This window comes from Balaenoptera ricei, chromosome X, assembly GCF_028023285.1.
Source record: "Balaenoptera ricei isolate mBalRic1 chromosome X, mBalRic1.hap2, whole genome shotgun sequence".
Lineage (NCBI taxonomy): Eukaryota > Metazoa > Chordata > Mammalia > Artiodactyla > Balaenopteridae > Balaenoptera > Balaenoptera ricei.
In genome coordinates this window covers 115,887,961-116,118,359 of record NC_082660.1, presented here as the reverse complement: position 1 = coordinate 116,118,359, position 230,399 = coordinate 115,887,961, and the positions used below count along the sequence as shown (strand labels likewise).

At 40.2% G+C, this 230,399-nt stretch overlaps 4 protein-coding genes and 1 non-coding gene across 9 annotated transcripts; 3 read left to right on the top strand and 2 right to left on the bottom strand.

The window, feature by feature from the left end:
• The first annotated feature begins 779 nt into the window (after positions 1 to 779).
• Positions 780 to 89,383, top strand: LOC132357186 (fibrous sheath-interacting protein 2-like). The gene is given in 26 exon segments (XM_059910468.1): positions 780 to 980; positions 4,559 to 4,720; positions 5,461 to 5,550; positions 5,912 to 6,051; positions 7,160 to 7,301; positions 8,012 to 8,122; positions 8,549 to 8,689; positions 37,615 to 37,999; positions 38,002 to 39,251; positions 39,253 to 40,137; positions 40,139 to 40,472; positions 40,475 to 41,372; positions 41,658 to 43,775; positions 43,777 to 44,309; positions 44,370 to 44,510; positions 44,513 to 45,721; positions 45,724 to 46,447; positions 63,061 to 63,113; positions 63,116 to 63,653; positions 63,655 to 67,311; positions 67,612 to 68,944; positions 68,946 to 69,617; positions 69,619 to 69,704; positions 69,706 to 72,199; positions 72,201 to 72,396; positions 89,364 to 89,383. Coding segments are annotated over 26 exon segments (18,513 nt in total).
• A 1,169-nt stretch (positions 89,384 to 90,552) lies between these two features.
• Positions 90,553 to 107,198, bottom strand: RBMX2 (RNA binding motif protein X-linked 2). Its single transcript, XM_059909880.1, is given in 7 exon segments — positions 90,553 to 91,194; positions 91,971 to 92,148; positions 93,845 to 93,974; positions 105,607 to 105,658; positions 106,781 to 106,896; positions 107,108 to 107,157; positions 107,160 to 107,198. Coding segments are annotated over 7 exon segments (1,068 nt in total). The 3' UTR covers positions 90,553 to 90,691.
• Positions 107,199 to 121,996: 14,798 nt separating this feature from the next.
• On the top strand, positions 121,997 to 123,004 carry GPR119 (G protein-coupled receptor 119). The gene has a single exon (XM_059911686.1). It carries the CDS (start codon positions 121,997 to 121,999, stop codon positions 123,002 to 123,004), a length of 1,008 nt encoding a protein of 335 aa, XP_059767669.1.
• Positions 123,005 to 131,800: 8,796 nt separating this feature from the next.
• On the bottom strand, positions 131,801 to 166,809 carry SLC25A14 (solute carrier family 25 member 14). Of its 5 annotated transcripts, none has more exons than XM_059910211.1 (11): positions 166,727 to 166,796; positions 166,347 to 166,596; positions 161,039 to 161,132; positions 158,922 to 159,069; positions 156,662 to 156,756; positions 156,136 to 156,179; positions 151,952 to 152,047; positions 147,084 to 147,208; positions 146,153 to 146,288; positions 133,255 to 133,335; positions 131,801 to 132,255 (listed from the first exon to the last, which is right to left on the bottom strand). In XM_059910211.1, exons 2-11 carry the CDS (start codon positions 166,419 to 166,421, stop codon positions 132,214 to 132,216), a joined length of 936 nt encoding a protein of 311 aa, XP_059766194.1. In that variant the 5' UTR covers positions 166,422 to 166,596; positions 166,727 to 166,796; the 3' UTR covers positions 131,801 to 132,213. The 5 variants fall into 5 exon arrangements, with proteins under 5 accessions (XP_059766194.1, XP_059766191.1, XP_059766193.1 ...); XM_059910208.1 differs by lacking the exon at positions 156,136 to 156,179 and adding an exon at positions 155,310 to 155,395 and having other exon boundaries at positions 166,727 to 166,794; XM_059910210.1 differs by lacking the exon at positions 156,136 to 156,179 and adding an exon at positions 155,310 to 155,395 and having other exon boundaries at positions 166,356 to 166,596; positions 166,727 to 166,794.
• Positions 166,810 to 175,842: 9,033 nt separating this feature from the next.
• LOC132358076 (U6 spliceosomal RNA) lies at positions 175,843 to 175,949 on the top strand. Its single transcript, XR_009500429.1, has one exon. It is a non-coding gene; the product is annotated as a U6 spliceosomal RNA (small nuclear RNA).
• The last annotated feature ends 54,450 nt before the right edge of the window (positions 175,950 to 230,399 follow it).

Genomic DNA, 230,399 nt, shown 5'->3' with positions numbered 1-230,399 from the left:
AAATTAAAAATACAATTACCATATGATCCAGCAATCCCACTTCTAGGTATATATCCAAAAAGTTTTGAAGTAGGGTCTCAAAGAGACATTTGCACACCCATGTTCATAGCAGTACTATTCATAATAGCCAAGAGGTAGAAGCAACCTAAATGTCCATTAATGGTTGAATGGATAAAGAAAATGTGATATATACATATAACAGAATATTATTCACCCTTCAAAAGGGAAGAAATCATACCACATGCTACCACACATATGAACCTTGAAGTCATTATACTAAGTGAAACAAGCCAATCACAAAAAGACAAATACTCCTTGATTCCACTTATATCACTTATATAAGGTATCTGAAGTATTCCAATTCATAGAAACAGAAAGCAGAATGGTGGCTACCAGTGGCTGGGGGGAAGGGAGGAAAGGAAAACTGTTTAATGGGTATAGCGTTTCAGTTTTGCAAAATGAAAAAGTTCTGGAGATCTGTTGCATAACAATTTGAATATATGTAATACTACTGAACTGTACACTTAAAAATGGTTAAGATGGTAAATTTTATGTTATGCATTTTTAGCACAATAAAAAGATGCATGAAAGAACATGGAGACAAAGTACAAATTCCCAACAAACCAAGTGCAGCCTCGGCTCTCAATGTATTTACCCGGGCGACCACTGTCTCGGCTGCCCAGACTGGATGTGGGCGTAGAGCGGGAAAGGGGTGCGTGAAGAGAAGGAATGAAGACTGCTTGCTGCGCCCCAGCCCCCGGCCCCCTGGGGGCTGACGGATGGCCATGGATCTGTACCTCAGCAACTGCTATAACACTGCCCAAGCCGCCGCCGCTAAGGCGGCTGCCAGCAGCCTAACTGCCGACAGGGAGCAGTGCAACTCCGTGAGTGGCGACCAGTTGGTCCTCCTCCGGGATCCGGGGCTGGTCTCGGAAGGGAAGGAGGGCGGGCAGACGGAAGAGGGGGAGATCTCAGCAGAGGTGGGGACGGGTCTTTGACGCTTGGTTTCTGGCTCCGAGGCCCCCCGCAGTTAGTGCCTAGAGCTGCCTCTGGCCTGGATTAGCTCTGAATGGTGCTCAGAGATAGGATTGGTGACCAGGGTAAACTGGGAGGCCTTCCAGGTTGTCAGCAGGGCGGGTTCTTTCAACCCTGAGTGTGTGATTCTTTGGTTTATTTGGAGGTATTAGCCCATTGAAGTTTAAGTAGATTGGTCTAAACTAAAAGAATAGTTCTAGAAAAAAAGAAACTTTCTAATTATATCTGACAGAGCTCTCAAAAAAACCCCATTCCAGAGGTGGGAGCCGCTCATCTATTGAATCTTCCTCTTGGGGTCAAGCTGCCTACAAATTTAAGTGAAAAGGTAAACTAACTTTTAATAGTGCTGAAGTGATTTTCTTGACTGTTTTCAGCTTGCTATTAAACTTGAAACACTGCTATGACTTTGCTTTGAGTCAACTTCAATTTCACACACCAAGTGAAGTTAAAATGAGTTGAAGTGTTCAGTGTCTGAACCTCACTCTAATGATAGAAGCCCCCATGATATGCCTCAGCCACCCAATTCAGCTTTATCTCCAGCCCAGAGCCTCAACTCTGAAAGGTCAGGGTCTTTTCTGCCTACCCACATGCACCATGCTAATTCCTACTTCTGTGCCTTTGTTCTTCTGGCTCCTGAAACCTGGCATGCACTCCTCCCCTTCCTGACCTTTAATTTGAGCCATCTTTCAAGAGCTACTATATGAAGCCTTTCCCCAGTGTCCCAACCCCCAACTGTCTCATTTTTCCTTAGAATTTACATTGCCCTTGGCCTGCACTATCTCACTCAGCACTGAAAGTACTATTACTGGTTCAGAGTGCTGCACTCACATTGTTACACATTTTAAGTCCTCTGCCTAACACTCCGCACACTGTCCTTAGCTTTAGGCCAAGCCTGAAGGAGGTTGAGAACTCTCTGGTTGAGTGTGTGCTTTGATCACAATAGCAAAAGGTTCTACAGGAATATTTATGACATCCTTACCCTTCCACTCTCTAGGGTGTCATCAAGGATGAGTACAGGGCTCCTTGGTATTTCTGATATTTGTCTAATATATATGATTTTTTAAAGTTTTATTGCTGGAAAACAATATAATTTCTATTTTCAAAACCAATATGTTCTACCCACTCCCATGAATTAGCATTCCTAAAACATACTCAAAGCCTATTTCACTACTAGTGATAACACTCCTTTTTACTTTGTAAAATGTAGCCCCCTCTGTTGGTTTCTTCCTCAAATACCTTTTATTTGCCATATTTATATTGTTACTCTGTTATTCACTTGTTAGCTACTTCTTATTTCCTGATTTTTTTCCATACTTAATTATACTGATTTGCTGTATATTATATTGATTCCCCCAAAACGTATGCATTTATTTTCTTACATATAAATTTATTTATTTATTTTTGGCTGAGTTGGGTCTTCGTTGCTGTGCGCAAGCTTTCTCTAGTTGAACCAATTGGGGCTACTCTTCTTTGCGGTGAGCGGGCTTCTCATTGCGGTGGCTTCTCTTGTTGCGGAGCACGGGCTCTAGGAGTGCAGGCTTCAGTAGTTGTGGCTCGCGGGCTCAGTAGTTGTGGCTCGCGGGCTTAGTTGCTCTGTGGCATGTGGGATCTTCCCGGACCAGGGATCAAACCCGTGTCCCCTGCATTGGCAGGCAGATTCTTAACCACTGCACCACCAGGGAAGACCAAAACGTATGCATTTAATCATGGTCAGGTACTATATTCAACTCCTGTAAAGACTAACTTAGTGGGATCCTTCTTTGTCTTTTGGCAAGATCTCCTCAAGGAAGTAAGACTTTATATTTACACATTTAGTTGGTTTTTTTTCAACTTACTTTACCCTCATGACCACCTTTTAAGGTGAAGCTATGACAGGTAGATGGTGGCAGAGTTTAGACCAGAACCACAGTCTCCTGATTTCTTAGGCCACGCTCCTTCACCTGACCTTGCTGCTTCCTGAACTGCAAACCACTTTAGCAGAGCACTACAGAAACAGGGAATTTAAAGGTCTTTCATATTATTTTGAATGCAAGTGTAAGGGGAATTATAGTATTCTACTGTCTTCTTTTCAATAAGATTAAAATATAACAATGTGGGACTTCCCTGGTGGCGCAGTGGTTGGGAGTCTGCCTGCCAGTGCGGGGGACACGGGTTCGAGCCCCGGCCCGGGAGGATCCCACGTGCTGCGGGGCGGCTAAGCCCCTGCGCCACAACTGCTGAGCAACACCCGCCTGCCACAACTGGAAAGGGCCCGCACGCAGCAGCGAAGATCCAATGCAGCCAAAAATAAATAAATAAAAATAAATTTATTTAAAATATATATATATATATAACAATGTAATGTACCTGTCTAGCTATTCATTAATCCAAACCTGACAACTGATCCTATTACTTCAACATTTTTTAATTGAAGTATAGCTGATGTACAATATTATATGTTACAGGTGTACAACATAGTGATCCACAGTTTTTAAAGGTTATACTCCATTTATAGTTATTATAAAATATTGGCTATAGTCCTTCAACATTTGATAGTAAACTTATTCTCAAGTAATTTATCTATAAATTAATTTGCTTATTAGTATACTATACTTGAGTAGCACCTGTTCACAAACTCCTTAAATTGGTTTTATTGTAAAGTAAATAGTAAATACTTTGCCAATTAACCTTGACATTTTGCTTTCAAGAAAAGATATCACATTAAGTGAAAAGAACAATTTGCATACTTTTAAAAGTCTGCCCTATGATCTCCCACTGGCAGGTAGTGATGACATAATAAATTCTTCTGTTCAGGGAAACCAATTATTTTGATTGACAATAGAAAGCTTACCCTGGCCTTAATGAATGGATTTGTTCTTTCCTGATAGGTCAGTAGCCAAGGTTTGGTCAACACATGCCAACACCAACAAAAGTCAACATCTAAAAGAAGCAATAATCAACCCACTAACTGCAACACTGTTTCAATTGCCATCACTGCTGATTTTTGTTTCTCTTCTAGGAAAGCTATGGGCTTCCTGTTTAGTTTCACTGTAACTTAAATCATTGCCCAGAAGGATGTTTTTCTTTGCCTTTTTAAGGAGACATTGGTAGTCAGGGAATCCAGCTTCCTTATATAGGTCCCTTGCGAGAGACAAGAGGCTGGCATCAATCAAGCAGTCAGAAACTTACAAAAGAAGCTTTTAAATGGAAAAACAAAGCTAAAACCCATCATGCCCCTTCCTGTCTGCTCCTCTGCTCATATTTAGTATCCTATCTACCTTGCAGGAACTCTTAGGGCCACATCTCAGTGTCCAGGAATGGGATTGAGGCTGAGGCTGCCACCTCCAGCCTAAAGTCAGCTCTGATAGAGAGGAAGAGAAAGGCATTAGATTTACCCAAATCAGCCCATTGTCTGTATTCCCTCACTTCAGATTCTTCTTGCATGTTTTATTTTCAACAAACAGCCTATTCAACAAATTGAGGTTTAAAAGTGTGATTTCATTCATTTTACACATGTAGTACTTTTGAATCTGTGTGTTTGCAGCTTTATCAGCCTTCTTATGACTTTAACCTGACTGATCCTTATTGTCAACTTTTGGAAACCAGCTATAAAAGCCTGCACGATCCACATTTAAAAATATACTATAGGCGAAAGGATATCCTGAGGAGATTAAAGAAAGGCAGGTATGTCACCAGCAATAATAAGGTGGGTTGAATCCTGCTTCCTGTTAACCAGCAAAAACCTATGGACTTGATAGACGCTTGCTTCTGTACTTCACTGGGAGCCTGTGTCAACTTTTAATTGAGCAATAAAGAATACCTAACAGAAAACTCAATGAATTACTCAGTATTTGAGTAAAGAGAAATCAGGTGGCTGTTTCTAAATAAAATTAATTGTTCCCACTTGATTTTTTTCTTTGATAAAAGCAAAAGATAAGCACCAAATGATTTGAATATGTAAAGACATATACATACACATTTATTTATTTATGTATTTTCTCTCAGCAGCATTATTAGTGCCTTTCCTCTGGCTCTAAAAGTAATAATGGCACTGTATACCTGTCAAGGAATATTTCCTATACCCTTTGAGAAGACTAGAAACAAAATGGAAACCTAGCAGAATACAGCTTGATAGAATAAATTCTTCTGAAAGTTAACATCATTATTATACTGGTGTTTTAATAACAAATTCATTGAGCATAGTAAATTCTTGATTATGATGTGAACCATATTATTGAAATAATATTATTTAGGTAGAAATTTCCTGGTGATAAACCACCGTAGAGAGATACTGCCTTCCAAATTATTACCAAAATATGCTATCACTACCCTTGATCCCAAAATTGTTACTAAAATGAATGTTCTTATGACTCTCTTCTCTGGAAAGTTTCATGATTGTTACAACTTTCTATGTATATATTTGGTTTTTGGTTTTTGATTTTATAGGTTGTATGTACCTTGAAGGAATTGAATAAGTACAGGCAGTATCTCACCAGTTTAAAATTACACTTTGAAATAAACTATATAAGAGAACAAGTAAGTTAAACACTTAAATTTGTTTTACTTGAGGCCTGTAAGAAAGTTTTTATGTAGGTTGTAGAAAAAAGGTTTGGTCTTATACAGAATATTTTCTTATGATATTCTGATCTAGAAGTATTAAGGTAACAAATCAAAAAATATCTCTAAATATCTATGAGATAAAAATGAGACCTCTGCCTTTCACTTACAGAGAAATTTTCACTTATCTGGAGTGGAGCCACACTAGACTTAAATGCAGGTTAATTAACCATTTGTAAACTATAGGAAGTTTACCAAGCCCTAAACATAAGAAGGCATATCAAAGGACAGGGTTATTTCTGGCCAATATAAAAACTTTTAATTCTTTTTTCTCTCTCAGAAAATGACTGAAAAACAAGTAAATAAGTTGTATGAAACCAAGAGAGCCTGTGACAATTATGACAATACACAGTTCCAAGATTGGCTGTTACAGGAAAGTATACAAACAACTCCAGACCAAGAGCTGTTAATAAAGCAGAGGTATGACCGAAGTTACTGCATTTTTTTGCGGACATACTGTGGACCCCAGAAAGTTGTAAAAGTACTAGAAATAATTGAAAGCAGAATGAAAAAAGTATTAGACACTATTTAATCTCCTGTAGTCTTCAATGTGGAGAGAAAGGAAAGGAGATTAAGAGGTAACAGGGATTGGGAACCTTGGTACCATGGCTAGGGAGGAGAGTTTCTACCTGAGAAACTGGAGTCACTAGGGAGCCCAAGAGGTAAGACAAACTGATATTTGAAGAACAATTCCAAAGTACAGATCCCTGACCTTGGGAAACCCAAGTCCACAGTAACAGAGGAAAGAAGGTGTCATTAGCACATTTCAAACTTAAGTTTAAGGAAATTACTGCAAGATCAAAAAGAGAGAGTTGCCATAACTTCATCTGATGATAATATAAACAGGTGTTATTCCCCAACCAACTGTGTATGTTCATTCAGCTATTACCCACACACATTCAATGTTACCATTCAACGGCCAAGCCCATGCCCCAGGAGGCAAAGCGATGAATTATATATAGTTCCTCCTCTTTCTCCTTTATCAGGGATGGGGGCCAGTTCCCCATCACCTGGCTCTTATATTTCATGGATTCATGTCATGATATGCCAGAATATATACTGATTCACCAGAGTGGCAGACTAGTAGTCTACAGACCTATCTATACATGAGAGGTTGTTCAAGGACTTGGGAATTACAGAGAGGCCAGTACCCACTTATTTTTTAAAGGAAATTCAAATCTACTTGTTTTTTGAAGTCAGTCCTTAAGTTGATTTCAGCTGTCTTTGGAAACTCATGTTCTCAGAACTCCTGAGTTATGACTAATCCCCCGTGTAAAATGCTTGTAATAATCACTCTGTTCTATATTTTGCCATTGTCCCAGCCACAATAACAGAGTCTGATCAAATGAGTACATCATGGTGAGTTGGTGGATCTGACTAGCTTAAAAGTCCCTGAAAATCTCTACGTTTCCTGTAGTTCAAGAAATAAAAAGCAACCCAGAAGGTGGTTTGGGAATGTCAGAATAGATAATACCATCATAAGGGAAACACCCAATTTATCTTCACTTATATTTACACTTTTACTTAGATATTTAGATATGATTAGTAGGGAATTAAACAAGCTTGAGCACATGGCAGAAAAGCAGAACATACTCCAGATAAAGGAAGAAGAAAGATGACATTGGGACCACATTAGAAGAAAACTTAGTCTCTGTAGACAAATTGAAGAGGTGAGAAACACCAAATTTTAAATGTTGATGGGAAAATTGTGCATGATTGTTTTATTTATAAACATTTTTAGCAGTCCCACCATACTACCTGAAGTTATTTCAGGTCTAAAAAGTAAACCGCTGTTTATAATTTTTTAAAATACTAAACTGCTATTAATCTTGTATCACTGTTATAACAGACAAGCTTTTACTTAATACAGTGAGACTGATACCACATATTATATATCCATCACAGTACAGTCACACTTCATCTGCTCTTAAAGTTTTAGAATTTAACTCTAGTGAAAAATAACCATGCCTGTATTCTCACTCCTCAACATTCAGACAAGGCTACTTGTTTAGGTTCTCTGTCAAAATACATTTAAGGTCAACAGATTACATATGATAATCCCCCAAATCCATAAGAGAAAGTCCCCTTGCCAGCATCTTTTTAGACCCATCTTTGGAGCCGGGCTTATGTTTGAATTGTTTCCAGTAACAAAATAATTTCCTTCCTTTTGCCATTCTGTTGCATCCACCAATACATTCTGAATTAAAAAAGCAGTAAGATAAGCCCATTCTAAAGCCAATGTAAGATTTTCATTATGGTTGTCCAAATTTCTGTAAGGCCCTTGATTTGACCTAATTCACTTACTGACAAAAACAAAACAAAACAAAAAAAGATTATGAAAGAGAACCCCTGCTGACTACCGTGACATTGCGCTCCTTAGGAATGGAAAACAAAAGAAATGTTACTTCTGACAAAGATTGGAGAAGAAGCAAAAAGAGAAGCAAGAGTTGAGGAACAGCATAGAAAAGTCAAAGAAGAAGCTCACCAGAAGGTAGAGTGAGCTTTGACCAATATCTTGGGCTATTTTGAGGACAGGCTTTTGCCAATTTTGATATCTTAAAGTGTGAATTTTCAGAAGTGGCCTAAACTCACAAGGATAGCTATTGATGGAGAGAGCGAGTCTGGTCTGAACCTGGACTTCAAGGGCTGGTCTGAAATGGGACCAGTCTCCAGAAAGTAGGCAATGAGTTAAATTAGATCTAGTTATTAAAATATATTCTTCATGCTGGACAACAAAAGGAAACTTACCCTTATTACCTTCCTAGCTTTGTACTCTTTGTGACTTTAGAAATCTCAAGACAGGAATGAGGGCTCCCTTCAAATGTACCATCATATTTGAAGTGTCTGTTTTGCATTTCCAGTGGCAAGTTGATATTAAATTTTTAAACATATTAAATATATATTTTTAATATTTTAGAAACAAGCACTTCTAGAGAAAAATTTTCATTTACAAAAAATGCAAAGGAATGACCTTCAGAGAGAAGGATCGGAGGAAAGTACATTTGAAAACAAAAGTCAAGATGAAACAGAAGGTGAGAGAGAGACAATAAAAGACAAAGTAGGTAAACAGAATATGCATAACTAATATTAAATATTGGTGGCTTTGTAAAACCCCTCTATGTGCTTATATAGTGAGGTCACAAAGCCCTTGCAAAGGGAAATCCTAGAAGCTCACACTACCTGTGCCAGGCACTGTGCAAGGCACTTCCCAGTTACAGGTCAAGATGTAGAGAATGTACAGACACCCACACACATACACAAAATATTATTATATTACAGACATTATAACAAATTAAACATTTCTGTAAAGTGGCTCAGTAGACAAGACTGCCTTTACTAGAAGTTTAAAAAGGAGCCAGTAAGAGGAGACAGAATGACAACAACAAAAAGACAGAGAGAGAGAGTTATATAGAGAGAAAAGGAGCCAGTAAGATAAAACATTACCAAAAAAAATAGACTGAAACAAAGAGGGAGACAATGAAAGAAAAATGTAGAAAAAACAGAAGAAAAATTTTAAGTGAGGTCCGCTAAGAACAGATTATACAAAACAGAGTAAGCTAATAAGAGAAAGAGAAAAAGAAGTTTGAAGTAGAAAAAAAGAAGAGACATTTGAAATATCCTAAGCAAGAAACAGAAATAGAAAGAAAGACCAAAAAGGTTAAAATGGAAGAGGCAGGGACTTCCCTGGTGGTCCAGTGGTAAAGAATCCACCTTCCAATGTAGGGGACAAGGGTTCGATCCTGGGTCGGGGAACTAAGATCCCACATGCTGTGGGGCAGCTAAGCCCCCGTGTCACAACTACTGAGCTCACACTCCTCAATAAGAGAGCCCACATGCCACAAACTACAGAGCCCATGTGCTCTGGAGCCCGTGCACCACAACTACAGAGCCCATGCGCTCTGGAGCCCACACACCACAACCAGAGAGAGAAAACCCACACACCACAACTAGAAAGAAGCTCACACACCACAACAAAGAGCCTGCACACCAAAATGAAGATCCTGCATGCTGCAACAAGGCCCAACACAGCAAAAAAAAAGGAAGAAAAGATGATACACAAAGAAAGAATGAAATGTAAAGAGTGAGAGAGAGGAAGAAAATGAATGAATAAGAGAGAAAAAGAAAGAATATTGATCAGAAGAAGCCAGTAAGAAAATACACACACACACACATACAGGATGAGGGAGTGGAAGGAAGACAAAGGCAAAGAAACAAATAAGAGACAGAAAAAGACAAGGAGTATGAGGAAGAAAGGCAAACAGACAAAGAAAAGAGAGAGAGTGAAAGAAAGGGAGCAAGAAAAAGACATACAGACAAAAATAGAGGAACGAAGAGGTAGGAGGGAGGGAGATAGAGAAGAAAGAAGTTTAAAAAGGATGAGTGAGTAGGAAAAGGTAAAATAAAGAAAAATAATGTGAGAGTGAGAGAAAATTTTGAAAAGTGGAACCAGTAAGAAAATCAAATACAATTTGGGGGAGGGGGCAGTGACAGAGACAGAGGGAAAAAATGAGTAGTGAAAGAAGACAAATAGAAGAGACAGAAAGAGAGAGACTTTTAAAAGGAGAAGCCAGTAAGCAAAACCAGTACAATGAAAATAGACTGAATGGGAGAAAAGGATACAGTAGGAGAGGGAGAATAGGAGGGAAAGAAAATATTAAAATGGAGGCAATAAATAAGGCAGTAAAAGAAAATATGAAAATAAAACAAAAAAGGAAGAAAAAGAAAAAAGACAAAGAATGAAATGAAAAGAGGAGACATAGAGGCACAGAGCAAAAAGGAGAGGAGAAAAAGAATGGTACAGTAAGGAATGAGAAGGATTTAAAAAGTTACAAAGGAGAGTAATGTTAAATGGGAGGGAGCAAGAAGGAGGGAGGGAGGATGGGTGGATGGAAGGAAGAAAATATGAACATACTTCAAAAAGGAAGAGCCAGTAGCCAGTAAGAAAGACAGTACAAGAAAATATAGAAAGAAACCATGGAAGAAAGAAAGAAGGGACAGAGAAAGAGAGAGAAAAGAAACATAGAAAGTAGGTAAATAAGATGAGTTTACAAAACAGGAGCCAGTAAAAAGGCAGGACAAAAAAGATAGAAGAAAAGAAGAGAGAGAGGGAGAAGGAAAGAAAACAGTTTGAAAAGAGAAGCCTGTAAAAAGAGAATAAAATAGGAAGAAAGAAAGGGAGGAAGGCAGGCATGCAGGCAGGCAAAGAAAAGAGAGAGAGTGAAAGAAAAGGCGTGACAAGGAGCTACTGAGAAAGGGAATAAAGGAAGAAAGGAAGGAAGGAAAGAAAAAAAATTTTTAAAGAATGAGTCAGTAGGAAAAAGTAAAATAAAGAAGAGAGAATGTGATTGAGTAAGAGAGAGACTTGGAAAGGAGTCAGAAAAAAAACTGTAAAATAAACATGATAGGTAGATAATAGATAGGTTGAACCAACTTTTAAAAGAATAACCCAGGAATAATCGAGAGTACAAAACAAGGTAGCAGATGAGAGAAAGAAAGAGAAGGAAAGAAAAAAAGTTTAAGAAGAGGAGCCCTTAAAAGTGAGTTAAAAAGGAGGGGGAGGGACAGGGAAAGAGGGAAAGGAGGGAGATGGGAAGACAAAATGGAAAGAAACAGGATGAAAGGGAGCACATAAAAGACAAAGAAAAAAGCAGAAAAAGAAAGAAAGAAAAAAGGAAGGGAAGTTTTTAAAGGATGGGGAAGTAGGAAAAGTGAAATAAAAAAGAGGGAATGTGATTGTGTAAGAGAGAGGCTTGGAAAGGAGGAGCCAGTAAGAAATTCAAGTACAATTTGGGGAAGGGGGGCTGTTTAAAAAGGAGACTTCAGAGGGGGGAAAAAGACTGTTAAGTAAACATGACGGGTGATAAATAGATAAAAGACAGAAGTTTAAGAGGAAGAGCCCATAAAGAGTGAGTTTAAAAAAAAGGCAGGAAGGAGGAAGGAGGGATAAAGGAAGTGAGGAAGACAGGCTAGAGAGAAAGGTAAGAGTGACGGAAGGAAAGTAAAGAAAACAGAAACAGAAAGTGAAATAAAAACAAGAAAATGAAGGAGAAGGAAAAACTAAGTTTAAAAGGGATGGGACAGTATGAAAGAATAAAATAAAGGGGAGAGAGAGAAGAGAGCAGGAGAGAGAATTGAAAAGGAGGAGCAAGTAAGAAAATCAAGTACAATGTGGGTGGGGGAAGTTTTGAAAAGTCAATAAAGAGAGTTAGAAGAGAGATGAGGATGACTGATACCTAGATAGGTAGGTATATAGATAAGACTCTAAAGAGGAAAAGCCCATAAGAAAGTTAGGACAAAAAAGATAGAAAGTTATTTGATAAAGGAGGCAAGTATATACAGTGGAGAAAAGACAGCCTCTTCAATAAGTGGTGCTGAGAAAACTGGACAGGTACATGTAAAAGTATGAAATTAGAACACTCCCTAACTCCATACACAAAAATAAACTCAAAATGGATTAAAGACCTAAATGTAAGGCCATACACTATCAAACTCTTAGAGGAACATAGGCAGAACACTCTATGACATAAATCACACCAAGATCCTTTTTGACCCACCTCCTAGAGAAATGGAAATAAAAGCACAAATAAACAAATGGGACCTAATGAAACTTAAAAGCTTTTGCACAGCAAAGGAAACCATAAACAAGACCAAAAGACAACCATCAGAATGGGAGAAAATATTTGCAAATGAAGCAACTGACAAAGGATTAATCTCCAAGATTTACAAGCAGCTCATGCAGCTCAATAACAAAAAAACGAACAACCCAATCTAAAAATGGGCAGAAGACCTAAATAGACATTTCTCCAAAGAAGATATACAGATTGCCAACAGACACATGAAAGAATGCTCAACATCATTAATCATTAGAGAAATGCAAATCAAAACTACAATGCGATATCATCTCACACCGGTCAGAATGGCCATCATCAAAAAATCTAGAAACAATAAATGCTGGAGAGGGTGTGGAGGAAAGGGAACCCTCTTGCACTGTTGGTGGGAATGTAAATTGATACAGCCACTATGGAGAACAGTATGGAGGTTCCTTAAAAAACTGCAAATAGAACTACCATACGACCCAGCAATCCCACTACTGGGCATATACCCTGAGAAAACCATAGGTCAAAAAGAGTCATGTACCAAAATGTTCATTGCAGCTCTATTTACAATAGCCAGGACATGGAAGCAACCTAAATGTCCATCGACAGATGAATGGATAAAGAAGATGTGGCACATATATACAATGGAATATTACTCAGCCATAAAAAGAAATGAAATGGAGGTATTTGTAATGAGGTGGATGGAGTTAGAGTCTGTCATACAGAGTGAAGTAAGTCAGAAAGAGAAAAACAAATACCGTATGCTAACACATATATATGGAATCTAAAAAAAAAAATGGTCATGAAGAACCTAGGGGCAAGACGGGAATCAAGACACAGACCTACTAGAGAATGGACTTGAGGATACGGGGAGGGGGAAGGGTAAGCTGTGACAAAGTGAGAGAGTGGCATGGACATATATACACTACCAAACGTAAAATAGATAGCTAGTGGGAAGCAGCCACATAGCACAGGGAGATCAGCTCTGTGCTTTGTGACCACCTAGAGGGGTGGGATAGGGAGGGTGGGAGGGTAGGAGACGAAGAGGGAAGAGATATGGGGACATATGTATATGTATAACTGATTCACTTTGTTATAAAGCAGAAACTAACACACCATTGTAAAGCAATTATACTCCAATAAAGATGTTTTTTTAAAAAGTATATGTAAAAAAAATAAAATAAAATAAAATATTTTAAAAAAAGTAGAAATCATTAAAATAAAGACAGAAAGAAGGTGACTGATAGCTGGATATAGAGTCAGCCAGCTAGGCAGGAGGATAGGTAGAACTGATTTTTAAAGGAGAAGGCAGTAGTAAAGACAAAAGAAAAAGGTATAAAGAAAAGGAGAGGGAAAGAAAGGAAACGTTTTGAAAGAGGAGTAGTATAAATTAAGCAAAAGAAGAACGAAAGGAAGGAGGAAGGGAAGAAAGAAGGAAAGGGGAGAGAGAGAGAAAGAAAGAGGGATGAAAGGAGGAGGAGACAGGAATGGACAGAAGGAGGGAGAAACGAATGAAAAAGGACAAGAGGGAAAGGGTGGGTGGATGGATGGTGAAAGGAAAGGAGGAAGCAGGAGGAAGGAAGAAAGAAATGAGGAAAGGAAAAGGATTAAGGGGCAGGAGATAGTAAGGGAGGAGGAAGGGATGAGAGAAGGAATGAAAGAAAGGAGGGAGGAAGGCAGGCATGCATGCAGGCACAGAAAGAAAAGAGAAAGACAGAGACCATGAAAGAAATGGAGTGAGGAAAAGACAGAGAAAGGGTAGGAAGGGAAGGAAGGAAGGAAGAAGGAAAGAAGGAAGGGAGAAAGTAGAGAGCAGGGAGAGAAAGATCTAAAAGAGAGGAACTCAGGTAAAATCCAATAAAATAAAGATAGATGGATGGATGATATCTAGGTAGTTTGGCAGGTTGATGGATAGATAGGTAAGTAGACAGGATTTTATATGGAAGATGTGGTAAAAAAAAAAGTCAGTATTAAAAAGATAAAAGGAGAGAGAGTGAAGCAAAGAAAAAAGTTTAAAAGAGGAAAACTGTTTAAAAAAAAAAGTCTAAGAGGGAGAGAGGGAAGAAGAGAGGGAGGGAGGAAGGAAAGGAGTAGAAAGGAAGGGAAGAAGGAGGTAAAGAAGGCAGGAAGTAGGGGGAGGTAGGGAGGGAAGGAGGAAGACAGGCAGGCACTAAGTTTACAAGGGATGAGTCAGTAGAGAAGAAGAGTTAAAGAAGGAAAGAGAACGTAAGGGTGAAAATGCAGGAGCCGTTACAAAACTCGAGAATAGTCATGTGGTGGTGGACAGAGATTTTAAAAGTAGGAGTCAGAAAAACAAAGACAAAAATAAGGACAGAAAGACAGATGATTGATAACTGAATAGATAGGTAGGTAGGCAGTTATACAGATCACAGGTAAGTAGCAAGGTAGGTAGGTAGATAATTTTAAAAGTGGAAGCCGGTAAGGAGGAATGTATGAAAAAGAGAGAATGAGAGAGTTACAGCAGGAAGAAAAAAGTGTTAAAAGGGGAGCCAGGACAAATGGTAAAAGCAAATATATATGGAATCTAAAAAAAAAATGGTCATGAAGAAACTAGGGGCAAGACGGGAATAAAGATGCAGACCTACTAGAGAATGGACTTGAGGACACGGGGAGGGGGAAGGGTAAGCTGTGACAAAGTGAGAAAGTGGCATGGACATATATACACTACCAAATGTAAAACTGATAGCTAGTGGGAAGCAGCCACATGGCACAGGGAGATCAGCTCGGTGCTTTGTGACCACCTAGAGGGGTGGGATAGGGAGGGTGGGAGGGAGGGAGACGCAAGAGGGAAGAGATATGGGGATATATGTATATGTATAACTGATTCACTTTGTTATAAAGCAGAAACTAACACACCGTTGTAAAGCAATTATACTCCAATAAAGATGTAAAAAAAAAAGGGGGGGGGAGCCAGCAGAAAGAGAGTAAAAGGAGAATGGGAGGAAGGAAGAAATGAGGGACAGAGTAAAGAAGGTAAGAGGAAGTAAGGGGAAAAAAAGGAGAAAGTAATGAAGGAAGACTGGAGGGAAGGAGAGAGGGAAGGAGGGAGTAAAGATAAAGAAGGAAGGAGGAAGGGAGGAAGGAAGGAAGATGGGAAGAAAGGATGATGGAACAGAAGTAGGAAATAAAGAAAAGAGGTTTATAATGATGAGTCAGTAGGGGAAAGTGTTACATAAAGCAGAAAAAGACAATGTGAGAGTGAGGGCGGGGGGAGCCAATAAGAAAATCAAGTACAATTGTGTGCAATGGAGGGGGGCGGATTTATAAAGTAGAAGTCAATTTTTTTAAAAGACGATACCAAAAAAATGGATAGATAGCTAGGTAGGTAGAGGGATAGATAAGTAAGGAGATAGATAGGTAGGTAGATAGATGATAGATAGACAGACAGACAGACACAAAGATAGATAGAACTGATTTGGAAAAGGAGAAACCAGCGAGAAGTCAGTACATAAAAGGTAGAGAGTTGGAAAGAGAAGAAATGAAAAACTTTTTAAAGTGGGTCAGTAAATAGAGAGTAAAAAGAAAGAGAAAAGAGAGGACAGGAGACAAGAGGGTGGGGGAGGGAGGGGACAGAAGAGGAAGAGGGAAGGGAAAAGAAACAGAGAAAAAGAAGTTTTAAGGGAGAGCAGAAAAGGCCTTTTTTAAAAAATGAGCAAGAGAATGTGTTCGAGAGAACGTTTATAAAGGACCAGCCAGTAAACATAGACAATGTGAGAGGGAGGAAGGAATGAAAAGTTTGTGAAGGAGGAGTCAGTAAGAAAAGCTCACAGTTCAGTTCAGTGATAAGATGAGGCTGTAACCTTCTCCCTCTGGGACAGTACATCACTTTAGCAGCCAGATTGCTCCTTCCATCTTCAACTGTTAACTTCTCCTTCCAGTAGGAAGAAAGTTTCAGGTAAGCATCTTAAACAGTGGCCACCTCAAATGCTTTTTGAAAAAGAAAATATAAAAGGATTTATGTTCACAGCATTACAGAGGTGAAAAGAGAATGAAGATGTCTATTTCACATATGAAATTGACTTACACCACTCTAAGAAGCCCATCACCTTCTACCACGTGGACACCAAGGGATACACAAAACTCTAATGAAAACCCAATTAGCACACATATAGTTTGAAATCCTCTTGTCTATTTCTAAACGATTAGAAACAGAAACGGTAGTCACCTTTTTCACAAATCGGGTATGGTTACCTCAGTCAGGCTCTGAGGCACAACCAAGAATTGTCAATGGCCACTGGGGGGTCTCCAGCACATGGCCTACAGGGCCTCCAGCACAGTCATTATGCTGGTCTGCATCCACACACAAAGAAAAAGCCATGTTCTTCTTGAGCAGGACGGAGGGATGGAGTTTTTCCCTTCTGCCAGAAGACAACTCTGTCCCCACAAGTATAACTTTAACTAGACAAGATGATATTATAAAAGTGATTGTCCTGCCTCCCCATCACATCTGTCCTAGCATTCCTCAACCTTGCCACTACTGGCATGTTGTGCTGGATAACTGTTTGTTGTGGGGACCGTCCTGTGCATTGTAGGATGTTTAGCATCATCCCCAGTCTCTATCCGCTAGATGCCAGGAGCAGATCCCCCTCCCCAATTTGTAGCAATCAAAAATGTCTCCAGACATGTCCAAATTCCATTATCCCCTGGGGTACAAAATTGCCTCCCATTGAGACCCACTACCTATCCTCTCTAATTCCTTCCCACAACCCCATATACAGATTAGGCTATGGCTCCCTCCTGTTGGGCATGAGAGGATAAATAGAATCTATCTTGAATAACTTTGTCATCGCCACTATTAAAAATAAATCTTATTGTGTTTTTTTAAGCTTCTTATCCAAAGATCAAGGAAATGAGTATCACTGCCGGTCACCAGAAATTACACCAAGGACAAAAACGTAATTGTAATATTATGATTAGAAATACTAAAATAGTAATTTGTGTAAAGACTGGATTTGGTACTGATTGCTTCTGCTTATAATGTGGATAAATCCTCCGTCCTCTGTTATAAATGATGGATTTTGAGTAATGCTTACCAACAATGCTACAGCCGCGCTTGCGGTCCTAATTACTCAGTTGGAGTCACTGTCTCCACACGCCTCTGAGCAGGACAGCCCACGTTTTGCAGCTGACAACTCTGCAAGCCCAGTGCACAGCCCTGTCCCCTCCACACACAGCCCCTGCTCCTGATCTCATTTCTGTACTTTTCCATTCCCAACAAGATCCCAAAGCATTTTTTTAGGCTGTGCTTCACTGGCTGCTGCCACCACAGCTGTTATACCTTGCTCAGCAGTTCTGCCTCCTAGGGAAGCTCATTGGTTTCACCTGGAGCATCAACCTTGCAAATTGCTGACTGGAGGTGCTTGCTACTGATGTTTCTGAAGCCTATGGTCCTAAAGACCTCGCGAGGATCAAGACCCGGACCAGTGCTTTCTCTCAAAACCCTACCCTTCCTTAGGCTTTGGACTTTTCAGGCCTGAAGTAACTTGTCACTTTGCTAGCAGCAGCAATATTTCATTCTGCCACATATTTTTCTGCAGCAGTGGAGCGTGCAATCAGTGTCACCACTCTTATTCCCCTGTTCCTTTTAGAACTGCCCAACTGAGTAGTAGCTGTTGCCATTTTAACATTTCAACCTACTTCTTGAGTTGGCTTCTTTAGCACATGTAGGGCTAGCACTATTTGCTGGATCTAAGTGCCTTCCTTCCTTTTGTTTTCTGGCTCAGTCATTGATTTTTTTAACATATTCCTCTAGATTCTGCCTTTGTGGGGTCCCCAAAATGGCTCAGACCTTCAGAGAGCCTCCCATTGTTCTGCTTCTTTCCCAAAGATGTTGTCTGGGGCAAGAGGTGTGGCTTATGTTCTTACTCCTTTACGTGTCAGCAGTATGGGCATCACCAGGGCACTTATTAGAAATGCAGATTCTCAGGCCCCACCCCAGACCTACTGAGTCAGAATCTGCATTTTCATAAGATCCCCAGTGTATCATATGCACATTAAAGTTTGGGAAACACTGGCTTCCATGACCTCATGGAGGTGGAATAAAGTAAGGGGGCTTGGATGACGTTTTTGTCCTCTGCCTTCTCTGGTCTTCAGAGAGATGACCTTATCTCCACTGAGATAGTGCTTGGCCTGCTGTCATTCACAGTTGACTTGGCCATCACTGCCATGACTCACGGTCTAGTCTCACTGGGCTTAGTAGAACCCTCTGGCTTTCCCATTCCACCTCAGTTCTGGCTGGCTGCTCCACTAACACTGGGGATGGAGCCCTCTTACCCCCAGCCCGGTGACTCCCCATGGCAAGCTTCCCAGCTAGACTCTCAGCCCTTTCTGGGCCATGTGTATACCACATGGGAACCAAGAGTGGCTTAAGAAAGCAAAACCTCAAGGGGAAATAGGGAGAGGTTGGTAAAAGGGTACAAATTTTCAGCTATAAGATGAATAAGCTCTGAGGAGCCGATGTATAACATGGCAACTATAGCTGAAAACACTGTTTTGTATAATTAAAACTTGCTAAGAGAGTAGAACTTAAATGTTTTCAACAACAACAACAAATGTAAATATGTGAGGTGATGGATGTGCTAATTAACTAAATGGGGGGAATCCTTTCACAGTATACATATATATCAAATCACCACAATGTATACTTTAACTATCTTACAATTTTATGTCAGTTGTAAGATAGTTAAGGCAGAACTTCAGAGAGAGCCTTGCTCTGCCTGACCACACTGTATTGCAAGGTTTCTGGGTCATGCCCCAGGTGAGGAGGAGGAGGCAGGGGTGGGGGTAGCCGAAGAAATCTCTTTCCAGAGTCCAAAACAGAGAGCAGAGCAATAGCTCTTCTTTTCTCTCCATATTAACCTCAGTTATCTGAAGCACCAAGGCCCAAATGTGAAGCCCCATCTGACTTGTTTGCTCTCCAGCCTCTCCCACCACCTTTCCATTTTCCCACCATCTCTGAGCTGCTAAAGGAGTGGACTTTTTTCCCCCTAACTTTCCTTAAGTCAAATCCCTTCTTTCTGAGCCCAGATAACTGTTATTGGTGGGCTTAGGGTATCTCCAGTACACTAAAGGAGAATTTTCTAAGTATTCCAGGCTCTTGCTACACAAAAAAGAAGATAAAATTTAGGGAAATTCTTGAGACAATTGCATGGCTTGCAGGTCATACTGTCTTGGCTGTGTCATCATATTTGGGGATGACAGGTGCTGAATATTACCTGGGTGTTTATCGTGGCATTCCTCCTGTTAAAAATTCTAACCTCCCCTCCCCTAGCTCCACCCCCAGGCGGGTGGATGCCTATGGAAGACTAGGGTAGAGGTCTTGTACTTAGAGAGTCAAAAATGAAAAAAATAATATACAATTTAAAAAATAGCCCTGTTGCATAATGGCTGTTTCGCATCTGTCAAGCCCCAAAAGTGAGTACAGCAAAAGATGGTCTCCAGACCTACATGTAGAAGGCATGATCACTGTAAAAAGTGTAAAATACAGAAAAACATGCAATATATGTAATGTGACAACCTAATAAACTTGGGCAAAAGGCATGAACAACCATTTTACTGAAGACATACAGATGGCAAATGAGCACACAAAAAGCTGTTTAACATTATTAGTCATTAGGGAAATATAAACCAAACCACAATGAGATAACATTATACACCCTGTAAAATGTCTAGAATTTAAGTAACTGACCATACCAAGTATTTGCAAGGACGTGAAGCAACTAGAACTCTCTGACATTGCAGGTGGGAATGTAAAATGGTACAACCACTGTGGAAAACATTTTGGCAGCCTAAGTTAAACTTACATCTACCACATGATTCAGTCATTCCACTCCTAGGTATGTACCCACAAGAAATGAAAATATATGTCCACATAAAGACTTGTACATCAACGTCCATAGCAACATTATTCATAATAGCCAAAAAACTGGAAACCCAAATGTCCTTCAGCGGGTAAATGGATAAACTGTACTGCATCCGTACCATGGGATACTACTCACTAATAAAAAGGAATAAATTATTAATACAGGCAACAATATTGATGAATCTCAAAATAATTATGCTGAATGAAGGAAGCCAGATCACCACCCCCCCAAAAAAGATTAGTACATTCTGTTTGATTCCATTTATAGCAAACTCTAGAAAATGCAAACTAATTTATAGTGAAGCAGATCAGTGATTTCCTGGGGGACAGGAGTAGAGAGAGGGATGAACTATAAGGGGGCACAAGGAAACTTTTGGGGGTGATGTAAATGTTTATCTTGATTGTGGTGATGGTTTCATAGGTTTATATACATGTCAAAACTGAACACATGGTACATTTTAAATATGTGCAGTTTATTGTACTCCAATTATAATTCAATAAAGTTTTAAAATTAAATGACTTCTCTTTCATTTGCTATAGGACCATCTCACCATTTGTATAGTTCTGTAAATATTCCTGAAAAGGCATCACCCTCATTATCTTCTCCTCATGATGTAGAGTAACACAACAGAACAAAAGGTAGAAAGCTGTATGTCTCGGGTGCTTTGTATTGATCATTTATTTATCTGGTTAACTTTCCTGTCTATGGGATAGCCCCTTCACTGGCATGGTACTGATTGGTTAGAAATAATGGGGTTCTACACAGGTCTGGACCCTCTCCTTGGTAGTGAAGGTTCTGAGTCAGCTTCATGCTAAATGTACCATGCAGTTGAGCAGAAACTAACAAATATTCGATGATGATGATGATAGCTAACATTTATTGAGAACCTGCTGTGGGTCAGGTCCTGTGCTAAGCTAGAAGGAAGGAAAAGGGGGGAAAGTAGGTGACATAGGATACAAAGATGGAAAAGACATCATCACTGCTCTTGAGGACTCATCTTCCAGGGATCAGACACACATAAACAGAAGTGCTTACAGTCAAAGGAGAGAAGAGTTTTGATTTGTACAAAATGTAGAAGCACAGAAGATTTAGAGAATAGTCCTGCCAAGAGAAATTTTAAAAAGCTTTATAAAAGGAGGGCTTAATTGAATTAGGTCTTGAAACATGAGTGGGAAGCTTCCAGATGAGTAGATGTGAGGATATGGTGAGGCCGTATTGCAGACAGGCTTAAAGTGTTAAGTGAAGGCATGAAAGTTCAAGCCAGCAAAACCATGGCAGGGGAGGAAAGCAGACTAAAAAGGTAGGTTGAAGCCAGAACTTAGTATACCTTGCTGAGGTATGAATTTATTCTCTCAGTAGTAGGGAGCCAATGCAGGTCTTTGAGTAGGGGTGTGAAATAAGAATGATTTGGGTTTAAAAAGATAATCTGGGGCTTCCCTGGTGGCGCAGTGGTTGAGAATCTGCCTGCCAATGCGGGGTACACGGGTTCGAGCCCTGGTCTGGGAGGATCCCACATGCTGCGGAGCAACTGGGCCCGTGAGCCACAGTTACTGAGCCTGCGCGTCTGGAGCCTGTGCTCCGCAACAAGAGAGGCTGCGATAATGAGAGGCCCGCACACCGCGATGAAGAGTGGCCCCCGCTCGCCGCAAGTAGGGAAAGCCCTCGCACGGAAACGAAGACCCAACACAGCCATGAATAAATAAATAAATAAAAATTGTAAAAAAAAAAAAAAAAAGATAATCTGGTTGCAGTGTGCGAGAAAGATACATAGAGAGAAGAGATTAGAAGCAAGATAGTTTTTTTTTTTGATAGGTAAGAAGTAGATTTATTTAGAGAGAAACACACTCCACAGACAGAGTGTGGGCCATCTCAGAAGGTGAGAGCGGCCCCAGGGTATGGGGTTGTCAAGTTTTTATAGGGGTGGGTAATTTCATAGGCTAATGAGTGGGAGGAGTATTCCAGCTATTTCGGGAAGGGGAGGGGATTTCCAGGAACTGGGCCACCGCCCACTTTTTTTTTTTTCAATGATACAAATTAATTTTTTTGTGGCCCCAATCACACAAAATAACCATGAAATAAGAATATTCACATATATGTTTCACCATGATCATTAACATAAATGACCTTTATGTATGTTGGATGATACGTTTGGTTTCTGAGAAGCAAGATAGTTTTGAGTCTACTGGGATAGTCCAGATAAAAATGATAAAGGCCCGAACTAAAGCAGTGACAATGAGGGTAAACAAGAGGCCACAGATTTAAGATATTTCAGAATCAGACTATGCCAGGATTTGGTGACTCAACAGATGAGTAGAACCAGAGAAAGGGAGATGACAATGATGATGATGATGATTTAATTTTTGTGTATGGGTTTTCTGTGCTCCCATAGTGCTGAGGCTTACCTCTATCTCAGAACTCATTATACTCCATCATATTTGTCTGTCTTTTCTACTGGATGATAAACTTCTTGAGGTCAGGAATTATGTATCTTATTTCAGTTCCAAGCCGTGTACTCAATAAGCATCAGATTGGATTAAACTAGCCTTATCTGAAATAAACGGAACAATTTTAAGCTTTCTGGAATGGAGCACTGGATGGATTGTTATGCCTTTAACCAGAATATGGAAGACAGAGAAGTAGCAAGTTTGGAAAGATGGGAGTACCTGGGTACATGATAAGCTTCATTTTAAACTAGTTAAGTTTAGGTACCTGTAAAAGATATCCAGTCAGAGGTTAATAATAGATATTAGCGTTGAGACCAGAGCTTAGGAGAGAAGTAGGGGATGAGGGGAAAGGGGAGATACTGTATTAATTTGATTGCTCTAGAGTCAGCAAAAGTCTCTTTTAGAAGGCTGAGTACTAACTAATTTTTTGTCTTGAATGTTAAACCATACAGAAAGATAGAGAAACAATTAAGACATCATACCCTTTAAATGATGGAGGTAAGAAAATGAACAATATTTGCAATTGCTCTGATATCTTCCAGTTAAATAATTAGTTTTATCATATAGTTTTCCAAGTTATGCTTTTTTCCCTGATTATAAAATCTATGATTAATTTGATAAAGGAAGATATAAAAATTATTCATGATTGTAAATATTAGTATCACACATTTTTGAGTGATTGCTGGGTGAATAGGCCCTTTGGAATTGGCAAAGAAAGCATGGGGAAGTTAGACCCTCTGCTGTGGCTGCCTATATAAATTCCCAACATACTGCCATTAGGGAGTCCTAGTGCAGAGAATTCTCCCCATGAAGGTCTCTACCCTCTAATGCCATCTTTTCTCCCCAGACATAAAAATACATCCTGTTTCCCATCTGCCAGGACTGGACTAGAGGTTAGCTAAGTCTCTGTTAGCCTCTGCAAAAGATTCCCACGCATATCCTGCACACTCACCAAGAGCACTAGGACATCTCCACCTGGGCAGCCCACAAGCACCTCAGATCCAATATGTGTAAAACCAAATTCATCATCTTCTAGTCACCCCCAAACCCGTTCTCTGCTTCTCCTAATTTTATTCAGGTACAAGACCTGAGTCATCTTTGACTCTTTCCTACTGCTCATATTCTACATCCAAAAGTTGCCACCTTCTGTCCAATCCACCACCTTAAATTCTCTCATAACCTTCCCTTCCTTTCCATTCGTGCCACCCATGCCCTTAAGCACTGCAATAATTTGCCTCCAATCTCTTCTTCCTGTTAATCTATCCTGTGAATGTAATCTTCCTGAAATACAGCTTTGGACGTATAATTCCTCTACCAAAAAGTCCTCGGTGGTTCCCCCTTGCCTACTGAATGAAGTGCAAAACAGTTCATTCTAGGGCAGGGGAGTGGTGGGAGATTTAGCTGGCAAAGTAATTTAGGGCCAGAAGTTAGGGAGTTCAGGCTTGTCCCTGATGGCAGTGGTGGGCCACTGGAAGCTGGTAAGCAGGGGACTTCAAAAAAAGGCCTTTTATACTTGGAGATACTGCCTTAACTTCCATAAATAAATACATCGTTGACTATGGTAATTCTAGACATTATGGCAGCCCAACAAGGAGAACTATATCATTTTTTCTTATTTAAAGGTACCTCTTCTTTTCCCCCGAAATTACAAGTACTTCACTTCAAACTCCAGGTATTTCTGCAAAAACAGCAAATGTCTATAGACACTCTCTACAGGATACTTCAAAACAAGAGGCAAGTAACATTTCTTTTGTCCCAGATACAGACAGAACAAATGAAATATGAAATTATGATCAAGATTGGCATAACACAGTTTCATGTATTAAATGACAATTCAGAACAGCCTTATTCCCTGAAATTAACCACCCTATAGTAAGATTTTATAAAAATTGAAATGTGGGGCTTCCCTGGTGGCGCAGTGGTTGAGAATCTGCCTGCTAATGCAGGGGACACGGGTTCGCGCCCTGGTCTGGGAAGATCCCACATGCCGCGGAGCAATTAGGCCCGTGAGCCACAACTACTGAGCCTGCGCGTCTGGAGCCTGTGCTCCGCAACAAGAGAGGTCACAATGGTGAGAGGCCCGTGCACCGCGATGAGGAGTGGCCCCCGCTTGCCGCAACTAGAGAAAGCCCTCGCACAGAAACGAAGACCCAACATAGCAATCAATCAATCAATCTTAAAAGAAAAAATTTGAAATGTGAACCCACAGGAATAATCCTGTGCTACTTCAGACTTCCAGCGCTCATGGTTATCAGTTATGTTAGTGTTGCCATACTCTAAGTGTAGGGAATATCAGTAACAAGCTGTAAGCTAACAAAAGAAAAATGGTGAGCCTGAGAGTTTAAATGTGTTAAATAGATCCAAAATTTGAATATTTGTCTCAATTCTTAATAGAGATTTACCACAAACAACTTGAGTGTTCCCACTTAGCCCTTAGGTTATAGTCTTCCTAAATGATGAGCTTCAAGAGCTTCAAGGTCCATACCTATGCCCTGCAGAGGAATCAACATATTGGGTTTTTGTGAATCATTTCTCTTCTAGTGCTGATGGGTTGTGCAGAGACAGCCATACTGCCTCGCCCTATCCCCTTTGTGATCAGTGATCACTCATCTGACGGCGGGAAGTTGGCAACAGACATTCAGGGTACCTGGTCACAACATATATTACCTCTGTGGGTTGCCGATTTGTCATTCATTATAAGAATCAAATGTACCTCCTTGGCTCCGTTAGCACTGCATTAACTGGCTCACCTGTTCTAAAAAGTTAACATATATTGCCATATTCTGTGTTAAATGCATAGAAAGTGACAGACTCAATTATATATAACTCTTCAAATGTAGCATGTTAGCCACAATATGCTTCTCTATATAAACAAATATTCATAAAACACCTGCTGTGTCCAGGGCACTGTGCTACTGTGCTAACATCCATAATCTGTATGCTTAGTACCTGATTAAAGAATCTTCTTAACTACTTTAAGATAGTTTAGTAGTTGTACATCTGGAATTAATAACTTTTTTCACTAGCCTCACTATACAGTCAGAAAAAAAGTATTCTCTGAGTGTAGCATGAACGGCAAACTTAGTACTACATATGTTATCAAAAAAACGCAATAAACGAATTTAGACCATCTGTTTTTAAAGAAGGCTTTAAAATACATTGGACAATATGAGTAAATCAAATGGTCACAAATACCTAATTTATTTTGAGAAATAGCATGACCACTTTTATTACAATAGAATCCAATGCTATTTTCCAGCTTATTTCACCCATCCCATCAGTGTCAGGAAGTGTACTTCTGGTGGCTTGTGTTCAGCTCTCAGGCCTGGAAAACAAATAAAGTCTACTCTGTTGGATTTATCTTCCTATATAATTACCTAAGCAGGTAGAGCTCTTGGCCAAATCAAAGAGTCACATCCCTTGTGTGCAGAAAACCTGCTCTGTGCTTTCCAGCTCTCTCAAAACATTTTCCCTATAGTTAACTTTCTTTAAAAACCACACATACTCTTTTTAGCTATTCAACTGATTACCTTCCATGCTGATCAGTGCATTCCTCAGTTAGTTAATTTTAGTATACTAATGAATTCTATAAGCCTTTGAATTCTGTAAGTAATGTATGTAATGTAAACCAAATGAAACACGTGTATATTATAAATGGACTTTTTAAATCACTTTATTAAATTTCTGTGAGAAATAGATGATGTTCAAATTCTTTGAAAACTCATTTGAGGATTTTCTTTGTTTTTTCTTTTGGCATGTATAGGTGACATATGCTGATTTGAATGGGGAAAAGGCCAAGAAATCGAGCTTAAACTATGAGTCAGGTAAACATTAACAATAACTATTAAGGAAATCCTGCAATCCATTCATGCATTCATTCAACTAACATTTATTGAGCTTTTGCTACATGCCATGCACTATGCTAATTATTGAACACACGAAGTAGAGAAGCCATGGTCCCTATCCTGGATTTTACAGTTTAGCATAGAACAGTCATGCCAGTAATCACAATCCAATATGATAAGTGCAATAAAGGAGGTATATACAAAGTCCACTCTCCATAGGGAAGCCAAGGAAGCTTTTACAGAATGTGCCACAATTGAGCTGAGACATGAAGGATAAGAAAGAATTTTCTAAGCAGACAAATGGAAAGAGAACCTTCCAGGAGAAGGGAATACATTTACCGAGATATATACATTAGCGCATAGTGGGTTTGTGGAAATAGTTTTTTTTTCAGAATTGCTTTAACTAAAAGTTCAAGTTAGAGAATTACAGAAGATGAAGCTTGACCGGTAGATAAGTGTTGGATCATTAAGATTCTGGTAAGCTGTGCCAGGAAATCTACCTTTTATCCTGTTATCGAAGGGCAACTATTGAAGAATATTCGCAGGAGCATAATATGGTCAGATTTTGCCTTTTCTGCTCACAGACACAGAAAACAAACATACGGTTACCAAAGGGGAGAGTGGCGGGGGGGGAATAAATTAGGAGTTTGGGATTAACAGGTACACACTACTATATATAAAATAAATAAAAAACAAGGATCTACTATATAGCACAGGGAACTATATTCAATATCTTGTAATAACCTATAATGGAAAAGAATCTGGAAAAGAATCTGAATCACTTTGCTGTACACCTGTAACACAACATTGTAAATTAACTAGACTTCAAAAAATGACCAAAAAAAAGAAAGAAAAAAAAGAATTTGCCTTTTATAAAAAAGGAAAGTGGAAGTAGACGTGAAGAGACTGGAGGCAATGAGACAATAAAAATAACAGTTAGCATATTGAACACTTACTATGTACCAGGAACTATACTAAACTATATTCTCTCATTTAACCCTCCCAACAATAAAAGTATTTTTATCTAACATTTTACACATAAGTAAACTAAGTCTCAGAGTGGTAAATTATCATGCCCAAGATTTCACATAATATGTGGCAAAGCCAGGGTTTTAACCTAGGTCTATCTTACTCAACCAATCCTAACTGCAATACCATACTGCCCCTCATTACAATTAAGAGGCTATTACAATAGTCAAGGCTAGAAATGAGTCCTGAACAAAGTCAGTGGCAGTGAGGATGAAGAGCTGGGCACAGATTTGACTCAGACTAAGAGGGTCGAATGGATGAGATTTGGTTACTGATTGAATATGGGGGAAGAATGAATTGAAGACAACTCCCAGATTTCTAGTCTGAGCAACTTAATGGATAGTGAATAGTGGCGCCATTCAGTAGACAGGCAATACAGAAAGATGAACAAGTTGGGAAGAGAAAAAATTAGTTCAGCTTTGAATATGTTGAGTTTGAGATGCCTGAAGGCATCCAAGTGGGACATCTAAGTGGAACAGTCAAGGAGGCAGTTGTAGATATTGGTCTGGGATGCATGGGAGAAGCAGTGAAGAGAACACCTTATATCAAAACCTATGGGAAATAATAAAAGCTGTTCCCATAGGTTTAATATAAAGTGTTCTTTTTAAGGTAGATTATACTTTCTCTTTTTTATTCCCTCTTTGATCTAAGAGTTATCCATAAGTATGTTTCTTAATTATCAGGAGATTAATATTTTCGGCCACATTTTTAAAGTTAGGTTCAGAGAATGTAGCCTGCAGATCTTTAACACATTTAAGTTGTTAACATTTTCTTTGTGGCCAAATATGTGACTGATATTTGAAAGTGTTCCATGGACATACAAAAAAATGTATAATTCTCTATTTAAAGGATGTAAGGCTCTAAATGAATTTTAAATTATATTTATTGATTATATTATTCAATTATTATACATCTTTACTGATTTTTTTGTCTACTAGACTCTTTTCTTACTGTCTGCTAGATGTGTCCAGCCATCAAAGAGGTGTATGGAAGTTCTATACTATAATTGTATTTTTATCAAATTCCCATTGCATTTCTAATAGGTTTTACACAGTTAGGCTCTTTAGGATATTTAATGCACCATGTTGCTAGAAACCATAGAAGAGTTCCTTATTCTTTTAACCGCACCATTATTTATCTATTGCTGAATAAGCAAAAAAAAAACCCTAAAACCTGGCAGCTTAAAAAAAAGTCATCTCACAGTTTCTGTGGTTAGGAATACAGAAGCAACTTAGCTGGATGGTTCTGATTCAGGGTCTCTCATGAGGTTATGGTCAAGATGTCATCCAGGGCTGCTGCAGTCATCCTAAAGGCTTGACTGCGACTGGAAGATTCACTTCCAAGGTTTCTCACTCACATGGCTGTTGGCAGGAAGTCTCAGTTCCTCACCATGTGGGAATCTCCATACATCTCTTGTGCATCCTCATGATATGGCATCTGGCTTCCCCCAGAGTGAGTGATCCAAGAGAAAGGGGCTGAAGCCACACTATATTTTACAACCTAGTCTCAGAAGTTATACACCATCACTTCCACTATATATTCATTAGAAGCAAGTCACTAAGTCCAACCCACACTTAGGAGAAAAGAATTAACCTCCACCACAGGAGGGAGTATTATGAAAGAATTTGTAGACATATTTCAAAAACACCACAACAGTATTATCATCACACTTTTTTTCAGGTTTGTTCACTATTAATTCCAGCTCCTTCGTTTCCAAAACTGTACACACTCAAAAACATACTCATACACAAAGAAACTCAAGAAGGTATATAGAATTTAAGTAAAACTTCTATGCAGATTGTTGGAATTTACTGGTTATTCACAATACACTTTACATTTATTGGGAGAAAAATAAATAGATATTCACCTTGACTTTGAACTGGCTTTAATTGGTAATACTACCAATACTTTCTAATACTTTCTATTATTCAAAGTATTCTGTTTGTCTAAGACTGTTTAGTCATGATTGTGCACAATTGACATACACCATCCCAGTATTCCTATGGATGTATTCTACATGAAAACTTGCTTTAGTATCATTATCCAGAAATAGTTACTAAAATCCACTTATGGAACTTTGCTAGATGGCATACAAAGCATGTTAGACAGTATTTGAGTGGGAAGAGATTAATGACAGGCAGACTAATGAACAAACATTGAGCCAACGCATGTGTTAAAGAATTAATTCAAGGGACTTCCCTGGAGGTCCAGTGGTTAAGACTCGGCGCTTCCACTGCAGGGGGCGCGAGTTCGATCCCTGGTTGGGGAACTAAGATCCCGTGTGCCGCGTGGCACAGACAAAAAAAAAGAAGAAGAATTAATTCAACAAATAAATGTTCTTGAGTGCTTAGTATATGCCAGTCACTGTAATCTAGTACTCACAATACAGCATAGTAAGTCCTATAACAGAAGGATGTATAGGGTGCTTCAGGAGCATTGACAGAGAATGCGTCTATCTAGGCAGATATCAAGGAAGGCTCTCTTAAGGAGGTGACACAAGCTGAATGAGTCCTAAAAGTGAGAAATTTAAGAGGGACACTAGAGTTACAAGGGAAATAGTAAGGGCAGAGGCAAAGGGAACTGCGTGTTGTTCAGTATGTCTGGAGCATAGAATATATGTAGAAGAATGGTGACCAGAGATGAGGCTGGTGAGGAAGGCAATCATCCCAGATCTTAAGGTATATTTGATGCCTGACTGGTAGTCCCTGGAGGGTTTAAACAGAGCATTGACAGCAGGGAATAAAAGACCTATTAAGATATGTTAATTACCATTTTACAAGTAGCCCATGAAGGATACCAATAAAGAGTAATTTTCTTTTTCTCTCTGAAAATTCACCTGCAGCTCCCGGAATCTTCTTTTCTCACGACTCATCAATTAAGTAAGTATCTAAGAAAACTTAATAAAGTAATGTGTTGTTTTAAATTAATATTTAAATAATTACACAGGAGTGCTGTTTGAATCCTCCATTCTTGTAGTTTTACTTGTCTGTAGTAAAACTCTCGCCTTTTGCGACCTCTCAGGGCTAAGCTAAAATTGTAAAGTAGGCAAAGTTAGTTGTTCGTGCTCTTCCACCTCCTTCTCTCTTTGTTCTCTCTTTAGTCCTGGGCTCCCCTTATAGACAGTACTTTCACTCCCCTCTCAGGGAGCACTACTTCTGGGATCTGGATCTATTCTTTTCCCCTGTCCCCACTCAAAAATGCTGCATTACTTCTGCCTTTTGAGGTTACTGGTTTTCTAATGATGACAAATTAGTTTACTATATAATATTAATGACTTAATCTGTTACCCCCCTAAGGATATTTGCACTGTAATCCGAAGTAATCAGTCTCTCATGATGCAAAATAAAGGCCAGTGGAGAACTTTTCTTTGGCCTGGGAGCCTTTCATCCCTCAAACCTTGGTGGCCACCCATTCTGCTGATGTCCTATTCCCCTCAAACTTGAATAATAGTTCATGCACATAAAATAACTCCTGATGGAACACACATACCCAACACCATCATCTTTTAAACACTCAACAAACCAAATGAGGTTCAGGATAGTTTTTATAAATCCCAAACTCTGATGCAAATGGTTGGGTAAAGTGAAGTAGTGTGTGGTGGTAAATGGTGTTGATGTTCAGACCAAGCTTCTTAGAAAAGGATTTGGGGGTAGGAGTGACAGCAGTCAGCTTGTCTGATTTGCTGAGGGCTCATGGGATACAAGGATGCTGAAGTAAGGAAACTGACTAGCTCAGTATCAAGGTAGTTTCAAGAAATAAAAGTGAGAGGATAATGATTATGTGTAGTTTTATAGAGTGTTAATTCCTGCCTCCCTCTTCCTCCTGCCCAACTCCCACCCTAGGCTACAGAACTACAGAATCACTTGAGTCTTTTCAATAGCAAATGCTCTGGATATCCTTTTATTAAAAATCAGCTAAGATGAAGAACTCTGTATATGACCTGGAGCTTCTCTCCCATTCCTCTCAAATACACAGGGTTAAAATACCTTTAGCTATACCTAGGACAATTCCAGGACACAGCACAAGAAAACCTAGCTACAACACATCTGGTATGGCTCTGCCCATTGCACCCATGTCACATTCCTTTACCTTACAGAAAAGAACCCAGGTTCAAGGCCTTTGGCTTAGTCCTCTTGTTCTGATGCAGCTCTTTGCTTCCCAAGACTCAACTGTGGACGCATCATGTCTGTTCCACCATTTACCTCCTCTCTCTTCTCTTCCTCCAACTCCTTGGTTCTCTGTTTTTTCTAATGTTAATGTAAAGGACATACACAGTAAGCTTAATAAAATAGAATTAGGAACCAAAGAAGTCAGGACAGGAGGAAGCAAATGTGATAAGATAGCGATGTGGTAAACAGTTGTAATTATTAAGCTTTGCATTTAGATACTGAGTATGTTCTGATGATTGGGATAGAAGATGGGAGGAGAAACAGAGTAAAGAAGGCAGTGAGTCTGTTGCCCTGAAGACTGTGCTCAGAAGTCTGTATTTCACTCACTGAGTGACAGTCTAAGGTTTTGAGGAGAGATGTAATATTATCAAATTAGTAACTTTGCTGAACACCCCTGATAGCATCATATACGACAAATTGAAGACAGTTAAGTAGGTGCTGGCTGCAGAAGTCCATTAATGATTTGTAGCCTGCACAGTGGCCTTCATTTGTACACATAGAGCTAAAATATGTTAAATGGAAATTTATTTACCAAACTTTCTTGAGAACCTACTATGTTCAAAGTATAGTGCTGGTTATTAGACAGATACCAAGATGAATAAAGCACTGCCCCTGACCTCATTTGTGCTTCACAAAGCACCAGGAGAAAAGACAGGGAGACATGAGCAATACCAGAGAGTGAATTGAGGGCAGGACAGGGGATAAAATGTTAGGCAAAGGGAGGGCCACCCATGGAACTATACCCAGTTTTTGGCTTATCAGATTGGAACACTGATGTTAGGATACAGAGGTGCTGCTTTTAAATCCCATTCAACCACTGGAATGAGTAAATGGATTTGGCAATAGAATGGACTACATGTATGTATGATCAGGAGGTATGAGACACCACCCCAAAGCTGTGGGCCTGAGGTACCAGTAGAGGACCACCAGTTACATTAAAACTTAGATATTCAGAAGGATTAGGCAGACAGACTAAAATTCAGTCTTGTCACATTAATCTTCAAGGGGTGGTTGGCCAGTTATCTTTTGGACTAAAGTGAGGTTGTATGGAGGAGAAGGTTACGAAGAGAAAGGTTATATTTATAGTTTTATGACATAGCAAGTTAAACGGTGAAAAACTGTGCCTTATCTTTGGGGCTTCTAAACTAATTATCATTAATATCACTGCTCTCTTTATTTAAGAAGTAGAGAGTTGGCAGTACAAATGACCTAAACCTTAGATGCTTTAGTAGCATCAACCTATTAGGGAAAACCACCTAAGACTAGGGAAAAGTGGATGGAATATTATGGCACTCCTAGAACTGTGGTGGAACTTTCCAACATAACAGTGAGTTCATTTGCATGTTTCTGCTCAATTGACTCCAAAGAGAAACTGATAATTCACTGCAAATTGCAGATTTGGATACAATATTACAACTAGTTTCTAGTGGTCTTATATAAGGCTTTTCTGATCTGTATGGTTAGTTTTGTTCTTAGTTCTGTGCTATTTCCTTTTATCTAAATGCATGCCTTTGGGACAGAAAGTCTGTGGGGACAGGTAGAAACATACACAGGACTCCACTTGCTGCCTGTGGTATAAGATAGGGAGAGCAGAAAAAAAGAATCGGGGTGCATTGGATTGCAGAGGATCTACAAAAAAGAAATTGTGCTAGAGTTGGCCTAAGAAACTGGGTCTTAGAAAAATGAATGAAGCCAAAGGATAGGAATTATGTCACTGATGTGAGCATTCATGTTCTAGGTTCTATATTGCAAAAAGGTATTAGTCTGTGGATGGGCTACTGATGCCTAACCCTAACTGAGACCTTTTCCTGCTAGGATTTAGGTTGTAATTTCACAGTCTGACTGTATGTCTCAAAATTAAATTGCTAGGCCTTGGAGGAAAAAGTAAATTTGATAACATAAAGGCAGGCCAAGTAAAAATGAAAATAGAAGCACCATGCTTCCTTTAAGAAGGTCAAGAAGAAGAGCGGCAAGGGATCCATGGAGGCAGAAAAATATGAAAGTAAATCATAATTAGTCTTAGGCCTTGATTTTTTAAAACTTTTTGTTATTATTCTATAATTTACATGATTTTGTTGTTCTCTTGCTACAATTTAGTAAAATATAAGTTTGGTTCCATGTAGTAGGTCATAACAAATAATTCTGATTAGAACACAGAATAGAATATTGTGATACCTAGAAAAGGGCTCCATCTAATTTGGTATTGCATATGGTCTGAAACCCGTTATTTTAATCTATCATTGTCAGTGGATCATCCATAGATGTTTTCCTACTGTGGGGCGAGGAGAGGAGATTAGGAATTTTGAGGAGGTGGGTAGAAAGTGAATTATCAGAAAGCTCTGATCAAGCAGGACAGGCAAAAAGGACTAGCCCATCCCCTCTCTCTCCAACCCCATCCATGCTCTTCTCAACTCACTACAGAACAAACATGGCTAAGGTGGATCAAGAGTGGTAATATCAGATAGGTGTTAGTTTACTCAGCACCTATTATTCTACTCTTTATGCAGCAATTACTCTACTCCTCTGAGTAATTAATAGAGCATGTCCTATACCCAGGGGCCAATTTCTAAATAAGAGGCTAAATAGGAGGGTTAGATAAAAAATAAAGCTTATTCTTCTCTGTGAATTGCTGGGGAGGAAAAAAAAACTCCCAAGCACAAAGCGGGTAATCTGATTCAATGATTAGGAATTTGGAGGAAAGTTACATAAATTATTAACCATAAGAAATAAAATCAATCTCTTTTTACTTTTTCAGGCAACAAGACTACCATCAAAATCACTGTCAAGAAAAAGTATGTACGATGAAACTCACTGATAAAGCAATTAAGGATATTTTCTAATATGTTATTAGAGAAAAATCTGTGAATCAGACAACCAGCAAAATCATCTGCTGATATTAGTCAGTTTCCCTCTTTGCCTTTTTCTCTTCCTTGCCTTTCACTCTCAGTTAATCTTGAGTTTTGCAGAGGTCCAAAATTATTGTTAAAAGAGTTATTGGTAAGGGGGGTACAAAGTTACTGTTATTGGCCTTTTGCCCAGGGGGCTCAGGAGGGTAGATTGGGGGAGGCTTAGGAGGTTTAATCATCACGGGGAAAGCATCAAATACCACAAACCCACTCCATAATGGGAGGACATTAAGGGAAATGCCTTGGCAGACTCCTGCAGACCTGGCTCAGGGCTGAGCATCCTGCCCCTCAGGCAGGTGAGCCAGGATGCCTAGATCGGTCTCTTAATTCTCCTGGGAGTAAGAAGAGTCTTAGGATGGCTACTCCATCAAAAGAAGGGACCTGGTCACAAGAGAGCTGCAACTTGGGCCAGGCAGAGCAGAGGGTAAATTTGATAAGCCCCAACTCTGGGGCTAGGCAGAGGAATCATGAACAAGAAAGGGGTTCAGGGGAGTAGCACACTCACACACTCTTTCACACATACACCTGATCAATTCATAGAATGTGCAACAAACACAAAGGCTGAGACATACTGGCACCAAAACGATATTTCTTGGTTTAATAGTATAGTGAAAATGAGCTGAATAATCAGATTCTACTTATCGCATTTCGCTTCATTGAAAACTTGATGAATGTCCCAATTTTATATGTCAAAGTTGGGCATGCTTTTTCTCAGCTACCCTAAGAGTAGTAATGTAGGTCTGCTGTACGTTATCTCCGGTGATAAGAAAATAATATATATTGAAATTCTTAGCTCATATGTATTGGAACGGATTTAGATCAATTTAGACCAAGAAGGTGAGTAACTTACTTATTAATGTTTAAACGTTATTCTTAGAAGTGTTTGATTTAGGACATTTTACATAAGTAAAACAAGTCTTTTTCAACCGTATGCTGTCATTTCAAACTATGTTTTCCAAACTCAGTAGCCATTTTCTGGTCTGCACAATAGGTGAAAAAAAAATACATTACGAGGGGCTTCCCTGGTGGCGCAGTGGTTGAGAATCTCCCTGCCAATGCAGGGGACAAGGGTTCGAGCCCTGGTCTGGGAAGATCCCACATGCCGCGGAGCGGCTGGGCCCGTGAGCCACAATTACTGAGCCTGCGCGTCTGGAGCCTGTGCTCCGCAGCAAGAGAGGCCGCGATAGTGAGAGGCCCGCACACCGCGATGAAGAGTGGCCCCCGCTCGCCACAACTAGAGAAAGCCCTCGCACAGAAACAAAGACCCAACACAGCCAAAAATAAATAAATTAATTAATTAATTAATTTAAAAAAAAAGAAAAGTAGGTAAACATATATTAAAAAAAATACATTACAAGAGCTAGATAGTAGTGATGTTTGTACAACATTGTCAATGTACCTAATGCTGCTGAACTATACACTTTAAAATGGTAAATTTTACGTTATGTGTATTTTATCACAATAAAAAATGCATTAGGAGATTTGGGAAATGGACTCGAATAAAACAGCTTTTCCTTGAAGCGTCCCTCAAACCTTCTCTACTGGGTCAGGAGAGAATATACTACATACGGCAAGGTGTTAACTTTGAATGTTGGCCTAAACCTGAACAATCTGGGGCTACCTTTGGAGATAATTCTGAGGCAACAACAACATTATAGGGAATAGGGTGCCCAAATGCCAGGATATCAAACAATGCACAGCTAAAATGCCAGGCATCCAGCCTTTGCTGCCACTGACTTGTAGCCACAGCCTTGAGAAATAGAGTTCCTGTGGAAGGTACACGCTCCTGGTCTGGCTGTCTTGAGGATAACAACTTTAAAAAGAATACTGTTTTATTATAGGCAAAAGGATTTTTATGATCCCAAAATATATCTGCAATAAGTACACATACATAAACAGTTATAGAGTTTGGCAGGTGCACTTTGCATCTGCCCCTGGTCCAGTCTAAGCTGTAATAGTGAGCATAATTAACCATGAGGAAATGGCCATTCAAGTCTGGTCCCTGGGTTTCTACTTCAGCTCATACTAAAAGAGCCCCAACTTCCCTCCACTTCTTGGCCTTCTGGCCCTTTGAGTACGAGTTCTGGCTCAGCCTTTTTTCCTTCCGAAATTAATGTGTTTCTTTATTTCTTGAGCTGTCCTCTGCCTCCCAATCCAAGACAGTTTGCACTGATAATCTTTTGTTGGACCTAAGCCTGTTCATTTCCCTTAAATCATCAGTGCTAACCGTTGCCCACTGATTAAACTTGAACAACTAGCTGTAGTCGTTTGCATATATAAACACAGTCAATTGACAGAGGAAGGCAGCAACAGGCCAGCCACAGAACCCACAGGCTGACCCCTCCACTATGGGGCTTCATTTTTTACCCTCATCTCCTAGCTAAATGGATGCCTAAGTAAAAGGAGGCTATATCCACAAAGGCACATAAATGTTTGAACTGCGAATTTGTTTCATGAAACAGTTTGTTAGAGGTAACCTGGTTTGTATTTTTAAGAAATATTGCTTGGGTCATAAACACAGTCTTACTTCTTGCCAGGGCATTTGTTTTCTATGAGCCTAGACACCCACTTGGCTGTTTTTTTTTTAACCAGGAAGCCATTTATCCTCAGCAATAAACTTTTATAGTTCCAAGGGATTTTGGGGGTTTTTTCTGCTTCATTTTATTTTAATGGGTGTACTATTTTATTAACATTTAAATTTCACCAACAATGAGCTCAAGTATATGCTAGCCATATGTTCAGATTTTTGAAACAAAGATAAAATGGACAGACAGCTTTAAGGGTGCAATGTATTTAACACTATACAATATATTCAACAATTAGACAATCTAGGTGGTGGTGTAACTATACACTTAGGAGCACAAGTATAGGGTCCAAGGGATTTTGAATCAAAGGAAATCTTATTCAAAAAATAGATCACAGCCACAGAGAATAAACCAACTTGAAACTAATCTGGTGTTCTAAATAGATTCCCTATTTTCTTTCTATACGCCGTGGCTGGATTGTAGCTATGCATTGTTTGATAAAAGGAATTAAAGGTTAGTCCCTGTCCCTAAAATAGAGTAAATTCATATGTGATTTCCCTTGTATCCCCGCTCACCTCCTTTCCAGATAACTTCTGAAGAACTGAACAGTATAATTCAAAATATAATGACCTGCGTTGTGGATGCAGTGACCAGTGTATTATATCCAGCCATCACAAAATATGAAGAAAGGTCACGAAATATTACATACCCAATGCCTGATGACTCTACCCTGTCTTCTGATAGTGAGAGTTGCTGTAGCACATGCCGTGAAACATTTCTATATGAAACAAGTAAGATGGTTCAGGCAGAGCCCTGTGCAGAGGCAGCTGACAGGTCAATAGGGCAACCAGTGGCACCGTCAAAATCATCTCCTGCCCATAAAGAAAGAACAGATGTAGAAAGAACGTATCATAGGAAAGAACACTCAGAAAAGAAACCTAAAATCCCCAAACCTAAATATAATGAGAAACCTGAACCCCCCACAAGCTTAAAACCTGTAAATCCAATAGTCACCTTGTTGCACTGATTGAAACAGGCACGAGGAAATGTAAAGATGCTACCACTGAAACAGATGGCTTAGAACGCCCACTGTCTCCTGATGAAAAAGCAAAAGCTGTAAATGAGATGCAGGAGTTAAATGATGTTTTAGTTAACTTTAAATATCACCTAAAAGAGGAAAATGAGTTGATTTTAGGAAACATTTTTCATGAAATGGTGTCTGAATTAACCCAGACCATCCCCACCCTTTCCTTTGTTACGGCCGAAGCTTTGGTTGACCAAACTGATACTGACAAAGGAGACTTACTCTCCATTGTTGATATTTCCTCAGCAGCTGCTGAAATTATGGAAAATGTGCTTGAGAAGCTACAGTCTGCAGTTGAGAAAAAATGTACCGAGGAATTTTCACAAGAAAATGTATCCGTTCACTTTAAATCAAACTTAGTCAGTGGAGAACATGTCATTTCCTCAAAAGAAAAAACTTCAAAAGCTTCACTGCCCTATGTTTTGGAAAACATGAATGATATTGCAGAGAATATGGTTCATGTGATTTTAGAAAAGCTGACGGCTCTTGCATCTTCTAAGCAAAGTGAACTTGTTCATCTTGAAATCACAACTGAACTGGCTTATCAGCAACACAGGGAAGATCCAACATATACATTCCTTCAAAGAGCCAGCAAAAGGAAATCCAGTGTTGAAGCTGATGCTGCCAATTTGATTGGCAAGGAAGAAATACAAAATTTAGTGTCAAATATTTTTTCTCAGTCCTCTCTGGTTGGTTATATAGAGGAAGCAATCAGCACTATACTAGGCTATATACAAATTGGACTTAATAATGAAAGGCTCATTGCAACTGAAGAAACAGTGATCATCCTTCAGCTACTTGATGATATCTTGGCTCAGCTACATCAGACACCAGTGAAAACAGATGTCCAAAAGAGTAGACACTCCAGAATGAGCAGTCCTTCTGGCACTGAAGAAGAGAACAGAGTCACCAGCACCAGAGTAACTAATGCTCCTAGGTATGGGCGCCTATTTCCACCTATTAATGTTCCTGGCATGGTCCTTTATTCTGAAGATGAAAATGAAGAAATAGACAAAATTGTAGAAAATGTATTGATTTCATCTATCAAAGATGAAAAAGCAAAATTACAAGAACAGTTTCCTGATCACTGGTTAACAAAGGAAAATGCTGGCTTTAAATACAAAAGCAATATGAACTTACCTACCTACAAAGCCTGCTTATCAAGACAAAGTAGCATTTCACGATCAGGGATTAAATACTGACCTTCCAACTTTTAATAATAAGGACCTTTTTAAGGACAAGCCTGGTGTGAAAAAAGACATTTTACTTTTCAGCCAAGATGAAACGTATCAAATACAAAAAGCTTCAGAAAATATAGTTAGAAGTATTTTAGCACAGACGCCCAAAGATATATCTTCTGGGCTCTCTGAACACTTAGATTATAAAAATGGTAGAGAGGCTTCACTTCTTACCTCAGGAAAACCACAAGATCTGTCACATCAAGAATGGATGGACCAGATGTTCTCTGTGTCAGAAATCCATACGGTAGCTCAAGATATTGTAGATGCTATATTAAAAATACTTCACATGGCTTCTAGTCACATTATCGGATATTCTTCATCAGTACATCAAACTTCTCTAGATAATGCTGACATACCAAATAAAGAGCCATTAGCAACATGGTTTGACAGTAAAAGGAAGAAATTTTTATCTGCACTTGGCGTAGACTCTACAAAACATACCTGGTTAGAACCTGGAGCAAGTGGCTCGACATCTGAACCTGTAGATCACATTAATGATAAGATCATTAACACGATTTTTAAGAAGTTGAACTCATTTATTTGTCCAAAATTACAAAACTGCTTCAAACCAGAAAGCCATGCTGCCCATTCAAAGCCTGCGCCTGACAAGAAATCTTTGTCTCGATCTCACCTTAGTGTTTACACAATTAAAGTGATAAAAATTGTTTTGGATGCTATCCAGGAAGAACTACAATACAATAAGAAAAATCTAAATCTTAGGAAGAGTAGCCCTCCCAAGAATTTTAGAGATAGAGGATTTTTCACTGACACCGAAAATGAATTAAGACTCTGTTGTCACAAAGCTAAGTAATGACATTATGACAAGTTCATTAGCAACTTGCATTTGTGAGGTGTTAAGTGGAAACACAAATAAAAGCAATATTTTACTCCCTTCAGATAAACTAAGGTCTAAAATCTCATATGGAACTGGTGGCATTGATCAACAAAAACTTTTGCCTTCTCATTGACAGCACATGCAGGAGGAAGTTCACCAATGTACTAGATTGCAAGTGTTAGATAGAATTGGAGATACCTTATATGACATGTTATGCAAGCTCATAGGAGACCATCCACATTCTCCCCTACCTGATGAGCAAACTACAGAGGGGATCAATAAGAATTGAGAATAACCAGTACATTGCAGTCCAGTATTAAGCTAATTTCTCATACAATTCTAGAAGGTATTGTTTCAAAATTATGTGGTGTTGAGATAGATTGCATTTTCAAAAATTCAGAATTTAAAGCTATCTCAGAGTATATTGACACTGACAGCCTGTCATTTGCTTTGCTTCTTGAGGAAATGAGCAGAGGCTCTGACATAATCTCCAGCATGGTGCCCAATGTGACCTGGCCAGGTAGCCAAGAGGTAACTAACAAAAAGGGAAAAACTACTGCCCCCAAAACAGGAACCACAAAAGAAAAGCATCTAAATAAACTGAAAATCATGGCTTCAGATATCCTTAAAATGGTTTTTGCTAAATTGGAAGGGTTTGCCAATAGAAATTTAGAAACTCTGGACGCTATAATCAGTGGAAATAAAAAGAACAGCAGGACATACTGGGAAAGTGAAAATACCAACATTTGTGCTAACACACGTGAAAAACGATTGCAGTTGACTTTATACATGCATGCAGAGAAAGTGTCAAGTACTATTTTGAAAGCTATTCAAACTGAATTAAATGTGAGCTTGCCAGATTTGGAAACATGTATAAGCAAGCCACTACAAGAGAAACAAACGCTTAAGAATTTAGTCCATTTCATTTTGGATGCAACTTCTCCAGATATGTTTAATGAAACTGAACCAGAAGAGAGAGGCATTGAAAATTATAGATATAGGCCAACCTATGGAAATTTTCTTCCTGGAGGAGCTGACCCAGAGTCATATCTAGAAGATCCTGCAGAAACAGAGAAAGAAAGTGCTGAAGAGGAAAGACCAACAGAAGAAGAAACTAAATCAGATTCTCTTAAGCAACGGGAACTCGAAAGAACATTAAAAAAATTTGAAGTAGAACTCAAAGAGCTACAAAAGTCCCCAGTCGTATATATATACACTACCAAACGTAAAATAGATAGTTAGTGGGAAGCAACCGCATAGCACAGGGAGATCAGCTCTGTGCTTTGTGACCACCTAGAGGGGTGGGATAGGGAGGGTGGGAGGGAGGGAGACGCAAGAGGGAAGAGATATGGGAACATATGTATATGTATAACTGATTCACTTTGTTATAAAGCAGAAACTAACACACCATTGTAAAGCAATTATACTCCAATAAAGATGTTAAAAATAAATAAAAAATAAAAATGAAGAAAAAAAAAGTCCCCAGTCGTGCCCATTATAAGAAATATTTTGAATGAAATTTTTCAGAATGATTTAATTGATCAACCAAATGTGCTTCCTCTTCCCCAGTCCCATTTATGTGACATTCCTCATGCTGGTGATGAGCCACTTGCTCAAACATCTGTTCAATCCCTGGATAAAACAATGGGCCCTTTAGTGTCTGAAGCGGATGTAACCATTGTTGCAGATAATGTTGTTAGAACCATATTTCAAAAACTTTATTCTGCTGCTACGACAGATAGAAATGAAAATGAAAATAGGTATAATACTATCACCTTTCCAGCAAATATCTCTTTTACTGAACATACCAGTGGAGGAAAGTCCCCTGTTTATTCTACCATACTGGACAGAAATGCATGTACACTTCAGTCCACAGTCAATACTGGTAAACTGACCAAAATAAATGTAGTTGAAGATATTATACAGTCAGTATTAACAAATTTAGAAACATTTGCTAGTACCAAAGTAAAAGCCCTCTTTTGTCCTCTTATCAATTTCACAGTTCCAATGGCTTTACCTCTACAGCAGGATGAGACTGCTTCAAGCCAACCATGCTTATCAACCAAAGATTCATATTCTGATGACCAATTTTCTTGTTGCTCAGTGGATCATACTAAATCAGGAAAGACCACCTCAATATGTCAACTGAGTGCCTCTAAATTAAATATATATGCAACAGAAGTGGCTAGACAAATTTTACAAGGAATCAAACGTAAGTTAGATAAAGAAATAAAAAGTTCATTATTAACTCATAGTGTTGTGGCTTCTGAAAGCATTCCAAGTCAGGTTGTTAACACAATGTTAGATACTGTGTCTACTAAAGGCAAATATGAAAAGAATATATTTGACAGAGAGACTGACCCCGGTCGGCCAGAAGATATTGTTGAAAAGCTGTTCAATAAAAGTGATTATCGAGAAAAACTTCAATTTCAAATACTAGATACCATTGAAGGTATCTTAATTGACATCTGTGAGAGAACAATAGATGAGAATAATCTCCCACTTGCTGTATCCACTCTTAAGTGTAATGTAAGTGGGAGGCATTTAGAAACAAACTCTGAAAGGGACCCTGAGTATGCAAATAAGGCTATTCTTAGGCTTTTAGTTCCTAAGGAGGATGTTGCTATGATTTCCAACGGTATGGTGGATACTGTTCTTCAAAATCTCACTTCTGCTATCATGCTTGCAGTAAATGCAAAGGATTCTATTTCTCCAAGACTGCCTCTGATATTTTCTGACGCATTTCCCAAAGCAGAGCATCAACAATCTCCTGTTATAGACTCAATGAATGAAAGGAAAAGGGAGAGATTTCCATTTGCAAGAAAGGAAAGAGATGTACAGCTGAAATCAGCTTATTCTGATGATAATCAGACAACTGTACTTAAGAAACAAGATGCCAAGAAATCTGCTCCTGAGCCATGTGAGGAAAATGCTCATTTCATTACTAAAACTATTTTGAATAGATTAAAATCTTTTGCCACAGAAAGAATAGATTTGCTACTTATTCCTGATACGGAGACTAGAGAAAAACCATATGTTGGACCAGAATTTACAAACTGTAAACAAGATGACAGCATATTTCTTGAATCAAACCAAATACCATTAGATATGAATATCCTGAAAATATCAACAGCTAAAACCGTTCTCAGTCAACAAGTCACAAATTACATATTTGCTAATTATAGAGAAAAACATAGACCTGCAATTCATGTAACACAAGCTAGTCTTAAGGAATATGCTGACATAATCGCCAGTACCATTTTGACACTTATAAAAAATGACATATACCTAGAAATCCAAAAGATGTATACATATCAAAATAATACTTCATTCCAAGAAAACATCATTGCAAGTGAACCTGTCAACAACATCTTAAAGAGTTTACATGATAAAATACCTTTAAAGGCAAGTAGCTTTTACTCAAAGCAGGACCCTGGTCTTTTTACACAACTAACAGTACAAAATGAAATATTGCCTGGTCAAAGAAAAATGGAAGACAACACTGAACTGCCTCTCTTTTCAAAATGCTCAGGTCAAAACCAAATTATATCAGAAGCAGAAAACCAGAGAAGGACTTTGGAAGAAATTTAGAAATGGAGAATCTGGACAGGAAAATATAACTTCTTTGTTAAGTGTAGTTAAGGATATTTTAAAGAAGGTATATCAAAGGGTAATGGAAGATACAGACCATTGGCCTCCATTTAATGAACTCCCCCACTTTACATCTGATTCTAAAATTAAAACATCAGCACAAAAAAAAGCCTTCCAGTCACATATAAACAGTGTCGCAAATGACATAGTTGAAAGTGTTTTCAGAAAAATGTTCTCAATAATTATGACATCTTTATATGAAAACAGTGAGACCAGGGGAGAATTGGAAGCACCTAGCAATGATGAACTGCTGATGAATCCATCGTGCTTTAGAGAATTGAAACAAGCAGAAAAAAGAAGTGTTCCCCCTGAACCTGTGATACCACAAGTTTATCCTTACACAGGTATTGAAAGTGTCACTTCATTGGAAAACATTTTATTGCAATTTTCTCCATTGCGACTGGGTGAACAATTGGTCCAAAAGGTTCTCAAAAAGATCACAGATTTTGCTTTGCTGAATCTAGAAGAGAGTTCATCCCCTAAAGGTCAATCTGATGAAATTCGATACCTGAGGCCATGCAGTTCTAAAGCTAGCCCCAAGGGCAGCCCTAAGGCAAGTTTTAAAACAAATTTTAAAACAAAATCAAAAGTTACCTCTTTGGCTAAGTTTGGAACAAAACCACAGCTAGGACCTAGCGGAGCTAAAGCCAAAAGCAAAACCAAGTTAGGTCTTAGAAGACTCTAAGAGGCAACCAGTCCAAGACTTCCATTGGGCTACCAGGCCTGCTATCCATAGGGGATGCCAAAAATCCCTCAGTGAGAGCAAAACTCCCCACTGTGAAACTAAAAATGTATTCCAGGGATATAGTAAGTAATATTCTGGAAACAACTGTGAATGAATTTCAAGAGGTGAGGCAAAATAGAGCAATGGTAAATGTAAACACTTCACCTTCTGATCAAATTGAGATAGCAAGTGAAATAGCTGATGCAGTTTTGCAAGGATTATACGCTATGAAGAATAATTTGGCCCATCCAATAAAAGGCTCATACTCAGATGATCTCAAACTTTCACAGGGATATTTTAGTACAATCTCTTTTGCAAATCCAGAAGCCCATTTCTCTACAGAGAATGTTTCTTCAAAACTAGAAAAAATCTTTCCTAAAGAAAATATTTTTAAACAAATGTTTGATAAATGGCAAACAGAACCAAGTGACATGGATAATGAAAAATATAAGCTATCAGCGATAGCTGAGGCTGTTTTGAATGAAATTTCAATGAAAGCAAAAGAATTAGAACAATCTGTTTCACTTTTAAGTTTGTCAGTTCTTGAGCCTTGTGAAAGCAGGCACCATAATTTTAAAAGAGCTGCTTCTAGAGTTGAGGATTCCCAAACACAAATTAATACATTTGGCCAGGAAACTGTTGAAAAACTATTCGAAAAATTAGAGTTGTGCTTCTTGACTCAGATGTTCACAACAGATAGTAAAGAAACACTAGAAAGCAAGAAAGAAACTGCTGCTACAAGTAAACGTAGTTCCTTGAGAACAAACAATCTCAATTATGTACCAACTTACAACACAAAGTTGAAAGACAGAAAACTGGGGAGCTCTGGCCACCAAATTGCTCAAGAGATCTTGGAAGGGGTTCTGAACACCTTAGAGTCATTTGTAGACCTACAGTTTAAATATGTCTCTACATATGCTTTTTCTGAAATTGTGAGAACACCTATTGAAAACTTTTTTGCTGTGTAAAGGAAACCATTAATGAAAAAAATATTGCCCAAGTTACAAACACTGAATAAATTTCCTGGTGAATCTAAATCAAGTAGTATGATTTCCCGGGAAAACATACAGATTACCCTTCAACAGCTTTACTCATTCCATTCAGAATTGCTTACTTATACTGTTAATACTGTCAATGACATGCTTAGTATAATTAAGAACTAGACAAAGAAAAATACCATGAGGAACCATCTTCAATTAGCATGTTTGAAGAAAACATTGTAGCAAGTCAGATCATCAGCACACTGATGGACCAGTGCACTTATTTCTATGAGTTGATGAGCAAAAGCCACCCAAAGGAAAATCTGCTCCAAGGAGCTAAAAATGCCAGCACTGCTAATTGGTCCAGATTTGAAACTGGAATGGGAATGTCCACTTCAAAGTCAAAGGGAATTAGCTTCCGGGATGATCCTCCACAAATCCCTGCCTTGTCTTATTCAGAGGAAGATATGAAAATAAAGGACAAGACTTCCTCAAATATACCTTCATATGTCAGATACTCTGCAGGAAATTCAACTAAAACCACAGAGCCAATGGAAGGGCTCGAATCAGACCTTAAACCATCATCTTCTAGAAGTGAAGCTCAAGTCTTCAGCCACTTTGATCAAGCTGTGAAAGGATACTGCTCTCTCCTCGAAGGCACTGGCTTACAAAAATCATCTCAGAAATCTAGTGACTCTGCACAAGCAGCACTAGAGCACCCCATGTCCTTCAGAGAAATGGAAGAAGGTGAAAATCAAAGAGTGCTTCACTATGATCCCCCCAAACCAGTTGTTAATCCAAACCAAATACAGACAACCATTTCTCCACTCAAAATATGTGTAGCTGCAGAAAATACTGTCAATACCATGCTGTTGAGTTATGGCCTTTCAAGTCAAACCCCACACACTTAACGAAAGTATGGAAACTATGAAGCCATTTTTTTTTAAACATCTTTATTGAAGTATAATTGCCTTACAATGGTGTGTTAGCTTCTGCTTTATAACAAAGTGAATCAGTTATACATATACAATATGTTCCCATTTCTCTTCCCTGTTGCATCTCCCTCCCTCCCACCCTCCCCATCCCACCCCTCTAGGTGGTCATAAAGCACCGAGCTGATCTCCCTGTGCTATGCGGCTGCTTCCCCCTAGCTATCTATTTTACATTTGGTAGTGTATATATGTCCATGACACTCTCTTACCCTGTCACATCTCACCCCACCCCCTCCCCATATCCTCAAGTCCATTCTCTAGTAGGTCTCTGTCTTTATTCCCGTCTTGCCACTAGGTTCTTCATGGCCTTTTTTTTTTTCCTTAGATTCCGTATATATGTGTTAGCATACTGTATTTGTTTTTCTCTTTCTGACTTACTTCACTCTGTATGACAGACTCTAACTCCATCCACCTCATTACAAATACCTCCATTTCATTTCTTTTTATGGCTGAGTAATATTCCATTGTATATATGTGCCACATCTTCTTTATCCATTCATCTGATGATGGATATTTAGGTTGCTTCCATGTCCTGGCTATTGTAAAGAGAGCTGCAATGAACATTTTGGTACATGACTCTTTTTGACCTATGGTTTTCTCAGGGTATATGCCCAGTAGTGGGATTGCTGGGTCATATGGTAGTTCTATTTGTAGTTTTTTAAGAAACCTCCATACTGTTCTCCATAGTGGCTGTATCAATTTACATTCCCACCAACAGTGCAAGAGGGTTCCCTTTCCTCCACACCCTCTCCAGCATTTATTGTTTCTAGATTTTTTGATGATGGCCATTCTGACCGGTGTGAGATGATATCGCATTGTAGTTTTGATTTGCATTTCTCTAATGATTAATGATGTTGAGCATTCTTTCATGTGTCTGTTGGCAATCTGTATATCTTCTTTGGAGAAATGTCTATTTAGGTCTTCTGCCCATTTTTGGATTGGCTTGTTCGTTTTTTTGTTATTGAGCTGCATGAGCTGCTTGTAAATCTTGGAGATTAATCCTTTGTCAGTTGCTTCATTTGCAAATATTTTCTCCCATTCTGATGATTGTCTTTTGGTCTTGTTTATGGTTTCCTTTGCTGTGCAAAAGCTTTTAAGTTTCATTAGGTCCCATTTGTATATTTGTGTTCTTATTTCCATTTCTCTGGGAGCTGGGTCAAAAAGAATCTCGCTGTGATGTATGTCATAGAGTGTTCTGCCTATGTTTTCCTCTAAGAGTTTGATAGTGTCTGCCCTTACACTTAGGTCTTAATCCATTTTGAGTTTATTTTTGTGCATGGTGTCAGGGAGTGTTCTAATTTCATACTTTTACATGTACCTGTCCAATTTTCCCAGCACCACTTATTGAAGAGGCTGTCTTTTCTCCACTGTATATGCTTGCCTCCTTTATCAAAGATAAGGTGACCATATGTGTGTGGGTTTATCTCTGGGCTTTCTATCCTGTTCCATTGATCTATATTTCTGTTTTTGTGCCAGTACCAAACTGTCTTGATTACTGAAGCTTTGTAATATAGTCTGAAGTCAGGGAGCCTGATTCCCCCAGCTCCATTTTTCGTTCTCAAGATTGCTTTGGCTATTCGGGGTCTTTTGTGTTTCCATACAAGTTGTGAAATTTTTTGTTCTAGTTCTGTGAAAAATGCCAGTGGTAGTTTGATAGGGATTGCACTGAATCGGTAGATGGCTTTGGGTAGTAGAGTCATTTTCACAATGTTGATTCTTCCAATCCAGGAACATGGTATATCTCTCCATCTATTTGTATCATCTTTAATTTCTTTCATCAGTGTCTTACAATTTTCTGCATACAGGTCTTTTGTCTCCTTAGGTAGGTTTATTCCTAGATATTGTATTCTTTTTGTTGCAATGGTAAACGGGAGTGTTTTCTTAATTTCACTTTCAGATTTTTCGTCATTAGTGTATAGAAATGCAAGAGATTTCTGTGCATTAATTTTGTATCCTGCTACTTAACCAAATTCATTGATTAGCCCTAGGAGTTTTCTGGTAGCATCTTTAGGATTCTCTATGTATAGTATCATGTCATCTGCAAATAGTGACAGCTTTTCTTCTTCTTCTTTTCCGATTTGGATTCCTTTTATTTCTTTGTCTTCTCTGATTGCTGTGGCTAACACTTCCAAAACTATGTTGAACAATAGTGGTGAGAGTGGGCAACCTTGTCTTGTTCCTGATCTTAGTGGAAATGGTTTCAGTTTTTCACCATTGAGGACGATGTTGGCTGTGGGTTTGTCATATATGGCCTTTATTATGTTGAGGAAAGTTCCCTCTATGCCTACTTTCTGCAGGGCTTTTATCAGAAATGGGTGTTGAATTTTGTCGAAAGCTTTCTCTGCATCTATTGAGATGATCATATGGTTTTTCTCCTTCAATTTGTTAATATGGTGTATCACATTGATTGATTTGCGTATGTTGAAGAATCCTTGCATTCCTGGGATAAACCCCACTTGATCATGGTGTATGATCCTTTTAATGTGCTGTTGGATTCTGTTTGCGAGTATTTTGTTGAGGATTTTTGCATCTATGTTCATCAGTGATATTGGCCTGTAGTTTTCTTTCTTTGTGACATCTTTGTCTGGTTTTGGTATCAGGGTGATGGTGGCCTCGTAGAATGAGTTTGGGAGTGTTCCTCCCTCTGCAATATTTTGGAAGAGTTTGAGAAGGATAGGTGTTAGCTCTTCTCTAAATGTTTGATAGAATTCGCCTGTGAAGCCATCTGGTCCTGGGCTTTTGTTTGTTGGAAGGTTTTTAATCACAGTTTCAATTTCAGTGCTTGTGATTGGTCTGTTCATATTTTCTATTTCTTCCTGGTTCAGTCTCGGCAGTTTGTGCATTTCTAAGAATCTGTCCATTTCTTCCAGGTTGTCCATTTTATTGGCATAGAGTTGCTTGTAGTAATCTCTCTTGATCTTTTGTATTTCTGCAGTGTCAGTGGTTACTTCTCCTTTTTCATTTCTAATTCTATTGATTTGAGTCTTCTCCCTTTTTCTCTTGAAGAGTCTGGCTAATGGTTTATCAATTTTGTTTATCTTCTCAAAGAACCAGCTTTTAGTTTCATTGATTTTTGCTATTGTTTCCTTCATTTCTTTTTCATTTATTTCTGACCTAATCTTTATGATTTCTTTCCTTCTGCTGGCTTTGGGGTTTTTTTGTTCTTCTTTCTCTAGTTGCTTTAGGTGCAAGGTTAGGTTGTTTATTCGAGATGTCTCCTGTTTCTTGAGGTAGGCTTGTATTGCTATAAACTTCCCTCTTAGCACTGCTTTTGCTGCGTCCCATAGGTTTTGGGTCGTCGTATCTCCATTGTCATTTGTTTCTAGGTATTTTTTGATTTCCCCTTTGATTTCTTCAGTGATCACTTCGTTATTAAGTAGTGTATTGTGTAGCCTCCATGTGTTTGTATTTTTTACAGATCTTTTCCTGTAATTGATATCTAGTCTCATAGCGTTGTGGTCGGAAAAGATACTTGATACGATTTCTATTTTCTTAAATTTACCGAGGCTTCATTTGTGACCCAAGATATGATCTACCCTGGAGAATGTTCCATGCGCACTTGAGAAAAATGTGTATTCTGTTGTTTTTGGGTGGAATGTCCTATAAATATCAAATTAAGTCCATCTTGTTTAATGTATCATTTAAAACTTGTGTTTCCTTATTTATTTTCATTTTGGATGATCTGTCCATTGGTGAAAGTGGGGTGTTAAAGTCCCCTACTATGATTGTGTTGCTGTCGATTTCCCCTCTTATGGCTGTTAGTATTTGCCTTATGTATTGAGGTGCTCCTATGTTGGGTGCATAAATATTTACAATTGTTATACGTTCCTCTTGGATCGATCCCTTGATCATTATATAGTGCCCTTCTTTGTCTCTTGTAATAGTCTTTATTTTAAAGTCTATTTTGTCTGATATGAGAATTGCTACTCCACCTTTCTTTTGATTTCCATTTGCATGGAATATCTTTTTCCATCCCCTCACTTTCAGTCTGTATGTGTCTCTAGGTCTGAAGTGGGTCGCTTGTAGACAGCATATATATGGGTCTTGTTTTTGTATCCATTCAGCCAGCCTGTGTCTTTTGGTGGGAGCATTTAATCCATTTACATTCAAGGTAATTATCGATATGTATGTTCCTATTCCCATTTTCTTAAATGTTTTGGGTTTGTTATTGTAGGTGTTTTCCTTCTCTTGTGTTTCTTGCCTAAAGAAGTTCCTTTAGCATTTGTTGTAAAGCTGGTTTGGTGGTGCTGAACTCTCTCAGCTTTTGCTTGTCTGTAAAGGTTTTAATTTCTCCATCACATCTGAATGAGATCCTTGCTGGGTAGGGTAATCTTGGTTGTAGGTTTTTCTCCTTCATCACTTTAAGTATATCCTGCCACTCCCTTCTGGCTTGCAGAGTTTCTGCTGAAAGATCAGATGTTAACCTTATGGGGATTCCCTTGTGTGTTATTTGTTGTTTTTCCCTTGCTGCTTTTAATATGTTTTCCTTATATTTAATTTTTGACAGTTTGATTAATATGTGTCTTGGCGTGTTTCTCCTTGGGTTTATCCTGTATGGGACTCTCTGTGCTTCCAGGACTTGATTAACTATTTCCTTTCCCATATTAGGGAAGTTTTCAACTATAATCTCTTCAAATATTTTCTCAGTCCCTTTCTTTTTCTCTTCTTCTTCTGGGACCCCTATAATTCGAATGTTGGTGCGTTTAATGTTGTCCCAGAGGTCTCTGAGATTGTCCTCAGTTCTTTTCATTCTTTTTTCTTTATCCTGCTCTGCAGTAGTTATTTCCACCATTTTATCTTCCAGGTCACTTATCCTTTCTTCTGCCTCAGTTATTCTGCTATTGATCCCATCTAGAGTATTTTTAATTTCATTTATTGTGTTTTTCATCGTTGTTTGGTTCCTCTTTAGTTCTTCTACGTCCTTGTTAAATGTTTCTTGCATTTTGTCTATTCTATTTCCCAGATTTTGGATCATCCTTACTATCATTATTCTGAATTCTTTTTCAGGTAGACTACCTATTTCCTCTTCATTTGTTAAGTCTGGTGTGTTTTGACCCTGCTCCTTCATCTGCTGTGTGTTTTTCTGTCGTCTCATTTTGCTTATCTTACTGTGTTTGGGGTCTCCTCTTCAGAGGCTGCAGGTTCGTAGTTCCCGTTGTTTTCGGTATCTGTCCCCAGTGGCTAAGGTTGGTTCAGTGGGTTGTGTAGGCTTCCTGGTGGAGGGAACTAGTGCCTGAGTTCTGGTGGATGAGGCTGGATCTTGTCTTTCTGGTGGGCACGTCCACGTCTGGTGGTGTATTGTGGGGTGTCTGTGGCCTTATTATGATTTTAGGCAGCCTTTCTGCTAATGGATGGGGCTGTGTTCCTGTCTTGCTAGTTGTTTGGCATAGGGTGTTCAGCACTGTAGCTTGCTGGTCATTGAGTGATGCTGGGTCTTGATGTTGAGATGGAGATCTCTGAGAGATTTTTGCCGTTTGGTATTACGTGGAGCTGGGAGGTCTCTTGTGGACCAGTGTCCTGAAGTTGGCTCTCCCACCTCAGAGGCACGGCCCTGATGCCTGGCAGGAGCACCAAGAGCCTTTCGTCCACACGGCTCAGAGTAAAAGGGAGAAAAAATAGAAAGAAAGAAAGAAAGAAAGAGGCTATAATACAGTGAAGTAAAATAAAGCTATTATAAAGCAAAGCTATACAGACAAAATCTCCCCCAGAAGCATATACATATACACTCACAAAAAAAGGAAAAGGGGAAAAATTAATATATCCTGCTCCCAAAGTCCACCTCCTGAATTTGGGATGATTCGTTGTCTATTCAGGTATTCAACAGATGCATCACATCAAGTTGTTTGTGGAGTTTTAATCCGCTGCTTCTGAGGCTGCTGGGAGAGATTTCCCCTTCTCTTCTCTGTTCGCACAGCTCCCGGGGTTCAGCTTTGGATTTGGACCCGCCTCTGCGTGTAGGTCGCCTGAGGGCGTTTGTTCCCCGCCCAGACAGGACGGGGTTAAAGAAGCAGCTGCTTCGGGGGCTCTGGCTCACCCAGGCCGCGGGGAGGGAGGGGTACAGAGGAGGCGGGGCGAGCCTGCGGCGTCAGAGGCCAGCATGACGTTGCAGCAGCCTGAGGCGTGCCGTGCGTTCTCCCAGGGAAGTTGTCCCTGGATCACGGTACCCTGGCAGTGGCGGGCTGCACAGGCTCCTGGGAGGGGCGGTGTGGAGAGTGACCTGTGCTCGCACACAGGATTTTTGGAGGCGGCGGCAGCAGCCCCAGCGTCTCACGCCCGTCTCTGGGGTCCGCGCTGATAGCCACGGCTCGCGCCAGTCTCTGGAGTTCGTTTAGGCGGCGCTCTGAATCCCCTCTCCTTGCGCGCCGCGAAACAAAGAGGCAAGAAAAAGTCTCTTGCCTCTTCGGCAGCTGCAGACTTTTTCCCGGTCTCCCTCCCAGCCAGCTGTGGTGCGCTAACCCCTTCAGGCTGTGTTCACGCCGCCAACCCCAGTCCTCTCCCTGCGATCCGAGACCGAAGCCCGAGCCTCAGCTCCCAGCCCCGCCCGCCCCGGCGAGTGAGCAGACAAGCCTCTCGGGCTGGTGAGTGCTGGTCGGCACTGATCCTCTGTGCGGGAATCTCTCCGCTTTGCCCTCCGCACCCCTGTGGCTGCGCTCTCCTCCGCGGCTCCGAAGCTTCCCCCCTCTGCCACCCGCAGTCTCTGCCCGCGAAGTGGCTTCCTAGTGTGTGGAAACCTTTCCTCCTTCACGGCTCCCTCCCACTGGTGCAGGTGCCGTCCCTATTCTTTTGTCTCTGTTATTTCTTTTTTCTTTTGCCCTACCCAAGTACGGGGGGAGTTTCTTGCCTTTTGGGAGGTCTGACGTTTTCTGCCAGCGTTCAGTGGGTGTTCTGTAGGAGCAGTTCCACGTGTAGATGTATTTCTACTGTATCTGTGGGAAGGAAGGTGATCTCCGCGTCTTACTCTTCCGCCATCTTCTCTCCTCCCTATGAAGCCATTTTTTGTATCAAAGGAAAGGCCTTTCTCTGTAATGTGTGAAGAACAAAAGGATGAGAAAAGCTTGCTTAAAATATGGGGGAAAAGAAACAGCTATGAAATTGAAGAAGAAAACAAAAGCTTTGTGGCAAGTGGAGAAGATTCCACTTTACTGGAAAAGTGAAAAAATAAGTACCCAAAGTTAGAGAAAATAGCAACTCTCGAAGAGGCTGAGGTCATTGCTTTTGCAGATCAGGAACTGGGACCACATGAAATCCATCTAGTAGCAAGATATGTTACTATATCTGTGGTCACACATTTCAAGAACTTTGAAACCAGAGGTGAGTGAGGACTGACTTATAAAGAGTTGGCATCATTTTAGGGAAAAAAAGTCATTGATAATTTTAAGAGTTTTATTTTTAACACTCACATGCAAGAAGCTACATTCACTGCTTCTCTGAAAATAGCCTTAGATTTGGGGTGGCTGTTTATTTACTTGTGTGTTTTTCAAATGGTCAGTATGCTAAAAGAAAAAATGTTACCCATTTACATAATTTTTATATGGAGGAGTGTTTTTCAGTTTTCTCTATCTACAGATGAGATTAAATGGGCATAATTTAAGGTGGGATATTTTGGTTGGGCATGAGGTATGGCTATGAAATGATGTTTTGCTTGGGACATACAACTGCTCTAAAGGCAATTCCCAAACAGAAGTTCCAAGAGGGTTTTTTTTAAGTTCTTTAATAAAAGACTTCTTACATTATAGTCAAACCTCATGCATAGTTAATTGACTGTAATGATCCAACTTCTTTTTGAGGTATACAGTTAAAGTCTTTACAATTATTGATGATAGTTTATAAGAACAGTGGCATTAAACTTCTTGTTCTGTTCATGTTCCAGTTTTCTGACCTAAATCCTTTTTAGGTATAATACTCTAAACCCATGCTTACAAGTATGATATCTGCACTCCCTTTCTATGAATGCTTACATGCATATATTGGGTTGAACCATATGAAATAGCCATTTTTATATGTCAAACATCAGCAGTTTCATTCTGTTCTATTTATTATATACTATTTAGTCCCAAATGGGATAATTAGCTGAATAGCCAAAAATGTTTTCAAGAATTATATGAGATCTCTAGATATCACTGGAATCACTCTAGGGCCTTGTAACACTAAAAGCTAGAAATCGAGGGGCAAGATGGCGGAAGAGTAAGACGCGGAGATCACCTTCCTTCCCACAGATACAGCAGAAATACATCTACACGTGGAACTGCTCCTACAGAACACCCATTGAACGCTGGCAGAAGACGTCAGACCTCCCAAAAGGCAAGAAAATCCCCACGTACTTGGGTAGGGTAAAAGAAAAAAGAAATAACAGAGACAAAAGAATAGGGACGGGACCTGCGCCAGTGGGAGGGAGCCGTGAAGGAGGAAAGGTTTCCAGGCACTAGGAAGCCCCTTTGCGGGCAGAGACTGCGGGTGGCAGAGGGGGGAAGCTTCGGAGCAGCAGAGGAGAGCGCAGCCACAGGGGTGCGGAGGGCAAAGCGGAGAGACTCCCGCACAGAGGCTCGGCGCCAACCAGCACTCACCAGCCCGAGAGGCTTGTCTGCTCACTCGCCGGGGCGGGCGGGGGCTGGGAGCTGAGGCTCGGGCTTTGGTGCTAGCTGGGAGGGAGTCCGGGAAAAAGTCTGCAGCTGCCGAAGAGGCAAGAGACTTTTTCTTGCCTCTTTGTTTCGCGGCGCGCAAGGAGAGGGGATTCAGAGCGCTGCCTAAACGAAATCCAGAGACGGGTGCGAGCCGCGTGGCTATCAGCGCGGATCCCACAGCAACAGGGGCGCGGAGGGAAAAACGGAGAGATTCCCGCACAGAGGCTCAGCGCCGAGCAGCGCTCACCAGCCCGAGAGGCTTGTCTGCTCACCCGCTGGGGCAGGCGGGGCTGGGAGCTGAGGTGCGGGCTTCGGTCGGATCGCAGGGAGAGGACTGGGGTTGGCGGCGTGAACACAGCCTGAAGGGGTTGGCGTGCCGCGTCGAGCCGGGAGGGAGCCGGAGAGGAGGTCTGCAGCCGCCGAAGAGGCAAGAGACTTTTTCTTGCCTCTTTGTTTCGCGGTGCACAAGGAGAGGGGATTCAGAGCGCCGCCTAGACAAACTCCAGAGGCGGGCGCGAGCCACGGCTAACAGCGCGGACCCCAGAGACGGGCGCGAGCCGCGGCCATCAGCGTGGACCCCAGAGACTGGTAGGAAACGCTAAGGCTGCTGCTGCCGCCACCAAGAAGCCTGTGTGCGAGCCCAGGTCACTCTCCACACCGCCCCTCCCGGGAGCCGGTGCAGCTCGCCACTGCCAGGCTCCCGTGATCCGGGGACAACTTCCCCGGGAGAACACACGGCGCGCCTCAGGCTGCTGCAACGTCACAACGCCTCTGACGCCGCAGGCTCGCCCCGCCTCCTCCGTACCTGACGCCGCAGGCTCGCCCCGCCTCCTCCGTACCACTCCCTCCCCCGGCCTGAGTGAGCCAGAGCCCCCAAGCAGCTGCTCCTTTAACCCCGTTCTGTCTGGGCGGGGAACGGACGCCCTCAGGCAACGTACATGCAGAGGCGGGTCCAAATCCAAAGCTGAACGCTGGGAGCTGTACGAACAAAGGAGAGAAAGGGAAATCTCCCCCAGCAGCCTCAGAAGCAGCGGATTAAAGCTCCACAAACAACTTGATGTGCCTGCATCTGTTGACTACCTGAATAGACAACGAATCATCCCAAATTCAAAAAGTGGACTTTAGGAGCAGGATATATTAATTTCCCCTTTTCCTTTTTTTGTGAGTGTATATGTGTATGCTTCTGGGTGAGATTTTGTCTGTATAGCTTTGCTTTCACCATCAGTCCTAGGGTTAGGTCCGTCCATTTTTTTTTTTTTTTTACTTAAAAAAATTTTTTTTCCTAATATATGCTTTCTTAATAATTTTTTCCGTATTTTCCATTTTTAGAAATTAAAAAAATTTTTAATAAGTTTTTTCATATTTTTTATTTTAAAAAATTAAAATTTTTTTTCTTAATAAATTTTTTTCTTAAAAATCTTTTTCTTATTTTTTACTATTAAAAATTAATAAATCTATTTTTAAAAATTAAAAAAAAATTTTTCTGAATACATTTACTCTTAATAATTTTTTTTCTTATTTTTTATTAAAATAGCTTTATTTTAATTTATTTTATCCTCTTTTTATCTTTCTATTTTTTTCTCCCTTATATTCTGAGCTGTGTGGACGAAAGGCTCTTGGTGCTCCAGCCAGGCATCAGGGCTGTGCCTCTGAGGTGGGAGAGCCAACTTCAGGACACTGGTCCACAAGAGACCTACCAGCTCCACGTAATACCAAACGGCAAAAATCTCTCAGAGATCTCCATCTCAACATCAAGACCCAGCATCACTCAACGACCAGCAAGCTACAGGGCTGGACACCCTATGCCAAACAACTAGCAAAACAGGAACACAACCCCATCCATTAGCAGGGAGGCTGCCTAAAATCATAAGGCCACAGACACCCCAAAACACACCACCAGACGTGGACGTGCCCACCAGAAAGACAAGATTCAACCTCATCCACCAGAACTCAGGCAATAGTCCCCTCCACCAGGAAGCCTACACAACCCACTGAACCAACCTTAGCCACTGGGGACAGATACCAAAAACAACAGGAACTACGAACCTGCAGCCTGTGAAAAGGAGACCCCAAACACAGTAAGATAAGCAAAATGAGACGACAGAAAAACACACAGCATATGAAGGAGCAGGGTCAAAACACACCAGACCTAACAAATGAAGAGGAAATAGGTAGTCTACCTGAAAAAGAATTCAGAATAATGATAGTAAGGATGATCCAAAATCTGGGAAATAGAATAGACAAAATGCAAGAAACATTTAACAAGGACATAGAAGAACTAAAGAGGAACCAAGCAACAATGAAAAACACAATAAATGAAATTAAAAATACTCTAGATGGGATCAATAGCAGAATAACTGAGGCAGAAGAAAGGATAAGTGACCTGGAAGATAAAATGGTGGAAATAACTACTGCAGAGCAGGATAAAGAAAAAAGAATGAAAAGAACTGAGGACAGTCTCAGAGACCTCTGGGACAACATTGAACGCACCAACATTCGAATTATAGGGGTCCCAGAAGAAGAAGAGAAAAAGAAAGGGACTGAGAAAATATTTGAAGAGATTATAGTTGAAAACTTCCCTAATATGGGAAAGGAAATAGTTAATCAAGTCCAGGAAGCACAGAGAGTTCCATACAGGATAAACCCAAGGAGAAACACGCCAAGACACATATTAATCAAACTGTCAAAAATTAAATATAAAGAAAACATATTAAAAGCAGCAAGGGAAAAACAACAAATAACACACAAGGGAATCCCCATAAGGTTAACATCTGATCTTTCAGCAGAAACTCTGCAAGCCAGAAGGGAGTGGCAGGATATACTTAAAGTGATGAAGGAGAAAAACCTACAACCAAGATTACCCTACCCAGCAAGGATCTCATTCAGATGTGATGGAGAAATTAAAACCTTTACAGACAAGCAAAAGCTGAGAGAGTTCAGCACCACCAAACCAGCTTTACAACAAATGCTAAAGGAACTTCTCTAGGCAAGAAACACAAGAGAAGGAAAACACCTACAATAACAAACCCAAAACATTTAATAAAATGGGAATGGGAACATACATATCGATAATTACCTTGAATGTAAATGGATTAAATGCTCACACCAAAAGACACAGACTGGCTGAATGGATACAAAAACAAGACCCATATATATGCTGTCTACAAGAGACCCACTTCAGACCTAGAGACACATACAGACTGAAAGTGAGGGGATGGAAAAAGATATTCCATGCAAATGGAAATCAAAAGAAAGCTGGAGTAGCAATTCTCATATCAGACAAAATAGACTTTAAAATAAAGACTATTATAAGAGACAAAGAAGGACACTATATAATGATCAAGGGATCGATCCAAGAGGAAGGTATAACAATTGTAAATATTTATGCACCCAACATAGGAGCACCTCAACACATAAGGCAAATACTAACAGCCATAAAAGGGGAAATTGACAGCAACACAATCATAGTAGGGGACTTTAACACCCCACTTTCACCAATGGACAGATCATCCAAAATGAAAGTAAATAAGGAAACACAAGCTTTAAATGATACATTAAACAAGATGGACTTAATTGATATTTATAGGACATTCCACCCAAAAACAACAGAATACACATTTTTCTCAAGTGCGCATGGAACATTCTCCAGGGTAGATCATATCTTGGGTCACAAATCAACCTTGGTAAATTTAAGATAATTGAAATCGTATCAAGTATCTTTTCCGACCACAACGCTATGAGACTAGATATCAATTACAGGAAAAGATCTGTAAAAAATACAAACACATGGAGGCTACACAATACACTACTTAATAACGAAGTAATCACTGAAGAAATCAAAGGGGAAATCAAAAAATACCTAGAAACAAATGACAATGGAGATACGACGACCCAAAACCTATGGGATGCAGCAAAAGCAGTGCTAAGAGGGAAGTTTATAGCAATACAAGCCTACCTCAAGAAACAGGAAACATCTCGAATAAACAACCTAACCTTGCACCTAAAGCAATTAGAGAAAGAAGAACAAAAAACCCCCAAAGCCAGCAGAAGGAAAGAAATCATAAAGATTAGGTCAGAAATAAATGAAAAAGAAATGAAGGAAACAATAGCAAAAAACACTGAAACTAAAAGCTGGTTCTTTGAGAAGATAAACAAACTTGATAAACCATTAGCCAGACTCATCAAGAGAAAAAGGGAGAAGACTCAAATCAATAGAATTAGAAATGAAAAAGGAGAAGTAACCACTGACACTGCAGAAATACAAACGATCATGAGAGATTACTACAAGCAACTCTATGCCAATAAAATGGACAACCTGGAAGAAATGGACAGATTCTTAGAAATGCACAAACTGCCGAGACTGAACCAGGAAGAAATAGAAAATATGAACAGACCAATCACAAGCACTGAAATTGAAACTGTGATTAAAAACCTTCCAACAAACAAAAGCCCAGGACCAGATGGCTTCACAGGCGAATTCTATCAAACATTCAGAGAAGAGCTAACACCTATCCTTCTCAAACTCTTCCAAAATATTGCAGAGGGAGGAACACTCCCAAACTCATTCTACGAGGCCACCATCACCCTGATACCAAAACCAGACAAAGATGTCACAAAGAAAGAAAACTACAGGCCAATATCACTGATGAACATAGATGCAAAAATCCTCAACAAAATACTCGCAAACAGAATCCAACAGCACATTAAAAGGATCATACACCATGATCAAGTGGGGTTTATCCCAGGAATGCAAGGATTCTTCAACATACGCAAATCAATCAATGTGATACACCATATTAACAAATTGAAGGAGAAAAACCATATGATCATCTCAATAGATGCAGAGAAAGCTTTCGACAAAATTCAACACCCATTTATGATAAAAGCCCTGCAGAAAGTAGGCATAGAGGGAACTTTCCTCAACATAATAAAGGCCATATATGACAAACCCACAGCCAACATCGTCCTCAATGGTGAAAAACTGAAACCATTTCCACTAAGATCAGGAACAAGACAAGGTTGCCCACTCTCACCACTATTATTCAACATAGTTTTGGAAGTGTTAGCCACAGCAATCAGAGAAGACAAAGAAATAAAAGGAATCCAAATCGGAAAAGAAGAAGTAAAGCTGTCACTGTTTGCAGATGACATGATACTATACATAGAGAATCCTAAAGATGCTACCAGAAAACTCCTAGAGCTAATCAATGAATTTGGTAAAGTAGCAGGATACAAAATTAATGCACAGAAATCTCTTGCATTTCTATACACTAATGACGAAAAATCTGAAAGTGAAATTAAGAAAACACTCCCGTTTACCATTGCAACAAAAAGAATACAATATCTAGGAATAAACCTACCTAAGGAGACAAAAGACCTGTATGCAGAAAATTATAAGACACTGATGAAAGAAATTGAAGATGATACAAATAGATGGAAAGATATACCATGTTCCTGGATTGGAAGGATCAACATTGTGAAAATGACTCTACTACCCAAAGCAATCTACAGATTCAATGCAATCCCTATCAAACTACCACTGGCATTTTTCACAGAACTAGAACAAAAAATTTCACAACTTGTATGGAAACACAAAAGACCCCGAATAGCCAAAGCAATCTTGAGAACGAAAAATGGAGCTGGGGGAATCAGGCTCCCTGACTTCAGACTATATTACAAAGCTACAGTAATCAAGACAGTTTGGTACTGGCACAAAAACAGAAATATTGATCAATGGAACAGGACAGAAAGCCCAGAGATAAACCCACGCACATATGGTCACCTTATCTTTGATAAAGGAGGCAAGCATATACAGTGGAGAAAAGACAGCCTCTTCAATAAGTGGTGCTGGGAAAATTGGACAGATACATGTAAAAGTATGAAATTAGAACACTCCCTGACACCATGCACAAAAATAAACTCAAAATGGATTAAAGACCTAAGTGTAATACCAGCCACTATCAAACTCTTAGAGGAAAACATAGGCAGAACACTCTATGACATACATCACAGCAAGATTCTTTTTGACCCAGCTCCCAGAGAAATGGAAATAAGAACACAAATATACAAATGGGACCTAATGAAACTTAAAAGCTTTTGCACAGCAAAGGAAACCATAAACAAGACCAAAAGACAACCATCAGAATGGGAGAAAATATTTGCAAATGAAGCAACTGACAAAGGATTAATCTCCAAGATTTACAAGCAGCTCATGCAGCTCAATAACAAAAAAACGAACAACCCAATCCAAAAATGGGCAGAAGACCTAAATAGACATTTCTCCAAAGAAGATATACAGATGGCCAACAGACACATGAAAGAATGCTCAACATCATTAATCATTAGAGAAATGCAAATCAAAACTACAATGAGATATCATCTCACACCGGTCAGAATGGCCATCATCAAAAAATCTAGAAACAATAAATGCTGGAGAGGGTGTGGAGGAAAGGGAACTCTCTTGCACTGTTGGTGGGAATGTAAATTGATACAGCCACTGTGGAGAACAGTATGGAGGTTCCTTAAAAAACTACAAATAGAACTACCATATGACCCAGCAATCCCACTACTGGGCATATACCCTGAGAAAACCATAGTTCAAAAAGAGTCATGTACCAAAATGTTCATTGCAGCTCTATTTACAATAGCCAGGACATGGAAGCAACCTAAATGTCCATCGACAGATGAATGGATAAAGAAGATGTGGCACATATATACAATGGAATATTACTCAGCCATAAAAAGAAATGAAATGGAGGTATTTGTAATGAGGTGGATGGAGTTAGAGTCTGTCATACAGAGTGAAGTAAGTCAGAAAGAGAAAAACAAATACAGTATGCTAACACATATATACGGAATCTAAGGAAAAAAAAAAAGGCCATGAAGAACCTAGTGGCAAGACGGGAATAAAGACACAGACCTACTAGAGAATGGACTTGAGGATATGGGGAGGGGGTGGGGTGAGATGTGACAGGGTGAGAGAGTGTCATGGACATATATACACTACCAAATGTAAAATAGATAGCTAGTGGGAAGCAGCCGCATAGCACGGAGATCAGCTCGGTGCTTTGTGACCACCTAGAGGGGTGGAATGGGGAGGGTGGGAGGGAGGGAGATGCAACAGGGAAGAGAAATGGGAACATATTGTATATGTATAACTGATTAACTTTGTTATAAAGCAGAAGCTAACACACCATTGTAAGGCAATTATACTTCAATAAAGATGTTTAAAAAAAAAAAAAAGCTAGAAATCATTTCTCTGCCCCAGGATTTCAGCTTCTTAAAGCAACATAGCTATCCAAGGAAGAAACCAGCAATTAGAGATTTGAATTCTAAATGGGCTTCCCGGGGCTTCCCTGGTGGCGCAGTGGTTGAGAATCTGCCTGCCAATCCAGGGGACACGGGTTCGAGCCCTGGTCTGGGAAGATCTCACATGCCGCGGAGCAACTAGGCCCGTGAGCCACAACCACTGAGCCTGCGCGTCTGGAGCCTGTGCTCTGCAACAACAGAGGCTGCGATAGTGAGAGGCCCGCGCACCGCGATGAAGAGTGGCCCCCGCTCGCCGCAACTAGAGAAAGCCCTCGCACAGAAACGAAGACCCAACACACCCAAAAATAAATAAATAAATTTAAGAAAAAAAAAAAAAACGAAACTCTAAATGGGCTTCCCAGCAGAAGTAAAGATTCCACAGGTAGAAAATAGAGATTTGAAGAAAACCCAGTTCCTTTCTTGACTAGATTTTCCTATTTCTTGAGTGAGGTACACCCAAAGTGAAATTCATATGTAAAATATTGCCAGTATTTTGAATGGTCAACATTTTTCCTTAATGCATGTTAAAAATACCAATGTTTTCTGTTTCAATGTCCTCTTGATGAAAAAGTGTCTATTATTTCCATGCTGTTAAGCAAAAAATACGAATCAAAACAGCCTCTAAGAAGCATAAACAGTGATTCTTCACTTAACTTTGTGAACATCTCACTGAATTGGTTATTTCCTATATAATTTCAAGCATTTCTGATTGCACCGAAGATGGTGGAACAATACAGAAGTCACTGGAAAACCAAGATGCAACTTTTAGCAAGATTATTTTAGTTCATTCCCAAGTGTTTGAGAGTCGGTCAATTTCTATCAGAGGACTTGCCTTAAGCATTTCTGAAATCATTATTCGAAGCCTTTTAAATAGTGACATTTTAAAGGCAGACGTTACACAAGTGCTTTCTGTAAAAGCAAAATATATTTATTGTCCAAAACCAGCTGTGGCTGACTTTAGCGATCTCTTTCAGGATCTCTTAATAGGAGTAACCCATGTTCTGTCCAAAGAAATAGGAATAAATCATCACCTTGACAGCAAAGGAAGAAACAAATCACCGTCCACACCTAAAAGCCATAGTTTGCCCATTTGCAACAAAACCAAAACTATGAAAAGACAGATAGGTGCCAGAGGTAGGAAATCAGCTCCTACTCACCAAATTAATCAAGTAGCACAGAAAAATAAATTCTCTAGCATGTAAGTTAGACATCCTGGTTGGCAGCCTAAGAACTCATGAATTCAAAGAAGTAGTCAACAAAATTTTCAATATTGTTTTCAATTTGTTTTTGCCAGATGAATGCCCAAATTGGGATACAGATTCTGGTAAAATAGCAAGAGAAATGTTCCTATCTTCAAGTCATAGAATTCCTAGAAATAACCTAGGGCCCTCCCCCAAATCAGCTTTTCTTCTGAATGTTGTGTGTGAGAAACTTATTAGAATACTCTTGGAAGAATGCACAACCAACAACTTCCTTACAGATGGTCCTCTTTCTGATGAAATATCAACAGAATGTCAACTGTTCAACATACTTCAAAATGTAGAGGATTATTGCAGGGGAACAATGGACTATGGCTTACCAGTTGAAGGATATGACATATCAGACCTTTTGGAAAATCTGGCAGAAATAGATCAAGAATCTATGCTTAGTATTATTTCCCATAGCTTGGTAAAATCCTTAATGGAAAAATTGTCATGCAGTATACAGCAACCTCCCAGAAGTCTACCACTTACAAACAAGCATTTAGCATATAGGACAAGAGAGAGACCTCCTAGTTTCCCAAAAGCAAAAAGGCCAGAATTAAAAGAATCAAGACAGGGTAAAGACTCTGTGAGATTCATGAGTTATGACAGCAAGCCTCTGACAGGACCATTGAATAATCGTAGGGTGATTCATTCCAAAATGCAAACCCCATTTCGTAAGCAATTTTCAGGAAAATTCCCTTCTCTACCTCCTCTTCGAAGACCAGGTAAAAAGGAATTGAATGCAACAGCCTTTCTTAACATGTGATATCCAGGAGGCATGAACACAGGAGTGTACTCTGCCACATTTCTGGAGGAAATAATTGCAGACATTTTTCTTAATCTCACCACCGCAGTGCAGGGCAAAAATGTAAATATCACTGAAGCCCAGCTCAACGAGATGAATATATTAGATGTCAACTCTGTGGTGAATGAGTTTAATAATGCTCAAGTCACTGTTGAAGAAAGGATATGTTTTCCACCAATCTATAAAGAAACTGTTAGTAAGATTGTTGACTCTGTTTATAATGATGTATTGTGGCACTATGCATTTCAAGTTACCTGTGGCAATCATCTGGCACATGCTGCCACGTCAATAGCAGAACAGATAACTAATGGCATATTGAAAGAGAGTATAGACTACCAACTCCCATTGTGCTCTGTTGGAAAGCTCATGCCTAATTCATATTACCCTCTCAAAGCTGAAAATATACTACAGAAACTTCAAAACAACCTGAGTGAACTTAATTACTAAGGTCAACATTCAACAGGCTATACTATCATCCTAACACACGCATTTTTAGAAGATGTCATCAGAAGACTATTATCTCAGCTCATTCCTCCACCCAGCGAGGCTTCATGCTTGGGAAAGAAATACTTAATGACTTCGGATTTTAATGAGATGGCCACCTATATAATAAATAAGGTTTTGTTAGCCATTTCAAAGCATAAGATTTGGCTCAATAAATATGATTGTCAGTATCTATATACAGAAAAAAACCTTCAAAATATGGTGGAGTCTGTTTATAATAATATTTTGCAGATGTCTGGCTTGCTTGCGGCAATACAGAAAAGTATAGAAAGCCAAAGCCCAATAATGGTTGACCGAATGGCCAGTCTTATTATTCAAGAGATTATTGAAAATCATCTTCAACCCTTTTTGTGTGAAGAGGGCTTACCTCATTCAACGACTCCATTGGATGAAATATCAAATATGGTTAAAGAGGTTCTCAGTGAAGTCACAGGGTCACACAGACCCCAGAAGCCATCATCACTAGGTATGGACTTTTATCCTAATGCATTTGTAGAAGAAATTGTTGCCAGACTATTTTCAAAGCTCTTCGATCCAAAATATAACACTGAGTGTGATTTGGATAAAGTGACCCAAAAAATAGTAAACTCAATAAACAACCATTTTAACAAAGCTAAAATCTGCATTCTTCATGATGACCAAGAGCAGCCATTCCCCACTGTAGATACAGACACTGTGGATGAACTTGTCAATTCAGTTTATGAAAATGTTCTCAAACAGCATGGGCTGGCCCCTGAGGTTGATAATAAAGAACTCAAAGACAGTGATATTTTTGTGGAAAACATTACCAATTTAATCATAGCAGCCATTTCTGATTATCTTTTTCACCCACTGTTTTCTGGGGATTTGTCGGCTTCTTCCTATGCTACTTTAACAGCAGAAAACATTATTCAGAACATCTTTTGTGGCATCACTGAACCTACCCAGCCAAGCCAGCATTTATCTCCATATAACATCTTGCTGCCATACACATTTTTAGAAGACATAATCAGAGTATTATTATCTAGAATCTTTCCTTCTTCATCTAACATGGTTCTATACAGTGAAACTCCAAAAGATAGATCAGGAATTAATCGCAGTAAAATCTCTTCAAAGTTAATCAGTGATATTAGGATGAAAATTTCCCAACATGAAATTCGATTTTCAAAAGATGAAGATGAAACCGAATCTGTTTATTCAGAGGATGCTGCTCAGCGTCTCGTTGATTCCACATTCAGAAATATCTTGCAAAACTCTGGGTCTCAAGAAGCAGTTGAGCACGATAACACAAGCAGTGACAATGTTCTTATCGATAGAATAGCAGGTTTTATCATTAAAAATGTCTGTCAACAACATCTTCATCCATTTGTGTATGGGAAGTTGTCATTTCCCTCATCATATGCATACTTTGATAGTATGAGAAGAAGGCAATGTTTTTTTGCCAGTGTTTACTCCTCAGCTTTTTTGGAAGATGTGATCTCTGGGGTTTTAAGCAAAATATTCCACAGGGTATTAGGTATTGTGCAAACAAAATCACTAAGAGATTCAGAAAAAGAACTGTTGGAAACAGCTGAAAAACTCATATATTTGATAACGGAAGAATTCTCAGAAGTTCAAGTTAGCATCCTAGAAAATGCTAAGGAACAACTGTGCTTGCCCCTAGTAGATAGAGACATAGTGATAAAAATTATTGACACGGCATATAGCAAAGTTTTACAAGAATGTGAACTGGAACCTAATAAAGACCTTCTCAGTGACACCAAGACACTGGCTGAGAGGGTAACTAAAATTATCCTGGCTGAAGTTCTTGATTTCCGAATTCCTCCATATTTCATAGCAAAGCTGCCTTTTAAATCATATTCAAAACTCAATGCTGATGTTTTGATAAAGAGAGTTCATTATGCGATCAGTAAATCAAGACTCCGAAGACAGACTTGTACAATATATACCACCATATTATCATATACACATTTGGAAAAAATAGTCACTCGGGTTTTATCTCAGATATGTCCATTGAACTGCAGTGCAGAAGACCCATACCTTTCGCAGTCACACTTCAGTGACACAGTTGTGAGACTGATCGATGAAATCATGTCAATAATTTCTAAACATGCAATATGCATTATTAAAGATGGAAGTGAAAAACAAAATGTGATTTCAGAAAAAGATATCCAGGCTATGGTTGATGCCATTTATAATGACATTTCTCATTCAAATCTATACCAGTCTCTTTGAAAAGATAAAAAAGGCATAAGTAATATACCTGTTACAAAAATAGCGAGTTATATAAGGGAAATATTTAACCATCATCTTGAGTCATTCTTTTATTTATTTATTTATTTATTTATTTATTTTTGGCTGTGTTGGGTCTTCGTTTCCGTGCGAGGGCTCCCTCCAGTCCCGGCAAGTGGGGACCACTCCTCATCGCGGTGCGCGGGCCCCTCACTATCGCAGCCTCTCCCGTTGTGGAGCACAGGCTCCAGACGCGCAGGATCAGCAATTGTGGCTCACGGGTCTAGTTGCTCGGCAGCATGTGGGATCTTCCCAGACCAGGGCTCGAACCTGTGTCCCCTGCATTGGCAGGCGGATTCTCAACCACTGCGCCACCAGGGAAGCCCTCTTGAGTCATTCTTATCTGGAGATAAAACTCTTCCTTCAGGTACAGTGGATCAAACTTATCAACAGAGCGCAATAGATCCTAAACAAAGAGAATTATCTTTCATTGTGAATTCGGCCGTCTTTTTGGAGGAAGTAATTTCTGAGCTTTTATGCAAAATCCTTTATGTATTCTCACATAATGTCCTGGCTGCCGAAAACCCATGTAAAGCAAACGCCAATGTTACTGATATTGTTACAAGATTAGTAAAATCAATTGTGCTGGAGTTCACCACATCACAAATTTTAGTTGCAGATCACTTGGATGAAAATCTGTATTTTTCAGAAGGATATAAAGAAATGGTTAAAAAAACTGTCAACATTATTTATGAAAAAATATTAGATGATTATCGATCTCTGGTTCATGTTTATAGAGCTATACAAAATGATGCTGTCAATTTGGGGAAAAAAATGTATTATTTACTGTTAGGAGAAATTTATGATTATCAGGTGGAGTCATTAGTTACAGGAGAATTAGCAACTTCTTCCTATTCCTCCCTCCAAGAGGAGAACATCATCAGAAATGTACTTGACACCATCAACGATAGCCATGACTTGCCATCATGCATCACTGTATTGCCTCGTTCCCTTTTAGAAGATACGATTTACAAGCTTCTAACACATATGTTCCCTTCATCTGAGACTGAAACAGAACCAAATGAGGAAGAGGTGCCACCAGATTATGAGTTTGTGAATAGTGCTTCAAAACTAACTGATGATATCGTAACAGAAATTTCTGAACATGAGATTAGACTTGCCAAGGCAGAGGAGCATGTGGAGAGTTGGCAATTAGGGGCAATCGATAACTTCGTTGACTCCATATGTAACAATATTATTTAAAAAATTAAGTTTGAAGATGAAGTACAGAGAGATACATGCAAAAGAGGAGGCTCATTCCTCGGGAGAATAGCTGGTTTCATTATGAAGGTAATTGTGGACCACCATCTGCACCCATATTTATGTGAGGAAGAATCATTTCCCAGTGACTTACCCCAAAATGACCATGTCACTGAACTCTTGAATCCCATGAAAGAAAAAATACAGTCCTTCCCACAGGTTTCTGTATACTCTGCTGCATGTTTGGAAGATGTTGTAATTGACCTTGTTCGCAAATTTTATACTCTACCAAGTATTGCTGAAAATCCTAAGGATGAAGAGATATCAGAAAGAGATATCATGGGCGTAGCTATAAAATTTGCAAATGCCCTGATAGGGGAATTTAGGAAAAGTGAAATTAAAGTTCTAGCAAATGCTGAAAAAATGTTTTCATTTCCACCAATAGATAAAGAGACAAGTCGATAAAGTATCTGATTCTGTGTATGATGAGGTCATAGACATATATGGATCTAAAAATGTTCAGAAACATGATAGAAGTAACATTGTTATAGAGATGATTGCTGTTTTGGCCAAGAAGGCAATCTCTGCTTTCCAGATTCAACCACTTTTTTCAGGAAGCTGGTCTTCCACCTTCTTTTCATTTCTAGATGTGGATAGCATCATCCAAAGAGTTCAACACCTACCATATAAAACCTTTACAAAGATAAACAGAAGCTTGAAGGAGAACCCAGTTTCTTCACTAGAACAATTATCTACACTTATTCCTCTAACCTCAGACCTGAGAGACAAAATGGACACTTTGGAAATAGATGGAAGAGCACTTAATGGAAAAGAGAACTTCAAAATGGAGAAGACACCAATGAAAACAGGCAGCATCCAGAAGCCAGTATGTACCAATATACATAGCATTATGAAGAGCGAAGTAACTACCCTAGCATCAGGGTCAGTTGGAGGTGTGCCAAAGAAAAAGAAAGAGGATGAAAAGAAAAAGGAAAGTTCAACTGGAAAAGATAATGAGAAGGTATCAAAACTCACTTCAACAACAACCAGTGTGAAAAGTAAAGATACTCAGGGGCCAGATTTGGGTACAGCACTTACAAAGAATGAAATCAAGAAGAAAGAAGAAAGACCGTTTGGCTAGAAAAGATGAGAAAGGGCAAGGTGATGAGGTATACCAAAATCTTTCACCAGCTATCAATGATACAAAAAAACAACGTTGTCCTGGAACCAGATCTTAAAATAGATGATAAAAAGAAGAGTGACAAGAAAAAAGAAATTTCATTAGGAAAAGGGGATAGACCTTTTGAATTACCATCTCTGAAATTCAAGGTGAGATATAGAGAGATCCAAAAGAAGAGAAGAGATTCCCCAGCTTACGCAGTTACAGATGACAAACAGATCTTGCATTCTAAACATGCCCAAAATGTCACTGGAATCATTTACAGAAATGTTTTAGAAATATCTTCTTTCCAAGGACCAGTGGATGACTCAAAATCCCCAAATCCTCTAGGTGATAAAGCAGCATATGTAACTCAAGCGGATGGCAAGGATTTTGCACAACCTGCTTCAATGAATTCAGCTAAACAGAATGTTCCTGCAAAAGAGGAAGAGAATGAGAAAAGTAAAGATAAAGAGATTAAAAGTACACCTAGTAAACGGGACAATCCGCAGAACCCACCAGAAAATAAACCCGGGATTTTCCCTGCTAACTTTTTAGAAGATGTTATCTCTGAAATAGTTAACAAATTGATTTTTTCTTCCTCATCGGATACAGATGATGCATGTCAAAATGTAAGCAAAGGTGTAAATCAAGCTGAGCTCTATGACACGGCTATGAAACTGATTGATTCCCTGTTAAAGGAGTTTTCAGATGCTCAAATTAAAGTATTAAGCCCAGATCAAAGAAGTAGGTTCCTACCATCTGAAGATAACATTTCATCAGTTCATAAAGTACCTCTCAGGCAAAAAGAACTGTCTGTGGAAAAAAGACCTCCCAAGAAAAAGATAATTATGGATAATATACCACCCATGCATAACACGGCACCTGCAACTAAAATACCTTCTTCAGATCAGGCACCTTTTATGGCTAAAATACCATCAATCAATAAAATGTTGGTCAATAAGATTGTTCACCCCTCTATATGCAATATTTTGCAGAAATATAGATCTCAAGACTCCATTTGCGAGGACATAAAGAGTAATGTTGAAAAATTAGCAAGAAGGCTAGCTAATGCAGTAATAGAAGAAATTTTTCAGCATCAGCTAAACTTGCTACTTTATGATGAGACTCCAGATTCAGTGTGTTTGCTTCTAGAATCTAAGGAGGTTATGATAAAGGTCCATAAGGTGGCCCAAACAGCTTGCAAAGAATGTTAATCATCACCATATACCATAATGCTGCTTTATGAATTTTTAGAAAGGATAATTTCTTCTCTTCTATCAAAAATTTTCTCAGCAGTAGCCAACGCTAAAACAGAAATATCTGAGGATAATTTGTACACAGAATTGGATTTCCTTCAAATGAAATTAGCAAGTATAGTTATAACAGAGATCTCCACAGATGAAGATATGATTATACAGTATGTAGAATCTTTACATCCTAATGATGATGAAATTATTCAATTAGTGGTTCAGACTATTTATAATAATCTTTTGCAACAATTTGGATCTCAAGAGAGGATACAGAAGTGTATCAGCAGTGGTTGCAAAATCCTTTCAGAACGCATAGTTAATTTAGTTGTACAAGAAGTGACCAGAAATCAGTTACAGAACTATTTTTCTGGAGAACTAACGCCACTTCAGTGTATAGAAGTTGACAGTGTTGTTGAAAATATCCTTAAAGATGTTATCCAAACCACTGAAATTCCCCAGCCTCAGCCATCACAGGCTTACAAACTGCCTTTTAACATAACAGAAGAAATTGCTATAAATTTTTTGTCAAAGCTTCTATTTAAGTTTCCAAAAGCGGATAAGGAACAAAACAATTCCCTAAATGCTGAAATGCAAAAAATAAGCTCAAAAATCTTAAATTCATTCCAAGAATATATCTCTAAAAGTCAGATTACAGTAGTACCACAGGTCAAAGAATCATCCACTGTATCTTTAGCAGACAATGGGACTATTGAAAAAGTAGTTACTTCTGTTTATAACACTGTTTTAAAGCACTCTGGCTCCCATATTTCAGTGTATAAAGATTTAATGGGTAAGAGCAATGTCCTCTCTGATATAATAGGATTTTTAATGGTGAAGGAAATTTCCAATTCAGAATTTCATCCTCAAGTAGAAGAAGAAACATCAAGTTCAGAGTTAGCTTTGGAAGCTGTCAAAATTATGGAAAAGGTGGTTAAGATTATTGATGATCTTAAGTCAAAGAAAAAACCTTCATCCAAAAAAGAGGCTGTATTAGATGCCAGGTTTTTAGAGGAAACACTTGCCTTGTTCTTGGCTAAACTAGTAAAGTTGCCAAGTGCCTCAAGCAAAGATGTTAAAAACTTATCAAAGCCTGAGTTAAATAAAATTGCATCTCAATTGACAAAATCCGTGACAACTGAAATTTCCAGAAAAAACATTAGCATTGTAGCTGCTAATCCTGAAGAAAAATTTTGAAATCCAGAAACTATAGAAATTATTTCTCAGATGGTCGATTCTGTTTATAATCATGTACTACAACAATCTGGAACACATGAAGAACTTTATCATGACATGAAAGGTAACAAACCACATCTTTCCTAAAGAGGTGGCTTCTTTAATAATCAGGAAAGTTTCCAATTGTCCATTAGAAACAATTAGCCCAGAAGATTCACATGCTAATCTCTTTGGCGATCTGGATGTTGGTCGAATTGTTGAAAAGGCGCATGAGCATGCTGTCAAAATGGAACCTGAGCTAGAGCAAAAAGGGTTAGATCAAGGTTTAAGGCCCTCCCAGAGTCTGCCATTAACCCCACCAAAGAGCCCAGGTAGGCTCCAGTGTTGGGTTGCCTCAGGCAAAACAACCAACAGGGAGGGAACCCAGCCCCACCCATCAACAGTCAAGTGGATTAAAGTTTTACTGAGCTCTGACCGCCACAGCAACAGTCAGCTCTACCCACCACCAGAGCCTCCAATAAAGCCTCTTAGATAGCCTCAACCACCAGAGGGCAGACAGCAGACGCAAGAAAAACTACAATCCCGCAGCCTGTGGACCAAAAACCACAGTTACAGAAAGATAGACAAGATGAAAAGGCAGAGGGTTATGTACCTGATGAAGGAACAAGAAAAAATCCCAGAAAAACAACTAAATGAAGTGGAGACAGGCAACCTTCCAGAAAAAGAATTCAGAATAATGATAGTGAAGATGATCCAGGACCTCGGAATAAGAATGGAGGCAAAGATTGAGAAGATGCAAGAAATGATTAACAAAGACCTAGAAGAATTAAAGAACAAACAAACAGAGATGACCAATACAATAACTGAAATGAAAACTACACTAGAAGGAATCAATAGCAGAATAACTGAGGCAGAAGAACGGATAAGTGACCTGGAAGACAGAATGGTGGAATTCACTGCTGCGGAACAGACTAAAGAAAAAAGAATGAAAAGAAATGAAGACAGCCTAAGAGACCTCTGGGACAACATTAAACGCAACAACATTCGCATTATAGGGGTCCCAGAAGGAGGAGAGAGAGAAAGGACCCGAGAAAATATTTGAAGAGATTATAGTTGAAAACTTCCATAACATGGGAAAGGAAATAGCCACCCAAGTCCAGGAAGTGCAGAGAGTCCCAGGCAGGATAAACCCAAGGAGAAACACGCCGAGACACACAGTAATCAAATTGGCAAAAATTAAAGACAAAGAAAAATTATTGAAAGCAGCAAGGGAAAAACGACAAATAACATACAAGGGAACTCCCATAAGGTTAACAGCTGATTTCTCAGCAGAAACTCTACAAGCCAGAAAGGAGTGGCATGATATACTTAAAGTGATGAAAGGGAAGAACCTACAACCAAGATTACTCTACCCGGCAAGGATCTCATTTAGATTTGATGGAGAAATCAAAAGCTTTACAGACAAGCAAAAGCTAAGAGAATTCAGCACCACCAAACCAGCTCTACAACAAATGGTAAAGGGACTTCTCCAAGTGGGAAACACAAGAGAAGAAAAGGACCTACAAAAACAAACCCAAAACAATTAAGAAAATGGTCACAGGAACACACATATCGATAATTACCTTAAACGTGAATGGATTAAATGCCCCAACCAAAAGACATAGACTGGCTGAATGGATACAAAAACAAGACCCATATATACGCTGTCTACAAGAGACCCACTTTAGACCTAGGGACACATACAGACTGAAAGTGAGGGGATGGAAAAAGATATTCCATGCAAATGGAAATCAAAAGAAAGCTGGAGTAGCAATACTCATATCAGATAAAATAGACGTTAAAATAAAGAATCTTACAAGAGACAAGGAAGGACACTATATAATGATCAAGGGATCAATCCAAGAAGAAGATATAACAATTATAAATATATATGCACCCAACATAGGAGCACCTCAATACATAAGGCAACTGCTAACAGCTATAAAAGAGGAAATTGACAGTAACACAATCATAGTGGGGGACTTTAACACCTCACTTACACCAATGGACAGATCATCCAAAATGAAAATAAATAAGGAAACAGAGGCTTTAAATGACACAATAGACCAGATAGATTTAATTGATATATATAGGACATTCCATCTAAAAACAGCAGATTACACGTTCTTCTCAAGTGCGCACGGAACATTCTCCAGGATAGATCACATCTTGGGTCACAAATCAAGCCTCAGTAAATTTAAGAAAATTGAAATCATATCAAGCATCTTTTCTGACCACAACGCTATGAGATTAGAAATGAATTACAGGGCAAAAAACGTAAGAAAGACAAACACATGGAGACTAAACAATACGTTACTAAATAACCAAGAGATCACTGAAGAAATCAAAGAGGAAATCAAAAAATACCTAGAGACAAATGACAATGAAAACACGACGACCCAAAACCTATGGGATGCAGTGAAAGCAGTTCTAAGAAGGAAGTTCATAGCTATACAAGCCTACCTAAAGAAACAAGAAACATCTCAAGTAAACAATCTAACCTTACACCTAAAGAAACTAGAGAAAGAAGAACAAACAAAACCCAAAGTTAGCAGAAGGAAAGAAATCATAAAGATCAGAGCAGAAATAAATGAAATAGAAACAAAGAAAACAATAGCAAAGATCAAGAAAATTAAAAGTTGGTTCTTTGAGAAGATAAACAAAATTGATAAGCCATTAGCCAGACTCATCAAGAAAAAGAGGGAGAGGACCCAAATCAATAAAATCAGAAATGAAAAAGGAGAAGTTACAACAGACACCGCAGAAATACAAAGCATCCTAAGAGACTACTACAAGCAACTTTATGCCAATAAAATGGACAACCTGGAAGAAATGGACAAATTTTTAGAAAGGTATAACTTTCCAAGACTGAACCAGCAAGAAACAGAAAATATGAACAGACCAATCACAAGTAATGAAATTGAAACTGTGATTAAAAATCTTCCAACAAACAAAAGTCCAGGACCAGATGGCTTCACAGGTGAATTCTATCAAACATTTAGAGAAGAGCTAACACCTATCCTTCTCAAACTCTTACAAAAAATTGCAGAGGAAGGAACACTCCCAAGCTCATTCTATGAGGCCACCATCACCCTGATACCAAAACCAGACAAAGACACTACAAAAAAAGAAAATTACAGACCAATATCACTAATGAATATAGATGCAAAAATCCTCAACAAAATACTAGCAAACAGAATCCAACAACATATTAAAAGGATCATACACCACGATCAAGTGGGATTTATCCCAGGGATGCAAGGATTCTTTAATATACGCAAATCAATCAATGTGATACACCATATTAACAAATTGAAGAATAAAAACCATATGATCATCTCAATAGATGCAGAAAAATCTTTTAACAAAATTCAACACCCATTTATGATAAAAACTCTCCAGAAAGCAGGCGTAGAGGGAACCTACCTCAACATAATAAAGGCCATATATGACAAACCCACAGCAAACATCATTCTCAATGGTGAAAAACTGAAAGCATTTCCTCTAAGATCAGGAACGAGACAAAGATGTCCACTCTCACCACTATTATTCAACATAGTTCTGGAAGTCCTAGCCACGGCAATCAGAGAAGAAAAAGAAATAAAAGGAATACAAATTGGAAAAGAAGAAGTAAAACTGTCACTGTTTGTGGATGACATGATACTATACATAGAGAATCCTAAAACTGCCACCAGAAAACTGCTAGAGCTAATTAATGAATATGGTAAAGTTGCAGGATACAAAATTAATGCACAGAAATCTCTTGCATTCCTATACACTAATGATGAAAAATCTGAAAGAGAAATTATGGAAACACTCCCATTTACCATTGCAACAAAAAGAATAAAATACCTAGGAATAAACCTACCTAAGGAAACAAAAGACCTGTATGCAGAAAATTATAAGACACTGATGAAAGAAATTAAAGATGATACCAACAGATGGAGAGATATACCATGTTCTTGGATTGGAAGAATCAACATTGTGAAAATGACTATACTACCCAAAGCAATCTACAGATTCAATGCAATCCCTATCAAATTAGCAGTGGCATTTTTTACGGAGCTAGAACAAATCATCTTAAAATTTGTATGGAGACACAAAAGATCCTGAATAGCCAAAGCAGTCTTGAGGGAAAAAAATGGAGCTGGAGGAATCAGACTCCCTGACTTCAGACTATACTACAAAGCTACAGTAATCAAGACAATATGGTACGGGCACAAAAAAAGAAACATAGATCAATGGAACAAGATAGAAAGCCCAGAGATTAACCCACGCACCTATGGTCAACTAATCTATGACAAAGGAGGCAAAGATATACAATGGAGAAAAGACAGTCTCTTCAATAAGTGGTGCTGGGAAAACTGGACAGCTATATGTAAAAGAATGAAATTAGAATACTCCCTAACACCATACACAAAAATAAACTCAAAATGGATTAGAGGCCTAAATATAAGCCTGGACACTATAAAACTCATAGAGGAAAACATAGGAAGAACACTCTTTGACATAAATCACAGCAAGATCCTTTTGATCCACCTCCTAGAGTAATGGAAATAAAAACAAAAATAAACAAATGGGACCTAATGAAACTTCAAAGCTTTTGCACAGCAAAGGAAACCATAAACAAGACGAAAAGACAACCCTCAGAATGGGAGAAAATATTTGCAAACGAATCAATGGACAAAGGATTAATCTCCAAAATATATAAACAGCTCATTCAGCTCAATTTTAAACAAACAAACACCCCAATCCAAAAATGGGCAGAAGACCTAAATAGACATTTCTCCAAAGAAGACATACAGACGGCCACGAAGCACATGAAAAGATGCTCAACATCACTAATTATTAGAGAAATGCAAATCAAAACTACAATGAGGTATCACCTCACACCAGTTAGAATGCGCATCATCAGAAAATCTACAAACAACAAATGCTGGAGAGGGTGTGGAGAAAAGGGAACCCTCTTGCACTGTTGGTGGGAATGTAAATTGATACAGCCACTATGGAGAACAATATGGAGGTTCCTTAAAAAACTAAAAATAGAATTACCATATGACCCAGCAATCCCACTACTGGGCATATACCCAGAGAAAACTGTAATTCAAAAAGACACATGGGGCTTCCCTGGTGGCACAGTGGTTAAGAATCTGCCTGCCAATGCAGGTGACACGGGTTCGAGCCCTGGTCTGGGAGGATGCCACATGCCGCGGAGCGGCTAGGCCCATGTGCCACAACTACTGAGCCTGCGCGTTTGGAGCCTGTGCTCCGCAACAGGAGAGGCCGCGATAGTGAGAGGCCCGCGCACCGCGATGAACGGTGGCCCCCGCTCGCCGCAACTAGAGAAAGCCCTCGCACAGAAACGAAGACCCAACACAGCCAAAAATAAATAAATTAATTAATTAATTAAAAATCCATCATGCTTCAAGAGCTTTCAATTTAAAAAAAAAAAAAAAGACACATGCATCCGAATGTTCATTGCAGCACTATTTACAATAGCCAGGTCATGGAAGCAACCTAAATGCCCATCAAAAGACGAATGGATAAAGAAGTTGTGGTACATATATACAATGGAATATTACTCAGCCATAAAAAGGAACGAAATTGAGTCATTTGTTGAGAAGTGGATGGATCTAGAGACTGTCATACAGAGTGAAGTAAGTCAGAAAGAGAAAAACAAATATCGTATAACGCATGTATGTGGAACCTAGAAAAATGGTACAGATGAGCCGGTTTGCAGGGCAGAAGTTGAGACACAGATGTACAGAATCGACATATGGACACCAAGGGGGGAAAACTGCGGTGGAGTGGGGATGGTGGTGTGCTGAATTGGGCAATTGGGATTGACATATATACACTGATGTGTATAAAATTGATGCCTAATAAGAATCTGCAGTATAAAAAAACAAACAAACAAAACAACTAATACTAAACTTTCATTGGGTTATTTGTATGGAAATATGTTAATATAAATGTTTCAGACATTACATGAAATTTCTAAAAATCTTATATTTGTATTTGTATGGAAATATGTTAATATAAATGTTTCAGACATCACATGAAATTTCTAAAAATCTTATATGTTCTGGTATAATGTTATAAGTAATAATCCTAGTTATTACTTTAAAATGTATATCTCAGAAATAACTAGAGGAGAGAAGATGGCGGAAGAGTAAGACGCGGAGATCACCTTCCTTCCCACAGATACAGTAGAAATACATCTACACGTGGAACTGCTCCTACAGAACACCCACTGAACGATGGCAGAAAACGTCAGACCTCCCAAAAGGCAAGAAACTCCCCCCATACTTGGGTAGGGCAAAAGAAAAAAGAAATAACAGAGACAAAAGAATAGGGACGGCACCTGCACCAGTGGGAGGGAGCCGTGAAGGAGGAAAGATTTCCACGCACTAGGAAGCCCGTTCGTGGGCAGAGACTGCGGGTGGCAGAGGGGGGAAGCTTTGGAGCCACGGAGGAGAGCACAGCCACAGGGGTGCGGAGGGCAAAGCGGAGAGATTCCCGCACAGAGGATCAGTGCCGACCAGCACTCACCAGCCCGAGAGGCTTGTCTGCTCACTCGCCGGGGCGGGCGGGGCTGGGAGCTGAGGCTCAGGCTTTGGTCGGATTGCAGGGAGAGGACTGGGGTTGGCGGCGTGAACACAGCCTGAAGGGGTTAGCGCACCACAGCTGGCTGGGAGGGAGACCGGGAAAAAGTCTGCAGCTGCCCAAGAGGCAAGAGACTTTTTCTTGCCTCTTTGTTTCGCGGCGCGCAAGGAGAGGGGATTCAGAGCGCCGCCTAAACGAACTCCAGAGACTGGCGCGAGCCGTGGCTATCAGCGCGGACCCCAGAGACGGGCGTGAGACGCTGGGGCTGCTGCTGCCGCCTCCAAAAATCCTGTGTGCGAGCACAGGTCACTCTCCACACCGCCCCTCCCGGGAGCCCGTGCAGCCCGCCGCTGCCAGCGTCCCGTGATCCAGGGACAACTTCCCTGGGAGAACGCACGGCACGCCTCAGGCTGGTGCAACGTCACGCCGGCCTCTGACGCCGCAGGCTCGCCCCGCCTCATCTGTACCCCTCACTCCCCACGGCCTCGGTGAGCCAGAGCCCCCGAAGCAGCTGCTCCTTTAACCCCGTCCTGTCTGGGCGGGGAACAGACACCCTCAGGCGACCTACATGCAGAGGCGGGTCCAAATCCAAAGCTGAACCCCGGGAGCTGTGCGAACAGAGAAGAGAAAGGGAAATCTCTCCCAGCAGCCTCAGAAGCAGCGGATTAAAACTCCACAAGCAACTTGATGTGCCAGCATCTGTTGAATACCTGAATAGACAACGAATCATCCCAAATTCAGGAGGTGGACTTTGGGAGCAGGATATATTAATTTTTCCCCTTTTCCTTTTTTTTTGTGAGTGTATATGTATATGCTTCTGGGGGAGATTTTGTCTGTATAGCTTTGCTTTATAATAGCTTTATTTTACTTCACTATATTATAGCCTCTTTCTTTCTTTCTTTCTTTCTATTTTTTCTCCCTTTTACTCTGAGCCGTGTGGACGAAAGGCTCTTGGTGCTTCAGCCAGGCATCAGGGCCGTACCTTGGAGGTGGGAGAGCCAACTTCAGGACACTGGTCCACAAGAGACCTCCCAGCTCCACGTAATACCAAATGGCAAAAATCTCTCAGAGATCTCCATCTCAACATCGAGACCCAGCATCACTCAATGACCAGCAAGCTACAGTGCTGAACACCCTATGCCAACCAACTAGCAAGACAGGAACACAGCCCCATCCATTAGCAGAGAGGCTGCCTAAAATCATAATAAGGCCAAAGACACCCCAAAATACACCACCGGACGTGGACGTGCCCACCAGAAAGACAAGATCCAGCCTCATCCACCAGCACTCAGGCACTAGTTCCCTCCACCAGGAAGCCTACACAACCCACTGAACCAACCTTAGCCACTGGGGACAGATACCAAAAACAATGGGAACTACGAACCTGCAGCCTCTGAAAAGGAGACCCCAAACACAGTAAGATAAGCAAAATGAGACGACAGAAAAACACACAGCAGATGAAGGAGCAGGGTCAAAACACACCAGACTTAACAAATGAAGAGGAAATAGGTAGTCTACCTGAAAAAGAATTCAGAATAATGATAGTAAGGATGATCCAAAATCTGGGAAATAGAATAGACAAAATGCAAGAAACATTTAACAAGGACGTAGAAGAACTAAAGAGGAACCAAGCAACGATGAAAAACACAATAAATGAAATTAAAAATACTCTAGATGGGATCAATAGCAGAATAACTGAGGCAGAAGAAAGGATAAGTGACCTGGAAGATAAAATGGTGGAAATAACTACTGCAGAGCAGGATAAAGAAAAAAGAATGAAAAGAACTGAGGACAGTCTCAGAGACCTCTGGGACAACATTAAACGCACCAACATTCGAATTATAGGGGTCCCAGAAGAAGAAGAGAAAAAGAAAGGGACTGAGAAAATATTTGAAGAGATTATAGTTGAAAACTTCCCTAATATGGGAAAGGAAATAGTTAATCAAGTCCTGGAAGCACAGAGAGTCCCATACAGGATAAACCCAAGGAGAAACACGCCAAGACACATATTAATCAAACTGTCAAAAATTAAATATAAGGAAAACATATTAAAAGCAGCAAGGGAAAAACAACAAATAACACACAAGGGAATCCCCATAAGGTTAACATCTGACCTTTCAGCAGAAACTCTGCAAGCCAGAAGGGAGTGGCAGGATATACTTAAAGTGATGAAGGAGAAAAAACTACAACCAAGATTACTCTACCCAGCAAGGATCTCATTCAGATGTGATGGAGAAATTAAAACCTTTACAGACAAGCAAAAGCTGAGAGAGTTCAGCACCACCAAACCAGCCTTACAACAAATGCTAAAGGAACTTCTCTAGGCAAGAAACACAAGAGAAGGAAAACACCTACAATAACAAACCCAAAACATTTAAGAAAATGGGAATAGGAACATACATGTCGATAATTACCTTGAATGTAAATGGATTAAATGCTCCCACCAAAAGACACAGGCTGGCTGAATGGATACAAAAACAAGACCCATATATATGCTATCTACAAGCGACCCACTTCAGACCTAGAGACACATACAGACTGAAAGTGAGGGGATGGAAAAAGATATTCCATGCAAATGGAAATCAAAAGAAAGCTGGAGTAGCAATTCTCATATCAGACAAAATAGACTTTAAAATAAAGACTATTACAAGAGACAAAGAAGGACACTATATAATGATCAAGGGATCGATCCAAGAGGAAGGTATAACAATTGTAAATATTAATGCACCCAACATAGGAGCACCTCAACACATAAGGCAAACACTAAGAGCCATAAAAGGGGAAATTGACAGCAACACAATCATAGTAGGGGACTTTAACACCCCACTTTCACCAATGGACAGATCATCCAAAATGAAAATAAATAAGGAAACACAAGCTTTAAATGATACATTAAACAAGATGAACTTAATTGATATTTATAGGACATTCCACCCAAAAACAACAGAATACACATTTTTCTCAAGTGCTCATGGAACATTCTCCAGGGTAGATCATATCTTGGGTCACAAATCAACCTTGGTAAATTTAAGATAATTGAAATCGTATCAAGTATCTTTTCTGACCACAACACTATGAGACTAGATATCAATTACAGGAAAAGATCTGTAAAAAATACAAACACATGGAGGCTACACAATACACTACTTAATAGCGAAGTGATCACTGAAGAAATCAAAGGGGAAATCAAAAAATACCTAGAAACAAATGACAATGGAGATACGACGTCCCAAAACCTATGGGACGCAGCAAAAGCAGTGCTAAGAGGGAAGTTTATAGCAATACAAGCCTACCTCAAGAAACAGGAAACATCTCGAATAAACAACCTAACCTTGCACCTAAAGCAACTAGAGAAAGAAGAACAAAAAAACCCCAAAGCCAGCAGAAGGAAAGAAATCATAAAGATTAGGTCAGAAATAAATGAAAAAGAAATGAAGGAAACAATAGCAAAAATCAATGAAACTAAAAGCTGGTTCTTTGAGAAGATAAACAAAATTGATAAACCATTAGCCAGACTCATCAAGAGAAAAAGGGAGAAGACTCAAATCAATAGAATTAGAAATGAAAAAGGAGAAGTAACCACTGACACTGCAGAAATACAAAAGATCAAGAGAGATTACTACAAGCAACTCTATGCCAATAAAATGGACAACCTGGAAGAAATGGACAGATGCTTAGAAATGCACAAACTGCCGAGACTGAACCAGGAAGAAATAGAAAATATGAACAGACCAATCACAAGCACTGAAATTGAAACTGTGATTAAAAACCTTCCAACAAACAAAAGCCCAGGACCAGATGGCTTCACAGGCGAATTCTATCAAACATTTAGAGAAGAGCTAACACCTATCCTTCTCAAACTCTTCCAAAATATTGCAGAGGGAGGAACACTCCCAAACTCATTCTACGAGGCCACCATCACCCTGATACCAAAACCAGACAAAGATGTCACAAAGAAAGAAAACTACAGGCCAATATCACTGATGAACATAGATGCAAAAATCCTCAACAAAATACTCGCAAACAGAATCCAACAGCACATTAAAAGGATCATACACCATGATCAAGTGGGGTTTATCCCAGGAATGCAAGGATTCTTCAACATACGCAAATCAATCAATGTGATACACCATATTAACAAATTGAAGGAGAAAAACCATATGATCATCTCAATAGATGCAGAGAAAGCTTTCGACAAAATTCAACACCCATTTATGATAAAAGCCCTGCAGAAAGTAGGCATAGAGGGAACTTTCCTCAACATAATAAAGGCCATATATGACAAACCCACAGCCAACATTGTCCTCAATGGTGAAAAACTGAAACCATTTCCACTAAGATCAGGAACAAGACAAGGTTGCCCACTCTCACCACTATTGTTCAACATAGTTTTGGAAGTGTTAGCCACAGCAATCAGAGAAGACAAAGAAATAAAAGGAATCCAAATCGGAAAAGAAGAAGAAGAAAAGCTGTCACTATTTGCAGATGACATGATACTATACATAGAGAATCCTAAAGATGCTACCAGAAAACTCCTAGGGCTAATCAATGAATTTGGTTAAGTAGCAGGATACAAAATTAATGCACAGAAATCTCTTGTATTTCTATACACTAATGACGAAAAATCTGAAAGTGAAATTAAGAAAACACTCCCGTTTACCATTGCAACAAAAAGAATACAATATCTAGGAATAAACCTACCTAAGGAGACAAAAGACCTGTATGCAGAAAATTGTAAGACACTGATGAAAGAAATTAAAGATGATACAAATAGATGGAGAGATATACCATGTTCCTGGATTGGAAGAATCAACATTGTGAAAATGACTCTACTACCCAAAGCAATCTACCGATTCAATGCAATCCCTATCAAACTACCACTGGCATTTCTCACAGAACTAGAACAAAAAATTTCACAACTTGTATGGAAACACAAAAGACCCCAAATAGCCAAAGCAATCTTGAGAACGAAAAATGGAGCTGGGGGAATCAGGCTCCCTGACTTCAGACTATATTACAAAGCTTCAGTAATCAAGACAGTTTGGTACTGGCACAAAAACAGAAATATAGATCAATGGAACAGGATAGAAAGCCCAGAGATAAACCCACACACATATGGTCACCTTATCTTTGATAAAGGAGGCAAGCATATACAGTGGAGAAAAGACAGCCTCTTCAATAAGTGGTGCTGGGAAAACTGGACAGGTACATGTAAAAGTATGAAATTAGAACACTCCCTGACACCATGCACAAAAATAAACTCAAAATGGATTAAAGACCTAAGTGTAAGGGCAGACACTATCAAACTCTTAGAGGAAAACATAGGCAGAACACTCTATGACATACATCACAGCAAGATTCTTTTTGACCCAACTCCCAGAGAAATGGAAATAAGAACACAAATAAACAAATGGGACCTAATGAAACTTAAAAGCTTTTGCACAGCAAAGGAAACCATAAAGAAGACCAAAAGACAACCCTCAGAATGGGAGAAAATATTTGCAAATGAAGCAACTGACAAAGGATTAATCTCCAAGATTTACAAGCAGCTCATGCAGCTCAATAACAAAAAAACGAACAACCCAATCCAAAAATGGGCAGAAGACCTAAATAGACATTTCTCCAAAGAAGATATACAGATGGCCAACAGACACATGAAAGAATGCTCAACATCATTAATCATTAGAGAAATGCAAATCAAAACTACAATGCGATATCATCTCACACCGGTCAGAATGGCCATCATCAAAAAATCTAGAAACAATAAATGCTGGAGAGGGTGTGGAGGAAAGCGACCCCTCTTGCACTGTTGGTGGGAATGTAAATTGATACAGCCACTATGGAGAACAGTATGGAGGTTTCTTAAAAACCACAAATAGAACTACCATACGACCCAGCAATCCCACTACTGGGCATATACCCTGAGAAAACCATAGTTCAAAAAGAGTCATGTACCAAAATGTTCATTGCAGCTCTATTTACAATAGCCAGGACATGGAAGCAACCTAAATGTCCATCGACAGATGAATGGATAAAGAAGATGTGGCACATATATACAATGGAATATTACTCAGCCAAAAAAAAAATGAAACGGAGGTATTTGTAATGAGGTGGATGGAGTTAGAGTCTGTCATACAGAGTGAAGTAAGTCAGAAAGAGAAAAACAAATACAGTATGCTAACACATATATACGGAATCTAAGGAAAAAAAAAAAAAGGCCATGAAGAACCTAGTGGCAAGACGGAAATAAAGACACAGACTTACTAGAGAATGGACTTGAGGATATGGGGAGGGGGTGGGGTGAGATGTGACAGGGTAAGAGAGTGTCATGGACATATATACACTACCAAATGTAAAATAGATAGCTAGGGGGAAGCAGCCGCATAGCACAGGGAGATCAGCTCGGTGCTTTGTGACCACCTAGAGGGGTGGGATGGGGAGGGTGGGAGGGAGGGAGATGCAACAGGGAAGAGAAATGGGAACATATTGTATATGTATAACTGATTCACTTTGTTATAAAGCAGAAGCTAACACACCATTGTAAGGCAATTATACTTTAATAAAGATGTTTAAAAAAAAAAAATAACTAATTTTCTTGTCAACTGCATTATTATTAACTTTCATCAAATCTTTAACTGTGGTCATTTTTATGTCTTTTGTCATTTACAGACAGTTCTGGGTGAACTCTGATGCTTTTGCAAATATGTTCCTATAAAAGGGTTTCATCTTCAAGAAATTCATGGAAAAGACTCTGACAAGTACAGGTTTCTGGTAACTGACTGTACTGCTGAACTGAATGAATAAGCATTTTCAGAACTCTAATGAAAAACTGATGAACTCATAAAAGTGCTAACAAAAGATCAAGATGAAAAAAAAAATTAATTACATGGGACTGAGTGAACTGATGAGGATGAGTATAATTTTTGTGACTTTCTATCTGAATTAAAAAAAAAAAATCCCACAAGGTCTCAGAGGCAAAGAATATACAAATCAATTTTCACTGCAAAGTAAAGGAGCTGTTACAGTGGAGGATTACTGGACTGAATGTCAATATTATGACATAGTATGAGTGGGTTTCATGTTTGGTAATTGCAATCATTGTTGCTTTTGTTGTGGTCATCCATGTACAATGCTTGGTGTCAGTCTATTTATCTCTTGTAAGAATAAAATACAGTGCGTGTGTGTGGGAAAAAAAAAAAACTTACAAAAGGTACAGTGCAAAGTAAGGCTCTTTCCCTCTCCTCTCCCAGCTGCTACCTAGTTCTCCTCTCCAGAAGCAATTTCTATTACCAATGGACCGAGTACCCTCCTCAAGATAGTCTATGGATAACAAGTGTATTATCAGATGACTTTAGAAAGAAGTCTAATTGAACATCCTCCCTCAAAAAGGCAGAAAACAGAGAGACGAAGAGAGAGAGGGAGGTGAGAATGGAAGGAGAGAGAGAATGCGCACATGCTATCTGACAGCTACTATGCCCTGATGTCACTGCTTCGGTCTGTTTCAATGGCTGCATTTGTAGCTTCAAATAAAGTCAGTCCTCATTTTTTAAAATGCTCTTTTGTCTAATGAACTAAATGTCAAAAGGTGAGCAGCAGAGTGGTAGGAAAGGCACCTACCATAGCTGTTCAAAGCCTGCTGGCCAAAATACATTAAGAATGTATGAAAAAAAAAAAAAAAAGAATGTATGAGCTTGAAGCTCAATATCAAAAAAACAAACAACCCAATCCAAAAATGGGCAGAAGACCTAAACAGACATTTCTCCAAAGAAGATATACAGATTGCCAACAAACACATGAAAGAATGCTCAATATCATTAATCATTACACAAATGCAAATCAAAACTACAATGAGATATCATCTCACAGCAGTCAGAATGGCCATCATCCAAAAATCTACAAACAATAAATGCTGGAGAGGGTGTGGAGAAAAGGGAACCCTCTTGCACTGTTGGTGGGAATGTAAATTCATTCAGCCACTATGGAGAGCAGTATGGAGGTTCCTTAAAAAACTAAAAATAGAACTACCATATGACCCAGCAATCCCACTACTGGGCATATACCCTGAGAAAACCATAATTCAAAAAGAGTCACGTACCACAATGTTCTTTGCAGCTCTATTTACAATAGCCAGGACATGGAAGCAACCTAAGTGTCCATCATCGGATGAATGGATAAAGAAGATGTGGCACATATATACAATGGAATATTACTCAGCCATAAAAAGAAATGAAATTGAGTTATTTGTACTGAGGAGGATGGACCTAGAGTCTGTCATACAGAGTGAAGTAAGTCAGAAAGAGAAAAACAAATACCGTATACTAACCCATATATATGGAATCTAAAAAAAAAAAAAAATGGTCATGAAGAACCTAGGGGCAAGACGGGAATAAAGACGCAGACCTACTAGACAATGGACTTGAGGATATGGGGAGGGGGAAGGGTAAGCTGGGACAAAGTAAGAGAGTGGCATGGACATATATACACTACCAAACGTAAAACAGATAGCTAGTGGGAAGCAGCCGCATAGCACAGAGAGATCGGCTCGGTGCTTTGTGACCACCTAGAGGGGTGGGATAGGGAGGGTGGGAGGGAGGGAGATGCAAGAGGGAAGAGATATGGGAACATATGTATACGTATAACTGATTCACTTTGTTATAAAGCAGAAACTAACACACCATTGTAAAGCAATTATACTCCAATAAAGATGTTAAAAAATAATAATAATAAAATAAAATAAACCAAAAAAAAAAAGAAAATAGGGCAGGAATAAGGCCTACAGAAACAGTGGAAATGGCTGGACAGTGTTAAGTTGTACTGATGCCCTGCAGCAGGGTAGTGAGAAATGGATGAGAGTTAGTAAGTAGCTAAAGGCTAAGTGTGAGAGCCAGAGGGCCTCTGTGGAGCTTCCAAAAAGGTCCTTAGTTCCTGCAGTGGAAGAGTGGACACAGCAGAGCAACAAAGAGGCCATAAGAGTTGCAGAACTCCAGGGAGATTAAATACTCAATATTTAACATGTGGCAGGTCTGCTTTGCTGCAGTCAGGGCCACATGACTTCATGTGGTTGTTAAACCCTGAGGCCCTGAAGCACGGGGTAGGAACATCTGGCCAGACATCCCTGAAAGTGTTGGCTCTGCAGACACCCCCACCCAGCCCTCAGTTTGCAGAGGGAACCACTCTTCCCAAATAAGAGCTAGCATACCCCATGCTGGAAGATGCTACAGCAGCTGCTCCCCCCACCAGGCAATCGGTCCCACCCCCTCCCCCAAAGAGCTGTGTCCAGCCTCTCTCCTGGTTATCAAACTGATAACTAGGATTAAATTCCAGCTTTACCTGGCTGGGGAAGTACCGGGCCTAATAAAGGAGAGAGTATACACCAAAAAGCTGCAAGAATTAACTGGCAGGTACTGACAGGAACCAAGGAAACACTGGGTTTGCCTTTCAAGGGTGCTGTATCAAGAAGGCCAGAAAAGCAAGAATTCAGACTTGGGAGCACTTTCTCAGTATACAGGATTTAACCCCCTCTCTGGCAAGGACTGCTGGGGGTGAGCAGTCTCTACTAAGGTGGCTCTTAGAGGACTGGAGAAAGTGCTGGCCACCACTAAGCAAAGTAGAAACACCTGAGCTGTCCTGGCAAGGGACCAAAGAATGAATGAAAAGGCCGAGGTGGGGAGGTATGCTGGAGTAGAGAGATTACATGAGGTCAAAAACCTCACCAGAGGGTAGTGTTCCACAGGGGGGCCCAGAAGACATCCCATTCACCGAGGCCATCAGGAACACACTGGTGAAAGGGGCACCAGCATCACTAGGTTCAGAGGTGGCCTCCTCTGCAGGCCAGGGATGGCAGTAAGAGACCATCACAGAGCTGCAGCCCCAGAGTAAGGCACCCAGGTAGAGGTGCTTATCCACCAGAAGCCAGGAGGCCACAAATACCAAAATGAACCACACGGTCTGAAGGGCAGCCAAGGGGGCTTTACCCAAAGGGACTCGTGGAGATGGCACGAATGGACCATGGTGTCCCTAGAAGCAATACAGAGAGCCAACAAGGGTATCACTCAAGATCTACAAGCTGAAAAAGACAAGAGTGGAGAAACAGGGGATTGAGGGAGGTTCCTCAGGCAAAGTGTGAAGATTTCTGCATCACATGTTAACACCCATCAGAAAACATCTATCACAGAAGAGGCACTGAACCACCAAGCAGATACAATGACTCAGCCAGGTGCAGGGGCCTTCATCAGTTACCACACAACTGGCATGATGGACACATAAGACGAGGGGCCACAATGGCTGATGGAGGCCCAACAGCAAGGATTCCTGCTTACCAAGGCTCATCTAGCGGGACTCCTCTGACAGGTGTCTTTGGCTCAAGGGCTCACCACTGGTCTTGCTGAAATATTCTTAGAACTCCACAGCAGTGTAGGACTTTTCCTACACAACTTCCTTCATTCCTTCCCTTTCTTCTCCAAGAAGTTAGACCTACATCATTGTCTGACAGCTTTCCCAGACTCCTCCAGCTCCCTCTCCATTTTCCTTCATGGGCATCCCAACCCCAAAATTTCTTGCACATCTAATCTAGGACCCATACTAACACACCACGTAACCTAACTTAGTGCATTCACTATTAAAGCTCTAGTCCTCTGTTTTACAGGGTCACAAATTCCACTTTAATAATTCAGCAGGGGTATTAAGGGCCTGTGAACTACTTCTTATCAAACTCATAAGGGACTGACTGATAAAAAAGAATCTCAAAATGAGAAAGAACTACCAAGCAGATCAGCTAGATACACAATGGAGCCGACAAAATGTTCCCATCTCATCAAGAGCAGCTACTCGGAAAGCAGACTAAGCCCAGAAGCAGTCTGGTATGTCTGGAACATGAAAAGGGAGCTGGCTAGCCAAAAGGTGGAAACAACCCACATGTCCATCCACTCAGGAATGGGTAAACAAAATCTGGAATATCCATACAATGGGACATTATCCATAAAAAGGAATGAAGTACTGATACAATATGGATGAACCTCAAAAACATGATACTAAGTGAAAGGCACCAAACACAAAAGGCCACATGTTACATGATTCCACTTATATGAAATGTCCAGAATAGGTAAATCTATAGAAATGGAAAGCAGATTGGTGGTTGCCAGGGACAAGGAGGAAGAGGGAATGGGGAGTAGCTGCTTAATGGGTACAGGGTTTCATTTTGGGATGATGAAAGTGTTTTGGAACTAGATAGGGTTGGTGGTTTTACAACACTGTGAATGCACCAAATGCCACTGAATGTTCCCTTTAAAATGGTTAATTTTACGTTAATTTCTTCTCAATAAAATAGATAAATAAGTTGTAAGGAAAAGATGTGGAGATATATCAACCAAAACAAAAACAAACAAAAGTCTAAAATTTCATAAAAAGGGTGGGGGAGGGGAGGTGGGAAGGGAACAGGCTGATGTTAAGAATCCTTACCACATTCACAGCAAGCTTTCTGAGCCTAGTGAAGCCACACTTCTCTACTCTATGGTTATACCTGCCAACTGGAAAGGTTACTGCAAGGGTTCTAAATATCTCACAAAGACTGGAATTCTAGAATTGCCTGGTATTTCCCCTTCCTGGCCATTTCATCATAAATTGGGGTCACAAAATCAAGGGCCATATTTATGAAACCAAATTTAGGATACATACTCTGGTTAAGTACCAAAAGTACCAAGTATATTCCCAGGGACAATGGATTTTGCTCAAAAATCCAGGACATTTAGCCATTAAAAACTACAGCTCTAAAAAAATAAATAAAAATTAAAAATTAAAATAAAAAAATAAAATAAAAACTACAGCTCTCTCAATGATTCTAACACTCAAGGGATTAAAAGAACGCATCCTCAGATATTTTACATATAGAAATAGTAAAAGCATAACTGAATTTCACTGCATTTTAAAAACACAATTCATTTCCAATTCTACCATGCAGCTGAACAGGCTGTGGCTTCAGTGATGCCTGTGGTCACTAGGATTAGAGGACTCCCGGTCCCGGGAGTGCCGGGCCCTTTTATGCCTGTGGGATTTATCTTGACTCCTACTTCTACTTCTGTGACTATGCCCCTCAGAGCGCCCACTGTGCCAGCTGCAATGTGCCTCTGAGCTTCGACCTCTGTCTCTATCTCTGTTCTTGTCTTCTCTCTCTTCCTTCCTGCTTGATGACTTGTGTTCGTGCTTGGGCTTCTCCTTCCTCGGCTCCCTCTCTCGGTCCTCTGTTCCACCACGGCAGGTCGTCCTGATCTCAGGGGAGCTGGGGTGGGGCTTCCGCACCTCCCTGGACTCTGACTTCTGACCCCTCTCTGAGTTCTTGCCACTGTGCTTTTTAGAGCCAGGGTCATCCTTTTCCTTTATCATCTTGCTTCTGGGTGATGAAGAGGAGGCTGGCTGCTCTGCCTGTACCTCCTGGTCAGTCTTCTCTTTGTCTTTCTTTCTTTTCTTTTTTTCCTTTCTGTCTGGAGGACAAGAAGGGCAAAATAAGAAAAGGAAGATGGAAAAGATGGAGGACATGCAAAAGGAAAGCATCCTTGGCAGCAGCGTGAAGCAGTCACAGTCTCTACTTCCAGAAAAGTGCCTCCGAGAAGCCAAGCTGGATGTCTGTCACCCTTGATATGTCAAGTTGCTGTATAAGGCAACTCCCACTCTTAATTATCTCTTTAAAGACCCTACCTCTTGGGCTTCCCTGGTGGCGCAGTGGTTAAGAATCCGCCTGCCAATGCAGGGGACACGGGTTCGAGCCCTGGTCTGGGAAGATCCCACATGCCGCGGAGCAACTAAGCCCGTGAGCCACAATTACTGAGCCTGCGCGTCTGGAGCCTGTGCTCCGCAACGGGAGAGGCCGTGACAGTGATAGGCCCGCGCACCGCGATGAAGAGTGGCCCCCACTCGCCGCAACTGGAGAAAGCCCTCGCACAGAAACAAAGACCCAACACAGCCAAAAATTAATTAATTAATTAATTTAAAAAAAAAAAAGACCCTACCTCCAAATACAGTCACATTCTGAGTTACGGGGGGGGGGGGGCAGTTAGGACTTCAACATATGTGTTTTGGTGGACAGAATTCAGCCCATACCATTAGCCTTCTGCTGATACCTCTCCTTTCCCAATTAAAGTAAGCTTCCCCACAACCTTCCCCCTTCACACTTAAGAACTGATTACCAACTCTCAGTGAATGCTAAGAAGAGCAAACACTAAGCCTACCCAGAGTCTTCTCTTGGGCCTTAATGCTTTACCTTTTTTGTGTTTTCTGGTGGGTTTGCCATCTTCAGAGCCCTCAGATGAACTCAGTGAGGGAGTGTGAGCCCCACAGCCCCTCTCCTGCAGCTCTTTGGTCACATCATCCATTTCTTCTGAGTTCTTAGGAGCCCGATAGTTAGACACATGATCCACTCGGATAGTTCTTCCTTTGATCTAAGACAGACAGGCAATGCTTCAGCAAAGACAGCCCTCCTATCTAACTATTTGAACCCAGCTGCAGAAATCCATGGTTTGAACCATACCCATTACCCTCCTGCTATTCTATTTCTCAGGAAATCTCGAAAGCAGACCTGCCCAACTGGTGTGTCACGGCACATATCCCTACACATTAATTCGCTCAGTCCTTGGGGCAGCCAGGTGGGGCCTGGGGCAGCTGGAGCCCCCAGGGCAGTTGTACTAGGCAGCCTCATCAGTTTACCCCAGAGTGTCATACTAATATCTTCATGTTCTACGTGTGCCATGAAGTGAAAAGAGCCTGGGAAGTACTGCCCCAAAGCACAAGCAGATCGGAAAACTGTAAGAGTTCAGACACACAAACAATGAATTACCCTCAATCTGTAACACCCACAGTGAAACATACCATGAAAAAGCCTGGCAGCAAGAGGGAATTCCTGAAATTGAGCTCAATGCTACAGCTGCTTTCTCGACACAGCAATTAGGACGAGGCCAAAGCAGACCAATAGTTGGGAGGGGGGAAGGAATCTAGAAAGGACTACTTTCTCTTTCCTTAAGCCCTCACACCCTGCTCTACCCCCAGCATACTGGAACAACTGGCTCACACTGATACTATCACTGCAAAGCACAACTCTCCAGGTGAACAACAAAAAATTGACCCCTTACTTAAAACAAAAACATTCAGGCAGATACAGACTTATTCTATAGACAAAGCCATCTGAAATTTGAATTGTCTGGCTTTTCCTGTTCCATTCAAGAGCAAGTTTTTACTCTTACCTTTAAGCCTGAGCACTTTCTATCATCTATCCTATTCCAAAATATTTTTCAAAATATTTTTGAAAACCTTCCCTTTATGGTGACTCCCTTTCACTGCTGGCTCTCTTAAAAATCAAGCCTATAACCTTTTTCCACCCTGTCCTATAATCTCCAGTTGTTCCACACTGGTGCAGTCAGTGACAAAGTCTCCAAGTCAAGAGTTACCCCTCTGACCTGTGACAATGCTCGTTCAATGGCAGTGCTTTTCCTAAACAAGCAGAGGGACCACGTGGAGCACAGATAAGCCTGACTTGCCCCATCCCCTTCTCTCAGCCCAATGTCTCACTTACAAGGGTGGAAGAGAGAGGGGAACAGAGGAGAGAAAACTTCAGAATGAGTTACTTTTGTAGAATTTGTCATGAGATTTTAACTAGAGAATTTCCAGGGCCCAGTACTGCTAAGTCAGTGGAGACATATGACAGACATACATGGCTATGTCCTCAGCCATGAAACCATGATGGAGCCCCAAATTTCCTGACACAGGACGGCATGGAAGAGCAGCGTTTGCTAGTCTCTTTGTTCTTCAGTATACCAGAAATGAGAGTGGACTGTGAGGAGGGAAAGGTGAAAAATAGAGACCTGGTTGGGTGCCGGGTGAAGGGGAGTGGGGGGTCATGGTACCTATGCTCCTGAGGAGACGGTTTGCTAAGAGATGGGTAAAAGGAACAAGTGCTGGCAGAGTCATGAGCCAATGGAATTATTTCCTGGGATCATTTCCTGGTCAATATGTCCCCACACCTCTGCAACCTTCACAACACACCCAGCTGACCAGTACTGCCCTTGAGCCTGTGGCTATCAGGTGGGAAATGAAACTGAAGCCCTACATGAAGGAAAAGTTCTGCTTAGTAAGCATACTCACCTTGATCCCATTAAAATTGTCAACAGCCAGAATTGTGCTCCTCTGGTCTTCATAGCAGAGGAAACAGAATCCTTTGGATTTCCCAGTCTTCTTGTCCCGTACCAGGTTAATGTTAACAATTTCGCCATATCTATTTATTTTATAAAAGAGTAAGACACTGTTGATTTAAAATGCAAAAACTTTCAGATTGGCTGATAAAACACAATTCAAATAATATAGTCCGTATGGGAGACACATCTAGAACAAGATGACAAAGAAAGGTTAAAAATAAAAAGTTAGACAAAGATATATCAAGAACACCCAATTAAAAAATGGGTGGTAGTATTAAGATCAAAGATGAGGCTTAAGAAGATGGCGGAAGAGTAAGACGCAGAGATCACCTTCCTCCCCACAGATACATCAGAAATACATCTACACGTAGAACTGCTCCTATAAAACACCCACTGAATGCTGGCAGAAGATGTCAGACCTCCCAAAAGGCAAGAAACTCCCCACTACCTGGGTAGGGCAAAAGAAAAAAGAAACAACAGAGACAAAAGAATAGGGACGGGACCTGCACCAGTGGGAGGGAGCTGTGAAGGAGGAAAGGTTTCCACACACTAGGAAGCCCCTTCGCGGGCGGAGACTGCGAGTAGCAGAGGGGAGAAGCTTCGGAGCCATGGAGGAGAATGCAGCAACAGGGGTGCGGAGGGCAAAGCGGAGAGATTCGCGCACAGAGGATCGGTGCCGAGCAGCACTCACCAGCCCGAGAGGCTTGTCTGCTCAACCGCTGGGGCGGGCGGGAGCTGGAAGCTGAGGCTCGGGCTTTGGTCGGATCGCAGGGAGAGGACTGGGGTTGGCAGCGTGAACAAAGCCTGAAGGGGTTAGCGCACCACAGCTAGCCGGGAGGGAGTCTGGGAAAAGGTCTGGAGCTGCCGAACAGGCAAGAGACTTTTTCTTGCCTCTTTGTTTCCTGGTGTGCGAAGAGAGGGGATTAAGAGCGCCGCTTAAAGGAGCTCCAGACAGGCGCGAGCCACGGCTATCAGCGCGGACCCCAGAGACGCGCATGAAACGCTAAGGCTGCTGCTGCCGCCACCAAGAAGCCTATGGGCAAGCATAGGTCACTATCCACGCCTGCCCTCCCGGGAGCCTGTGCAGCCCGCCACTGCCAGGGTACCGTGACCCAGGGACAACTTCCCCGGGAGAACGCACGGCGCGCCTCAGGCTGCTGCAACGTCACACTGGCCTCTGCCGCCGCAGGCTCACCCTGCATCCGTACCCTTCCCTCCCCCTGGCCTGAGTGAGCCACAGCCCCCAAAGCAGCTGCTCCTTTAACCCCGTCCTGTGTGAACGAAGAACAGACACCATCAGGCAACCTACACGCAGAAGCGGGTCCAAATCCAAAGCTGAAACCCGGGAGGTATGCGAACAAAGAAGAGAAAGGGAAATCTCTCCCAGCAGCCTCAGAAGCAGCGGATTAAAGCTCCACAAACAACTTGATGTACCTGCATCTGTGGACTACCTGAATAGACAATGAATCATCACAAATTGAGGAGGAGGACTCTGGGAGCAAGATATATTATTTTTTCCCCTTTTCCTCTTTTTGTGAGTGTGTATGTGTATGCTTCTGTGTGAGATTTTGTCTGTATAGCTTTGCTTTCACCATTTGTCCTAGGGTTCTGTCCGTCCGTTTTTGTTTGTTTGGGTTTTTTTGTTTTTTTTGTTTTTTTACTTTAAAATTTTTTTTTCTTTTTTTCTTAATAATTATTTTTTATTTTTTATTTTAATAACTTTATTTTATCTTACTTTATTTTATTTTATCCTCTTTCTTTTTTTCTTTCTATTTTTTCTCCCTTTTATTCGGAGCCGTGTGGAGGAAAGACTCGGTGCTCCAGCCAGGCGTCAGGGCTGTGCCTCTGAGGTGGGAGAGCCAACTTCAGGACACTGGTCCACAAGAGACCTCCCAGCTCCACGTAACACCAAACGACGAAAATCTCCCAGAGATCTCCATCTAAACACCAAGACTCAGCTTCATTCAATGACCAGCAAGCTATAGTGCTGGACACCCTATGCCAAACAACTAGCAAGACAGGAACACAGCACCATCCATTAGCAGAGAGGCTGCCTAAAATCATAATAAGGCCACAGACACCCCAAAACACACCACCAGACGTGGACCTGACCACAAGAAAGGCAAGATCCAGCCTCATCCAGCAGAACTCAGGCACTAGTCCCCTCCACCAGGAAGCCTACACAACCCACTGAACCAACCTTAGCCACTGGGGACAGATACCAAAAACAACAGGAACTACGAACTTGCAGCCTGCGAAAAGGAGACCCCAAACACAGTAAGATAAGCAAAATGAGAAGACAGAAAAATACACAGCAGATGAAGGAGCAAGGTAAAAACACACCAGACCTAACAAATGAAGAGGAAATAGGCAGTCTACCTGAAAAAGAATTCAGAATAATGATAGTAAAGATGATCCAAAATCTTGGAAATAGAATAGACAAAATGCAAGAAATATTTAACAAGGACTTAGGAGAACTAAAGAGGAACGAAGCAATGATGAAACACACAATAAATGAAATTAAAAATACTCTAGAAGGGATCAATAGCAGAATAACTGAGGCAGAAGAACGGATAAGTGACCTGGAAGATAAAATAGTGGAAATAACTACTGCAGAGCAGAATAAAGAAAAAAGAATGAAAAGAACTGAGAACAGCCTCAGAGACTTCTGGGACAACATTAAACGCACCAACATTCGAATTATAGGGGTCCCAGAAGAAGAGAAAAAGAAAGGGACTGAGAAAATATGTGAAGAGATTATCATTGAAAACTTCCCTAATATGGGAAAGGAAATAGTTAATCAAGTCCTGGAAGCACAGAGAGTCCCATACAGGATAAATCCAAGGAGAAACACGCCAAGACACATATTAATCAAACTGTCAAAAATTAAATATAAGGAAAACATATTAAAAGCAGCAAGGGAAAAACAACAAATAACACACAAGGGAATCCCCATAAGGTTAACATCTGACCTTTCAGCAGAAACTCTGCAAGCCAGAAGGGAGTGGCAGGATATACTTAAAGTGACGAAGGAGAAAAACCTACAACCAAGATTACTCTACCGAGCAAGGATCTCATTCAGATGTGATGGAGAAATTAAAACCTTTACAGACAAGCAAAAGCTGAGAGAGTTCAGCACCACCAAACCAGCTTTACAACAAATGCTAAAGGAACTTCTCTAGGCAAGAAACACAAGAGAAGGAAAACACCTACAATAACAAACCCAAAACATTAAAGAAAATGGGAATAGGAACATACATATTGATAATTACCTTGAATGTAAATGGATTAAATGCTCACACCAAAAGACACAGACTGGCTGAATGGATACAAAAACAAGACCCATATATATGCTGTCTACAAGAGACCCACTTCAGACCTAGAGACACATACAGACTGAAAGTGAGGGGATGGAAAAAGATATTCCATGCAAATGGAAATCAAAAGAAAGCTGGAGTAGCAATTCTCATATCAGACAAAATAGACTTTAAAATAAAGACTATTACAAGAGACAAAGAAGGACACTATATAATGATCAAGGGATCGATCCAAGAGGAAAGTATAACAATTGTAAATATTAATGCACCCAACATAGGAGCACCTCAACACATAAGGCAAACACTAACAGCCATAAAAGGAGAAATCGACAGCAACACAATCATAGTAGGGGACTTTAACACCCCACTTTCACCAATGGACAGATCATCCAAAATGAAAATAAATAAGGAAACACAAGCTTTAAATGATACATTAAACAAGATGAACTTAATTGATATTTATAGGACATTCCACCCAAAAACAACAGAATACACATTTTTCTCAAATGCTCATGGAACATTCTCCAGGATAGATCATATCTTGGGTCACAAATCAACCTTGGTAAATTTAAGATAATTGAAATCGTATCAAGTATCTTTTCTGACCACAACACTATGAGACTAGATATCAATTACAGGAAAAGATCTGTAAAAAATACAAACACATGGAGGCTACACAATACACTACTTAATAGCGAAGTGATCACTGAAGAAATCAAAGGGGAAATCAAAAAATACCTAGAAACAAATGACAATGGAGATACGACGTCCCAAAACCTACGGGACGCAGCAAAAGCAGTGCTAAGAGGGAAGTTTATAGCAATACAAGCCTACCTCAAGAAACAGGAAACATCTCGAATAAACAACCTAACCTTGCACCTAAAGCAACTAGAGAAAGAAGAACAAAAAAACCCCAAAGCCAGCAGAAGGAAAGAAATCATAAAGATTAGGTCAGAAATAAATGAAAAAGAAATGAAGGAAACAATAGCAAAAATCAATGAAACTAAAAGCTGGTTCTTTGAGAAGATAAACAAAATTGATAAACCATTAGCCAGACTCATCAAGAGAAAAAGGGAGAAGACTCAAATCAATAGAATTAGAAATGAAAAAGGAGAAGTAACCACTGACGCTGCAGAAATACAAAAGATCAAGAGAGATTACTACAAGCAACTCTATGCCAATAAAATGGACAACCTGGAAGAAATGGACAGATGCTTAGAAATGCACAAACTGCCGAGACTGAACCAGGAAGAAACAGAAAATATGAACAGACCAATCACAAGCACTGAAATTGAAACTGTGATTAAAAACCTTCCAACAAACAAAAGCCCAGGACCAGATGGCTTCACAGGCGAATTCTATCAAACATTCAGAGAAGAGCTAACACCTATCCTTCTCAAACTCTTCCAAAATATTGCAGAGGGAGGAACACTCCCAAACTCATTCTACGAGGCCACCATCACCCTGATACCAAAACCAGACAAAGATGTCACAAAGAAAGAAAACTACAGGCCAATATCACTGATGAACATAGATGCAAAAATCCTCAACAAAATACTCGCAAACAGAATCCAACAGCACATTAAAAGGATCATACACCATGATCAAGTGGGGTTTATCCCAGGAATGCAAGGATTCTTCAACATACGCAAATCAATCAATGTGATACACCATATTAACAAATTGAAGGAGAAAAACCATATGATCATCTCAATAGATGCAGAGAAAGCTTTCGACAAAATTCAACACCCATTTATGATAAAAGCCCTGCAGAAAGTAGGCATAGAGGGAACTTTCCTCAACATAATAAAGGCCGTATATGACAAACCCACAGCCAACATCGTCCTCAATGGTGAAAACCTGAAACCATTTCCACTAAGATCAGGAACAAGACAAGGTTGCCCACTCTCACCACTATTATTCAACATAGTTTTGGAAGTGTTAGCCACAGCAATCAGAGAAGACAAAGAAATAAAAGGAATCCAAATCGGAAAAGAAGAAGAAAAGCTGTCACTATTTGCAGATGACATGATACTATACATAGAGAATCCTAAAGATGCTACCAGAAAACTCCTAGAGCTAATAATCAATGAATTTGGTAAAGTAGCAGGATACAAAATTAATGCACAGAAATCTCTTGCATTTCTATACACTAATGACGAAAAATCTGAAAGTGAAATTAAGAAAACACTCCCGTTTACCATTGCAACAAAAAGAATACAATATCTAGGAATAAACCTACCTAAGGAGACAAAAGACCTGTATGCAGAAAATTGTAAGACACTGATGAAAGAAATTAAAGATGATACAAATAGATGGAGAGATATACCATGTTCCTGGATTGGAAGAATCAACATTGTGAAAATGACTCTACTACCCAAAGCAATCTACCGATTCAATGCAATCCCTATCAAACTACCACTGGCATTTTTCACAGAACTAGAACAAAAAATTTCACAACTTGTATGGAAACACAAAAGACCCCGAATAGCCAAAGCAATCTTGAGAACGAAAAATGGAGCTGGGGGAATCAGGCTCCCTGACTTCAGACTATATTACAAAGCTTCAGTAATCAAGACAGTTTGGTACTGGCACAAAAACAGAAATATAGATCAATGGAACAGGATAGAAAGCCCAGAGATAAACCCACGCACATATGGTCACCTTATCTTTGATAAAGGAGGCAGGCATATACAGTGGAGAAAAGACAGCCTCTTCAATAAGTGGTGCTGGGAAAACTGGACAGGTACATGTAAAAGTATGAAATTAGAACACTCCCTGACACCATGCACAAAAATAAACTCAAAATGGATTAAAGACCTAAGTGTAAGGGCAGACACTATCAAACTCTTAGAGGAAAACATAGGCAGAACACTCTATGACATACATCACAGCAAGATTCTTTTTGACCCAACTCCCAGAGAAATGGAAATAAGAACACAAATAAACAAATGGGACCTAATGAAACTTAAAAGCTTTTGCACAGCAAAGGAAACCATAAAGAAGACCAAAAGACAACCCTCAGAATGGGAGAAAATATTTGCAAATGAAGCAACTGACAAAGGATTAATCTCCAAGATTTACAAGCAGCTCATGCAGCTCAATAACAAAAAAACGAACAACCCAATCCAAAAATGGGCAGAAGACCTAAATAGACATTTCTCCAAAGAAGATATACAGATGGCCAACAGACACATGAAAGAATGCTCAACATCATTAATCATTAGAGAAATGTAAATCAAAACTACAATGCGATATCATCTCACACCGGTCAGAATGGCCATCATCAAAAAATCTAGAAACAGGGCTTCCCTGGCGGCGCAGTGGTTGAGAATCTGCCTGCCAATGCAGGGGACACGGGTTCGAGCCCTGGTCTGGGAAGATCCCACATGCCACGGAGCAACTGGGCCCGTGAGCCACAATTGCTGAGCCTGCGCGTCTGGAGCCTGTGCTCCACAACAAGAGAGGCCGCGATGGTGAGAGGCCCGCGCACCGCGATGAAGAGTGGTCCCCACTTGCCGCAACTAGAGAAGGCCCTCGCACAGAGGCGAAGACTCAACACAGTCATAAATAAATAAATAAATAAATAAAAGAACGTGAATTTCTAAAAAAAATCTAGAAACAATAAATGCTGGAGAGGGTGTGGAGGAAAGCGAACCCTCTTGCACTGTTGGTGGGAATGTAAATTGATACAGCCACTATGGAGAACAGTATGGAGGTTCCTTAAAAAACTACAAATAGAACTACCATACGACCCAGCAATCCCACTACTGGGCATATACCCTGAGAAAACCATAATTCAAAAAGAGTCATGTACCACAATGTTCATTGCAGCTCTATTTACAATAGCCAGGACATGGAAGCAACCTAAATGTCCACCATCAGATGAATGGATAAAGAAGATGTGGCACATATATACAATGGAATATTATTCAGCCATGAAAAGTAATGAAATGGAGTTATTTGTAGTGAGGTGGATGGACCTAGAGTCTGTCATACAGAGTGAAGTAAGTCAGAAAGAGAAAAACAAATACAGTATGCTAACACATATATATGGAATCTAAAGGGGAAAACAGTGGTCATGAAAAACCTAGCGGCAAGATGGGAATAAAGACACAGACCTACTAGAGAATGGACTTGAGGATATGGGGAGGGGGAAGGGTAAGATGTGACAAAGTGAGAGAGTGGCATGAACATATATACACTACCAAACGTAAAATAGATAGCTAGTGGGAAGTAACCGCATAGCACAGGGAGATCAGCTCTGTGCTTTGTGACCACCTAGAGGGGTGGGATAGGGAGGGTGGGAGGGAGGGAGATGCAAGAGGGAAGAGATATGGGAACATATCTATATGTATAACTGATTCACTCTGTTATAAAGCAGAAACTAACACACCATTGTAAAGCAATTATACTCCAATAAAGATGTTAAAAAAAAAAGATGATGAATTCAAGGCCAACAATAAAAAACATTTACCTGTGACTAAGAGGGCTCTTTTGCTCTGAAAAAGGTCCTAATACATATCAAAAGTCATGAAATTTTATGCATAAATCAACAAATCAAAAATTATAATTAAAAATAGGATGAGCAAGTAAGAGTGAAAGTTATGAGAGATTTTAACACACCACTTTGAGTTCATAACACATAAAATTGAGAAAGATAGGCCAGAGGAATTAATTAATATAAAATTATATAATATAAATACAAATAAACATATAACTAATAATATAACAATTACATTGTTAAGAATATTAACATCAGACTAGTATATATATAGATATATTTGATTGTACAGAAAGATGAGAGTTTCTTCTCAAGAATCCATGAAACACATATTAAAATTGACTGTAGACTAGGTCTCAAAGTAAACCTCAATCATCTCCAAAAACAGCACAGACCATATTCTCCAACCACAATGTTAAACAGCTGGAAATAATATTTTAAAACAAAAAATACCCTACCTAGAACTTGAAACCTATTCTCCAAGCTAACAACTGGATGAAAGAGAAAGTAAAACAAAATAAAGAAATCAATGGCAGACTATTTAGAAAATAACAAAAATGGGAATATATACCAAAATTTATGGGATGTGGCTAAAACCACACTCAGGAAAATCTGTAGATTGTGCATCCCCTAAAAAGTCAATGTTACCATAACATAATTTAAACATATGAATAAATGAATGCATAAAAATTAAAAAATAATAATTTTGCATAGCAAAAAGATCACAATAAGCAAAGTCAAAAGTCAAATGACAAACTAGGAGAAAACGTTTGCAATTTATATCACAGATTAAGGACTAGAAAGCCATTTTTTTCCTTTTGCTATAAAAGACATTATCAGGACAACTGGTGGAGTTGAATAAAGTCTATAGATTAGATAATAATACTGTAACAGTGTTGACTTCCTGAATTTGATCACTATACTGAGGTTAAACAAGAGAATGTACTTGTATTTTGGGAAATACACATTGAAGAATTTAGGAGTAAATGGGCATCTTGTCTGCAACTGACTCTCAAAAGGTTAAAAAGAAATATGTATAGGTGGCGCGAAATAATAACAAAGCATATGTGGTAAAATGCTAACATCTTGGGACTCCAAGTGAAGGGGGTACAGGTATACTTTATACTATTTTATAACTTTCCTGTTTTAAGCCAGAAGTTATTTCAAAATAAAAAGTAAAAGAAGAAAAGAATACAGGAGTTGGCTTGAAGGGACTACTACAGACCAAACTGGGACAATTTGAGCATCAAGAAATAATAATAACGGCAATGTAGTATAACACATCAAATTAAAAACAAAAAATAAGTCCACAGCAATACAGTACACGATAAAGTGTTACAACAATAAGTTAATATCCTTAACACATGAACGGCTCTTGTAAAATCAGTAAGAAAATGAGGAATACACTAATAGGGAAAAAAATAGGCAAATGATATTAATAGACAATTTACAAAGAAAAAGAAATAATAAGGGCCTGTAAATCTATGAAAGGATGTTCAACCTCCCTGATGATGACATAAAGGCAAAGTAAAATAATACTGAGAGGCTGTATGGCAAATATTTTTTTAAATAACCATTACTGATTCGGATTCAGAAAAATGAGCATTCTAGTGAGAGTGGAAATTGATACAACCTTTTCAGTGGAACCTGAAACAACCTTTTCAGAGAGTAATTTGGCAATGTTTATAAAACATCTTAAAAATGCTACCATACTGATCCAGTAATTTCACTAAGGAAACCATCAGGGATGCATACAAAGATGTGTATACTACAATGTATTTTGCAGTATAATTTATAACAGCAAAATATTAGAAATAACGCCCAACATTGAAAAGAAGACAATAAAGAAAAACACCAAGATGTTAACAGCTTTTCCTTAAAGTACATTCTATTTTCTTCTTTATACTTTTTCTTTTTGCCAAATGTTTTTTTTTATAACTATAAATTTTTTTTAACATCTTTATTGGAGCACAATTGCCCCACAATGGTGTGTTAGCCTCCGCCCTACAACAAAGTGAATCAGCCACACACACACACACACACACACACACACACACACACGTCCCCACATCTCCCCCCTCCCGCGTCTCCCTCCGTCCCACCCTCCCTATCCCACCCCTCTAGGTGGTCACAAAGCACGCAGCTGATCTCCCTGTGCTATGCGGCTGCTTCCCACTAGCTATCTATTTGACATTTGGTAGTGTATATATGTCCATGCCACTCTCTCACTTTGTCCCAGCTTCCCCTTCCCCTTCCCCATATCCTCAGGTCCATTCTCTAGTAGGTCTGCGTCTTTATTCCCGTCTTGCCCCTAGGTTCTTCATGACCTTTTTTTTTTTTTTTTTTGGTTCCATATATATGGGTTAGTATACGGTATTTGTTTTTCTCCTTCTGACTTACTTCACTCTGTATGACAGACGCTAGGTCCATCTACCTCACTGCAGATAACTCAATTTCGTTTCTTTTTATGGCTGAGTAATATTCCATTGTATATATGTGGCACATCTTCTTTATCCATTCATCTGTTGATGGACACTTAGGTTGCTTCCATGTCCTGGCTATTGTAAACAGAGCTGCAGTGAACATTTCGGTACATGACTCTTTTTGAATTATGGTTTTTTCAGGTATTGCCAAATGTTCTATAATGACTATACATTACTCTGATAATCAGAAAACAAAATACTTTTTGAAAGCCACTGTTATCAGTCACAAAGGCAATCTTCATGGAGGGTAATGTGTATAGCCAGAACAGAGAACTGGAATAAACACACACACTAGCTGTGTGAAATAAACACACTCAATGCAAATAATACAAAAACAGCTCCCAGGTGGAAGGCTGGATCAGGTAGAGGTATCACAAAGGGGTGGAAATTATAGGCTGTACCTGCTGTGAACTTCCCAATACCCAGGAGTTGGAGGAAGCAGCCTCTGTCCCTCTCAGGGCCCTCTACCATGGCCTTCTTCTTGCCCAATTTCTTTCCCATGGCCTTCTGCCCTATATGCTGCCCAACCACTCAGCCAGGGCCCTCTGCCCATTGGATGGCCCAACCATGCCCTGCCATGGCAATGACTCTGCCAGGGTGTGCTAGCCGTGTTTGCTTGCCCAACCCCTTTTACCATGGTCCTCTGCCCCTGAGGGCTACACAGCCCAGGAGTCATGGCCCTCTGCTCCTGTGAGCTGCCAAGGCCCTCTGGCCCTATAGACTAACTACTCTATGTAGCTCTGGGGTTGTACCCAACCCCTCTCCTACCAGCTGCCACTACTAGTGTGAGCTGCCAAGACCCTCTCCCACCCAGTGCTGCTGCTATCATCCCATAGCAGAAGGAAGAATATAAGGTTCTCCTATACATTCTTATTCCTCAGCAGCCTGTGATTCTCAGCCTCCAGTTAAAGAGATTGGCTGTGCTCACTAACCTTACACTAATCTAGAAACAAAGCAAGCAAACTATTGCCTAAACCTTTTGCTTTTTTCCCAATTCCTCTGTGCTTTGCCCTAATCCTACAATGCCACACAGGTGTGGGCCCAGAAGGGCCCCGTGATCATGAGTTACCCCTAGTTTGTAGGAGCCCGAGGAGATGGGCCAACACAGTACCTTCCTGGGAGTTCCAGCCTGTTCCAGTGTAGGCCTCAGTGAAAAAGCAATAAAAATAGACCAGAATCCCCAAGACAGCCTCCTAAATCATCCAACTTCTTGGATCTTCCACATTGGGAGAGTACCAGAACCATGTCCTGGGACTGATCTAAACTAGAGCAGAAGCTCCAGCCCTCCCCATGCAGGGAGGCCGGTCAGCCTAGAATTAAAATAAATGGTTTTTGTGATGCCATAAAATGTGTTATGGAAGCAAACTATTCTGACGACTGAGAAGGCAGAAAATGAAAGGGGACTTACTGTGAGAACACACAGATGATGTCCCCTTCAGTCAGCTCATAAGGAAGCCCTCCTAGAAGAAAAAAACACATTTCAGTTCAGCAAATATTTACCAAGTGTCTACTATGTGCCATGCATGCATCAAGCCAGGCACTGGGGGTGCAAAGAAGAGTAAACAACAGGGCCTGCCCTCAAAGAACTCACAGTCTGATGCAATGACAGAAACACACAGAAGATGTAGCAGTAGTACAGAAAAAACAGTGATTAACTTTGAGTGGAAAGATCGGGGCCACCCCTAACCAAACTAATCCCCCTCACACCCAAAATCTTCTGGACAAAGCAGATAGTTTCCAGCACAAAACTTGGATTCCATAAACATATCTTGAACTCATGTGCTCTTTATCTACAAATTCACAGCTAAGATCCAAAATCACTTTAAATATGCAAATATTAACCCCAACTCACACAGACTAAGGATTATAAAGTCAACTGTTAAGCATTTCATAGGAAATAAATTCCCCTGCAAATGTTTCCTTCCTCATCAGTAGAATGGGGATATTAGTACTTACTTTACAGAACCGTTATAAGAATTAAATAAAACAATGGATATAAAATGCTTAGCACAATGTCTGGTGCAATAACCTCTTTGAATAAACTGTCAAATTACTGGATGTGACACAAGTGAATACAGAGATGGTGATATGACCATGGATAGAAGGCAGGAGCTAATTAGATGAGGAAAATAAATTCTGAGGGAAGGGGAATGGGGCAGGAGGGAGTTGGCAGTAATATGGGATAGGGGCTAAGACCATGAGTTCTAGAATCCCATAGTTCTGGCTGTTCCACTTACTAGCTATGTGGAAGGAAGTCCATTAACTTCTCTGCACCTCAGTTCCCTTAGCTGTATAAATGGGGGGACGCGGGGTGATAAAAATCGTCTCTGAAAAACCAAGTGGCACGATTCTTAGCATAGTGAATGACAAGCAGTACCTATCATGAGCACTGCCTTGGCAGAGAGAGCAAACTAGAAATGGGGGAGAAAAAAGACATGGAAAACGGATTTACAGGCAGAGAGCGGAAGGAAATAAAAGTGAGTGATGAATGTCGGGAGGACTGAAGGGCGGGAACGCTGAAATGTTAGGGAGCAGGTCAGGAGAGAACGAGGAGCCCTACGGGAGAAAGATGTGGGCCTCACCCAAGAAGATCCAGGCGCTGTCCTTGTACTCGGAGTGCCAAGACACCTTCTCCGCTACCCCCAGCTGGACCTCACGCTCATTCAGCTCGTTGATCAGCTTAACTTTAGTTAAAGGGCTGCACAGGGAACGGAAAAGCGCACAAGTAAGCGCGGCCCGGCCTGAGGTAAAGGAGAGCAAAACTGGGGGACTAATTTTCTAGTCTCTCCGCCCCTCCCGCCCCTCCCGCCCCTCAGCCCCGCAGATGCTCTATCACCTCAGCCCCGGTAGGCCACCTCCGGCTGCCCGTCCCCGACACCTCCCCTCGGGGGTAAGCTCTGGGGCCTTACTTCATCTCTGCGGGTTCACACTCAGAAGCCAGGAACCGACTTCACGCTCAAAACCTAGGAAGCGACTTCCGGGAGAAGCCTCAAGACGCATGCGCAGCCCCGGCGCAGCGCGCCCATTGGTCTCCGCGGAGCTTGCGCCGCGCCGGAAGAGTGCTGTCGCGCGCCCATTGGTCTCCGCGGAGCTTGCGCCGCGCCGGAAGAGCGCAGCCGCGCTGGGGGCGCGGCGCCTGCGCACTAGGTCGAGAAGCGGCTCTCCTGGTTTGGTGAACTCGTACCTTCAGAGTTTTTCCCTGCTCCCTCCCTTCCTTCTTCTGTGAAATTGGGCAAGAGTGCGAGCCTGGTCTGTTACAGGACTCCTAGCTCTTGGACGACGCCTGGCCTTGATTGGGTTAGCTATAAATGTTTGCTGAATTAAGACTGAAAAAGGTGCCTGATACGGCGACTTGAGGCCCAGCGTTCGCTCCCAGGGCTAATTCCCACTCCATCCTTCATTCCCAGCTGATTACTTACACGCACACCCCCATCAAATCATCCCTGTTCAGGAGTGACGGCAGAAAAGTGAAGAAGATATGTGAGGGGGTAAATCCTTTTTGTCTCTCAAATTCCAATGCATAAGCAACTGACAAGTGTGCTTCCATAGGCTGAATTGAATACCCAGATTTGTGTGAAAGCTGCTACCCCTTTTCCATAGTCACTCTCCTACTCAAGCGGGAGGTAGAAATTCATATTGTTAAATTAATAGCTAACAGTTGAGCAGAAAATGCTAGATTGTGTGCTAATCAATTTACATTAGTTGGCCCTCTATCCTCGTAACAACCCCGTGAAGTCTATAGATAAAATTATCCTCCCCATTTTGTAGAAGAAACTGAGGTTTAAATGAGTTAAAGAGCTTGAAAGGTACTCTCTCTCTACCCATCAGGTCTGGCTGATTCATCAATCCTTACTGAGCATCTGTATTTGTCCTGTACAGAAAGTCTGTAGACAGGATTGTAAGGTTGGGTTCTCTGCCTTCAAAGAGCTATAATATCATCGAGGAGACAGGGTATATCTGCTTGATAGATTTTACTACAGAAATAATCAGGAACATGTAGAAGAGGTGGTGGCATATAATGTGTGAATAAACCATACTGAAGATTTGAATCCATCTTCCATATGTGGACATCAGTATCTGGTCTCAGATCATGCATGGTCTAAAAGTGAAATTCCAGAGCTGTGTAGTTCTCTGTGTAGGCCTAGCTCAGAGCCCCAGAAACTAGGCACTTCATAAAAGTACTTTGATGATGATGGTGATGATGACAACTGTACCCTCAGTGGTTCACGATGTACCCAATGTCTTGCCAAGAAGCAGAACAGAGGCTGCCCATAAATGACAGTTTCTCTTCATTCATTCTGTGTCTCTTCTCCTCCCCTACTCCAACCCAGCTATTCATTAACTTTGTAGAATTACTTTGGCAATGAAAACTAAACAGTGACAGATTGCATATGGGTTTTATCTGCTCCTAGAAACCTTAGGTTGCTTAGTTGTAGGGTTGAAGTAGTCACTGCAAAGTGGTAAACTAGCATGCAGTATTATCTGGCTGGATTCTTCAGGCAACTGTGAAATGAGAGAATTGGAGCAATACCTGGGCCTCAGTCATCAGAGTTCAAAAGGAAGGTGAAGCAAAAGAGGAGAATAAGATGAACGAAATAATAGCCACCTTGGATGGCAAACGCTGGTCCTCCTCTCAGACATTAAATTCAGAGGGTCCTCTGGATTCCCATCCCCTTTCCACTCAGACTTATGGAAATCTCTAAGCATCATCTTACCTGCCAATTCCTACCAATTGGAAGCACATCCATGGAGATGTCCCAGGCAAACTGGGAAGATTTTTAGCTCTCCCAGCTTCTACTCCTTTCTCCACCAATAACATTCATTTAGCACCCATTGCATGCAGAGCTCACTTCTAGGTTCAGTGGGTAATGCTAAGGAAACTGAAGGCAGTCCCCACATTCAAGGAAAAGCTGAGCAATATATCTAGCCAAATTCATCTCTTCACTTCCCACCACCACACCACATCCCAAAACAGCCTTCCCTCACATCAAAACAGCCTTCCCTCCTGACTTCTCGATTTCAGGCAATGTTATCACCATTTTCCTGGTTGCCCAGGTTCAAAAACAGGGATGTCATACTTCAGTCTTCCCTATTACTCATCCAAAAATATATATCCAATCACCAATTCCCAATAATTGTGCCACTGCAGTGTCTATAAAACACATCCTGTCTACTCTCAGTGGTGTTCCGAGTCATTGTCACATGCCTCCCAGCTCTTTCAGTACTCTTATAACTGCCCCAGCCCCTATTCTCCAGTCTTTTCTCCCACTGCGCCTCACCATGAAGCCTCAACTTCAGCCAGGCTCCACTTCTATCCATTCCCTCAAGGGCCCCTTTCATTATCCAATCCAGATACCTCTTCTGAGAGAGCCCCATATCCCTGGGCCACTCGCCTCTCTCTAACTGAAACCTGCCAAAGCTCCAAACTCTCATCAAGGCATCTCTCATGCAGGAAACCTTTCCTGACCTTGCCAGCCTGCAGTGATGGCTCTCGCTTCTGAACTCTGCAGCACTTCGCCGCTCTTTTATGTTCTCCCCCCAGAAAGACTGTGAGATCCTAGAAGGTAAAGACTGCATCTTTAAGCTCTCAGCACCTCAAACCTCAAACACTTTCCTGCACACATAGCAAGCACACAATACACTTATTGGTTAATGAAACTGAAAACACAACTATGGTTACCTTTAGGGAAACAGATGAAGGTAGGGGGAAAGAGGCTTTTATTTTCCCATTGTTCCTTTCTATACTGTTAGAATTTTCTTACCATTATCCAGCTATCTTACCTTTATCACATTTTTTTATTGCCATGTTATCTTGGCAGAAAGACCATGATCTTAATTTTCTTGATTTGTCTTTTATTCATTCATTCAACAAATATTTATTGAGCAACTATTATATGCTAGACACTGTTCTAAGTGCTGGGGTTATAACAGTAAACAAGGCAAGTGGAATTCCTGTCCTTATGGGGTTTACATTCTTGTTGGGGAAGAAGGAAAACAGACATATAAATATACATTCGATGTTGATAAATGCTATGAAGGAAAAATAAAGCAGCATTAGGGGGCAGAGAGTGAGAGAGTGTTGGTATTTTATAAAGGGTGTCAGTCAAAGAAGCCCCCCTGATACAGTGACATGGAGGCAGAGATCTGCAAGGAGATGGGGAGCAAGCCATGGGGGTATCTGGGAGAAGACTGTTCTAGGTAGCAGGAACAGTACGTGCAAAGGTCCTGAGACAGGAGTGTGTTTGAGAAACAACAAGGAGGCCAGAGTGACTGGAGAGGAGCAGGCAAGGGAAAGAATGACAGATTTTTGTTTATTTAACAAAATCCAATTTAGTACCCACCATGTACCAGACATTGTTCTAGGTACTTTACACATATTAATTTATTTACTTCTGACAACAACCCTATGAAGGAGATACTGTAATCCCCATTTTGCCGATGAGGAAACTGAGGCACAGAGAGGTTACTATGAAGGAGATGCTGTAATCCCCATTTTGCCGATGAGGAAACTGAGGCACAGAGAGGTTAAGTCACTTACCCTAGGTCACACAATGGGAGAGCCAGGATAGTGTGGCTCCAAAGTCTGTACCCTTAGCCATTATGCACAGGATAAGTGGGGGTCAGGGGAGCAAATCAGGCATGGCCATGTTGGGTGGCAACTTTGGATTTAACTCAATGTGAGGTGAGAAACCACCGAAGGATTTTAGTCTGACTTACATTTTAGCAGGATCACTTTGGCCACAGATTGGAGGTGGCCAGGGGCGGGGAAGTGGGGAGGAATGCCTAAGGTAGAAGCAGGAAGACTAGTTAGGAAGCTCTGCAATAATTCAGGCAAGAGATGTTGGTGGTTTGCCTCAGGGTGACAGCAAAGGAGGTGGTATTCCATGCTGGTATCTTTTTAAGCTAAAAAATATATTTAAAAAAATAAATAAGAACACATCTAACACCAACATAAAGTCATATCCTGTGTTTGCGAGTGTTTAGGTGCTGGGCTAGATGCTGGGGATACTACAGTGAACAAGACCACAAGACACCAGCTCACAATGTTGCCAGACAGTTACATATGTGAATAAATATAACACAAAAGGATGAGTGTCATAATGAAGACATGAGTGAAATGCTATTGGAACTAGATAAGGAATCGGTTAATTCTGATTGCTTGGGGTCAGAGGGAGCTGGGGATGGAAAGCAGATTGTCGTGTAAAGATACAGAAAGGCAGGTAACAGTTGAGCTGGACCTTGAAGGCAATCACCATGCAGGTGGAAGATAGGGGATGGGTGCCATGCAGAAAGAGCATTTCAAGCAGAGGAACCAGCAGAAGAACCACCAAAGGCAAAAGCATCAAAGTGTGAAAAGTGTATGGTGTATTTACAATGCCAAGACATGGAAGCAACCTAAGTGTCCATCAACAGATGAATGGATAAAGAAAATGTGGTATATATGTATATACACAATGGAATACTACTCAGCCATAAAAAGAATGAAATAATTCCAAGTGCAGCAACATGGATGGACCTAGAGATTATCATACTAAGGGAAGTAATCCAGAAAGAGAAAGACAAATATTATATAGGTAAACAACAAGGACCTACTGTATAGCACAGGGAACTATATTCAATATCTTGTAATAACCCATAATGGAAAAGAATCTGAAAAAGAATATATATGTGTATATCATTCACTTTGCTGTACACCTGAAACTAACACAACATTGTAAATTAACTATACTTCAATTTTTAAAACGTGTATAGTGTGACCAGGGGATGGAATGGGGGGCAGGGCATCCTATGAAGATGGAAGAGTTCAGGCCATTTTGTGAAGGGCCTTGTAGATGAAGCCAAGAAAGTCAGATTCCATTCTTTTACATGTAGCTTTCCAGTTTTCTCAGCACCACTTACTGCAGAGGCTGTCTTTTCTCCATTGTATATTCTTGCCTGCTTTATCAAAGATAAGGTGACCATATGTGTGTGGGTGTATCTCTGAGCTTTCTATCCTGTTCCATTGATCTATATTTCTGTTTTTGTGCCAGTACCATACTGTCTTGATTACTGTAGCTTGGTAGTATAGTCTGAAGTCAGGGAGCCTGATTCCTCCAGCTCCATTTTTCTTTCCCAAGATTGCTTTGGCTATTCGGGGTCTTTTGTGTTTCCATACAAATTGTGAAATATTTTGTTCTAGTTCTGTGAAAAATGCTGTCCATCGACAGATGAATGGATAAAGAATATGTGGCACATATATACAATGGAATATTACTCAGCCATAAAAAGAAACGAAATTGAGTCATTTGTAGTGAGGTGGATGGACCTAGAGACTGTCATACAGAGGAAGTAAGTCAGAAAGAGAAAAACAAATACCGTATGCTAACACATATATATGGAATCTAAAAACAAAAAAATGGTTCTGAAGAACCTAGGGGCAGGACAGGAATTAAGACGCAGAGGACATAGAGAATGGACTTGAGGACATGGGGAGGGGGAAGGGTAAGCTGGGACGAAGTGAGAGAGTGGCATGGACATATATACACTACCAAATGTAAAATAGATAGCTAGTGGGAAGCAGCCACATAGCACAGGGAGATCAGCTCGGTGATTTGTGTCCACCTAAAGGGGTGGGATAGGGAGGGTGGGAGGGAGATACAAGAGAGAGGAGTTATGGGGATATATGTATACATATAGCTGATTCACTTTGTTATACAGCAGAAACTAACACACCATTGTAAAGCAATTATACTCCAATAAAGATGTTTTTTAAAAAGTCAGATTCCAGCCTGTAGGCAATGAGAGGTGATCATATGGCTCAGTCATTCAGTCATTCAGCCAACCAACAAGGCAGCTGCTTTTGTTGAGGACCTGCTATACGCAGATACTGCATTAGGTACTGAGAATACAAAGGTGAACATGCTCAGTCTCAAGGGAAAACATATATGTGGGGGGAAAAAATACAATCCCGGTATTCTCCCTTAACCCTGGGAATGAAATGGTCACTTTTATTTTAGATCACCTTGGAACCACTATGGAGAATAGACTGAAGGTGCACGAGTTTTTATGTTGGGAGAGCAGTTGGCTGTGATGGGCAGGACCAAAGTCAACAGACTTCAGTGGCACAGTATGATGATTGAAGTAAATGTGGGTGGTGAGGAAACGTCTAGGGATGACGCTTAGGTTTCTGGTTCAAGACTAGCTGGGTAGTGGCATTCTTCCGAGGCAAGAAAGGCAGGGAGGAAGACTGGTTTGGGAGAAAGATTATGAATTTGTTGGTAAACTGTTGAGTCAAAGTGCCTGAGGAGCCAACAAAGGAGATGAGGAGGAGGATGACAGATGAAGATGAAGCAGCAGGAGAAAGTAGGATTCAAGAAGAGTGAAAGGTGATCAACATTGTCAGACACTACAGAAAAGGTCTCTTGGTAGAAGCACCTCTAATTTTTCAGTGTTTTCGTCCACTTATTTCAATTGATCCAAAAACAATGTCACCATCAGGAAGGCTGACTCAAGAGGACCCATAGATCTAAGCAGCATGCCATCCTGTACTTACCTGCTCCCACACTGGAGACTTAGGGGTAATGCTGCTTAATGGAAGCAAAACAGAAGCCTAAAAAAATGGATGCAGGCCACACTTTACTTGAGCTAAAGAAAGCTGTTTAAATGTATTTGTTTAAAAGATCTGATCCTGATTTGTAGGTTTCCTGGAGGACTAAAGGGAATAAGAAATGATGCATTGTGTTAACAGAGGATCTTATCATCTCTTCCTGGGATATTAACTTGAATCCATGCGTGGGCTTCAGGGAGTCTATGAAGACCCTGAATTTGTTTGTATGATGTGTATGTACATGAACATGTGCATTGTTTAGAAGGAGGTCCACAGCTTCCGTCAGATTTTTAAAAGGTTCTATGATTCAAAAACAACAGCTAGGAGAGGGTATGAAGAAAAGGGAACCCTCCTACACTGTGGGTGGGAATGTAAATTGGTGCATTCACTATGGAGAACAGTATGGAAGTTCCTTAAAAAGCTAAAAACAGAGTTACCATATGATCCTGCAATCCTACTCCTGGGCATGTATATCTGGAGAAAACCGTAATTCAAAAAGATACATGCACCCCAATGTTCACTGCAGCACTGTTTACAATAGCCAAGACATGGAAGCAACCTAAATTTCCATCGACAGATGAATGGATAAAGAAGATGTGGTATATATATACAATGAAATAGTACTCAACCATGAAAAAAGAATGAAATAATGCTGTTTGCAGCAACATGGATGGACCTAGAGATTATTATACTAAGTGAAGTAAGTCAGACAGAGAAAGACAAATATCATGTATCACTTATGTGTGGAATCTAAAAAATGATACAAATGAACTTACTTACAAAACAGAAATAGACTCACAGACATAGAAAACAAATTTACCTTTACCAAAGGGGATAGGTGGGTGGGGAGATAAATTAGGAGTTTGGGATTAACAAATACACACTGCTATATACAAAATAGGTAAACAACAAGGACCTACTGTATAGCACAGGGAACTGTACTCAATATTTTGTAATAACTTAGAAAAGAATCTGAAAAAGATTATATATGTGTATAAATATATGTATGTATGTATAACTGAATCACTGTGCTGTACAACTGAAACTAACACAACATTGTAAATCAACTATACTTCAGTTTTTAAAAAATACCACAATAATAGCTAAGGATAACTGCCTTAGATAAGCACCTTTGATTATCTGTGAATACCGTCATCCACAGATAATTGAGAGCAGTCTGCAAAGCTTAGCAAGAAGGTGTTGCAGGAGAACTGGCATGAGTTATGTGAGTCACCCCTATGGGCTCCCCGCCAGGCTCAGCACAACTGTTGGCCCCTGGCAATGTGATGCTTTAGGTAAATCCCAAGTAACTGGACAGAGAATCCCGAACTCCCGAGGAGCAAGAGGCCAAGTTGCTTCCAGGGGTGAGTATGCCTTCTAGAAGACACACAACAGATGTCCTTTTACCACCCGGCTGTCATTTTCCCCTTCCTCCACTGCCCAGAGCAGCAGCTTTCCACACGTCAAGCACCGGAAATTTCAGAAGCAGCCAAGATTTCTGATAAGCTGACTTTGAAAGCAGAATCCAGTTCCAGAGAAGAAAGTGAGAGAGTAAAGAAGAAATTGCTGGGGGAGTAAATGGCTCTGATCCAAGAGGAGCCCCCTGTAATCACAAATCACATTTACTCTAAATCCATGATGTTAAATCCTCATTGGCAGGCAGGGCTATGGAGTGTGTGTGCTGAGCTGAACTGAATGGGACAATCAGAGCAGATGGGGTGAGGAACAGAGCTGGGCCAATCCAGCTGGAGCTGAATGGAAAAGCATTTTTGAGGGATGACAGGAGCCTGCCTGATCAGGTCAATCTCCAAACCAATGACTAGTGCTCCACTCCCTATTCTCCAAAATGTTCCCTGCATGATCAGCTTTTACTGTCCTCATTTTCTCTATTTGAGCCAGACTTTTTCTGGGGTGTTCTGTTGCTGAGCCATATCACAGAATGACATATCGAGACCAAGGTGAAGAAGCTAGTTAGCAGGAATGATCCAGAAACACTGATCCAGAGAGTCTGCAGATTAGGGAAAGGAGCGGGTGGGCCACAGGGCAGAGAAGCCAGATCACTGAGACACATCATTGAAAAGACTAGATCAGATGGGCGATCAGAGAGACAAGCTGAGGGGCAAGTAAAGCCCTCAGAAAAGCAGCACAGGACGGGCCTGTCTTGGCTCAAGTCACAATGACATTGCATGTAGGCTGGCAGCATTCTTCTTGTATGTGGTGAGGGCTAGCATCCTTCATGAGGCTGGGCACAGGTTTTCAAAGCCTTCAGATGATGCCACACAGCTTTCACCCTTTCTCTGGTCAGCAATTTACATTTCTGTAATAACGTTACAATTCTGAAGAGACCAGCTGACAGAGTTAGAAGAATATAGACTCTGAGGCTTGGCAGACCTGGGTTCAAACCCCAGTTCCACCCCTTGCTAGCTGTGGAACCCTGAGCAGTTTAATTAGCTTCAATGAACTTCCATGTGCGTTGGTGATAATATCATCTCACAGGGATATTGTGAGGAATAAATGAGATCACGCATGTAAAGTGTGTGTGATAAAATGTAGGTATTACTAATATTAACAATAATCTTCTCAGATTCCACATACCCCCAGGCATTGTTACAATCCCCCACCCCTTCTGCAACCCCCAAATCTTACCCCCAGATCTTCCTCAGGAAACAGTTGGAAATGGCTGTCTGAGAATACGTGTGTGTGCATTTCTGTATAGTCCGAAAAAGGCCTTTGCAAACTAGTGCCTGAGTTGGAATAGGAAGGTGGAGTTTTGGGGAGGTTTTTTCTTTTGAAATTACATGAATACATCCTCACTGTGAGAATATATAACAAGTAAGAAGTATTCAAAGTAAATCGTGATGGTCTTTCTTCACCCCCCATCAATCCCACTCCCCTCCTCACAGTTATTCACTCACTGCTAACAATCTCCTCTCTATACATTTAGCTGAGGTTTGGGGTTTTATTTTCATAAGTGGGTTCAGACTCTACATATTGATGTGTGACTTGATTTATCAACCAACAACATGTCTTGGAGGTCTCTCTGTGTCAGGACATATAAACCTATCCCATTCTTTTCACACCACTGCATAATATTTCACAGTAATGGATGTACCAGTCTACTCATTCAGGAAGAGATATTAAAGTCCTGGGCAAGATGCAGCTAAACCATCACCGGCAGATGGCTGGTCTAGGCACCATGAGAAATCAGGTGTGACTTGTCTTGAATATCTTCCTAGAGCTCCTCTCCCACGAGCCTGGCTCCAAAGCCAGGCTCTGTTGAAGCCTGGCATCTCCTGCACTCCCATTCCAGCTGAAACCTGTGGCCCTTGGTCCCATTCCCTCGGGGTGGATGAAGCGCCCTGTTGCATCCTTGGTGACAGCTCACCATGACCAGCCTTTAATGCATTCGTTATAGGATAGTTTGACCAGAGAATAAGCCCTTTCATTCTTCCCTTTCTCAACCCCAGCTTGTTTGCCTTGTCAATGCTCCACACTGGAGACTCAGGGTCCTCAGTCTGCTCCAGGACCGTAAGGACCAGCAACCAACCTCCCAGGAAGGAACCATGTTCTCTGTGGCTATGACCTAGGACACACAGCTGAGACCAGGTGGTAGTGTGGGAAAGGGGGTAGAAAATACCAAGGGGAACACAGAGATGGGGGTAGCTAAGAATGAAGGGAGAGAGCTAAGGGAGACTCTTGGAGGCCCATCAAAAACAGATTGTGTAGGGAGTGAAAGACAAGTGAAAGACAATTCAGTGGGAATAATGATGTTTTGCACCACTGCAGAATCTCCTTCTAAGGCCCTTCTGACAGGTGGGCATTCATCTTTTACTTGCATACTTCCAATGACAGAGAGTTCACTATTTTCCAAGGATGCCTAAATTAGTTTGAATCAGCGTGTGGGTTCCTGAGACAGAAAACAGGAAAGTGTTAATGGCTAAAAGAAAACAAATAACTGTCTAGGGTATGAGCAAAGGAAGAGTAGACTGAGAAGAGCATCTGTTGGGGATGGAGGGAAAAGAGACCTGGGCAGCAGAGAATACTGGTGCGATAGGCAGAATAATGGTCCCCACACCACCAAAGATGTGCACATTCTAATCCCCAGAACCTATGAGTATTTTACCTTACGTGACAAAAGGCACTTTGCAGATGTGATTAAGGATCTTAATATGGGGAGGATGTCATGGATATCCGGGTAGACTCAAAGTAATCACAGGGTCCTTTAAAAGAGGGAGGCAGAAGGGTAAGAGTCAGAGGAGATGTGATTATGGAAGCAGAGGTCTGAGTGATGTGCCATGAGCCAAGAAATGTGCTCAGCTTCTAAAAGCTGAAAAAGACAAGGAAATTATTCCCCGCTAGAGGCTCCCGAAGGAATGCAGCCCTACCAACACCTTGATTTGAGCCTGTGGGACCAGTTTGGGACTTCTGATCTTGAGAACTAAGATAATAAATTTGTGTGGTTTAAGCCGCTGTGTTTGTGGTAGTTTGTTACAGCAGCAAAATGAAACCAATACAACCAGGCACCTGACAGTAGAAGAGAGGAAAGGACAACTTTAACATGCCTACAGATCACCTGGAGATCTTGTTCAAATGCAGACTCTGCATCAGTAAGTCTTGGGCAGGGCCTGAGATTTGCATTTCTACCAAGCTGTCAGGTCATACCAATGTTCCTGATCTGATACACCCTTTGATTAACAGGAGGATAGAAGAAAATCAAGAAAAATACCTGTGTAACATTTTACTGTTCATAAAGCCTTTTTGCATCCATCATATCTCATTTTTATCATACCCACAACACTGAGAGGTAGGTATTATTGTCCCCATGTCACACATGAGGAAGCCAAAGCTAAATCAGAGAGGTGAAGTCACTTGTCCACACAAAAGCACAGAAATAGCGTCAGGCTGGCCCCCAGGTGCCCTGACTCCAGAGCCTGTGCTTCTGCCATTTGACAGTGGTTCCCACCCCTGGCTGAATATTAGAATCACCTGTGGACCTTTTAAAACTCCAGTTGCAGAGGTCAAATCCCAGACTAATGACATCAGAATCCCTTGGTGTGTGACCCAAACATCACTAGTTTTGGAATCAACAAGTGATTCCACTGCACAGCTAAGGTTAAGAACCGTTTCACTAGAGCATTTCACTAGAGCAGCTTCAGCATCAGCATCACCTAGGAACTTGTTAGAAATGCAGATTCTTGGGCCCACCCCAGAACTAACACATTCAAAATTCTGGAGGTGAGGCTCAAGAATCTGGGTGTTGGGCTTCCCTGGTGGCGCAGTGGTTGAGAAACTGCCTGCTAATGCAGGGGACACGGGTTCGAGCCCTGGTCTGGGAAGATCCCACATGCCGCGGAGCAACTAGGCCCGTGAGCCACAACTACTGAGCCTGCGCGTCTGGAGCCTGTGCTCCGCAACAAGAGAGGCCACGATAGTGAAGAGGCCCGCGCACCGCGATGAAGAGTGGCCCCCGCTTGCCGCAACTAGAGAAAGCCCTCGCACAGAAACGAAGACCTAACACAGCCAAAAATAAATATAAAAATAAATAAATAAATAAGAGATTACTATTAATTAAAGAAAAAAAATTAGATGCAAGAGCATAAGGGAATTGAGATTAAAATAAAATTCACATTTAAAAAAAAAAAGAAAAGAATCTGGGTGTTAACCAGCCCTCCAGGGGATTCTGATGCACTCTTGAGTTTTAGCATGGCTTTGAAAAGGGCCACCTTGACTCCACGCATAGAGTCAAGGGCTGGGGAAACAAAAGCACACCTTAGATCCAGGTATAAAATTAGGCCAGGTGCTAAGCGACTGAAACCAGCCTCCTAATGGATGTACCAAAGAATAAAAACAGTTCTCAGGTTGGCAACCAGAATACCAAGTCCCCACGCCACAACCTTTCTGATCCTTTGTAAGAGAGACATCTGCCGAAGGCCCTCTCAGACTGTCAAAACATCCTGGAATATAATATTTGCTTCCAACCCTGCACCTTGCTCTTCACTCCCTCACTTAAAACACTAACCTTTCCCATTTGTGCTCTGACCTGAACTGAGTAAACAAGCTTCTAACCACTCTTCTCCCCACCCCTCTCTTCTTGGTATCCAAGATGAGAGTAGCAGGCAAAAGGTTAGTTCTAATGTACCCGAGCAAATGGATATACAATCTAAAATAGCAGTGAGCTACACAGCCGTCCTCCCTGGGCCCATCTCACCTGCCTCAGCAACACTGCCGCCCTTTGGCCTAACTCTATCCCTGGAAAATGGAAAATTCCACAACCAAACATTAGAGTAGATACTTTCCAGAATGGAGCTCACCTCCCCTTCTCCTGTCACAGAGATACCTCAAGTCTACAGGATCAAGAAAAACAAGGTTAATATGATCCTGCAATCACACTCCTGGGCATATATCCAGAGAAAACTCTAATTCGAAAAGATAAATGGACCCCAATGTTCACTGCAGCACTATTTACAATAGCCAGGACATGGAAGCAACCTAAATGTCCATCGACAGATGAATGGATAAAGAAGATGTGGTACATACATACAATGGAATATTACTCAGCCATAAAAAAGAATGAAATAATGCCATTTGCAACAACATGGATGGACCTAGGGATTATCACACTAAGTGAAGTAAGTCAGAAAGAGAAAGACAAATACCATATGATATCACTTATATGTAGAATCTAAAATATGACACAAATGAACTTATCTACAAAACAGAAACAGACTCATAGACATAAAGAACAGACTTGTGGTTGCTAAGGGGGAGGGAAGGTGGGGAAGGGAGGGATTGGGAGTTTGGGATTAGCAGGTGCAAACTATTATATATAGGATGGATAAACAAGGTCCTACTGTACAGCATAGGGAAATATATTCAATACCCTGCAATAAACCATAATGGAAAAGAATATGAAAAAGAATGTGTATATATGTATCACTGAATCAATTTGCTGTACTGTAGAAATTAACACAACATTGTAAATCAACTATACTTCAATAAAATAATTTTTTTAAAAAAAAGAAAGGCAAGGCTACAGGATCGAGAAAGTAGAAGGCAGGGAATTTCCTGGCGGTCCAGTGGTTAGGACTCCACACTTCCACTGCAGGGGGCACGGGTTCAATCCCTGTTCAGGGATCCTGCATGCCTCACGGTGTGGCCTAAAAAAAAAAAAAAAAAAGAAAGTACAAGGCTGGCAGCCACAACTCATGACCAGAGACATGGTCCAACATAGTGCAGAAAAAGTTCTCAGTGAGTATACCCATTAGACAGCAGCTCTCGACAGGGAGTAGGCTCTATTCTAAACTGAATGACAGCTAGTAACAATTCTATTTTGCTTTTCCTGCCCTTCTGAATCCTCAACTAATCAAGTTCTGAGGGATGAGAAATAGGGGACCAGCACACCCTATTTGAAAGAATTAGAATCTGAGGTGTTAGGACACAACAGGTAGAGCTGATTCACTTTGTTATAAAGCAGAAACTAACACACCATTGTAAAGCAATTATACTCCAATAAAGATGTTTAAAAAAAAGAAAAAAAAGAAACAGCCAAAGCGTGTGGTAACACCCCTGAAAGTATGCTGGACCCTAAAAGAGCTTGCCTGCCCCACTTCCCACTTCAACTGATTATGATCATCTTGCTTGATTAAAAGAAGTCATAATAGTAACTGAGAATTCGTTATTAAGCAAATGCTTAATTAAACTGAGATTAGTTGTTAAGCTAGAACTTGAGTCTTAGGAAGAAAAGAAGTGGACATCTAAGATCAAGCTATGGAGAAAGAAAAAGTGTGATTAGAGTCAATTATATCTTCTGCCAGACGGAAGACCTGATGAATGTCCGAGTCTCTCCAAACAAAGTCCTTGAAACATCAGTGAAGGGAGAGAGCCTGGCGAGACAACGGGCAGCAGGTACTTGGGAGTTGTCTAGTAACTTGGTGGTAGGAGGAGGGACTAGCTCAGGACCCAGGGAGACGTCTGCGCTGGGATTGCTGCCTTCAGAGAGTTGGAGAGGCAAGAGGCTGAGGACTGAAAACGAGACGGGGAGTGATTCTCGGTGACCAGCAGTATCCCAAAGAAAGGAAGCTGCCGGCCTGGACTGCCAGCGATGGCCGGCACTGCGTTGCAGCTCTGAACCCACTGCTCTGCCTACCCCCGTGAGAATTAGAGCTGGAGAGCCAGCATGCCCTGGTAAGTGGAAATCCTGCCACTTCAAGACATGGAGTCGTCTTTCTCATTTGGAGTGACCCTTGCTATCCTGGCCTCCCTCATTATTGCTGCTAATGCCCTAGTGGCCATGGCTGTGCTGTCGTTGATCCACAAGAATGATGGTGTCAGTCTCTGCTTCACCTTGAATCTGGCTGTGGCTGACACCTCCCTTGGCCTGGCCATCTCTGGCCTAGTCACAGACCAGCTCTCCAGCCCGGCTCGGCCCACACAGAAGACCCTGTGCAGCCTTCGGATGGCATTTGTCACTTCTTCTGCAGCTGCCTCTGTCCTCACGGTCATGCTGATTGCCTTTGACAGGTACCTTGCCATCAAGCAGCCCCTCCGCTATTTCCAGATCATGAATGGGCTCATGGCCGGGGCCTGCATTGCCGGGCTGTGGTTGGTGTCTTACCTCATTGGCTTCCTCCCACTCGGGGTCCGCGTATTCCAGCAGACCGCCTACAAGGGGCCCTGCAGCTTCTTCGCTGTGTTTCACCCACGCTTCGTGCTGACCCTCTCCTGCGTTGGCTTCTTCCCAGCCCTGCTCCTCTTTGTCTTCTTCTACTGTGACATACTCAAGATTGCTTCCACGCACAGCCAGCAGATCCGCAAGACAGAGAATGCGGGAGCCCCGGCCGGGGTTCACCGGCCCCCACGGACCCCCAGTGACTTCAAGGCTGTCCGCACTGTGGCCGTTCTCATTGGCAGCTTCACTCTGTCCTGGACCCCGTTCTTTATCACTAGTATTGTGCAGGTGGCCTGCCAGGAGTGCCACCTCTACCCAGTGCTGGAACGGTACCTGTGGCTGCTTGGTGTGGGCAACTCCCTGCTCAACCCACTCATCTATGCCTATTGGCAGAAGGAGATACGACAACAGTTCTCCCAGATGGCCCTGGGAATGAAGAAGGGGCTCGCCGCATTCCTCCTCCTTCTCTCGGCCAGGGATGGTGGCCCACAGGGGCCCAGGGAAAGTGCCCGTCACATCACCACCATCTCCCACTCAGAGCTTGATGGCTAAGATGGTAAGGGCAGACAAGTTTCAAAGTGCCTCTCTCTCCCTTCTCAGAGCCCCAGCTAGGAGATCAGATGGAGCTAGGGAAAAGAGAGCACTTGCTTCCAGCAACTGACCACCCCCTGCACCTCCTAACCTCAGACTGAGAGGTAACTAAGGCAGGGTGCTGACTTCCCCCTATAATCAGCTTCCCCATTTGCAAATCTCCATTCCTCCCTGCCCTTCTTTTGCAATGAGTCTGTTTCTTCTGTAGAGGTATACTTACTTAAAGCAAGAAGTATACTACTGGAAAGATGCTTAAACTCAAATCTTATTTTTGAATACACTAGAGCAGCACAGTCTAATAGAAGTCTAATGCAAGCCACCTATGTAATTTTAAATGTTCTAGTAGTCATGTTAAAAAGATAAAAAAAAAAAAAGAAGCAGGCGAAAATAATGTTTCATTTAACTCAATATATCCAAAACACTAATTCAAGATGTAATCAATATAAAAGATTATTACACTATTTTTTTCATGCTAAATCTTTGAAGTCTGGTGTGTATTTTACCCTTACAGAATATCTCAATTCAAACTAGCCATGTGCCAAATGCTCAAGAGCTACATGTGGCCAGTGGCTATCATATTAGACAGCACAGCACTAGAGAAATGAGGTTCTGTTCTTTTTAACTGTGTACTACAGTGATTGCTTTGGTGAAATGAGGAGTCCTGCCCTCCCTGATGTAAATCAGACATTTTATGTAGTGAGGTTGTATAAATGTAGGAACTGAATTAGATACTAAAGCTTGTCTTTTTCCACACGTCACGGTGTTCAAAACAGTGTTTCTTTGGTGAATCGCCTGTCTTGTAATTATTTCTGCTGTTACCCCTCCAACCCACCACCTTCCTAACTCTGTGGTGCCCCTTCCCCTCAGTTGGCCTCTTATGTCACTTGTAGCTACTTGCTGATGACGATGCCAAACCACAAATTCTGAGACATTGAAAGGAAAGAAAGGGAAAAAAGGGGTAGGTACCAAAAAAGTCACTGCCAAGCCCCCCACACTGGACCCACTTTGCTCCTCAGAGCTTGACCTTCTTCCATTTACTCTCAAATTTGCATTTTCCTAAGAAACTCAGTTGCATAAGAGGATGTCTCCAAAATGGCCCAAGAGACCAGCCTTATCCTGCTTTCTTGTAGGTACAGAAAATGACTGTTGGCAACGGGGAATTATACTCAGGCTCCCCCTGGGCAACCCTGGCATCAGAAACTACAAGAAAAGAGTGGGGAAGAAACCCAGGAACCACGCTCAGCCTTCCTGAGCTTTCCTGTAACCCTTTCCACAACCTCCTGGTCTCCACAGTACATTCCTAGAGAGTTTGTCTCTTAAGGCCCTCAACTAGATTATCTCCCTAGAAAGCTGGTGAGTGGACAACAAAAAAGAGCAGAAGAAACCAAAACAGTATGAAATGATTTGTCTGGGATTTGGTACCAAACACAAACACAAATAGTAACTGGGTTTGGGGACAAAATTGAAAGCAGGCTCAAATCAATGCCCTCCTTATTGGTGGTTCAAAGCTTAATTTCCTGGCCTTGCTGCAAAGGACTGATCTTCCCAAGGTAACACAAGCAAAGCGGAATGGAAGCTAGTTACAGGAGAAAGGCAGGAGCTGAGGGGAGGCCAGCTGATTGTTGTGTTATGAGGTTCAGTCTAAAAAACCCTGCTATTCCTGGGAGTCAGTGTGCACAGTGGGAAAATCACAGGCTTTGAAGTCCAACAGACCAGTGTTCAAATTATGATTCAGTCATTTAAATTCTCAAAGACACAGTTTCCTCATTTGTAAAATTGGGGTGATAATGCCTACCTTATTTGGCTATAGTGACGATTAACTCAGACAATGCATATGAAAATGCCTAGAACACCACAGCACATTGTTAGTGCTCAGAAAATGTTCTCTTCCTCTTCCTTAAAAATCCTAAAGAATAAAACATCCAGCTGACCAATCTAAGGGAATCCGTCACATCTGCAGACATTAGGAAAAATGAGTGATGAGAGGTGACTCAGGCTGGAAAAGACAAACATAAATCTAATACTTTAGCAGGATCAAGACAGAGCAGATATAAACAAGGCAGTGTTATCATATTCTTGGGTTTAAGAGTAACCGCAATTAAGAACACTGTGTTTAGTAAGCCGCCAAGAGCAGAGATACAGAATGCTATGCTAAAGAGCCTAATGGCTTTCTTTGACACAGGCTCCTGTACAGATAAGGGAATGCACTGGAGTGGAGACATTCAGATTTCATTCACACATCCAATGTTGTCTCCTGATAGACTTGCAGAGAAGCCAGATCCTGTTCAGCAATTTGATCAAAACAGCCAAAAAGATATTAAGACCTTGTAGGACAGAATGTAGATCAGTTGGTCCCATCTATAATCTCCATGAAAATCTTATTGTGAATCCGTTAAAAAACATTGTGACATGACTAAGTTTTATACTAATTCCTTGGGTAGCTAATGTTATGTACAGCACATCTCCGTTTCAGAGGACTATCCTCAAGAACAGTACACACAGCCCTCTGGACAGGGGCATTTTGAGTGGTTTCACAAATGTTAGAGGCAGGTTGCCCTGATCCACCAACACTCTCCTGCTTGTCCACATGACCAAAAAGCCCATCTCTGAGAGTTGGCCAGCCAGAGTTAGCCTTGGGATATATTCTCCCTATATGATGAAGTGTTTACTGGTTCACATGGGCAATGAACTTGTGACTCACTTGCTCAGTCACTGGCCAAACTAAACAGAGACCAGTGAAAACAGCAGGCTCGAGAGATACTTCAAGGACACACAGAACAAGAGGAAACATGGTGTTGACAGCTGGGCAATGAGAACAGCAATGGTCCCAAGGCCAGACCCAACCCCTTGCTGCCATCAGCCACTCACTTATTTTGTGACTCCTTCAGTACCTTCCACGTCATCCTTCAAATGGCTGGCTGGTCTGGAATCTTCTCCTTTTAATTAATAAATCTTCATTTGTTATTTCTTGCAATCATATAAACTCAATGATCGTACCTACAAGTGTCAACTGGCATTCATTCATTCATCTGTCCATCCATCTACCTACCCAACAAGCATTTATTGAGGGCTAGGTGCTAAAACTACTCCAGCTTTCCTGGATTTCTTTTAGAGCTATATATTGATGTATACATGATATTCATTATTTTTTTTCTGATTATAAAAGCAATTTTTTTTCATTTTAGAAATTTTTGAATATACAGAAAATCATAAAGGTACCCATAATTATACCACCCAGAGATGATCACTGTTATTTTCCTTCATCTGTTTTCTTTACTTAATATTATATTGTGCTATTTTCCTATGTCATTAAGCTTTCTTCAAAAACATGAGTTCTAAGGATTGCATGTTTTTCAACATGAGTATATAATATTTTAACCATTTTTCTATAGTTGTACATTTATGTTATTTCCAATTTCTCACTGTTATAATACCACTGTAAATACCCTTGTGTATAAATCTTTGACATGTCTGTTTAATGCCCTAAGATAAAATTCTCCAAAGTAGTATTACTAGGTCAAGGAGCATTAAACACGTAAAAGAATTTTGATTCATACTTTTGCTGGCCTTTCTTGAAGGGTAATGTTTCCCTAGGATATTTGCTATGAGAAGTCAAAAGTCAGCCATAAATGAACAGACCACAGTGATATGAATATCTCAAAGGAATAAAAGTGCATGGCTTCCTGAAAGCATAAACCATACCAAAAGAGCTGACCAGTTTTTTTTTTTTAACAAAAGGAAACCTGTTGCTATGCCCTACTGCTAGAGTTAATCTGCAAATCCAGAATTCTGGACTAATGGGACACAGCAGTCTAACAACACCCCTCACAGGACAACTGCATCATTGATACAGCATCATGTGATATACAGATACCAATTTCAGTGTGTTTTCACTCTTAAAATCTTCTGATAGTGGCTTTGTGCAATACCATAAAATGTTAAATAGGCACGAGAATATGAAAATATGATCACATGGAGCCAGGAGCCAGGTCTTGATGCAGCTGAAGCCACGAAGCCATAGTCTCGCAGCCTTGCTGACCAGGAAAGATGTGCTCCACCTAATGGATCCACTGTGGCAGGGTGAAGTATGGGAGAGCTTAACATGCTACTAGCCAGCCATATGTTCACTGGATTTACAAGCTGTTGGGACCATAAGCAGCCACTGAGCTCAAAGAGCCCTCTCACGAGGAGTCCTAGAAACAACTAATGCAGCTGCTAAGGGTCTCAGAGTCTGTTTTAATGCACAAAGCAGTTCCTGTTTCTTTCAAAATGCCTTCTACACAATGGGGCGGGCAGAATTCATTTGCTCCAAAGTTCCAGAGGGACTAAAATCAGACCAAGAACCTGGGGGCTGGGGGGTTCTCTATTTTTTTAGGTTTGTTTTCATTTGGTGTATGTCACCCAATAGTCCCATGATTGAATTATATTCCCCATTTAATATAATAAATCCATATTGGTTCCAGTTCTATCTCAACTGAGTTGACATTATGGCACTAAAAAGATGATGAACACGCTGAGATAACAGTCATTGGCCCAGTAAAATGCCATGCTGTCTTACAAAACTGTTCATTGTGCTTTTACCACTCATAATAGTTTTGCGGATTTGCCCACTGAGCCGTTCGACAAATACTAAAGCACATCCTATGGAAGAGCAAACTGACGTCATCTCAGAGGTGGTTTAAAAAGTAAGAAAACTGAACCAAGAAATTAGAGCTGAATGGCTGTGAGGTTATTTCAAATGTGGAAAACGGGCTCATAATCCAAAATTCCAACTACCACTTTAAGATTACCAGGTCCCTTAGTAATCTTATGCAATGATGTGTTAAATTGTTTTTCTTATTTACTAAATAAACGGGAGAGCCAAGGATGCATGAAGAGTGTTTATAATGAGTTAGGCACAGCCCCAAATACAACTGAATTCTGATGCTGAGACACTGGATAGAGAGAAGAGATATCCTTTACTGAAACCTCAGGAATTAGGATTAATGCGAGTGGCCATTCTAACTGAGAAGATATGAAGATCGAAAATATTATCCCTTAAGGGATATGTTTTAGTGAATAGAAAAGAAGTATTTATAATCAGGTTCTTAGAAGTTTAATCATTCCTCCCATAAATTTATAAGCCTAACAACAGACTTCTTTGCATGGGAGGAAAGAGGGTGAGAAGTCTAGCCCCATGCCCAAATTACTCAATTTGAAATTAGTGAGATCTGGGACTTCCCTGGCAGTCCAGTGGTTAAGACTTCACCTTCCAATGGGTGCGGGTAGGGGAGCTAAGATCCCACATGCCTCGGGGCCAAAAAACAAAACATAAAACAGAAGCAATATTGTAACAAATTCAATAAAGACTTTAAAAAAAAAGAAATTAGTGACATCTGTATCAATAATTCTAAGTTCTTCAATAAATAGTATTACATACAACAAGAACAAACTCCTGTGTGTATGGTATGCTCACTTAGACTGGGGAAGAAGAGGGGGCTAGTGAGGAAGGAGGTCATGGAGAAGAAAGGCCAACAAAGGAAACATAAGGAAGCAGTAGAAAGTGGAGAATAAGAAGAAAATGATATATTTGCAATCACAGGTCTCCAGGAAATAATTTAAATCTAGTCTTACAGTTAAGTGTCAAAGAGTAATCAACCACAACGACCATTGACCTTCTTTCTCCCAGGGTGCTATAAAGACAGGGGAACTAATGAAATCAGTATTCTTTACTGCTCACCTGCCATAAACTTTAAGTGACCCTGGCCAAGGCTGAGTCAGTACACCTCTAGCATGGTGATTATAAGCATGGGCTCATGACCCAGATGGCCTGGGTTAGAATCCTGGCTCTGCCATTTCCTAGGAATGAAGTTTTTACCTTGCTGTGCCTCAGTTCCTCACCTGAAAAATAAGAATAGTACCTATCTCATAGGGTCGTTGAAAGGATGTAAACAGTTTTATAAACATAATACACTTAAAACAGTATCTGGCACATAAAAGCTTTATAAGCCACTTTGGAAGATAGTTTAGCAGTTTCTTACAAAACTAAACATACGCTTACCATACAATCCAGCAATTGCACTCCTTGGTATTTAACCAAATGAGCTGAAAACTTGTGTCCACATAAACGCTTGCACATGAATATTTATAACAGCTTTATTCATAATTGCCAAAACTTGGAAGCAACCAAGACGTCCTTCCGTAGGTGAATGGATAAATATACTGCGGTACATCCAGAAAGAAAAAAGAGAAAATGAGCTATAAAGCCATGAAAAGACATGGAGGAACCTTAAGTATATATTACTAAGTGATATATACTTATATATAGTATAGCCCATATAAGCCTAAGAAGGCTACATACTGTTTGATTCCAACTATATGACACTCTGGAAAAAGCAAAACCATAGAGACAGTAAAATGATCAGTGGATTCTGGGGGGTTGGGGGAGAGGGAAGGATGAATAGGCAGAGCACAGAGGATTTTTAGGATAGTGAAACTATTCTGTATGATACTATAATGGTGGATACATGTCATTATACATTTGTCAAAACCCACAGGATGTATAACACTGAGAGTGAACCCTAATATAAATGACGAATGTGAACTGATAATGATGTGCCAATGTAGGTTCATTGACTGTAACAAATGAATCACCCTGGGTGAGGAATTTTGATCAAGGGGAAGCTGCATGTATGCGGGGGTAGGAGGTACACGGGAAATCTCTGTATCTTCCACACAATTTTGCTACGAATCTAAAACTTCTCTAAAAAAATTAAGTCTATTAAAATTTATTTTGAAAAGGTAGTACTTTAGATTGACAATTAAGAAGACACTGTGGGGTGGTAGAATGAGACAGAGAAGGAATCTGATAACTATGTGCTAGCCTCAAATCTGCCATCATCAGGCTATGTGACTTAGGACAAATTTTCTTAGCTTTTCTGGACCCTATTTTGTCTACCTATACAAAAAGGGGAGTAGAGCTCAGTGGGGCTTAACCTTGTTTGGGTTGCTCCCTTCCAGGCTACCCTCCACACAAGGATTATCTTCCTAAAAAATAAAAGCTGGTTATATTATTCCCTATTTTAAACTTCCTTTGCCTGGCCCCTCCCTCCAGGATAAAAGCCAAACTCTTTCTTAGGGTATATAGAGACCCTTCACAATTTGACCCTTTTGGCCACACTATTCTAATTTCCTTTCATTCTAGCCCATATTTCTTTTTTTTTTTAATTAACATAACTTTTCTGTTCTCAAATCACCTTATTTTTTTAAAATATTTATTTATTTATTTAGGCTGCGCCAGATCTTTTTTTTTAATTAATTAATCTATTTATTTATTTTTGGTTCCGCCGGGTCTTCGTTGCTGCGCGCGGGCTTTCTCTAGTTACGGCGAGTGGGGCTACTCTTGGTTGCGGTGTGCGGGCTTCTCATTGCGGTGGCTTCTCTTGTTGCAGAGCACGGGCTCTAGGCGCGTGGGCTTCAGTAGTTGTGGCGCGTGGGCTCGGTAGTTGTGGCGCAGGGGCTTAGTTGCTCCGCGGCATATGGGATCTTCCCGGACCAGGGCTCGAACCCATGTCCCCTGCATTGGCAGGCGGATTCTTAACCACTGTGCCACCAGGGAAGCCCTGCACTGGGACTTAGTTGCAGCACGTGGGCTCTTAGTTGTGGCATATGGACTTCTTAGTTGTGGCATGCATGTGGGATCTAGTCCCCCGACCAGGGATCGAACCCAGGCACCCTGCATTGGGAGGGCAGAGCCTTAGCCACTGGACCACCAGGGAAGTCCCTAGCCCATATTTCTTTACAAGTGCTTCTCAAAGTGTAATCTAAGGATCACCCTCCGTCAAATGCCTACGACAAAAGCAAATGCCTTTGCCCCAAATAAGGTTAGGATCTCAGGTGACAGGATACAAGAATCTACATTTTCAAAAAAAAAAAAAAAAAAGAATCTACATTTTCACAAGATCTCCAGGTGATTCTGCCTCATGTGGCATTTGAAAACCATAACCCTTTATTTCAGCCACGCTGAAATCTCCCCCATTTCCCTGCCTGGAATGTCCTTCCCTGCCTTATCTACCTGGTAACATCTGCTTTTTAGCACAACTGTCACCTCCACTATGAAGCCTTTGGCCAATCCCCTAGGTAATTGGCTGTTCCCTCCTCTGTGCTTCTACAGCACTTAGTTCATCTCTCAGACAGTACTTAGTACCTACTGTATTGTACTTAGTACCTACTTACATGTCTGTTTCTCCTACTATAATGTGACCTTGAAATCAGAGACTATGTTTTAATTTATTTTTACATCCCCAGCATCTAAGACATAATAGATAACAATAAATGTTTGTTGAACAAATGAATGAATGGATAAAGATGAAGAACTAAAGTATTCATCTCACAAATATTTGAGTGCCTACAAAGTGGTAGGCACTATTCTGGTACAAGAAAGTAGCCAGAACTTTTTGCCTGTAAGACAGCTAGAACCCTGGACACAGGGTTCTATTTTAAGCCTCTTCCAGCATTTTATCTGTGAAAACTTCCAAATGAGCCCCTTGTTTGTTTATTCATTCTTTAGGATAGAACCACCTGTCTGATGTTTACAAGTGGCATTATGACAATGAATGGCAATGGGAAAGCACAATGTACTTAGTCTATTCCCATAAATGTGCTTTGGGAGTCCAGACTCAACTTCATAGTCACCTTCTCTTTATTGCTTTCTGGAGAACATAATATAAATTAAAGATTTTGCAAATGAGAAAACAGTAAATGAAGACAAAGCCAAAGTTATTCTGCCAATAAATACTTTAATGAGAACCAAGGTCTGTAACATAAATAGCAGTAACTGCCCTGGCCTATGCCTTCTGCTCTAGCCCAAGTCTGGGGCTAACAAACTACATTTAACCCACATTTGAAGAGAAGGTCATTTTGAGTATCATCCATCAGTATCCATCTTCACAGAAGATACCAATCTGGGGCCAGAGTCTCAATGTTAATACTTCCTCTCAGGGAAAAGTTCACATGGCAACACAAACACATGAGCAATTTTGAACCATCCTATCGTTCTTCCATCAGGAGGGCCTTGGGAGACCAATGGTTCAGTAAACACTTACAACTTTGTCAAAATACATTAGAACACAGAAAAAGGGAAAAGAAGAGTAGAAAGGTTGGCAGGGCTTGACTCACATATAATTCAGTCCTTAGATTTGAAGCCTCTTGAGCTGCTCGTACGTAATAAAAAACTGAAGAGTAAGTCATGGAAGATCACTGGGATGATACTGAAAGTCAAACCCGGTTCTAAAATTGTGCATTGCATTCTCTTAAATTGAGGTACTTAGTCTGTGCTATTCTAAGTTGCATTTGCTTAAAAGTCTTTTTTAAAACAATATCTGGCAAATCAAGCATGTGTTGAGTGCTCACCATGTGCCAATTTTGATTGTTGGCATTTAGCAATATAAACATATTAAAATTCTAACATACTTATATTCTTCAGGGGCAAACAGGCCACACACACACACACACACACACACACACACACACACACAGACACACAACTATCCAAGAACATCAACGACATATAATTCAGTGCTAGAGTAACTGTTACAGACATTAGGTGATCAGAGGAATCCCAAGGAGGGAGGGAGATACTATCTCCCTTAACCTATAGACTCCACAAGGGCAAGGATTACTTTTCAACCCTGAACTGCTCACCACTGTACAAACACCACCACACACACTATCCAACTCATGGCTCTGCCCATAGGAGGCACTCAAACACAGTTAAAGGAAGGAGGGTCATCCATGAGGAAGGAGCCCTGCTTCGCTCTGGATTCTTTTGCTCTATGAGTGTTTTCTGTCTTATTATTTCCCCAGCTATTTTAGTCATACACTTAGGGGTAGGAAATATGGACTACCTCAGCATGGACCTTCCTGTGGACATCTCCTAGCAGGGTTTCCCAAAACTTCCTAGCCCCTTCCAGATTTGGCTGTGTTTGTTGTTGTTGTTTGTTTTAAAGAGGAATAGAAACTTTGCCATTTCTTTTCTAATCCCTTTAGTTTGTATTAGACTCCAACTGAAAGCCATTTCTGTACTTAGTTCCACCCACAGTGGTCACCATTAGAATGCTTGAGTAGATTCTCACTTGCCTAAAGGCTTCAATAATCAAATTTTCCTTCCTATAGCCTAGAATTACCTGGGAGCTTGAAGCATTTACTTTCATTCTCATGTTCCAAAAGGATACAATGATGTTCCAGGGTCCAAGTCGAAGCCAGTTTGGCCAAAATCCTTTATAGAGTGCAAAAAAGCCCTCATGTTTCCACATCTGAGGGAAAGATATAATAAAAAAAATAAGAGTGAATTCTCCTTACACTTTACATCTGACAATTATTTTTATTTTAGTACTCATCTTCCATGCCCCTCCCCAACAACTTAGGATCCATGAATGGTCCTTTTTCTAAAGACATACATTTTGTGTTCTAAATCCACCCACCCACTCATTCAACAAATATTTACTAAGCACCTACAATATGCAAGGTACTCTTCTCCATTTTGAGATAATAGTAATAATAGTAAACAAGAGAGAAAGTGTCTGTGGTAGCCAGCCTCCAAGATGGACCCCGATGAAAGCCAACTCCAGTTATTCACACCCTTGTGTAGTCCCTCCCACAACATATCAGGATTGGTCTGTGTCACCAATAGAGTATGGCAGTAGTGAATGTACGTCACCGCCAATGCTATGCTATAAAAGACATTTTGTATATAATAAGGTTTTGGGGCTTCCCTGGTGGCGCAGTGGTTGAGACTCTGCCTGCCAATGCAGGGGACACGGGTTCGAGCCCTGGTCTGGGAAGATCCCACATGCCGCGGAGCAACTAAGCCCATGTGCCACAATTACTGAGCCTGCACGTCTGGAGCCTGTGCTCTGCAACAAGAGAGGCCGCGATAGTGAGAGGCCCGTGCACCGCAATGAAGAGTGGCCCCTGCTTGCCACAACTAGAGAAAGCCCTTGCACAGAAACAAAGACCCAACACAGCCAAAAATAAATAAATAAATAAATTTTTAAAAAAAATAAGGTTTTGCCTTGTCTGTCTTTGATCATTTACTATGGAGGAAGCCAGCCGCCATGTCATGAAGAGAAGCCCATGTGGTGAGAGACTAAGCCCTCCAGCCAATAGCCAGAGAGGAACAAAGCCTTCCTGCTGACAACTACATGAGTGATCCTTAAAGCAGATGTCCCAGCCCCAGTCAAGCCTTCAGATGATTACAACCCTAGCTGACATCTGGACTATTACCTCATGAGACAGCCTAAGCTGAAATCATTCAGCTAAGCTGCTTCTGAATTCCTAACCCACAGAAACTGTGACATAATAAATGCATGTTGTATTAAGGCACTGAGTTTTTGAGTAATTTGTTACACAGCCACAGATAACATACATTCCCTGCCCTCATGGAGTGCATACTCTAGTGGAGCTGACAAACGAATACATAAATTGACATATATTATATTCACAAATAATAAGTACTAATAAGAAAACTAAAGCAGGGTAGGGGAAGAGGAGTTGGGCAAGTCACTGTCCTTCTCTGAATCTGTTTCATCACTGTAAATTCTGTGTATGTAATGCCATGGCTGACCTCATGTGAATGACCAGAGGATTAGATGAGGAATAGTGTAAAATGCTTTGAGTTTAAGTTTTCTGTTTTATACAGCGGAGGTCCTACATATGCCAATTGAGTGGTTATTAGAATTAAATGACACAGAGATTGGTTCAAGATGCCGGAGTAGAAGGACAGGCGCTCACTCCCTCTTGCGAGAGCACCGGAATCACAACTAACTGCTGAACAATCATAGACAGGAGACACTGGAACTCACTACAAAAGATACCCCACATCCAAAGACAAAGGAGAAGCCGCAATGAGATGGTAGGAGGGGTGCAATCACAATAAAATCAACTCCCATAACTGCTGGGTGGGTAACTCACAAACTGGAGAACACTTATATCACAGAAGTCCACCCACTGGAGTGAAGGTTCTGAGCCCCATGTCAGTTCCCAACCTGGGGGTCTGGCAATGGGAGGAGGAATTCCTAGAGAATCAGACTTTGAAGGCTAGCGGGATTTGATTGCAGGACTTCGACAGGACTGGGGGAAACAGAGACTCCACTCTTGGAGGGCACTCACAAAGTAGTGTGCACATCGGGACCCAGGGGAAGGAGCAGTGACTCCATAGGAGACTGAACCAGACCTACCTGCTACTGTTGGAGGGTCTCCTGCAGAGGCGGGGGGTGGCTGTGGCTCACCGTGGGGACAAGGACACTGGCAGCAGAACTTCTGGGAAGTACTCTTTGGCGTGAGCCCTCCCAGAGTCCACCATTAGCCCAACCAAAGAGCCGGGTAGGCTCCAGTGCTGGGTCGACTCAGGCCAAACAACCAACAGGGAGGGAACCCAGCCCCACCCATCAGCAGACAAGCAGATTAAAGTTTTACTGAGCTCTGCCCACCAGAGCAACAGCCAGCTCTACCCACCACCAGTCCCTCCCATCAGGAAGCTTGCACAAGCCTCTTAGATAGCCTCATCCACCAGAGAGCAGACAACAGAAGCAAGAAGAACTACAATTCTGCAGCCTGTGGAAGGAAAACCACATTCACAGAAAGATAGACAAAATGAAAAGGCAGAGGACTTTGTGCCAAAGGAAGGAACAAGATAAAACCACAGAAAAACAACTAAATGAAGTGGAGATAGGCAACCTTCCAGAAAAAGAATTCAGAATAATGATAGTGAAGATGATCCAGGACCTCGGAAAAAGAATGGAGGCAAAGACTGAGAAGATGCAAGAAATGTTTAACAAAGACCTAGAAGAATTAAAGAACAAACAGAGATGAACAATACAATAACTGAAATGAAAACTACACTAGAAGGAATCAATAGCAGAATAACTGAGGCAGAAGAATGGATAAGTGACCTAGAAGACAGAAATGGTGGAATTCACTGCTGTGGACCAGAATAAAGAAAAAACAATGAAAAGAAATGAAGACAGCCTAAGAGACTTCTGAGACAACATTAAACACAACATTCGCATTGGGGCTTCCCTGGTGGCGCAGTGGTTGAGAATCTGCCTGCCAATGCAGGGGACACGGGTTCGAGCCCTGGTCTGGGAAGATCCCACATGCCACGGAGCAGCTGGGCCCGTGAGCCACAATTACTGAGCCTGCACGTCTGGAGCCTGTGCTCCGCAACAAGAGAGGCCACGATAGTGAAGAGGCCCACGCACCACGATGAAGAGTGGCCCCTGCTTGTGGCAACTAGAGAAACCCTCGCACAGAAACGAAGACGCAACACAGCCATAAATTAAAAAAATAAAAAAATTAATTAATTAATTAATTAATTAATTAATTTAAAAAGTTCAGCTATTTAAAAAAAAAAAATCGCATTATAGGGGTCCCAGAAGGAGAAGAGAGAGAGAAAGGACCCGAGAAAATATTTGAAGAGATTATAGTCGAAAACTTCCCTAACATGGGAAAGGAAATAGCCACCCAAGTCCAGGAAGCGCAGAGAGTCCCAGGCAGGATAAACCCAAGGAGAAACACGCTGAGACACATAATAATCAAATTGACAAAAATTAAAGACAAACAAAACTTATTGAAAGCAACAAGGGAAAAACGACAAATAACATACAAGGGAACTCCCATAATGTTAACAGCTGATTTCTCAGCAGAAGCTCTACAAGCCATAAGGGAGTGGCACGATACATTTAAAGTGATGAAAGGGAAGAACCTACAACCGAGATTACTTGACCTGGCAAGGATCTCATTCAAATTCGATGGAGAAATCAAAAGCTTTACAGACAAGCAAAAGCTAAGAGAATTCAGCACCACCAAACCAGCTCTACAACAAATGCTAAAGGAACTTCTCTAAGTGGGAAACACAAGAGAAGAAAAGGACCTACAAAAACGAACCCATATAGCACAGGGAGATCAGCTCGGTGCTTTGTGACCACCTAGAGGGGTGGGATAGTGAGGGTGGGAGGGAGACACAAGAGGGAGGAGATACGGGGATATATGTATACATATAGCTGATTCACTTTGTTATAAAGCAAACTAACACCATTGTAAATCAATTTTACTCCAATAAAGATGTTAAAAAAAAAACCAAACCAATAACAATTAAGAAAATGGTAATAGGAACGTACATATCGATAATTACCTTAAACGTGAATGGATTAAATGCTCCAACCTAAAGACACAGGCTAGCTGAATGGATACAAAAACAAGACCCATATATATACTGTCTACAAGAGACCCACTTCAGACCTAGGGACACATACAGATTGAAACTGAGGGGATGGAAAAAGATATTCCATGCAAATGGAAATCAAAAGAAAGCTGGAGTAGCAATTCTCATATCAGACAAAATGGACTTTAAAATAAAGACTATTACAAGAGGCAAAGAACGACACTACATAATGATCAAGGGATCAATCCAAGAAGAAGATATAACAACTATAAATATCTATGCACCCAACACAGGAGCACCTCAATACATAAGGCAACTGCTAACAGCTATAAAAGAGGAAGTCGACAGTAACAAAATCATAGTGGGGGACTTTAACCCCTCACTTACACCAATGGACAGATCATCCAGACAGAAAATTAATAAGGAAACACAAGCTTTAAATGATACATTAAACAAGATGGACTTAATTGATATTTATAGGACATTCCATCCAAAAACAGCAGATTACACTTTCTTCTCAACTACACATGGAACATTCTCCAGGATAGATCACATCCTGGGTCACAAATCAAGCCTCGGTAAATTTAAGAAAATTGAAATCATATCAAGCATCTTTTCCAACCACAACGCTATGAGATTAGAAATCAATTACAGGGAAAAAAACATAAAAAACACAAACACATGGAGGCTAAACAATACGTTACTAAATAACCAAGAGATCACTGAAGAAATCAAAGAGGAAATTTAAAAAATACCTAGAAACAAATGACAAGGATAACACGACGACCCAAAACCTATGGGATGCAGCAAAAGCAGTACTAACAGGGAAATTTATAGCAATACAATCCTACCTCAAGAAACAAGAAAAATCTCAAATAAACAACCTAACCTTCCACCTAAAGCAATTAGAGACAGAAGAACAAAAAACACCTAAAGTTAGCAGAAGGAAAGAAATAATAAAGATCAGATCAGAAATAAATAAAAAAGAAATGAAGGAAACAATAGCAAAGATCAATAAAACTGAAAGCTGGTTCTTTGAGATGCTAAACAAAATTGATAAACCTTTAGCCAGACCTCATCAAGAAAAAGAGGGAGAGGACTCAAATCAGTAGAATTAGAAATGAAAAAGGAGAAGTTACAACAGACACTGCAGAAATACAAAGCATCATAAGAGACTACTACAAGCAACTCTATGCCAATAAAATGGACAACCTGGAAGAAATGGACAAATTCTTAGAAAGGTATAACCTTCCAAGACTGAACCAGGAAGAAATAGAAAATATGAACGACCAGTCATAAGTAATGAAATTGAAACTGTGATTAAAAATCTTCCAACAAAGAAAAGTCCAGGACCAGATGGCTTCACAGGTGAATTCTATCAAACATTTAGAGAAGAGCTAACACCCATCCTTCGCAAACTCTTCCAAAAAATTGCAGGAACACTCCCAAACTCATTCTATGAGGCCATCATCACCCTGATACCAAAACCAGACAAAACTACTACAAAAAAAGAAAATTACAGACCAATATCACTGATGAATATAGATGCAAAAATCCTCAACAAAATACTAGCAAACAGAATCCAACAGCACATTAAAAGGATCATACACCATGATCAAGTGAGATTTATCCCAGGGATGTAAGGATTCTTCAATATATGCAAATCAATCAATGTGATACACCATATCAACAAACTGAAAAATAAAAACCATATGATCTCAATAGATGCAGAAAAACCTTCTGACAAAATTCAGCACCCTTTTTTGGTAAAAACTCTCCAGAAAGTGGGCATAGAGGGAACCTACCTCAACATAATAGAGGCCATATATGACAAACCCACAGCAAACATCATTCTCAATAGTGAAAAACTGAAAGCATTTCCTCTAAGATCAGGAACAAGACAGGGATGTACACTCTCACCACTGTTATTCAACATAGTATTGGAAGTCCTAGCCACGGCAATCAGAGAAGAAAAAATAAAAGGAATACAAATTGGAAAAGAAGAAGGAAGACTGTCACTGCTTGCAGATGACATGATACTATACATAGAGAATCCTAAAGATGCCACCAGAAAACTACTAGAGCTAATCAATGAATCTGGTAAAGTTGCAGGATACAAAATGAATGCACAGAAATCTCTTGCACTCCTATACACTAATGAAAAATCTGAAAGAGAAATTAAGGAAACATTCCCATTTACCATTGCAACAAAAATTATAAAATACCTAGGAATAAACCTACCTAAGGAGACAAAAGACCTGTATGCAGAAAACTATAAGACACTGGTGAAAGAAATTAAAGATGATACCAACAGATGGAGAGATATACCATGTTCTTGGATTGGAAGAATCAACATTGTGAAAATGACTATACTACCCAAAGCAATCTACAGATTCAATGCAATCCCTATCAAATTACTAATGGCAGTTTTTACAGAACTACAACAAAAAATCTTAAAATTTGTATGGAGACACAAAAGACCCCGAATAGCCAAAGCAGTCTTGAGGGAGAAAAATGGAGCTGGAGGAATCAGACTCCCTGACTTCAGACTATACTACAAAGCTAGAGTAATCAAGACAATATGGTACTGGCACAAAAACAGAAATATAGATCAGTGGAATGGGATATAAAGCCCAGAGATAAACCCACGCACCTATGGTCACCTTATCTTTGATAAAGGAGGCAAGAATATACAGTGGAGAAAAGACGGTTTCTTCAATAAGTGGTGCTGGGAAAACTGGACAGCTATATGTAAAAGAATAAAATTAGAACACTCCCTAACACCATACACAAAACTAAACTCAAAATGGATTAGAGAGCTAAATGTAAGACCGGAAAGTATAAAACTCTTAGAGGAAAACATAGGAAGAACACTCTTTGACATAAATCACAGCAAGATCGCTTTTGATCCACCTCCTAGAGTAATGGAAATAAAAACAAAAATAAACAAATGGGACCTAATGAAACTTAAAAGCTTTTGCAAAGCAAAGGAAACTACAAACAAGACAAAAAGACAACCCTCAGAATGCGAGAAAATATTTGCAAACGAATCAATGGACAAAGGCTTAATCTCCAAAGTATATAAACAGCTCATGCAGCTCAATATTAAAAAAACAAACAACCCAATCCAAAAATGGGCAGAAGACCTAAATAGACATTTCTCCAAAGAAGACATACAGATCTCCAAGGAGCACATGAAAAGCTGCTAACATCACTAATTATTAGAGAAATGCAAATCAAAACTACAATGAGGTATCACCTCACACCAGTTAGAATGGGCATCATTAGAAAATCTACAAACAACAAATGCTGGAGAGGGTGTGGAGAAAAGGGAACCCTCTTGCACTGTTGGTGGGAATGTAAATTGATACAGCCAGTATGGAGAACAGTATGGAGGTTACTTTAAAAACTAAAACCAGAACTACCATATGACCCCGCAATCCCACTACTGGGCATATACCCAGAGAAAACCATAATTCAAAAAGACACATGCACCCCAGTGTTCATTGCAGCACTATTTACAATAGCCAGGTCATAGAAGCAACCTAAATGTCCATCAACAGATGAATGGATAAAGAAGATGTGGTACATATATACAATGGAATATTACTCAGCCATAAAAAGGAACGAAATGGAGTCATTTGTAGAGACGTGGATGGATCTAGAGACGGTCATACGGAGTCAAGTAAGTCAGAAAGAGAAAAACAAATATCATATATTAACGCATATATGTGGAATCTAGAGAAATGGTACAGATGAACCGGTTTGCAGGGCAGAAATTGAGACACAGATGTAGAGGACAAACGTATGGACACCAAGGGGGGAAAGTGGCGGGGGGTGGTGGTGGTGGTGTGCTGAATTGGGCGATTGGGATTGACATGTATACACTGATGTGTATAAAATTGATGACTAATAAGAACCTGCTGCATAAAAAAATAAATAAAATAAAATTCAAAAATTCAAAAACAAAAGAATTAAATGACAAATAATGCATACCAAAGGTCATAAATTGATGATGTGTATTGAATTTCACCAACAGAAACAGTTCCTGTTTAATGCATAAATATCTATTAAGTAACTCCTGTGTGTTAGGCATTGTATTCTACATTGAAAAAAATGTTATTTTGCCTTCCCACTGGTGAAGTGAAACCCACCAGTATACTAAAAAATGAATATTTGGATAAGACAACAATATGAGAATCCAGACGTCTAAATATCCCTTATCCCATCCTATAGATTAAGAACACTCAATACGATTATCCTTATTAATCATTTTTAAAGCAAATAGTAACAGAATAAGGGCACTATTTATGGAAACATAGTGGTAATATGCTTGCCCCAATGGATCATCAGCAAATGCTATAGGTCTCAGACCAAAACTGATGTTGGAAAATTGTGAAAATCAACCAAAATAAATCCTGGATACAGATAACCTAGAATCATAGACTGCTAAGATAAGGCACCTGAGAGATACAACCAAACCCCATCACCTCTCACCTGGAACTGGTCTACAATCTCCACCGAGAAGCCAAAGCAATCTTTTAAAATTATAAATCAGATAGTCACTTTTCTGTTTAAAGCTCTCCAATGAATTCCCAGTGGATTTCATTCTAACTGCAAATTTTCTTTAATGACCTGCATGATTTAGCCCCTGCCTCTCTCTCCAGTTTCATTTCCTACTACTTTTTCCTTTATTCATCACATGCAGCCATACCAGCCTTGTTTTTAACCCTTGAACATGTCCAACTCATTCCCAACTCAGGGCCTTTGTACCCACTCCCTCTTTTTGGAATGCTTTTCTCTCAGATCTTCTCGTGGCCACCTTCTTCTCATCATTCAGACCTCTGCTCAAATGTCACCTCCTCACAGCCTTTCCCTGGCCATCCTAGCTGAAGTAGTTCCCCACCACTATCAACAAGTCACTATCTCATTATGCTGTGTTAGTTTCTTCATAGTATTTACTTCCATCTGAAGTTATACTGTTTATTGGACTTCCCTGGTGGTCCAGTGGTTAAGACTCCGCACTCCCAATGCAGGGGGCATGGATTTTATCCCTGGTCGGGGAACTAAGATTCCGCATGCTGCACAGCGTGACCAAAAAAAGATTTGGAATAATAAAATTACACTGTTTATTACCTGTGTGTTTATTGTCTGTCTCCCTCAACTAGAATGTAATCTCCAGAAAAGCAGGGACCATGTTGGTCTTCTTCACCATCCTATCCCACCACGTAACACTGTCTGGCACAGTAAAGTCTCCACTAAATATCTGAATAAATATTTGTTGAGTAAATGAACACACAAACTTTTACACACACACACACACACACAGCCTCTAACACTCTCATGAGCCATATGAATCCTCATAGAGCTCCAAAACAGGGACTAACTTCTTCCAAACTTTAGAATTGGGATGCACACTTTTTGGCTTGAGGCAGTTGAGTGAAAACAAGCAAGAACTTCTGTAGATACACAGAGACAAGAGGCTACTTCATGAAGTTATACATTCATTCAACAAATAATTTGCTGTGGATAAAGTGATAAACAAGATGCATATGGCCCTGCCTTCACGGAACTTAGAGTCTACTGGGCAGACAGCCATTAAAAGCAATTACAATTGACTCTTGAACAATGCAGGTGTTTAGAGGCACCGACCCTCCATGCAGTCAAAAGTCCTCGTATAACTTATTTTCAGCCCTCTACATCCAGAGAGTCAACCAACCACAGGTTGTGCAGTACCGTAGTATTTACTCTTGAAAAAAATCTGCATATAAATGGACCCGTGCAGTTGAAACTCATGTTGCTCAAGGTTCAACTAGACAATAAAATGTAACAAATGTGATACAGCCATACAGCAGAATATTACCCAACCATAAAAAGGAACAAAGTACAGGCATACCTCATTTTATTGCACTTCACTTTACTACACTTTGCAGATAGTGGATTTTTAACAAATTGAAGGTTTGTGGCAACCCTGCATGGAGCAAGTCTATCAGCACCATTTTTCCAACAGCACTTGCTCATTTTGTATCTCTCTGTCACTTTTGGTAATTCTCGTCATATTTCAAACTTTTTCATTATATTATATTTGTTATGGTGATCTGTAATCTTTGATGTTACTATTGCAAAGAAATGACTCACTGAAGGCTCAGATGATGGTTAACATTTTTTAGCAAATCAAGGTATGTACATTTTTTTTAAGACAATACTAATGCACACTTCATAGACTACTGTATAGCGTAAACATAATTTTTACATGCACTGGGAAACCAAAAAGTTCATGTGACTCGCTTTATTGCGACATTTGCTTTATTGTGACATTTGCTTTATTGTGGTGGTCTGGAAGCATACCTCTGAGGTATGCCTGTACTGATACATGCTACAGCATGGATGAACCTTGAAACATTATGATAAGTGAAATGAGCCAGTCAAAAAGCTCACATATTGCATGATTCCATTTATATAAGATATCCAGAATAGGCAAAGCTACAGAGATAAAAGTACATTAGTAGTTTCTTAGGGCTGGGAAGATAGGGAGGTAATAGCTAAAGGGCACAGGGTTTCTTTCTGAGGTCATGAAAATGTTCTAAAGTTGACTGTGGTGATGATGGTTGCACATATCTGTGAATATACCAAAAGCCTATTCACTCTGAATAGGTGAACTTTATGAATTTCATGAAGTTAAAAAAACATCAAAAAAGATGTTTTTTAAAATATATTAAATGCTATGACAGAGCAAGTATATAAAACTACATACACATACACAGTTTAATGGTCAGGGAAGGCCTTTATGAAAAAATAATGCAATCTGAAGAATGAGCAGAAGCTAGCCGTCTAACAAAGTATATGGCATGGTTGAAAACTTGGGAATGAAAGAAAAGTCTAGTACTAGAACTTGTTCAGTATGTCTGGAATACAGAGTAAAGGTAGCAAAGATAAGGCTGTAGAGGTAAAAAGGGGTCAAATCATATGGACCTTGCATCAGAGAGAAGCCATTCAAGGGTTTTAATATAGAGGTAGCAGGATGAGATTTGCAGCTGCTCATTTCTACATCAGAGATGAATGCATAATTTCATTCACCAAAGTGTTATGGCACTCTTATAGATAAAATAAAAAAGTATGATGACAATAAAGAGCAAAGTTGTTTTAAAGAATTTTAATAGCAAGTAAGTGAATGAGTGAGTAAATGTAAGTACTTAAAGGTTACTGTCAACATGAAAACATGTTTCTGACAATATCATACAGCATAGTGGTTACAAGTATAAACTCTGGAATCAAACAAACCCTGATTTAAATCCCAGATCTGCCACTTATTAGGTGTATAATCTTGGGTAAATACTTAGCTACTCTGAACCTGAGTTCTCTCCTGTATAAAATGGCAAAGATATTATCCACTCTATAGGGTTGCTGGGAGTTAAAGGATATACGCTAGTGTGTGGTACATAATAAACATTCAATAAATGCTATTACTATATTATTATACCCTCTATCTCCTCTTAGCCAACCTTCTTGAAAGAGTATTTTGTACTTGTCTACTTATCCTCACTTCCTATGTGTTTATCTGTCCCTTCCTATTAGAATTAAAATGTCACGAAGGCCAGGACTTTTTTGTTCACCAACCTAGAACAGTGCCTAGCACAGAAGACACAAACCCTTAGATTAATGGTTTTCAACTTTGGGCGAACATTGCAATCACCTGAGGAGTTTTCAAAATACTGACAACCTGGCTCCCACCCCAGGCATTCTGAGGTCATTGGTTTAAGGTGGGTGCAGAAGCTGTGAATGTTCCCCAGGTGACTGCAGTGTGCATCTAAGATTGAGAACAACTGTCTCCACAAAGCCAGTGTGATCTATTTAAAACGTAAATCTGACCTGATTAAAATCTTTCAATAGCTCCTCATCAAGTAAAAGAATAAGTCCAAGCATCTCAGCATAGCATTCAATATCCTTTATAACCTAACTAACCCTCAGCCACCAACATGAGGAAGGCACCACAGTGTGAAGAATGTTGGGTTGAAGCCAATGGTCTAAGTTGAAATCCCAGCTCTCCCACTTACTAGCTGTGAAACCTTGGGCAGGTTAGTTAATCTTAGCACTTCAGTATGCTGTAATGGTGAGGATTAAATGAATGAATACATGTAAGTCTCATTAGGACAGTCCCCGATACACAGGAAAGCACTCAACAGATGTGAGTTACTATTATTTTAGATGCCTCCATCTACAGGAAACCTATCCCAAACTTCCAAATTGGACTAAAATTTCCTCCCATAGACCCCTGAGTTTATCACTTGACAAGATGTGTTGATTATCTGTTTGTATACATGTGGTGCACTGTAATTTTTCTGTACATACTAAAATGGTGCCTGATAGATAACAGTTGTTAACTAAACTGAGAAACCATATGACAGTATCATATTTTAGCTCCAAATTTGTTTTTTGTAGAAGTATTATCACGAATGATTATATAATACATAATACGTGTATGATATTCAGCTTCCTACAAACACAACATAGCAGAAACTTTCAAAGCCAAACCGTGAACAACAGCACAATGCTGAACGGAAACCAAGTACCAGATTTTCTATTATAGCATCTCTGCCTTGTCTGAAATGGGCAAATGTGGGATATGTTAAGTCCTTTCTACCAGTAATTCTACATGGTACTATTGATAAAAGTATCGTGCAGTCTTAAGCATTCAAACTGGAATAATAATATTAAGGACCACTGTGCATCAGCAGATTGCCAAGGAGACAGCTTTTCTACCTAGGAATTACTCTGAGAGGCTACTAAAAATAGACATAATGATTCTTCCATCTTCAGAATGAAATGCAGCAACTAAGAATAAGGACTGCAAGAAGGTCTGAGACATCAAAGAAAATTAAAAATACAATCCAAGTTCACAGTGTGTGTACCTTTAAAATACCATCCAAAGTGCCCTTGTAGAGGTCCACATGTCCCACAATTGCCCTCTGGTTCATCATGCGAGTTCGAACCACATCAACTGGATTGGAAGCCAGAGCCCCAGCCAAGCCGCACGTAAAGCTGGAACTAAAGATAAAAACTTTAAGAAGATAGACTGCCCCACTTGCACCTCTGCCCACTTAAACTGAAATTAGTCCAAACATACATGTACAATGAGTCAGACTCATCAGATAAAACCTGGCACTTGCCCTTTCATTACAATCTAAAGAGAAAGAAAATCTTTACTAATCTTTACATTATTCAAAAGTTGTCCCCTTCACTTTTCAATCCAAAATTCAGATAGCCTTTTTTTTTTTAAGGGGACAGTTTATAAGTCTAGCAAGTTCCCTAAGCAGGAAGTATTATGCATCATCTATTAGTTATGTAAATTTTTCAAACCACAGCATCATATGCCAAATGCATTTGAGTAGTAAAATATCATAAAAGTTGCAAGATGAAGAAAACATAGGATGAAATTAGCAACAGTCTTCAGCCCAAAACTGTGGTTTTGTTTCACAGGCCCTATAAAATTTCACCCTTTTATTCTGTTTCTCATTGAGAAAATTTGCTTTCTGATCCAAAATTAACCAAAGCAAATAAAAGATGAGTTTATTAGATACAGAGGCTGTGTATGAACAAATGCAAATCCTACAGACATCTGATAGGCTACTGTATTAGACACTGCCCCCAAGTACCAAAGTGCCCACAGCATCTGGAATCTCTGTACCTGTATCAGAAGGCTTGAAGTTCTGGTGATGAGAGAGAAAAAGGTATTTAGACCATATGTACCCATTATCAATTCTACATGAGGACTTCAGTGAAAGATGCTTTTTGTGCTTAAAGTACTGAATATATGGAATGAGTACAACCTATCCTACTTACACAAAGTGAGTTAAGATTGTGTCTCCCATCACCCCTGACAATATTAAGTGCTTCTTTGTAATGTCATAGACTGGTAGCTCTACTCCCACAACGATGGCAGCCCGCTGAGCAGTTGGGACAACACCCTACAAAACATAAGTGACATGAGACACCAAGGAAATACACTGGTAGCGACATAAGTCTAAAAGTGAACAAAGTAAGTCAGGAATTAAAAAATAACAGAAAAAATCCAAGTCTGAAGTATAGGAGTTATTCCTCCTTCAAATCAATAGCTAATACCGGAACATTTATAAATTCCCAATTCACTTACTGTACTAAAAAATAAAATCATTGATATGACACCCAAAGCACAAGCAACGAAAGAGAAAATAGATAAATGGGACTTTATCACAATTAAACATTTTTGTGATTCAAAGGATACCATCAAGAAAGTGAAAAGACAACCCACACAATGGGAGAAAATATTTGCAAATCATATATCTGGACTAGTATATATCATATACTATATATGGACTAGTATCCAAAATAAAGAACTCTTACAACTCAATAATAAAAAGACAAACAACCCAATTAATAAATGGGCAAAAGATCTAATAGACATTTCCCCAAAGAAGATATACACTTATACACTGCTGGTGGGAATACAATATAGGGCAGCCACTGTGATAAACACTTTGGCAATTCCTCAAAGGTTAAACCGAGAATTACTACATGACCCAGCAATTTCACATCTAGATACATACCCAAGAAAATTATAAACATATATTTATGCAAAAACTTGTGCATGAATGTTCATAACAGCATTATTCATAATAGCCAAAAAGTACAAACCACCCAAATGCTTATTAATTGATGAAGGGATAAACAAAATATGGTATATACATACAATGGAATTATTATTCAGCCATAAAAAGAAATGAAGTACTGATAAATGCTAAAACATAGATGAAACTTAAAAACAGTACGTTAAACTAAAGAAGCTAGTCATAAGTGCCACATATTGTATAATTCCATTTACATGAAATGCCAGAATTGGTAAATCTATAGAGACAGAAACTAGATTAGTGGTTGTCTAGGTCTGGGAAGGTTGGAGGTCATGGGAAGTGACTATTAATGGATATGGGGTTTCTTTTTGTGGTGATAAAAATGTTCTAAACTTAGACAGTGGTGATGGTTGCACAAGTCTTTGGATATCCAAAAAACATTAAATTGTACACTTTAAGATGGCAAATTTTTATGGTATATGAATTATCTCAATAAAGATGTTATTAAAAATAAAACCATGAAGCAAAAGTCAGTAGGGAGAGGAGAGCTTTCAAGTTTATTTCACAGAATTTAGGATGTGCAGAAAGGACACACTAGGATGACAGCAAAGGTATGATGCAGCTAGGGAGAAGGCCAAGGCAAAGGAGTACCTCCTTATGAGTCCTCCTGTGATAACACTATCAGCTTTTCACTCACTAGTACAGTATTCCTATCACAGCTCATGTTACAACACAGGACTGCCAGAGCATTAAAAGTCCTGTTTTTGAAGAATATGAATGACACGAGAAAATGTCTGTAATGCTGAAGAAGGTAAGACATAAAATTATTTATAGTATTATTCTAACTTTAGGGGAAAAGGCATACACACACATGCCAAATTTTTGTAAAAATTTTCACAAGGAATGTTTTACTTTTACAATTGTGTTTAAATTTAAATATCATTTAAAAAACTGAAAATAACATACCATGGGGAACAACTGCTTTCTGTGATACCTGTTATAATTAAAGAGTTCAATCATCTCTAAATTCCCAAACTCCATTTATAAAGTGGAAGTGATGTAGCTGTGCTGTCATCAGGAGATGTTTGATTCTGCTCATCAGGCTGGCTGGCCCAGCAGTACCTTCCTCTCTGATCCTTCCACCTGCTCAACTCTGTTAGAAGATGGCCTCAGAAGGCTAATTTGGTGAACCGTAAGGCCCCACGGGCTGAATTCAGGTCACAGACATGTTTTGTGTGGCCTACACAGTGTTTCTTAGAAGGCTGAATTAGCTGTCAACATAAAACAAAAACAAAACCACAGGAATGGATATTTCACACAGGAATGCAAATTTCCAGCTTCTCTTGAAAGCCCAGAAAATTTGGCCACACTGGACTCAACGTGGTGCATGACAGCAATGAACAGGGCAAGTGCTCTCCAGTTCACTACTCGACTGTCTGTCTAACTCTGACCTAGGTGCCAGTTACTCTTTATTACTGTACTCCTGTTGTTATTTCTTACAATGGAGTTTGGAAGAAAGTGAAGTGTTTCCAGTGAAAGTGAAATGTTTCCAGTACCCATGTTACAATCAAAGCAGGAAAATAAAATACAGACATGTGTTTGAAGAAAAAGGTAAACATATTTCCTTGTTGAAATGAAAAAAAGATTCCCATATTTTAATATGTAAATAATACATGTCTGTGTCAAAAGAATACATAACACAATATACTTCACTTCTCCTTACATGCCTGGATGGAGTAAATAGCCTGGATCATAAAAGTAGCTATGTTCAGTTCCTCAAAAAATTAAACATAGAATTACCATACAATCCAGCAATCCTACTTTTGGGTATATACACAAAAGAATTGACATCAGTCTTGAAGAGGTATCTGCACATCCATGTTCACAGCAGCATAATTCACAAGAGCCATGATATAGAAACAAACTAAATGTCCATTAATGTATGACTGGATTAACAAAATGTAGTATACGCATATAATGGAACGTTATTCAACCTTAAAAAGGAAATTCTGACACATGTGATAACATGAATGAACCTTGAGGACATCATGCTAAGTGAAATAAGCCAGTAATAAAAAGACAAACAGTGTATGATTCCACTTATATGAGGTACCCAGAACCATCAAATTCATAGAGAGATAATAAAAGGTTGGTGGCCAGGGGCTAGGGGAAGAGGAAATGCGGAGCTGTTGTTTAATGGGTACAGAGTTCCAGTTTTGCAGGATGAAAAGAATTCTGGAGACTGGTTGTACAAAAATGTGATATTTTATATGTATTTTACCACAATTAAAAGATTATTTTAATTAAAAACAAAATAGCTATGTTCCCCTGACAAAATCTCCAATTCTATTTATTGTTCTGTCTTTGTCTTTTCCTTAGCCTTAGTTTGTGAAAAAAGCTCTAGTTAGTTCCATTTTCTGGTTTTAAATTAGACTAACCAAGAAAGTGTACCTTGGGACTTCCCTGGCGGTCCAGTGGTTAAGACTCCACACTTCCACTGCAGGGGCACGGGTTCGATCCCTGGGCAGGGAACTAAGATCCCGCATGCCGTGCAGTGTGGCAAAAAAAAAAAAAGGAAAGAAAGAAAGAAAGAAAAAGGAAAAGAAAGTGTACCTCCAAGTGCTTTTTATCAAAAAGCAAACGTCAAGGATCATTAACGGATGCTAAGATCATTTGGCAGAAGGTCATTAAGTAATACGATATATGCACGTTGTTAGAATATTACCCTACAAATTACTTGCTAATTGCAAAGGGGAAAAAAACCGTACCTTTTACTATGATAAGACCTGGTAGGCATCATCTTAACAAGTAAATGAACTTGGCATCACCAATTTTGGGACAAACTAACATTTTGTGTCTCTTGCTGTGATGCATATGAAATAGTGTCATCTATGAAGTTCTCTTACCAGAAATGTTTAACATGCATCTAATCAAGCCAACAGATCTAACTTCTAGCTTACAGGAAATACAGGGGAAATGCAAGGAAGCATTTTATATAAGAAAACTGACCTGATCTCATCAATAAAGGAAATTTGAATATGGACTGGGTATTAGATATTAGGGACTTATTAATTTTCTTAGGTGTGACAATGGTATTGTTATTATGTAGGAGAATGTCCTTATTCTTAGGAGATGCATAATGACGTACTTAGGGGAGTACCACGATGTCTGCAACTTCCTTTCAAATAGTTTAGGAAAAAAAGGAAAGAGAGAGACTCATTAGATATTTAAACAACAAAAAAAAGAGTGTGCACGTGTGTGTGTGTGTGTGTGTATGGGTATATGTGTGCATGTGTGTATATACATAAGTAGATAAAGCAAATAGGGCCAAACTTTGAGTCATTTAATCCAGCTATGTAGGTGTTCATTGTTCTGTTCTTCCAACTTGTCTGTATGTTTGAAAATTTTATAGTAAGTAGTTAGGGAAAATTATAAAGAAATAATAAAAGCAACGCTCTCCCTTCTAAGAGTCTATTAATGGATTTCCCATTCTACTCTCTACTACTAGTAGTCTTATTTAATATTACAAACTTAAGTGATTAAAACTGGATAAAAAATTACAGGAACAAAAATGTTTTAAAAAGTATAGATAGAAGACTGGAAGATAATACGACAAAATGTTAACAGTGATATCTCTAGCTAGTGGGACTACTGGATATTTTTATCTTTTATATATTTTCTCAACATTTTATAGTACATCTTTTACCTTTTATAATGTTAACAAAGTTGTTTTAGGCAATAACTTTTGATCATAAGCACTACAGACACTACCATAAACATACATTGCTGTGTTAATACAAAACTGGCAAAAATATATATTGAAAAATTAAACTCACTGTGAATTTGAACAAACCAAAATGGCTATCTCAAACAATATAACTTCTCTCACACATACAATCCCCAAACATTAAGCAGAAATAAAGACGACTGATAAGTTTTGGTCCTTTCACAGCTGATAAGGAGCTTCTTACCTTATTTTTTAGGTTACCAAGAATCTTACATAGTATAAGGTGACAATTCACAATTTTATGGCTTTATATAAAAGGTAATCTTTGCAAATTCTAGCAACTGTGTAAAGAATAATACCAAGAAAAGAGTACTCACCCTCCACAGACCCCTGGTACCTTCTTGTTGGTATATATCAATGAAGCTGCCAATCATGCTGCCTTGGAACAAGCTTCCTTGAGCCTGCATTCGAATCTAAAATCGGAAGAGGTGAACATTTTATTTTGACAGAGAACCAAAATGAGATGATTCACTCATTTAAAATGAAGAAAACAGTATTTGGGAATTAAAAATCAGCTTACTATTATGATGAAATTAATGACTTAAGCTACATATAGAAAGAATGTAATTTGTGTCAAAGTATATTTTATAAAGATGATTTTTATCAGCCTCACATTCCTCATACTAAGTCCATCATTTCTGGAGTTGGAAGAAAATTTGGGGAAAAGAAAGAATGAGTACTCTGTGGTGGTAGAAAATAATCCATTTAAACTATGATTAGTTTAGTAAAAAACTATAAACAACCTATATGTCCAAAAATAACAACAAAGGATTAGTTGCATAAACTATGATACATCCATTTAAGGGAATACTATGCCGCCATAAAATTTTATTGTAGAATAATATTTGTGGATATTGGAAAATGTCAACAATTAATTGCTAAATAGAAAAAGCAGGTTGCAAAGCAGTATGTATGGTATATCATTTTTATCAAAAACATGTAGACTTAAAAATAACCATATGTTCAACAAACAGACTGACTGAACATACACACCCAAATGTTGACAGTGGCTTACGTCTAAGTGATGAAGCTCCAAGTGGGCATTTTTCTCTTTTGTGTTTTTTTCCTGCCTTCCACTTTTTACTACATTGAACATGCATTGCTTATTGAAGTATAAAAAAAGCAGGAAAAAAGTTTAAAAATATAATTTAATGCTTACAAGACCTTAAATTGAGTTTTACTTGTAAAAAGCATGATACTGTATTCTGCAAAGTAGCCTTTGAGAGGCACAAGAAAGGAGGTACAGCATTAAAAGGCCATGTAAAAATTTGGTACAATTTCCCACCGACTGCACATATAGATCATAGCAGTCAGTCACTAAGTACTAGTGGCCCAAATGTAGGCCTGATTTTCATGAAGCACAACTCTAGGTTTTAATAAATGTTCTTGGTAAGTCATGTTACAGCAGCATGTTTTTATGTGGAAAGTCAACTGCTACTACTAAGAGTTTTGAAATAAAACCTAAACCAAATTAAAATGGAATAGAAACTATCACAAAGACAAATTGAAACCACAAATATCCTATGGTAAGTAGAAGACTTCTTTATGCAGGTGATTCCTGACCAGGGCTGGGATGAGGGTGAGGCAAGTGTGGCACTTTCCTTAGGCACAAAATGTGGTGGGGGGGTGATGTAAAAAACCTCAGTAATCCAGATAAATAATATCTTAATGTGATATTTTTAAAAATCAAAATTAATGCACAAAAACCCATGATGAACCAAGTATCAAAATTGTAATTAAAGACAGGATCCAACAGGGCGGGATTAGAGTGAGTGAGATGGATTGTACAAAATATTGCTATTTTGTTCATCATGAATTTTTCACATTCATTTTAATTTTTGAAAACTATTGCATAAAAATGTTATTTCTCTTGATTATTGAGTTTTTTGGCACACCCTTACATTTTGCACCCAAGGGGAGTATCTCCCTTGTCCTAGTCTTGGCCCTGTTCCTGAGCAGTCTTGAAGGATAAATTCATGAGGAAAGGGGGAAAAGGCATTGCAGGCAAAAAGAGAACTACATACACAAAGGCAAGGAAGCGGCACGTAGTTCAGAGAAAGATCTATTCAAGGATAAATGAAAGGATTAAACAGCCCAACTGTGATTATAACTCCTATATAGGATTGTGACTACCCCCGACCCTCCACGTCCCAGCACCACTCACCACTCAGCCCTACCTAAGGATATGAAAGGAAGAGGGAGATTGTAGCATTGGTCAATGGTTGTAATTGTACCAGACAGGTCAGAGCAACAAGAAATTGAAGTGAATCATGTATATGATTAAGTTTAGGATCCTGATGGATAACAAAGGAAGTTTTAGGGAATTAAATATTATTGTTCTTGAAAAGCACATTCTAACCAGTGTAATTATATTGCAAATATTTTAGAGTTTTAGGATATAGTCAATTATCTTCAAAATACTTGTTCTGTAAATCTAAAGTGATATAAAAATTCTGTAGCTAAAGTATTCTCAATTTAACCCAGAAATATCATTTCATATCGTTTCTTCATCAACCACCACTGGTTTCTTTCATGTGTGTTGTTTTTCAAGTCACTCTCTTGGTTCTCAAAACTCTGAATCAAAATAGATCTCCCCTCCACCAACCTAGCCACTTGTGGTTTCAAATAAATAAAACATATGTTCTCTTACTTTTTTTTCTCACATTCCCCCTAAAATGATTTTTAAAAACTTGGGATCCTCTTACATATTTTAATCATATATTTAGTGCTTTTAATTATCATAAGTTTAAATGAGTTAATAAGTAAAAAATGTCAACCATTTTATCTCAAAAATAAGATGCAGATTGCTATTATTAGATTAAGTTAGATTATTAGATTAAATAAGATATAGATTGATATTATTGATATTATTAAATAAATGTTTCATTCTGAATTTTGATAAAATCTGAAAGAAATTCAATTACGTTGTAAAAAACTCAGCACCACTAACCTATACTGTTCTGGTTCTGAATTCAGAATATCTCTAATAGGCCAAAATACATCATTTTAAAGCCAAATCTCATCCTTAATAGAAATATGGATAGGACAGGAAAAGATAGCAACATTATAGATTTACGGTATTTCGATTAGTTATTAAAGGAGGCTTCTCTAAAAACTGTATTTCAATTTATCCCTTTGTCTGATACTCCAGGTTACACCACAGGTCAATATACCATACTATGATTTGGAATGGGTGGGGGAATGTGCCTTTCTTTTGTAAAGTGGGGCAAGGGCTGTTCTAAACACAGCTCATTTTCAGATCAGTTTTTGAGAAGGGTACAAAGAAAGTAAGGGATCTGGAAATTGATTCCCTTAAAATTGCATAGCCCCCTTGGAAAGAACCTATAAAGGTTTGCATACTCTAGTTTGAAGACCAATGGATTAATGCACATCATAATAAACTGACTACTATTTATTAAGCATCAACTACCTACCAAGTACAATGATAAACAGTTTACATATATTATCTTTAATCCTTAACAACCCTATGCAATACATACTGAATTATCTTCATTTTACAAATGAGGAAACTGAGGCTTAAAGCAGTTAAGTGATTTGCCCAAGGTTTTACAGCTGGCAAGTGACAGAGTGGGGATCTGAGCCCAAATCTGACTCAAAGCTCACGCTCTTTTCGTGTCACACTGCATACATCCAACGCTGCCAGACTTCTCTTACCTTTAGCACATCGGTGGGATTGGCTATAGTGGAAGATATCACTCCTGACACTACCCCACATATCATATTAATTAAAAGAGTTTCATCTGTAAAAAATGAACAAAAAAAAGAAAGGTCTGCTTGTAAGAGGTACCAGTTTCCGAGAACAGAGTGCTGAGCTATCAGAGAAAGGGAACCATGTCAGAGAACTGACTACAGAAATGAACCACAAAGCTTATGAAAATAAAGAAACTCAAATATTTCTAGGTTCCAAATCAGTACTGAAACATATAAAATTAAAATAAATATTTCTAAAACACCCTGGAATATATCCTATTATTCTGTATAACTGCCAATATTCCATATAAATTCAGAATGTGCTATTTCTCCTTCAATCATTTCAAACATCTAAAGAAAAAAATTTTTAAGTCTTTTTCTGGAGAATCATCAACTCTAAAGACTTAGGAACCGAATGTTAAAGGATAAAATCTTATGTCTAATAGGAAAAAAAATACCTAAATATTAATTTTAATTGGCCATATTATCTACTAGCCTCTATTTATTGACAGAAGATTTCTGTAGTTAAATGTGAAAAACTAGTCATTTGGAACTAAATCCTCTCAGCTAGAAAAAAGAACAAAGAAACCACAGTGTATATTGTTCTAAAATTCAATCTTCACCATGCCTCCTCACCATAACGAGCCTACAAATTAAAAACTAGGTAAACCCAAGTGAAGAATCTGTGAAAGGAAATTATTTTAGGACTAGAATCCTTCAGGATCCTCAAAGAAGAGGCTCCAGAAAAAGTTGACTTAGACAATAAAGCAATTCAAAGGACATTACTAACCGAAAAGCTCTCCAGCTGTCCCCAACTATGCAACAGCCTCAGGCCTGTAGTAAAATAACCATTTTAGTATAGTATCCAGCTGAAAAAGCTACAGCAGCAAATAGAGAGACATATGGTAATGCTGAATGTGGGTTAAGGTGGCCATATTTTATATATATATAAAACTACTCTATCTGACCAAAGCTTATCAAAACCCACAGCTAGAGGATTCCTTATAGCTGAAGTCCTCTTGTAGATGAGGACAGCATTAATTTTCTGAACAAGTTTGCTCCATGTTCTCTCTGTGATGACCAGAAGGCTTTTTTTGTTTGTTTGATAGGAAAAGGGACAAACTTGAAGAGCAGGTCCCTCTAACCTATACATCACCTCTGCAAGGATTAATCACAAATCAGTACAAGCTTATTTTGTCCTTGCAATGACTGTTACCCATTCTCAGGCACCCTGTGATGAACACTTCTCATTAAGCATGATTTCAACAATCCCTTTGAGTGTTACCTCAAAAGAGAATGAGGAGTCTTATACTGACCTTCTAAACGTTCTACAAATAATCTCTTCAAGCTCTGGTAAATGCCAATTTTAATGGTGCCATATGATGCCTGTCTTAGTAAAGCAGGAGCAATTCTGCCAGAAAGAAGGAAAGAAAAAGAAAGTCAGTTATACTTAACATGCACTCACAGATTATACATATCTAGACAGCCTACTCACGTCCATCACCCACCTCATTCCATAAAAACAGCAAAATACGCATTTTTTTCAAGCACCCATGGAACATTCATCAAGAGAGCACATCTAGGTCATGAAACAAACCTCAAAAAATTTAAAATAATTGAAATCATATAGAATATGTTCTCTGACCATAATGGAATTAAGCTGGAAATCAATAAGGAAAATCCACAAACACTTGGAAATTAAATGATACTTCTAAACAATCCATGGGTGACATGGGTGTATTTTTTAAATACATAGAATTGAATGAAAAGGAAAATTCAGCCTATTAACATATGTGGGATGCAACCAAAGCAGTGCTGAGAGAGAAATTTATAGCACAAAATGCTTACATTAGAAAAGAGGGAAAGTCTCAAAATCAATAATCTAAGTTCCTACCCTCAAGAAACTAGAAAAAAGAAGAGCAAAATGAACTGAAAGCAAGCAGAAGGAAGTAAATAATAAAGAGCATAAATTAATATACTTGAAAACAGGAAAATAAAGAAAAATCAATGAAACAAAAAGTTATTTTGAAAAAAAACAATAAAACTAATAAACCTCTAGCAAGGGTCCCAGTAGTAAAAAGAGAAATGTCACCAACAGGAATGAAACGGGGAATAGCACTACAATTCTGCAGTCATTAAAAGAATAATAAAGGGATACTATAAACAACCTTATGCTCATAAATTCAACAACTTAGAAGAAATGGACTAATTCCTTGCAAACTACAAACTACCAAAACTCGATCAAGATGAAATAGATAATCTGAATAATCTCATAATCATTAAAATTTTTTAATTTATAATTTAAAAGTTCCCAAAAAGGAACTCTCCAGGCCCACCCAGATCATTTCACTGGGGAGTTCTACCAAATATTTAATAAATGAATGCCAATCTTACACAATCTCTTCCAGAAAACAGAAGAGGGAACACTTCCCAACTCATTTTATGAAGCTAATATTACCCTGCTAACAAAACCAAAAAACAGTACAGAAAAGGAAAACTAACTACAAGCCAATATCTCTCATGAACTTAGATGCAAAAATCCTTAACAAAATATCAGCATATCGAATCCAGTAATGTAGAAAAAGTATACACCATTACCCACTTCATAGATTTTTTTTAAAAAAATCAACCTTACTTCCTAGCAGATGCAGATATATCTTCAATCCTATCAAGGAGGTACCAGAGCCAAGATTTCACCCTATTTAAGTTCTGCTATTAAACTGGAGACATTCTCACTCATACCTCCCTTTGAGATTCTTCCAACTGCAGAACTGTACTTTAGCAGTTATAAATAGAAAGACAGCCGCAGCTCAAACAGTTAAGATTTTAAAATGATGACAAAACATGCATATTTCTGACTTTATTGCTTGCTATCTGAAAAAAATAATCTTGTGATCATCTGTGCCAATAAAAGAACAAGGTGAAACAGATGATCCATGATTCACTTGCTTAAGGATGTAATACTTGATTTTTTCCCCCAAGTAAATTATCTTTGAAATTAAGTCTAACATAAGTTAATAATAAAACTGATATCCATTCTCTGAGCAATAAACTGGTACCCTAGATGCAGGAGTGGACTAGTAAATTGGCAGCAGATAAACAACACACTGGACAACAGATCACCGACTTATGAATAACCAAAAGATGATCCGCCCAAAAAAATGATGGGTCTCCCGCTCTCTCATTCTGCATTTTCTACTTAAACTGCCAGAATAGTATTTCTTTAAAGAGGAAAAATTTTTTTACAAGTCAGTATTTGGCAACTCAGGAAGATTATCACAGAAATATATACTGCGAATTGGTGCTGCTATTCACAGTGGCTATGGATGACTCTCAGGAAAACAGGAAAAAGCCAATGCTGCAAAGAGATATCCATTTTAAAATGTATCACTTATAGCCAAATGAACACAAAATCCAAAGCTCAAGATTTACAAGCAAGTGAAATATAAACTGGCACATCAATATTGAATTATAAGTTGAAATGGTGAAAAGGGCACAAACTATCAGACAGCTGAAATACATGGCTTCTCCAAAAAGTATTTCTATTTGTGACGTAAGGAAAGAGTCCAGTCTCACCCTGAATACAGAGCCAATACACCTTCTTCCTTATAGATTCGGAACAAGGCATGAAACATTCCTCGGTATTTTATCTCTTTGAAGCGGACATCAATACTTTGGCCTTGAACCTGAAGTCGCGTTTTGGTCAGGTCCACAGGGAAAGTTCCTGTGAAGGAACACACTCATTTATAAGTTTTTCCAAAGAATCACAGTTAAATTTTGGATGAATTTAAGCCAATGGTAATTTTTAAAACATGAGACAAAGTTCTTTTTCTAACACCTAGGTCTCTACTTAAATATCACTATCAGAGGACAAGAGTTGTATCTGATAAAGTGAAATGTACTATATCTAGGCAGCAGGATTTGACCCACAGTATAACTGAAACTGTGATATAATAAAGTGCTTTAGGATAGTTCTAATACACTATAAATGCAAAATACTTAAATGTTTTAATTTCATCTGTTAACATGCAATCTGGCATTTATCTGTCTCTTCCTTCTGCCCCCTCCCACCTCAAGTCTCCCTACTTCTCCCTCATAAAATCTCCCCAAATCTTCACCAAGAAGATAGGAGAGCATGGGATTGCTGCTCCACATACTCTTAAATACTATTACAAAGTTTTGTGGGTTTTTTCTTTTATCTGTCTATGAGAAATAGTTTTCTAGTATTATGAAAGATAATGGCAAAGTCCTATTTGGCCTACTCATCTGGGTTCCTCAGGTAATTCAGGACTAACACCAGCACAGTGCTTAGTGGGAAAATTTCTTTAACCAAACTTCTTTCTCTTATTATATCAACACACAGAAGTGGTCATTATATTGGCAAAATATATTTCAAAGACTATTTCAAGGTCTAAAACTAACAAGATGTTTATGCAGCTCTGGTCACTGATGACCTTGATATCATAACACCAGACAATATGCCAAGAAAGTCAATAAAAACTAGTGAATTGGGGTCACTTATGAACAGTTTAGGAAAGAAAATTTGGAAGATGAAAAAACACAATCTAAAAGTATTTCAAAATTAAAATCAAATAGAGAAGAATCTGGTTTGATCTTGGTCAATTTTCTTCTAAAATGGGAAAGAGGTTTGAAAAAAGGAAGTCTGAATACTTACTAAGAAATTTATAAACAACTGAGCACAAAGAAAGGCCACTTGTATAAGAATGTAACAGAAACCCCTATCTTATCTAACTCCCTCTATATTTTCATGTATGTTTCTTAAGCCTAGCAAATTAACAAATCATTAAACTATCAAAACAGCTTCCCAAAATTGACTTTTCTTAACTTCACTTGCCATACCGTTTGTACTACTTTTTTTTTAAGGTGTATATCTTTTTTTTAACATCTTTATTGGAGTATAATTGCTTTACAATGGTGTGTTAGTTTCTGCTGTATAACAAAGTGAATCAGCTGTATGTATACATATATCCCCATATCTCCCCCTTCTTGCATCTCCCTCCCACCCTCCCTATCCCACCCCTCTAGGTGGTCACAAAGCACCGAGCTGATCTCCCTGTGCTATGTAGCTGCTTCCCACTAGCTATCTATTTGACATTTGGTAGTGTATATATGTCCATGCCACTCTCTCACTTCATCCCAGCTTACACTTCCCCCTCCCCATGTCAAGTCCATTCTCTACGTCTGCGTCTTTATTCCTGTCCTGCCCCTAGGTTCATCAGAACCATTTTTTTTTTTTAGATTCCATATATAAAGAAAATATTACTTGATAGCTTTGAGACAACAATTTTTAAAACAAATAGGGCGGGACTTCCCTGATGGTGCAGTGGTTGAGACTCTGCGCTCCCAATGCAGGGGGCCCAGGTTCGATCCCTGGTCAGGGAACTAGATCCTGCATGCCGCAACTAAAAGATCCCGCATGCCACAACTAAAGATCCCACATGCCGTACAAAGATCCAGCACGCAGCAGCGAAGGCCCTGCGTGCTCCAACGAAGGCCCGGTGCAGCCAAATAAATAAATAAATATATTTTTTTAAAGTACATTACTTTCTTATGATAAATTTTTTTTTTAAAATAGGGCAAGCTTCTTTTTGCTTCTTCTCTAGTTTTTACCAAAAATAACGCTACCATATCTATACCCTAAGTAGCAGGTTTCTCAGTTTTCACATTCTTACCAAACTCAGCAACAATAGAGGCAAGGCCGCCATATACAAAGGGTTTCCAGTTCAGACCAGACATCTCATGGCTTACAGTGGCACTTTTCTGGTGCTAAAAATAAACACAAATCAGAACAAGGCACAAGAGTGAGGAGCATCTGTTAGTGTATGATCACATAATTTATATCAACAAAATTTGCAAATAAAACAAATGTAGAGAAAAAACCCTACCAATTGGAATGACAAAAAATGAAGGCTCCTGTTTTATGTGATGGGTGATCATGAATGTGTTCTTTACTGCCATTCTGTAGAGGTAAGTGTGCGATTCACTCAAATATCAACCTGTGCCCTTCACGTTCTCTAGTTTCTTTAATGTTATTCCCATCCCCACCCAAAGAAGAGGTTTCATTCCATCCAGCACACCCAACTTAGACATTCAACTAGACAATTACAAGTGAAGGAGCCTGGACTTTAAATTATATAGGCTGAGGCATCTCATAAAAGCAGTTCATGGTATTCAGTTAGCTTGATTCAGGTGCAAGGCAGACTGACACCACTACCCTCTCATATTCTTAGTCCTCTCATCTCTCCACTAAATTTTAGGGTTTTATTTCATCTAGCTACTTTCCAGCTACACACAACCTCCCCCCACTAGGCCCAGGGTAAGTTAGGCACATTTTCACCTTCCTTCTGGTTCCCAGAGGAATGACGGCAATATGGATGATGTCTCTCCTCTCTCTGACATTTAACATACATCCATCTAGTGAATCTCCTTTTCCCTGGCCTTTTAAAGCACATATATACAAATATTGTTTTTCTTTGATGTTTGGGTTCTTTAACAATGTATACTACTCCCCATTCCCCTTACCTCCTTCCCCATCCCGCCCCCATTAGACCTGTCACCCTCAATCTTTTCAGCCTTTTTTTCCAGCCACCCCCAGCTATTTCTCTCTTGGATTTTATTTTTTCCACAGTTCTGCCTTCTAAATCAGTGGTTTTCAAATTTCAATGTGCACCAGAATCATCTAGAAGGCAGATTAAAACATTGACTGCTGGGCCTTACCCTCAGAGTTTTTGATTGGTGGTCTGGGTCTGGCGTGAGAATTTGCAAATTTGCAAATAATGCTGATGCTTCCACGCTTTAAGAACTACTACTGTAGGCATTGCCTACTAAATCCTGGTCCAGCTGGAAGCAATCTATTTTCTGAGGATGGATTCTCAGATTTCTTTTAAATATTCCTTTTTCAGATCTTCATGGTATGCATACTATTGAATTTCAAAAGCAACTTCAAGTGGTTTACAGTCAGGAATGAAGACTCTAAAGTCAGACTCGCCTAGGTTTAAATCCTGACACCACCACTTATTAGTTCTGTGACCGTGGACAAGTTATTTAACCACTGTGTGCCTGAGTTTTCTGAACTGTAAAATGGGAATAATAATAAATACTATATTATAGGGTTGTTGTGAAAATTAAATAATATACGTAAAACACTTAGAAAAGTACCCGGCACCTGCTTCAACTATTAGCTATTATCATTATTACATTTTTGAATAGTTAAGTACTCAAATATACATTTTAACAGATAATACTTACTGCCCACCTCCCCTACTGCCCAATCTGGGGTTAGCACCATTGAATCACAGTCTCTTTTTAGGGGAGACAAGGTTTTGTTTTGTTTCCACATAAGGAATTCTCTGTAACTAAGCACAGAAGAACAATTTTCCAGAGAGGATAGCTAACATGCAGACAAATGTTTTAGAGGCCACAAAAATAATTTTGGAAACTTCCTTTCAAACATAGCATGATCAGTCAGTCCATCTGACAGAGTCTGCAATAGACAACTCTTTTGGAGGAAAACTGTTGAAAATAATTCTAAAAAGCAAAGTAAGAATAAGAAATTCAATTATCAGCTGCAGCTTGAGATAAGTCTTGAGTACTAAATACTACCTTATCAACATTTTCAGCTATGCCCGTATTTTAAGATTACAATTGATAGTAAAACATGACACAAATGATGAGAGGGTAGGCATGGAAAAGCAAGGACCACGGCATATCCCTTCTATAAGATGGGGAAAGGGGGAATGCCCTTTCCATTCACCAATTTAGAGATTGCCCAAAACAGTCAAACATTTCAAATGGCTGCTATACTTGTCTCCAACACGTTCTCTTTGTAACTTCTTTCAACCCTTTTCATCACAGAAGAAGCCTGACTTGACAACGTGCTACCCAGCCTTTTAATAAAGAAGATGTGCTCAGGGTTCAGGGAGCAATAATAAAGCAATTAAAGGCAGGGGGCAAAGCCACAGCAGGGGACCAGAAAGACCAGTCACAATCTCAGGTCCGTTAGCCCAGTGGTTCTTTAATGAAATGTTCATGATTCTGGGTTGAACTAAAGAAAATAAGGGCACCTAGTGCCTTTCTTTTCAGCTAAATGTATTTAATGTAAAGGACTATTAGAAGATCATGTTCTTCCTACTCCTGGAGCATTTTTTAAAAATCACCTTTCTTGTATGAAATGTATTAGTAGTTGGTAGCTGATTTTTAGTGTTCTTATTTGGCAAAATAAGACTGGCTACCCTACTTTGTGCTCTCTCCCCACACTTTCATTTAAATTTTATTGGTCCATGAAATCTAAAACTCTGGGACCACTGCCACCTTCCCACCCCCATCTCATAGTAAAATACCTTTCCCTCCAATATCAGGAAAGAATCTTGTTATGAAGAAATCCTGTATCATCTTTGATTAGGTCTGATTTTAGACATTCCTTCATCATACTGAGCCAAAAGTCTGCCTTCCCCTGGTTTTCACTCATATTTTCGAGGCAATATGAACAATTTATTCTTTTTCCCTAGGGGAGTCCTTCAAATATTTAAAGACAGCTATCATGTTCTACATCTTATTTTTTTAAGCTAAATATCTACAATCATTTTTGTCATTCTCTATATTACACTTCAATTACTACAGCTGAAAATTGCAGTCACTTTTGTGGGGGCCATATCACACTACTGAATCATTCAAATGTCAGCTAAAACCTTTTACATAATGCTGTATATATGCATGCATGTTATGTCATACCTATTCCACAGCTGTATAATGCTCTTTTGAGCCTTCATTTATCCCTTCTATATCTTAAATCTCAGGCATACAAATAATGACTAGGATGAGGTTTATCTTCTGGTTGCCCCATGTTATTTTCTCTCTTAACTAGGTAAGATCCCTGAAGGCCGACACCATGTCTCACAGTACTTTTTATAACCCCTACAATAACTGGCACAGAACTGGGTACACGCCCATTATTGATAAATACTTGGTTGGTTCCAGTGTGATGTCCTTTATGCATGTATACAGCCTGTCTGTAAAAGGTTACAGGGAAAATTTGAAAGTTAACTTACTGGACCTGACCAATGCTACACACTGTACACGACACTTTGCTGATCCTCAGAGATTCTCTCCCTACTAATTCTCTCCCCTGGCTTTTGTTGCAGAGAATTACTTGTGTAAAATACTCCAAGCACTCTAAAAATGATTTTGACTTGTGGGGGCTATCCCCAGATATGGGTAAAAGAAAAGAGTCATATCTGAGTTGAAATAGAAATATAGTACCTTAAATATTTTTATCGTGTTAAGAAGCCAATGAAAAATGCCTTCAAAATGCAGACACGAAAAAAAAAATGCAGACACGTATTCTGAAGCCTGACTAAGGGAAATCTTATAGCCTAAAGAGTGAGAAGAATATCTAGAACACAAATTACATAACCCTGTTACACTACTCCAAAGATCTGGTCAGAAAAATGCAGGTGCCTTTCTTGCTTTCTCCTTTAAGGAAGAGTAGGCGTTAGAGATTCTCAGATTCAGGAGGTAATAATGGAGAGTCAAGCAAATGTTTATTGAAGGCATACTAAATGCCCAAATGTGCTATGGGTATAAACGTGATGTTTAAAACACACACACAGGGCTTCCCTGGTGGCGCAGTGGTTGAGAATCTGCCTGCCAATGCAGGGGACACAGGTTCGAGCCCTGGTCTGGGAAGATCCCACATGCCGCAGAGCAACTAGGCCCGTGAGCCACAACTACTGAGCCTGCGCGTCTGGAGCCTGTGCTCCGCAGCAAGAGAGGCCGCGATAGTGAGAGGCCCGCGCACCGCGATGAAGAGTGGCCCCCGCTTGCTGCAACTAGAGAAAGCCCTCGCACAGAAACAAAGACCCAACACAGCCAAAAATAAATAAATAATAAATAAATAAATTTTAAAAAAACACACACACACACACACACACACACACACACACACACACACACACATACATACGTTCTAACACCATGACAATATTTATGTTTCCTGGATAATTAAGGAGATGGGTGTGGGGATAAAAGTTGTATGAAATACAGTTCTTGCCTTTCAAGAGCTTATAAACTGGTGGAAGAAATCAGAGTAGTTCATTAAAGAAAAAAATAAGTGCTAAACTATGTAGCACAAACTATAAGAGCAGGAGAAGCATGGAAAAGGAGACAATCCGCGTGGGCTTGAATAACTTGAAAAGGCTTATGGAGATGAGAGAACTTAAAGTGGGCCTTGACAGAGGGCAGGTAGAATCTCAACAGGTACAGGTAAGGAGAGGGTGTGGGGAGGAGAACAGGATGGATAGATACAAACGTGGGGAAAAACACAGCATGTGGAGGCAAGCATCAGTACGGTTTGTTTTCAGAAGGAAGAGTGCAATCTAACTGGAACAGAGAATTATTTTATCTGACTGAAACAATATCAGACGAAAAGTATGATAAGGAACAGGTTAAGTTGAAAGTCCTGAAACCAAAGTGTGTGTGGCAGGGTGGGAGGGATACTGTAAATTTTTGAATAGGGAAGTGACTTGAGGAAATCTACCACATTTAGTTAGCCTACTAGGGCTGCAGCCAACCAGTGGATTACAAACAGGAGAGGCAGGGAAACTAGCTTAGGATGGTGTGAAGTAAAGCAGACAAGATGTTTATTGGCAGTGAGGTTAGAAATAAACTTCTAAAATAGAGACACAAAGGAACTTGATGATGTAGGGAATGAAGGCGAGGGAAGAGTTCATGATGACTTGAAGCATCCCCAGCCTGAAAAAACCAAGGAAACACTGACAGAACACTACAAATGTCCCCGCTGTTACCTTGTCTGGGAAACTAATTCATGTTAACAATGGCTGTCATCCCAATTAGTTAGCTGAACTGCATTTTAATAGATGCCTTCAATGCCTTGGACCTCAAGGAGTGGCAGGGGGTAGAAACTGAAGGGGAGCATCTTTCAACAGCATCCGTCACACTAATACAATGGAGGTGTTTGCTTACTCCGCTTACAATCACGGCCGCCGTTGCAAACTTCACCCTTAGAAAAATTAGGATTATTCCGGGAAAGATACCCATTCACCCTCTGGGTAGCAGGATCTTGCCAGTTCCTCAGCTGTCAGAGCGAGTTCGTGGAGAGAAGGGAGGCGCCTGAAGGAGGCGGCCTCCCTGGGGGGTCGAGGAAGCAGGGTTCAATCGCAGAAGAAGTAAAACCACCGATGCCAGAAGAGTGAAAGACAGGGAAGGGACTCAGCTGAGGGGAGAGAGAGACCAAAGGACCGTTAAGCCCCTCCCAGGCCGGGAACCAGGCCAGCCCGGCCCCGCGCGGCCTGGCGCGGCCCAGCCCCGCTCCCCAGCCTGGAAGCCCAGGAGCTCCCCCTCACCTGCTCGGGCTCATCGGACGACTGGGAAGCCGAGGCTCCCACAGTCGGAAGCGCCACTGCAACGCCAACCCGGAAGTATTGTTACCAACGGAAGTAACCAAGTCGTCGCCTCGGCAACGGTGGTACAGCCATTCCAGCTCCGTCCCCTCCGAGCCTAAAAGAGAAGGCGCGAAATAAGAGGCGGAAATGACAAGGGTCTTAATGGGGGAGTCGGGCAGGCTGCAGGCGCAAAGGCCCAGACGGGGCAACCTGACTCTAGGGAGGTGCAGGGAGAGGAGGCTAAGACGTGAGAAATTTGGCAGCTTCTGCAGCTAAGGTGGGTGCAGAGATGTCGCCCCGTCACCGCATCACCACCCACCTCGCGCGTACTAGGACTAGGAGAAGGAGGGGCGGGGTACGAGGGGCGGAGCCAGCAGAGTGAAGGGGCGGAGCGGGGCGCCTGTGAGCAGAGTACCAAAAAGGAGGGAAAGGGAGGGGGCGGGGCAAATGCTTAAAACAAAAGTGGAAAAATGAGGGAAAGGGAGTGAGCGGTATTTAGAGAGGTGCCTGAGCTGGGGGGAGGGAGTGGGGCGGGGGGGGGGGAGGAGTGGGGCAGGGTGGGGGCAGAAATAAAGATCAAATAAGCAAATAACCTCAGCACCAGGTCTGAGGTCGCCAGGTGCTCAAAGCACATGGTTGAGAAACAGCAAGTTAGGAGCAGAAAAGGGACCATAAAAAGTTCAAGATAAAGAAAATGAAGAGTAGAAATACTAACGGGGGAATCCGAGTTAATCCGCACCTCACAATCAGCCAGCAGATGATGAGAGGGCCTGGTGACCAGCTTCGGGCTCTAGCCCCACCCCAGGAGCCAGAAGGAATAACTTCAAAGCACCATAGGTGATTACGTTAACCAATGGGCTATGTTTTTAAGCCTCTCGCGTGAAGGTTCCGTAATCACGCAAGAATACAAAATACTATGGTTTAGACGTTGAGTATAAGTAAAAGTAAGTCAATGCAAGGCCTGTGGCCCTAAATAATTATTTGTTAAATGAATAAATGTTGGGAATACCTCTGTTCCAAAAGGATCTTTCTCAGTTTAGTTCACATCTTGGTTTTTTTCCCCCACTTAAAAATCTATTCAGGCAGCACACATAGTATTAGCTGACATTATGGAATGCTTACCAAGGGTGCTGCCAAGAGCTTCATGTGCGCACAACTACCCTATGAGGCAGGCGCTATTATTTCCCCCTTTTGATAAATGAGAAAACTGAGGTCTTAAGAAGTTAAGACCTCAAACTCAGTTCTGACTTCAGAGCCCAGGCTCTTAACCACTGCTATACTGCTTTCAACTTTAATAATACCCTTGTTACCTTCAGAAACTTCCTTACTAAATATAGATAATGCAAGAAACCCGTACATGCATTCCAAAATGCGAATACCCTTAAATTTACATCTCAGCAAAGTACTCCCTTTCAGCCGCACTAAGGGGGTTGTAGCTTAGAGTCTCTCTTATTTGGAAGGACTATACTCTCTCCAGTGACATGAATCGTATGTCCAGCTGTGGCTGTGGCCTGGGCCTGTCCCTCACATCCAGATTGCTCAACCTTGTAGAATTTTGGCTCTCTTTGTGACCAAATCACTATCTTAGCTTTTCTACGAGACTACACTGCACTTTTGTCTCCTCAGCCACTGCCACTACCAGCTAATCTCACCAACCACCTAGGTAAATTTTGTTAAAAAGGAGCACTGTTTTCAAACGACTTATTTTAAAAGATCTACAATAGATGAATTTAAAAATAGCATTATAAACACATAGCACACTTTTATTTAACACATTTGCAGTTTGCTTAGTTTGTTTCCAACATTATCACCTTCTATTTGTAGTCTCTACCACACAGACCCATATTTGATTATACTCTGTCTTGTGTTATGCTCAAATTCTGATCTCTCCAAGAGATAAGCTGTTCAAGAGAATAGAATCCTTGAATCTTCAAGTTGGAAGGAGATTTAGCGGTCCCTTCTACAATATTCATTATAGACAGTTGTCCGGTCCCTGCTAGAATGCTTCCAGTGTAAGTATAGATCACAAGTCAGCCCATTACACTATTTGACAACTCTGAAAACTCTCACTTATGTTGAACCAAAACGTGCTTTCATCCTTCTACTCTCCCAAGAGAAACATCTGGTCTTAAAAAATGAAAAGAGAATTTTATTTGGAGTCAGAAGACCTTTTTTTTACTAATTGAGGTGAAGTTCACATCACTAATACAATATTATGTCAATTATGTCACAATAAAACTGGGGGGAAAAAATTAAATTGAGAACGTTTTTATTTTCATTAAAAGACACAATTAAGAGAGTGAAAAGGCAAGCTCCAGGCTGGGAGAAGAGATTTTTAATCATGTATCCCACAACATCTCATATCCAATATAAAAAGCTCGTAAACGGGCTTCCCTGGTGGCGCAGTGGTTGAGAGTCTGCCTGCCAATGCAGGGGACGCGGGTTCGAGCCCTGGTCTGGGAAGATCCCACGTGACGCGGAGCAACTGGGCCCGTGAGCCACAGTTGCTGAACCTGCGCGTCTGGAGCCTGTGCTCCGCAACAAGAGAGGCCACGATAATGAGAGGCCCGCGCACGGCGATGAAGAGCGGCCCCCACTTGCCACAACTAGAGAAAGCCCTCGCACAGAAACGAAGACCCGACACAGCCATAAATAAATAAATAAATAAACTCAAAAGTTAAAAAAAAAAAAAGCTCGTAAACTCAGTGATCAAAAGACAGGCAACTCATTTTTTTAATGGGAAAAATACTTGAAAGACACTTCATAAAAGAGTCGATCCAAATGACCAATAAGCATATGAAAAAGTGCTGAACATTATTAGTCATCTAGAAAATTAAAATTAAAATCACACTGCACACCCACCAGCATGGCTGAAGTTAAAAGGACTGTCAAAACAAGAGGTTTGGTGGAAAGCATTTCAAATTCTCATACACTGCTGGTGGGAGGACCTATTAGTTCTCTATTGCTGTGTTAAAAAAAAATTGCCACAAATTTAGTGGCTTAAAACATCACACATTTACTGTCTCTTAGTTTCTGCAGGTCAGAAGTTCCAGGCGTGACTTGACTGGGTCCTCGGGCTCTGAGTCTCACAAGATTGCAATCAATGTGTCAGCCAGACTGTGTTTTTATTTCGAGACTTGACTGGGGAAGAATTCACTTCCAAGCTCACTCAGGTTGTTGCAGAATTCACTTCTATGCAGCTGTACCACAAGGGCTTCAGTTTCTTGCTGACTGTTGGCCAGTGGCCACTCTCAGCCCCTGAAGCAGTCCCCAGTTTCCCACGATGCGGCCCTCTCCATAGGCAGTTCACAGTACGGCCACTTGCTCCTTCCAGGCCAGCAGGAGACAAGATCCTAAGATGTGGTTTTATCCACGCAGAATATAGTGGGACTATTATTTTCTGTGATAAAGGACTATACCTATTTTTTGAAAGTACAATAGCTTCATTTTTCTGATTATAAAAAAGTACATAGTCATTATAAAACATTTGAACTATATACAAAAGTGGAAAGAAGGTATAAATTACCTGAAAGCCAAACATCCAAAGACTACTCCTCTTAACAGTGTGGAGCACCTCCTCCTAGTCCTTTTTCTATGCCTACACACGTGCTTATACTGTCATTCTTGTGATTTGCATGTTCCTGTCACAAGTTCCTGCAGGGTGGCCTCGTGCTAAAGTCAGTGTTTCCAGCTACCTCTAATTTATGGTCCCTCTATATTTGCCCGATTTTAAAAGTCCCCAGTTTTAAAAGTTGTGCCTCTTTATGGAGGAAAAAGGAAAATACAAAAACATATATTACAAAAGAAGTAAAAATAAGATGTAAACGTCATCCCCACTACCCAGATACCGGCGTTAACATTTCTATGTGTTTCTTTCTAGTCTTTCCGTCTTTTCTATTACTGTATACATGCCACATAAACCTTGCCTTACCTCCAGCCTCCTTGTAGACCTTGCTCTCTCACTCACCGCCCCATTGCTGATCCTGGAGAGCCAACTTCTCCCTTTCTTATTAGCTTCATGTTCTTTCCAGGCTACCAAAGCAAGAAAATCCTCTTCTAACCCTGTGACACCCTCTAGATATTGCCCGATCACCTTCCATTCATAGCCGTTTTAAAAAATTTAACATTTTACTTAACCCAATATAACCAAAATAATATCATTTCAGAACGTAATCAATATAAAAAGTATTAATGAGATGTTTTATAGTTTCTTTTTATACTAAGTTCTTGTATATTTTACACTCACAACTCATCTCAGACTAGATACATTTCAAATACTCAATAGTCATGTGTGGCAATCTGACCACCGCACTGGACAGCAGAGATCTAACTTTATGCTCCACCTGATAGATTATCATGTACCTCCTCCAGCATCCACCCACTCCAAAGAATCATCTAGCTCACTTGGCTGCATCAACATCACCTGATGTTGTTAGAAATGCAGAATTTCAGGCCCCACAAAAGACCTGTTTAAATTAGAACCTGCATTCTAACACTATCCCCAGGTGATTCATTTGCATACAAAACTTAAGAAGTCTGTTCTACCTCCTGTTAAACACTTCCAGTAGCGTGAAACTCACTATCTCATCCACAAGGAAGCCCTTTCCATCTTTAAATGGTTCCAGTTATTAGAAATACATTTGTCCTTCCTTTATTGAGGATTCCCTACAAGCCCAGCATTATGCTAAGCACTTCACATGAATTACCTCATTTAAGCCCAGCACTCTATGCGATAGTCTAATTTTGTCTCCTTTTGTCATTGCTGCTGCTGTTGTTGTTGTTTATGGTAAAATATATATAACATAAGTTAACCTTTTAACCATTTTTAAGTGTACAATTCAGTGGCATTAAGTACATTCACAATGTTGTGCAACCACCACCACTATCCATTTCCAGAACTTTCCATTATCCCAAACAGAAGCTCATTAAACAATCACTTCCCCTTCTCCTCTCCCTGCAGCCCCTAATTACCACTATTCTTTCTGTCTCTCTGAATTCGACTATTCTAGATACGTCATATAAGTGAAACCATACAATATTTGTCCTTTTGTGTCTGGTTTATTTCATTTAGCATAATGGTTTCAATGTTAATCCATGTTGTACCCTATATCAGAAATTCCTTCCTTCGTACAATAATTATTCCATTGTATGTATGTACCACATATTGTTTATCCATTCATCTGTTGATGGACATTTGGGTTGTTTCCACCTTTTGGTTACTGTGAATAACGTTGCTTTGAACATTGGTGTACAACAATCTGTTTGACTCCTTGCTTTGAATTCTATTTGGTATACACTTAGGAGTGGAATTGCTGGGCCATATGGTGATTCTATAATTAACTTTTTAAGGAACCGCCAAACTGTTTTCCACAGCAGCTGCATCATTTTGGCATAGCCTTTTTAAAAATAAGAACAGTTATTGTGGCTAAATTTCTGATCAGAACATTTTAAAAACATGCTCTTTTAAGAAAACTGGAGTATAGAGACAAAGAAGATTTTTATAAAAACCTCTAATCCCATTATCCCATAAAACTCTTCACATACTGATAACATTCTTCCAGGATTTCTTTTTATGACAATTATTTCTTAAAATAAAGATTTTGTTTGTTACCATGGAATTCTAAACATGCTTTTGAAGGTATAATATCTTAGAGATATACTTGTCTTAAATATATACCATTTTTCAAATAATATGCAGCCATCAGAAATTATGTTTATGAGAACTATGTAATAATAATAATAAACTCTACCTTCTATTGACTACCATATTCCACAAACCTTTCACATGCTGACTCTATTCCTTACAACAACCCTGTTTAGACTTTACCACTGATGGGCCAGATTTCACCAGCTGTGTGGTCTTGGATAAGTACCCACCCTCCCTGTTCCTAAGTTTCCTCCCCTGTGAAAACAACACTACTGCTAGCACCCACCTCCTGAGTTACTGAGCATTCAAATGTGATGATCCACAAAAGGCATTTGGAACAGAGCCTGGCGCACCACAAGCATTCCAGACATGTCTTTTCACCAAGTAAATTCCAGGTCCCCTGAAAATTTAAACATGAAAAAGAAAATCAAACCATGACAGTACTAGAAGAAAGCGCAAGTGAACATTTTTATAATCCTGGGCTGAGGAAGACCTTCTAAGCATGTTATCAGAGGCAGAGACAATAAAAGCAAAGGATTATTAGAACATACCTCACAATAAAAATCATTTCTGAATGGCAGAAAACACCAAAAAGTTAGAAGATGAGCAATAATTTGGGGGAAAATTATAACAAATTTGACAGACTAAAAGCTCTTTAATATACAATGAGCTTCATAACTTAAAAAAATACAAACACTTCAAGATATTTTCCTAGAAAAATAGGTAAAAGATATAAAAAACAAAGCAAGACAGTCTGATGTGGCCAATTTATCTGTGGGGACATTTTGATGAGCCCTATTGACACAGCTGCTCCAACGCAGCCACTGTTTCCCACTGTGTCCCATCCCAAGGCACAGTGCACTCTCCCAGCCTGCCCTCTCTCCTCACCTCCAGTCCAGAGGACTTTCACTTTCCACCTTAGTCCTTTCTGCATTGCTTACATTTTCTTTTACAAAACTGTTACTCGTAATCAGAAAAAAATGAAAAGAAAAAAAAGCCAAATCATCTTTATAAAAGAGATTTTATGGTATTAAATATATTTGCATACTCAAATCCTGAAAGTTAAGAATTTCATTGAGCAATTTTCCTCTATAGTCTGGAGCTGAGGATTAGGAATCTTGTGTTCCAAATGCCTTCCTTCCCTATATCTATATCTATGATATATATATATATATATATATATATATATATATATACATCTAGATAGATAGATGTCTATATCTATATCAGATTCATTCATTCATTCACTGATAGGTACCTACAGGCACCTACTGTGTGCCAGGCACTGTGCTGGACATGGGGATCTAGCAGTGAACTAGAAACATTCCCTGCCTCCATGGAGCAGACAGTCTGGTTGGGGGAGGAGCAGGCAAAAAGGAAGTAAATATTCAGGTTAATAACATTGTCGAGTGTGAAGAATAATGAAGCAGGGAAAGAACACAGAGAATGGCAGGGGCTGCTGTTTTACATTAAATGGTCAGGAAGGCCTCTCTAATGAGGTCATATTTGAGGAGAGGTGTGAAGGAGGTGAGGGAGTGAGCTATAAGGATCTCTGAGAACGTTCCAGGCAAAGAGAACGGCAACAGCAAAGGTCCCTAAGCAGGAGTGACCCTGGTGTGTTTGAGGAACATCAAGTTCACCAGGGTGGCTGGAGCAGAGGGATGAAGGGGGACAGCAGTTGGAGATGAGGTCAGAAAGGTAACAGGGGTCGGGGAGACCAGGTAGGACTGTAACATCCTGGTAAAGACTTTGGATTTTATTCGAAGAGTCTGGGAGAGTTGACGTTATCAGGAAAAAGCAAGACTACAAAAAAGCAGAGGTGTCTATTCTTTACATTTTTAAATGAAAAAGAGAGTAATTTCCATTAAAACAAATGGCTCCTGGTTATTTGTGATTACAGACTAAATGGTGCCCAATCCCTAACCATCTTTCACTGCCCCATGACTGAGACCTGTGCCTCAAATTGGCAGGAGTTACCAATAGGGAAATCTCATGTTTGGGTGTTATGAGGAAAGAGTTCACACAGCAGGCTTGGTGACTTACTCCTTGCATGTCTCCAAGAGAACCATGATTGACCCTTAGCCAATCACTAAGCCTTCACTGCTACAAGAAATCGAAAGGGAAATTAGAAAATATTTTGAACTAAATGAAAAATGAAAACAACAAAACCTGTGGGATGCAGCTCAAGCAGTATTTATAGCACAATATCCCTATATAGGAAAAGAAGAAAGGCCTCAAATCAATGACCCTAACTTTGATCTTAGGAAACTAGAAAAATAAGAACAAATTAAATTCAGAGTAAGCAGAAGAAGGGACATAATAAAGTTAAGGGCAGAGATCAGGGAAATAGAAAATAGAGAAAAATCAATGAACCAAAATCTGGTTCTTTGAGAAGATCAATAAAACGTATACACCTGTATCCAGACTGATAAGGAAAAGAGAGAGAAGACATAAATTACCAATATCAGAAATGAGAGACATGTCCTCCAGACAGTAAAACAATAATAAGGAAATATTATGAAAAACAAGAAATAAAGAAAATTTAGATAAATTGAACTTCATCAGAATTTTTAAAAATTTGTGCCTTAAAGGACACTACCAAAAAAGTGAAAAAATAACTCACAGAAAGGGAGAAAATATTTGCAAGTCATATATCTGATAACAGGTTAGTATCTAGACAAAGAACTCTCACAGATCAATAAAATTTAAATAATCCAATTAAAAAGTGTATATCACCAGGGCAGGAGAAGGACATTATATTGATATGATTATTAAAAGGGGGATAAATTTTACAAGAGGACATATAATACTAAACATTTACACACCTAATAACAGAGCTTCAAAAGACATGAAGCAAAACCGGAATTGAAATAAAAAATAAACAAAAACAGACAGAGATTTCAACACACCTGTCAATAATTGATAGTGAAAGTAGACAGAAAATCAGTAAGGCTATAGAAGAGTTAACACTATATCAAGTTGACCTAACTGGCTTTTATAAAACATTCCAATCAACAACAGATACATTCTTTTCATGGCCAGGGAACATTCACCAGAATAGACCATTTTCTGGGCCATAAAACAATTCACAACACATTTAAAAGTATTAAAATTAATACACATTACTATATATAAAATAGATAACTAATAAGAACCTACTGTATAGCTCAGGGATCTCTACTCAATACCCTGTAATGACCTATATGGGGATAGAATCTAAAAAAGAGTGGATATGTGTATATGTATAACTGATTCACTTTGCTGTACAGCGGAAACTAACACAACATTGTAAATCAACTATACTCCAATAAGGGACTTCCCTGGCAATCCAGTGGTTAAGACTTCGCCTTCTAATGCAGGGTTGCTTGTTGGATCCCTGGTTGGGGATCTAAGATCCCACATGCCTTGTGGCCAAAAAACCAAAACATGCGTACTCACATCGGCAGCACATATACTAAAATTGGAACGATACAGAGAAGATTAGCATGGCCCCTGCGCAAGGATGACACGCAAATTCGTGAAGCGTTCCATATTTTTTATTTAAATACAGTTGCCATTACCTCTGCTAAATTAAAAATTGATGTAATTTCAAGTGATTTTCACATTTTGAAAAATGAGAATAAAATGTTTCTGATAATTCCTAAAATACTAATACTTTTTGGACAAATGAAAAAAAAAAACCAAACCAAAACATACAACAGAAGCAATATTGTAAATTCAATAAAGACTTTAAAAATAGTCCACATCAAAAAAATCTTAAAGAGAAAAAACTATACTCCAATAAAAATTAATTTTAAAAAACAAAATAAAGACATAAAAAGCCTAACAAAAATTTTTAAATTATTAAAATTATACAAAGTATGTTCTCTGAACACAATGAAATTAAATTAGATTTTATTAGATGAAAGATTAAAGTAGATCAGTAAAAGAAAGATTTCTGGAAAACCCCCAAGTATTTGAAATCTGAATAACACACTTCTAAATAACACATGTCAAGAAAGACATCAAAAAGGAACGAAAGGGAAATTATAAAGCATTTTGAACTGGATAAAATGAAGACATAGATAACTAGACTTATTGTGGTGAATATTTTACAATATATACAATATCAAATCATTATGCTGTACACCTGAAACTAGTATGTTATATGTCAATTACACCTCAATAAAAAATAAATAAAAATTCTACTGCTAAAAAGAAAATGAAAACATAGAAAAATTTATGGGATGCAGCTAAAGTGATGGTTAGAAGAAAGTTTATAGCACTAAATGCCTATATTAGAAAACATTAAGGATCTGGAAAAAATGACCTCAGCTTTCACACTAAGAAATTAAAAGACAGGGACTTCCCTGGTGGTGCAGTGGTTAAGAATCTGCCTGCCAGTGCAGGGGACATGGGTTCGAGCCCTGGTCTGGGAAAATCCCACAGGCAGCAGAGCAACTAAGCCCGTGCGTCAAAACTACTGAGCCCGCACGCCACAACTACTGAAGCCTGTGCGCCTAGAGCCCATGCTCTGCCACAAGAGAAGCCACCGCAATGAGAAGCCCGCGCACTGCGATGAAGAGTAGCCCCCACTCACCGCAACTAGAGAAAGCCCGTGCGCTGCAACGAAGACCCAATGCAGCCAAAAATATAAATAAATAAATAAATAAATAAATAAATAAATAAGAAATGAAAAGACAAAAAGCAAATTAAACCTAAAGTAAGCAAACTTAAACCCAAAGTAAAGATGACAGAATTCAAACACATCGAAAACAGAAAAACAAAGAAAAGCTGGTTCTTTGAGAATGTCAATAAACTATAAATTATAGATCCTACAAATATCGTGTCTAAAATGGTCCCCATTGATGCCTGCCTCCTGGTATTCATGCCCCTGTGTAGTCCTCTTCCCTTGAGTGTGAACTGACCTAGTGACTTGCTTCTAACCAGTAAAATATGGCAAAGGTAGGGGGATGTCACTTCCAAAACTAGGCTATGACTACCATCTTGCTACACTCTCTCTATTGCTGGCTTTAATGAAACAAGCTGCCATGTTGGAGAGATAACATGACAAAGAACTGAGGGCCACCTCTTGCCAACAGCCAACAAAAAAAATTGAGGACCTCAGTCCAACAACCCACAAGGAACTGAATCCTGCCAAAAACCATGTGAGCATAAAAGTGGATCCTTCCCTAGTCAAGTTTTCAGATGAGACCCTGGTCCTGGCTGACACCTTGATTACAGCCTTTTGATGCAACCGAGCTTGAACTGAGCACCCAGCTAAGCTGTGCCCGAATTCCTGAACTGCAGAATCTGTGAGATAATAAATATGTATTGTTTTAAGCTGCTAAGTTTTTGATAATTTATTATGTAGAAATAGTTAACTAGCACAAATGTTAAAATGATAAGGAAATATTATCAACAGCTTTATGTTAAATTCGACAACTTTGATGAAAAGGATGAATGGACAAATTTCTTAAAATACACAAACTATCGAAGATCATTCAAGAAGAAATCAATAACCCACACAGTCCTACAACTAACACAAAAATTAATTTGTAGTTAAAAAACTTCCCCACAAAGAAAACTTTGGGCCCAGATGACGTGACTGGTGAATTCTCCAAAGCATTTAGTAAGAAATAATTTACAATTCTATACAAACTTTTCCGGAAAACAGAAGATAACAGATTACTTCCCAGTTCATTCTATGAGACCTGCATTACTCCAAAATCAAAATCAAAGACATTATAAGAAAGAAAAAAAAAAGACTAATATCCCTCAAGAACGTATATGCAAAAATCTTTAGCAAAATTTTAGCAAATAGAGTCTAACAATATGTAAAAAGGATACTTCATCATGACCACATGGGGTTTCTCTGAGGAATGCAAAGTAAGTTTGACAATCAAAAATCAATCACTGTAATCAAAACAGTATGATCCTGGCACAAAAACAGACATATAGACCAATGGAACAGGATAGAAAGCCCAGAAATAAACCCACACGCTTATGTCAATTAATGTACAGCAAAGGAGGCAAGAATATACAATGGAGAAAAGATAGTCTCTTCAGTATGTGTTGCTGGGAAAACTGGACAGCTACATGTAAAAGAATGAAATTAGAAATTCTCTGACACCATATACAAAAATAAACTCAAAATGGATTAAAGACCTAAATGTAAGACCAGATACTATAAAACTCCTAGAGGAAAACATAGGTAGAACACTCTTTGACATAAATTGCAGCAACAGTTTTTTGGATCCGTCTTATAGAGTAATGGAAATAAAAGCAAAACAAAACAAAACAGAAAAACAAATGGACCTAATTAAACTTAAAAGCTTTTGCACAGCAAAGGAAACCATAAACAAAACAAAAAGACAACCTACGGAATGGGAGAAAGTATTTGCAAATGATGCAACAGTCAAACGATTAATTTCCAAAATATACAAACAGCTCATAAAGCTTAATATCCAAACAAACAAACAAACAACCTGGGGAATTCCCTGGCGGTCCAGTGGTTAGGACACCACACTTTCACTGCCGAGGGCCCAAGTTCAATCCCTGGTCAGGGAACTAAGATCCCACAAGCCATGCGGGTGCATCAAATAAATAAATATATAAATAAATAAAAAACCCAGTCAAAAAATGGTCAGAAGACCTAAACAGACTTTTCTCCAAAAAAGACATACAGATGGCCAAAAGGCACATGAAAAGACGCTCAATATCACTAATTATTAGAGAAATGCAAATTAAAACTACAATGAGGTGTCACCTCACACCAGTCAGGATGGCCATCATTAAAAAGCCTACAAATAATAAATGCTGGAGACGGTGTGGAGAAAAGGGAACCCTCCTACACTGTTGGTGGGAATGTAAATTGGTGCAGCCACTATGGAGAACAGTATGGATGTTCCTTAAAAAACTAAAAATAGAGTTACCATATGATCCTGCAGTCCCATTCCTGGGCATATACCCAGAGAAAACTCTAACTCGAAAAGATACAAGTACCCCAATGTTCATAGCAGCACTGTTTACAATAGCAAAGACATGGAAGCAACCTAAATGCCCATCGACAGACGAATGGATAAAGAAAATGTGGTATATATAAAATGGAATATTACTCAGCCATAAAAAATGAATGAAATAATGCCATTTGCAGCAACATGGTTGGACCTAGAGATTATCATATTAAGTGAAGTAAGTCAGACAGAGAAAGACAAATATCATATAATATCACTTATATGTGGAATCTAAAAAAATGACACAAATGAACTTATTTACAAAACAGAAATAGACTCACAGACACAGAAAACAAACTTATGGTTACCAAAGGGGATAGCGGGGGAGGGGGATAAATTAGGAGTTTGGGATTAACAGATACACACTACTACTACATATAAAATATATAAACAACAAGGACCTACTGTATAGCACAGGGAACTATACTCAGTATTTTGTAATCACCTATATGGGAAAAAAATCTGAGGCAGAATATATATATATATATATATATATATATATATATATATATACACACACATATACATATATATAAATAAAACTGAATCTCTTTGCTGTACACCTGAAACTAACACAACATTGTAAATCAACTATACTTCAATAAAAATGAATTAATTAAAAACAAAAAAATTTTTAAAGAATATATATATGTATAACTGAATCACTTTGCTGTACACTTGACACTAACACAATGTTGTAAATAAAATAGACTTCAATTAAAAAAAGAAAAAGTCAATCACTGTAATTCACCATATTAATAAAAGAATAAGGAAAAAACATATAATCATCTCATTAGACACAGAAAGCATTTGACAAAAGCATAAAATCTTTTAGCGAACTAGGAATAGAAAGGGATCTTCCTCAATCTGAAGAAAAACCTATAGCTAACAACACATCTAATGAGAGACTGAATGATTTCCCCCTAACATCAGGAACAAGGCAAAGTTATCCACTTTTACTACTTCTCTTCAATATTATACTGGAAATTCTAGTCAGTGCAATAAGGCAAGAAAAAAATGCATATAGACTGGAAAGGAAAATGTTAAGCTCTCTTTCAAGGATGATAAATTGTCCAAACCGAAAATCTTCCAGAATGTACAAGAAAGCTACAACAACTAACAAGTGAGCCTGGAAAGGTTGCAGGATGTAAAGTCAATATACAAGAATCAATTGTATTTTCATATATTAGTCAGAAATAATTGGGCATTTAGATTTTTAAAAATCGTTTAAAATAGCATCAAAAATGTGAAATACTTAGGGATAAATTGGATGAAAAATGTGCAAGAGCTAGATATTGAAAACTACAAGACTACAAAATTAAAGAAGGGTTAAATAGAAAGAGATACTATACTCATGAGCTGGAAGACTCAATATTAATAAGATGTTAGTTTTCCTCAAGTTGAGGAATAGATTCAATACAATACCAACCAAAATCCTAGGAGGATTTCCTGTAAAAATTGACAAGCTGATTCTAAAATTCATAATTGATATGCAAAGAACCTAGAATAGATAAAAAACAGTTTGGAAAAAGAATGACAAAAGACTTATACTACTTGATTTCAAGATTTATATAAAATTTATATAAAATTATAAATTTATAATTTTAGAATCATGAAGGTACAGTAATCAAGACACAATAGTATTGCCAGAAGGATAGACATACTGATCAATGGAACAGAATAGAGGGTCCAGAAGTTGATCCATACATATACAGTCAACTGATTTTTGACTGAGGTGACTAGGATAATATTTTCAACAAATGATGCTGTCAAAATTGGATAACCTTATGCAAAAAAAATCAAGTTTCACTTATTTCATTTCCTATATAAAAATAAACTCGCAATGAATCATAGACCTAAAGGTTAAATATTTCTTGAAACTGTTATGCAGCAGTTACTTTCTAACTGATACAGAGGGATTCTATGGTGTAAAAAAATGTGAAGAATTATATTCCTTTCTTAAAGATTTATAGTTTACAATATCCAATTAAAAACTGAGAAATCCAACAATAAACAAATCTGTTTAATTTTGTTTAACCCAGTAATACACAAATGTGTTTGACCATGGAGATCTTTATTTGCACATTAGTAATAGTCTATGAAACACACTTTGGAAACTATGATCTTGTTCAAAATTTTTGCTTTACATGTGGGGAATGTGATGTCCAGAGAGAGAGTTCACTTGACCAAGTCCACTTGAATAATGGAAGATGTCTGCAGGCCTAAATCTTCTGCTCCTTGTATTACACAACAGATTATCATTTTCATTTGGTATGGTATATGCCTTGAAGTTTTCATAAGCACGTGTTGCTTCTATTTCTGTGTTTCCACTACTCCATGGGCTGTCTGTATTATAGCACTTATCATCATATAGTACAATCACCTGTATTCCCCATGAGACTGAGCATTCCTTCTGCCCAGGGAATGTGGACTGACCATTTTTGTTTTGCCCAGTTAGTTCCAGTGACTAGAATACAGCAGAATCTCAATAAATGTTTCATGAACAAAAGGAGGGGGGCAGATTTCCACGTGAACAGCCCAAGAACAAGAGTACAGACATCCAAGAGAAGAGTACAAGACTCCAAGTTGGGAAGAAAGATACTGAGGAAAAGTGATCCAAGGGAGGGAGACAGGATTGGTGGGAGGTTCGCACAGCATCAGGAAAGAAGATCCAATGAGATATAGTGGTATCATCAATGCAGAGAAGATATTTGGTTCAGGACAGCTGGTACGTTGCTGCATAATCTCTAAATAATTAGCTATGCTAAAGGCCAAGAAAACGCTCTGCTCCATGCAAAAAAATGCACATTATGACATACTAACATTAAAATAATTATTTCAGTTGGATAACATTGGATATATATCATAAATAAGTATCGGTTCAGTATGTTGAGGGAAATCATTTCAAGCTTGTTATTCTCAAAATAAAGATATTACAATATACGAAAACAAAAGTACATCACAAAAGAAACTAATATTTATTGAGCATGACAAGCTGTTGACATACCTACCCCATTTAGGTCTCATAACTACCCTGTGAGGTAAATATCTCCCTGTCCCTTTTAAAAAGATTTGAGAAACTGAAGCATCCTCTCTTCTAAGAATCTGCATTCTGTCATAAGAATCTGGGTTGCCCCTGTTTTGTTCCCAATAATTTCCAAAACCAAAAAAAAAAAAATTTAATGTAGTGAACTTCTCCAATGACTCCAATTTTACAGAGTTTAATTTTCCTGACTTACAGAACCTTTGGTTGAGCACTTAAAAAACAGTAACAGGGCTTCCCTGGTGGCGCAGTGGTTGAGAATCTGCCTGCCTATGTAGGGGACACGGGTTCGAGCCCTGGTCTGGGAAGATCCCACATGCCACGGAGCAACTAGGCCCGTGAGCCACAACTACTGAGCCTGCGCGTCTGGAGCCTGTGCTCTGCAACAGGAGAGGCCGCGATAGTGAGAGGCCCGCGCACCGCAACTAGAGAAAGCCCTCGCACAGAAGCGAAGACCCAACACAGCCAAAAATAAATAAATAAATAAATAAATAAACAGTAACAGATCCATCATCTTGCTCAGGACAAACTGTAGGAATTCAAAACAGCTACCTCTCTAAGGAGAATCCAAGACTTATAAGAGTTCCTAACATGGTTTGTATCAAAACCAATTTGTAACTTTTCATGGGAACAGAAGTAAAAAGAGGGATGGATGCTTATAGAGTGCTTAATAAATTCCACATATTGTGCTAAACAATTTATAAAGTTTCCTCTGTGTAATTCTCACACCCTTCTTATGAGATGAGATATACCTTGCTTCTGGAATGTTTATTTTAAAAGTTATGAGTTTTAAAAGTTAGAAAAACAAAGTGCATAAATGGGATAAATGTTTAATAATGGAGATTAGCCATAAATACACAGAAAGTAAACTTAAAGACAGCACTAGTCTAGGAAAAAGAATTTCATTTAACTTTAAATCTAAATTTCTATTTATTTGTATCATTTATTTCATTAACATTTTAAATAATAGTCCACAAATATAAGGCAAATACATTGAGTGATACTATTTCCCAACAATACTTGGGAAATATTGGTTATGTTCTGTTTTGAAAAACCAGTCACTTACATGAGAGATTTTAAGATTATTAAGTTTAAATTGTAAATTTTTGCCTCTGATCTTCATTTTGGAACGAAGTGAATCTCACTACATTTACACACATGCAGTCAAAATTGTATCCAGTGACACTACCATACACAGTAAAGATCCATTATATCACAGTTCTATAGAACAGCTGTGGGTCCTGCCTCCTACCCAGCAGTTAACAACAAAATTCAACCCGTTAAAAGGGCAGTGGCCCTTTGGTTTCAGCTGAAATTTTTTCGTTATTAAATTATTCCCCATGTCAAAAAAAAAAAAAAAAAAAGCCAAAACAGTCTTAAAATAAAAGTGCCCAGCTAAATTGTCTGGAAATTCTAGCCCTGTACTGTCTTTCTTATAACTGACATCTTTCAGGTATCATAAACTATATTAATCTGATCTTGGAGAGGGGAATTGAAAGGGATGTTGAAGAAAATTTAATGTTCTTTTTTCATATAAGACCCCAAATACCTAAATTCCTAATAAACATCAGTCTCAGAGAGTGACTCATGATTTCACTGTTCTCAACTGGTTAAATCGAATGACCCCTCTGGCAGTCAAGTTTTAAATCTGCAAGTCTAGACATTACATCAAAATTCAGATGCCCAAGTCGGGGAAGCTGGACTCCAGCCCCGAGAACTACTGCTCAAAGCAGATGGGGTTTAAACTGCCTGATCTCCACATCGCTTTTTTTTTTTTTTTTGTAAACCTGGCAGCACTCCCAGATGCAGCTGAAAGTTCTCATACCGCACTGAAGTCGAACAGGTCGCTAAGCTCCTAGGTCCCTATAGCGGCCAAGCGCTGCTGCTGGGTTTCATCTTAGGACCCCACTTCCAGCAGGTCCTAAGGCTGGGGAAAGGGGCTCAGTGGGAGGCAACCAAAGCCAGAGTGGGGAGTAGGCAGGTGGGGCACGGAGTCGGGAAAGAGGAAGAAGGCTGGGGGCGACGGGCTGACTTCCAATGTCCCCTACTAATTCCCAAAGCGGTGCGGGCAGGAGGTGGGAGACCCCAGGCCGGGTAAGGGGGTCAATTAGGCATCCCACCAGCTGGGCGGCAGCGGCGGCGAGGAGAGACGTGAAGTGACCCGCTAGCCCCGCAAGGGTAGAATTGCCAAGTTGCAGGGAACGCGCCTCTGGCAGCGCGGGATCCGAGAGGCCGCCGGATGTCCCCAACGGGGTCCTGGGGTCGGAAAACAGGTCCAAGGAGCGTTGTTAAAAAGAAAACAGCGTCTCGCTGTCGCCTGGCATCCTCCTCCCTTGGCTTGGCCTCCTCCCACTTTTGCTGTCCTGCCCGCGGCCGACCGGCCCCGGACCTGCCGAGACCACGAGGCTCGCTGGGCTCGGAAACCGCGTTCTGTCCCACGTGCCCCGGAGCCCGGGCGCCGGCCCTAGTCTGGCGCGTCGCCCGCGGACTCGTGATCCCGGACTCGCGCCCCACATCCGCTCCCCAGTGTAGAGCGGGCTAAGGGTTCGGCGCTCTACCGAGGAGCGCAGGAGTCGGGGCGCGGGTCAGGGGCACTCCTCTACCTGCTGCCAGCCTGAAACTGCCAGCCGCCCCACGACTGTATCCATCCACCGCGATTCCAGTTCCTTTGGTGGGGAGAGCGCCTCGGTTCACTTTGCCCCGCGGGGGCTCTGGATCCCGGCGGGGTAGGTGGCTCTCCGTCCTGGCCGCCCCTTCCTCCCAGGACGAGGTGGCCGTCCCCCGGATTAGAGCTGGTGGGTCGCCTCAGGCGGGCATTTTTTCGCTGGGGTGGTCTCAGCACGGGCTCGGCCCCAGCTCCCGCTCCTGCGCGCCCCCTAGGCCGCGAAGAGCCCCTGGTTAACCCCTTAGCCCCCGGCTCGCTGGCGCCACCTGCGCGGAGGAAGTAGGGGCCCGCGGGTGGCCGAGGGGCTGCTGGCGCAGAAGAGCCGGCGGGCATCTGAAGGGGCGGGGGGACGCTACACAGCGGGAGGACAAAGCCCTCTGTGAGGGAAGGAGGGGCCGGCGGAGAGGAATGCAGGCCCGCTGGGGAGTGCGGAGCTACGGGCACCGCGGCGCCTCCTGCCTTCCGCTCTTCCCGCTCCTTCCTCCTCCCCGAAGCGCACCCAGAAGGAGATGCAGCTGCGGACGCATCTGCATCCGCTGCCCAGGCCATTGATGGCTGCCGTCCCCCAGCCAGCCGCTCTGGACGCTGGCGACTCAGGCCCGGGGAGGCTGTGCTGCGCTTGGCGCTGAAGATGCGCGCATGAGGGCAGGGAGGCCAGGATACCTCGGCCCACTCTTGGAGTAGGTTTAGGTTGGTCAAATTCGGTGCGGAGCCCAATGCAGAATAAAGGGCAAAACCTCCCTCAAACTCTACAAAGCAGTGTGGGCTTCAGGTTTCCAAACACGACACTCACTGAGCCCCTCACGTCGACGATCATTTCCTCCCACCAGAATCCAACTTTTCATCCTTCGAATACCAACTGATTCAGAGGGAGAAATAGCCATCTGCCCAAATCCTCAGTCACTGCGACTTCTGTGTGGGTACTGACTGGTAGAATTTTTCATATCGATCATGGTCACAGAATTGCAGTGGGACCAGTCCCTGGAAATGGATCAGAACACCCTTTCATTTTACCAAGAACCAGATAGGTTCTGTCACATAGCCACTACCTGGCATAAGTTCTGAACTTGGCTTGAGGAAGAACCCTCAAAAGCAGTAGAAAGAAAAGATAACTAACCTCCATTCATTTCAATTCAGGATTCAGGAAGAAATTCCAGTGACAGCTAGTCACTTTTGGGGTCAGTGAATTCAGTAAAGAATGGTAAGGCCCAGGCAGAAAAGACACTGCTGAGAAAGAAGACACATCCAGAGTAATAAATGCAAGGAAACAGCATGGCAAGAAGGAGTCGTTGGTACTCTGAGTTGGATGGAAACAGAAAGGTTGATTCAACAGAAAATATACTTTCTTAAAATGCGAGTTGTACAGCAGGGAAGGCAATTGTAGCTTGGGAATGGGGATTTTCATGATGTTGTCAATGGCTAAACCAAGACCCTGTGCCAGACAGACGCTGTGGTAACTTCCCCAATATCCATACCTTCTTATCTTGGTAGTCACCTCCTGTTCTTTAATATCACATCCCTGCCCTTACTCCCTCCTGGAACATATGATTCCAATCTTAGCAAATTGGCACAATTCAAATCCAGATTAATCAGCGTAGTCCCATGCCCTGCCATTGGTTGTCTATGGGCATAACCTAATTGGGGCCAATGAGGGTAGCAATTTCCTGGGGCTTTGGAGGAAGTTTTTCTTTCATATTCTGGAGGAGTTTCAGAAGCAACCCCCTCCTCTGCATGTGCTCAAAGAAATAAAGAGCCCCTAATACTGCGGGCAGCTATACATTAGCAATAAGAAAGAGCCAAGTTAAAATAAAGCAGACATCAAGAAGCATAGGCAGAAAGAAATCTGACTTTGGTGCCATTTTTGAGCCTCTGAATCAAACAGCTTTTGAGTCTAGGTCCACCTTCATTGATTGGGCCAGTGAGATTTGAGTTTTCTGTTACTTGTAATCTAGTGTTTCTAACTAATACAGGCCCAATGGTCATTTTTGGTAGCAAAGACGCAAGCGTAAAAGGGGCAGATGGATTAAATAACTTTTAAGGCCCCATCCCAGTGATAAGAGTCTACTTCATTTCAGTGGTAGAGCTAAAAGGAAATCCTGGAGAAGGAGGAAACATGTAACCTGATCTGAGGGATTCATGTCTGTTTTCAAGAGTAACAAAGAGCCAACTTTTCACTGTTCACATAACAACTGATTCAGAGGGAGAAATAACCATCTGCCCAAATCCTCAGTCATGGTGACTCCTGTGCAGGACTGAATGGTGGAATTTTTCATAGCTATTATGGCCCATTATGTTTTATTTTATACTTTCTTTTCTTCACTATACTGCAAATTCCATGAGAGTTGGGGCTGCCGGGCATCTTTCTACAACATATAACAAAGTAGACACTCAGAAAATGGGAGCTGGAATAAAATCTGTCAATCATTTGACATTATAACAGAAAAAATTGTATGCTGTAATGCAGTCTTTGCATGTGTCATTTTTAATGACACATTTTATTATTCCCACCAGGGTGTTTCCTATAATAGCTCTGTCCAGTTGGGACTAGAGGGAACAATATGATTTAAAAAATTAGTTTAATAACAATCAAACCCTTCAGTTCACGGCATGTCTGTTATCACTGAACTATAAACCCAAGATTTAGACCTACTTTATCATAAGCCAGGTTTCAGAATTTACCAACAGTTTACTCCCGCTATTCTCCTCTATCAGCCAGCAAGAATATCCCACCTCTGGGATTCCCTGGTAGAAAATTCATTTACATTTACTCTCTGAACATTGGTAGATACAAAGATTTCTCTAAACCTTGCTGGTATTCTTGTTTATTTTTATTAAGGTAAAATTCACATCACATACAATGAACCATTTTAAAGTGTTCAATTCAGTGACATCTAGTACATTCACAGTGCTGTGCAACCATCACCCCTATCCAATTTCAAATCCTTTCATTACCCCAGAAGAACACTCCATACCCAGTAAGTACTCACTCCCCACTTGCCCCTCCACCCATACCCTGGCAACCACTAATCTGCCATCTAACTTTATGCATTTGACTATTCCGGATATTTCATATTAAAAAATCATACAATATATGACCTTTGTGTCTGGCTTCTTCCACTTAGCATTATGTTTTCAAGGTTCACTGATGTTATAGCATGCATCAGTACGCCATTCTTTTTAGGGAAGAATAATATTCCATTTTATGATTACTCCATACTTTGTTTATCCTTTCATCCATCGATGGACATTTGGGTTGTTTCTACCTTTTGGCAAATATGAATATTGCTGCTACAAACATTAATGTACAAGTTTTTGTTTGGATATGCTTTCATTTCGCTTGGGAATATACCTTAGAGTAGAATTTCTGGATCATATGGTAATTCTATGTTTATCTATTTGAGGAACCACCAAACTGTTTTCCACAGCAGGGACAATATTTTACATTTCCTCTAGGAATGTATGAGGGTTCCTATATCTATACATCTTCACCAGGACTTTTATTATCCATTTTTTTTATTATACCCACCCTAGTGTGTATGAAGTGGTACCACATTGATTTGCATTTCCTTAAGGACATCTTTTCATGTGTTTGTTGGTCTTTTGTATGACTTCTTTGGAGAAATGTTTATTCAAGTCCTTTGCTGATTTTTAATTGGGTTGTTTGTCTTTCTGTTGTTGAGTTGTAAGAGTTTTTTATATATTCTGGATATTAAACCCTTATCAGAAATATGATTTGCAAATATATTCTACAATTCATAACTTGTCTTTTCCCCACATTCTTTTTTTTTTAATTTTATTTATTTATTTATTTATTTATTTATGGCTGTGTTGGGTCTTCGTTTCTGTGCGTGGGCTTTCTCTAGTTGCAGCAAGCGGGGACCACTCTTCATCGCGGTGCGCGGGCCTCTCACTATCGTGGCCTCTCTTGTTGCGGAGCACAGGCTCCAGACACGCAGGCTCAGTAGTTGTGGCTCATGGGCCTAGTTGGTCCGCGGCATATGGGATCTTCCCAGACCAGGACTTGAACCCTTGTCCCCTGCATTGGCAGGCAGATTCTCAACCACTGCGCCACCAGGGAAGCCCCCCCCCCCACATTCTTGATAATGAACTTAGAGGAACAAAAGTTTTAAATTTTCATGAAGTCAGAGTTATTTATTCTTCGGTTGCTTGTATTTTTGGCATCAATCTAATAAACAATTGCTAAACCCTTATACAATGCTGGTAAGAATGTAATATGGTGCAGCCAGTGTGGAAAACACTTTGGCCATACCTCACAAAGTTAAACATATACATAAATATATGATCTAGTAATTCCATTCCTAAGTATATACCCAAGAAAATTAAAAATTATATGTTCACACAAAAACCTATACACCAATGGTCATAACAGCATTATTCATTATAGCTAGACACAAAAGGACACATACTGTATGATTCCACTTATATGAGGTATCTACTTTACACAAATTTATAGAGAAAGAAAGTAGGAGAGAGGTTACAGGCACTGGGAGACAAGGGAAATGGGTAGTTATTGCTTAATTGTTACAGTCTTTCTGTTTGGGGTGATGGAAAAGTTATGAAATAGTGGTGATGGTTACACAACAATGTGAATACTTTTAATGCCACTATATCATAAACTTTAAAATGGTTAAAATGGTAATTTTTATGTGATACATATTTTGCCACAACTAAAAAATAGCATAATACACCAAAAACCATTGCATTGTACTCTTTAAGTGAGCAAATCCATTATATACGAATTATATCTCAATAAAGCTGTTCTGAAAATCCGTTATCACCCCCCAAAAAAAGTATCATTAAGAAGGACAAAAATATTTAGGAATATATTTAACCAAAGAAATGCAAGACTTGTACACTGAAAAATACAAACTATTCTTGAAAGAAATTAAGGAAAACCTAAATAAGTGGAAAGCCAGCCCGATTTGATAGACTAGAGAGGTAATAGGGTTAGGATGGCAATTCTCCCCAAATCGATTTGCGGTTTGATGTAAGAACTATCAAGATACCTTTTTTTATAGAAATAGATGAGCTTATCCTAAATTTCATATGGAATTCCAAAAGACCTTGGATAGCCAAAACAATTTTGAAAAAGAAGAACAATGATGAAAGATTCACACTACCCAATTACACAGCTTACTATAAAGCTGCAGTAACCAAAACAGTGTTTAGCAGTGAGAATCCAGAGGTAAGCTATATCTCTATGGGCAGTTGATTTTCAGCAAGGGTGACACATTGATTCAATGGGGAAAAATAGTGTTTTCAGCAAATCATTCTGTGACAATTAGATACTTATATACAAAAGAATGTATTTGGCCCCTACTTCAAACCATACATAAAATTCACTCGAAATGGATTTTAAAAAAATGGAATGTAACCTAAAACTATAAAAATTTAGAAGGAAATATAGGTTAAATCTTTGTGACCTTGCATTGAGAAATGGTTTCTTCATTATTATACCAAAAGTACAGGCATGAAAAGAAAAAGTAAATGACTTGGACTTCATCAAAATTAACGATGTTTGTGCCTCAAAGGACACTATCAAGAAAGTGATGAGACAACATACAAATGGGAGAAATTATTTGCAAATCATGTATCTCATAAGAAGGTAGTATCAAGGATATATAAAGAACTCTCACACTTAGAACAAAAAGATAAACAACCCAGTTAAAAAAATAGGTAAAGGACTTGAACAGGAATTTCTCCAAATAAGATATATAAAGTCAATAAACACATGAAAAAATCCTCAATTCTTTAGTCATTAAGGAAACACATCAAAATCACAATGAGATATCACTTCACATCCACTGTACATCTACAATTTTTAAAAGGTTAAAAAACAAGTGTTGGCAAAAAATGTGGAGAAACTGGAACCATCATATACTGTGGATGGGAATATAAAATGGAACGGTCCCTGTGAAAGACAGTTTGGCAGTTCCTCATAAAGTTATGCATAGAGTTACCATATGACCAAACAACCCACTTCTAGGTATATACCCCCAAAATTGAAAATATTATTATTCTTAATAATTATTCTTATAGAGAAAATTATTCTTAATAGAGAAGAAGTAGAAGCAACCCAGATATCCAGCAACTGAAGAACAAATAAACAAATGAGGTAAACCCATACAATAAAACAACATAAAGCCATAAAAGGGAATGAAGTACTGCTACATGCTACCATATGGAGGAACCCCGGATACATTTTGCTAAGGGAAAGAAGCCAGACACAAAAGGCCACATAATGTATGATTACATTTATATGAAACATCCAGAATAGAAACAAGTAGATTGTGTTTAATTAGGGTTAGGGGAACAAGGGGTGAAGGTAATGATAGTTAAGTATAGGGAGTTTCTTTTTGAAGTGATGAAAATGTGCTATAATCAACTATGGTAAAGAAGACATACAAATGACCAATAAGCACATGAAAAGGTGCTCAACATCATTAGTCATTAGGGAAATACACATCACAACCACAATATGATATCACTTCACACTCACTAGGATGGCTATAATTTTTTTAAAAAGAGAGAAACAAGTCTTGGCAAGGATTTGGAGAAACTAGAACCTTCATGCATTAATGATGGGAATGTAAAATGGTACAGTCGCTGTGGGAAACACTTTGATGACTTAGCAATTCTACTCCTAGATACATACTCCAGGAAAAGGAAAACATATATTCACACAATAACTTGTATACCAATATACATAGAAGCATTATTCATGATAGCCAAAAGGTGAAACAACCCAAATGTCCATCAAATGAAAAATGGATAAACAAAAGGAGGTATACCCATATAATAGAATATTATACAGCCATAAAAAAGAATGAAGTACTACTATATGCTACCACATGGATGAGCCTTGAAAAACATTATGCTATGTGAGTGAAACCAGGCACAAAAGACCACATATTGTATGAGTCCATTTATACAAAATGTCCAGAATAGGCAAATCTATAGGGACATCAGGGAGAATGGAGGTTGCTTATGGTTGAAGTAAAAAAGGAGGTTAGTGAATGTCTGCTTAATGGATATGGATTTGCTTTACAGAGTGATGAAAATGTTCTGGCATTAGATTGGTGATAGTTGCACAGTATTTTGAATATACTAAAAAACCACTGAACTGGACACTTTAAAATGGTTAATTTTGGGACTTGCCCGGTGGTCCAGTGGTAAAGAATCCACCTTACCATGCAAGGGACGCGGGTTAGATCCCTGGTCAGGGAACTAAGATCCCACATGCCGCGGGGCAACTAAGCCCTCGTGCCACAACTGCTGAGCTCACGCGCCTCAACGGGAGAGCCCACGTGCCGCAAACTACAGAGCCCACGCGCTCTGGAGCCCACACACCACAACTAGAGAAAGCAAACCCGCATGCCACAACTAGAGAGAAGCCTGTGTGCCACAATGAAGACCCGATACAGCCAAAAAAATAATAAATAAAATAAATAAATATTTTAAAAATAGTTAACTTTACAGTATAGGAACTACAGCTCAAAAGTATATTTTCTATAAATGAACAATACAGAAACAAATAAAAAATTATATTTCACTTCTAATCCCACCAAACAGATAGCCAATAGGGACTTTTTGGTATATTTTCTTTCCCTTCTAATATATGTATGTGTGTATACATATATAATATACATTTCAAAATTAAAAGTAAGATCTTATTCTAAATACAACTTTATAACCTAATTATATTTTATGAAAAATTCATACCTTATAATATGGATAAAACAGTATAATTAACCTCCATGAATTTATCATCTGAATCAACAAATATTCACCTCATGGCCAATTTTGCTTCATCCTTACTTCCTGATTAATTGAAGCAAATCCCAGATATCAATTCATTTTATCCATAAATATTTCAACATACATATCTAAAAGATAAGGATACTTCTTAAAAACACAACCATGATATCAATATTGTACTTACAATTTTTATAATAATTTTTCATAGCATCAACCTTTCAGTCAGCATTCAGATTTCCCCCAATTGTATCATGAATGTTTTTGTAACAGTTCTTTTGTTCATACTGGGATCCAGATAAGTTCCACACACTACAATTGTTTTGTTATTGTTGTTTGGTTTGGCTTTTTTTTGGTTGGTTGGTTTTGCCTGTTATTTATTTATTTATTTATTGCCACTATGCGAGGCATGCGGAATCTTACTTCCCCCCACCAGGGATCCAGCTGGTACCCCCAGCAATGGAAGAGCGGAAACTTAAGCAATGGACCACCAGGGAAGTCCCTACAATTGTTTATGTCTTAGATGTCTTTTAATCTAAAACATGTCCCTCCTTCACTTTTATTTATTTATTTATTTCAAAGTACAACAACTTATTAAACAAATAACTTTTATTTTTCTGATTTTGTCCTGGAACAGGAAGAAATACAAAAAACATTTTAATGGTGAGGACTAAAACTCCAAATTGCAAGGTACAGGATGGATGGTGAGAAGTAAACAAAAGTAATTGTAGGGCTTCCCTGGTGGCGCAGTGGTTGAGAATCTGCCTGCCAATGCAGGGGACATGGGTTCGAGCCCCAGTCTGGGAAGATCCCACATGCCGTGGAGCAACTAGGCCCGTAAGCCACAACTACTGAGCCTGCTCTCTGCAAAAAGAGAGGCCACAATAGTGAGAGGCCCGCGCACCGCGATGAAGAGTGGCCCCCGCTTGCCACAACTAGAGAAAGCCCTCGCACAGAAACGAAGACCCAACACAGCCAAAAATAAATAAATAAATAAATAAATAAATAAAGGAGGTCCTTTAAAAAAATAGTAATTGTATAACATCATATGAAAAGCAAGTCACATACAGAATAAAATTTGTTCCTGTACTATATGAACTAATTTAAATCATGATGCTAATAAATATCAAATTACTTCTAAGTATTTTCTAAGGATATATTATATGTATACATATATTATATGTATAGGACTATATTCTAGGCTATATTCTAGTTCTTGATTGGGTTCGCAAGAAATATAAAACCAAGGTCTACCATATGTTATTTTTTTCCTTTTTTAACTTGTGTTAAACATAATATAAAATTTACCATTTTAAGTGTACAGTTCAGTGGTATTAAATACTTTCATATTGTTGTGCAGCCCTCACCACCATCCATCACTATAACACCACCTGTTCTTTTTTTTTAACATCGTTATTGGAGTATAATAGCTTTACAATGTTGTGTTAGTTTCTGTGCATAACAAAGTGAGTCAGCTATACGTATACAATATCCCCATATCCCCTCCCTCTTGCATCTCCCTAACACACTCCCTATCCCACCCCTCTAGATGGTCACAAAAAACCGAGTCTATCTTCCTGTGCTATACAGCTGCTTCCCACTAGCTATCTATTTTATATTTGGTAGTGTATATATGCCCATGCCACTCTCTCGCTTCGTCCCATCTTACCCTTCGCCTCCCCATGTTCTCAACTCCATTCTCTACATCTGCGTCTTTATACCTGTCCTCCCCTAGGTTCTTCAGAACCATTTCTTTTTTTCTTAGGTTCCATATATATGTGTTAGCATACAGTATTTGTTTTTCTCTTTCTGACTTACTTCACTCTGTATGACAGTCTTTAGGTCCACCCAACTCACCACAAATAGCTCAATTTCATTTGTTTTTATGGCTGAGTAATATTCCACTGTTTATATGTGCCACATCTTCTTTATCCATTCATCTGTTGATGGACACTTAGGTTGCTTCCATGTCCTGGATATTGTTAGGAGTGCAGAATTGAACATTGTGGTACATGACTCCTTTTTTTTTTAATGTATTTTTTTGTTAGTTTCTGCTTTATAACAAAGCGAATCAGCTATACATATACATATATCCCCATATCCCTTCCCTCTTGCGTCTCCCTCCCTCGCACTCTCCCTATCCCACTCCTCTAGCTGATCACAAAGCACCAAGTTGATCTCCCTGTGCTATATGTTTGCTTCCCACTAGCTATCTATTTTACATATGGTAGTGTATATATGTCCATGCCACTCTCTCACTTTCTCCCAGCTTTCCCTTCACCCTCCCCATGTCCTCAAGTCCATTCTCTAGTAGGTTTGCATCCTTATTCCCCTCTGGCCCCTAGGTACTTCATGACCTTTTTTTTTTTTTGGATTCCATATATATGTGTTAGCATATGGTATTTGTTTTTCTCTTTCTGACTTACTTCACTCTGATTGACAGACTCTAGATCCATCCACCTCACTACAAATAACTCAATTTCGTTCCTTTTTATGGCTGAGTAATATTCCATTGTATATATGTGCCACATCTTCTTTATCCATTCGTCTCTCGATGGGCATTTAGGTTGCTTCCATGTCCTGGCTATTGTAAATAGAGCTGCAAAGAACATTGTGGTACACGACACTTTTTGAATTATAGTTTTCTCAGGGTATATGCCCACTAGTGGGATTGCTGGGTCATATGGTAGTTCTATTTTTAGTTTTTTAAGGAACCTCCATACTGCTCTCCATAGTTGCTGTATCAATTTACATTCCCACCAACAGTGCAAGAGGGTTCCCTTTTCTCCACACCCTCTCCAGCATTTATTGTCTGTAGATTTTTTGATGATGGCCATTCTGACTGGTGTGAGATGATGTCTCATTGTAGTTTTGATTTGCATTTCTCTAATGATTAATGATGTTGAGCATTCTTTCATGTGTTTGTTGGCAATCTGTATATCTTCTTTGGAGAAATGTCTATTTAGCTCTTCTGCCCATTTTTGGATTGGGTTGTTTGTTTTTTTGGTATTGAGCCTCATGAGCTGCTTGTAAATCTTGGAGATTAATCCTTTGTCAGTTGATTCATTTGCAAATATTTTCTCCCATATTGAGGGTGTCTTTTTGTCTACTTTATGGTGTCCATTGCTGTGCAAAAGCTTTTAAGTTTCAGTAGGTCCCATTTGTTTATTTTTGTTTTTATTTCCATTTCTCTAGGAGCTGGGTCAAAAAGGATCTTGCTGTGATTTATGTCATAGAGTGTTCTGCCTATGTTTTCCTCTAAGAGTTTGATAGTGTCTGGCCTTACATTTAGGTCTGTAATCCATTTTGAGTTTATTTTTGTGTATGGTGTTAAGGAGTGTTCTAATTTCATTCTTTTACATGTAGCTGTCCAGTATTCCCAGCACCACTTATTGAAGAGGCTGTCTTTTCTCCATTGTATATTCTTGCCTCCTTTATCAAAGATAAGGTGATCATGTGCACGTGGGTTTATCTCTGAGCTTTCTATCCTGTTCCATTGATCTATATTTCTGTTTCTGTGCCAGTACCATATTGTCTTCATTACGGTAGCTTTGTAGTACAGTCTGAAGTCAGGGAGCCTAATTCCTCCAGCTCTGTTTTTCTCTCTCAAGATTGCTTGGGCTATTCGGGGTCTTTTGTGTTTCCATACAAATTGTGACATTTTTTGGTCTAGTTCTGTGAAAAAATCACAGTGGTTGTTTGATAGGGATTGCCTTGAATCTGTAGACTGCTTTGGGTAGTATAGTCATTTTCACAAAGTTGATTCTTCCAATCCAAGAACACGGTATATCTCTGCATCTATCTGTATCATCTTTAATTTCTTTCATCAGTGCCGGGAGGTCTCTGGTGGACCAGTGTCCTGAACTCGGCTCTCCCACCTCACAGGCACAGGCGTGACACCTGGCGGAAGCACCAAGACCCTGTCAGCCACGCGGCTGAAGGTCAGGAACACCCTCCCCCCACTGGGGTGGGGGGGGCGGGGGGTGGTGTGTCTGGGAGGGGCGGGGGATAGAGAGCCAGGCGGAAATCGCAGTGGAAATCTAAAGGCTCACGAGATTGGCAACAGTCTGGAGGCGTGGACTCGAAGCGCGCCTCTGCGCCAGGATAGAGAAGGCAGCCGCGGCGGGACCGTCCTGAAGTCCCGCGGCGCTCCCTCCGTGGAGGCGAGCAAGGGTCCTGAAGTCCCGCGGCGGCCGAGCCTGGCCACGTGCCATCTCTGGGCGTGTGCTCCGAGGAGCGCCCGTGGCTCCTGCAAAAGGCGGCGGGGAGCTCGGCGAGCGGCCCGCGTCTGCGGCTTCCTCTCCACGCCCGAGCCTCCGCGCAGCGAGCAGAGGACGCGCCCTCGAGCCCGTTCCCCGCGCCGCGGCGCACCCGGCCTCCCGGTCCAGCCCAGGTAACTTTTCTGTTTCCTGAGTCCTTTTTATCATGACCCAGTGATCTTTGATATTTAACTTCTGATATGACAGGATGTTCCAGAATCATATTGTAATTTCCTGCTCCAATCCTAGAGTCAGCTATATCTCCAAGAAGACCTGGAAAAGATGATTTTTAATGGCTGCATCTTATGGATGTACGAGTTCTTATTTAACCAGTCCACTATTTGGAGGGAAAGAGTTTAGATAGTTTCTGTTACTCTTCTGTATTATAAATTAAATACTGAGATGTTTTATAGAAATAGTATATATAAGTGAGTGATGATGACCTTATAATTGTCTTCTCTATTATTTAATATTTTTAAGAAGCCTAGTCAATTGACGCACTTAGGGCCTGACCCATAAACTAGTGTGCATCATTCGCCTGTTAGAGATATCTGCTTCTAGAGAGGGGCTTGCAAACAATGAGTTAAAAGGTGGTAGCCGAACAAAATTAACTAAGAAAATAAAAGGTGGCAACAAACATGAAATAAAACCTCTGGAGGGAAGAGTACGTACATTTTAGTCGCTAATATTCATTAGCCCCAAGGATATTCTGCTTCCTGGAACTATAATCCCTCTGACAGTCCCTGGACGTTTCATCACCAGTCAAGAGGATAATATTAATACTTGGTGAGAATATGATAACTGAAAGGTGTTTGTTTTTAACCTTCATTGGAGGGAGCTCACTTCTTGGTCACCTATGCAAGAAGCTTTTATCTAGAAAACTTGTCTCTTATTCCTAAGAATTATAAACAGAGAGCACTCTCTCCCAACCATGCAAAGTTCCTTATTTGGTTGCTTGGCAATAGGCGTATTGGCTGAAATGTTAGACTGAATTAAGCCGTCTTATACTTGATATATATACCAAGGCAATTGGTATGTATTTTGGAGTACTAAAAGTTTTCTCTAATTTTTTAACATGATGCTTCTACTTCCAACTGATGCATCATACAATCTGCCTCTTTCTCAGACAGATTGTTTGAGAACTGTTTTTCTAAGACTCCTGGACACGGGCAACAACTCTTTTCTTTAGGAAGAAAATGAAGCACTCTCCAGAGGGAAGCCAGCACATATTTTAAAATTTTCTTGTTTTTAACGACGTATTTTCTACATTTACTGTAAGACTCATTTCATCCATATTTTGAAAGGAATGTAAGTCCGATTCTATGGGATAAAGGTGTTGTTGGTCAAAATTCCTTAAGTATAAGTAATTGTAGGTCTAATTCATAGATCTGTTTGAAAAAAAAGACTTAGTATTCTATGGAGCAGTTAATAGAGGAAGCCACTCACCCTTCAAATTATAAAGACCTCAGGAATGGAATGCGTATGCAGAATTCAGTGTGCTTGAAACTGTATAGAGTTTACATGCTCTACTGTCATGCTATTTATAATCTACCATGTCAAAATAGACAACTGGTGTACCTGCATTCCTCTCGGCCTTCATGTTCATTTTTCTTTTTGTTCATTTTCTTAATTGTAGAGAGAGGAGTATGTGGATGAGTAGAGTTGCCAGATAAAAGACAGGACATACTTATACTAGAAAAAGTATTCATTGTTTATCTGGAAATGCAAATTTAATGGAGAGTCTTGTATTTTTATTTGCTAAATCTGATAACCCTATGGATGGTAGAGAGTAACAGTGACTAATGTTGGGACATTAAAAAGGACTACATATTGTATAATGTAGAGCAGCACTTCTAAACTTTAGTGTATTGTACCTATGAATTATCTGGAGTGCTTGTTAAAAAAACAGATTCTGATTCTGAGGATCTGGAGCAGAATCTGCATTTCTAACAGTTGATACCAGTGATGCTGGTTTCTGGACCAGAGTTTGCGCAAGGCTGTAGTGGAAATTTGAGGGTGTGTGCGTGTTTTGGCTGCCCAGCATCTGAACTTGCTTTCTGTGCATAAGGAATTCACCAACATATGATTCTTTTTTTCTTTTTATCTTTGTTGGAGTATAATTGCTTTACAATGTTGTGTTAGTTTCTGCTGTATAACAAAGTGAATCAGCTATATGTATACATATATCCCCGTATCCCCTCCCTCTTGTGTCTCCCTCCCACCCTCACTATCCCACCCCTCTAGGTAGTCACAAAGCACCGAGCTGATCTCTCCGTGACATGCAGCTGCTTCCAACTAGCTATCTAGTTTACATTTGATGGTGTATATCTGTCAATGCTACTCTCTCACTTTGTCCCAGCTTACCCTTCCCCCTCCCCAAGTCCTCAAGTCCATTCTCTACGTCTGCGTCTTTATTCCTATTGCGCCCCTAGGTTCTTCAGAACCCTTTTTTTTTTTTTTTTTTTTAGCTTCCATATATATCTGTTAGCATACGGTATTTGTTTTTCTCTTTTGGACTTACTTCACTCTGTATGACAGACTCTAGGTCCATCCACATCACTACAAATAACTCAATTTCATTTCTTCTTATGGCTGAGTAATATTCCATCATATGTATGTGCCACATCTTCTTTATCCGTTCATGTGTCAGTGGACACTTAGGTTGCCTCCATGTCCTGGATATTGTTAAGAGTGCTGCAATGAACATTGTGGTCCATGACTCTTTTCGAATTATGGTTTTCTCAGGGTGTATGCTCAGTAGTGGGATTGCTGGGTCATATGGTACTTCTAATTTTAGTTTTTTAAGGAACCTCCATACTGTTCTCCATAGGGGCTGTATCAATTTACATTCCCACCAAAAGTGCAAGAGGGTTCAATTTTCTCCACACCCTCTCCAGGATTTATTGTTTGTAGATGTTTTGACGGTGGCCATTCTGACCGGTGGGAGGAGATACCTCACTGTAGTTTTTGTTTTGTTTTGTTTTTTGAATTTTATTTTATTTATATTTTTATACAGCAGGTTCTTATTTGTTATCCATTTTATACATACTAGTATATATATGTCAATCCCAATCTCCCAATTCATCACACCACCACCACCGCCCCGCCACTTCCCCCCCTTGGTGTCCATACGTTTGTTCTCTACATCTGTGTCTCAGTTTCTTCCCTGCAAACCGGTTCATCTGTACCATTGTTCTAGGTTCCACATATATGCGTTAATATACGATATTTGTTTTTCTCTTCCTTTTTTTTTTAACATCTTTATTGGAGTATAATTGCTTTACAATGGTGTGTTAGTTTCTGCTTTATAACAAAGTGAATCAGTTATACATATACATATGTTCCCATATCTCTTCCCTCTTGCGTATCCCTCCCTCCCACCCTCCCCATCCCACCCCTCTAGGTGGTCACAAAGCACCGAGCTGATCTCCCTGCGCTATGCGGCTGCTTCCCACTAGCTATCTATTTTACGTTTGGTAGTGTATATATGTCCATGCCACTCTCTCACTTTGTCACAGCTTACCCTTCCCCCTCCTCATATCCTCAAGTCCATTCTCTAGCAGGTCTGTGTCTTTATTCCCGTCTTACCACTAGGTTCTTCACGACCTTTTTTTTTTTTCCTTAGATTCCATATATATGTGTTAGCATACTGTATTTGTTTTTCTCTTTCTGACTTACTTCACTCTGTATGACAGACTCTAACTCCATCCACCTCATTACAAATACCTCCATTTCATTTCTTTTTATGGCTGAATAATATTCCATTGTATATATGTGCCACATCTTCTTTATCCATTCATCCGATGATGGACACTTAGGTTGCTTCCATGTCCTGGCTATCGTAAATAGAGCTGCAATGAACATTTTGGTACATGACTCTTTTTGAATTATGGTTTTCTCAGGGTATATGCCCAGTAGTGGGTTTGCTGGGTCGTATGGTAGTTCTATTTTTAGTTTCTTAAGGAACCTCCATACTGTTCTCCATAGTGGCTGTATCAAATTACATTCCCACCAACAGTGCAAGAGGGTTCCCTTTTCTCCACACCCTCTCCAGCATTTATTGTTTCTAGATTTTTTGATGATGGCCATTCTGACCAGTGTGAGATGATATCTCATTGTAGTTCTGATTTGCATTTCTCTAATGATTAATGATGTTGAGCATTCTTTCATGTGTCTGTTGGCAATCTGTATATCTTCTTTGGAGAAATGTCTATTTAGCTCTTCTGCCCATTTTTGGATTGGGTTGTTTGTTTTTTTGTTGCTGAGCTGCATGAGCTGCTTGTAAAACTTGGAGATTAATCCTTTGTCAGTTGCTTCATTTGCAAATATTTTCTCCCATTCTGAGGGTTGTCTTTTGGCCTTGTTTATGGTTTCCTTTGCTGTGCAAAAGCTTTTAAGTTTCATTAGGTCCCATTGGTTTATTTGTGTTTTTATGTCCATTCCTCTAGGAGCTGGGTCAAAAAGGATCTTGCTGTGATTTATGTCATAGAGTGTTCTGCCTATGTTTTCCTCTAAGAGTTTGATAGTGTCTGGCCTTACATTTAGGTCTGTAATCCATTTTGAGTTTATTTTTGTGTATGGTGTCAGGGAGTGTTCTAATTTCATACTATTACATGTACCTGTCCAGTTTTCCCAGCACAACTTATTGAAGAGGCTGTCTTTTCTCCACTGTATATGCTTGCCTCCTTTATCAAAGATAAGGTGATCATGTGTGCGTGGGTTTATCTCTGGGCTTTCTATCCTGTTCCATTGACCTATATTTCTGTTTTTGTGCCAGTACCATATTGTCTTCATTACTGTAGCTTTGTAGTACAGTCTGAAGTCAGGGAGCCTAATTCCTCCAGCTCTGTTTTTCTCTCTCAAGATTACTTGGGCTATTCGGGGTCTTTTGTGTTTCCATACAAATTGTGAAATTTTTTGGTCTAGTTCTGTGAAAAAATCACAGTGGTTGTTTGATAGGGATTGCCTTGAATCTGTAGATTGCTTTGGGTAGTATAGTCATTTTCACAATGTTGATTCTTCCAATCCAAGAACACGGTATATCTCTGCATCTATCTGTATCATCTTTAATTCCTTACATCAGTGCCGGGAGGTCTCTGGTGGACCAGCGTCCTGAACTCGGCTCTGCCACCTCACGGGCACAGGCGTGACACCTGGAGGAAGCACCGAGACCCTGTCAAGCACCGAGACCCTGTCAGCCGCGCGGCTGAAGGTCAGGAACACCCTCCCCCCACTGGGGCGAGGGGGTCGGGGGGCGGTGTGTCTGGGAGGGGCGGGGGATAGAGAGCCAGGCGGAAATCGCAGTGGAAATCTAAAGGCTCAAGCGATTGGCACGGTCTGGAGGCGTGGACTCGGAGCGCGCCTCTGCGCCTGGCTAGAGAAGGCAGGCGCGGTAGGAGGGTCCTGAGTCAGGTGGCGCCCCCTCCCCCGCGGCCGAGCCTGGCAGGGCGCCATTACTGGGCGTGTGCTCAGCGGAGCCCCGTGGCTCGTGCAAACGGGGGCGGGGAGCTCAGCGAGCGGCCCGCGTCTGCGGCTTCCTCTCCACGCCCGCGCCTCCGCGCAGCGAGCAGAGGACGGGCGGACTCGGAGCGCGCCTCTGCGCCAGGATAGAGAAGGCAGCCGCGGCGGGACGGTCCTGAAGTCCCGCGGCGCTCCCTCCGTGGAGGCGAGCAAGGGTCCTGAAGTCCCGCGGCGGCCGAGCCTGGCCACGTGCCATCTCTGGGCGTGTGCTCCGAGGAGCGCCCGTGGCTCCTGCAAAAGGCGGCGGGGAGCTCGGCGAGCGGCCCGCGTCTGCGGCTTCCTCTCCACGCCCGAGCCTCCGCGCAGCGAGCAGAGGACGCGCCCTCGAGCCCGTTCCCCGCGCCGCGGCGCACCCGGCCTCCCGGTCCAGCCCAGGTAACTTTTCTGTTTCCTGAGTCCTTTTTATCATGACCCAGTGATCTTTGATATTTAACTTCTGATATGACAGGATGTTGCAGAATCATATTGTAATTTCCTGCTCCAATCCTAGAGTCAGCTATATCTCCAAGAAGACCTGGAAAAGATGATTTTTAATGGCTGCATCTTATGGATGTACGAGTTCTTATTTAACCAGTCCACTATTTGGAGGGAAAGAGTTTAGATAGTTTCTGTTACTCTTCTGTATTATAAATTAAATACTGAGATGTTTTATAGAAATAGTATATATAAGTGAGTGATGATGACCTTATAATTGTCTTCTCTATTATTTAATATTTTTAAGAAGCCTAGTCAATTGACGCACTTAGGGCCTGACCCATAAACTAGTGTGCATCATTCGCCTGTTAGAGATATCTGCTTCTAGAGAGGGGCTTGCAAACAATGAGTTAAAAGGTGGTAGCCGAACAAAATTAACTAAGAAAATAAAAGGTGGCAACAAACATGAAATAAAACCTCTGGAGGGAAGAGTACGTACATTTTAGTCGCTAATATTCATTAGCCCCAAGGATATTCTGCTTCCTGGAACTATAATCCCTCTGACAGTCCCTGGACGTTTCATCACCAGTCAAGAGGATAATATTAATACTTGGTGAGAATATGATAACTGAAAGGTGTTTGTTTTTAACCTTCATTGGAGGGAGCTCACTTCTTGGTCACCTATGCAAGAAGCTTTTATCTAGAAAACTTGTCTCTTATTCCTAAGAATTATAAACAGAGAGCACTCTCTCCCAACCATGCAAAGTTCCTTATTTGGTTGCTTGGCAATAGGCGTATTGGCTGAAATGTTAGACTGAATTAAGCCGTCTTATACTTGATATATATACCAAGGCAATTGGTATGTATTTTGGAGTACTAAAAGTTTTCTCTAATTTTTTAACATGATGCTTCTACTTCCAACTGATGCATCATACAATCTGCCTCTTTCTCAGACAGATTGTTTGATAACTGTTTTTCTAAGACTCCTGGACACGGGCAACAACTCTTTTCTTTAGGAAGAAAATGAAGCACTCTCCAGAGGGAAGCCAGCACATATTTTAAAATTTTCTTGTTTTTAACGACGTATTTTCTACATTTACTGTAAGACTCATTTCATCCATATTTTGAAAGGAATGTAAGTCCGATTCTATGGGATAAAGGTGTTGTTGGTCAAAATTCCTTAAGTATAAGTAATTGTAGGTCTAATTCATAGATCTGTTTGAAAAAAAAGACTTAGTATTCTATGGAGCAGTTAATAGAGGAAGCCACTCACCCTTCAAATTATAAAGACCTCAGGAATGGAATGCGTATGCAGAATTCAGTGTGCTTGAAACTGTATAGAGTTTACATGCTCTACTGTCATGCTATTTATAATCTACCATGTCAAAATAGACAACTGGTGTACCTGCATTCCTCTCGGCCTTCATGTTCATTTTTCTTTTTGTTCATTTTCTTAATTGTAGAGAGAGGAGTATGTGGATGAGTAGAGTTGCCAGATAAAAGACAGGACATACTTATACTAGAAAAAGTATTCATTGTTTATCTGGAAATGCAAATTTAATGGAGAGTCTTGTATTTTTATTTGCTAAATCTGATAACCCTATGGATGGTAGAGAGTAACAGTGACTAATGTTGGGACATTAAAAAGGACTACATATTGTATAATGTAGAGCAGCACTTCTAAACTTTAGTGTATTGTACCTATGAATTATCTGGAGTGCTTGTTAAAAAAACAGATTCTGATTCTGAGGATCTGGAGCAGAATCTGCATTTCTAACAGTTGATACCAGTGATGCTGGTTTCTGGACCAGAGTTTGCGCAAGGCTGTAGTGGAAATTTGAGGGTGTGTGCGTGTTTTGGCTGCCCAGCATCTGAACTTGCTTTCTGTGCATAAGGAATTCACCAACATATGATTCTTTTTTTCTTTTTATCTTTGTTGGAGTATAATTGCTTTACAATGTTGTGTTAGTTTCTGCTGTATAACAAAGTGAATCAGCTATATGTATACATATATCCCCGTATCCCCTCCCTCTTGTGTCTCCCTCCCACCCTCACTATCCCACCCCTCTAGGTAGTCACAAAGCACCGAGCTGATCTCTCCGTGACATGCAGCTGCTTCCAACTAGCTATCTAGTTTACATTTGATGGTGTATATCTGTCAATGCTACTCTCTCACTTTGTCCCAGCTTACCCTTCCCCCTCCCCAAGTCCTCAAGTCCATTCTCTACGTCTGCGTCTTTATTCCTATTGCGCCCCTAGGTTCTTCAGAACCCTTTTTTTTTTTTTTTTTTTTAGCTTCCATATATATCTGTTAGCATACGGTATTTGTTTTTCTCTTTTGGACTTACTTCACTCTGTATGACAGACTCTAGGTCCATCCACATCACTACAAATAACTCAATTTCATTTCTTCTTATGGCTGAGTAATATTCCATCATATGTATGTGCCACATCTTCTTTATCCGTTCATGTGTCAGTGGACACTTAGGTTGCCTCCATGTCCTGGATATTGTTAAGAGTGCTGCAATGAACATTGTGGTCCATGACTCTTTTCGAATTATGGTTTTCTCAGGGTGTATGCTCAGTAGTGGGATTGCTGGGTCATATGGTACTTCTAATTTTAGTTTTTTAAGGAACCTCCATACTGTTCTCCATAGGGGCTGTATCAATTTACATTCCCACCAAAAGTGCAAGAGGGTTCAATTTTCTCCACACCCTCTCCAGGATTTATTGTTTGTAGATGTTTTGACGGTGGCCATTCTGACCGGTGGGAGGAGATACCTCACTGTAGTTTTTTGTTTTGTTTTGTTTTTTGAATTTTATTTTATTTATATTTTTATACAGCAGGTTCTTATTTGTTATCCATTTTATACATACTAGTATATATATGTCAATCCCAATCTCCCAATTCATCACACCACCACCACCGCCCCGCCACTTCCCCCCCTTGGTGTCCATACGTTTGTTCTCTACATCTGTGTCTCAGTTTCTTCCCTGCAAACCGGTTCATCTGTACCATTGTTCTAGGTTCCACATATATGCGTTAATATACGATATTTGTTTTTCTCTTCCTTTTTTTTTTAACATCTTTATTGGAGTATAATTGCTTTACAATGGTGTGTTAGTTTCTGCTTTATAACAAAGTGAATCAGTTATACATATACATATGTTCCCATATCTCTTCCCTCTTGCGTATCCCTCCCTCCCACCCTCCCTATCCCACCCCTCTAGGTGGTCACAAAGCACCGAGCTGATCTCCCTGTGCTATGCGGCTGCTTCCCACCAGCTATCTATTTTACGTTTGGTAGTGTATATATGTCAATGCTACTCTCTCACTTTGTCACAGCTTACCCTTCCCCCTCCTCATATCCTCAAGTCCATTCTCTAGCAGGTCTGTGTCTTTATTCCCGTCTTACCACTAGGTTCTTCACGACCTTTTTTTTTTTTCCTTAGATTCCATATATATGTGTTAGCATACTGTATTTGTTTTTCTCTTTCTGACTTACTTCACTCTGTATGACAGACTCTAACTCCATCCACCTCATTACAAATACCTCCATTTCATTTCTTTTTATGGCTGAATAATATTCCATTGTATATATGTGCCACATCTTCTTTATCCATTCATCCGATGATGGACACTTAGGTTGCTTCCATGTCCTGGCTATCGTAAATAGAGCTGCAATGAACATTTTGGTACATGACTCTTTTTGAATTATGGTTTTCTCAGGGTATATGCCCAGTAGTGGGTTTGCTGGGTCGTATGGTAGTTCTATTTTTAGTTTCTTAAGGAACCTCCATACTGTTCTCCATAGTGGCTGTATCAAATTACATTCCCACCAACAGTGCAAGAGGGTTCCCTTTTCTCCACACCCTCTCCAGCATTTATTGTTTCTAGATTTTTTGATGATGGCCATTCTGACCAGTGTGAGATGATATCTCATTGTAGTTCTGATTTGCATTTCTCTAATGATTAATGATGTTGAGCATTCTTTCATGTGTCTGTTGGCAATCTGTATATCTTCTTTGGAGAAATGTCTATTTAGCTCTTCTGCCCATTTTTGGATTGGGTTGTTTGTTTTTTTGTTGCTGAGCTGCATGAGCTGCTTGTAAAACTTGGAGATTAATCCTTTGTCAGTTGCTTCATTTGCAAATATTTTCTCCCATTCTGAGGGTTGTCTTTTGGCCTTGTTTATGGTTTCCTTTGCTGTGCAAAAGCTTTTAAGTTTCATTAGGTCCCATTGGTTTATTTGTGTTTTTATGTCCATTCCTCTAGGAGCTGGGTCAAAAAGGATCTTGCTGTGATTTATGTCATAGAGTGTTCTGCCTATGTTTTCCTCTAAGAGTTTGATAGTGTCTGGCCTTACATTTAGGTCTGTAATCCATTTTGAGTTTATTTTTGTGTATGGTGTCAGGGAGTGTTCTAATTTCATACTATTACATGTACCTGTCCAGTTTTCCCAGCACAACTTATTGAAGAGGCTGTCTTTTCTCCACTGTATATGCTTGCCTCCTTTATCAAAGATAAGGTGATCATGTGTGCGTGGGTTTATCTCTGGGCTTTCTATCCTGTTCCATTGACCTATATTTCTGTTTTTGTGCCAGTACCATATTGTCTTCATTACTGTAGCTTTGTAGTACAGTCTGAAGTCAGGGAGCCTAATTCCTCCAGCTCTGTTTTTCTCTCTCAAGATTACTTGGGCTATTCGGGGTCTTTTGTGTTTCCATACAAATTGTGAAATTTTTTGGTCTAGTTCTGTGAAAAAATCACAGTGGTTGTTTGATAGGGATTGCCTTGAATCTGTAGATTGCTTTGGGTAGTATAGTCATTTTCACAATGTTGATTCTTCCAATCCAAGAACACGGTATATCTCTGCATCTATCTGTATCATCTTTAATTCCTTACATCAGTGCCGGGAGGTCTCTGGTGGACCAGCGTCCTGAACTCGGCTCTGCCACCTCACGGGCACAGGCGTGACACCTGGAGGAAGCACCGAGACCCTGTCAAGCACCGAGACCCTGTCAGCCGCGCGGCTGAAGGTCAGGAACACCCTCCCCCCACTGGGGCGAGGGGGTCGGGGGGCGGTGTGTCTGGGAGGGGCGGGGGATAGAGAGCCAGGCGGAAATCGCAGTGGAAATCTAAAGGCTCAAGCGATTGGCACGGTCTGGAGGCGTGGACTCGGAGCGCGCCTCTGCGCCTGGCTAGAGAAGGCAGGCGCGGTAGGAGGGTCCTGAGTCAGGTGGCGCCCCCTCCCCCGCGGCCGAGCCTGGCAGGGCGCCATTACTGGGCGTGTGCTCAGCGGAGCCCCGTGGCTCGTGCAAACGGGGGCGGGGAGCTCAGCGAGCGGCCCGCGTCTGCGGCTTCCTCTCCACGCCCGCGCCTCCGCGCAGCGAGCAGAGGACGGGCGGACTCGGAGCGCGCCTCTGCGCCAGGATAGAGAAGGCAGCCGCGGCGGGACGGTCCTGAAGTCCCGCGGCGCTCCCTCCGTGGAGGCGAGCAAGGGTCCTGAAGTCCCGCGGCGGCCGAGCCTGGCCACGTGCCATCTCTGGGCGTGTGCTCCGAGGAGCGCCCGTGGCTCCTGCAAAAGGCGGCGGGGAGCTCGGCGAGCGGCCCGCGTCTGCGGCTTCCTCTCCACGCCCGAGCCTCCGCGCAGCGAGCAGAGGACGCGCCCTCGAGCCCGTTCCCCGCGCCGCGGCGCACCCGGCCTCCCGGTCCAGCCCAGGTAACTTTTCTGTTTCCTGAGTCCTTTTTATCATGACCCAGTGATCTTTGATATTTAACTTCTGATATGACAGGATGTTGCAGAATCATATTGTAATTTCCTGCTCCAATCCTAGAGTCAGCTATATCTCCAAGAAGACCTGGAAAAGATGATTTTTAATGGCTGCATCTTATGGATGTACGAGTTCTTATTTAACCAGTCCACTATTTGGAGGGAAAGAGTTTAGATAGTTTCTGTTACTCTTCTGTATTATAAATTAAATACTGAGATGTTTTATAGAAATAGTATATATAAGTGAGTGATGATGACCTTATAATTGTCTTCTCTATTATTTAATATTTTTAAGAAGCCTAGTCAATTGACGCACTTAGGGCCTGACCCATAAACTAGTGTGCATCATTCGCCTGTTAGAGATATCTGCTTCTAGAGAGGGGCTTGCAAACAATGAGTTAAAAGGTGGTAGCCGAACAAAATTAACTAAGAAAATAAAAGGTGGCAACAAACATGAAATAAAACCTCTGGAGGGAAGAGTACGTACATTTTAGTCGCTAATATTCATTAGCCCCAAGGATATTCTGCTTCCTGGAACTATAATCCCTCTGACAGTCCCTGGACGTTTCATCACCAGTCAAGAGGATAATATTAATACTTGGTGAGAATATGATAACTGAAAGGTGTTTGTTTTTAACCTTCATTGGAGGGAGCTCACTTCTTGGTCACCTATGCAAGAAGCTTTTATCTAGAAAACTTGTCTCTTATTCCTAAGAATTATAAACAGAGAGCACTCTCTCCCAACCATGCAAAGTTCCTTATTTGGTTGCTTGGCAATAGGCGTATTGGCTGAAATGTTAGACTGAATTAAGCCGTCTTATACTTGATATATATACCAAGGCAATTGGTATGTATTTTGGAGTACTAAAAGTTTTCTCTAATTTTTTAACATGATGCTTCTACTTCCAACTGATGCATCATACAATCTGCCTCTTTCTCAGACAGATTGTTTGATAACTGTTTTTCTAAGACTCCTGGACACGGGCAACAACTCTTTTCTTTAGGAAGAAAATGAAGCACTCTCCAGAGGGAAGCCAGCACATATTTTAAAATTTTCTTGTTTTTAACGACGTATTTTCTACATTTACTGTAAGACTCATTTCATCCATATTTTGAAAGGAATGTAAGTCCGATTCTATGGGATAAAGGTGTTGTTGGTCAAAATTCCTTAAGTATAAGTAATTGTAGGTCTAATTCATAGATCTGTTTGAAAAAAAAGACTTAGTATTCTATGGAGCAGTTAATAGAGGAAGCCACTCACCCTTCAAATTATAAAGACCTCAGGAATGGAATGCGTATGCAGAATTCAGTGTGCTTGAAACTGTATAGAGTTTACATGCTCTACTGTCATGCTATTTATAATCTACCATGTCAAAATAGACAACTGGTGTACCTGCATTCCTCTCGGCCTTCATGTTCATTTTTCTTTTTGTTCATTTTCTTAATTGTAGAGAGAGGAGTATGTGGATGAGTAGAGTTGCCAGATAAAAGACAGGACATACTTATACTAGAAAAAGTATTCATTGTTTATCTGGAAATGCAAATTTAATGGAGAGTCTTGTATTTTTATTTGCTAAATCTGATAACCCTATGGATGGTAGAGAGTAACAGTGACTAATGTTGGGACATTAAAAAGGACTACATATTGTATAATGTAGAGCAGCACTTCTAAACTTTAGTGTATTGTACCTATGAATTATCTGGAGTGCTTGTTAAAAAAACAGATTCTGATTCTGAGGATCTGGAGCAGAATCTGCATTTCTAACAGTTGATACCAGTGATGCTGGTTTCTGGACCAGAGTTTGCGCAAGGCTGTAGTGGAAATTTGAGGGTGTGTGCGTGTTTTGGCTGCCCAGCATCTGAACTTGCTTTCTGTGCATAAGGAATTCACCAACATATGATTCTTTTTTTCTTTTTATCTTTGTTGGAGTATAATTGCTTTACAATGTTGTGTTAGTTTCTGCTGTATAACAAAGTGAATCAGCTATATGTATACATATATCCCCGTATCCCCTCCCTCTTGTGTCTCCCTCCCACCCTCACTATCCCACCCCTCTAGGTAGTCACAAAGCACCGAGCTGATCTCTCCGTGACATGCAGCTGCTTCCAACTAGCTATCTAGTTTACATTTGATGGTGTATATCTGTCAATGCTACTCTCTCACTTTGTCCCAGCTTACCCTTCCCCCTCCCCAAGTCCTCAAGTCCATTCTCTACGTCTGCGTCTTTATTCCTATTGCGCCCCTAGGTTCTTCAGAACCCTTTTTTTTTTTTTTTTTTTTTAGCTTCCATATATATCTGTTAGCATACGGTATTTGTTTTTCTCTTTTGGACTTACTTCACTCTGTATGACAGACTCTAGGTCCATCCACATCACTACAAATAACTCAATTTCATTTCTTCTTATGGCTGAGTAATATTCCATCATATGTATGTGCCACATCTTCTTTATCCGTTCATGTGTCAGTGGACACTTAGGTTGCCTCCATGTCCTGGATATTGTTAAGAGTGCTGCAATGAACATTGTGGTCCATGACTCTTTTCGAATTATGGTTTTCTCAGGGTGTATGCTCAGTAGTGGGATTGCTGGGTCATATGGTACTTCTAATTTTAGTTTTTTAAGGAACCTCCATACTGTTCTCCATAGGGGCTGTATCAATTTACATTCCCACCAAAAGTGCAAGAGGGTTCAATTTTCTCCACACCCTCTCCAGGATTTATTGTTTGTAGATGTTTTGACGGTGGCCATTCTGACCGGTGGGAGGAGATACCTCACTGTAGTTTTTTGTTTTGTTTTGTTTTTTGAATTTTATTTTATTTATATTTTTATACAGCAGGTTCTTATTTGTTATCCATTTTATACATACTAGTATATATATGTCAATCCCAATCTCCCAATTCATCACACCACCACCACCGCCCCGCCACTTCCCCCCCTTGGTGTCCATACGTTTGTTCTCTACATCTGTGTCTCAGTTTCTTCCCTGCAAACCGGTTCATCTGTACCATTGTTCTAGGTTCCACATATATGCGTTAATATACGATATTTGTTTTTCTCTTCCTTTTTTTTTTAACATCTTTATTGGAGTATAATTGCTTTACAATGGTGTGTTAGTTTCTGCTTTATAACAAAGTGAATCAGTTATACATATACATATGTTCCCATATCTCTTCCCTCTTGCGTATCCCTCCCTCCCACCCTCCCTATCCCACCCCTCTAGGTGGTCACAAAGCACCGAGCTGATCTCCCTGTGCTATGCGGCTGCTTCCCACCAGCTATCTATTTTACGTTTGGTAGTGTATATATGTCAATGCTACTCTCTCACTTTGTCACAGCTTACCCTTCCCCCTCCTCATATCCTCAAGTCCATTCTCTAGCAGGTCTGTGTCTTTATTCCCGTCTTACCACTAGGTTCTTCACGACCTTTTTTTTTTTTTTTCCTTAGATTCCATATATATGTGTTAGCATACTGTATTTGTTTTTCTCTTTCTGACTTACTTCACTCTGTATGACAGACTCTAACTCCATCCACCTCATTACAAATACCTCCATTTCATTTCTTTTTATGGCTGAATAATATTCCATTGTATATATGTGCCACATCTTCTTTATCCATTCATCCGATGATGGACACTTAGGTTGCTTCCATGTCCTGGCTATCGTAAATAGAGCTGCAATGAACATTTTGGTACATGACTCTTTTTGAATTATGGTTTTCTCAGGGTATATGCCCAGTAGTGGGTTTGCTGGGTCGTATGGTAGTTCTATTTTTAGTTTCTTAAGGAACCTCCATACTGTTCTCCATAGTGGCTGTATCAAATTACATTCCCACCAACAGTGCAAGAGGGTTCCCTTTTCTCCACACCCTCTCCAGCATTTATTGTTTCTAGATTTTTTGATGATGGCCATTCTGACCAGTGTGAGATGATATCTCATTGTAGTTCTGATTTGCATTTCTCTAATGATTAATGATGTTGAGCATTCTTTCATGTGTCTGTTGGCAATCTGTATATCTTCTTTGGAGAAATGTCTATTTAGCTCTTCTGCCCATTTTTGGATTGGGTTGTTTGTTTTTTTGTTGCTGAGCTGCATGAGCTGCTTGTAAAACTTGGAGATTAATCCTTTGTCAGTTGCTTCATTTGCAAATATTTTCTCCCATTCTGAGGGTTGTCTTTTGGCCTTGTTTATGGTTTCCTTTGCTGTGCAAAAGCTTTTAAGTTTCATTAGGTCCCATTGGTTTATTTGTGTTTTTATGTCCATTCCTCTAGGAGCTGGGTCAAAAAGGATCTTGCTGTGATTTATGTCATAGAGTGTTCTGCCTATGTTTTCCTCTAAGAGTTTGATAGTGTCTGGCCTTACATTTAGGTCTGTAATCCATTTTGAGTTTATTTTTGTGTATGGTGTCAGGGAGTGTTCTAATTTCATACTATTACATGTACCTGTCCAGTTTTCCCAGCACAACTTATTGAAGAGGCTGTCTTTTCTCCACTGTATATGCTTGCCTCCTTTATCAAAGATAAGGTGATCATGTGTGCGTGGGTTTATCTCTGGGCTTTCTATCCTGTTCCATTGACCTATATTTCTGTTTTTGTGCCAGTACCATATTGTCTTCATTACTGTAGCTTTGTAGTACAGTCTGAAGTCAGGGAGCCTAATTCCTCCAGCTCTGTTTTTCTCTCTCAAGATTACTTGGGCTATTCGGGGTCTTTTGTGTTTCCATACAAATTGTGAAATTTTTTGGTCTAGTTCTGTGAAAAAATCACAGTGGTTGTTTGATAGGGATTGCCTTGAATCTGTAGATTGCTTTGGGTAGTATAGTCATTTTCACAATGTTGATTCTTCCAATCCAAGAACACGGTATATCTCTGCATCTATCTGTATCATCTTTAATTCCTTACATCAGTGCCGGGAGGTCTCTGGTGGACCAGCGTCCTGAACTCGGCTCTGCCACCTCACGGGCACAGGCGTGACACCTGGAGGAAGCACCGAGACCCTGTCAAGCACCGAGACCCTGTCAGCCGCGCGGCTGAAGGTCAGGAACACCCTCCCCCCACTGGGGCGAGGGGGTCGGGGGGCGGTGTGTCTGGGAGGGGCGGGGGATAGAGAGCCAGGCGGAAATCGCAGTGGAAATCTAAAGGCTCAAGCGATTGGCACGGTCTGGAGGCGTGGACTCGGAGCGCGCCTCTGCGCCTGGCTAGAGAAGGCAGGCGCGGTAGGAGGGTCCTGAGTCAGGTGGCGCCCCCTCCCCCGCGGCCGAGCCTGGCAGGGCGCCATTACTGGGCGTGTGCTCAGCGGAGCCCCGTGGCTCGTGCAAACGGGGGCGGGGAGCTCAGCGAGCGGCCCGCGTCTGCGGCTTCCTCTCCACGCCCGCGCCTCCGCGCAGCGAGCAGAGGACGGGCGGACTCGGAGCGCGCCTCTGCGCCAGGATAGAGAAGGCAGCCGCGGCGGGACGGTCCTGAAGTCCCGCGGCGCTCCCTCCGTGGAGGCGAGCAAGGGTCCTGAAGTCCCGCGGCGGCCGAGCCTGGCCACGTGCCATCTCTGGGCGTGTGCTCCGAGGAGCGCCCGTGGCTCCTGCAAAAGGCGGCGGGGAGCTCGGCGAGCGGCCCGCGTCTGCGGCTTCCTCTCCACGCCCGAGCCTCCGCGCAGCGAGCAGAGGACGCGCCCTCGAGCCCGTTCCCCGCGCCGCGGCGCACCCGGCCTCCCGGTCCAGCCCAGGTAACTTTTCTGTTTCCTGAGTCCTTTTTATCATGACCCAGTGATCTTTGATATTTAACTTCTGATATGACAGGATGTTGCAGAATCATATTGTAATTTCCTGCTCCAATCCTAGAGTCAGCTATATCTCCAAGAAGACCTGGAAAAGATGATTTTTAATGGCTGCATCTTATGGATGTACGAGTTCTTATTTAACCAGTCCACTATTTGGAGGGAAAGAGTTTAGATAGTTTCTGTTACTCTTCTGTATTATAAATTAAATACTGAGATGTTTTATAGAAATAGTATATATAAGTGAGTGATGATGACCTTATAATTGTCTTCTCTATTATTTAATATTTTTAAGAAGCCTAGTCAATTGACGCACTTAGGGCCTGACCCATAAACTAGTGTGCATCATTCGCCTGTTAGAGATATCTGCTTCTAGAGAGGGGCTTGCAAACAATGAGTTAAAAGGTGGTAGCCGAACAAAATTAACTAAGAAAATAAAAGGTGGCAACAAACATGAAATAAAACCTCTGGAGGGAAGAGTACGTACATTTTAGTCGCTAATATTCATTAGCCCCAAGGATATTCTGCTTCCTGGAACTATAATCCCTCTGACAGTCCCTGGACGTTTCATCACCAGTCAAGAGGATAATATTAATACTTGGTGAGAATATGATAACTGAAAGGTGTTTGTTTTTAACCTTCATTGGAGGGAGCTCACTTCTTGGTCACCTATGCAAGAAGCTTTTATCTAGAAAACTTGTCTCTTATTCCTAAGAATTATAAACAGAGAGCACTCTCTCCCAACCATGCAAAGTTCCTTATTTGGTTGCTTGGCAATAGGCGTATTGGCTGAAATGTTAGACTGAATTAAGCCGTCTTATACTTGATATATATACCAAGGCAATTGGTATGTATTTTGGAGTACTAAAAGTTTTCTCTAATTTTTTAACATGATGCTTCTACTTCCAACTGATGCATCATACAATCTGCCTCTTTCTCAGACAGATTGTTTGATAACTGTTTTTCTAAGACTCCTGGACACGGGCAACAACTCTTTTCTTTAGGAAGAAAATGAAGCACTCTCCAGAGGGAAGCCAGCACATATTTTAAAATTTTCTTGTTTTTAACGACGTATTTTCTACATTTACTGTAAGACTCATTTCATCCATATTTTGAAAGGAATGTAAGTCCGATTCTATGGGATAAAGGTGTTGTTGGTCAAAATTCCTTAAGTATAAGTAATTGTAGGTCTAATTCATAGATCTGTTTGAAAAAAAAGACTTAGTATTCTATGGAGCAGTTAATAGAGGAAGCCACTCACCCTTCAAATTATAAAGACCTCAGGAATGGAATGCGTATGCAGAATTCAGTGTGCTTGAAACTGTATAGAGTTTACATGCTCTACTGTCATGCTATTTATAATCTACCATGTCAAAATAGACAACTGGTGTACCTGCATTCCTCTCGGCCTTCATGTTCATTTTTCTTTTTGTTCATTTTCTTAATTGTAGAGAGAGGAGTATGTGGATGAGTAGAGTTGCCAGATAAAAGACAGGACATACTTATACTAGAAAAAGTATTCATTGTTTATCTGGAAATGCAAATTTAATGGAGAGTCTTGTATTTTTATTTGCTAAATCTGATAACCCTATGGATGGTAGAGAGTAACAGTGACTAATGTTGGGACATTAAAAAGGACTACATATTGTATAATGTAGAGCAGCACTTCTAAACTTTAGTGTATTGTACCTATGAATTATCTGGAGTGCTTGTTAAAAAAACAGATTCTGATTCTGAGGATCTGGAGCAGAATCTGCATTTCTAACAGTTGATACCAGTGATGCTGGTTTCTGGACCAGAGTTTGCGCAAGGCTGTAGTGGAAATTTGAGGGTGTGTGCGTGTTTTGGCTGCCCAGCATCTGAACTTGCTTTCTGTGCATAAGGAATTCACCAACATATGATTCTTTTTTTCTTTTTATCTTTGTTGGAGTATAATTGCTTTACAATGTTGTGTTAGTTTCTGCTGTATAACAAAGTGAATCAGCTATATGTATACATATATCCCCGTATCCCCTCCCTCTTGTGTCTCCCTCCCACCCTCACTATCCCACCCCTCTAGGTAGTCACAAAGCACCGAGCTGATCTCTCCGTGACATGCAGCTGCTTCCAACTAGCTATCTAGTTTACATTTGATGGTGTATATCTGTCAATGCTACTCTCTCACTTTGTCCCAGCTTACCCTTCCCCCTCCCCAAGTCCTCAAGTCCATTCTCTACGTCTGCGTCTTTATTCCTATTGCGCCCCTAGGTTCTTCAGAACCCTTTTTTTTTTTTTTTTTTTTTAGCTTCCATATATATCTGTTAGCATACGGTATTTGTTTTTCTCTTTTGGACTTACTTCACTCTGTATGACAGACTCTAGGTCCATCCACATCACTACAAATAACTCAATTTCATTTCTTCTTATGGCTGAGTAATATTCCATCATATGTATGTGCCACATCTTCTTTATCCGTTCATGTGTCAGTGGACACTTAGGTTGCCTCCATGTCCTGGATATTGTTAAGAGTGCTGCAATGAACATTGTGGTCCATGACTCTTTTCGAATTATGGTTTTCTCAGGGTGTATGCTCAGTAGTGGGATTGCTGGGTCATATGGTACTTCTAATTTTAGTTTTTTAAGGAACCTCCATACTGTTCTCCATAGGGGCTGTATCAATTTACATTCCCACCAAAAGTGCAAGAGGGTTCAATTTTCTCCACACCCTCTCCAGGATTTATTGTTTGTAGATGTTTTGACGGTGGCCATTCTGACCGGTGGGAGGAGATACCTCACTGTAGTTTTTTGTTTTGTTTTGTTTTTTGAATTTTATTTTATTTATATTTTTATACAGCAGGTTCTTATTTGTTATCCATTTTATACATACTAGTATATATATGTCAATCCCAATCTCCCAATTCATCACACCACCACCACCGCCCCGCCACTTCCCCCCCTTGGTGTCCATACGTTTGTTCTCTACATCTGTGTCTCAGTTTCTTCCCTGCAAACCGGTTCATCTGTACCATTGTTCTAGGTTCCACATATATGCGTTAATATACGATATTTGTTTTTCTCTTCCTTTTTTTTTTAACATCTTTATTGGAGTATAATTGCTTTACAATGGTGTGTTAGTTTCTGCTTTATAACAAAGTGAATCAGTTATACATATACATATGTTCCCATATCTCTTCCCTCTTGCGTATCCCTCCCTCCCACCCTCCCTATCCCACCCCTCTAGGTGGTCACAAAGCACCGAGCTGATCTCCCTGTGCTATGCGGCTGCTTCCCACCAGCTATCTATTTTACGTTTGGTAGTGTATATATGTCAATGCTACTCTCTCACTTTGTCACAGCTTACCCTTCCCCCTCCTCATATCCTCAAGTCCATTCTCTAGCAGGTCTGTGTCTTTATTCCCGTCTTACCACTAGGTTCTTCACGACCTTTTTTTTTTTTTTTCCTTAGATTCCATATATATGTGTTAGCATACTGTATTTGTTTTTCTCTTTCTGACTTACTTCACTCTGTATGACAGACTCTAACTCCATCCACCTCATTACAAATACCTCCATTTCATTTCTTTTTATGGCTGAATAATATTCCATTGTATATATGTGCCACATCTTCTTTATCCATTCATCCGATGATGGACACTTAGGTTGCTTCCATGTCCTGGCTATCGTAAATAGAGCTGCAATGAACATTTTGGTACATGACTCTTTTTGAATTATGGTTTTCTCAGGGTATATGCCCAGTAGTGGGTTTGCTGGGTCGTATGGTAGTTCTATTTTTAGTTTCTTAAGGAACCTCCATACTGTTCTCCATAGTGGCTGTATCAAATTACATTCCCACCAACAGTGCAAGAGGGTTCCCTTTTCTCCACACCCTCTCCAGCATTTATTGTTTCTAGATTTTTTGATGATGGCCATTCTGACCAGTGTGAGATGATATCTCATTGTAGTTCTGATTTGCATTTCTCTAATGATTAATGATGTTGAGCATTCTTTCATGTGTCTGTTGGCAATCTGTATATCTTCTTTGGAGAAATGTCTATTTAGCTCTTCTGCCCATTTTTGGATTGGGTTGTTTGTTTTTTTGTTGCTGAGCTGCATGAGCTGCTTGTAAAACTTGGAGATTAATCCTTTGTCAGTTGCTTCATTTGCAAATATTTTCTCCCATTCTGAGGGTTGTCTTTTGGCCTTGTTTATGGTTTCCTTTGCTGTGCAAAAGCTTTTAAGTTTCATTAGGTCCCATTGGTTTATTTGTGTTTTTATGTCCATTCCTCTAGGAGCTGGGTCAAAAAGGATCTTGCTGTGATTTATGTCATAGAGTGTTCTGCCTATGTTTTCCTCTAAGAGTTTGATAGTGTCTGGCCTTACATTTAGGTCTGTAATCCATTTTGAGTTTATTTTTGTGTATGGTGTCAGGGAGTGTTCTAATTTCATACTATTACATGTACCTGTCCAGTTTTCCCAGCACAACTTATTGAAGAGGCTGTCTTTTCTCCACTGTATATGCTTGCCTCCTTTATCAAAGATAAGGTGATCATGTGTGCGTGGGTTTATCTCTGGGCTTTCTATCCTGTTCCATTGACCTATATTTCTGTTTTTGTGCCAGTACCATATTGTCTTCATTACTGTAGCTTTGTAGTACAGTCTGAAGTCAGGGAGCCTAATTCCTCCAGCTCTGTTTTTCTCTCTCAAGATTACTTGGGCTATTCGGGGTCTTTTGTGTTTCCATACAAATTGTGAAATTTTTTGGTCTAGTTCTGTGAAAAAATCACAGTGGTTGTTTGATAGGGATTGCCTTGAATCTGTAGATTGCTTTGGGTAGTATAGTCATTTTCACAATGTTGATTCTTCCAATCCAAGAACACGGTATATCTCTGCATCTATCTGTATCATCTTTAATTCCTTACATCAGTGCCGGGAGGTCTCTGGTGGACCAGCGTCCTGAACTCGGCTCTGCCACCTCACGGGCACAGGCGTGACACCTGGAGGAAGCACCGAGACCCTGTCAAGCACCGAGACCCTGTCAGCCGCGCGGCTGAAGGTCAGGAACACCCTCCCCCCACTGGGGCGAGGGGGTCGGGGGGCGGTGTGTCTGGGAGGGGCGGGGGATAGAGAGCCAGGCGGAAATCGCAGTGGAAATCTAAAGGCTCAAGCGATTGGCACGGTCTGGAGGCGTGGACTCGGAGCGCGCCTCTGCGCCTGGCTAGAGAAGGCAGGCGCGGTAGGAGGGTCCTGAGTCAGGTGGCGCCCCCTCCCCCGCGGCCGAGCCTGGCAGGGCGCCATTACTGGGCGTGTGCTCAGCGGAGCCCCGTGGCTCGTGCAAACGGGGGCGGGGAGCTCAGCGAGCGGCCCGCGTCTGCGGCTTCCTCTCCACGCCCGCGCCTCCGCGCAGCGAGCAGAGGACGGGCGGACTCGGAGCGCGCCTCTGCGCCAGGATAGAGAAGGCAGCCGCGGCGGGACGGTCCTGAAGTCCCGCGGCGCTCCCTCCGTGGAGGCGAGCAAGGGTCCTGAAGTCCCGCGGCGGCCGAGCCTGGCCACGTGCCATCTCTGGGCGTGTGCTCCGAGGAGCGCCCGTGGCTCCTGCAAAAGGCGGCGGGGAGCTCGGCGAGCGGCCCGCGTCTGCGGCTTCCTCTCCACGCCCGAGCCTCCGCGCAGCGAGCAGAGGACGCGCCCTCGAGCCCGTTCCCCGCGCCGCGGCGCACCCGGCCTCCCGGTCCAGCCCAGGTAACTTTTCTGTTTCCTGAGTCCTTTTTATCATGACCCAGTGATCTTTGATATTTAACTTCTGATATGACAGGATGTTGCAGAATCATATTGTAATTTCCTGCTCCAATCCTAGAGTCAGCTATATCTCCAAGAAGACCTGGAAAAGATGATTTTTAATGGCTGCATCTTATGGATGTACGAGTTCTTATTTAACCAGTCCACTATTTGGAGGGAAAGAGTTTAGATAGTTTCTGTTACTCTTCTGTATTATAAATTAAATACTGAGATGTTTTATAGAAATAGTATATATAAGTGAGTGATGATGACCTTATAATTGTCTTCTCTATTATTTAATATTTTTAAGAAGCCTAGTCAATTGACGCACTTAGGGCCTGACCCATAAACTAGTGTGCATCATTCGCCTGTTAGAGATATCTGCTTCTAGAGAGGGGCTTGCAAACAATGAGTTAAAAGGTGGTAGCCGAACAAAATTAACTAAGAAAATAAAAGGTGGCAACAAACATGAAATAAAACCTCTGGAGGGAAGAGTACGTACATTTTAGTCGCTAATATTCATTAGCCCCAAGGATATTCTGCTTCCTGGAACTATAATCCCTCTGACAGTCCCTGGACGTTTCATCACCAGTCAAGAGGATAATATTAATACTTGGTGAGAATATGATAACTGAAAGGTGTTTGTTTTTAACCTTCATTGGAGGGAGCTCACTTCTTGGTCACCTATGCAAGAAGCTTTTATCTAGAAAACTTGTCTCTTATTCCTAAGAATTATAAACAGAGAGCACTCTCTCCCAACCATGCAAAGTTCCTTATTTGGTTGCTTGGCAATAGGCGTATTGGCTGAAATGTTAGACTGAATTAAGCCGTCTTATACTTGATATATATACCAAGGCAATTGGTATGTATTTTGGAGTACTAAAAGTTTTCTCTAATTTTTTAACATGATGCTTCTACTTCCAACTGATGCATCATACAATCTGCCTCTTTCTCAGACAGATTGTTTGAGAACTGTTTTTCTAAGACTCCTGGACACGGGCAACAACTCTTTTCTTTAGGAAGAAAATGAAGCACTCTCCAGAGGGAAGCCAGCACATATTTTAAAATTTTCTTGTTTTTAACGACGTATTTTCTACATTTACTGTAAGACTCATTTCATCCATATTTTGAAAGGAATGTAAGTCCGATTCTATGGGATAAAGGTGTTGTTGGTCAAAATTCCTTAAGTATAAGTAATTGTAGGTCTAATTCATAGATCTGTTTGAAAAAAAAGACTTAGTATTCTATGGAGCAGTTAATAGAGGAAGCCACTCACCCTTCAAATTATAAAGACCTCAGGAATGGAATGCGTATGCAGAATTCAGTGTGCTTGAAACTGTATAGAGTTTACATGCTCTACTGTCATGCTATTTATAATCTACCATGTCAAAATAGACAACTGGTGTACCTGCATTCCTCTCGGCCTTCATGTTCATTTTTCTTTTTGTTCATTTTCTTAATTGTAGAGAGAGGAGTATGTGGATGAGTAGAGTTGCCAGATAAAAGACAGGACATACTTATACTAGAAAAAGTATTCATTGTTTATCTGGAAATGCAAATTTAATGGAGAGTCTTGTATTTTTATTTGCTAAATCTGATAACCCTATGGATGGTAGAGAGTAACAGTGACTAATGTTGGGACATTAAAAAGGACTACATATTGTATAATGTAGAGCAGCACTTCTAAACTTTAGTGTATTGTACCTATGAATTATCTGGAGTGCTTGTTAAAAAAACAGATTCTGATTCTGAGGATCTGGAGCAGAATCTGCATTTCTAACAGTTGATACCAGTGATGCTGGTTTCTGGACCAGAGTTTGCGCAAGGCTGTAGTGGAAATTTGAGGGTGTGTGCGTGTTTTGGCTGCCCAGCATCTGAACTTGCTTTCTGTGCATAAGGAATTCACCAACATATGATTCTTTTTTTCTTTTTATCTTTGTTGGAGTATAATTGCTTTACAATGTTGTGTTAGTTTCTGCTGTATAACAAAGTGAATCAGCTATATGTATACATATATCCCCGTATCCCCTCCCTCTTGTGTCTCCCTCCCACCCTCACTATCCCACCCCTCTAGGTAGTCACAAAGCACCGAGCTGATCTCTCCGTGACATGCAGCTGCTTCCAACTAGCTATCTAGTTTACATTTGATGGTGTATATCTGTCAATGCTACTCTCTCACTTTGTCCCAGCTTACCCTTCCCCCTCCCCAAGTCCTCAAGTCCATTCTCTACGTCTGCGTCTTTATTCCTATTGCGCCCCTAGGTTCTTCAGAACCCTTTTTTTTTTTTTTTTTTTTTAGCTTCCATATATATCTGTTAGCATACGGTATTTGTTTTTCTCTTTTGGACTTACTTCACTCTGTATGACAGACTCTAGGTCCATCCACATCACTACAAATAACTCAATTTCATTTCTTCTTATGGCTGAGTAATATTCCATCATATGTATGTGCCACATCTTCTTTATCCGTTCATGTGTCAGTGGACACTTAGGTTGCCTCCATGTCCTGGATATTGTTAAGAGTGCTGCAATGAACATTGTGGTCCATGACTCTTTTCGAATTATGGTTTTCTCAGGGTGTATGCTCAGTAGTGGGATTGCTGGGTCATATGGTACTTCTAATTTTAGTTTTTTAAGGAACCTCCATACTGTTCTCCATAGGGGCTGTATCAATTTACATTCCCACCAAAAGTGCAAGAGGGTTCAATTTTCTCCACACCCTCTCCAGGATTTATTGTTTGTAGATGTTTTGACGGTGGCCATTCTGACCGGTGGGAGGAGATACCTCACTGTAGTTTTTTGTTTTGTTTTGTTTTTTGAATTTTATTTTATTTATATTTTTATACAGCAGGTTCTTATTTGTTATCCATTTTATACATACTAGTATATATATGTCAATCCCAATCTCCCAATTCATCACACCACCACCACCGCCCCGCCACTTCCCCCCCTTGGTGTCCATACGTTTGTTCTCTACATCTGTGTCTCAGTTTCTTCCCTGCAAACCGGTTCATCTGTACCATTGTTCTAGGTTCCACATATATGCGTTAATATACGATATTTGTTTTTCTCTTCCTTTTTTTTTTAACATCTTTATTGGAGTATAATTGCTTTACAATGGTGTGTTAGTTTCTGCTTTATAACAAAGTGAATCAGTTATACATATACATATGTTCCCATATCTCTTCCCTCTTGCGTATCCCTCCCTCCCACCCTCCCTATCCCACCCCTCTAGGTGGTCACAAAGCACCGAGCTGATCTCCCTGTGCTATGCGGCTGCTTCCCACCAGCTATCTATTTTACGTTTGGTAGTGTATATATGTCAATGCTACTCTCTCACTTTGTCACAGCTTACCCTTCCCCCTCCTCATATCCTCAAGTCCATTCTCTAGCAGGTCTGTGTCTTTATTCCCGTCTTACCACTAGGTTCTTCACGACCTTTTTTTTTTTTTTTCCTTAGATTCCATATATATGTGTTAGCATACTGTATTTGTTTTTCTCTTTCTGACTTACTTCACTCTGTATGACAGACTCTAACTCCATCCACCTCATTACAAATACCTCCATTTCATTTCTTTTTATGGCTGAATAATATTCCATTGTATATATGTGCCACATCTTCTTTATCCATTCATCCGATGATGGACACTTAGGTTGCTTCCATGTCCTGGCTATCGTAAATAGAGCTGCAATGAACATTTTGGTACATGACTCTTTTTGAATTATGGTTTTCTCAGGGTATATGCCCAGTAGTGGGTTTGCTGGGTCGTATGGTAGTTCTATTTTTAGTTTCTTAAGGAACCTCCATACTGTTCTCCATAGTGGCTGTATCAAATTACATTCCCACCAACAGTGCAAGAGGGTTCCCTTTTCTCCACACCCTCTCCAGCATTTATTGTTTCTAGATTTTTTGATGATGGCCATTCTGACCAGTGTGAGATGATATCTCATTGTAGTTCTGATTTGCATTTCTCTAATGATTAATGATGTTGAGCATTCTTTCATGTGTCTGTTGGCAATCTGTATATCTTCTTTGGAGAAATGTCTATTTAGCTCTTCTGCCCATTTTTGGATTGGGTTGTTTGTTTTTTTGTTGCTGAGCTGCATGAGCTGCTTGTAAAACTTGGAGATTAATCCTTTGTCAGTTGCTTCATTTGCAAATATTTTCTCCCATTCTGAGGGTTGTCTTTTGGCCTTGTTTATGGTTTCCTTTGCTGTGCAAAAGCTTTTAAGTTTCATTAGGTCCCATTGGTTTATTTGTGTTTTTATGTCCATTCCTCTAGGAGCTGGGTCAAAAAGGATCTTGCTGTGATTTATGTCATAGAGTGTTCTGCCTATGTTTTCCTCTAAGAGTTTGATAGTGTCTGGCCTTACATTTAGGTCTGTAATCCATTTTGAGTTTATTTTTGTGTATGGTGTCAGGGAGTGTTCTAATTTCATACTATTACATGTACCTGTCCAGTTTTCCCAGCACAACTTATTGAAGAGGCTGTCTTTTCTCCACTGTATATGCTTGCCTCCTTTATCAAAGATAAGGTGATCATGTGTGCGTGGGTTTATCTCTGGGCTTTCTATCCTGTTCCATTGACCTATATTTCTGTTTTTGTGCCAGTACCATATTGTCTTCATTACTGTAGCTTTGTAGTACAGTCTGAAGTCAGGGAGCCTAATTCCTCCAGCTCTGTTTTTCTCTCTCAAGATTACTTGGGCTATTCGGGGTCTTTTGTGTTTCCATACAAATTGTGAAATTTTTTGGTCTAGTTCTGTGAAAAAATCACAGTGGTTGTTTGATAGGGATTGCCTTGAATCTGTAGATTGCTTTGGGTAGTATAGTCATTTTCACAATGTTGATTCTTCCAATCCAAGAACACGGTATATCTCTGCATCTATCTGTATCATCTTTAATTCCTTACATCAGTGCCGGGAGGTCTCTGGTGGACCAGCGTCCTGAACTCGGCTCTGCCACCTCACGGGCACAGGCGTGACACCTGGAGGAAGCACCGAGACCCTGTCAAGCACCGAGACCCTGTCAGCCGCGCGGCTGAAGGTCAGGAACACCCTCCCCCCACTGGGGCGAGGGGGTCGGGGGGCGGTGTGTCTGGGAGGGGCGGGGGATAGAGAGCCAGGCGGAAATCGCAGTGGAAATCTAAAGGCTCAAGCGATTGGCACGGTCTGGAGGCGTGGACTCGGAGCGCGCCTCTGCGCCTGGCTAGAGAAGGCAGGCGCGGTAGGAGGGTCCTGAGTCAGGTGGCGCCCCCTCCCCCGCGGCCGAGCCTGGCAGGGCGCCATTACTGGGCGTGTGCTCAGCGGAGCCCCGTGGCTCGTGCAAACGGGGGCGGGGAGCTCAGCGAGCGGCCCGCGTCTGCGGCTTCCTCTCCACGCCCGCGCCTCCGCGCAGCGAGCAGAGGACGGGCGGACTCGGAGCGCGCCTCTGCGCCAGGATAGAGAAGGCAGCCGCGGCGGGACGGTCCTGAAGTCCCGCGGCGCTCCCTCCGTGGAGGCGAGCAAGGGTCCTGAAGTCCCGCGGCGGCCGAGCCTGGCCACGTGCCATCTCTGGGCGTGTGCTCCGAGGAGCGCCCGTGGCTCCTGCAAAAGGCGGCGGGGAGCTCGGCGAGCGGCCCGCGTCTGCGGCTTCCTCTCCACGCCCGAGCCTCCGCGCAGCGAGCAGAGGACGCGCCCTCGAGCCCGTTCCCCGCGCCGCGGCGCACCCGGCCTCCCGGTCCAGCCCAGGTAACTTTTCTGTTTCCTGAGTCCTTTTTATCATGACCCAGTGATCTTTGATATTTAACTTCTGATATGACAGGATGTTGCAGAATCATATTGTAATTTCCTGCTCCAATCCTAGAGTCAGCTATATCTCCAAGAAGACCTGGAAAAGATGATTTTTAATGGCTGCATCTTATGGATGTACGAGTTCTTATTTAACCAGTCCACTATTTGGAGGGAAAGAGTTTAGATAGTTTCTGTTACTCTTCTGTATTATAAATTAAATACTGAGATGTTTTATAGAAATAGTATATATAAGTGAGTGATGATGACCTTATAATTGTCTTCTCTATTATTTAATATTTTTAAGAAGCCTAGTCAATTGACGCACTTAGGGCCTGACCCATAAACTAGTGTGCATCATTCGCCTGTTAGAGATATCTGCTTCTAGAGAGGGGCTTGCAAACAATGAGTTAAAAGGTGGTAGCCGAACAAAATTAACTAAGAAAATAAAAGGTGGCAACAAACATGAAATAAAACCTCTGGAGGGAAGAGTACGTACATTTTAGTCGCTAATATTCATTAGCCCCAAGGATATTCTGCTTCCTGGAACTATAATCCCTCTGACAGTCCCTGGACGTTTCATCACCAGTCAAGAGGATAATATTAATACTTGGTGAGAATATGATAACTGAAAGGTGTTTGTTTTTAACCTTCATTGGAGGGAGCTCACTTCTTGGTCACCTATGCAAGAAGCTTTTATCTAGAAAACTTGTCTCTTATTCCTAAGAATTATAAACAGAGAGCACTCTCTCCCAACCATGCAAAGTTCCTTATTTGGTTGCTTGGCAATAGGCGTATTGGCTGAAATGTTAGACTGAATTAAGCCGTCTTATACTTGATATATATACCAAGGCAATTGGTATGTATTTTGGAGTACTAAAAGTTTTCTCTAATTTTTTAACATGATGCTTCTACTTCCAACTGATGCATCATACAATCTGCCTCTTTCTCAGACAGATTGTTTGAGAACTGTTTTTCTAAGACTCCTGGACACGGGCAACAACTCTTTTCTTTAGGAAGAAAATGAAGCACTCTCCAGAGGGAAGCCAGCACATATTTTAAAATTTTCTTGTTTTTAACGACGTATTTTCTACATTTACTGTAAGACTCATTTCATCCATATTTTGAAAGGAATGTAAGTCCGATTCTATGGGATAAAGGTGTTGTTGGTCAAAATTCCTTAAGTATAAGTAATTGTAGGTCTAATTCATAGATCTGTTTGAAAAAAAAGACTTAGTATTCTATGGAGCAGTTAATAGAGGAAGCCACTCACCCTTCAAATTATAAAGACCTCAGGAATGGAATGCGTATGCAGAATTCAGTGTGCTTGAAACTGTATAGAGTTTACATGCTCTACTGTCATGCTATTTATAATCTACCATGTCAAAATAGACAACTGGTGTACCTGCATTCCTCTCGGCCTTCATGTTCATTTTTCTTTTTGTTCATTTTCTTAATTGTAGAGAGAGGAGTATGTGGATGAGTAGAGTTGCCAGATAAAAGACAGGACATACTTATACTAGAAAAAGTATTCATTGTTTATCTGGAAATGCAAATTTAATGGAGAGTCTTGTATTTTTATTTGCTAAATCTGATAACCCTATGGATGGTAGAGAGTAACAGTGACTAATGTTGGGACATTAAAAAGGACTACATATTGTATAATGTAGAGCAGCACTTCTAAACTTTAGTGTATTGTACCTATGAATTATCTGGAGTGCTTGTTAAAAAAACAGATTCTGATTCTGAGGATCTGGAGCAGAATCTGCATTTCTAACAGTTGATACCAGTGATGCTGGTTTCTGGACCAGAGTTTGCGCAAGGCTGTAGTGGAAATTTGAGGGTGTGTGCGTGTTTTGGCTGCCCAGCATCTGAACTTGCTTTCTGTGCATAAGGAATTCACCAACATATGATTCTTTTTTTCTTTTTATCTTTGTTGGAGTATAATTGCTTTACAATGTTGTGTTAGTTTCTGCTGTATAACAAAGTGAATCAGCTATATGTATACATATATCCCCGTATCCCCTCCCTCTTGTGTCTCCCTCCCACCCTCACTATCCCACCCCTCTAGGTAGTCACAAAGCACCGAGCTGATCTCTCCGTGACATGCAGCTGCTTCCAACTAGCTATCTAGTTTACATTTGATGGTGTATATCTGTCAATGCTACTCTCTCACTTTGTCCCAGCTTACCCTTCCCCCTCCCCAAGTCCTCAAGTCCATTCTCTACGTCTGCGTCTTTATTCCTATTGCGCCCCTAGGTTCTTCAGAACCCTTTTTTTTTTTTTTTTTTTTTAGCTTCCATATATATCTGTTAGCATACGGTATTTGTTTTTCTCTTTTGGACTTACTTCACTCTGTATGACAGACTCTAGGTCCATCCACATCACTACAAATAACTCAATTTCATTTCTTCTTATGGCTGAGTAATATTCCATCATATGTATGTGCCACATCTTCTTTATCCGTTCATGTGTCAGTGGACACTTAGGTTGCCTCCATGTCCTGGATATTGTTAAGAGTGCTGCAATGAACATTGTGGTCCATGACTCTTTTCGAATTATGGTTTTCTCAGGGTGTATGCTCAGTAGTGGGATTGCTGGGTCATATGGTACTTCTAATTTTAGTTTTTTAAGGAACCTCCATACTGTTCTCCATAGGGGCTGTATCAATTTACATTCCCACCAAAAGTGCAAGAGGGTTCAATTTTCTCCACACCCTCTCCAGGATTTATTGTTTGTAGATGTTTTGACGGTGGCCATTCTGACCGGTGGGAGGAGATACCTCACTGTAGTTTTTTGTTTTGTTTTGTTTTTTGAATTTTATTTTATTTATATTTTTATACAGCAGGTTCTTATTTGTTATCCATTTTATACATACTAGTATATATATGTCAATCCCAATCTCCCAATTCATCACACCACCACCACCGCCCCGCCACTTCCCCCCCTTGGTGTCCATACGTTTGTTCTCTACATCTGTGTCTCAGTTTCTTCCCTGCAAACCGGTTCATCTGTACCATTGTTCTAGGTTCCACATATATGCGTTAATATACGATATTTGTTTTTCTCTTCCTTTTTTTTTTAACATCTTTATTGGAGTATAATTGCTTTACAATGGTGTGTTAGTTTCTGCTTTATAACAAAGTGAATCAGTTATACATATACATATGTTCCCATATCTCTTCCCTCTTGCGTATCCCTCCCTCCCACCCTCCCTATCCCACCCCTCTAGGTGGTCACAAAGCACCGAGCTGATCTCCCTGTGCTATGCGGCTGCTTCCCACCAGCTATCTATTTTACGTTTGGTAGTGTATATATGTCAATGCTACTCTCTCACTTTGTCACAGCTTACCCTTCCCCCTCCTCATATCCTCAAGTCCATTCTCTAGCAGGTCTGTGTCTTTATTCCCGTCTTACCACTAGGTTCTTCACGACCTTTTTTTTTTTTTTTCCTTAGATTCCATATATATGTGTTAGCATACTGTATTTGTTTTTCTCTTTCTGACTTACTTCACTCTGTATGACAGACTCTAACTCCATCCACCTCATTACAAATACCTCCATTTCATTTCTTTTTATGGCTGAATAATATTCCATTGTATATATGTGCCACATCTTCTTTATCCATTCATCCGATGATGGACACTTAGGTTGCTTCCATGTCCTGGCTATCGTAAATAGAGCTGCAATGAACATTTTGGTACATGACTCTTTTTGAATTATGGTTTTCTCAGGGTATATGCCCAGTAGTGGGTTTGCTGGGTCGTATGGTAGTTCTATTTTTAGTTTCTTAAGGAACCTCCATACTGTTCTCCATAGTGGCTGTATCAAATTACATTCCCACCAACAGTGCAAGAGGGTTCCCTTTTCTCCACACCCTCTCCAGCATTTATTGTTTCTAGATTTTTTGATGATGGCCATTCTGACCAGTGTGAGATGATATCTCATTGTAGTTCTGATTTGCATTTCTCTAATGATTAATGATGTTGAGCATTCTTTCATGTGTCTGTTGGCAATCTGTATATCTTCTTTGGAGAAATGTCTATTTAGCTCTTCTGCCCATTTTTGGATTGGGTTGTTTGTTTTTTTGTTGCTGAGCTGCATGAGCTGCTTGTAAAACTTGGAGATTAATCCTTTGTCAGTTGCTTCATTTGCAAATATTTTCTCCCATTCTGAGGGTTGTCTTTTGGCCTTGTTTATGGTTTCCTTTGCTGTGCAAAAGCTTTTAAGTTTCATTAGGTCCCATTGGTTTATT

Bases quoted from the DNA above. Each gene is read 5' to 3' on its own strand.
- GPR119 (XM_059911686.1), top strand. From the start codon at position 121,997: ATGGAGTCGTCTTTCTCATTTGGAGTGACCCTTGCTATCCTGGCCTCC.
- SLC25A14 (XM_059910208.1), bottom strand. From the start codon at position 166,421: ATGGGTATCTTTCCCGGAATAATCCTAATTTTTCTAAGGGTGAAGTTT. The intron at 146,289-147,083 runs GTAAGTAGGATA...TTTTATCTTTAG, and splicing joins ACAATCTTAACTCACTTTGT to TTCCAGCTTTACGTGCGGCT. The intron at 132,256-133,254 runs GTATCCTTTTGG...CTTACTCTTCAG, and splicing joins TTGGACCCTGGAACATCATT to TTTTTTATTACGTACGAGCA.